This window comes from Bos grunniens, chromosome 1 (assembly GCF_055505025.1).
Source record: "Bos grunniens cultivar Pamir isolate PY7600 chromosome 1, Bosgru_T2T1.0, whole genome shotgun sequence".
In the NCBI taxonomy this organism is placed as follows: domain Eukaryota; kingdom Metazoa; phylum Chordata; class Mammalia; order Artiodactyla; family Bovidae; genus Bos; species Bos grunniens.
Genome location: NC_141165.1, coordinates 90,387,865 through 90,590,955, shown reverse-complemented (window position 1 = coordinate 90,590,955; position 203,091 = coordinate 90,387,865). Strand labels below are relative to the sequence as shown.

Sequence of the window (203,091 nt, the reverse complement as noted above, 5' to 3'; positions counted from 1 at the left end):
CCATCCCAGTCTGGCAGCTGACTCTCAGATCTCTCTAAATGCTGCTTTTAAGCCAGTCAAACCTGTGTGACACCACAAAGTCTACAGTTCTTGATGACTTCCTGACCATTTTCTTCCAAAAGGGCCACCTTTCCTTGATTTTTAAAATGAAAATGAATTGTGGAAGGGACTTCCCTGGTAGGCCAATGGTAAATATTCCATGCTGCCAATGCAGCAGACACAGGTTCCATCCCTGATCAGGTACTAAGATCCCACATGCCACACGACGAGGCCAAAAGATTCAAAAAATTAAAGTTGAAAGTTAAAAAAAAAATGACTTGTGGAAATTACAATTGTTAATCTGGATGAAAAGACACTAGAGGGTGTCATGTAGGAGACACAGAGAAGGTCTCACACAGGAGGACCTGCGGCATCTGCTTCCCCAAACCAGACCCAGCCTGCCACTCCCACCCTGATCACACCTCTGAGCAAGGCCCAGAGCAGAATGAAGACTTACATTTAACATTTTACTTGGACTTTTTTTTAAAAAAGGCTGAACATTTGATGGCCTTGGTTTTAATTTTTCTATTTGGTTGTTTTAAATACAAGCTTTTATCTTATTTTTATTTTGCTGGTCCAAGCAGCCAAGTGGAAACAGCTACTTTGCAATGCAAAATGCCACACACTCATCCTTCCCAAGTTTGCTTTGACAAGTGGCTCACCCTCAAGGCTGAGCTGGAGGAAGAGGTTTCCCAGGGAAAACACACCATTCACGGTGAGCTCCACATCACCGAGTGCTTGCAAATAAAGTGGCCTCCCCCCAGGCTCTTGTCAGAAAGGGAGGCTGACCGTCACTGTCCTCTGTCCTTCGTAGCAGGCACGGCTCTCACACACAGTCAGGGTCTCAGTTATGAATCTGCATTATGTTTCTGCCACATCCCAGTTTCCTTCTCAAATTCCCGTTCAGCCTAACAACAGAAACTTCATTTTAGTCAAACTGGGGTTTTCTCTCGAATTTCAGAATTTTCTGAATCAATTTAGATTTTTAGGGGTCTGTTCATAGGTTTCTCCCTTCCCCCTTCCAGGAAGGTTTCTATAGTGTGAGGAGGTAGGGTTCCCCAAACATCCACAGCTCCTGTTGACATCTGAGAACATTTTTTTCTTTTATCTTTTTTAGATGTGGACCATTTTTAAAGTCTTTATTGAATTTGTTACAACAGTGCTTCCGTTTTATGGTCTGAGTTTTTGCCCTCGAGGCATGTGGGATCTTAGCTCTCTGACCAGGGATTGCGCCTGTACCCGTGGCATTGGAACGTGAAGTCTTAACCACTGGACCACCAGGGAAGTCCCTCTGAAAACATTCTTATCTAGCCCTCAAGTAATTGTTATGCCTCCATTCTGACATCCTCTGAGGCTTCTGTGTCCCCAGGGCATAGAATCCACAGGGATTTTCATGGCTGCATCACCTTGTCCCAACCACGAGGCCCCTCCCAGGCCTGCCAGATCTCTCATGAGAAAGCCCTGGGGCCTGGGAATTACCAGGCAGGTCTCAGGCTCTTCTCTCCTTGCCCTCCACTGCCAAAGAAATTCCTAATTCCTCCACAGGGTTGTTTGGCAAAAAGTAACTTAATACCTGCCAAGCACTCAGCACTCACGACACAGGGATCCAGACACTGGAACCTTCATTGCAGCTGGAGGAACCAAAGTTCTCTGCCACTGTGCTTGGCCCCATTCACATCACCTTTCCAAGATTCCCATCAGTCACATGCAGAACTCTTCCACAGGAAGTTTGGGAAAGTGGCCTTTGCTCTCCAGCCTCTGGAGTACAGGACGGCGTGCTAGAGGAAGGTGGGTGATGCATGAGCCAGTCTGCAGTATCCACTGCCCACAAACAAAGCATTTTTTAAGATCAAACACAAAATGAAAAACACACCCTGCTGAGAAAAAATAAGCAAAATTTGATTCCCTTTCATCTTAACAGCTGTGGTAAATCAGAAAGATACTGTGAAGACAGAACTGTAGATGGCATTTTGCCATGAAAGAGAGGCTGCTAACAGATAAAAGAGAGAGCAAGCAGGGGCAAGAACTCGGGGGTGGGACTGCAGAGGGGTGGGAGGGCGGGAATTTGATTATAAACTCATTAGCACTGTTGGACTTTTTAAATGATACGCAAAAGTTTGTGTGTCTGGGTTTGTTTAATAGCCTGGATACATAATACACAATTGTTTAACAGTGATTACGTCTGGGTGTTAGAATTATGAATGACTTATTTCCTTAATATTTTTCTGGATTTTTTCTAGGAACATGACTTACAGTAAAGGAAAAAAATCTGCTTCTTAGATTATCAAATGTGATCATATTACAGTCATATTTTTTGTTTGCACTTTTTTTTACTTTTTATTTATAAATCATTTCAAGCTTATATAAATTTTGCAAAAATAAGCAGTCCAAAAGACATCTGTACCCCTTCTACCTAGATTCATTTATTATTAACATTTTACCTCATTTGTTGTCAGCATTGTGGTCATTTAACAAAACATGATGCACTCTGAAGTATTTTGGGGTGAGATCATAGGATGCCTGGAGTTTGCTTTAAAAACCACAATGGGGGAGAAAACAAGTATGTAGGGAGAAAGATAAGAAAGAACACCAGAAAGTCAGTGGCTGTTAAAGCTTCAGTTTTCTACTCCTATTTTTTTGTGTGTTTCTAAATTTCCATAATAAAAAATTAAATTTAAAAAACAGCCAAAGTATAAAAAAGAATCCACCAGTCAAAAAAAAAAAATCACACCAAAGATTTCAATAACTTGAGTGGCCCTATTCATCACAGTTTCTTGACTGGTGGATTCTTTTTTATCCTTTGGCTGTTTTTTATCACAAGAGAAGCTAGTACATCAAACACACAAACAAAAGGAACCTGAAAGTCTACCAAGCAACTAAAAATTTAGTTGAAAAACAAACCAAAAAAAATTTAATGTAAGACCTTTACAATGAGCTTCAAAAAGTAACTCTTTGGAGCATACCAGAAAGGCCTTCTTGGAGCTTGATGAAACACAAGTCTTCCTGGATCTTGAAGTGATCTATTATGATCTTATCCTTAGTTGAACCAACTGTGGGCTGCTCAAGTTTTCTCGATTATCCTCAGGCAGTTGGTTTAACAGATCCCTCTTAACTTTTGTGCCAGTAAATTTTCTTTTATGAATATACTCCCAGGGAAATAAGCCAACAGGCAGCAAAATTAATTAGTACCTATGTGTTCTGGATACATGACCTCTATGCCCCTGGTCATGTGCAGGGAGGCCTGCAACCAGGGGAGCACAGACGCACTGCAGATGCAGACAGGAAAGCGTCCAGACACCCATCACCTGGGGGACGGCAGAGGAAATTACACTATGATCCCATTGCAGAAGAGCCCACCCACACACATCAGATATGACAGCATGTGCATGAGGTCAAAGCAGTAATCAAACTTAGAAATAACAGTAAGGAAGAGAGCAGGACATAGAATCATATGTCCACACAGAATAACATGGAGTAAGTTTCACTGGAGAGAAGGGTATACAGGGAAGGAAAATAATTTATTGTTTGCTTCTTTCTTTTGTAAAGTTACACAACTTCATTGAAATGAGAGAGGCAGGTAGAGAAAACAGGAACAAACACACCCTTACCTGAAGTACTTTAGCTATGATTTAAGCACTAGTAAAGCCAAGGTACAATGGAGTGTGTGCTTAAATGTCACTTCAGTCGTGTCCGACTCTTCACGACCCTACGGACTATAGCCTGCCAGGCTCCTCTGTCCATGGGATTCTCCAACCAAGAATACTGAAGTGGGTTGTCATTTCCTCCGCCAGGGGATCTTCCCAACCCAGGGATTGAACCCGCATCTCTTATGTCTTCTGCATTGGCAGGCGAATTCTTTAGCACTAGCACCACCTGGGGAGCCCCAAAACTTCCAATGCAGAACAAACAGATATTTAAGGTTGCAGTGGGACGCATGCGAGTAACTGATGAATCTTTGTCTAGCCACTTCTTGTCATAGGCAGAATAATGGCCCCCAATTTTATCTGGGACCTAACCCTCGGAACCTGTGAATGTGTTACGTTACATGGCAAGGGAGAATTCAGTTGCATATGCAATTAAAATTGTTAATCAGCTGATCTTGATATAGGGAGAGTTCTGGATTATTCAAGTGGGCCCAATGTAATTACAAGAGTGCTTATAAATGGAAGAGAGAAGCAAGAAAGTTAGGCTCAGAGGCAGAAATTTGAAAATGCTGTGCTGTGCTTAAGTTGCTTCAGTTGTATCCAACTCTTTGTGACCCCATGGACCGTAGCTTGCCAGGCTCCTCTGTCCATGAGATAATTCAGGCAAGAATACTGGAGTGGGTTGCCATTTCCTTCTCCAGGGGATCTTCCCAACCCAGGGATGGAACCACATCTCCTATGTCTCCTGAATTGGCTGGCGGGTTCTTTACCACCAGCACCACCTGGGAAGCTCTTGAAAATGCTACTATATATAAAATAAATAAGCTATAAGGATTCATTGTTCAGTACAGGGAATAAAGACATTATTTTATAATAACTTTAAATGGAGTATAAACTTTAAAGGTACTGAGTCACTATGTTGTACACCTAAAACTAACACAATATTGTAAATAAACTATATGCTCCAATTTTTTTAAACTATATATAATTTTTTTAAAGAGAGATTCAAAGATGTTCTGCTGCTGGTTTTGAAGATGGAGGAAGAGACCACAAGTCAATGAATGTAGGTGGCTGCTAGTAAGCCAGAAGCAGCAGGAAGAGGTTTTCCCCTAGGGTCTCCAGAAAAGGGATACAGCCCTGTCAACACCTTTCTGGACTCCTGACATCCAGAATTAGAAAACAACAAATTTGTGATGTTTGAAGCCACTGCACTTGGAGTAACTTACTGCAGTAGCAGGAGGAAACTGTTACACTTATTTTACTACCGTGTCAGTGGCGAGTGGGCTTTTAGTGACAATCTGCTTTTAGAATTAAATGAAAAGTAAGACAAGGAAAAGTAAGACAAATTTTCTTGTCCTTTTGAAAAGTCAGTATCATTTGTAAAGGGCTTTCTAGATTATAAATTTCTAAAAAGAAACCAAAAGTAAGTGTGTGAAATTCGAATTTGAATGAAATTTGGGAAATGAGAATATGAACTGGTTATTAGATGAAAGTAAGGAAGTATTGTTAATTTTCTTAGGGGTGATAATATAGGTAAGAAAATGTTCTTATTTTTAGGGGATGCTGGCTGAACTGTTTAAGGGTAAATAAGCACAGTGTTTGCAACTACTTTTAAATGTTTCTTAAAAATACAGATATTACATCATGAGAGACACTGGGCTGGAAGAAGTACAAGCTAGAATCAAGATTGCCAGGAGAAATATCAATAACCTCAGATATACAGATGACACCACCCTTATGGCAGAAAGTGAAGAGGAACTAAAAAGCCTCTTGATGAAAGTGAAAGAGGAGAGTGAAAAAGTTGGCTTAAAGCTCAACACTCAGAAAACTAAGATCATGGCATCTGGTCCCATCATTTCATGGCAAATAGATGGGGAAACAGTGGAAACAGTGTCAGACTTTATCTTTTTGGGCTCCAAAATCACTGTAGATGGTGACTGCAGCCATGAAATTAAAAGATGCTTACTCCTTGGAAGGAAAGTTATGACCAACCTAGATAGCATATTCAAAAGCAGAGACATTACTTTGCCAACAAAGGTCCATCTAGTCAAGGCTATTGTTTTTCCTGTGGTCATGTATGGATGTGAGAGTTGGACTGTGAAGAAAGCTGAGCACTGAAGAATTGATGTTTTGAACTGTGGTGTTGGAGAAGACTCTTGAGAGTCCCTTGGACTGCAAGGAGATCCAACCAGTCCATTCTGAAGGAGATCAGCCCTGGGATTTCTTTGGAAGGAATGATGTTAAGCTGAAACTCCAGTACTTTGGCCACTTCATGCGAAGAGTTGACTCATTGGAAAAAACTCTGATGCTGGGAGGGATTGGGGGCAGGAGGAAAATTGGACAACAGAGGATGAGATGGCTGGATGGCATCACCGACTCGATGGACGTGAGTTTGAGTGAACTCCGGGAGTTGGTGATGGACAGGGAGGCCTGGCGTGCTGTGATTCATGGGGTCGCAAAGAGTCGGACACGACTGAGTGACTGAACTGAACTGAACTGAAAAATACAGATATATACTGAAATGCTCACCAAAATAATAATAATTGCTTGATCTGAGTGGTGATGTGGGGTGTTTATTGCACTATTTTTCTGAGTGTGTAGAAATTTTCCAATAAATGTAAGGAATTTTTTTGATGAATTTATTTATTTTTGGCTGGACTGGGTTTTCATTGCTGCACGCAGGCTTTCTCTAGCTGCAGGGAGCAGGGGCTACACTCTCATTGTTTCAGTGCACGGGTTTCTCATTGTGGTGGCTTCTCTTGTTGCAGAGCAGAGGCTCTGGGCATGTGAGTTTAGTAACTGCAATCCACAGGCTTAGTTGCACCTCAGTATGTGGCCTCTTCCTAGACCAGGGATCAAACCCATGTCCCCTGCATTGGCAGGCGGATTCTTTATCACTGGACCACCAGGAAAGCCCAGTAATTTATTTTTTTTAAACTTTATAAATGTTTGTTGAGCTATTGCACAGAAACTTTACATTTTAGCTGAAAATGCTCTCTATGCATAGAACTTTCTTTCAAAAATTAATTGTAGCAATTCAGATTTGTGGTTAGAATGTGGCAAGATAAGTATTATCATATGTAAAATAGTTTAAATGAGTTTCCAGTTAGAAAGCTGATGGGAAAAAAACTGATGTCATCCTATGAATCAGTGGAAAGTTACTGCTGTCTAATTGAAGAAAGTAACCTGGTGGAATGGGGATTTTGGTCTCAGCAGGTCAGAGATTTTCATTTCTTGATTTTGTCAATAGAAGGAATAAAAGTGAAACTTTGAAAATAAGAAATGGAAATTATGGACAAGAAAGTGGGCACAAAAATTGTTCCTGGAGGCCCCACATCCAGAACCAGAACCACTCTGGAACCAGTAGCAGAAGGAAATTGCAAGAAACATGTGTTACCCAGTTTTCTACGGATAGATAGGAAAAACAAAATAACACCAGAAGGTATGTAAAAATAGCATTCTAGCCTGTCCATAGATAAGAATAGAATTAGCTAACAGTAGAATGAAAAACACTTTTGTATAGCTTGCCTTTTAGACTTTAAAATATATATGTATGTAAATAGTCAATATGATTTCTAATAAAGAAATACTTAGTTCAGTTCAGTTCAGTTGTGTCTGATTCTTTGCAACCCCATGGACTGCAGCACACCAGGCCTCCCTGTCCATCACCAACTCCCGGAGTTCACCCAAACTCATGTCCATTGACTCCGTGATGCCATCCAACTATCTCATACTCTACTGCCTCCTTCTCCCACCCTCAATCTTTCCCAGCATCAGGGTCTTTTCAAATGAGTCAGCTCTTTGCATCAGGTGGCCAAAGTATTGGAGTTTCAGCTTCAACATCAGTCCTTCCAATGAACACCCAGGACTGATCTCCTTTAGGGTGGACTCGTTGGATCTGCTTGCAGTCCAAGGGACTCTCAAGAGTCTTCTCCAACACCACAGTTCAAAACATCAATTCTTCGGTGCTCAGCTTTCTTTATAGTCCAACTCTCACATCCATACATGACCACAGGAAAAACCACAGCCTTGACTAGACGGACCTTTGTTGACAAAGTAATGTCTCTGCTTTTTAATATGCTGCCTGGGTTGGTCATAACTTTCCTTCCAAGGAGTAAGCGTCTTTTAATTTCATGGCTGCAATCACCGTCTGCAGTGATTTTGGATTTTTATTTGTCAAAATAAAGTCTGACACTGTTTCCACTGTTTCCCCATCTATTTGCCATGAAGTGATGGGACCAGATGCCATGATCTTAGTTTTCTGAGTGTTGAGCTTTAAGCCAACTTTTTCACTCTCCTCTTTCACTTCTATCAAGAGGCTTTTTAGTTCTTTTTCACTTTCTGCCATAAGGGTGGTGTCATCTGCATATCTGAGGTTATTGATATTTCTCCAGGCAATCTTGATTCCAGCTTGTGCTTCATCCAGCTCAGCATTTCTCATGATGCACTCTGCATATAAGTTAAATAGGCAGAGTGACAATATACAGCCTTGACGTACTCCTTTTCCTCTTTGGAACCAGTCTGTTGTTCCATGTCCAGTTCTAATTGTTGCTTCCTGACCTGCATACAGGTTTCTCAAGAGGCACATCAGGTGGTCTGGTATTCCCATCTCTTTCAGAATTTTCCACAGTTTATTGTGATCCACACAGTCAAAGGCTTTGGCATAGTCAATAAAGCAGAAATAGATGTTTTCTGGAACTCTCTTGCTTTTTCCATGATCCAGCGGATGTTGGCAATTTGATCTCTGGTTCCTCTGCCTTTTCTAAAACCAGCTTGAACATCTGGAAGTTCACGGTTCACGTATTGCTGAAGCCTGGCTTGGAGAATTTTGAGCATTGCTTTGCTAATGTGCGAGATGATGCAATTGTGCGGTAGTTTGAGCATTCTTTGGCATTGCAAGACCATTCCCAAGAAAAAGAAATGCAAAAAAGCAAAATGGTTGTCTGAGGAGGCCTTACAAATAGCTGTGAAAAGAAGAGAAGCAAAAAGCAAAGGAGAAAAGGAAAGATATACCCATTTTAATGCAGAGTTCCAAAGAATAGCAAGGAGAGATAAGAAAGCCTACCTCAGTGATCAGCGCAAAGAAATAGAGGAAAATAATAGAATGGGAAAGACTAGAGATATCTTCAAGATGATTAGAGATACCAAGGGAACATTTCATGCAAAGACAGGCTCAAAAAGGACAGAAATGGTATGGAACTAACAGAAGCAGAAGATATTAAGAAGAGGTGGCAAGAATACACAGAACTGTACAAAAAAGAGCTTCACGACCCAGATAATCATGATGGTGTGACCACTCATCTAAAGCCAGACATGCTGGAATGTGAAGTCAAGTGGGCCTTAGGAAGCATCATTACGAACAAAACTAGTGGAGGTGATGGAATTCCAGTTGAGCTGTTTCAAATCCTAAAGGATGATGCTGTAAAAGTGCTCACTCAATATGCCAGCAAATTTGGAAAACTCAGCAGTAGCCACGGGACTGGAAAAGGTCAATTTACTTTCCAATCCCAAAAGAAATACTTAATAAAGTTTTTATTTAAATGGTTAATTAATGTTAATTTTTATTTGAAAAATAGTTTAAATCTATTAATACAATGAATTTAAGCAGAAAATTGATTTGAGCTTGTGAATTGTAGAGCCAAGGCATTTGCTACCACCTAGTGGACAATAACTGAATTACAGGAAAAGCCCTAGGTGTGCTCCTTCCCTGGTGGCTCAGAGGTTAAAGCATCTGCCTGCAATGCGGGAAACCCATGTTTGATCCCTGGGTTGGGAAGATCCCCTGGTGAAGGAAATGGCAACCCATTCCAGTACTCTTGCCTGGAAAACCTCATGGACAGAGGAGCCTGGTGGGCTATACTCCACAGGGTAGCAAAGAGTCCGGCACGACTGAGCGACTTCACTTCATTAAAAAAAAAAAAAAAAAAATTCTGATTCTCTGAAAAACTAATAAAACTCAAACAAAATGATAGACGACAGAAGATAAATAACCATGGAAACATACAAAATATTTTTTAAAAATTTAAGCAACTTCTTTGTACATCATTATGCAAATACATTTGAAAAGTCTGATGAAATACAGTCTATCAAAATTGATTCCATGAGAGTTCCATGGTCCAGTGGTTAGGATTCTGTGCTTTCATTACCAAGGGCCCTGGTTCAATCCCTGGGAAGGGCCAAGAAACTAAGATTGTACAACCTGTGTGGTATGGCCAAAAAAAAAAAAAAATTGACTCTAGTTGAGGTAAAAAGTTTAAACAGACTGATGTCCATATTAAAAAGTAGAGAAATTTATCAAAGAGCGATCCACAAAAATGCACCAGACTCAGTTTCAAAGGGAAATGCCATCACATCTTCCAATACAGATAGTCCCAATACATTATTCTAGAAACAAGAAAAAGTTCAAATTCTTTTCAAGAATTAAGCATCAAGTTGATTTCTAAGCCCAACAAAAGCAACCCTGGAAAAATGACAGAGGAATATCACTTATGTACACTGAAGTAAAAATTTTAAAATGTTATTGAACAGGATGCAGTACCACATTAAGAAAACAATACACCATGCCCAATGAATTTAGCTGGGGAATACAAGGGTGTTTTGTTATTAGAAAATACATTACTATAATTCACTATATTAATAGATCTAAGTAGAAAAATCCTATGATTATCACCATAAAAGCTGAAAACATATTTGACAAAAATCAACACCTATTCCTGACATTAAAAAAGCACTCAGACTATAGGAATTAATGGATATTTCCCTAATGTAATAAAATACATAACCTCAGTTCTAAAGCAAGAGCTTCCACATTACATAATATTATAGTCACAAAATCGTAAGAGAATTGATGGCAAAAGTAACCATGCAATAAAAGAATTCTAAAGTTAGCAGGATATAAAGCTAACATATAAAAATCAATAGTCATTAGGTACACTAACAATATACAGCTCAAAAATATAATAGAGGAGAAAGTCCAATTTCCAATAACAACAACAACAAAAAATAAACTCTAAGAAATAAACTTAACAAAAATGTGCAAGATTAACATGAGAAAAACTTTAAAACACTACTGAAACACCCCAAAATAGACTTGAACAAATGGAAAGATAGTTCATGCCCTTAAATATAACAACTCTCATTAAAAAGATGTCTGCTCTTCCCAATTTATAAATTGAATGACTCTAAACTTCATGTGGAAAAATAAACGTGCAAGAATATCTTTTTAAAAAAACTTGAAAGAGAAGAACTATAAGGTAAAAGTAGCTTATACTGTACCAGATATTAAAATATGAAACTCCTATAATTAAAGTTTCATACTGGCACGTGAGTAGACAAAACTGTGCAATAGAATATAGACTCCAGAATTAAGCCTATGTACATATGGAAATTTAGAATGTGATAAAGGTGGCATCTCAAAATGACTGGGGCAAATATATGATCTGAGGACAACTAGGTAACCATTTTTAAAAAGATCAAATTGGATCATACCTCAGATTATACAGAAGAAGAATCTCCAAATGGATCAGAAGTTCTAAGTGTAAAAAATAAAATCATAAAAATGCTGGAAGAAATATATGGTGAAATCCTTTATAACCCAAATGTAGGAAAGGCATTCTATATATGATTTGAAATCTAGATTCAGTAAAAAACTGATAAAGTTGACTATAAAAATTGAGAACTGTCACATCACAAAAAAGAACACCAAAAGTAAAATCAAATAAAATCACTAACTGAGGGGAAAATATTTGCAACATTTATCACAGATAATGGGCAGTATCTCTAATATATAAATTATTTTTAGAAGTCATGGAAAACAAAGACCAAAAACCCAGTATAAAAATAAGCAAAATATGAACACACAATTCACCCAAATATGAGAGAAAGAAAAAGCTGTAAAGACGAGCAGGTTCTTATCCTGATAATTTATAAGCAGAGTTAGAAGTCACCAACTTCTCTTTTAATAGAACAGTGAATACCAGCAAGCTGCAAGGGCTTTTACTGTACAAACACCTTTGAGTGATACTTCATTGACAACAAAATAATGAGTTAGAAAACTGTGATATAGTCTAATAACAGGGTCATGATTAATGACGATTGAAGTCTTGAAAATAGCACCCACTTGTATTTTTAATTTTGCATTTCTTTACGTCTGGCTTTAAAAGTGACAAAGGAAGCACTAAGGACTATGTTTATCTAAGAAACGAAGCAAGACAGGGGTAGGGGGAAAAATCTCTATTTTTATTTCTAACAGTTGACTAGACAACATTATGATCTCTATAGCCAATGTTCAATGTTAAGTGGTTGAAATTTAATATTGGCTCCAACCATGAAAACCTGTTATACTATAATTCTCTGATAGCTCAGCCGGGTAAGCATAGCCAAAGTGCCACTAGTCACTTGGTGGCAATAGATCCCAATGGTCTTAAAGTCCTTAAAGGGTGGATTTGGAAACTAATTGATAAAGACATTTCATGCAGGTCACAAGATGCTTCAGTTAGAAAGGTTAGCAAAATCCTGAATATCCTTTAAAAGGGCATTAGAAGGAAATAAAACATATCCTATCTTTGTTAAAAACAGTTATGGGTACATTCTAGAACATCCTACTAGGAAAGATCTTTAGAGCTAGAAGAGGTTTAAAGGGAGACGAGAACTGTCAACAAAGTAATAACTAAAAAGATATAGACTGAAAAGAAGTATTATGAGTAATATTAAGAGCCTACTTACTGTTTAGCCATCTGAGCAAGCCACTTCCCCTGTCTTGGCCTCATTTTCTGTGCCTGAACACTGAGCTACATCAGGGGTCAGCAAATTTCCTGTAAAGTGTCAGATAGTACACGTTTTAGGCTCTGTGGGCGACTCATTGTCACAGCCACTCAACTCTGTCATTGTAGCACAAAAGCAGCAATAGACATTACACACAAAACAAGCATGGCTTGTGTCCTCATAAAACTTTATTCATGGACGCGAAAATTTGGATTTTGCATAGTTTTCACATGTTATGAAATATCCTTCTTCTTCTGATTTTTTGTTTTCAACTGTAGTTTGCTGACTGCAAACTGGGCTGGGCTGGGCTGGGCTGGGCTGGAGGATCCCTGAGCTCCCTTCCTGGTCTGTGTCTCTGTTGATTCAACTGCTCTTGAGTCCCTACTTACCTAACACTGGGGTTATATCTCTCTTACACCTTCTTGTACCTTCTTTTGCAACCTAAAGCAGTTTCTCAAGCTTTATTTACTCACATCCCATTAGATAAGAATTAGAAAGATGTCATATCACATGTGGGCTTCCCTGGAAGCCCAGCTGGTAAAGAATCTGCCTGCAATGCAGGAGACCCCTGGGTCGGGAAGATCCCCTGGAGAAGGGATTGGCTACCCCAACTGGGGTACCCACTCCATTGGCTACCCACTCCAGTATTCTTGGGCTTCCCTGCTGACTCAGATGGTAAAGAATCTGCCTGCAATGTGGGAAACCTGGGTTCAATCCCTGAGTTGGGAAGATCCCCTGGAGGAGAGCATGTCAACCCAATCCAGCATTCTTGCCTGGAGAATCCCCATGGACTGAGGAGCCTTGTGGGCTACAGTCCATGGTGTCACAAAAAGCTGGACATGACTGAGCAACTAAGCACAGCACGTACCATATGTAGCTCAAGATATTTTAAATGTAGCTATTTTTGGTCCTCCAAACATACACAAATATGGGTTTTCAACTTTGCATGTCCTTCCTCTCAACTCACCACATGGAGATTCCCAGGCTTGTCCTCGTGCATTTGAAAATCACTGCCTTACAATCTCTTGGACTTGAAAACTCCCAGTGGGAAAGCCCCCTAAAAGCTTCACTTCTCTTTTCTGCTGGAAAAGAACATCAGTTTTCCACGAACTCCGATGTAAGGGAGGTTGGCTAACTTAAGCTTACTTTGTGAACCAGAGAGTTGCAGGTAAGACATGGACTTGACTACAACTTAGTCCTTTCTTCCTCGTGGTCAGAATCCACAACATAAGTGAAAGCAAGGGTTTCTGCATTTATCCCTCTTTCCACTTCCCCTAAGACCATGAGACAAGATCTAATCAGCTTGATGACCATGTAACTGGTTATAATTGCTATCAATACAAGAATAAAATTTAGGGAATGTACAGTGACGGTCCATCTGTATAAAACGTCTTTAAATTGTTGAGAAAGAGAAAAAAGTTAGCTGCTTTTAGATATCCAAGCTGGTTTTAGAAAAGGCAGAGGAACCAGAGATCATATTGCCAACATCTGCCGGATCATCGAAAAACCAAGTGAGTTCCAGAAAAACATCTATTTCTGCTTTACTGACTATGCCAAAGCCTTTGACTGTGTGGATCACAATAAACTGTGGAAAATTCTTCAAGAGATGGGAATACCAGACCACCTGATCTGCCTCTTGAGAAACATATATGCAGGTCAGGAAGCAACAGTTAGAACTGGACATGGAACAACAGACTGGTTCCAAAGAGGAAAAGGAGTACGTCAAGGCTGTATATTGTCAGCCTGCTTATTTAACTACTATGCAGAGTACATCATGAGAAACACTGGGCTGGAAGAAGCACAAGCTGGAATCAAGATTGCTAGGAGAAATATCAATAACCTCAGATATGCAGATGACACCACCCTTACGGCAGAAAGTGAAGAGGAACTAAAAAGCCTCTTGATGAAAGTGAAAGTGCAGAGTGAAAAAGTTGGCTTAAAGCTCAACGTTCAGAAAACTAAGATCATGGCATCTGGTCCCATCACTTCATGGGAAATAGGTGGGGAAATAGTGTCAGACTTTATTTTTTGGGGCTCCAAAATCACTGCGGATGGGGATTGCAGCCATGAAATTAAAAGATGCTTACTCCTTGGAAGGAAAGTTATGACCAACCTAGATAGCATATTCAAAAGCAGAGACATTACTTTGCCAACAAAGGTCCGTCTAGTCAAGGCTATGGTTTTTCCAGTGGTCATGTATGGATGTGAGAGTTGGACTGTGAAGAAAGCTGAGCACCGAAGAATTGATGTTTTGAACTGTGGTGTTGGAGAAGACTCTTGAGAGTCCCTTGGACTGCAAGGAGATCCAACCAGTCCATTCTGAAGGAGATCAGCCCTGGGATTTCTTTGGAAGGAATGATGCTAAAGCTGAAACTCCAGTACTTTGGCCACCTCATGCGAAGCATTGACTCATTGGAAAAGACTCTGATGCTGGGAGGGATTGGGGGCAGGAGGAGAAGGGGATGACAGAGGATGAGATGGCTGGATGGCATCACCAACTCGACGGACGTGAGTTTGAGTGAACTCCAGGAGTTGGTGATGGACAGGGAGGCCTGGCGTGCTGCGATTCATGGGGTCGCAAAGAGTCGGACACAACTGAGCGACTGAACTGAACTGAAGGAGTTATTTGGCCAATTAAACCAGGTTAAAAGACTCCAAATAGAAGTTTTCTACTGGGAATTTACCAGATAATCTTACCTGTAATGTTCTCTATCCAATCCTTATCACAAAGCTGGTTATGAGTAATGTTATTTTTGCAAGACAGCCAGAGAGAGTGGAGCTCAGGCTCTTAAAACCCCAAGACTGACTCACAGATCAAGTCAGAACAATAGAGACCCTGATAAGTCACTATTTGACTTCACTGAATTATAAAACACATTAATGCACACTGAACATTAATAAAAACTAAAGCATATTTTAAAGTTCTAAAGCTTCTGATTATTATAAATTAATTAAGTACCCAAATCACTGATTCATTCCCTTGAAATAGTGAAGGAATGTCAGATACTTTTAAAATAACTTCATGATATTATCAGATTTTATGTGGCTTATGTCCTACAATTCTGCCCCATAAAAATATATGCCAGGATTTGAAGCAATGTAGCTAAGAATGACACTGTTTCCCATTAGTTAGGATTTTGGAACTTTTTATTAATTTTTATAGAAAGTAAAAAAACAAATGAGTGGATATAAATTTCGAACCATAAGCCCAAATATCAAAGGAAATATAACTTGAGTTTCTGTATTTCTATTTCTACTTTGAGCTCTCATCTGATAGAGCAACAGCCTTAGCTCTCTGGGGGCTCCCCTTTCTTACTTTGGGTTGTGCCATTGTTCTAGAGCCTTATATAACAACAAAGGTGGGGGAAGAAGGGTCACCATCTGGCTCCAAGTCTCAAGCAGAGCTGTCCACCATTCCAGTCAGCCTGCCCCTCTGCTCCCACCCCGCCCCTGGGCACACGGATCTCTGCAAGGCTGCCTAGCATCCCACATGCCTGAAAGCAGCTTGAAGTTACTTCCTCTTCTGGGTTTTGCTACCACCGTCCTTTACTCCAGACCCCTGAGATCTCTGTTCATTGATCACTTCCCTTCCCCTTGGCCAGGACAACTTTTTCAAGTCCCCCTTAGGTTTCAGACAAATGCCTTGTCTACCTCTCCCTGTTCTGGAATGTAACCTCTTAGAAACAGAAGCCAGAAAGTCTAGCAGACTTCTGCTTTCTGCCACGGAACATCCCTTCCTTAGGACAATGAGGACAGGGTGGCCATTAGTTTGAATGGGCAAGGGAAATGTATAAGAGCAAAAATACAGACAAGTATCTGAAATACTATCTGACCATTGTTTGATTTTTCAGTATTTACATAGGCTCTTACATGCCTTGCTTGCACAAGTTTTGTATCTCTCATTATCCCATTTACTGAAATAAGTTTGCAAGTTTACTTTCTACTTCCAATCCCATTTTTCTCAATTGAATATCCTCTCTACTTTGGCCCTGTATTTCCCTAATACCAAGCATCCTGGGACTTAAAAGTATAAACTAAACCCAACCCAAGAAATCAGGGCATCTGATCATCTTCACTAAGGAAACTGAAATGCTAGCATCCTCTAATCGATAAACATACATGGGCAGAAGTTTATACTGAACAATGTTTATGCAGCATTAATTATATAGGCAGAAAATGGAAATGACCTAAATGCTCAATAATGGAGAATTGTTTAAATAGAGGAATCACATGATAAAATTCTATGAAGCTATTAAATCTCAAGTTGTAGAAGAATATGTGATAATATAGAAAAATAGTCACCAAAATAATAAAGGCAATATGAACTGTACAATCACAATTTTGTAAAGTACGCACTTAAATAGAGCCCATTTAAGGCTCTATTTAAGGAAAAAGGCTGGAAAGTTAAAAGGGATCTGTGTTCTGGGACTGTGAATGGTATTATTAGCAATAATTATTTTCTTTCCACATTTTAAAATATTTCTACAATTCACATATGTTGTTTTCCTAATCAGATAAATAATGTTACTCAAAAAACTGAAAACATTTATTGAGCTTATGATTTGTGCACCAAGCATATGCTATACCTCAATAAAAAGATTTTAAAAAATAACAGAGATCTTTAACAAGAATAAGAAAGAAAAGAAACATCTCCTGAGATCATCTCAGCCCTGTTTGGGCTTCCTTTCTCACCAAAGAAATCTTGTACTAATTAAATTTCTTGGCTGTCCCATGGAAAACAAGCTCCTGGTTATTTTTTAAATTTTCATATATTACTGTGCTTAAGAAAAATATTTTGCAAACCATAGCTGGCAAAGTTGGCAAAGTGAAAGTCGCTCAATTGTGTCCGACTCTTTGAGACTCCATGAACTTAGTCCATGGAATTCTCTAGGCCAGAATACTGGAGTGGGTAGCCTTTCCCTTCTCCAGGGGATCTTTCCAACCCAGGGCAAACCATATGTACAGTAATTACTGATCCAAAGAGGAAATTGTCCTGTCTCTTCACAACTGACTGCAGAACCAGGAAGTAATCAAAATATGTCATACAGGTTATGTATGTCCTGGTTCACAGGTTAAGTGAGTCATCAAGAGCTTGTTGGGTAAAAAGCCAGTCTGACTACTTGTTCTGGACTTCCTAGCTCCTGACTCTACCCTCAGAGCTCTGGTCGGGCTGTCAGACAGCCTCACCCTCTTGCTCAGGCTTGCAGAGCAGAGGATGAGCAGTGATGTTCCCAAGGAGGAGTGGTGCTGGGCTGAGACATGTCTGGTGAAGAATGATGGATGTGGAGGATAAGAACCTGTTTTGCCAAATCTGGGCCTGACTTCACCTATAAGCACCTTTTTTTTTTTTCTAGCTGAATCATTTATTAGCTCCATTTGGGTAGTTTCTGTCAATCAGTGATGCCATCCTCTGATGTCTTCTGCTTGGTTTCAGGGTTGCTGCGTAACCAGAGTGGTGGAGGGGGATGATTTCTACGACTTGTGTAAGAACTGGCTAATGTTCCTTTAACTGATCTCTGACACTGAATCTTCAGAGAAAGCCTCAAAATTACATTCTGAGTCCCTGAGCTTCCCAGGTAGCACAGTGGTAAAGAATCTCCCTGCCAATGTAGGAGACACAAAGAGAAGTGGGTTCAGTCCCTGGATTAGGAAGATCCCCTGGAGAAGGAAATGGCAACCCACTCCAGTATTCTTGCCTGGGAAATCACATGGACAGAGGAGCCTAGTGGGCTACAGTCCATGGGGTCACAAAGAGTTGGATACAACTGAGCATACACACATATCACCTCTAGGTCTAAGTGACTTTTAATTAAGTTAGTTTAACTTGTAGGATTTTAACCATCCTCAATTCATTCATTCAACTATTTATTGAATGCCTGGAATGTGTAAGACGCTATGCTAGGCACTGGGGATGATCTGGTGAACAAGAGACAGGTCCCTGCTTATGAAGCTTATGGTTTAGCTAGAAGCACAGACCAAAAAACAAAAGCAAAGCCAACAATCTGCCAAAAGCAAAACCAGCAATTCCAATACACTGTGTTAAGAGCTCTGATGGAGAAGTTACAATCATAACGTACCATAGGAGTATACAGTCAGCAGTAGGGAGCATACAGTCGGCAGTAGGGAGAGAAGAAGCTGGGGAGGGGAGGGGAAGTTGGTGGGGGGAGAAGTTAGAGGAGGTTACGTCCCAAGGGCTTAGGTCTTGTGTTAGTTTTCCAGCGCTGCCACACACAGGACTACAGATAAGATGGCTTAACAGCAGAAATGCGTTTTCTCTCCTTAGCTTGTAGATGTCCACCTTATTTTTCTTCACATGGTCTTCCCTCTGTATGTTTGAATCCTAATTTCCTCTTCTTATAAGGACACCTTGATAGCTTGTTTGGAAGTTCTAGCAGGGGAGCACAGCTACTCCTATACCCTTGACGGAAGACCAGTCCTCTTCTATCAGGGATGGTGGGCTTCCCTGGTGGCTCAGATGGTAAAGAATCCACCTACAATGCAGAAGACCTGGGTTCGATCCCTGGGTTGGGGAGGTCGGCTGGAGGAGGGCATGGCAACCCACTCCAGTATTCTTGCCTGGAGAATCCCCATGGACAGAGGAGCCTGTCCAGTCCGTGGGGTCACAAAGAGTCACACACAACTGAGTGACTAGCCACATACATAAGGACACCAGTCATATTGGATTAAGGACCACCCTAATGACCTCACTTTAACTTAATTACCTCTTTAAGGACGCTGTCCCCAAATACAGTTGCATTCTGAGGCACTAGGGACTAGGACCTCACATGAATTTTGGAGGACACACTTTGGCCCAAAAAAGGCCTGAAGGATAAAGAGGTATCAGCCAGCCAAATGGAATCACAGGAAAAGGCTTTCAACACGAGCAGAGAGGCAACAAGGAAGGCACTCGAGAATTTAACAGGAGCCAGATCAGAAAGGGCTTGTGACAACTGTGTTCTAAGGACAATGGAATGCTATCAAAGGGTTTTAATTAAGGAAACAATATGATTTTGTGTTTTGTCCCTAGCAACTAATCCTCCCTTAGAGATGCCAACTTTTAGTGTAATCACCTCACTTTTGATTCAATTGTTTTTTCTTCTTGCCCTTATTTTTCTTCCCTCCTCTATTCCCTGGCTTCTCAGTTACAAATGGTATACGTTTATCTCATTGATATGTTGTAAGGACTTGGCCTGGCTGATTGGAATCCTTTTTAGAATATTGCAGGATGGAATAGAGAATCAATTCAAGATGGAAAATTGAAGGCTGTGGTTAGGGTTGTATGAATTATATTTAAACGCAGATATGTAAGGAGTGACAACCAAGGCCAAACAAGGGTTCTATTTGCCATTTCTAAACATGCTTCAGTTGTTCCACAGGTTTTTCAGTTCTGACCTGCTTCCTGGCTCATCCTCAGTTGCAGCTCAAGACAGAGATTGCCAAGGCTCTGGCTACCCTTGGTTGTCAGGGGTGCCCTGCTTTTCTTGCCATTAAGTTGTCAGTCTCTCTAGAGTCCAACCATTTTCTGTATGAAAACACAGAAAATATCTTCAGCTTATCCAGAAAGTATAAGCCTAGCTTATCCATATGATGAGAAGAAAAGGAAAACAAGAAAAGAAGAATGTGACCCTTACCATTCTTGTACATGTGAAACTATGTGTTATTGTTCAGTTCAGTTCAGTCGCTCAGTTGTGTCCGAGTCTTTGCGACCCCATGAATCGCAGCACGCCAGGCCTCCCGTCCATCACCAACTCCCGGAGTTCACCCAAACTCATGTCCCTTGAGTCAGTGATGCCATCCAGCCATTTCCTCCTCTGTTGTCCCCTTCTCCTCCTGCCCTCAATCCCTCCCAGCATCAGGGTCTTTTCCAATGAGTCAACTCTTCGCATGAGGTTGCCAAAGTATTGGAGTTTCAGCCTCAACATCAGTCCTTCCAATGAACACTCAGGACTGGTCTCCTTTAGGATGGACTGGTTGGATCTCCTTGCAGTCCAAGGGACTCTCAAGAGTCTTCTCCAACACCACAGTCAAAAGCATCAATTCTTCAGCACTCAGCTTTCTTCACAGTCCAACTCTCACATCCATACATGACCACTGGAAAAACCATAGCCTTGACTAGATGGACCTTTGTTGGCAAAGTAATATCTCTGCTTTTGAATATGCTATCTAGGTTGATCATAACTTTTCTTCCAAGGAGTAAGCGTCTTTCAATTTTATGGCTGCAATGACCATTTGCAGTGATTTTGGAGCCCAAAATTAAAGTCTGACACTGTTTCTACTGTTTCCCCATCTATTTCCCATGAAATGATGGGACCAGATGCCACCATCTTCATTTTCTGAATGTTGAGCTTTAAGCCAACTTTTTCAGTCTCCTCTTTCTCTTTCATCAAGAGGCTCTTTAGTTCTTCACTTTCTGCCATAAGGGTGGTGTCATCTGCATATCTGAGGTTATTGATATTTCTCCCGGCAATCTTGATTCCAACCTGTGCTTCTTCCAGCTCAGCGTTTCTCATGATGTACTCTGCATATAAGTTAAATAAGCAGGGTGTTATCATTAGGGAGATACAAATAAACAGACAGACACCAGAAGGTGGTACAGCCTGCTGGCAAAGTGATTGACTGGATTTTCTCTTTCTTTAGGGTTTTTAAAATTATTTAAACTAGTAGTTAAGGGCTTCCCAGGAGACCTGGGTTTGATCCCTGGGTCAGGAAGACCTCCTGGAAAAGGAAATGACAACCCACTCCAGTATTCTTGCCTAGAGAATTTCATGGACAGAGGAGCCTGGCATGCTACAGTCCATGGGGTTGCAGAGTCAAACACAACTGAACTACTAACACACACAAACTGGTAGTTAAGTCTAGTCCCAGTCCTATGCTTAACAAGCACTGTGAACTCAAAGTGAGCTGCAATTTCAACTAAAAAATGGAAAACTTGACCAAGACATGTTCAGTCAATGATGTTCAAGGACTTCAGAGGTCTGTGTTGGATGGTTGACCCCTTCTCCCAAAAGGAAATTGGGAGACCTATGAATTTTCTCACATGTTTGCTGGGCAGATGCTGTGTTTGATAACCTAGGAAATACAGTGGGTAGCAGCCAAAACAGTGTCTGTCATAGAAGAGATTGCAATCAGATTGTGGAGAATATAAACAAAATATGTGTTAATACCTGAAATAACAGGAATATATAGTGCCAACCCAAACCTAAGGGGAACCAGAAAGCTCTGGATGGTGTGGTTTTTGAAAACAGTGTGTGCATGCTAAGTTGCTTCAGTTGCATCCGAATCTTTGTGACCTATGGACTGTAGCCCACCAGGCTCCTCCATCCATGGGATTCTCCAGGCAAGAATACTGGAATGGGTTACCCATACCCTCCTCCAGGAGATCCTCCTGACCCAAGGATTGAACCCTCATCTCTTATGTCTCCTGCATTGAAAGGCGGGTTCTTTACCACTAACGCCACCTGGGAAGCCTTTTAAAAGCAGTACTGAATGTAAATTTATGAAAAAGAAGATTAATACCCATACGAAGGGGCATTGTATGAGCAAGAACATGAAGGCAAAAGTGAGGATGAGAAAGAGGAGTGAGAGACACCAGGACTCACCTGGAGGGGAGTTCTGAAGGAGGAGGCTGGCTCAAGAAGGACCTTGAGTATTTGAATGTAATTCTTAAGAATTTAGACTGGATTTGATAGATAACTTCCCTGGTAGATGGGCTTTCCTGGTGGCTTGGATGGTAAAGAATCTGTCTGCAATGTGAGAGCCCTGGGTTCAATACCTAAGTCAGGAAGATCCCCTGGAGAAGGAAATGACTACCCACTCCAGTATATTCTTGCCTGGAGAATGCCATGGACAGGGGAGCCTGGCAGGCTACTGTCCATGGGGTTGCAAAGAGTCAGACGTAACTGGGCAACTAATACTGATAGATGACAGGAAATGCCCAAGTTATGGAGCAACATTTTTTAAAGTGAATGAGAAAGAGTTTGATTTTCAGGAGGAACTAGAAGGATAAGACCCACCAGGAAGCATCAGCAATAATCCAGTAAGGGGGTGGTGACAGTTTTGACAGAGTCATTCCTGTGAAATCAGGTATCGTGAAGGGTGAATTTGAAAGACCTTGTAAAGTCATAAACTGCCAGTGTATTTGAGTAATTCCTAGCAATATTGCCCCTGGGTTTCTGTGCAATGAGCCTTTAAGTTAGAGGTTTCCAAGACTTCAGTAATATTATGGCAAAACCTCATTCATTCTCTTTAATGCTGTTTCAGTCATTAGAAAGTGCTCTATAAAAATACAGTATTTCTAAATAACAATGAATGCAAAATAAGAGAAGATTTAATGTTTAACCCTGCCTTACCTTCTTTCCTAGGTGGTTGGCTCAGTGCAGGAGAAAAGGAATACTAGGAAGGTTAAAATGGAAATGACATAGAAGGCAAAGGGATTCTACAGATAGCAGAGAAATATTGTTTGTCTTTTGATTAACACTGTGGTGGGGCTATGGCCAACTTCTGTCCTCTATTGATTAAATAGCTCTACCTGGCCAGTCATGGAATCCTCAGCTAGGATTGGGGCCATGGCCTTTGAGCTAGGACAAATGCTTTTTTCTCATTTTGTAATAATTTTATTTATTTATTTTATTTTTGTCTGCACTGGGTCTTCATTGCTGCGTTTGGGCTTGCTTTATTTGCAGTGAGCAGGGACTACTCTCTAGTTGCTGTGCACAGGCTGCTCATTGTGGTGGCTTCTGCTGTTGCCTAGCACAGGCTCTAGGGCTCAAGGGCTTCAGTAGTTGTGGCTCGCAGGCTTTAGGAGCACAGGATCAGCAGTTGTGGGCGCATGGGCTTAGTTGCCCTGTGGCATGTGGAATCTTCTTGGACCAGAGATCAAACCAATGTCCACTGCAATGGCAGGCAGATTCTTAACCACTGAACCACCAGGGAAGTCTAAGAACAAACACGTTTAAGGACTGGCTCAAAACATGCCCTCAGCTGAATGTGCTACTACATGAAACCTGGAATCAACTTGCAACTAACTCAATATGAACAAGACATGATAACAACATCTGCCTTAGTTCTTGCCTTGGGCTGTTTTCATTTGTTTTATCTAGACTGGCCATCCAGATTTCCACCTTTTCACCCCCCACCACACCTGTAAACCTAGCATACTAACACTGTTATTTGCTAGGTCTCTAAATTTAATGCTCACAAGTCTTGTCTGGGGAACTTTCTTAAAATGCAGATTCTAAGGCTCACTCTAGAGAGTGTAATTTAATAAATGTGGGAAAGAGTTCAGAATCTGCATTGAACAAGCATCCCAGGGGATTCTGGTGTAGGGGTCCCCAGATTATGTGTTAGGGTCACTACTAAGCTGAACCCGCAACACTAATCCATGCAGAGCCAAACTCACAAATTAACATTTATCAAGAAACCTTTGAGAGCACAGCCTTAAGTTTATGTATGTGCCCATTTTTCCAAGGTGTAAAGTGACGGGAAGCCATGCTGGAAGATGCCTATGATCCAAGTGCGTCAGGTAGGACAGAATTTCCTCCCTAGGGAGAGGTGCAATAACACTGATTGCATAATACTACCCCACCCTGGCTTTTATCGTTAGTCATAACAACTGACAGAACTCCAATACTGCCAGGTCAATTGACGGATATTCAGGGTGTGTAAACCCCTAGAGTTCCCTTCCCTGTCCCCTCAAAGGGCAATAACACAGTGCAACTCAGAAATCAGGCTACTTAAGCAAGGGTCAGACAAGCTTTTCTACATTGTTTAGAGTTCCGAAAAGCCTTTGTGGTTGGTGAAATCAGTTCCTTTGTCCTGCAGAGAAGGAGGAGAAGATGACTGATGCTGCAACCCTTTTGAAGTGAGAAAAGCTTCAGGTTGCTAAGAGATTTATTCTTGAATTCCAATTCATATGATCCAGCAATTCCACTTCTGGGCTTTTCTGAAGAAAACAAAATCACTGTGTTGAAAAGATACCTACATCCCCATGTTTATTACAGTATTATGTATACATACATAAGTCCACTTCAGGGTGTATAGTCAAAGGAAATGAAATCACTGTCTCGACGAGACATCCATACTCCCATATTTATTGCAGCATTATTCACAGCAACCATGGTACTGTCACAATCTAAGTGTTCACCCACAGATGAATAAAGATAATATACTATCTATAATATATTATAGATATATATATCTATATGAGAGATAATATAGATAGATGATATGAGATAATATGAGTTAGATGATATAGATTAAGATATATATAATGGAACATTATTCAACCTTTAAAAAGAAGGAAATTCTGCCATTTGTGATACCATGGATGAATGTAAAAACCATTTTACTAAATGAAATAAAGTCAAACAGAGAAAGACAAATACAACATGATATCACCTGTATGTGGGATGTAAGGGGAAAAAATTGAACTCATAGGAACAGAGAATGGAATGTGGTTGCCAGAAGCTGGGAACACAGGAAACAAGGAGAGGCTGGTGGAAGGGTGTAGACCGTCAGTTACGAGATGACTGGGCATGAGCATCCATGAGCAATATTGTGACTGTTGTTGAGAACTCTGTATTGTAGGATGTATTAATTAACTCCATGCTGCCATCCTTACACAAGGTACACATACACAAAATCATCACAATGAATGCTTTAAATATCTTACAATTTTATTTGCTAGTTATACCTTAAGAAGGAGCTGGAAAAAATATTTTTAATTAATTAATTTAGTTTTTGGCTGTGCTGGGTCTTCATTGCTGTGCAAAGGCTTCCTCTAGTTGTGGGGAGTGGGGGGTACTCTCTAGTTGTGGTACACAGGCTTCTCATTGCAGTGGCTTCTCCTGTTTGCATATTCTTTCTTAAGGAAAAATGTTAAGGACTTCCCTGGTGGACCAGTGGTTAAGGATCTGCCTGCCAATGCAGGGGACATGAGTTCAATCCCTGGTCCGGGAAGATCACATATGCCACGGGGATGTACAAGCCCGTGTGCACAAATACTGAGACTGTGCTCTAAAGCCTGTGAGCTGCAACTACTGAAGCCTTGAGCCCCCTAGAGTCTGTGCTCTGCAACAAGAGAAGCCACTGGGTCTCCAGGATGGCTGGTACCTCAACCTTATCTGGGGTTTCCTGGGCTGTAGGCTTCACCACTGCAGCGGGACACGGGGTGGGGGGAGCCAGGGTCACAGGCACTCTGGGGGTTGAAGTTCAGGGGTGCCACAGCTGCAGGCAGGGATCTGGACTTGCAGGCACCTCCATGGCTGGAGGGACAGGATTAGAGGCCCCACTGCTGCTGCTGCCCAGCTCTCTGTGGCTGTAAGCACTGCCGGAGTCGGGAGGCCACAGACCTGTGGCCCCCTCCCCTGCTCCTCCTGGCTTTTCTGGGGCGATGGGCCCAGCCCTTTGCAGCCAGGAGTCTGGGATGGCACACACTGCTCCCACTGTCCCCTCAGCCCTACCTCCTCTATCTACTTCAGTCTACCCACTTTTAGATGTACAGATGTCTGGGACTCTCTGGCGTCCTATTGTGCTGGGAAAAAGAAGCCTTGTTCAGTTACAGATGTTTTACTGGTTGGAAATTGAAGCAGGGAGACAAAGCAAGTGTCTCATGAGACCGTGAGGCTGGATAATCTCTACAGTTTCTTAAATCTATTCACCAGTTGATGAACATTTGAGTCATTTCAGTTTTGAACTATTATGAATAATGCAGCTGTGAACATTTGTACACAAGTCTTGTGTGGGCACATGTTTTCACTCCTTTTAGGTCAATACCTAGGAGTGGAAATGATAGGATGTAGAGTAAGTGATGTATCCACACATTCACCCCAACCGTGGGTGGAAGCAGAGTTAGCTGAGGAAGTCCAGAGTCCCAGGCCTGTACCAAAAGCCGGAGATAAGCCCAAATTCTCAATATCTTCATGAGTTAAGAGTCCTAAGCCTAGAATAAAATAAGACCTTGTCTGGGGACTATATACCCACTGTGGCCTAGTAGAGACAACCACCCAAAACCCAGCCCCCATCAAGGGAAATCTCCCATAAAAGATAATTCCTGTGGAAGACAAGAAATACAAAACTTATGAGTATGTCAAGTTCTGTAAAAATAGCCTGAATAATTGATATCCCCCAATCCAATAATACTATCTTAAAGGTACTTAAAAATAAATGTATATTAACCTAAAGATGGTGTCCTGGGCAGTGAGGGGAGCTATGGAGCTGCCAACAAACATCGAACATCAGCTGGTCCATTGCATTTGTCAGATAAATTCCCTGGACCACTTGAGTGAGCTGAGAGGGCACTTTGTACAAGTTGGCCACGTGGGAAATTGCACTGTACCTTTTGACAACGAGATTGGTTTTCACAGAGGTATGGATTGGATTCAATTTTCTTCAGAAGAAGAGCTTCACAACACACTACTACAGGAAAATCATGTTACTGATGGAGTAAAGCTCCATGTTCAAGCTAAAAAACCCAAAGATTTACAAAGGGATCAAACATCTGATGAAGAGAAAGATTTTTGAGACCATCACTGCCTATTAAACAAGGTAAATAAAACTTAAATAAATATGCATTTAATTAACTCTGTTTAATTAATTAAACAGTTAGCACAGAGATATTAATTGTTGTGTTTTTCTGCACTTCCTTATGTGACTCTTCCCCTGTCAATAAGAAGCATTCATTTTACCTTAAAAACAACTAGGACAAATCGTAGGACAAGAGCAACCTGTGCTTTGAGGAAGTTTCTGCTTCTAAAAGCAATTATTGAGAATCAAGAGGGAATCTAAGAGTAACAGAGCATAAGCTCTAGAAAGAGAACAGAGGATATGCTGCTTTCCACATGGCTGACTCCTGGGAAGATCAGGTAAGAATCACCTGTATCAACATGGAATGACTAAAAATACATATTGAATAGCAAAAAGGGATAATACAGAGCATACGTCCAGTACAAAATTTAAGCAGATTTTTAAAAACACACTAAATAAAAGTATTTTTTAAATGGGCTAGAAGGATACCAAACTCAAAATGTAGTTTACCTGTGCAGAGGGCAAGACTGGGGATAAGGGAGTGGCAAATTGTGATAGTTTATTTCTTGAAAACAGCTACCAAAAAAAAAAAAACAGATGGGAAGCAATATGACCGAATGTTAAAAGTTTTAATTCTGGATGATAGGAATAAAGGTGTTTGTTGTTTTATACTTTGTGTTTTTCTGTATTTTAAGCAGTTCTAGAAATGTAAAAACAAGTAAAATACAAATATCCAGCCAAGGTTCTCAAGATAGATCTTTTACTTTTTTTTTTTTAATAAAGTTAAGTCCATTTTAAACAATCGGCCTTGACATTATGGAAAAGTATTCCTTGAAAAAATAAAGTTTTGTTAGAGGTTTTAAGCACTGGGGAAGTCTGGTTGTGGTTTTGGATTTCATACTTCAGAGGCAACAGGATGAAACCATGAGAACACAAAGTTTGACTCTTGTTCCAACACAACACCTGTACACACCCATTCATTCCTCCCCAGCCCCTCGTTCTTCCCAAGTCCTCTTAGCGTTTTCCACAGAGGAAGCAAGAAGTCTTACTTCAAGGCATACTCATTTTCCCTGTGCTTTTTACTCTCTGAGGAAAACAAAACATTCTATAGGCGGAGCTTGTGAACAACAGCCTCTTTAAAAACCAGAATCTCCACCCTTACCTGATCACTTCAGCGCCAGCATCCTGCCCAGAAAAGACACAGTTAGCCAAAATGATCCCTGGAGGTTTAACTGAAGCCAAACCTGCCACTCCAGAAATCCAGGAGATTGCTAACACGGTGAGTGAATGCAGCCCAAGGAAAGGTTTGATCCCAAATCTTGGTTCCTAGGTTGGCCCTGGGCTAAATGTGTCGGTGAACAGGAAAACTGGAAGGTGGGGAAATGAGTGGTTTTGTTTGGACTTCCTTCCAACTGAAAATTTTTTCAGATGAAATCTCTGATAATCCTGAGAGTAATCTTGAGCAAGTCACGTCCCTTCTCTGAGGCTCAGGTTCCCCATTTGTAAAAGAAGAATCTTTATGGGATCATCTCTAAAGCTCTTACAATGTATGATTCTAGGATTACTAATTCAGCTTCTGATGAAATTTGTCTTTCCTCACCAAGGGTAGCCAACATGTAATTAAAGTCTGAGGCTGTTAACTATCGACGAACTAAACTTTAAATGCACTATAGGAAAAAAAATTTTATGAGTTAAATGTAGAATAAATCATAAAAATGATCCACTTACAAACTTCCTACAAATTTGTCTCAATGGACAATGTTTTAGTATTTGGGAGATTACACTAATAGAGAAGTGACATAGTCTATGGTGATTTCAAAATTAATTATGGTGAAAATAGAACTCAATGTGTTTAGCAGGTTAATATATTTTTCTAAGTGTTGTCTGATTTGTTATCACCTATCAAATAAAAATTATATTGCATTTTTATGAAAATAAAAAATATATAAATTACTATTTTAGATTTATTAATTATTGCCCTATTTCCTATGTCATTCCTTCCTGCCCTTTCATTCTATGACACTGGTAAAGATTAGCTTTATGTGTAAATGGAAGAGATGGGATTCTCTATGTTGGAGCACAGAGCCGGTCTCTTTTGCTTGGAATTCTATCGCTCATTCTGTGGGGCTAAGTATTTTCCTTTCAACTGTACTTTTAAAATAGTAAATACCTTCTCACATATCCTTTCTTGAAGAAGATAATATTAAGTCATGAATGTCTTCACTGGAATCCCTATATTTTCAGTGTTCTTAAACTTCAATGGGCACATGGATCACCTGGAAGTCTCGTTAAAAGATCAGATTCTGACTCAGTAGATCTAGGGTAGGCCTGGGGTTCTGCATTTCTAATCAGCTCTGGTGATGCCCAGACTGTGGTCCATGACCTCACTTGCCTGCAGGACTAGAGATACAGGGTATTCTGAGAAATTGACAGGAGATGGGCAGCAAAAATCAGAGGGCAGCAAAAGACTCTCAATTTCTTCTGTGAAGTGAAAATAACACCACTTGCCTTGCAACTCATAAAAATGACTTGGAGGGAATTCCCTGGTGGTCCAGTGGTTAAGACTCCATGCTTCCAATGCAGGGGTCATGGGTTTGATCCCTCGTCAGAGAACTAAGATCCTGAATGCAGCGAAGCACAGGTGAAAAAAGAAACGACTTGGAAATGAACGTGGATAAGTGAGGCATCACAATTGTTTACTTCCGATTTTTGCTTGAGATCATTACTGTCCTGGGAAAATTCCTGAGACTCTTCAGGGACCAGAGCTGTAAGGGGGTTGGGAATAACAGATATTTGAAATATAGAAGATAGAAGGTGCAGAAAATTATAATTATTTTTATAAAGCCTATCTTGGTTTGCAAGTATAATTTTTTTAAGTAACAACTTATAAGAAGGCCTTGCATTATTAATAATATCTATCAGTAAGCCACACCTTAAATATATAAATTAAGTTGAAAATGTGTTTCTTCCTGCTCACCTTGGGCTTCAACTCTGTCAGAGAGGTAGAATAAGAGTTAGTTATTGAGTAGCTACATCAGCCCAGAAAGATGTTTTGCAGTTTTGATAGCCTTGTCCTCATTCAGCCTCTCATTAAATGATTTTTATAATCCCTGGGGCAAGGAGGGAAGACATCACATCAGTTTTTCAGATGATGAAACTGAGATTCAAAGAGGTTAATAACCATCTAATCAAGAAGCTAGCCTATCTCCAGATTTATGGCAGGGACATGATGAAGCTTGTGGAGTGGGGGGAATACACTGGGAGGAGACAGTGTTGCAAACTTGCCTTCTCTGTGCAAGCAGCCAGCCTCCCTTTTAAATCAATAGGAGAAATGAATATCAATGAATCATTTCTTGAATATCTCTTAGGTGTCCAGCATTGTGTTAAATGTTACAGAAGATCCATAAGGACCAGAAGATACAGCCCCTGCCCTCAGGAAGTTTACAACCCATTTAGGGAAGTCAAAAAATCTAGAGCATAATATAAAACATTTTCCAGTTAAGTGCTTTTTCATAATCATAGGTTTGGAACCAGGAAAAACTTTAGAGATTACTGGTCAAACGTTCTTAATTTCAAGTGAATAATTCCTGCATGGCAGCTCTGTTCCTCCAGTACTAAACTCCCAATTATCACTTGTCTTCCCTGGCTCACAGACTTCCCCGGTGGCTCAGGTGGTAAAGCATCTGTCTACAATGTGAGAGACCTGGGTTTGATCCCTGGGTTGGGAAGATTCCCTGGAGAAGGAAATGGCAACCCACTGCAGTACTCTTGCTTTGAAAATCCCATGGATGGAGGAGCTTGGTGCAGGCTACTATCCATGGGGTCGCAAAGAGTCTGGCAGGACTGAGCAACTTCACTTTCACTTTCCCTGGCTTACAGGAAATAGCCTCAGGCGACAATTCCCATTTAAGGGCTGGAAGACTGAGGGATAGTCAGCTTAGAAAACATTTTAGAGTTTAGAAGACACTTCAATTATATCATTCATTCCCCCCACAAAAAAACCCCAAGAGGCAGATATTACTCCAACCAGTTTTTAGGTGAAGAAATTTAATCAACACCTTCTCCAAGATTATAGAATTATTTAGGTTCCTGGGCTGGGCCAGGAAAATGGGTATGTGTAGGTAATCACATACTTAATGTGATTTGATGGGGTCCCAGGGAAGACCTCCACTTTCCTGTCATTTACCTTGAAGTCTTATTCCTTTGATGTTTTAATGTGTTTCTAGTTTAAAAATTCACCTATTAAAATTAGATATACTTGGAGGAAATGAAGTTTATCAGCTTTCCCTGTTTTTATCAGAGAGCTTCTCAGTGGAATTTGAGCTGAAGGAAGCACCCATTGGGGAGGCAAAGAGGGGAGAGGGAGGTCATCACACATAAAGGGGAAAGCATCAAAGAAAAATGATGACCACAGGTTCAAGGAATTTGACATCAGAATGAAAGAGAGAGCTTGAATCAGAAAGAGAAGAAAGCCAAACAAAGGGCTTGGGGTTGAGAAGTCTTGAACATTTTTGAAGGCAGAAGAAAGGACTTTCTCTGTTCTGAAGATAAGAGAGACTGGATGGTAATGGGTCGTATCAGGTATTGAAGGCTGTTAATGGTACTTGGGTCCAGAGTGTGTTAGTTGCTTAGTCGTGTCTGACTCTTTGCAACCCTATAGACTGTAGCCCCACCCGGCTCCTCTGTCCATGGGATTCTCCAGGCAAGAACACTGGACTGGGTTGCCATTTCCTTCTCCAAAATGAACTATAGAAAGAAAGAAAGTGAAGTCACTCAGTCGTGTCTGACTCTTTGTGACCCCATGGACTGTAGCCTACCGGGCTCCCCCATCCATGGGATTTTCCGGGCAAGAGTACTGGAGTGGGTTGCCATTTCCTTCTCCAGAGTACAGAGGAATAAAGCCCCTCCGTCAATATTCTACCTCTCTTCTATCTTCTTTCCTATCTGGGGAGACAAGCTATTATGAGGGAAAACAACCCTGGTTTCTGCATTCAGAAAACATTGATTTGAGAACTCCCTGGTGGTCCAGTGGTTAGGACTCAGCATTCCCACTGCTGAGGGTTTGAGTTCAATCTCTGGTCGGGTAACTAAGATCCCACAAGTTGCATTGTGTGGCCAAAATTAAAATTTAAAAAAAGAGAAAATCAATTATATACACAGTACTGAGTGAATTACTATAGGAAGAGAAGGGATATTAACCTGGTCCTACCCTCAGGGAAATTTGTAAAATAAATTGGAGAAAAGGGATACACACAAGGAAACAAAGACTCGAACATGGCCCCATCCCTGAATATGTGTATTTAATATATGTAATTAATTACTTAAGATGTAAATTATTAACATGTGTGATTAATACTTAGTATGTAAATACTTAATACTTAATATATGTAATTAAGGATCAAATGAAGGCCCACTGGCAAGAGCCTCTGGATCATTCTGGCTGATCCATTACCTTAGGTTATATGTGAAAAATCACTGGGTGAGAATTCTGAGTATGTTTATATACAGGAAAGAAATGTTATAGCAATAATTTTTATTTTTAGAAATAAGAGCTATTATTACACATGGGCAGATGCATACACACAAAACATACGCATGTGCACACACACCCCTAAGTCAAACCTGGCTGCTGAATACCATTCCTGGCATACCCACAGATCATAACTTTTGTCTGCCAGGACACCACACAAAACCTGCAACAAAAACAACAGACAAACACCCCATCTGCACACCATTATGGACACACCCGGGAGCTTAGCATGCTGTGGCTCTTACTCACTCACAAATGTGTGTTCTCCTCTCTGACCACAGCCTCCTCATCAATCAGCTCTTCCATTGCCCCCACGTACAGAGAAGCTGCGGTTCAGCCACACCAGAGCCCTTCAGGCACTGACCCTTCCATCTGCATCAGCGCATGCCTCAGCCCACTCGATGGCTCACCCAGCTGGACCCCATCGTGGGTGGTTTCCTCCCCTCCTCCACCCTGATTTCCATGACCCCGTGAGCTCTGGCATCCCAGTCCTCAATCAGAGGTCACTCCCACTGCCACCACTTCCTCCTCAGCTTCCACTCCAGCTTCAGAGAACTTTGCTCAAGGAAGATGTAGAATCACAGAAAACTCCCCCTTTTCAAATCTACAAATTCACACCAGTTAACAACAGCTGCAGGGCCCTGGGGCTGCCAGCTAGCCTTCCGGTCACATCCTGTGGGTTCTTTTCTAGAAACCCCACAGCAGTGGAACAGGACCTCCTCTCTCCTCAGGTTCTCAGTCCTCCCAATCCCCATGGCCTGACCAGATGGCATTTCAGTCCTTTCTCTTAAAAGATTGCAGCCATCTGGTGTGAGAACGCTCTGATTTACTTTTCCTTGCTGACAGCGTGCCTCTCTCTAGTCTAAGACTTTGTCCTCCTTTCTTAAGGCAGGTGCCATTATTTCTTGTATGCTGGTTGCCTTGCCCCATACTTCTCCAGCCCTCAAAACATAGGCGACAAATGTCCACAAGTCACCTTTCACCAAACCACTGTACTTTCATGCTGCTACCCAAACTCTCCTTTGTTACTCTCTAAAACATCCCCAAAATGGCCTATCCATGCTGCCACCATAATCTTTCTATTCATTTTTCCTAAATTATGCATAGCCCAAGTGTGTTTCTGCAGGATGATTACAGGTTGGAGAAGGTAGGAGAAAAGCCTGCATCTTTGGCGCAGCAAGGCTGAAATCCTCATATCCCAGAGAATTAACAGCTCACGAGGATTCATCCTCTGCAGCAACAAGAAAAGCTTGAACAGCTCTGGGGTGACTGTACTTTATCAGCTGCTCCTCCCTGATAGCATCCTTCCCCTGGTTTGGACCCCAACCTATACTGTTCCCTTCAGCACCTCAACCACCACCATGCATAGCAGATTGAAGAAAGTAAGGGGCAACTATTCACAGCTTAAGGTCTGTCTATTTACCACCACATTGGATCACCACTCCCCACTGGTCTTCACTCTCCTAGCACCCATCCCCCCCCCAATCTCACGCTTTGGAGCCAATACTGGGTACCTGTCACGTTAGGAGCTGAGTTGGGAAGAGTTAATCTTGACACTAAACCCTGAATTATCTATTTAAGCTTCACTTTGCAGGCGAGGAACCTGAGACTTTCAACACCAACCTGCCTTCTGAAACTTTAGGTTTCATTATCAGTTCCTTTCTACTCTGCCTTTTTCCTCCTCCTCACCTGATATCCCATCATTCAGGTTCATAGCATCCAACAATAGAGCAATACAAATCTGTTTTGCTGGTAAGAAGGAGCAGGGCTACAGGTTGTAAGTACAGTGAACCTACAGTCAGGGTGCTGCTGCTGCTGCTAAGTCACTTCAGTCATCTCCAATTCTGTGAGACCCCATAGACGGCAGCCCACCAGGCTCACCCGTCCCTGGGATTCTCCAGGCAACAGCACTGGAGTGGGTTGCCATTTCCTTCTCCAATGCATGAAAGTGAAAAGTGAAAGTGAAGTCGCTCAGTCATGTCTGACTCTTAGCGACCCCATGAACTGCAGCCCACCAGGCTCCTCCATCCATGGGATTTTCCAGGCAAGAGTACTGGAGTGGGGTGCCATTGCCTTTTCCTATAGATACGATGGAAAGACCCAAATTATAGATTTGGATGTGTTTTTGGGACAATAAGAAATAAAAATGTCTGATACAGGGTTCAAAAAAAGATAAATCAGATACTCACTATTCAAGGTATTTTTCAGCCTTTAGCTGTCATGTTCTCTCACAGTCTCAGGTTTCTCACCCGCAAAGTGAAGCTTAAATAGATAATTCAGGGTTTAGTGTCAAGATTAACCCTTCCCAACTCAGCTCCTAACGTAACAGTTACCCAGTATTGGCTCCAAAGTGTGAGGATGGGGGAAGCAATAAGACACTGAACTCTTCCCTAGCTCATTCTCTCTGCACACTTGGCCACTTTTCTCTTCTCTCTCCTGTGCCCTATCTCTTCCCATTTCTTTCTCTTTTTTCTTCACTATTTGTTTTCTTCCTTTCTCTGCTTTGCAACCTCACTTTCCATCCCCCAAAAACAATCACATTTTCCCCATCTATTCTGGAGATTTTCCATCTATACAGTAGAAATGGCTGGTGGTCCATGGAGTGTTTGCCCTTCAAAAAAGGTCTGAGAGCTCAAAGAATTTGCAAATGTCTAGGTCTTTTTTTGGCTGTGCCATGCAGCTTGCAGGCTCTCATTGCCCGACCAGGGATTGAAACCAGGCCCTGGCCATGAGAACACCAAGTCCTAACCACTGCACTGCCAGGGAACTCCCCAGATATCTAGGTCTTTGAAAACAGTTCTGGTACCCAAACTGAGGCATCAATAGAAAAGGATTCAAAACATTTGCCCACTGAAGGAAGGACCAGATGGTCTTGGGAGAACCCTAGATGCAATGGAGGCCTGATTGAAGCCATATATGCACATAAAATGTTCAGTTATGGGCAGGGAGGCAACTTCCCAATAAACAAGGTATATCAAACACACACACTTGTTTCCTTTCCCTCTAAGTGATAAGAAAGGGTTGGAGGGGAAAGTCATATCCACAAATAAGAAGACAATGAGAGGCAGGCAAACACCTCAGAGATATCAACAATATTTAGTGGATTTTTTTTTCAACAAAACTTTGAAAGATGGAAAACACGAACAATGTAAAATGATCTGAGTCATCTAGACAGCCTAAGCTACATAGGGGAATGTCTGAGCCAGAAGCAAGCAGATTCATGGTGCAGAACTCCAAAATGGCTCAAGCACTAGCAACACCAGAAACGGGAAGACAAGAGTGAGGCATGCAGCTAAACCCCGAGATCTGATGGAAGGCTGAGAAGCAGTTCCACTGTGCCTAGGTCCTTCCCTTTCACTATTCTCCACCCTGAAAGACAAGCTGTTTCTTGTCCTCCACACAGACAGAAGATCAGAACTCTACTCTTAGCAGAAACTGAGTCAGAGAAACCATTGTGGGCACTACTGTATCACGCCCAGCTGAGAGCAGGAATTCAGTATCGGGGTACCCTGTACTGAAAACTGATGGACTTAGTAAAATCTTACATATTCTATTTGAGATTCTTTAGCTGCCTTTTCATGCTTGGTTCAGGAATGCTGGCATCTAAGCTTGTATCCCCTTCTGGTAGACAGAAGGATGGCGTTCAAAGATGGCCACACTCTAATCCCTGAAACTTTCCATGGCAAAGGGACTTGCAGATGTGATTAAACTAAAGACCTTGAGATATGCTATACTATTTTTGCAAATTTGAGTCTGAAATTTTTTTTTAAGATATTTTTTTAATGTGGACAATTTTTGTTGAAGTCTTTATTGAGTTTGTTACAACATTGTTTCTGTTTTACGTTTTGGTTTTTTGATCACAAAGCATGTGGGTTCTTAGTTCCCCGATCAGGGATCAAACCTGTATCCCCTTCACTGGAAGCCAAGGTCTTAACTACTGGACCACCAGGAAAGTCCCTGAAATTATTTCAAGATAAAAACATTTTGTACTTAGTAGGAATTACTGGTCTCCCACTTTTATTAATCAAAGATGTATTCAACTATTTGTAAACACATTTTTAACAAATTTGTAAATCACATACATGGAGTTCAATACAGCTTTGGTAATTTGTTCCCTCTTGTTGACAAAAAATTGATCAGCTGATTTAAGAAAAAAATGGAAATTTTATTTGAGCTGAATTTGAGGATTATAACCCAGGAAGAGCATCTCAGAAAGTTCATCTAATGTTCCACCTATTAGAAGTCAAGGCACAGGTGTATACGTTTTTTGAGACCAAGGGCTGTGCATCAAATGATGTTTAGTTGACAGTTTATTTAATCCAGATCTAAGCAGCAATATGGTATGTCATGTGACACCTTACAAGATCAAGGAGGAATGTTATCTTTGAAGGAGTTGTCTTGTTGATGCTAAGAGAATGTTGCTCTTTATGGTTGAGCAGGTATTCCTGCTATTGGGGTGGTTTGGGCAATGCATAATGCAGACACACAATGCACAGTGTGGGCCAGGAAAAGGGAGGCCAACGGGCAGAGAAGATTTTTTGTTGTTTAAATTTCTCTTGTCTTGCCATAAAAATATGACTTCTATTTCATACTCTTTTCTAAAGGTTAAACCACAGCTTGAAGAAAAAACAAATGAGACATATGAAGAATTTACAGCTATAGAATATAAAACTCAAGTGGTTGCTGGAATAAATTACTACATTAAGGTTAGACTTCAACATACACTTTTGCACTAAAAGATATTGTATCTTTCATTTTATGTGATGTTTCCTATCACCCTTACTTTATCATTTGTTCCTTCTCCTTGTCCTAAATCAGGACACCTACCTAGCATGATACTTCCCAAGTGGTAACTCTCAAACTTGGCAGATGATGGTATATTTATATCATCTTTTTCTTGTGAAATTAGAAGGCTTTCTTCTACTGATTCTTAACTTAATTTCCAGAAGATGTAAAGAAAAAGATTCAGAATTCAGAGTGTGTTTAGCTCATAACCATGGCTTCTTCACGTGGGATCTTCAGGATGTGGGGCTGGACCAGATGCTATCTTGAAGCTCTTTCTGTCTCAAAGCTTTGTGATTCTATGTGCCAGAACTGAATGGATTTATGGAATGGTTTGAATCAGTAGCTGAGAAAATAATTTAAACCACTTTTGCCCTTTAAATAAGCATTTTGATTAATATAATTTAAATACATGGGGACTTCCTGATGGTCCGGTGACTAAGACTCTGTGCTCCCAATGCAGGGGGCGCAGGTTCAAGCCCTGGTCAGGGAACTAGATCCCATCTGCCACAACTAACAGTTTGTGAGCCACAACTGAAAAACCTGCATGTCACAATGAAGATCGAAGATCCTTCCTACTGCAACTAAGACCCAGGGCAGCCAAATAAATAAATATTTTAGAACTTTCATTGTCCAAACCAAAAACAGAAGTGGAAATTCTTATCATAGTTTTCTAGGTCCCAGATTCATGCCCAAACTACCATGTCAGTCTTCATACAAATGATTTCCCAAGAAGATTCCTTTATTTTAGAAGGAAAACTAGACTCTCCATCCCTGGGCCCTGCTCAGTTTTACCTCTGGGCATTTATAAAGCAAGTTCTAGTATAGATATGGAAACAACACATCCCAAATTTCCTAGGGCAATTCTGATTTTCTTCTTTCTCAAACTATGTGACAAAGTATCCCAATTTGGGAGTCAGAACATAGAATCACAGAAAAGGCTGCCACCTGTTTTCTTGATCTGTGCATCCTTGAACATAAAACGTAACTCTGGATTTCGTTTGTGCACATGACCTGTGCCTCTTGCCATGTCTTTGGCCTGCCCTTTCTCTCATAAAATAAAGTGGTAGGTTTATGTAAGTGTTAGTCACTCAGTTTTGTCTGACTCTTTGCGACCCCATGAATGTAGCCTGCCAGGCTCCTCTGTCCATGGAACCAAGGGTGTAAAAATGGTGGTCCAGGAATGCTGTTCCAAAGAGTTTATTGCAGCGAAGTCTTTACGGGTTTGTAGATTTTTCATTTGATATGGATACACACAAATCAATCAATCTCCTTTTTCTTTTTCAACTTCCAGATACAAACAGGTGATAATCGTTATATTCACATTAAAGTATTCAAAAGCCTTCCTCAACAAAGTCATTCTTTGATACTTACTGGCTACCAAGTTGACAAAACCAAGGATGATGAGCTGGCTGGCTTCTAGCAGCGTGTTCCTAAAGTGGTCGATTCTTTCCTCTGGCACCTGATTAATGACTCCTGCTAAGAATAAATGTAGCTATCAATAAAGAAGCATTCCTTTTCCAATAAATTAATCTCTTCAACTAGTTCTCGTCTATTTTGTTTAATAATAATTACCTTTTCTTTCTCAAAATCAATTTATATCTTGAGATATAAGAAATTCCATGCAAACTGATATCAACTGGAAATCTTAGAAAAATTACTGAGGCCTAATGCAACTGAAGCGACTTAGCAACAGCAGCAGCAGCAGCAATGCAGCTAATCATGGGGTTCTCAAGGCAAGAATACTGAAGTGGTTTGCCGTTCCCTTCTCCAGATGAGGAAAAAGATGGAAACACTGACAGATTTTATCTTTTATTGGCCTCCAAAATCACTACAGACGGTGACTACAGCCATGAAATTAAAAGATGCTTGCTCCTTAAAGAAAAGCTATGACAGACCTAAAAGTTAGACACAACTCAGCGACTGAGACAGCAACAAACGTGTGTCTACATGCTTTTCTGTATACAAATGTTTTTACTTCTCTTGGGTATATACGTAAGAGTAAAATTACTGGTTCAAGACAACTCTGTTCAAAGAGTGACATTCAAAGAACTTACGAACTGCTTTCCAAAGCAGCTGCCTTATTTTACCCTCCCAAAAGCAGTGTGTGAGAGTTTGGACTTTTCCAACATCCTCGTTAACATTTGTTTAGCTGACTTTTTGAGTCTGTTCTTCCTACTGGGTGTGAAATGATTTCTTATCATGATTTTTACTTGCATTTCCATGATGACAAGCATCTTTTCTTGAGTTTATTATTCACTTGTATATCTTCCTTGGAGAAATGTCTATTCAGATCATTTGTCTATTTTTAAATTGGTCTATGTGTCTTTTTATTATTGAGTTTTAGGAGTTTATGCATATTCTGGATATAAGGTACCTTCAGTTCAGTTCAGTCACTCAGTCGTGCCCGACTCTTTGCGACCCCATGAATTGCAGCACGCCAGGCCTCCCTGTCCATCACCATCTCCCGGAGTTCACTCAAACTCACGTCCATTGAGTCGGGGATGCCATCCAGCCATCTCATCCTCTGTCGTCCCCTTCTCCTCCTGCCCCCAATCCCTCCCAGCATCAGGGTCTTTTCCAATGAGTCAACTCTTTGCAAGAGGTGGTCAAAGTACTGGAGTTACAGCTTTAGCATCTTTCCTTCCAAAGAACACCCAGGGCTGATCTCCTTTCAAGTGGACTGGTTGGATCTCCTTGCAGTCCAAGGGACTCTCAAGAGTCTTCTCCAACACCACAGTTCAAAAGCATCAATTCTTCGGTGCTCAGCTTTCTTCACAGTCCAACTCTCACATCCGTCCATGACCACTGGAAAAACCATAGCCTTGACTAGACGGACCTTTGTTGGTAAAATAATGTCTCTGCTTTTGAATGTGCTATCTAGGTTAGTCATAACTCTTCTTCCAAGGACTAAGCATCTTTTAATTTCATGGCTGCAGTCCCCATCTGCAGTGATTTTGGAGCCCAAAAAGATAAAGTCTGACACTGTTTCCCCATTTATTTCCCATGAAGTGATGGGACCAGATGCCATGATCTTAGTTTTCTGAATGTTGAGCTTTAAGCCAACTTTTTCACTCTCCTCTTTCACTCTCATCAAGAGGCTTTTTAGTTCCTCTTCACTTTCTGCCATAAGGGTGGTGTCATCTGCATATCTGAGGTTATTGATATTTCTCCCAGCAATCTTGATTCCAGCTTGTGTTTCTTCCAGTCCAGCGTTTCTCTTGATGTACTCTGCATAGAAGTTAAATAAGCAGGGTGACAATATACAGCCTTGACATACTCCTTTTCCTCTTTGGAAACAGTCTGTTGTTCCATGTCCAGTTTTAACTGTTGCTTCCTGACTTGCATATAGGTTTCTCAAGAGGCAGGTCAGGTGGTCTAGTATTCCCATCTCTTGAAGAATTTTCCACAGTTTATTGTGATCCACACAGTCAAAGGCTTTGGCATAGTCAATAAAGCAGCCAAGAGATGTTTTTCTGGAACTCTCTTGCTTTTTCCATGATCCAGCGGATGTTGGCAATTTGATCTCTGGTTCCTCTGCCTTTTCTAAAACCAGCTTGAACATCTGCAAGTTTGCAGTTCACGTATTGCTGAAGCCTGGCTTGGAGAATTTTGAGCATTACTTTACTAGCGTGTGAGATGAGTGCAATTGTGCGGTAGTTTGAGCATTCTTTGGCATTGCCTTTCTTTGGGACTGGAATGAAAACTGACCTTTTCCAGTCCTGTGGCCACTGCTGAGTTTTCCAAATGTGCTGGCATATTGAGTGCAGCACTTTCACAGCATCATCTTTCAGGATTTGAAAGAGCTCAACTGGAATTCCATCACCTCCACTAGCCTTGTTTGTAGTGATGCTTTCTAAGGCCCACTTGACTTCACATTCCAGGATGTCTGGCTCTAGGTACCTTACCAGATATATAATTTGCAAACACTTTCTCTCAATTTTCTTGTTGTCTTTGCACTCCTTTTTTATAAGTAATCTTTTAAAATATCTATTTATGTATTTATTTATTATTTGACTGCACTGGGTCTTAGCTGAGCTGACCATCTCTGCAGCATGCAAACTCTTAGTTGCAGCATGTGGGATTTAGTTCCCTGACCAGAGACTGAACCTGGGCCCCCTCCTTGGGAGCATGGAGTCTTAGCCACTGGACCACCAGGGAAGTCCCATCTTTGCATTTCTTGATAGTGTTCTTTAAAGCACAAAAGACTTTAATTTTAATGAAATTCAAATTATCTTTTTTTCTTTTGTTGCTTTTGCATTTGGTGTCATATCTAAGGATCCTTTGTCAAACTCAAGTTCATGATGATTTTCTCCTGTTTTCCTCTGAGAGTTGTGTTGTTTTAGCTTTTAATTTGAGTCTTTGATCCTTTTGAGTTAATTTTATAAGTATTAATAGTATGATGTAAGGATTCCATTTCATTCTTTTGCATATGATTACCTAATTTGTGCAGCATGACGTGTTGAAAAGATGATTCTTTCCCACATTAGTCTTGGTGTCCTTGTTGAAAACTAGCTGATTACAGTCACGTGAGTTCATTTCTGGACCTTAATTCTGTTTCACTAATTTACATGTGTATCTCATGCCAGCACCACACTTTCTCGATTATTGTTGCTTTGTCACGCAGAGTCAGACAAGACTGACGCGACTTAGCAGCAGCAGCAGCAGTAAGTTTTGAAAGCAACAAGTGCTGAGTTCTCCAACTTTGTTCTTCTTTTTCAAGAATGTTTTTGTTCCCCTGGATCCTTTGAACTTCCATATGAATTTTAGAATCAGCTTATACATTTCTACAAAAAAGTCAGCTAGGATTCTGATAGGAATTGTGTTGAATCTGTAGATCAATTTGGGGAGTAGTGCAATTTTAACAATGTTAAACCTACCAATACACAAATAAAGATGCTTCTCCAATTATTTATACTTTCTTTAATATCTTTTGAGAATGTTTTATAGTTTTCAGAGTATATGTTTTATACTTCTTTTTGTTAAATTTATTCTATGGATGCTATTGTAAATGGAATTGTTCTCTTAATTTCATATTTGTTTTTAGTTGTACAAGTATAAAAAATACAATTAATTTTTATGTACTGGTCTTGAAATCTTCAAACTTGCTGAACTTGTTTGTTGGTAGATACCTTAGGATTTTCATATACTTCAAGATCACATCATCTGCAAAGAAAGATAGTTTTACTTCTTCCTTTCCAAATTGCATACCTTTTATTTTAATTAAGTACCTAATTGTACTTGCTAGAATCTCCAAAGTTGAGTAGAAGTGGTGAGAATGAATATCCCTGTCTTGTTCGACCTTTCGGGGAAAACATCCAGTCTATTACCATTAAGTATGATGTTATCTAAGGGGTTTTTGTAGACACACTTTATCAAGTTGAGGATATTCTCTAATATGTTGTGTTTTTTATGATGAAAGGACATCAGATTTTGTCAAATGCTTTTTTCCTTGCCTCTAGAGATGACAATGTGGTTTTGTCTTTTTATTCTACTGATACAGTATGTTACATTAATTGATTTGAGAATGTTAAGTCAACTTTGCATTCTGAAATGCATTTCATGTGGTCATAGTGTACAATTCTTTCTTACACGCTGTATTTGGTTTGCCAGTATTTTGTTTAGGACTTCTGCTTCTGAATTCTTAAAAGATACTGGTCTGTGGTTTTCTTCTGATGGCTTTGGTTTTGGTATCTAGATAATACTGGTCTCATAGAATGAGTTGGAAAGTGTTCCTCTCTTATTTTTTGGAAGAATTTATGTGAAATTAGTATCAAGTCTTCTTTAAATGATTGGTAGAATTCAGCAGTGACGTTGTCTGGGCCTGGGCTTTTCTCTGTGGCAAGTTTTTTATTACTAATAGAATCTCTCTACTTGTTATAGATCTATTTAGACTGACTATTTCTTCCTGAGTTTATTTTAGTATTATGTCTTTCTAGAAATTTTTCTATTTCATGTATATATTCTACTTTATTGACATACAACTATTCATTGTAATCCTTCCTTGGCGTTATCTAATGGATTTTGGACTGAATTGTTTAGGAAAGAGAGGGGAAGAAGTGAAAGAGATGAGAGGGAGAAAAAAGAAAAAGGAAGAGGGGGAAAGAGATGAGGGTATTTGTTATAAAGATGCCCTGAATAATGTCTCCCAGTGTGTTCTGCACTCTGCTCACTACTCAGCTAGTGCCACTCGCCAATCCCCCACCCCCAGATAATAATATAGTATGTATTAAGTGCTTATTATATGCCAGAGCCCTAAAGACTTTCCACATATAATTCATTTAATTCTTATAACAACCTCATAAGGTAACTATTATTATTTTCTCCCCTTTACAGAGACTGAGCATAGAGAGGTTAAGTTACTTGCCCACAGCCTCATGGCTAGTTGGTAAAGTAAGGATAAAATCCCAGGCTGTTTGCCTCCAGGACCAATACTCTTAATCCCTACACTTCACTAAGACAAGCTTAGAATTCATTTGCTTAGTTCTTCTGACCCTGAAGGAGGTTCGAGAGAACTTGAAATACAGCGATTTTTTTTTTTTTGGTAACCACTGACAACTCTAAATGCTTCTGGATAAGGAAACTGTCCTATTCCTTTGCTTTCAGCTCTTACTACATAGAGATTTAGTTCAATAAATGAACTAAAAGATCTCCACTGCCTGGCTAGTATTAATGCCACAGGGCTCTTAGGTAACAGGGTTACCACAGATGATTCTACCTGCCTAATAATAAGAATCATTTTCTGAACAGTGAAAACAAGGACACAAATATCTATAGCTATATACACAGAAGAGCTGATCAAAGATATTTGAAACTCCATAATCAGATTTATTAGATTTATTTTTGCTTTATCCTGATCTTGGTATAGAAAGCCTATACCACCGGTTTAAGAATTGGCCTAGGGGCTTCCCTGGTGGTCCAGAGGTAAGAATCCTCCTTGCAATGCAGGAGACACCAGACCGATCCCTCGTCTGGGAAGATCCCATACGCCTTGGAGCAATTAGGCCCATGCGCCACAACTACTGAAGCCTGTGTGCCTAGAGCCTGTGCTCTGCAACAAGACAGCCATTGCAACAAGAAGCCAAGCATTGCAACTAGAGAGCAGCCCCTGCTCGCCACCAGTAGAGAAAAGCCTGCACGGCAGCGAAGACCCAGTGCAGCCAAAAATAAAACTAACCAAATAAATAAATAAAAATTTTAAAAAGTAAGAATTAGTCTAATGAAGGACGCACAGAATCTATGCAAAGACAATTATTGCACTTCACTGTCAGAAATTAAAAACTGGAGTAAATGGAGGCGGATTCATTTTGATATTTGGCAAAACTAATACAATTATGTAAAGTTTAAAAATAAAATAAAATTAGAAAAAAAAAAACTGGAGTAAATGGATACATATATCATGTTGCTGGTTAGGTAGACTCTATGTTAAAGAGAACATAATAATAAATAGGAATAAGTAGGAAAGAAGATCAAGTAATATGTGCAGTGATTCTCAATCTTGCCTACATATTAGAACCACTTAATTTATAAATTAAAAAAAAAAAATCTACGTTGGAGTCCCACTGCAGACCAAGTAAATAAGAATCTCTGGAAAACAGTTGAAGTGATTCTAATGTTAGTTAGGGTTGAATACTTCTATGCTATAAAGGAAAAGAGAAAATGGTTTAACTGAAGTACCTGCCTTAATAGAATTGAAAATGGAAAGTGTGACCCAGGGATCTCCCTGGCAGTCCAGTGTTTAAGACTCTGTGCTTTCATTGCCAAGGACACAAGCCACCCCTGGTTGGGGAACTAAGATCCCATAAGTCTTGTGGGGGAGGGGGAGGTGCAGAGGGGAGTGTGATCCAAATCTGTCTAAGCCAGGTAAAATAAAAATAGTATGAAAATAATTTTTTATTCACGAAATGTTGAAAAATACATTTTGGGGAAAGCCGGGTGGGATGAATTTGAAAACTGGGATTCACATGTATACACTATTGATACTATGTATAAAATAGATACAGTTTATTCCCTTTTATTGGTGGATAGTGCAGGAGCAGGAGCCCCACAGGCAGGCTGCTTGGGCTTAGCCATATGTGAGCTGCCGCCTGGGGACTGGCTGGGCTGCCCACGCTGAGGCAGTGAGCGGTTGTGTGCAGCCCATGGCCCAGCCCCCACCACTGTCGCAACTGGCTGCTAGCTCCTGAGCCAGGGAAAGAGAGGTGGAGCCAGTGCAGCCACCAGCCCAGAGAGCTGATTTCTAGATTGCAGGGAGAAATATCAGCAACCTCTGATATGCAGATGACACCACCCTTATGGCAGAAAGCGAAGAGCAAATAAAGAGCCTCTTGATGAAGGTGAAAGAGGAGAGTGAAAAAGCTGGCTTAAAACTGAACATTCAAAAAGCTAAGATCACGGCATCCAGTTACATCAGTTCAGTTCAGTTCAGTCGCTCAGTCGTGTCCGACTCTTTGCAACCCCATGAATCGCAGCACGCCAGGCCTCCCTGTCCATCACCAACTCCTGGAGTTCACTCAGACTCACATCCATCAAGTCAGTGATGTCATCCAGCCATCTCATCCTCTGTCATCCCCTTCTTCTCCTGCCCCCAATCCCTCCCAGCATCAGGGTCTTTTCCAATGAGTCAACTCTTTGCATCAGGTGGCCAAAGTACAGGAGTTTCAGCTTTAGCATCATTCCTTCCAAAGAACACCCAGGGCTGATCTCCTTCAGAAAGGACTGGTTGGATCTCCTTGCAGTCCAAGGGACTCACCAGAGTCTTCTCCAACACCACAGTTCAAAAGCATCAATTCTTCAGCGCTCAGCTTTCTTCACAGTCCAACTCTCACATCCATACATGACCACTGGAAATACCATTGCCTGGACTAGATGGACCTTTGTTGGCAAAGTAATGTCTGCACATCACTTTATAGCAAATAAATGGGGGAAACAATGGGAACAGTGACAGACTTTATCTTCTTGGGCTCCAAAATCACTGTGGACAGTGACTGCAGCCATGAAATTGAAAGATGCTTGCTCCTCGAAAAAAAAAGCTATGATGAAACTAAACAGCATATTAAAAAGCAGAGACATCACTTTGCAGACAAAGGTCCATATAGTCAAAGCTATGGTTTTTCCAGTAGTCACATACAGATGTGAGAATTGGACCATAAAGAAGGCTGAGCCTGGAAGAATTGATGCTTTAGAACTGTGGTGTTGGAGAAGACTCTTCAGAGTCCCTTGGACAGCAAGGAGATCAAACCAGTCAATCCTAAAGAAATCAGTACTGAATATTCATTGGAAGGACTGACATTGAAGCTGAAGTTCCAATACTTTGGCTACCTGATGCGAAGAGATAACTCATTAGAAAAGAACCTGATGCTGGGAAAGACTGAGGGCAGGAGAAGAAGGGGACAACAGAGGATGAGATGTTGGAAGGCATCACCAACCCAATGGGCATGAGTTTGAGCAAACTCTGGGTGATAATGAAGGGCAGGAAAGCCTGGCGTGCTTCAGTCCATGGGGTCACAAAGAGTTGGACACGACTTAGCAACTGAACAACAACAACAACTAAAATAGATAACTAATGAGAACATACTATATAGCACAGGGAACTCTACTCAATGATCTGTGGTGACCTAAATTGGAAGGAAATCCATAAAAGAGGGGATATGTGTATATGTACAGCTGATTCACTTTGCTGTCCCACAGAAATTAACACAACATTGTAAAACTCCAATGAAGATCAATATAAAAGAAAGGAAAATACATTTCTCCACATTTAAATGTATCATAATAATTTGCAAATTGGTTTAAAAGTATTCAACTGTAATAGTTTAAAATCAGCTTTAACATGGATGATTTTGTGAAAAGGGAGTGGCTTATTTAAAGGCTAAGGAGGTGGTACTTGAGCAAGTAGATTTATTCCTCCAAAATTGTTGGGATTCCCAGAGTAACAAAAAGGAAAAGAGACCTAAAACTGGATAAACTGTTGATGGAAAGGGTGTTCAAAAGTTAGTTGGCCGTTTCATTAAAGGCCTTATCCAAATAAAGGATCAGATTTTCCCCCCAAACGACATGTCTTCTCTTAGCAATACCACAGCAAGCAAAGGAAAAAAATTACATTTCTGAAACATTTGCCCCGCCAAATTTGAAGTGGAATCTGGGAGAAAGAATTTGTTCTTTTTTTTTTTTTTTTTTAAAGAATTTGTTCTTTATGGTGAGAATTATTTTCCCTAACCCCAAAGAAAGAGACTGAGAGAATGCACTCTTGCCTTCAAAGGTGAGGGCCTCAACCCCAGCTATCTGTCAGGCATTTCCAGAATTCTCTGCCATAGACATGGTTAAATGATGTATTGGGTCAACTGAAGATTCAGAGGGCATGAGGCTACCCAGGGTTGTAGTCAATGCCCACCCTGTTCTTTCCTGGAAAACAGGATTGCTTTACTTACTTAAGGGAGTGAATTGATCAATTTCTGGCATGTTTCTCATTTAAAAGCCAAAACTCAACCTGGAAGCTAATCTGATCTTTCCTTGCTAGAACTGAAGTTCAGACACCATGGGGAGTTTCTCCCAAGAGGCTATCCAGCACATCCATGGTGCTCTCAACAACAGTTTGATGAAGTATTGATTGGATGAAGAAAAATATCCTAATGTCAACGGACTATTTAAACAAGAAGATACTGCTTGGCCACTGACTGACTGGAAATGTTCTTGATAGACTCCTTTGGTTCAAAAGAACTTTTTAATGTCATGTGGGGGTTTATCATAAAGATGCATCTACTGAGAAATCTAGAAAATGCCAATCAACCAGGCATTTTCTCACGGTCTCATGGAGAAGAGGGACCCGAATATAAACGGATCTCACAGCCAGAACCAGGATCCAAGGCAGCTCTAAGGAACTGAGAAGCTGTGATGGTGGGTTTTTACTCTAGGGGCCGATCACTCATGGGTCTCAGCTATTCCCCAAGCTCTCTGCTTCTCTGTTTCTGTCCACCTTTCTGCCAGCTCCAACTGACATTCTCTCTTCTATTTTGTATCCTTTTCTCTGCTTCATGGCGTGCATCCTCATATGTGTGTGTGCTGTCATGTTCGACTCTTTGCAACTCTTGGACTGTAGTCCACCAGGTTCCTCTGTCCATGGGAATCTCCAGGCAAGAATACTGGAGTGGGTTGCCATTTCCTCCTCCAGGGGATCTTCCTGACCCAGGGATCAAACCTCTGTCTCCTGTGTCTCCTGCATTGACAGATGGGTTCTTTACCACTGAGCCACGTGGGGCCCCTGCTTTTTCAGAACAGTGGGCTTTCCTGGCCCCTGTTGTACCTCATCACCACTCTCCTTCAAGCTTCACCTCCCACTGCTAAGTACATAATTTTCTCAGTATTTATCAGTTCAGAGCCTTGAAGAATTTGATTGTCCTGATCAACTTTTTGTTCTAGGACTTGTCACAGGACACTGGCTAGCTTAAGGTTTGCCAGTTCTTGGGTCAATCGCTCAGCCCTGGTCCAATCAGCATGGTATAAAGTGGGCTACCAAGGAGTGCTCTGTAAGTGGGAGCTATGAGCCAGAGTCCTCCCTAGAAAGGGCTCTGATATGGTATCTGATCCACATGACAAGTATATAGACGAGGAGATGGATGGATGGATAGGCAGACAGGAACACTTTGTCCTCAGAAAGGTAAAGAACAATCGATTAGGGAAAGAGAGAGAAACTTAATGTAGGTTGAACAACTGAGCAAAGAGAGAAGTGTATTTGCATGGTGGAATATTTCAATGAGGTCGGACTTCAACCCAGGGATGCCCTCAACTAGTCACTGCACTCAGGAGCTGGGAGCTAGCTGAGTTCAAACCTCTTATTAACATTTTGACTTTCCTCCCCACCATAATGCTGTGGGTAAACTAGGCTTTTTCTGGAAATGCTGTCACTATTAGGAGAGATCACTTTAGACCCTTTTGGTTTTTTTTACTCTTCAGTGTTTATACTCAACTAAATAAGCTTATTTTTTTTTTTAAAGAAACTATCAAGGCTTATCTAGAAGGCTAAGTGCACACGAAATCATGAGTAACCTAAATGATCTCTAATGTATTTAATTAGATCACCCATCTCTAGGCAGAATATTCATTTTTCTTAATTTGAAATCAGACCACATCTTTGACTAATCTCCCAGTTTACAAGTTATTCCTGGATGGTCTTACTTAGGTAGTGTGGCACGGAAGCAGAGTCCACTGCAGCAGCACTAGGTGTATTATCGCTCTGTTTCCCAAACTAGTATCTTTGGAGCATAACTTGAAAAGAGACTTACTTATTAGAAAACTTATTTTTTTTTTTAACCACGCTGCACCACCACATGTGGGATGTAGTTCCCTGACCAGGGATGGAACCTGCATCCCCTGTGGTGGAAGCTCAGAGTCTTAACCACTGGTCCGCCAAGGAATTCCCTAAAACTTCCTTTTTATTACTATACTTATTTGATACATTTCATTCTCTAAATCAATTGACTTTTCAAAGATCAACAGCATTATAATATTCTCTTAGCTAAACAGTCATTTGCAATCTCCATTTCTGATTTCTTGCTTTTTGGTGGGGAGGGAGTGGAACTTTATCACCTCTTGCTGCTAAGTCGCTTCAGTCGTGTCCGACTCTGTGCGACCCCGTAGACGGCAGCCCACCAGGCTCCCCTGTCCCTGGGATTCTCCAGGCAAGAACACTGGAGTGGGTTGCCATTTCCTTCTCCAATGCATGAAAGTGAAAAGAGAAAGTGAAGTCGCTCAGTCATGTCCGACTCTGTGCGACCCCATAGACAGCAGCCCACCAGGCTCCTCCGTCCATGGGATTTTCCAGGCAAGAGTACTGGAGTGGGGTGCCATTGCCTTCTTCTGTCACCCCTTAGCACACTATGTAATTGTTTTCTATTGTTTGTCTCCCCTTACTACATGTAAGCTTTGTTGCTGTTGTTCAGTCACTCAGTTGTGTCTGACTCTTTGTGGCCCCATGAACTGCAGCATACCAGGCTTCCCTGTCCTTCACAATCTCCTGGAGCTTGCTCAAACTCATGTCCATTGTCTTGGTGGTGCCATCCAACCATCTCGTCCTCTGTCCTCTTCTCCTCCTGCCTTCAATCTTTCCCAGCATCAGGGTCTTTTCTGAGCTCTTTGCATCAGGCAGCCGAAGTATTGGGGCTTCAGCTTCCTCATCAGTCCTTTCAATGAATATTCAGGACTGATTTCCTTTAGGATTGACTGGTTTGATCTCCTTGCTGTCCAAGGGACTCTAAAGAGTCTTCTCCATCACCACAGTTCAAAAGCATCAGTTCTTTGGTGCCCAGCTGTTTTTATGGTCCAACTCTCACATCTATACATGACTATGGGAAAAACCATAGCTTTGACTAGACAGACCTTTGTCAGCAAAGCAATGTCTCTGCTTTTTAATATACTGTCTAGGCTTGCCATAGCTTTTCTTCCAAAGAGAGTTTTTAATTTCATGGCTGCAGTCACCATCTGCAGCGATTTTGGAGCCCAAGAAAATAAAGTCTGTTACTGTTCCTTTGAGAAAGAAAGCTCTTTGAGAGCAAAACATTTTTTAATCTGTTTTGTTCACTGATTAGCAGTGAAACTGATTAGCACTATTAGCAGTGACTAATCGTACCTAGAATTTGGATGTGGAAGGTACTCAAATACTTGTTAAAAGAATTTCAAATGGATTATCATCGGTATTTCCTCTATGGTTATCTTCCATTTTGCAGTGAAAGGGCCAAACTCTTCTCTGAACTTTTGTACCTTCTGTTTTTTCTCTTTCTGGCTAAATCTTACCTATCCTTCAGGGTCTTCCTTGGTGGCTCAGACAGTAAACAATCTGCCTTAAGTGCAGGAGACCCAGGTTTGATCCCTGGGTCAGGAAGATCCCCTGGAGAAGGGAATGGCTGCCCACTCCAATATTCTGGTCTGGAGAATTCCATGCAGAGAGGATCCTGGAGGGCTATAGTCCATGCAATCACAAAGAGTCAGACACAACTGAGTGACTAACATTTACCTATCCTTCAAGCAACAAAATCAATACATTGTTGTAAGGCAGCAGTTACATGCAAGACACTGTTTCAGCACACAAATCAACTTTCAAAAGCAATGTACCACCCATTTCTTAAAAACTGGAGGCTTTAAATGCCATTCATCACAAACTAAATACACTAATATTCATTTACACTAAAAGTCATCCATACCATAATTGCATTTTCATAATATTGGAATGATTCAAGCATCCTGCTAAAATTGGATTAGCTAGAGCAGACGTGAAATGCTGGAAAGGCTGTTATGAATCTTTTCCAAGGATTCTGGTTCTGAATTCCCTGGGGACATCTTTGTTGTGTCTTATTTTTATTCTTGCATGAATCCACTCAGTTCACTCATACATCTAATAATTATTAAACATCAGCTGTCATGTGGGTTCTTCAGTAGCTCAAACAGTAAAGAATCTATGCAGGAGATCCAGGTTCAATCCCTGGGTCAGGAAGATCCCCTGGAGAAGGGAATGGCAACCCACTCCAGTATTCTTGGCTGGAGAATTCCAGGGACAGAGTCTGGAGGGTTCCAGTCCATGGGGTTGCAAAGAGTCAGACACAACTGAGTGACTTTCACTTTTTCTGTCATGTACCATTCAATAACAGGCAAGTCCTATAGAAAATCCTTTTCATTGCTGGCACTAGGAAACTTTTTTCTTGTTGAAAGACTATAATATAATCTTCACAAAAGTAGGTTTTGTAATATCCTCAACAACTAAACAGTATCTGATCCATGGTAAATGCTCAAAATGCTCTAGTGCACAACCCGACAGTCAACATACTGAACACACAAGCCTATCCACAACCCTGCTGGGAGGGTTGATCTAACTGTGCCAGAGCCAGGAGGCTTGCATTTAAACTGTGGTAGGCAGTACTCTTGCCTGGAAAATCCCATGGATAGAGGAGCCTGATGCGCTGCAGTCCATGGGGTCGCTAAGAGTCGGACATTACTGAGTGACTTCACTTTGACGCATTGGATAAGGAAATGGCAACCCACTCCAGTGTTCTTGCCTGGAGAATCCCAGGGACGGGGGAGCCTGGTGGGCTGCTGTCTATGGGGTCCCACAGAGTTGGACACGACTGAAGCAACTTAGCAGCAGCAGCAGGCAGACTCCTAGAATGGCTCTCCAAAATGCCCCACTCTAATTCCTCAGACTGTGAATAAGAGACACTGCATCTGTGATGTTACATTACCCAGAAAAAGGGATTTGCAGATATAATTAAGGTTGTAATCAGTTGACTTTAAGTTAATACAAAGGAAAATTATTATGGTAAAACTAATATACACCCTTTAAAAGCAGTTTTGTTTGGCTTATAGCAGAAAAGGAAGTCAGATTCCAAGAATGAGGGTTCAATGCACCATTGCTAGCTTGAAAAGGGAGGAGGCCATAGCATCAAGAAATGTGAATGGCTTTTAGAAGCTCAGAGTGGCTGATGAGAACCAGCAAGGTATAAAGAACTTCAGTCTTAGGACTGAAAGGATCTGAATTCTACCAACTGAATGAGCCTGGATGCAGGTTCTTCCCTTGGAGACTCCAGACAAGAACCAGTCACAAATTGATTGCAGCCTGTGAGACCCCAGCCAGGGAACTCAGACAAGCTTTCCTAGCCTTCTGACCTACACAACTGTAAGATAACAAACAGGAGTGACTTTAAGCTGTTAAATTTGTTAAACAGCAACATAAAATGGATACAATCACCCTATACTAGAAGTCCACCATGCAAGCCCTCTTCTACTTTTCCATTTTCTGAATTTGCTTTACTTTGCTTTCCTTTTCACTGTCCACAGAAACATTATCCAGGAAAATATTTCCACCCAACAATAGTTTTTGCATATAAAAATAAGGTACTAAGAAAGTTTCCTTGAACAGTATCCAGGCCATATTATTGCCCTTTAACTTATGCGCGATAAACCTAAAGAAATAAATAAGAGATAAAACCATCAACGACCAAAAAGGTCTACGCTGATATCAATAAATTTGTAAAATTCAAAAAGATACAATATAAATCAAATTACATACTGAAATTGTATTCAAATACTCTTAGAAGAACTTACTGTCTCAACTGGGAAAACAATGAAATAATTGTGTACATTGAGTCAGAAAATTATTTTAATAGTTACAAAACATTTTTTTTTTTTACAGAATCAGTATAAAATAGCAGTTGATTTCTCCATAATTATCAGAATTATTTATATGTGAGGTCTTGGCTAAGTGGGGCTGAAATCAACAAAAGGTCTTGGACTGTTGGCTCAGAAATCCTCCTGGGAAGCCCACCATGTTGATGTCTGTCATGCTTGACTCTTTATGAGATGACCCGGTCCATCTTAAAAAAAAAGTATCTTTTTATTCATTCTTTGGAGGCTTGAAGTGAATTCGGCAGCGTTCATTAAACACCTAAGACATGTGAACAGAAACAAAGGTCACTGAGTCATCCTGTATAAATTAGACCTGAAATTTCAGGTGAATATAACCTTCTTTGGGGCTTCCCTAATAGTTTAGTTGGTAAAGAATCTGCTTGCAATGCAGCAGACCCTGGTTCAATTCCTGGGTGGGGAAGATCCGCTGAAGAAGGGATAGGCTACCCACTCCAATATTCTTGGGCTTCCCTTGTGGCTCAGCTGATAAAGAATCTGCCTGTAATGCAGGAGACCTGGGTTCAATCCCTGGGTTGGGAAAATCCCCTGGAGAAGGGAAAGGCTACCCACTCCAGTATTCAGGCCTGGAGAAGTCCATGGACTGTATAGTTCATGGGGTCGCAAAGAATCAGACACGATTGAGTGACTTTCACTTCACTTCATAACCTTCTTTGCCCCAAGTCAACAGGTTTAGGAAACAGAGGTGTTTCCTCACCAATTCAAACTGACTTACTAGGCACTAAAAGCACAGTGCCTAGTCTAGAAAAGACCCTGATGCTGAGAAAGATTGAAGGCGGGAGGAGAAGGGAATGACAGGATGAGATGGTTGGATGGCATCACTGACTCGATGGACATGAGTGTGAGTAAGCTCTGGGAGTTGGTGATGGACAGGGAAGCCTGGCGTGCTGCAGTCTATGGGGGTGCAAAGAGTCAGATATGACTGAGTGACTGAACTGAAGTGAAGAGCACAGAATGCCTTGATATTCATTTATAAAATAATTTTCATTATTTTAATAAACTTTAAATTATTCAAGGACAAAAATCATCACAAGTTAGCTTATTTAGTACATCACAAATATTTTAATTCCATATAACATATTTTGGACAGTTTGACAAAATATCTAAATTAAGATAAAACTGTTTTAAGAATTCTTTTATAATGTAGATTTTATTTAGCTATCTGTCATGCTTTTCTAAATGAGTGCCAGATGCTTCTACCATGTAGGTAGGGAAGTCCAGTCTACGAAGGGAGCCCAGTCTTTTACTAAATTGTATAAATTTATGTAATGTTTTGTTCTGTTTACCTTGCTTCCTAAAAACTAAACAAATATATATGTTAAAAACATTCTAAGATTACTTGTTATATGGACTGTGTTAAATAAAAATTTTGGTATAGCCATTTGATGGAATACAAAGCAAACATAAAAAAAGAATAAGAAATCTCTTTACACCCTAATTTGAAAAGACCTCCAAGATATATTAAGAAAAACACACTTCCATTTGTCTGATAAAGGAGAAAATATACATATATGTGTGTACACATACAAACAAAATTTTAAAGTTACAAATATCTGAAAGCATATACATCCTTTCAGAGGAAAGGGAAAGGAGGTGGTTAAAATTAGAGAGGCATGAGAGTAGAATTTTTACTGTATATCTTTTAATATTTTTTAAAAAATTAATGTGTCTAAAGAATTTTGTATTCCAATTAAAAAAATTATAAAAATCTAAAACAATTTTTTCTCAGAATTTACCTTCATACTTTACTGATGTAAGGAACAAACCATTTTTAGGTAAAAAAAAACAACCCCAAAACCCCCCAAAGAAACCAACCCATGTTGGCTAAAATGGACTAGCAAAAAAATAAAAGAAAAATCTATATAGGGTACTGGTATTCAATTTCTTAAACTGGGTAGTAGATACATGTTCATTTTACTAATATTCTTTACATCCGACATGTTACATGCTCTTTGGCATATGTGTCTCACAATTAGAACACGAAGAAATAATACAGACTTTTTCTGGCCTTTTTGTCTTACAGCTCCTAGCTCTGACATGTCCCTGGAGTTCCCAATGCTCAGACCAGAGGAGGCTTCAGATTAGTGGTTTTGACACACTGGTTGGGATGATGTACACAACCTGGTTGAGCCTCTCCAAATCCTTCTCCTAAATAACTTCTTAACCATTTTTGCTGGCCTATTGGACCATGGCTACAATTTCTTCCCTTGAAAACAAATAGCCTCATTATATGTGGAGTGGATGGAGCATATTTTCTTTTAAAGTAATACCAAATCCAAAAATGCTTCACTCTTCCTACTACATTTTACATACATCAATCCCTGCACTGGGTTTTCCAAACTAGATGTTCATTGTACCCACCCCCATCCCATCCCAAGAGTAAATATTATCTCTCTAGAGAATAGAAATGGACAAATTTTGCCAAAATCTTTCAAGGAGCAAACATCTTATCACATAGGTGGAAAAGGCAGAAGTACGAAATCTTAGCAAAAAGGATAGGATAAATAAATGTGATAAAGCAAAGAAAGTCAATTTGTATTTTGCAGTTTATTCAGGGCTCTGCAAGTTGGTACACTCCAGTTTTTGGTTCTGTTGACCTCCTTTGGATTCAGCCCAATTCCATCAGTTAATTTCAAAGGATAAAACAATTTTCAGTTCATTCTTTCAGATTTAATAGATTTTGCCCTTTGGAAATCTTTGAAGTTTTAGAGAGGACATGTAAACATACTTTTCCAGAAAACTAAAAAGTAAGAATTTTGTGGTTTTTAACTACATGTAAAGTCCTAGGATCCTGGTCCCCCAATCTAATTCCTAATTAGAATCATGTAGGTGGTAATAGTGGAGAAGGCAATGGCACCCCACTCCAGTACTCTTGCCTGGAAAATCCCATGGACAGAGGAGCCTGGTAGGCTGCAGTCCATGGGGTCGCTAAGAGTCAGACACGACTGGGTGACTTCATTTTCACTTTTCTCTTTCATGCATTGGAGAAGGAAATGGCAACCCACTCCAGTGTTCTTGCCTGGAGAATCCTAGGGATAGGGGAGCCTAGTGGGCTGCCATCTATGGGGTCGCACACAGTCAGACACGACTGAAGCGACTTAGCAGCAGCAGCAGCAGCAGGTGGTAATAGGGCTTCCCTGGTAGATCAGTGGTAAAGAATCTGCTTGCAATGCAGGTGGCCTCGGTTCGATCCCTGGGTTGGGAAGATCCCCTGGAGGAGGGCATGGCACCCTACTCCAGTATTCTTGCCTGGAGAATCCCATGGACAGAAGAGCCTGGTGGGCTACAGTCCATAGGGTCACACAGAGTTGGGCACGACTGAAGCAACTAAGCAGCAGGAGCAGGTGGTAATAAGGAGCATGTGAATCTAGGAGGCATAAAAAGCCCTATTATCGGAAACCAGTGAAACTATATGAAACGATATACAAAAAAAGTTTCATGATCAGATACGTTAGAAAAGAAGCAACTGTGAAGGGTAGTTAATGATATGAAAATTTATGGAAATAACTAATCACCTAACTTAAATAACCTGACTGAAGGTTCTAAGTTAAAACTAATAACTCTAAATATCAAATAGCCCACAATTAATATTAGGAATCATATAGAATGTCTCCAATTATGTTACCATGACAACCATGCAATTCTACCATGAGACTGTAAGGCTATTTTTTTATAAGATGGCTCTATTTGGATTCTAACTGCAACTCCCATCCCTCTAAAAAGTTAAAACCTTCAATTGCTTCTAAATGAAGGATCTTTATTCCTACGTGCCCAAGGCTATCTTTACTCCCTCCTCCCCTTGGTTTGTTTCCTTTTGCTAGTTCTGTTTCCCCTCCTAGTTCCCTCCAAGAATCAACATTATTGTATACCTTCCAGCTCCTGTCATTTACCACTTCTTCAACATTCAGTTCTGACTGCATCCATTTCAACTGCAAGAAAAGGAAAACAAAAATGAAGTTATGAAAATTTAAAGAACTAAAACCAAACTCTATAATGTTTTCCTAACAAAACCAGCTGCTGCTCCTGCATTTTTTGTCAATACTTAGGTTAGATTTCAAAACCTTCTTTGATATTCTTGTATTTAATCAATTGTAAAATCTTATAAAGCCCTAGTTCTCAAGCACTGCTGCATATTACTGACAGCTTTAAAAAAATAAGAAAAACAGAAGAAAAACAAATGGCCAATAAACCTATTTTTAAATGTACACTCTTACTTATGCAAAAAGAAATGCAAATTAAGTCATAACATGACCAAAAACATTTTTTAAAGAAGAAACCTGATAATTCCAATAAAACCTAGTATTAGTGAGGGTATGGGGAAAGATACACTCACATATATTTTTTTGTAGGAGTACAAATTGTTGTAACTTCTATAGAGAGCAATTTGGTAAGACTTAGCAAAAATGTAAATTCCCATGTCCTTTAACTCAGTAATTCCAGTTTGACTTATTGATCCTACAGTATAGATTTGCAAAGATAGCCCAGAGAAACAAAAGGAAAAAAGGACAAGGAGGTGGCAACCTGATTTGAATAAAAGAAAAAAGAAATTGGAAGAAAAACAGAAGGGGGATATAAAAGGCTCAAGTAATTGAGAAAGGGATGGATTTTCCATACCTTAATCATACGGCCAGAGGTCTGAGGTCTAAAATGCTAAAAAGTCTTTCTAACTTTCTTTTTAACTGCCAACCTAATAACTCCATCAAAAAAGTAGTTAATCCCACTGCCAGGTCCAGATGGCAGGGCCCATCATACTCCTAGTTACCTCTGCTCAGAGAGACTTGACAGGAAGGAAGCTAACTAGTTCCAGGAGGAGAACCTTGAAGTATTCAGGAAAATTAGCAGAAAACAGGAAAATTAGCAGAAAAAAAGTATGAACTACAGGTTGAGGCAGCCAAGAAGTTAACAGCAGGATGATGTTCTCAGGCCAGGAGACTTAGGGGAAAGAATGCCAGAAAGTTAGACAAGATTTGGGCAACAAAGAGGTGGGGACCCAGACCAAAGCACCTAACCATAAATTAGGAGTACAGCTCAGACAGGTTTGAGAAATGTGCATCTAACACTAATAAGACTGGATGTGGTACTGTTTCAATGCTCTTTGTCAACTCCCTTCTTAGATTCAAAACTTGGTATCAGGAGTATGCACCAGAATATAGGATTGAAACCATGAACAAGGAAGGACAGCATGTCTGCTGTGCTGTGGAGTAGTAACAAGCCTGAGGAAGCCTGCCTGCTTCAACGAGAACAATCTCAGTTTCAGATTTTAATCAGCTATATAGACACAGAAATCATTAAAGCTTCACTGCTCTGTCAAAGCCCAGATTTTCTGCCAAAGAAGTAACAACTTCAAAGAACAGTGTTACAATAGGCCACTAAGACAGTGTTTAGAATTGTTCTCAAATATTTAAATGGGTGTCCTGTAGAAATAGGTTTAGACTTATCCAGAGGGATGATTAAGAATCAGTAATTACATGCTACAAGGAGACAGATTTTCACAATAAGAAAATATCTGAACAATCCCAGCTGTCCAAAAAGAGAATGTACTGACACATAAGACTGTGCATCCCCTCGATTCTCTTAATACTGGTTAAACAAAAGGTGGAAACCACTGGTTGGGTGGATATTGTAGAGAGAATTAATGGAATGAATATGGAGTCCCAGAGATTCAAACAGGAAAGAATCTGCTACTTCATATCAGTCAATATGTTACCTCTTACATATATTATACAATTTAATCCTTACCCTCCAAAATAAAATAAAAGATATTAAGTATCAACTCCATTTTACAAACTGAAATTCAGAAGTTTCATATTAATTAACAAGATTACAAAACCTCCAAGTGGTAGATGGATTTCCTCAGAGCAATCTGCCTTTATAATCAATGTTTCTTCTATTCTTGAACATGGCAGACATTACAGCCAGCTTCTAATACAATTTCAGTGACACCAACAAAATGCTACCTTTGAGATAGCTGTTTTTGAGACTCTGGGTCTTACACAGGTAAAATTCCTCTCAAAAGCTATGAACAGGTGACAGCAGATATATAGTTCCAGCAAGGCTTTTTTGAGGTAAGGGTTAGTTAGGGTAAAGAACTGGGAACTTTCAGATTGGCAGTGTATGCAAATAAACTATTCACTAAAGTAATCAGAATTTGATTATTAGTCACAACGCAATGGCACCCCACTCCAGTACTCTTGCCTGGAAAATCCCATGGACGGAGGAGCCTGGTGGGCTGCAGTCCATGGGGTCGCTGAGGGTCGGACACGACTGAGCGACTTAACTTTCAGTTTTCACTTTCATGCATTGGAGAAGGAAATGGCAACCCACTCCAGTGTTCTTGCCTGGAGAATCCCAGGGACGGGGGAGCCTGGTGGGTTGCCGTCTATGGGGTCACACAGAGTGGACACGACTGAAGTGACTTAGCAGTAGCAATGTAAAAACACCGACTGAATTCAGAGTTAGAAGAAATGGATTCAAGTCCAGTCCCACTACTTACTAGTTTGTGACTCTGGGGAGTATCTCTGAGTCTGTTTCCACATATAGAAAATGATGAGGTAGAGCTGGAACATCTTTAAGAGCTGCCTCTTTCTGATTCCATAACCTTCATAGCAAACTTGAAGAAAAAATCCAAGTTTCCTTATTTGCTCAAGTACTACCCATGGTTACCTTCTATTATAGTCCCATGCAATGTCACAGGCTAGAAAATTACCTTTCATAACTCACTGGCTGGTTTCCAAAACGCCTCCTAAGATGACCTTTACAGCCCAAGTTCACTGAAGAAACCCCTGCTGACTAATGAATGAGGAGGTGTGAAACATTGGGCTGAAGCAGTCATCATGAACATAGGGAACAGTAAAGGTAGTAGATGAATCCTGTATCCAGTGAGACATACTGCATCAGTAGGATGACTAAGAAAGTGCACACACTCACCTGTGTGCAGCAAAAGACAAGACTTGAGAGAGACAGCAAGGTCCCCTTCGCTACATCCACTAAACAAAGAGCAAACTTCACAACTTGTTCAGTATGAAAACATGATTCTATCTCACACTGGATTTTCAGTTACCCAACATGCAAGGACCAGTGAGTCACCTATTATGCCATCTTAAAATGCAGACAAGATTTTGGTAATTATACAGCAGTCATGTTAAGAGAAGGGCTTCTCTGGTGGTTCAGTGGTAAAGCATCTGCCTGCAACGCAGGAGACCCAGGTTTGATCTATAGATTGGGAAGACCCCCTGGAGGAGGGCATGGCAACCCACTCTAGTACTCTTGCCTGGAGAATTCCATGGACAGAGGAGCCTGGCAGGCTACAGTCCATAGGGTCACAGAGTTGGGACCTGACTGAAGGACTAAGCAGCAGCAACAGCATGTAAGAGAAAGCCCCTGTTCTTAGGGAATAACCAACATATGTAGGGGTAAAAGAGTATAATGTGTATATTCTCAAATGGTAAGAAAAAAAAATGTGTATGGAGGGAGGGGGAGGAAGACAGGGAACAAGGGAGGCAAGGAGGAAAAGGTAGGAAGGGTGGAGAGAATAAATTGTAAAGCAGGTGGAGCAAAATGTAAACAAAAGGTGAATATAGGTAAAGGGTACATAGGAGTTCCTTGTACTCTTTGTGCAACTTTTCTGAGAGTGTGAAATTGTATCAGAATAAAGTTACCCCTTGAGCTATTCCCTCACCAAAAGACAGTAATACAGTCCAGAAAATAAAATATGGTATACATTTCCACTGTTTTCTTGACATACCACATTTAAGGGCTATAAAGAAATTGCTCTGCCTCATTAACTCTACTCTGAAGTCCACACTCATCTACATTATAGCTGACTTTAGGAAAATAAGGCTTCCTCTGACATATCACTCAGTGGACGCTCGGTGTTTTCCTAAAAGGGAAAATAGCAGGGATGGGAGATGAAATAGAAACAAAGGAGAGTCTGAAAAGAGTCAAAGACTCATACCATCTTTTCCATAGCAAAGAAATAAACATAAGGAGGTTCTAGTGTACCTGGTTATATTTAAATAGTACTGTACTATATTTTCACAGCTGAAGAGGGTAATATCCTGAAGCTAAACATCTGTATTACATTTAGCAGGTTTCTACAGATGAAACCAGAGGTAAATATTTTTAAACTGTAAATATATTTTTTAAATGTTTCTTCTCAATTCAAGACTCAAAATATAGATACAGATGTGATTTCCACATATTTTAACATGATGTTGATCTGTATTAATCTTTATATCTTTAACTGTAGAATATATAAAGGAATGGAAATAACATGATTACGTGCTTCTTTTAGCTAAGGCTGCTACATTACATACAATCATGAAATACACATTAATTTACCAATTAATACTGAAGTGCAATAAAATAAAGCCCATTACGAATGAAGTACTAACCTCGTGGTCATTTTAAGTAATAAGCATATCTTACTCTGGATTTTTCATATTAAAAACTGCTTTTATTTTGAAGGCTAAGTTTGGAAACCTTGCCTTAGAAATGTAAACCTTATTCAACTTACCTTTGTCTGTTCTTTTCTAAGTTGCTTTAATAACGTTAAATCATCCAAATTCTTTTCCCTCTCTTCTCGGAGCTGTTTTACTACTGATGAGGTCTGAGCTATACAGTTTTTTATGACTCTGTCCCTACTGGCATGGGCCTCCATCAACTAAAAGAACAAAGAAAGAAAAAGGGAAAGAAAAAAATCACACCAATTTGTCACATTTCAGAATTTTTTAATTTTAGACTACAGAAATGTAAGACTTTCTAAAATAATTTTTTAAAATTGAGTCTACGGAAGAGAAGTTTGTGCTGAATGAGCTAGATCAAAGGCAGGAGCTGTGAGGGTGGAAGTGAGAGGCTGCGTTGTCCTCTTCCTCACTATGCTCCCAGGCCTCCCTGCTTCTCTTCCCACACTCCTCCTGCTGGGCTTCTCATCTCAGTGTCCTTCTCTCTGAACCCCTTTCTCTGCCATTACTGCATCTGTGTGTTCTTCTACCCTATACCTACTCACACACACTTTCTGAGCCACTTACTATTGCTGCTCTTTCTCTTTTTTTGTCCTTTCTTTTTTTTTTCCAGCCTCACATTGTCAACAAGTGCAAAAAGTTATGAAGTAAGTGATGTAGCGAAGTCTTTAGTTACAATAAAGAAAAAGAATGCTACATTTACCTATGTCAGACAGAACTCTTTTCAGGATTTTAAAGTATCAACCAGGAAAAACTGTAAATGAAGTAGAGATTGTTGATTCCATCAATTGTGCTAACAGTGGTTCACCTTCAACTAAAATTTAAATGCTGGCTTGCTCCAGGTAATCACGTTGTATCATTCCTTTTTCAGTCCAAAGGGAGAATACCTTAATGCTATGCTAGTGACAGTTGTAATAGAAATAACCTAACCATTATATATATCTTAAATATATAAAACACAGGACTGACAACCATTCTATAAGCATTCTTCATAAGTTATTTGAAATAGATCTCTTAAATGATTATATTGGAACCCTGTGATTAAGAACTACTGGTCTAACAGATATCAAGAAAGAACAAATCTTTATATTTCTAGAGAGTAATACTAAAAGTACATTACTTATAAGTTGTACTCATGTATAAGGAATTGCCTAATCGACATTATTCCCACCTATAATAAATTTCTCTAATATGCTAATTCTTTTCATTGTAACATTTAGGATTCACAAGGACAGCCTCAAGGCCCATATTTACTAGCTAGTATGCTACCTCTGTTACTTATTAACTCCTTCAGGTATAATTACAGAAAATTAAAGGAGGCATTGAGGGTACAGAACTATTCTCCCCCAGACAGAATAACCGTCAGAGTTAAGAAACTCTCCCTGAGGTTGTGTAAGACTGGCTAAATAATTAGCTTTACAGGCTTCAGTTCCCTCTTTTGTAAAATTATTGAATTATGAGTAAATAATTGCTAATACCCCTTTCCACCTCTAAAATTTAGAGGCAACATGACTCAATATATTACTCAGATGCTAAATGCTATTTAATTACTTTGATATTTTGTCTAACTCTGCCAGCAATTGGCCAAACAGCATTAGCATCAACTAGAAGTCTAACACAATATTCTCATTTTTCTATCTACATCTTAAAATCAAATTCAGATTGTACGCTGCTGCTGCTGCTGTCACTTCAGTCGTGTCCGACTCTGTGCGACCCCATAGACGGCAGCCCACCAGGTTGTATACATTTTATTAAATATTCAGGAATTCTCTTTTGGTCTCTCATCAGTTTCCTTCCGCATTTGGGCTTTCTTCCAGTTCCCCTCCTGAACGTGGTACCTTCCCTGTGGATACATTTCTGGATGCTGACTATGCTCCTACCCTCACCTGCTTACTTTTCCTTCACATGAGATCCTCTGTGAACCCACAACCATGTAAACAGGAAGGACGGGGTAAATCATCTTTTACTCAGTATTGTCAATTATTTTCAAGATCATCCTTCAATAAGATTCAAACCTAAGAGTATGCAAGAGGAACATTCATGGACTTCTGTGCATGTATGTCAAAGAAATGAGGACACCAGATAAGAGTAATAGTTGGTGTGACATAAACCTACCAGAGGAAAAAAATAACACAAAACCAGGCTTATTGGCTCATCAGTATCAGATGCTTGAGGATTTGGTCACATGAGAATTATTTCTGATATATAAAGTGTTTATCAAAGGAACTGAGATAATATTTATTAAGAAACTCAGTATGGTAAAACTGTGGTTAGAGGAGAAAAATCCTGAAGGATAATCATATCATAACCATATTTCCTTTGATTTGGGGAAAGCAATTTTGAAATGAAGACATTTGGGGTGGGGCACGAGAATGATTCAAAACGAGTCTAAAGTGGGTATACCTAGAACTTCCCAGTTTTATTTTATTTTACCACAGCTTTGAGAACTTCTTTCGGTCTAAAATTTTGATCTTTTCATCTTTTTTTTTTTGGCTGCACAGCTTGCCAGATCTTTGTTCCCTGACCAAGGACTGAACCTGTACCCTTGGTAGGACAATTTATCTGTGGCTTTTCCTTCTATCCTGCCAAATGTTTCTTTTCCCTTTCCTGATGAGTAAGGGAAGAAAGAAGATACAGAAAGTGTGAAGGGTTTTAATTCTTCCTTATATCAGCTGTCTAGCTTTTTTAACACTGATTCATTCAAAGACCCCACTTTTATCTCACTGTTTTACTTGACTGTTTCATTCTCTCCTGTTTTCTTTGATCTATAAGGTTTCCTTAAGTTAGAGTCTGCCCACAAGGGGAGACTGTTTTCATTTCTTAGAACCATATCTCCCCATTTCTTAGAACCATATCTTCCCAGACTATTGCTTAAGATCACACATTTTCTTTAGTTTGTAGAAACCAGATCAAAACTTTTACACACCTTCAGGTGTGGGCAAGAAAACGTGAAGATTCCATTCTTTTTCCACAGTTTAATTATATGCCAATTGATTTCTTATTTTGCCTGCAAAGAAAGACATAAAGGAAGCACAAAAGACTCAAAAGATAGACTTACTGACTCATAAAGTTGTTTACAGGTTTGGCTGGCATCAATTTTCCCTGCAAAGGAAGCTGTTGGAACCGTAGTGTTTAATTCATGTACTATTCTGTCATCAATCGTCCTCATCACCTTGAGTAATTCCTATATAATATTTAAAATAAAAGAATAATAATTTGAATGGAAAGTTAAGTGATAAGACCAGTTAAGCAAAAATTAATAATTAAAGCTCTTGGATATGTTACAACACTGTATATTAGGAGTGGGGAAACCATGCTATATACAGTACAACCACAGAAAAATCTTTATGAAAAGACTGACAGGTAGTTTATGTAATAGTAATTCTAACACTTGGCACAACTCTGTTTCCTTGGCCCAAATGTGATTGTCTTAAGCGTAAAGATTTTTTTATTCATTTGTAAACCCCATTTGCTGGCACATGGTGCTTAGCAAATACTGTGTGTTCTTTCTATCTCTAGCATACAGCCAAAAAGGATTCTAAGGAACTTGATTACTTCAACTTGTCCAAAACAATCCAACATAATTGCTTGCTCTATTCCCTCTTTGTCGCTCTCTCTAAAATGTGGTGCTAGATAGAAAACTTCTATAAAGATATATAAAAAACCATCAGCAGTGATTAACATGCAGAAATTAATCTATACTCTCTTAGGCCCCACCCCCCACCCCACCTTTAGGCTTTTTGTTTTTTAGTTTTTTACTATGAGTATATATTATTTTTGTAACAAAAACAAGTACGCTGCTAGCAAAGGAATCAAATCTCTTTGTGGTTTTTTGTTCATACAACAAGCAGAAATTAGCTTTACCTTTTCTCAGTTACCCAGGTTCACATTTCCCAAGAATCTCTCCCCTCTAAAAGAGGCTCCAACTCTCAAAAAAACAATCATCAAAGTACAAACACCAAAAGGGCAGAGGACTTAGAAAGACTCTGATGAGTACCCCAACCCAGCGTAGTCCCTTCTCCCCACATTCTGATTAGGGTACTTCTTCTCACTTGTCACTAGAGAAGGCTGAGCATCAGCTACCTCCTGACTCCAGATAATATCAACTCTAGAACGTTTCTACTATATACCCTTCTCTTTCTCTTTTAATACACTCCCACCTCACCCCAGCCCCACAAAACAATCACTGAAAAGCATCAAGAAAATAGAAGTGTATAATACTAGGTATATATATATATTTTTTTCAATATAATACTGAAAACATCTAACAAGTTAACATTTAATATTAATGTGTATTAAACCATCTTTGCTTGATTCTCTACCTCCTTCAATATATGAACCTATTTCTTTGCCAAACTCAAATCTAGGATTGAAATCAACTTCTTCATTTCTTCCCTCAATTTATTTATTGGGCATACTGAAAATGACAGTTTTTCATCTGAAAATTGGCACGAGTGTGAATTTTACAAATTATTTAACCATAAGATTATGTCAACTTATTTTTTATTATAGTTTATTTATAATATTATATTAATTTCAAACATATAATGTATTGATTCAGTATTTTTATAGATTTTATTAAATTTAAAGTTATTATAAAATATTGGCTATATTCCCTTTGCTGTATCATCCATTTGTTAAAATAAGCTTTTATTATGATTAAAGTATTAATTACATAATCATTTTAGAAAATTAGAAAAAAATTTAAAGAAAATAGAATTATCCATTGTTAACCATTATTTAGTTTTTTCTATACATATCTGCAAATATTTTTATTAAAATGTGGTACTATATAACATTTAAAAGTCCTACTTTATGAAATTATACCATGAGCACTTGCCCTTGCTATCTTGAAGATATATTTAATACACACATAAATATTCCATTCAGTGGGGATATCACAACTTATTTGACTAGCCTATTATTCTTTAATTAGTAGTTTAATGTCCTTTTCCAGAATCCAATTTTGAAGTAAAACAGCTTGTAAAAGGCTCATAATTTAAACTAATAAAAAGAGGCAAATGTCAGGTCTAAAACCAACTTCTTGTATCACCTCTTCTTGTATCTTTCTATTTTGGTCAATGGTATCAAGATTCTCTGTAATCTGGAATTCTTAGGGGATAATCTCAACATACTAAGCAAGCATCACATTAAATAATGTCTTATACACAGTAGAGGATATATAATGTCAATAAGTGGCAAATTCCAAACAAACAGTGGCAGCACTATTTAGAGAGGCAAAAACTGGTTAAGTAGTAGACAGGGACCTTCCTGGCAAACTTTACCTCCCACAACTTGCCTATTAAAACAAAAAAACCTTTAAACTCTCATCTTTCCTCCTGTCTAAATCAAACTGATCCTGAGGCCAAAGTTTATACCTTCCAGATAAAGCTTTCTTTGGATGAGAGTCCTCAGCGATCTTTCTTCTTCAAACATACGAAGCAATTAGAGAGAGAGAGCACAGAGTTCATTCATTAACTCACTCTTCCTTCAAAAAATATTTACTAATGTCTAGCACATGTTAGACACCATTCTAAACACCAGGGCTATAATGATGAGTAAAACAGAAAAGGTCCTTGCTCTTATGGAGCAAAATTCTCATGGGGGAAACAGACAATAAACAAGTATCCCAATAAACAAGACACTTTCAGTGCAGAAAAGTACTGCAAAAAAGAAAACTGTAGTAATGAGATGAACAGTGGGGTTGAGGGGCTAATACATTATACAGGGAGATCAAGACAGACCTCTCCAGGACATACCATTTGAACTGAGATCTGAATGACACAAATAAAGCAACTAAAAGGACATTTTGGGGAACAAGGCAAAAATTAAGGGGCAAGAACAAACTTGGGGATGTTTGAAGAACAAAAAGAAGGCAAGTGGTCTGGGAGCGAGTAAGTGAAAAAGTGGTATTAGGTGAGAGCAGAGTTGATGAGACAGTGAAGGACAGGAGAGACCACAGAAACAATTAAGGATTCTGTTCTAAAGGAAACAGGGTTTTAGGCAAGGGAATGATATAACAGTATTTTAAAAGACAACTTCAGCTGCTAAGTTGAGAATGGAAACATTGAGCAGACTACTATGGTGGTCCAGGCAAGAGATAAACATAGTTTGATGAAGAGGTTGGTGAACCTGGGCCTTCAGCAGTGACAGCCTGGAGTCCTAAACATTGGACAGCCAGGGAATTCTCTAAATTAATTTCTTTAACGCCATGAAACAGGAAGAGATCACTGAAGGAGACTATAGCTAATAAAGGGGGTTAACAATCAAGAAGGAACTCCAGCATCTAAAACTACAGAAGAGGACTTCCCTGGTGGTACAGTAGATAGGAACCTGCCTGCTAAGGCAGGAGACAGGGATTCGATCCCTGGTCCAGGAAGACCCCACAGAGCAAACTAAGCTCCTGCACCAACTACTGAGCCCGCACTCTGGAGCCTGCCAGGCACAACTACTGAGCCTGCGTGCTGCAACTACTGAAGCCCTCACACCTAGAGCCTGTGCTCCGCAACAAGAGAAGTTACGGCAATGAGAAGCCATGCACTGAAACTAGAGAGTAGCCCCCACTTGCCACAACTGCAGAAGAAAGCTCACATGCAGCAACAAAGACCCAGCCCAACCAACAAAATAATAAAGAAATAAAATTAAAAAAATAAAACTACAGGAAAAAGACTGTGATGTCACAGAACTGAAAAGAAGAGAGGTTTCAAGGCAGGAACAGTCAACTGTGTTGAATGCTAGTCACTCAGTTGTGTCTGACTCTTTGCAACCCCATGGACTGTAGTCCGCCAGGTTCCTTTGTTCACAGGATTCTCCAGGCAAGAATACTGGGGTTGGGTAGCCATTCCCTTCTCCAGGGGCTCTTCCAGACCCAAGGATGGAACCCAGGTTTCCTGCACAGCAGGTGGGTTCTTTACCATCTAAGCCACCAGGGAAGCCTGTTGAATGTTACTAGAAGTAAATAAAGATGTGGGCAGAAATTAACTTCTTAGATTTAACATGATGGAAATTACAGGTCATCTTTACAGGAGTCATTAAAATAGAGTGTTTAATGGACTGAACAGTTAACATGGCTTAAGTATAGAGGGTAAGACAAAGTATGGTGTAAAATGAGGCCCACCATTATAGGTCACCTTATTGGATGTTAGTCTTTTTCCTGAGCGCAAATAGAGAACCAATGAAGTGTTTAAATACAGTGGAGTTGTATGATAGGGTTTGTATTCTGAAATGACTGCTTAGGTTCAAGTATTAACATGTGGAAAATGGATTAGACAGGAATAAGAGTAGATACAAAGAGGTTAGTTAGGAGATTGGTATAGTAATGCAGGTGAAAGATTATATATCTTCACATTTCCCAGAATTATGACTTACTTTGAACTTCAGGTTTGAGTACAATCATTAGCAATACAGCCAACTTTCCCTCTGATAAAACAATCTGGATATACTATTAAGTTCCTTTTAACAATGTGAATTTAGCAGCATTAACTAGGTAATGAATCAAACAATTTAAGTCTTACAAATGGAAACTAAAATGTGAGTTTTCAAATATATCAGCCCTCTCTCTGTGTGCTAAAGATTCATCAATATAGGACCGAGTGCTTGGCTTATAATACGGTAGACATTAGCCATATGAGGTTATTTTAGTTAAAATTAAATTTAAAATTTAGTTTTTTAATTGCATGAGCTACATTTCAAGAAGTACTCAAGAGCCACATATTGCTAGTGGCTACCATATTGTACAGGACAAATTTCCACTACCACAGAAAATTCTACTGGACAGTACTGAATTCAAGATGATATAATAACAATCTCTAAACTGATAATGTACTCGTTTGGGAATTGCTGAGAATCGTAAGCTATTTTTAAGATAGGAAAAAAGATACTAGAAAAGCTCAAGGAGGGGAAAGGGAGTAAGACTTAGGAAGGAATTTCTTTCAAAATTGCAAAAAGAAAAAGAAAAGAACTATAAACTACATCACTAGGCACAAATTTCTTTATTACAAAAAGTGCCAGGGCTGTTCAGGCAGCTCCAAGGTCTAGAGAAAAGCTTGAGCAGACCTCACAGGCTGAGAGCAGATGAAGGTTAATGCAGGCACATAAATCCTGCCATTAAACCATGTGTATCATTCAAAATGAATTACTGACTGCCTACCTGATACTAGCTCCAATGACGTTCCTTCTTTCTCACAAATTCGCCAAGAAAATATAAAGAAGACACCCTTGAGCAGACATCGTACAGTGAACTGCAACACAAGTCCACAGAGATAATACAGAAATATACACAGTTCAGTGGCTCTCTCTGTATAGGAGCTGGAACCCTAAATTAGCTTCTAAGTGTCAAAGCACAGCAAAAAGATAACTCTTCAAACTTTGTAGTATCTCTAGCTTTTCCTTTCACCCTCCTCAAAACAAGAAGAAATTGATACATCACGAATCTCTAATTTTAGACTGACCCTTTAAAATTATTCTGGCACTTATCTTGGAATTGTATTTCATACATTATCTTTCATTCATTTCGCCCTCTTGGAAGGCAATTTCAGTACTGAAGGACTAGCATGTCTAGCAGCAAGGAGGGGTAGAGAAAACTTCCTGTTGTCCCTACAATTACAATTATACTACACTCTATTCCTAAGGTTAATTCTTAGGTAAATCCATTTTATTGTTTTAAGAAGCTTTCAAAGTATATAAGGAGAGGTAAAAGGTCTATTACATGACAGTAAAATTAAAATGTGCTCCATAGAATGATTTGGAATTTAACCTTTCTTCTCCTCACTTTGCCTGAAGGTACCCAGAAGTAGATCCCATTCACACGGTGCTCTTTTTAGAAGACGTGCGTGGTTCCTCAAACTCCATTTTTACAACAATGTTCACAGTGTGCTTCCTGCAAGCCAGAAATACAGACTTGCCTGCAACTGCCAGAATCGTCTGCAGTCCTCTGCACTCCCAGGCACAGGAACAGAGAGCAGCTAGGCATGTTGCAAAAGAAACCATCATGGATGCTAGAAAATAGCCTATTCAGTCTATATTTAATTACCAACCAACTCAAAATTAATCCTGTAAGTTAATATTCCTATCAGAAATATGAAAACTTACATAGCCTAGGAATGCTCAGTTGATTCTGCTCAGGTAATACATGCACTGGGTCTCAGGAAGAAGGTATTTCAGGGTGTCAAGTGGGAAAAAAGCACAAATGACAAAACATCATGTGGTCAGGGAAAAGCAGGCCTATATGGCTAGACAGCAAAGTTCAAATCTATATTGGAAGTGGCAGGGGTTGGGGAGAGAGAATATGTATGAATAAGGGCAGTGGTAAGAGATTTAACTAAGCAGAATCACTTTGGGATTGGATTTTAAAGACTTGTATGCTATGTTAAGTAGTTTACACCTAGTCATACAATTCTGAAATTAGATGCATGGTTCAGATTCTAAAATTTAGAAGATATTAATAACAGTATGAAGCCATAGCTTTATGGAGATTAGGTTGAAGAGGAGAAATTAAGCAGAGAAAAGAATGACTGAAGATAAGAAGAGCTACAACAAAGCTAACAGCAAAAATGATAGGGCACAAGCAAAGACTGTGGTAGAAGTAATGAAGCTTCCGAAAGCATCTCTTTGATCACCTCCCCCAGTCTGCTCACTGTCTCTTGAACCTCACAAGTGGCATTCAAGGCCTTTCATAACCTGGTTCCAATCTTTTGTGTAATCCAAATATGCCCCTGTGCAAATTCAGAATTCCAGCAATTTTCTATTTCCCCCGCAACACATAAAACTTTCTGCCTTTCTGCCTATATACGGTTTCTTCTACCGAGACTTACCCTGGTTCTATCTACCAAAGACCCAGTTCAATTAACATCTCTTTGACTTAGTTCTCTCTGAACAGTTATAACACTGTGCTCATAGTCTAAACATCTTCTACATGTTTTATACCCTGACTTGAGCTCTTTTTATGTTTTACTCTCAATTTCTCCAAGTGCCTGGTACCTAGCAGATATCTGTTACGGATTGAACTATGCCCTCCCCCCAACCTGCCCCCATTTTCATATGTTGAAGCCCTAAAACCCAATGTGGCTGCATGGAAACAGGGCCTTTAGGGAAGCAATAAAAAGTTAAATGAGGTCAAAAAGCGTGGGACACTAATCCCATAGAACTGATGTCACTGTAAGAGGAAAAGACACCAGAGACCTCTCTCCCTTTGTGGCCACAAATGGGTCATATGAGGATAGTGATGAACTAGCAACTTACTTTGAAATGCATCAAAAAAAATTAAAAATGTGGATTGATGGATAGATTGAGGGACAGATACGTGATTTAGTAGATACAGTGAATCACTATAAAATCCAGATACTGGGTACACGAGTATTCATTGTAAACGTCTTTCAATTTTTCTACAGTGTTTGAACATCTTCATAATAAAATTCTGGGGGGGGGGGGGGAAGTACCTAAATCTTTATAATAAAAATACATGATTTTCTTTTTCTCTTTCACAGTATTCAGTGCAGGGCTTTTCATTACATAAGGTATTTACATATACAATGTAATGGTTTCATAGTTTTAAAAATATAAACTTTGATTCATAATTTGTGACTGTGCCAGTTATCACAGTTTATAACTTTATAAAATCCATTAAAACCTAAATGTTATACTAAACTTTTACATTTTAAAATATATATTTTTTACATTTCTGTGCCTCTGAAGCAATAGGGGCAAATGTTCTTATATTCATTCAATATGAGGTAAAATGATATGCCAAGGCCAGATCTGGAAAACCAAATCTTCTGACTTTCAACCAAGGGTATTCTCCATTATTTGTAAAGAGTTGGATATGACTTAGCAAATGAACAACAAATTCTCCATTATAAATCACACGTTTGAAAAAGAAAAACAATCTAAAAACTTCTCCAGGTTTCATTAATGAGATTCATTTTATGATGTTTTTATTTATATCATCTCTGCAAATAAAATGGTTCTCCAAGACAGTTAAGCTTCTGCCCCACTTACAATATATAATCTGACTGTCCAAAGGAAAATCAAAAGTGTACTTCAAGCACTGTTGGATGTTTCAACAGCTCAAAGATATCCTCAGAAATTTGGTTTTAGAGATTCAAATAAACACAAAGGTGGAAGCAGTTTTAAATGTTATTTAACATTATCTTATTTTACAGATTCAAAAGTTAATTATGGAAGGGGTTAAGCGATTTGCTCAAGGTCCCAAAGCTGTTAATTGCAGGAGCAGTACTAGAACCTGGAACATTTAACTCCCTAACCAGGGCTGTTTCTAACAAACTTGAAGGCTGGCATTGCTCAATTATTTGAGCTCATTAAGTTAGATTTTAGGGCTAATATGACAAGACCAAGACCACAAATGTGCCAGTTAATCTTAAACATTTCATATATGTTAGAAGCCAAGTCTTTTTTCTATCTTATTTAATATTTTTACAACTTTTGTATCTCTTGGGCACTCTGATCACATTTGAAGCCTGTTGCTGTTGTGCTGATCTAATCTGTGCAGCTTAAGTGGTGAAAAGGATGTATATAATGGTGGAAAGACCCCACACAAACTTCTTTGATCAAACGATGTTTGTCAAATAATTCAATCTGTTGAGATTACCTTCCAGAATATCTCTCCCTAAAAACGGCTCCAAGAACAAAGCTTACTACAGAGGTCAATGATACATGAACAGATTTTTCAGTATCTCCAGTTTAAAATACCCTTTTCATAACTTAAATTCAACCGTTTATCGAGACAGCAGCAAATTGTTGACTACAGTAGTAGAACTTTCATAGCACCTTGGTCAAAATCTAGACCCTTTGTTCTTTAACTCGTGGGTTAATAATTAGCCCTGGACCTCTGGTGTTTTAATATATAAAAGATACAACCTTTTTCTTAAATGTATTTTCTCTAATGGTTAGGAAGGCAGAGCACCATTGCAGGTACTAGAATTAATCGCCCCTCCAAGACACCAAAAGTTCTGCCTCATCAAAATAGTAAAACAAGATTTTTTTGTTTTGTTTTATCAAGTGAACAAGCTCTCCTTCACTTTCTTTCTTGCAAATGCTCAGCTTAAAGTAGGAGGGGAATGACAGAAGCTAAGAACTGAGTTCAAAGAATGGCTGTTAGAAGGTTGTTACAATCTCTACCCACCCGGCCGAGCTCGGCTTTGCCACCGCAGAACCACCAGAGTTTCTGGGTGCAGTTACTCAAGGACTGGGAGGAGCAGGGAGAATCATGACCCCAACGCGGCAGCTTCTTTCCCTAAGGCCAAGCTCGCGCCCCCATGACCTCCAATGGCTCGAAAAAGGAGTCTTGAACTGCCCGCTTCAGCCACAACTAGTCCGCATATCCCTCCCAGGCCAGAGCAGGGAACAGGGTCCGGGGACAAAAGGAGGGGTACGCCTGCCACGTGAGGAAAACCCCATCACCTGGAACTCGGCGAACTCCTCACAGTTCACACCGCCACTGGGCGCCGCCATATTGGACAAACACGAGGTCCCCGCCCCGAGCCAATCACCGCGGAGCAAAGGTGTCCGCGGCGCCGCCTAACAAAAAATACTGAGAGGGAAATCTCAGCAAGAAAGCTGAGTTCAAGGTTTGTCTTTTCCGCTTATCCTCATTCACACTGAAACCCGTAACGCTGCTATCATTCTTTTCATTCTTATGCGTTGAACCTGTCCTCCTGGAACTGGCCCCAGTGCATAGATAGAATGTCAGAACTTGAAGGGATCATTTGACGCCAATCCCATTTTCTTACAAAAAGGGAAACTGTTTAATGACCCCACCGACCAGATGATTCGAGGAGGAACTCTTACGTAGAAGTAAGATTTTTCTTAACTCTCTTATCCTGTCCCTAAAGCAGAGGGGCTTTTGTTCTTTAAGAATTTGATTCCAGCAAGAAATGTCAAGAAAAGACACTTCTGGCAGTATGGGGTAAGAGGTGAATGTTTAGGTGTAGAAATAGTAAAATGTTTTTATAAAAACAGGCAAATAGAAAACAAAATAGGAAACATGTATGTGAAAAAGAAAATGGAGAGGGAAATGGCAACCCAGTCCAGTACTCTTGCCTGGAGAATTCCAAGGACAGAGGAGCCTGGCGGGCTACAGTCTATGGGAACCCAGAGTCGGACACGATTGTGCAACTTTCACTTTCTTGTGAATTTCTCAGGTGGCCTGATATTCCCAAAGCCAACAAGAGACCAAAGCCACTGGTCACTAAGAACCCAATTATGTAGTTTTGAGAAAGGCATGTACATATTCACTGAAAACACTGAAAAAACTGTACTGAAATACTGGTTTATCTAGGCAGTGTGACTTCGGGGTCTACAGTTCACAAAAGTCCTCCAATAAGCATTTACTTTTTTTTCTATTTTAAACGGGTACTTTCCTAGGTGCAGAGAATACTTTGCAATGGCACTAGAAACCAAGACTCCGAAAGAGCATTCTTAAGGCCTCGGCCAAAACGCTGGACCGTGCGGGGCGGGACGAGGCAGCTACCCGCCGGGTCTGAGCGCTACGCACGACCCGCACGTTCCGCTCATCGCTAAGGCCCTGCCCACAGGGGCGGGCAATCACGCTCACGTCATGCACGCCCCGCCCGCCACCCTGCCACGCACGGCCCTCCGGCTCTGCCCTCACCTTCCACAAGCCCCGCCCACCACCCCGCCCACGGAGCTCTCGTCCTCACTTTCCCGGCGCTCGGTGACATTGAGCTCCCCCGCGCCACCGCCGGCCTTGGGGCACTGTGCTGGTCGGCGGAGTAGGCGGCCATGGGGAGCCTCCGCGGCCTGCGCCTGGTGGCTGGTGAGACGCGGGCGGCGCTGAGGGTGGGCGGGAAGCCAACTTGGCCGCTTTGGGTGAAGGAAGCCTGCAGCCCAATTAGGCCTGGTAGTTGCTTGGTTCTGTTACGCATTCCCCTCAGGTAGTTCGGGATCCTGTTTGCAGGGTAGTAATAGTGGGAGAGAGCAGGGGCTGAGAGCGGAATTGGTAAGCAGACATGCGTACTAGACAGGAGTGACCCTCGCACCAGGCTCTACATTCACCCAGCTGCCTCCAACTTAATGAGCCCTCGTTACGATCAGTTTCGCGACCCCCCCAGGCCCTGTGAGTCAGTTCTTAATGCACCTGCCATTCCTAGAACTGGTGCTTCAGCTTTCCATGAGTCTTAGTGTCCTCCTCACTCCCACCCCCAACCATCTCTAGAGTTTATCCCTCAGAGAAAATTTCTAGTCTGGGGTTTCCTACCCATTTGGTATCTGATTTGGCAAGAGATTTAAGGTCTCCCAGAATAGTAGTATTTGGTTTCCTAAAGTGGGGGGAGGACACATTTCTTTTAAATAATTCTACAATAAAGTACTTTGAATTTCTTAGAGGAAAGTGTTACGTAAACGCAGGACATGCGTTTTGTTTTCCTTGTAGACATTTGTATAATGACTTTTGGGAGTCAGAACTTAATTAGCCTTCTTGGGAACCAACAGAGCCTTTGCTTACTAGGGGCTTAGAAATCAAGAGTATTTGCCTTTTGACTGTTTTCTAGCACCGGGGCAAATCACTCTTTTGGTCTTGTTCATGAACTTTGATAATGTGTAATGATTGATTCCTTAGTACCAAAAAGTTGTTTAATTCACATTTTAAAGAGAGAATCGCCTTAAACTTAGTGATTGAGATAATGTAAATGAACATTGCAAATGTAAATGAAATAACGTAGAAAAAGTTATCCTTTGCATGGCTTATTTTGCATTTCAGTGGAGAATAGGCAGGAAAACTTGTTTCAAACTAAATATTATTTATTTCCTTTAAAACAAATACCCTTTCCACTAAAGAAGATTGATTTGTTCAGTTTTGATGAACTAATTTGCTTAAAATCTTTTGTATACATCCAGTTAACCTTTTTAGTAAGGTAAGCAAAAGAATCTCTGCTCTCTAAAAAATGTCTTGTAAAAGGGACTTTGACTATGGAACCAAGACTGAATGTTTTTAATTAGTTCATGTTCTTGCCTTGAGAATATTAATACATTTATGCACTATAAGGATTCCAAAACCTCTTGCAAACTTTTAAGAACTTTACTATTGAGCACTCAGTCAAAATAAAATTCCTTGAGCACTTTAAGGACAACTTGTTTTACTCCAGATAGATCCTCTAAGGATGTTATATGAGCAACTCTTTCCAAAGGATCTCTGAATATCTGATATTTTGTGAGCAACTCCAAGCAATCTGCTCTTTCACTCACTTTTGCCCATTTTATGTCTAAATACTTTCACCTGCATTGTTTTATATGATTGATTATTCATAGTAGCCCTCTTAGGTAACTCTTATCATCCCCTCCCTATTTTACAAATGAATAAACAAAGGTCTGAGGGTTAGATGACTTGTCCCAGTTCACTTCATCATAAAATGTTAGAGTCAGGAGATGAGTCAGTGCCCTCAAATTCTGGAACTTGTACTCTTTGCTTTGTTCGAGCTGCTTGTTCAGATATGTATGTACATGTATTTCTCATGGCTGACAGGGTCTATTTGGTGTGAAATGGAAGAGTCATCAAATGCAGGTTTACTTTGAAACTGAAGCAGTCATTCATATGCAAATAGTTTTCAAGTAAGAAGAGTGATTTAACTGTCAGCCTTACTAAAGGAATGGTAGATCAGATAGAAACACAATCTAGGCATACTTTACTTATCCAGAATATTGTTTGGAAGGCAATGGCAACCCACTCCAGTACTTTTGCCTGGAAAATCCCATGGACGGAGAAGCCTGGTAGGCTGCAGTCCATGGCATCGCCAAGAGTCAGACACGATTGAGCGACTTCACTTGTACTTTTCACTTTCATGCATTGGAGAAGGAAATGGCAACCCACTCCAGTGTTCTTGCCTGGAGAGTCCCAGGGATAGGGGAGCCTGGTGGGCTGCCGTCTATGGGATCGCACAGAGTCAGACACAATTGAAGCAACTTAGCAGCAGTACTTTAGGTGAATGAAATTTCAAAAAGCCAGAGCTTAATCCTTTAGATGATGGACCCTTATTTTTAATCATTTCTGTTGGAAATCTATACTTCCTTTAACAAACAAAAAGAATGTAGACTTTTATGATCTTGGTTTTGTTTTTGTCGATGTAGCTGTAGAAATAGATCAGTGTTGTTAACTTTTGGTTCTTGGACCTCTTCACAGATAAGAGGGCCTATGAACCTTGGAAATTACATTCGAATTTTTATGGTTGTATGCCTGTCTGGAGAAGAGAGGATCCATAGCTGGCATCCATTTGTTATTGTTCAGTCACTCAGTTGAATCCGACTCTTTGTGACTCCATTGACTGCAGTACACCAAGCTTCCTGTCTTTCACTATCTCCTGGAGTTTGCCCAGACTCATGTCCATTGAGTTGATAATGCCATCCAACCAACTCTTCCTGTCTCCCCCTTCTGCTCTCAATCTTTCCCTGTAGCAAGGTCTTTTCCAACGAATTGGCTCTTCGCAACAGGTGGCCAAAGTATTGGAGCTTCAGCTTCAGCATCAGTGCTTTCAGTGAATATTGAGGGTTGATTTCCTTTAGGATTGACTGGTTTGATCCCCTTGCAGTCCAAGGGACTCTCAAGAGTCTCTCCAGCACCATAGTTCGAAAGCATTGGTTCTTTGGCACTCGGCCTTCTTCATGGTCCAGCGCTCACATCCGTATATGACTACTGGAAAAACCATAGCTTTGACTGTAGGGACCTTTGTTGGCAAAGTGACGTCTCTGCTTTTTAATACGCTGTCTAGCTTCTCTTCCCAGGAGCAAGCATCTTTTAATTTCATGGCTGCAGTCGTGTCCCCAGTGATTTTGGAGCCCAATAAAATTAAGTCTGTCACTGTTTCCATTTTTTACCTATTTGCCGTAAAGTGATGGGACTGGATTCCATGAAGTTACTTAGTTTTTTGAATGTTGAGTTTTAAGCCACCTTTTACACACTCTTCTTTCACCCTCAAGAAACTCTTGAGGTCCTCTTTGTTTTCTGCCATTAGGGTGGTGTCATCTGCATATCTGAGGCTATTGATACTTCTCCCAGCAGTCTTGACTCCAGCTTGAGCTTCATCCAGTCTGGGATTTAACATGATGTACTCTGCATATAAATTAAATAAGCAGGGTGACAGTATCAGCCTTGAGGTACTCCTTTCCCAATTTGGAACCAGTCCATTGTTGCATGTCCAGTTCTAACTGTTGCTTCTTGACCTGCATACTGATTTCTCCAGAGGCACGTCAGGTGGTCTAGTATTCCCATCTTTTTAAGAATTTTCCACGGTTTGTTGTGATCCACACAGTCAAAGGCTTTAGTGTAGTCAGTGAAGCAGAAGTGATATTTTCTGGAATTCCCTTGCTTTTTCTGTGATTCAGTGGATGTTGGCAATTTGATCTCTGGTTCCTCTGCCTTTTCTAAATCTGTCTTTGCATCTGAAAGTTCTTGGCTCACATACTGTTGGAGTCTAGCTTGAAGGATTTTGAGCATGACTTTGCTAGCATGTGATATGAGTGCAGTTGTGCTGTAGTTTGAATATTGTTTGGCATTGCCCTTCTTTGGGATTGGAATGAAAACTGACCTTTTCCAGTCCTGTGGCCACTGCTGAGTTTTCCAAATTTGCTGGCATATTGAGTGGAGCACTTTCACAGAATCACCTTTTAGGATTTGAAATATCCTGAAATGAAAAACCTAAAAGTTGGAATTCCATCACCTCCACTGGCTTTGTTCATAGTGATGCTGCCTAAGGTCCACTTGACTTCACACTCCAGGATGTCTGGATCTAGGTGAGTGGTCACACCATTGTGATTATCCAGGTCATTAAGACCTTTCTTGTACAATTCTTCTGTGTATTCTTGCACAATTCTTCTGTGTATTCTTGCCACCTGTTCTTAATATCGTCTGCTTCTGTTAGGTCCATGACTTCCCTGGTGGCTCAGACGGTAAAGCGTTTGTCTACAATGTGGGAGACCTGGGTTTGATCCCTGGGTCGGGAAGTTCCCTGGAGAAGGAAATGGCAACCCACTCCAGTACTCTTGCCTAGAAAATCCCATGGACAGAGGAGCCTGGTGTCCATGGGGTCACAAAGAGTCAGACACGACTGAGCGACTTCACTTTCTTTCTTTTTGTTAGGTCCATACTGGTTCTGTCCTTTGAGTCCATCGTTGCATGAAATGTTCCCTTAGTATCTCTAATTTTCTTAAAGAAATCTTTAGTCTTTCCCATTCTATTGTTTTCCTCTATTTCTTTGCATTGTTCCCTAAGGCTGTCTTATCTCTCCTTGCTATTCTTCGGAACTCTGTGTTCAGATAGGTATATCTTTCATTTTCTCCTTTGCCTTTTGCTTCTCTTCTTTTCTCAGCTATTTGTAAGGCCTCCTCAGACAACCATTTTGCCTTGTTGTATTTCTTTTTCTTGGGGGTGATTTTAGTCACTGCCTCCTGTACAATGTTACAAACTTCATCCATAGTTCTTCAGGCACTCTGTCTTATCAGAGCTAATCCCTTGAATCTGTTTGTCACTTCCACTGTGTAATCACTGGCATCCATTACTTAGAGCAATCTGTGCTAAGGTAAAAAGCACTTCTATGATGATTTGTAATTAGGTGGCTAGTGACCCATGCTACTGTGGGTACCATGAGGGTAAAGTGGGTCTGTTTTTACTCTGTCTTCACCACTTACCAGTGTCCAGCTCATAGTAGATAGACAATAGATATTTTTTGGAATAATTTTTTAATATTGTATTATTTTTTAAAGATAATTGTTTTTACTTTCTATACAATAATTACTACCCCAAAGGAATGAAATGGTCTTATAAGTATGTTTATTCACACCTTCAAAAAGTATTTGCTGCCCTAAACTCCTTTGACTTAATAGGAGATTTAAAAATGAATTTTTTATTATTATTATGCCAATGAAGTGGGCCATGAACAGCCTCCTTGTCAGTTTAACTCATGCCAAAGCATTAGAATCAAGAAATAACTTAGAAGTCATGTACCCTAATTTTACTGATGAGGCCAAAGAAGGAAATTGACTTGGGAAGGGTCACACAAGTACAAAGCTGGGAATATCTCCCGGCTCCTATTCTGATTTTATTTCTACTACAGTAAGTCCCCTGCATGTAAATGAGTTCCGTCCCAAGTCCAGTTTACCCGTAAGCCCAACAAAGCTAGCCTAGGTACCCATCTAACACAATTGGCTATATAATACTGTTGAAATAGGTTTATAATACTTTTCACACAAATAATATATACAAAATAAACACAAAAAAAACATTTTTAATACTACAGTACAGTGCCTTGAAAAGTACAGTGGTACAATACAACAGCTGGCATACAGGGCCATGTTTGCATATTTGAAAGTTCACAACTTGAAGATTCTTATGTTGGGGACTTACTGTACATTCTGCTCCTTCATTGTACTTTTTGTTTGTTCTTGCTAATCAGCCCTAAGTGAGTACATGCCCATTTTTACCATTTTATGCCTCTAGTCTTTGGCTTTGCTTATCACTCCCTGCAAGTCTTGCCAACGGTTTTTATCAAGCAACACTGTGTGCCCTATTCACTATGAAAGCTCTAGAATGAGTGGACTGCCATTCTTCCTAGGGCTAGAGCTTATTGCAATAAACAGATGTATATAATATATCTGGAGAGCCTATACAAGATAGTAGATATTAAGTGCTAGATTGCAGAACAGATTTTAAATGCTGCTCTGGTGTCCTGATTGGGTTCCTTTTAACTTTACACATATCTCTTTCTAGTTTCATAGTTAGCCTTGTTACATTGGTACCTAGACATCTGCCACGGCGAGGGTTTTTGGCAAAAGCTACAAATCAGGGCTTTTCCCCACCAGCCCCCTCCCGAGCATTCAGAGAAAGGAAAAGTAGTGTATGTTAGGGTTATCTACTGAAGGCTCCTTTGAAACAAAAGGGATGGAAGAGTGACATGAGCAAAGGGGCAGTAGAGAGTATGGAAAGGGTGTTGGAGGAGAAAGGGCAGTAGGGAGAAAGGATTATCTTGGATTGCAGGAGGTAATAGGAGATAAAGTATGGCCTTTGAAGATTTTAACCAGATGAATTTGGACAAAAAGGAAACCTTCAAGCAAAAGTCATTAAAAAACATTTTTGGAAAATTAACGTGATAGCTGCTACCTGTGAAGATATTACTGTAATCCATGGGTGAAGTAATGTGGAAATGATAAAAAAGGAATTTATCTAGGAAGTGTTTTGAAGAAACTATTCATATGACTTTGAGACATAGAGTAATGTAAGGAAGGACATAGAGACTAAAGTGGAGGACTGAAGGAGTATTGCCCCATTGTCAGAGATAAGAGAGTTGGGAAGGAATTTGGCATTTGGGAAATTGGAGATTTGGGAATTTGGCAGAGAGGATGGTGCACTATTGAGTAGGAGATGGCATTGAGTTATAGGTGAGGATGGAACCTTTCAATTAAAGACCTGAAGACAAAGGAAGAGTAGAGTTAGAGAAATATATGAGAGCCAACAGTTTTGAGCTGATTATTAAAACAGGATGGAGGAGCCCTCCATAAGTAGCGTGAAATAGAGGCAAAGATTGAACCCTGGAGGCCTGACATGGTGTAGACAATAGGAAGTGGCAGAGGATATTAAAGAAAGGAGACCCCAGAGGTCGGAGATGAAGGGGGGAATATGGCAGTGTAATGCACAGGAGGACTGAGGCCTTGTAGAAGGATGAGATCAAAGCTGGGAAGAGGAGAGTCTAATAGGTTAGTGATAAGATTCGAAAAGACATATTCATATGACTGGAAAGAGATCACTAGTTTACAGCAACTTTAGTAAATGGGGGAAGGAACATTGTAGTTAATGTGTGTTGATGGGGTCAGGGTAGTAAATACAAGCCACTTAGTCACTTGAGCTATGAAAGGAAGGAGATGGTATTTTATTTATAGGAGCTGTTGAGAACAAGTGAATGTTTTGTTCCAGATAGTGGACCCTCAGGGCCACTGTAGTATAATGTGTCAGGAATTCTCATCAACTACCAGCAGATGTGTAAATTGATTCAGCCTTTCTGGAAAGCACTTAAGAATCTTAAGGTTGGACCTAGAGATTATCATACTAGGTGAAGTAAGTCAGAGAAAGACAAATATATCACTCATGTGGAATCTAATTTTTTTTAAAAAGTACAAATGTTATTTCCATAACAGAAGCAGGCTTATAGATATCAACAACACAGTTAGGGTTATCAAAGGGAAATGTTGGAGGGAGGGATAAATCAGGAGTTTTAGAATCAACACACGCACCCTACTGTATTTAAGGACTCTACCCAATATTCTGTGATAACCTATATGAGAAAAGGTTCTAAAAAAAAATATACACACACATGTATATGTATAACTGAATCACTTTGCTGTACACCTGGAACTAACACAACATTGTAAATCAACTATACTCCAATAAAATTAAAATATTAAAAAAAAGAATCTTAAAAGAGTTCATGTCCTTTAACCATTGTATCCTTTAGCCCTCCACTACCAGGATTCTATATAAGAAAATAACCAGAAATGCCATTAAAGATTATGTAGAAAACTATTGATGCTTTTGATCTGTGGTTTTGGAGAAGACTTTTGCGAATCCCTTAGACTGCAAGGAGATCCAACCAGTCCATCCTAAAGGAAATCAGTCCTGGGTGTTCATTGGAAGGACTGATGTTGAAGCTGAAACTCCAGTATTTTGGCCACCTGATGCGAAGAGCTGACTCATTTGAAAAGACCCTGATGCTGGGAAAGATTGAAGGCAGGAGGAGAAGGGGATGACAGAGAATGAGATGGTTGGATGGCATCACTGACTCAATGGACATGAGTTTGGGTTAACTCCGGGAGTTAATGATGGACAGGGAGGCTTGATGTGCTGTGGTTCATGGAGTCGCAAAGAGTTGGACGTGACTGACTGAACTGAACTGAATTCATTGGAATATTACTTGTAATAGTGAAAAATGAGAAATAAATCCAGCTATAGAGAATGATTGAATTCAGTTTATATCCATTAGATGTTATGCAGTATCAGAAGTATTTTTTAATTAATGTCTTGGTAAAGTGTTTGTGACATAAGCAAGATATGGAATTATCTGGTAATGGAAAATGTATATGTTGTGTATAAGTATAGGAAGATGTCTGGGAAAAAATACACCAAGTTGTTACCCCCAGATGGTGTGATTATAGATGCTTTTGTTTTTCTTCATGTGTATTTTTAGTTTCCCAAATTTTCCATTATAAGCAAGCGTTACTTTTATAATATAACAGATTCTTTTGATTTGTTTAAGAGTGGGGAGACAGTAGTTGGCAAGAAAAAGGCAGTGGAAAAGATAGATCTAGAGGTTATGAGAATTTTGGTACAGCATCTCTCAGCAAGAAGGATCACAGATGGAACGGTTCAGAATGAAGGAAGAATTGTGTGGATGGATGAAACAGACGCAGAGGTAGGGAATCTGTTCTGTCACAAAACCTATTTAGGTCAACAGCTGAGGTAGAGAGAATTTCAAATAACCACTGTTGGGAGTTAGGGTTAGGGTTAGGGTTAGCTGAGATGTTGATGGGAGGATAAATGATTACCAAGGAGTAGCCCCTTATCACCGATAATTGGGCCCACCCGATACATGGATACTTTTCTTTCCATGAGAGTCCCTGCCCACTCTCCCCCACCACCCCCCCAACCTCCACCACCTCAGCTTAAAAACTGGCCAGGTTCCAAAGGTTTATTTATAAATCTATTTTTTGAACTTTTAAGAATTTTTTTCTATGAAAGTAACATTTCAAATGTCAATTACAGTTCTAGCCAGCCCACAAAACTTATGATATCATTGTGTCTTGCCCATTTTTTCCTTATTTTTCACATCTGTTAGTTTCTTTCCATTGATACCTATAGGTATCCTCTTTCCTGTACACAACCCACTTGAACTTGTGACACCACTTAAGAGGATGTTTCCACATTTATGTCTACCCACTTCTGCTCCCTTTGTCCTATTTCTCCCACACTCCTAGCCAGTCCTGCATTCTGCACTCAGATTTATCTGCCAGAGTCACCGTGGTTAGTTTTAGTTTCGTACTCAAAACTGCTTTGCCTGTTCCCCAAAATCTTCTTGGGGTTTGGCAGACAAAAGGACTGTCACTGTGGAGAAGCATAGACAAACACAGAGTGCTGAACCAGAGTGCATTAGGCCACTATCATCACTTAAGTTCTCAGCACAACATCAGCATGTCAGCAGCAAGGCTTGTGAGCATTGGTTGCCTGGCAACCAGATCCAAAATTCTATGTCACATACAAGAATAGGGCAAGTCAGTGTTTGAAGCCAGAAGAAATCCATCGTTTGTCAGAATAGTTGCAGACATGAGATATCAAGCTGTTAAGGTCTCATCACTGAAGAAGCTCAGAGCATGTTAATGTTTCAGTCTTTTTCATTTGTTTTGTTGTGGTCAGCTTTTAGGGCAGCCCAGCTTTGCTTCCAGTGTAGAAAGCAAATCAGATCAGATCAGATCAGTCGCTCAGTCGTGTCGGACTCTTTGCGACCCCATGAATCGCAGCACGCCAGGCCTCCCTGTCCATCACCAACTCCCGGAGTCTACCCAAACTCATGTCCATCAAGTTGGTGATGCCATTCCAGCCATCTCATCCTCTGTCATCCCCTTCTCCTCCTTCCCCCAATCCCTCCCAGCATCAGAGTCTTTTCCCATGAGTCAACTCTTCGCATGAGGTGGACAAAGTACTGGAGTTTCAGCTTTAGCATCATTCCTTCCACAGAAATCCCAGGGCTGATCTCCTTCAGAATGGACTGGTTGGATCGCTTTGCAGTCCAAGGGACTCTCAAGAGTCTTCTCCAACACCACAGTTCAAAGGCATCAATTCTTCGGTGCTCAGCCTTCTTCACAGTCCAACTCTCACATCCATACATGACCACAGGAAAAACCATAGCCTTGACTAGACGAACCTTTGTTGGCAAAGTAATGTCTCTGCTTTTGAATATGCTATCTAGGTTGGTCATAGTTTTCCTTCCAAGGAGTAAGCGTCTTTTAATTTCATGGCTGCAGTCACCATCTGTAGTGATTTTGGAGCCCAGAAAAATAAAGTCTGACACTGTTTCCACTGTTTCCCCATCTATTTCCCATGAAGTGATGGGACAAGATGCCATGATCTTCGTTTTCTGAATGTTGAGCTTTAAGCCAACTTTTTCACTCTCCTCTTTCACTTTCATCAAGAGGCTTTTTAGTTCTTCTTCACTTTCTGCCATAAGGGTGGTATCATCTGCATATCTGAGGTTATTGATATTTCTCCCGGCAGTCTTGATTCCAATTTGTGTTTCTTCCAGTCCAGCGTTTCTCATGATGTACTCTGCATATAAGTTAAATAAACAGGGTGACAATATACAGCCTTGACGAACTCCTTCTCCTATTTGGAAACAGTCTGTTGTTCCATGTCCAGTTCTAACTGTTGCTTCCTGACTTATATACAAATTTATCAAGAGGCAGATCAGATGGTCTGGTATTCCCATCTCTTGAAGAATTTTCCACAGTTTATTGTGATCCACACAGTCAAAGGCTTTGGCATAGTCAATAAAGCAGAAATAGATATTTTTCTGGAACTCTCTTGCTTTTTCTGTGATCCAGCGGATGTTGGCAATTTGATCTCTGGTTCCTCTGCCTTTTCTAAAACCAGCTTGAACATCAGGAAGTTTACCGTTCACATATTGCTGAAGCCTGGCTTGGAGAATTTTGAGCATTACTTTACTAGCGTGTGAGATGAGTGCAATTGTGCGGTAGTTTGAGCATTCTTTGGCATTGCCTTTCTTTGGGATTGGAATGAAAACTGACCTTTTCCAGTCCTGTGGTTCTCTATTCTAAATGAGCTCTGAATGGGAATAAGAGTTCCGATTTCTCTGTGTGATATAATTACACTACCTTATTCTTCTTTATAGTAGGTCTACTGAGCAGCTACAAACATTTGACATATGACTTTATCATAATATAAAATGTAGTATTGATAGTTTACATGTAGGAACTTTGCCATCCTCAGGATAAACATACATTTAGTTTTTTCCACTTGAGACTTAAAATTGATTCACAAAACAAACTTTCAGAGTTCCTTCCTCAGACTTGCCATTTCCTATCACAGCAAACATTTCAGGACAAGCAGTATCCTATTTCAGTTCAAGAAGGATTAAATAGGCATTTGTGGGCTAGCATGAGAACCAGCTAAGTATTTAGATAAAAAAAATCTTTCCATGGAACATGAAAAAGGAACATTGTTTCCTCATAAATAATTTGAGAATGGGAATGTTTTTGATTTCCACAATGAAATTTTAATAACTCATCCATTTTATGAGCCTTTTTTTTTTTTTGATATATGGTTGATTTACAATGTGTTAGTTTCAAACATACAGCAAAGTGATTTACTTGTACATATATATATGTATATATGTTATTTTTCAGATTCTTTTCTTTTATAAGTTATTACAAGATATCGAATATAGTTCCCTGTGCTATACAGAAGCTTTTCCCTGCTTTTTATCTATTTTATTTATAATAGTGTGTATCTGTTAATCCCAAACTCCTAATTTATCCCTCCTCCACCCTTTCTCCTTTGGTAACCATAAGTTTATTTCTATGTCTGTGAGTCTGTTTCTGTTTCGTAAATATATTCATTTGTATCATTTTTAAGATTCCACGTAGAAGTGATGCCATATGATTATTTGTCTTTCTCTGTCTTATTCACTTAGTGTAATAATCTCTAGTTTGATCCATGTTATTGAAAGTGGCTTTATATCATTGAAAAGAGGGATTTTGAACACAGCTAGAGACATGTATTTAACTCTGCAGGTATGTCTTGGTCATTCTTGTAGCCTTTGTTCAGAAGGGACTCTAGCTAGTTGTGCTGAAGAGCAGCAGTTCTCAAACATGGCAGTGCCTTAGAATCACTTAGAAAATCTTTCTCATGAATACTAATACCAGAGTCCTGTTCACAGAAATTGGGATTTAATTGATCTGGGATGGCCCTGTTGGTTGGTTTTTTGTTTGTTTGTTTTTCTGTGATGATTCCAGTATACTTTGAAATCCATCTTTCTCAAATTTTAGTGTGCATAAACATCACTTGAAGGGCTTGTGAAAACATTTTTCTAGTCCTCACCCCAGGAGATTCTAATTTTGGTTGGTGTCTGAGAAGTATTTCCAAGAAGCTCCCAGCTGAGGCTGAATAGCACTATTATAGACTTTAGAGTATATGGTATTGGTTTCCATATTTCCGGCACAAAATATGTATGCATCAAAATATTGAATGAATGTGGCTATTTGCTTCTGGAAATAGAATGTTCATATGAATGACTTGGATATCTCATTAAAAATACAGATTCAAATTCTGTTAGGTCTGGGGTGTGAGCTGAAAGTCTGCACTTATAAAGCTCACAGGAGATGGCAACAACATTTGAAAATAGCAAAGTATGACAAGATATATATCATCATGTATCATTTTCTCATCTCAGTTCCACCAAGGTACCCTAGGCAGATGACCCTCACCTGCACATCTTTGGTCTACCCTGAATTGGGCACATTGCTTTCCTTTTCTCTCCTATTCCAAGAGCATACTGGAGTGCATATGAGTGAGACTGACATTTTTAATGAGATTACATAAAATCTTCTCTAATTTTTAAAATACTTAATATTAAGTAAATATACATTTTTTTCATAGTTTGTATAAAGTAAAAACAATAAGATCTAATTAGGCCCATGCTTAAAAATATTTTTATTTAGAATAATTTTATTTACAGAAAAGTCACAAAGATAGTACAGAGTTCTGTGTATTGCTTACCCAATTACCTCTAATTTTATCATTTTACATAACCTGCAGTACATTTGTCATTACTAAGTAATTAACACAAACTTCATACCTAGCAACATACTTGCAAGAGACCTGGCAGCTGATCTTCACACAGGTTCTAGTGTGTGTGAAAGTCGCTCAGTCATGTCTCACTCTGCAATTCCATGGGCTATACTGTCCATGGAATTCTCCAGGCCAGAATACTGGAGTGGGTAGCCAGTTCGCTTCTCCAGGGGATCTTCCCAACCCAGGGACCAAGCCCAGGTCTCCCGCAGTGCAGGCAGATTCTTTACCAGCTGAGCCACCAGGGAAGCCCTCACACAGGTTAAGAAACACTAAATTAGATAATCTTATAAAAGTGTCTTTCTCCACCAGCATTCATTGAACCTTCATTTATCATCACTGGTTCTCAGAGATTGGTCATATTCCAGGTAACATCATTGACTGTTCTCTGGGAGAGTCTTGAATGATTCTGAGGGGGAAGAAAAGAGCATTCCCACTGCTCTACACTGTCCATCATGGGGTTGAAAAGAATGGAAAGGAAAGAACAGCAGGACAGAAGTCAGTACTTGAATCAGATTCATTGAGACTAACCCGCTAAAGCCTCCAGGTAGCAGTAATAACTCTTAAGGTACTGATTTACAAATTGTGAGCCCCCAGACCAACAGGATTGGCATCACCTGGGATATTGTTGGAAATGGAAATTCTCAGGCTCCACATACACTTACTGAATCAGAAACTCTGGAAATGGGGTCCAGTAGAATGTATTACGAGTCCTCTGGGTGATTGTGTTGCATACTAAAGCTTAAGGACAGCTACTCTTAAGATTAACAAGCCATTTGACAGTCAGAGCCTTACAGGCACAGTGAGGCTTGACTTCCTGCTAAGGCCCTGGGGACACAGATTTGGTCACCCAGGGACAGGCTGCGAGTGAAGCCAGAGGGTTAAAGGGCTGTTTTTCTTTTGGGTTTTTTGTTTGTTTTTAATTGTGATCCACCAGAGGATGGAAAATTTTTGGCTTGGATGTCTGGGGCAATAAATTCTTATCTCTTTGAGAAAGAAAAGTAGTCTTAATAATGATAGTAAAACTTTTATGCTTCAATTTTATTGTAGTTGCAGAATAAGTACCAAAATCACATCAAGACTTCATATATTTTTTTAAGTGATGCTGGGTTTTTAAATTATTTTTTCCAATAGTCTGTTGTTTCTAATATGTATAATATTATGTTTACTTATGCTTTAATACCATTTATACCTTAGGGAGAGAAAAATTACTGGCATCCAGTGTGAAGTTGTAGTAAGAAAAGGTTGGGAGATATTTTCTGATCTAGGTAAACCTCTCTTGCCTTGAAGTCCCTATTCTTCCATCCCAGGTGTGTCTGTAACCTCAAGTCCCGCTCTCTTTTCATTATTCCTCTGTTCTGGCCATGCTGGCCGCCTCGCTGTGTCCCTGGAACCACTTTAGGGCCTTTGCACTTACTGTTATTTCTGTTTGGAGTATCCTTCCACTAGATACCTGCATGCTAGCTCCCTGACTTCCTTCATGCCATTCTCATAGAGAACTTCTCTTACTACCCTATCTAAAATCTTTCTCTCTCACACACACACCACATTTTAAGCACACAAACATTTTGTTTCCCCTTTGTTTATTTTTTCTCTCTGGCATTTACTATCTAACTATATATATACTTCCCCCCCACCTTCCTCCAGTAGAATATAAGCTCATCTGGCATAAATTTTCATCTGTTTTTTATATTGCCTAGAATAATACCTGACAAGTACTATTTTTTGAATGAATAACTGTCTCCAAATGTGCATTTGTGTGACTGACAGTAAGTAGGTGTACATGGTAACATTTTTGTTTTAACCTGAACTGACTTTATTTTTTGGGGCTCCAAAATCACTGCAGATGGTGATTGTAGCCATGAAATTAAAAGACGCTTACTCCTTGGAAGGAAAGTTGTAACCAACCTAGACAGCATATTAAAAAGCAGAGACATTACTTTGTCAACAAAGGTCTGTCTAGTCAAGGCTATGGTTTTTCCAGTAGTCATGTATGGATGTGAGAATTGGACTATAAAGAAAACTGAGCTCTGAAGAATTGATGCTTTTGAACTGTGGTTTTGGAGAAGACTCTTGAGAGTCCTTTGGATTGCAAGGAGATCCAACCAGTCCGTCCTAAACGAGATCAGTCCTGGGTGTTCATTGGAAGGACTGATGTTGAAGCTGAAACTCCAATACTTTGGCCACCTCATGCGAAGAGTTGACTCATTGGAAAAGATTCTGATGCTGGGAGGGGTTGGGGGCAGGAGAAGAAAGGGACAACAGAGGATGACATGGCTAGATGGCATCACCGACTCGATGGACATGAGTTTGAGTGAACTCCAGGAGTTGGTGATGGACAGGGAGGCCTGGCGTGCTACAGCTCATAGGGTTGCAAAGAGTCGGCCACGACTGAGCAACTGAACTGAACTGAAGTGAACTGAGCTAAGAGGCAACTTGTCTTTTACTTTTCTAAACTGTCTCTGTTCTATTTTTCTAAACTTCCTCTGTTCTAATTAAGAGGGATGGGAAAGGATGGTACCTAAGGAGATAAGTATTGTTTCTTTTTCTGTTTCCTCTTTAGACAGTAGAGCTCGCTGTCAGTTAACTTGGTTCCTTTCTGTCTCAGTACCTGCCAGAAGGGGATAGGACAGGATGGTGTGGGAAGGGTCACATTAAACTAGTGGTCCCCTGGGGAAGATGAAAAAGTCCTGAAGATGGATGGTGGTGGTGTGTGCGTGCTCAGTCATGTCCAACTCTCTGCGACCCCCATGGACTGCAGCCTGCCAGGCTCTTCTGCCCATGGGATTTCCCAGGCAAGAATACTGGGGTTGGTTGCCATTTCCTCCTCCAGTGGATCTTCCTGACCCAGGGATCAAACCCCTGTCTCCTGCACTGGAGGGCAAATTCTTTACCACTGAGCCACCTGGGAAGCCCCGGATGGTGATGATGGTGGCAAAACAATGTGAAGTACTTAATGCCATAGCACTGTACACTTAAAAGTGGTTAAAATGGTAAATTTTGTGTTATATGTTTTTTACCATGGTTTAAAAAAAAATTTTAAGGGACTAGATCTGATAGACAGAGTGCCTGATGAACTATGGCCGGAGGTTCATGACATTGTACAGGAGACAGGGATCAAGACCATCCCCATGGGAAAGAAATGCAAAAAAGCAAAGTGGCCATCTGAGGAGGCCTTACAAATAGCTGTGAAAAGAAGAGAAGTGAAAAGCAAAGGAAACAAAGGAAAGATATAAGCATCTGAATGCAGAGTTCCAAAGAATAGCAAGGAGAGATAAGAAAGCCTTCCTCAGCGATCAATGCAAAGAAATAGAGGAAAACAACAGAATGGGAAAGACTAGAGATCTCTTCAAGAAAATTGGAGATACCAAGGGAACATTTCATTCAAAGATGGGCTCAATAAAGGACAGAAATGATATGGACCTAACAGAAGCAGGAGATACTAAGAAGAGGTGACAAGAATACACAGAAGAACTGTACAAAAAAGAGATTCACGATCCAGATAATCACGATGGTGTGATCACTGACCTAGAGCCAGACATCCTGGAATGCGAAGTCAAGTGGGCCTTAGAAAGCATCACTACAAACAAAGCTAGTGGAGATGATGGAATTCCAGTTGAGCTATTTCAAATCCTGAAAGATGATGCTGTGAAAGTGCTGCACTCAATATGCCAGCAAATTTGGAAAACTCAGCAGTGGCCACAGGACTGGAAAAGGTCAGTTTTCTTTCCAATCCCAAAAAAAGGCAATGCCAAAGAATGCTCAAACTACCGCACAATTGCCCTCATCTCACATGCTAGTAAAGTAATGCTCAAAATTCCCCAAGGCAGGCTTCAGCAATACGTGAACTGCAAACTTGCAGATGTTCAAGCTGGTTTTAGAAAAGGCAGAGGAACCAGAGATCAAATTGCCAACATCCACTGGATCATGGAAAAAGCAAGAGAGTTCCAGAAAAACATCTCTTGGCTGCTTTATTGATTATGCCAAAGCCTTTGACTGTGTGGATCACAATAAACTGTGGAGAATTCTTCAAGAGATGGGAATACCAGACCACCTGACCTGCCTCTTGAGAAACCTATATGCAAGTCAGGAAGCAACAGTTAGAACTGGACATGGAACAACAGACTGTTTCCAAAGAGGAAAAGGAGTACATCAAGGCTGTATATTGTCATCCTGCTTATTTAACTCCTATCCAGAGTACATCATGAGAAATGCTGGGCTGGAAGAAGCACAAGCTGGAATCAAGATTGCCGGGAGAAATATCAATAACCTCAGATATGCAGATGACACCACCATTATGGAAGAAAGTGAAGAACTAAAAAGCCTCTTGATGAAAGAGGAGAGTGAAAATGTTGGCCTAAAACTCAACGTTCAGAAAACGAAGATCATGGCATGTGGTCCCATCACTTCATGGCAAATAGATGGGGAAACAGTGTCAGACTTTATTTTGGGGGGCTCCAAAATCACTGCAGATGATGATTGCAGCCATGAAATTAAAAGATGCTTACTCCTTAGAAGGAAAGTTATGACCAACCTAGATAGCATATTGAAAAGCAGAGACATTACTTTGCCAACAAAGGTCCGTCTAATCAAGGCTATGGTTTTTCCAGTGGTCACGTATGATGTAAGAGTTGGACTGTGAAGAAAGCTGAGCACCGAAGAATTGATGCTTTTGAACTGTGGTGTTGGAGAAGACTCTTGAGAGTCCCTTGGACTGCAAGGAGATCCAATCAGTCCATCCTAAAGGCTAAAGCTGAAACTCCAGTACTTTGGCCACCTGATGCGAAGAGTTGACTCACTGGAAAAGACTCTGATGCTGGGACGGATTAGGGACAAGAGGAGAAGGGGACAACAGAGGATGAGATGGCTGGATGGCATCACCGACACGATGGACATGAGTTTGAGTGAACTCCGGGAGTTGGTGATGGACAGGGAGGCCTGGCGTGCTGTGATTCATGGGGTTGCAAAGAGTCGGACAGGACTGATCGACTGAACTGAACTGAAAAAAAAAAATGCAAAACCCTGTAGTTATCAAAGTGCGGTTTCAAAGCAGCAGTAGAAGCTTCACCGAAGAGCTTGTTAAAAATGCAGATTCAACCCAAAACTGTTTCTAAAACTGGAGATAGGTGTGCTTATGATTGGCATTTTACCGAGCCATTTGGGTGGTTCTGATGCATCCTGAAGTTTGAGATCACAGCATTAAATATTTTGGTTTTAATCTTGAAAGCTATGAAGAACTTTAGAAGAGGTTCATGGAATTTATCCGTGCCCTGATAACAATTTAAAACTACCTTGGTCAGAAATTCTGACCATCTTAGGGATAAAATTGAAGTGCTCTGGAAATGTTTTGAAGATTAGTGTTTAAGGAAGCAAACTTAACGTTTAGAGTACCTGCCATGTTTCAAGCATCTTGCCAAATGCGCTTACGTGTATTTTCCATTTAAACTTGAAATCCAGCCTTGTTGAAGTAAATACTACATTATCTACATTTAAAATGTGGAAACAAACTAAGATCAATTATGATTTATCTACTTTTCTTACAGCGTACACGTGCTGTCACTAGGTGGCACTGGTAGTGTGGTTACTCAGACCCAGGCAAAGCTTTCTGGGACTGCTGCCTGGAAAACTGAAATAAATGAAAGAAATTGCCTCTTGTGAAAGAAATCAGACTGCAGGCAACCACAAATCTTGATACAAATAGAGGTTCCAGTTTAAGGTATGTTAGTGAATCTGACAATTCACTCTGAAAATAGGACCTCTGAAAATTCACCCCTATATAAAAGCAATGAAAATATGACCATAGTCTTAGAGTCAACTTTTTCAGAACTCTAGGGAATAACCAGAGGCTTGTGACAATCTGTGTAGCATTTGTCCAAGAAAATGACTCAGTCATGGTAAGAACAGCAAGGCCCATGGAATGTTAATTCCTGTCTCCTCTTGGCTTCACAGTAATACTTTGAAACCAATACCTTGAAATCATGTAGCTCTGAAAAATATAGCAGACACTGAAAAAGGCAGAATGGATTTGGAGCTCTGCAAACCCCTACCCCCAGAGGACTGTTACTGTTTGGTCTGTCTGTTCCGTGGAAACCCTCACTTAGCGGGCTTGCCTTTTTTTAAAAAAAAACCTTACTCAGAGCTAATACAATGCAAACAGCTTCTTCCATACCCACCCCCATAGCATGCCCCCTAAATGCACACAGAGCCCTTCAGCAAAAGCTGGCAAACTTATTGGTGAAAGGCATTTAAGGAAGTTTCTGTCCAGTTATTAGTGGACAGCAAAGCTAACTCCCTCCTCCATCTTTTACACCCTTCTCTCTCTGATTAATTCCTATCTAGCAGAATATTGAAGCAGAAGGTGATTCTTTGTTTTACACATTTAAAAGGATGAATTTTTAATGTGAAATTATGTATCAATAAAAGTGTTCTTTTAAAAATCTTTACACAAATATAAACGTGTCCATGAGAAGTCCACAGTGATTTTTTTTTAAGATTGCTATGTTTAAAGATTTTCTTAATAGCAAGAGAAAGAAAAAGCAAGGTAATTATGGTTCTCACCAGCTTTGGGAGGTCCAGTCCTGTAACCACATTTTACTGCTCTTTCCTCTCTTTCCTCCCCTTACTGCTTCAAACTCTGAAGCTACAATGACACTCTGTTAGGCTTCTGGAACTTCAAAGGTATAGAGTGTTTATCCATTAACAAATAGCTTTTTAAAACTGCTTGAATTCTGTGAAGTTTTAAGCACAAAGCTGTGAGGCCTCATTCTTGTCACACTAAAGGCAAATCTTGGGTGGGTATCCCATTCTTTGTCACCCAGAGCATCATGGAGCATCAGGATCTTGATCAGATTTATTATTGCTGCCTTTCCAGCTTTCTTTTCTGTTTCGTTCTTCTGTAGTGCTCCCTTCCACATCCTAGGGCCCTAGGGCTCTTTTGTGATGATCCTTTGACTGAGGATCAGCCCTAGCCTCTTGTATGACTCCCCACCCCCATACTCAGAATTATCCCCTTTTACCCTCATCAGAACTGTTTCTGGCTGTCTCTGCTTTGAATTCTGATTAATTATTGATTAAAAATGTTCATGCTAACACTGAGGGTTATACTAACAATAATGATTCATAACAGAATCATTATTGTTATAAAACATGTGAGAAGTACTTTTATAAAACTTAAAGCCAATAAAATATATTGTAAATTCCTAATTTCCTAACCAGCAAAACATGCATATTTTAAGATAGCACTAAGTATAGTGCTTTAAATATAGTACATGTATCTTACATAGAGTAGGATATTAATTTTTTAAGTGAGTTAATTTTTATAAATATGTATTTTGCAGGCATTTTTCATTGTAAGATATCAAATTTCCTTTATCCGAAACATTTTTTTTCTCTTTTCTAGGAAGTTGTTTTAGGTCATGTGAAAGAGACGCTTTCTCATCTTTAAGGCTTACCAGAAACTCTGATTTGAAGAGAACAAATGGATTTTGCAGCAAACCCCAGGAAAGTCCAAAGCCTCCAGACCAACGTAAGTTTTTATTTGTCTTTCCAGTTATGGACTAGGCAGCTCCCAAAGACTAGAACAACCTGGAATCAAAAGGACCTAAGAGAGGTGATCACAGGGGTCCCTATCATGTAGTTCAGGCCTCCCAAATTGTACATAATATAGTTGTGCTTACATGTGGCAGTGATTTCTTCATTTTTCCCGTTTGTCATTTTCATCTCTTACCTCAAGGATTTGACTAGAGCTTTCTGTAGATGATAGATGCACCAAAGTAAATATTAAGTTCAGTTCAGTTCAGTCGCTCAGTCGTGTCCAACTCTTTGCAACCCCATGAATTGTAGCACGCCAGGTCTTCCTGTCCATCACCAACTCCCGGAGTTCACTCAAACTCATGTCCATCAAGTCGGTGATGCCATCCAGCCATCTCATCCTCTGTCGTCCCCTTCTCCTCTCGCCCCCAATCCCTCCCAGCATCAGAGTCTTTTTCAATGAGTCAGCTCTTCGCATGAGGTGGCCAAAGTATTGGAGTTTCAGCTTTAGCATCAGTCCTTCCAAAGAACACCCAGGACTGATCTTCAGAATGGACTGGTTGGATCTCCTTGCAGTCCAAGGGACTCTCAAGAGTCTTCTCCAACACCACAGTTCAAAAGCATCAATTCTTTGGCGCTCAGCTTTCTTCACAGTCCAACTCTCACATCCATACATGACCACTGGAAAAACCATAGCCTTGACTAGATGGACCTTTGTTGGCAAAGTAATGTCTCTGCTTTTGAATATGCTGTCTAGGTTGGTCATAACTTTCCTTCCAAGGAGTAAGCGTCTTTTAATTTCATGGCTGCAGTCACCATCTGCAGTGATTTTGGAGCCCCCAAAAATAAAGTCTGACACTGTTTCCACTGTTTCCCCATCTATTTGCCATGAAGTGATGGGACCACATGCCATGATCTTAGTTTTCTGAATGTTGAGCTTTAAGCCAACTTTTTCACTCTCCTCTTTCACTTTCATCAAGAGGCTTTTTAATTCTTCTTCACTTTCTTCCATAAGGGTGGTGTCGTCTGCATATCTGAGGTTATTGATATTTCTCCTAGCAATCTTGATTCCAGCTTGTGCTTCTTCCAGCCCAGCGTTTCTTGTGACGTACTCTGCATAGAAGTTAAATAAGCAGGGTGACAATATACAGCCTTGACGTACTCCTTTTCCTCTTTGGAACCAGTGTGTTGTTCCATGTCCAGTTCTAACTGTTGCTTCCTGACCTGCATACAGGTTTCTCAAGAGGCAGGTCAGGTGGTCTGGTATTCCCATCTCTTTCAGAATTTTCCACAGTTTATTGTGATCCACACAGTAAAGGCTTTGGCATAGTCAGTAAAGCAGCAAGAGATGTTTTTCTGGAACTCTCTTGCTTTTTCCATGATCCAGCGGATGTTGGCAATTTGATCTCTGGTTCCTCTGCGTTTTCTAAAACCAGCTTGAACATCTGGAAGTTCACGGTTTACATATTGCTGAAGCCTGGCTTGGAGAATTTTGAGCATTACTTTACTCGCATGTGAGATGAGTGCAATTGTGCAGTAGTTTGAGCATTCTTTGGCATTTCTTTGGGATTGGATTGGTCAGCCTCAAAGATGAACCAAATCAAAAAATGACATTTGGGTATAATATACTTAGGGCTATGCACTGGCTTGTACGTTAACTTCAGCCATGTTTAGTCCTATCCCTAACTCCAAGTTCTGTCACTGTCAGCACTGGAAGGAAGAAGCATAATATTTAAACTGTATGGCCCCAGGAACTACTTGCTCATTGCTTCTTCATGGGAATTGCTTCTTCTGGGCCCTACACTAGGGCCAGATAGGTACTGGTGGGTGGAAAAGAACTGTTCTCAAAGAATATTTATTAAGAAGTTAAAAGTATTTATACCCCTTGACCTGGTATTTCACTTCTGGGGATCTATCCTAAGGAATAATCCCTTTATGTGGAAAAAGCTTTGATTGTAAAGCTGTTCCCATTTGTTTACATATATGTATATATATGTGTATCTCTATATATTTATACACACATGTAAAGGAAAATGAGAAATTAGTCTAAATGTTAAATAATCTGGGAATGATTAATTATACATTAGATCTACTTGATGAGTTGTGCAACTGTTGGAAATGGTGCTTATAAATACAACATACTGGCATGGAAAGTTTTTGTCATAATGTTAATGAACAAGACAGGGTACAAAATTTTATATTGTGTGTAAGCCCAAGAATGGTACATATAGAAATTACATATATGTACCTATGTATGGTGATAAGATTTAGGAAACATACCAAAATAAAGATAGTGCTCATACTATGAGAGGAGAATTAAGCATGGTTTTTATCTTTTTCTCTTTTTACATCTGTACTTTCTGAATTGTCTTTAATGAGCATGTAGTACATAAAGTAAAAATAAGCTATAGAGAAAATACCAAGTGCTAAAAGATTCAGTTCAGTTCAGTTCAGTCGCTCAGTTGTGTCCGACTCTTTGCGACCCCATGAATTGCAGCACACCAGGCCTCACTGTCCATCACCAACTCCTGGAGTTCACTCAGACTCACGTCCATCGAGTCAGTGATGCCATCTAGCCATCTCATCCTCTGTCGTCCCCTTCTCCTCCTGCCCCCAATCCCTCCCAGCATCAGAGTCTTTTTCCAATGAATCAACTCTTCGCATGAGGTGGCCAAAGTACTGGAGCCTCAGCCCCAGCATCATTCCTTCCGAAGAAATCCCAGGGCTGATTTCCTTCAGAATGGACTGGCTGGATCTCCTTGCAGTCCAAGGGACTCTCAAGAGTCTTCTCCCTTACAGCAATACTATTTCTGTACTTCTGAATGTCTTTGCTTGCCTTTGGTTCTTTATGGATTTTTTTCCCTAGTGACTTTTCTGTTCCTCTTGCTGTTGGCTTCTGATTAAGTGAAAGGTGCAGCTTAAACAAAGGTGACGTAGTCAAGGAGATGGTCTGTCTGCAAGAGAGATGTCAGCAGTACATGAAAGTTAGATGAGATTATCTCCAAGGTCCTTTGTAACTCTGATATTCTGTGATCCCCTTTTTCTGCTTCTCGTCTTCAATGACTTCCCCTTCCTTTGAAAGACTCTTTTATAGTCTGTGGTTCTGCCTGTTTCAGCTGCTCCATTTTCCTCTGCTGCTTCTTTGTCCTTTCTGGGTCATGCACCAAAGCTCAGCCCCTGCTCTTCTGCGTCTATCATCCTCACTGGCTCTTTCTTTGCACCAGTGGTTGTCTCCACTCCCAACTCATTAATGAAACTTACCCAGATGGCGTGAATTTAGACCCAGTAGATCTAAAATGGCATTAGTACTTTTTCCTCTCCTGACTGGTTGTTTTCAGTCGCCTTATTTTGGTTAACAATACTGCTTTTGTTTTAATCATCCAAGTTTGAGGTTCTTCATGAATCTGTCTTTATGTTAATCTCCAAATTCTTTCAGATTGACTTTTTGTCTCTCTTCCCACTGTTACCACTCTAGTTGAGACTATAACAACTCACCCTTGTATTGTAATAGCTTGTATTATAATCTCCTATTTGGTCTTGTCCACTCTGTCCTATCCTTTCTCTTTCCAGCCACTGTGCAGATTAAACTAAGTACAATAGTTCATGAGTCAGGTCTAAAAGCCTTAGCCTGCCATTCAGGTTCTTTTATAATCTGATTTTACCTTACAGACTTAAAAATTCTACCTAAGTCAAACAGGCTCCCATGCTGTTCCCTTCTTAGTTCATCCTTCTCACCTTTGTATCTTTGTTCATGGTGTTCTGTCAGCTTTCAGTATAAGCTGGGGCTTATATTGGGGAAAAAACGCTTTTATTTCATCTCAGTCCTTAGAAAATTTTTGAATTTCATTTAAGAAATAAATGAGCAACCTAAGAAATTCCATTCAAATAAAGCTCTAATTAACTTGAGATTTCTCAATAATTCTGTTTAGTGAATAGCTAAAAAGCACAAATAGCATTTTTCTGTTGCTAAATTTGGGAGTCAATCTCATATAAATCAGATATTTTCTCTTGTTTTTCTCAGACACTTACAGCCACAGAGTGCCATTGCATAAGCCTACGGATTGGGAGAAGAAGATTCTAATATGGTCAGGTCGCTTCAAAAAGGAAGATGAAATTCCAGAGACTGTCTCGTGAGTGCTGAATTTAGGGTTGTAAGCAGCTTTTATTTTTCAGTAATTTATTTTAAAGGAAAAGCAGTTCCTCTGAGTCTATTTAAAACCTTTCAGCCATATTTAAAAGTTTCCACTTTTCTAAACGTTTACTTCTTGACAAGTACCTGGAATAAAAACAGTGCTGGAAAATCAGTGCATTGTCGTTGCTCTTCTGTAGTGCCTAGTGAAGAGCTGTCAGTCACTCTGAAGTCAGCTGGTTTGATTTTCTCTCCTAGCTATAGAAAGTAACTAAATTAATTTCTCTTTTTGTATATTTTTTTTGTTAGCATGTAGAAATGCAACATTTCCTTATGTTAATTTTGGTCCTACAGCTTTATCCAGTTCACTGATGAACTCTAGTAGTTTTCCTGGTGGCATCCTTAGGATTTTCTGTGTATGAGTATCATGTCATCTGCAAACAATGACAGTTTTACTTCTTCCTTTCCAATTTGGATTCCTTTTATTTCTTTCTCTTCTTTGATTGCCATGGCTAGGACTTCCAAAACTGTATTGAATAAAAGTGGCAAGAGTGGGCATTCTTGTCTTTTTCCTGATCTTAGAGGGAATGCTTTCAGCTTTTCACTGTTTAGTGTAATGTTAGCTGTGGGCTTTTTTATATATGGCCTTTACTGTTTTGAGGTATGTTCTTTCTGTGCCCACTTTTTGGAGAGTTTTTACCATAACCAATATTACATTTTATCAAAAGCTTTTTCTGCATCTATTTAGATCATTGTATAGTTTTTGTTCTTCAGTTCGCTAATGTAGTGTATCATACTGATTGATTTGTGGGTGGTGAAAAATCCTTGCATCCCTGGGATAAATCCCATTTGATCATGGTGTATGGGCCTTTTAAGTTATTGTTGGATTTGGTTTTCTAGTATTTTGTTGAGGATTTTTGCATCTATGTTCATCAATGATACTGGTCTGTTATTTTTTTGGTGTTGTTGGTATCTTTGTCTGGTTTTGGTATCAGGGTGATGGTAGCCCATAGAATGAGTTAGGAAGTATCCCTTCCTGTGCAATTTTTTGGAATAGTTCCAGCAGGAGAGGTGTTAACTCTTCCCTAAATGTTTGCTACAACTCACCCATGGAGCTATCTGGTTCTAAACTTTTATTTGTTGGGAGTTTTAAAAATACAGTTCAATTTCAATACTAGTTATTGGTCTGTTAATATATTCTATTTCTTCCTGGTTCAGTCTTGGGAGATTGTACCTTTCTAAGAATTTGTCCATTTCTTCAAGGTTCCCATTTTATTTGCATATGGTTTTTCATAATAGTCTCTTGTGATCCTTTGTATTTTTGTGGTGTGGGCTGTAACTTCTCCCTTTTCATTTCTGATTTTATTGATTTAGGCCTTCTCACTTTTTCTTTTTCCCTAATGAGTCTGGCTAAAGGTTTATCAGTTTTGTTTATCTTTTCAAAAAACCAGCTTTTAGTTTCATTGATCTTTGCTGTTGTTTTTTTTTAGTCTTTGTTTAATTTATTTCTGCTCTGACATTTATAATTTCTTTCCTTCTACTAACTTTTGGTTTTGTTTTTTCTTTCTCTAGTTGCTTTAGGTGTAAGGTTAATTTGTTTATTTGAGATTTTCTTATTTCCTGAGGCAAACTTATATTGTTTAAAAACTTCCCTCTTAGAACTGTTTTTGCTGCATCCCAGAGGTTTTGGATTGTTGTGGTTTTGTTTTCATTTGTCTCTAGGTTTTTTTATTTTCTGTTTGGTTTCTTCACTGATCCATTGGTTGTTTAGTAGCATATTGCTTAGCCTCCACGTGTCTGTGTTTTCTGCAGTTTATTCTTATAGTTGATTTTTAGTCTCATAGTGGTTGGAAAAGATGCTTGATATGATTTCAGTTTTCTTAAATTTACTGAAACTGGCTCTGTGATCCAGCATATGACCTGTCGTGGAGAATGTTCCATGTGCACTTGAAAAGATTGTATTCTCTCTTTCCGCCATCTTTCCGTGCCGCCAGAATGGTGCGTATGAATGTCCTGGCTGATGCTCTCAAGAGTATCAACAATGCCGAAAAGAGAGGCAAACGCCAGGTCCTTATTAGGCCGTGCTCCAAAGTCATCGTCAGGTTTCTAACAGTGATGATGAAGCATAGTTACATTGGCGAATTTGAAATCATTGATGATCACAGGGCTGGGAAAATTATTGTGAACCTCACAGGCAGGCTAAATAAGTGTGGAGTGATCAGCCCTAGATTTGATGTGCAACTCAAAGATCTAGAAAAATGGCAGAATAACCTGCTCCCATCCCGTCAGTTTGGTTTCATTGTACTGACAACCTCAGCTGGCATCATGGACCATGAAGAAGCAAGACGAAAACATACAGGAGGGAAAATCCTTGGATTCTTTTTCTAGGGATGTAATACATACAAATAAAATGCCTCAGAGGACAAAAAAAAAAAAAAAAAAGGAAAGATTGTATTCTGCTGCTTTCATATGGAATACTCTAAATGTATCAAGTAAGTCCATTTAGTCTAATGTGTTATCAAGGTCTGTGTTTCCTTATTGATTTTCTGTCTGGATATAAATGGGATATTAAAGTCCCATACTAATATTGTCTTACTCTCAATTTCTCCTTTTATGTCGGTTAATTTTTACCTTACATATTGAGGAGCTCCTGTGTTGGGTGCAGATATATTTAAAATGGTTATGTTTTCTTGGATTGATCACTTGATCATTATACTGTCTCTCTTTTTCACTTATAACAGTATTTTAAAGTCTATTTTGTCTGATTGATATGAGTATTGCTACTTTAGGTAGCAATACTCACATGCATGAAATACCTTTTTTCATCCTCTCACTTTCAGTCTGTATGTGTCCCTAGATCTGAAATGAGTCTCTTTAGGCAGCATATATATGGGTCTTGTTTTTCTTCCATTCAGTCTGTATTTTTTGGTTGGAGCATTTAGTTCATTTACATTTAACGTAATCATGTATATGTATATACTCACTGCTTTTTTGTCAATGTTTTAGATTTTTTATTGACATATATCTAATTTACAGTGTTTCAGGTATACAGCAGAGTTATTCAGTTATATATATATATATATATATATATATATATACACACACATCTATTATTTTCCATTATAAGTTATTATAAGATATTGAATATAGTTCCTTATGATAGACAGACTGCCTGATGAACTATGTATGGAGGTTCGTGACATTGTACAGGAGATAGGGATCAAGACCATCCCCGTGGGAAAGAAATGCAAAAAAGCAAAATGGCTGGGGGAGGTCTTCCAAATAGCTGTGAAAAAAAGAGAAGTGAAAAACAAAGGAGAAAAGGAAAGATATTCCCATTTGAATGCAGAGTTCAAAGAATAGCAAGGAGAGATAAGAAAGCCTTCCTCAGCGATCAATGCAAAGAAATAGAGGAAAACAACAGAATGAGAAAGACTAGAGATCTCTTCAAGAAAATTAGAGATACCAAGGGAACATTTCATGCAAAGATGGGCTCAATAAAGGACAGAAATGATATGGACCTAACAGAAGCAGAAGATATTAAGAAGAGGTGGCAAGAATACACAGAAGAACTGTACAAAGAGCTTCATGACCCAGATAATCATGATGGTGTGATCACTCACCTAGAGCCAGACATCCTAGAATGTGAAGTCAAGTGGGCCTTAGAAAGTATCACTAGGAACAAAGCTAGTGGAGGTGATGGCATTCCAGTTGACCTATTTCAAATCCTGAAAGATGATGCTGTGAAAGTGCTGGACTCAATATGCCAGCAAATTTGGAAAACTCAGCAGTGGCCACAGGACTGGAAAAGGTCAGTTTTCTTTCCAGTCCCAAAGAAAGGCAATGCCAAAGAATGCTCAAACTACCGCACAATTGCCCTCATCTCACACGCTAGTAAAGTAATGCTCAAAATTCTCCAAGCCAGGCTTCAGCAGTACGTGAACTGCAAACTTGCAGATGTTCAAGCTGGTTTTAGAAAAGGCAGAGGAACCAGAGATCAAATTGCCAACATCCGCTGGATCATGGAAAAAGCAAGAGAGTTCCAGAAAAACATCTCTTTCTGCTTTACTGACTATGCCAAAGCCTTTACTGTGTGGATCACAATAAACTGTGGAAAATTCTTCAAGAGATGGGAATATCAGACCACCTGACCTGCCTCTTGAGAAACCTGTATGCAGGTCAGGAAGCAACAGTTAGAACTGGACATGGAACAACAGACTGGTTCCAAAGAGGAAAAGGAGTACATCAAGGCTGTATATTGTCACCCTGCTTATTTAACTTCTATCCAGAGTACATCATGAGAAATGCTGGGCTGGAAGAAGCACAAGCTGGAATCAAGATTGCTGGGAGAAATATCAATAACCTCAGATATGCAGATGACACCACCCTTATGGCAGCAAGTGAAGAACTAAAGAACCTCTTGATGAAAGTGAAAGAGGAGAGTGAAAAAGTTGGCTTAAAGCTCAACATTCAGAAAACTAAGATCATGGCATGTGGTCCCATCACTTCATGGCAAATAGATGGGGAAACAGTGGATCAGTGGAAACAGTGTCAGACTTTATTTTTGGGGGCTCCAAAATCACTGCAGATGGTGATTGCAGCCATGAAATTAAAAGACGCTTACTCCTTAGAGGAAAAGTTATGACCAACCTAGATAGCATATTCAAAAGCAGAGACATTACTTTGCCAACAAAGGTCCATCTAGTCAAGGCTATGGTTTTTCCAGTGGTCATGTATGGATGTGAGAGTTGGACTGTGAAGAAAGCTGAGCACCAAAGAATTGATGCTTTTGAACTGTGGTGTTGGAAAAGGCCCTTGAGAGTCCCTTGGACTGCAAGGAGGTCCAACCAGTCCATCCTAAAGAAGATCAGTCCTGGGTGTTCATTGGAAGGACTGATGCTGAGGCTGAAACTCGAATACTTTGGCCACCTCATGCAAAGAGTTGACTCATTGGAAAAGACCCTGATGCTGGGAGGGATTTGGGGCAGGAGGAGAAGGGGACGACAGAGGATGAGATGGCTGGATGGCATCACCAACTCCATGGATGTGAGTTTGAGTGAACTCCAGGAGTTGGTGATGGACAGGGAAGCCTGGCGTGCTGCGATTCATGGGGTTGCAAAGAGTCGGACACAACTGAGTGACTGAACTGAACTGAACTGATGCTCTACAACAAGCCTTTATTGTTTGTTTTTTATGTGTAGTATGGATTTGTTTTGTGGGTCTTTTTTTCTTTCTTCTTTTGTTCTCATCTCTTCTAATATGAGTATAATTAGTGTATTTTGTATTCCTTTTTCTTTGTTGTGTGTATATTTATTATAGAGTTTTGGTTTGCAGTTACCGTGAGGTTTTCATGTAACAGTCTGCGTATATATGTGATTGTTTTAAGGAGCTCATCTCTTAGTTTCAAATACATTTTAAAAAAACACCTGAGTTTGTACATTCCTCTCCTAATGACTACTGTTTTTGATCTCATGTGTGTGTATGTGTGCATGCTCAGTAGCTCAGTCATGTCTGACTCTTTGCAACCTCATGGACTGTAACCCAACAGGCTTCTCTGTCCTTGGAATTCTCCAGGCAAGAATACTGGAGTGGGTTTCCATTTCCTTCTCCAGGAGATCTTCCTGACCCAGGAATCAAACCCACGTCTCTTGCGTTTCCTGCGTGGCAGGTAGACTCTTTACATTGTGCCACCTGGGAAGCCCATATTTTACATCTGATTGTTTTGTGTATCCCTTAACTGCTTACTGTAGATACAGATGATCTTTACTACTTGTCTCTCTTAATCTCCCTACTATCTTTGTATATGTATAATTTCCTACCTTTACTAACTTTGTATGTGAATGATTTCCTAACTTTACCTTTGCCAGTGAGCTCTTTCATTCCATAATTTTCTTTTTCATAACTGTGGCCTTTTCTTTTTTGCCTAGAGATGTTCGTTTAACATTTCTTGTTAAGGCCACTTTGGTGGTGCTGAATTCTCTTAGATTTTGCTTGTCTGTAAAGTTTTTGATTTCTTCATCAAGTCTGAATAAGAACCTTGCTGGGTAGACTATTCCTGGTTGTAGGCTTTTCTCTTTCATTCCTTTAAATATTTCGTGTCACTTCCATCTGGCCTGCAGAGTCTACTAGAAAATCAGCTGATAGCCTTGTGGGAATGTCATTCTATGTAATTTGTTACTTTTCTCTTGCTGCTCTTAGTATTCTCTGTTTATCTTTAATTTTTGTCATTTTGATTTTTGATTACAGTATTCTTGGTGTGTTCCTCTTTGGGTTAATCCTGTATGAGATTCTGTGCTTCCTGGACTTGGATGACTTTCATTTCTCAGGATAGTAAAGTTTTCAGCTATTATCTCTTCAATTATTTCTGAAACTCTTTCTTGCTCTTCTCCTTCTGGGACCCCTATAATGTGAATTTAATGGGCTTGATGTTGACCCAGAGGTCTCTTAAACTGTCCTTATTTCTTTTCATTTTTTTCTGCTCAGTGGCAGTGGTTTTCACTATTCTGTCTCCCAGCTCAGTGATCCATTTTTCTGTATCATTTAGTCTACTGTTGATTCCTTCTACTGTAGTTTGCATTTCAGCTACCGTATTTTTGACATCTGGTTATTCTTTGTGTTTTCTCGTTTAAAAACTTCTAACTTCTCGTTCTGTGCACCCATTCTTCTTCCAAGTTCTTTGCTCATCTTTATGATCATTACTCTGAGGTCTTTCTCATGTAGGTAGGCTATCTCCACTTAGTTCATCTTCTAGGGTTTTATCTTATTCCTTCTCCTAGAACATATTCCTCTGCTGCCTCTTTTTATCTGAGTCGCCAATTGTATTTGTATGTACATGATTGCAGATCCCTGGGGAGCCCTGGCACTAGTGGTGGCCCACTGCTGGCCAGTGATAGGGTCCTGATGAATCTGAGCCTGTTGCCCACCCAGAGGCAGGTGAAGCAGATCCTGGGATTAGTACCAGACTACTGGTAGGCAGAGCTGATTCCTGGAGTCTGGCTACACAACCCAGGAGCCCCAGAGTTCATTTCAGACCTGGGAATCATTCCAAGTTGAGAACCACTGCTCTTGCCTCATGGTTTGCATCTTGGCCAAAAGAGATTCTAAGAAATAGTTGCAGTCTCCCCATGGGACATCATCCTCTTCAGAGACAGGTACTTGGAACAAAGCTCCTGGACATTCATTCTCTTCCAGTAAGGAATTGTTCTGGAGCCTTCTGGCTTCTGAATCAAGTCATGATTGAAGAAGTTCTGGGTTCATTCAGGGTATCTTTTTCTAGGAAGATAAGTAGGTTTTGCTTTCTGTTTACAACAACTTTAACAGCGCCCTTCTCTTTTTGCCTGTCAAATTAAATAACACATTATATTCACTAGAATTATTTCAGCAGGAGAGCCTTGGTCCTTCTTAGCTCAAGTGACAGTTGTATTCTTCTGGGAGAGCATGCTGGAAATAAGTATGACTTCAAATTCTTATCTCTACTGTAATTTCTTCGTGCATATCCCAGCAGAAATCAGGCTGGTATGTACTCATGGCCCTAATAGGTGCTTTATACACTTTACTAAGGAAAACCTGCTATAGTCTGACTTGTAGGTGGTCTCAGGACACCATCAAGCCCAAAGCACGATCTCACGAGTCACCCTAGCAGTCTCTTCTCTGGGCCTGGGCCACCGTTTATCCTTGTGCTGGTAATTCTGAACAGGCACTGCTTAACATACTGGTTCTTATTGCTCCCTGTAGAATGGAGGGCAACCTTGTGGCCTTATTTAAATGCATTTTATTTTTTTATGTCCCCTCAAATGGAAAGTACATCACTTTTCCTGAGGATTACAACACTTCAGTTGGAAATACCAGTTCACATAAAACATTTGTCAACTTGAGTAGTTGTGGTTGGTGGGATCTCAGATGCTCTTAATAGAGCAATTCAGTGTTCTTAGCAGTTGTCCCTGGTTCCTCCCACCCTGCAGGCCCATCTTCAGTGCCTAGAGGACTCCATCCACATTGCTCCCTCACTGGATCCAAGCTCTTACATCAGTGTATATATGCTTTCAGGGTTCTTCTCCTACCATCTGCAACACCCTGGACCCTGTGCCTCCTTCCATGCATTTTTGAAGTACTTTCCTCTCTCTAGTTTCAAAAGTAATATAAGGAGGGAAAAAAAGTTAGCACTCAAATTCATTCATCTAGATATAATCACTCCCTACATACTACTGAGTAGGCTAGTTCTCTATCCTGAGCCCATTAGGACTCCACATACCCTGCCCTGACGCTCATCAAACACTCAGGTAGTAGAACTGGGACCCACTGCCTACCCGCAGAATCACCAAGATGAAGCAGCCTTCTGTTTAGATTCTTCCCTGTTAGGCCGTTTAGCTTTCACATAAGAATGGTAATCCAACCCAAAACTTTCTGTCAAGGTACATAGGTCTGTATTCAGCAGACCAGTTATAGGAGGCACTTGACAAAGAGCACAATCTCAAGTTCATTGTCACTCAGTTTTACCAAAACATTAGTTAAAAGATAAATGTTACGGGAGCATTGCCTAAAGGATCTTTCTGCTGTGCCAGGTATCCTGAAATCTCTTCCTGGTTCAAGGCAGAGAGCAAAAGCTGGGTATAAAGAGCACATTGTTTACCTCTCCCGTGTTTGTTTTCTTTCTGAATTGTGCTTTGTGTTGAACCTTATGAAGCTCATTGCAGTGTGGCTCAGATGGTAAAAAAAATCCACCTGCAATGCAGGAGACCTGGGTTTGATCCCTGGGTTGGGAAGATTCCCTGGAGGAGGGCATGGCAGCCCACTCCAGTATTCTTGCCTGGAGAATCCCCATGGACAGAGGAGCCTGGCGGGCTACAGTCCATGGGGTCTCAGAGAGTCAGAAACGACTGAGTGACTAAGCACAGCACAGCACATTGTCAGGATATTATTCAGAATGTCATTATATCATATAGTATTTTCTTAAGAACCTCAAGGAGAAATAGATACTGGTTCATTTTAGCACTGGCTGCTAAAGTGAATCTACAGAGCCAAAACTGGGCCCACCATGGCAAGTGTAGATTACCATGTCTTGCCCTTTTTTGGCTTTTTTTCTTTATTTTGCCTTGTTCCAGGCTCGATTTTTCATCTTCATACTTTTTTTCCCCTTATTTTTCCTACTTTAAATTTGTGCAGTCTTACTGTGTTTTTTTTTTTAAAGTTCAAGTATAGCTGATTTAAGTGTGGTGTTTTAGTTTACAGCAAAGTGATTCAGTTATACATAATACATACTTTTTCAGATTATTTTCTATTATGTTACAAGAGATTGAATATAGTTCCCTATGCTACATAGTAGATCCTTGTTGTTTATCTAATATATGTGTGTATCTGTTAATCCCAAACTGAATTTATCCCTCCCCCTCCATTCTCTTTGGTAACCATAAGATTATTTCCTGTGTCTGTGAATCTATTTCTGTTTTGTAAGTAAGTTCATTTCATATTTTATATTCCACATCTAAGTGATACCATACGATATTTGTCTTCCTCTGTCTGACTTCACTTAGTATGATAACCTCTAGGTCCATTCATGTTACTCCAAATGGCAACTTCCATTATCTTTTTCAGCTGTGTAATATTCCATTTTATGTGTGTGCGTGTGTGTCTATGTATGTGTATAGGTGTGTGTGTGACTGTGTCATCCATGTCTTGGCTGTTGTAAATGCTGCCGTGAACACTGGGGTGCATGTATCTTTTAGAGTTTTTGTCTCTTCTGTATATATGCTTAGGAGTGAGATTGCCAGATCATATAGTAACTTTATTTTTGGTTTTTAAAGGACCCTCTATATGGTTCTCCCTAGTGGCTGTATCAGTTTTCATTCCCACCAACAGTGCATGAGGGCTTCCTGTTTCTCTGCATCCTTGCCAACATTTGTTACTTGTGGTCTTTTTGATGTCAGCCATGCTGACAGGCTTGAAGTGATACCTCATTGTGGTTTTCTTGATGATTCTTGATGTGTTTTTCTGTGCCTGATGGTTTCTTTTAGAAGTTTCTACTTAGGTCTTCTGCCCATATTTGATTGGTTGGTTTTTAAGATATTGAGCTGTATGTGCTGTTTGTATATTTGGGAAAGTAAGCCTTTGTTGATCACATCAGTTGTGAATATTTTCTCCCATTCTGTGGGTGTTTTTTTTTTTTTTTTTTTTTTCTGTTTTGTGTGTGGTTTCCTTTACTGTGCAAAAGCTTATAAATTTAATTCAGTCCAATTTGTTTTTGCTTTTCTTTCTTTTGCCTCGGGAGACTGACCTAAGAAGACATTGGTAAGATTTATGTCAAAGAATATTTTGCCTGTGTTCTCTTCTAGGGGTTTTATGGTGTCATGTCTTATATTTAGGTCTTTAAGCCATTTTGAGTTTGTTTATTTTTGTGTATGGTGTGAGGGCGTGTTTTGACTTCACTGATGTACATAAGGCTGTCTAGCTTTCCCAAACCACTTACTGAATAGACTTTTCTCCATTGTATATTCTTGCCTTCTTTGTCCAAGATTAATTGATTATAGGTGTGTGGGTTTGTATGTTCTGTTCCACAGATTTGCATGTCTGTTTTTGTGCCAATACCATGCTGTTTTGATTACTGTAGCTTTGTAGTATTGTCTGAAGTCTGGGTGTGTTATGCCCCTAGCTTTGTTCTTTCTCTTCAGGATTGCTTTGGCAATTCTGGGTCTTTTGTGGCTCTATATAAATTTTAGGATTATTTGTTCTAATTCTGTGAAAAATAGCATGCATAGTTTGATAGGAATCACATTAAATCTGTAGACTGCTTTGGGTAGTATGACCATTTTAACAGTATTAATTCTTCCAATCCAAGACTGCACTATGATAAATAGAAGTGGTGAGTCAAATGTCCTTGACTTGTTCTAGAATTTAGTGGGAAGACTTTTAGCTGTTCACTGTTGAGTATTTGGTTGACTATGGATTTGTCATAAATGCTTTTATTAAGCATTTTTATTATTTTTAAAAATTTCCTCTGTACCTACTTTGGTGAGAGTTTTTTAACATGAATTAATACTGAATTTTATCAAATGCTTTTTCTATATCTGTTGAAATGATCACATGGTTTTTGTCTTTCGTTAACGTGGTGTATCACATTGATTTGCATATGTTGAACCATCCTTGCGACCCTGGATGAATCCGACTTGATCATGGTGTGTGATCCTTTTTATGTGTTGTTGGATCCAGTTTCCTAATATTTTGTTGAGTATTTTTACACCTATAGTTATCAAAGATATTGGCCTGTAGTTTTCTTTTTATATGTCTGATTCTGGTATGAGGGTGATGGTGGCTTCATGGGATGACTTTGGGAGCGTACCCCCCTCTTTAATGTTTTGGAGTAATTTGAGAGAGATCATTGTGAGTTCTGTGTTTGGTAGAATTCTCCAGTGAAGCCATCTGGTCCTGGACTTTTGTTTGAAGAGAGTTTTGTTTTATTAGTTCTACATATTCTATTTCAATTCCAGTGATCAGTATGTTCAGATTAGTTATTTCTGCTTGATTCATTTTTGGGCTGTATGTTTCTAGGAACTTGTCTATTTCTTCTAGGTTATCCAGTTTGTTGGCATATATTGTTTAAAGTATACTCTTAATGGTTGGTTTTTTTTTTTTTTTTTTTTTGTATTTCTGTGGCACTGGTTATTATTTATCCTTTTATTTCTTATTTTTCTTATTTGGATCCTTTCTCTTGTTTACCCTAGCCAGAAGTTTTTTGATTTTTTTTTTTAATCCTTTCAAAAAATGAGCTCTTGGTTTTAATGATTTTTTTCAATGTCTTTCTTAAACTCTATTTTATTTCCTTGCTGATCTTTACTTTCTTCTGCTATGGTTTTGTTTGTTCTTCATATTCTAGTTCTTTTAGGTGGTTGGTTAGGCTGTTTGAGATTTTTCTTGGTTTTGGGTGTTTTTTTTTTTCAGTTTTCATAAAAGTGTGTTTTATTGTTGGCAGATAGCACCTCTAACAGTTAAATGCATTGAAGTAATGTATGGGCTTCCCAGGTGGTGCTGGTGGTAAAGAACCCATATGCCAGTGCAGGAGACGCAAGAGACATGGGTTTGATCCCTGGGTTGCAAGGATCCTTTGAAGGAGGGCATGCAACCTACTCTATATTCTTGCCTGGAGAATCCCACGGACAGAGGAGCCTGGTGGGCTGTAGTCCATAGGGTCACAAAGAGTTGGACATGACTGAAGAGACTTAGCATAGCATAGCAGTGTATAGGTGACTGCACAACTGCAGCATTGGTAACTAGATAGATAACCCTTTCAACTAGAAACCAACTAATAAGTAACTATCTAAATATTTAAAATACAGCTCTTATTTAGATCATCCTTTGTTTTGATCACCTTGGGTATATGGGGCTCCTGTTGGTCACACTGCAAATATATTAAAGTCAGATCTTCTGATACCCATTTCTGGAGGTTTCTCTCATCCTCCAGCTCCAGAACAAGCCCAGGTTTGTGACCTCCAGCATTATACTCTTCCCATCTACCAGAGCAGACAATGGAGGCTTCATACCAGGCCTCAAAGTCTGAGTGTAGCCTATTCCAATTAAACTATAGTTGTTGACTTTTGCATAAACTGAAGCAATAGGATCCAACTGATATTTAGCTGCAGTGCCAAAGCTAGTGCAGCTGGTTCCTGATGTCCAAGCAAGGTTTATTAAACTGTGAAGATCTTCATGTACTTTTGGATAAATTGATCCTCTAAATTCTTTCCCATCATTGGCATAGTATGTAGCTGGAAGTCCTCAGTCCCACTATCTTCATCTCCAGCCCTTTATCATGATTTATATAAAAATATAAAGTGAACTGTGAAAATGCTCCATCTTCCACAAAGATCTTGTAGGTCTTTGGGGGAGACTTCCCCAAAGTCCTACAAGATCTTTGGGTCTCACCTCCTTTTTTTATATTTATGGGCACCACTCCACTCCTGATTTGTGGGACACAGAGGTTTATATCCTCTGGCAACTCAGAAACTTTAACTCTCTCTCATGATCTCACTGCATTGCTAGGTTTGAGATGCTCGATGCTGCAAAGAACAAGGTCCGGGTGAAGATCAGCTATGTAATGATTGCCTTGACAGTGGCAGGATGCGTATTGATGGTTATAGAGGGCAAGAAGGTAAGAGTGGACCTCCCCTCTATCTTTATGTATTTTCCACAAAAGACCTAGAGGAAACCAGGGGTTAACTCTTTATTGTCTGTGATGAGGAAGTCACTTCCTATACAGGAAATGATAAGAAACAAAATAAAATATGGTAGGACCACACCTGAGATTATCATGCCTGGAGGTAAATAGCAAATCCTAACTTTGGCATGCTGAAGAACTAAAATAGTTAGAAGGGTTTAGTTGCCACAGGTGTCATAAGGAATGTGAAACAAGATGTGTGACACTGGCATATATACTGATATTTCCTTGTATGTCTGTAAAGCACTCACAGTGCATGGACTTACTGATCCTCACTCTGCCTTAGTCTTGGTAAGTGTTCTTAGCACTGTTCTCTACTTGGATGTTCCAACTAGGCCATCTGTCTAAGCTCCTAAGCAGTACACAGGCATTCAGGTCCACAAATCCAGTCATTATTAATAACTGTCTTACCGTCTTCCAGGTACCTTGTTGTTGTCTCAGTTAAATCTTACAACAATGCTGCAAGGTAGATACTATTATTAGGACCTCATTTATAAATGAGGAAACATAGCATAGAAAGCTTAGTAACTTACCCAAGTTCACACACATCTCCCTAATAGCAGAGCCACAGTTTGAATCTTGACCTAATTGAGGTGACAGGAAAAGTATTCCCACTTACTGAGTGCTCACGGGTATTGTTAAACTTGGGCTTAGTGGTTAAGAATCCCCCTGCCAGTGAAGGAGATCTGGGTTCGATCCCTGGGCTGGGATGATCCCCTGGAGTTGGAAACGGCAACCCACTCCAGGATTCTTGCCTGGAGAATCCCATGGACAGAGGAGCCTGGCAGGCTATAGTCCATCGGGTTGCACAGAGTCTGACACAACTGAGGCATCTGAGCACAGCACATTGTTCAGCTTACTAATCACCACAGTAATCGTGAGAACCTAAGAGGTCAGTTCTCTTATCCATGTTTTGTAAAAGAAGAACCAAAACTTAGAGACGTTACTTTTTCCAATGTCACATAGCTAGTAAGTGGTAAGACAAAAAGGTAGAGCCAAGTGTGCCGACAACTATCTTGTGATTAAAATACAGATATTTTTCTATGCAGCAGTACTGGCCAAGCCATTATTTAAATCCCATGTCTAATTCTATATATCACAGCTTCCACATGGAAAGAAATGTCTTATATCTATTGTCAAGAATCTACAAAGGTTCTGCAAACCCAGTGATAACTGACTTCCTTATGCGCAGAGTCCAGAGTAAAAGTGAACTTCTGATTCGCTTGAGAGTCTTGGAATAGAAAATACCAACCATTTAGGCTGATGTTATGACAGCATGAAGGGCAAGTGTGGAGGCCTGGGTGAAGTTCTTTTGACAACTGTGTTCCTACCCTACTTCAGTATTTTTCCTGCCTCCCTCTTTGACTTTTCATGCTCTCAGACTGAACCTACAGAAGCATATAAAACAGGATATAGGGATTCTAAGAATTCTGAGAAATCTGCATTGCTTTTGTCTACTTGATGCTAGCTGAGTTTAAATATTCCAGAAACAGATCACTCCCTGGGATCCCCCCAGCCTCATGAAAGGGTATGCACTGTATAAAGAGCTCCTCTCCTGTCCTATACCAAAAATATTATTTCTCTTTTATGGAACTGTTTCTGAAAAGTTGGTAAATGCTACTGTAATGACTAACTTCTGAACTTACTGTGATTTAGAAGAGAGAAATTAGCCCTTGTGTTTTGTCCTCTTCATCATCTAACCATTCTGATTCTGCGCCCCTCTCCATACTTAATTCTGAAGAAAACCACCACCTTATAGGGTGCTGGTTTCACTCATTTGATATGAAAATTTGAAACTAGACTGTTTATGTAAGCTTCAGAGATTAAACAAGTCAGAGGGAGGGAAGCAAGGGAAGAAGGTTGCATCTCCTCCACTGCTCTTCACTCTCAGAGGATGGAGTGCCAAGGTAGACACTGCTGGGAGTCATCAAGGGTAGTACTTGGTGAAATCTGGGATCCCCAAAGCTGAATGTTTGTGGTAAAAGGAATACGGAACTAGAAGGGTGTGAAAGTATACACATGAGTTGGGGATGGAGAAATGGTAGCAACAAAGAAAAGTGAGAGGAGGAAGAAAGGGGGTAGAAATGCAAACAAAAAGGTGTTTAATGCTAAAGAGAGGAAAAGAGAAAGACAAGGGAATATATTATAAAGGGAGAAGAGAGGCTAGAAGATTTAAAGAGAGAGGCCAGAAAGGAAGAGAAGGCAGAGGTGTGGCATTTCTCTTGTGCGTGAATGGATGGACTGCCATACTGGGAGCATTAGAGGAGGCAGAAGGCACATGGAGAGGGCTGCTGTGCCTGGCGCACAAGCAGTGAACCATTCCACCATGCCTGTACTTGCCACGTCAGGTAATGACATCCTCCCCGAACCGGCATAAATAATCACTTGTTCACATTTGTTTCACTTTAGGCTGCCAGAAGAAATGAGACTTTAACAAGCTTGAACCTAGAAAAGAAAGCTCGTCTGAGAGAAGAAGCTGCTATGAAGGCCAAAACAGAGTAGCAGATATATCGTTGGTTGGATTTTGAAGATCTAGAAATAATGCTGCAGCAATAGGCCTTACTAAAAAGAATGTGGTATATGAGCTTCCCTATTTCCACTCTAGAGCTACAAATAAATTTTCTTAAAGAAATGACTTGTCTATATTTTACAACTTTCAGTTCAGTTCAGTTGCTCAGTCGTGTTCAACTCTTTGCAACCCCATGAACTGCAGCATGCCAGGCCTCCCTGTCCATCACCAACTCCTGGAGTTCACCCAAACTCATGTCCATTGAGTCGGTGATGCCATCTAACCATCTCATCCTCTGTTGTCCCCTTCTCCTCCTGCTTTCAGTCTTTCCCAACATCAGGGTCCTTTCAAATGAGTCAGCTCTTCACATCAGGTGGCCAAAATACTGGAGTTTCAGCTTCAGCATCAGTCCTTCCAGTGAACACCCAGGACTGATTTCCTTTAGGATAGACTGGTTGGATCTCCTTGCAGTCCAAGGGACTCTCAAGAGTCTTCTCCAACACTACAGTTTGATCTAGGTTAAATGCAGCCTGCTTTTTTCAAGAAAATGAAAGAATGAAAAATGAGATGACTTATTTGAACTTTATTATTAACTCTTCTTTATAGTCAGGTCCCATATCCTACTTTAATTCCCATTACCAAAGTGACATCTCCCCAGCAGCCAGATGGTTTGTGTGTCCTTATTTCTGGAGAGGTTAGGAGGGACAGCTGAGTACACTGCCTGGGGGCACGCTGCCCGAGTGCACGCCGAAGAGCTAACCTCCCCGAATGCCCTGGTGCTTCTCAAGAGCTCTGGGAAGCAGCCAGACCACACTCTGCCTTTGTCAGGTGTTCTGGTAAACAGAGGCTTTTAGGAGAACAGTCTTGGATAGGTCCTGGCAAGGTGATGATGGCATTCTGGCCACAAGTTTCTGAGGATTTTGAAATCCCAGCACCATGGACTTACTTGGGACCAGCACAGTCGCCTCTTCTGTGCTATAGCTTAGAATTCCTAACTGGTCCTTTCCTTCTTTTACACTAAATTTCTCAATTACGAAAAGCTATCAAATGTATTTTATTGTTGTTGAAAACTAAGCATTTGTTCCTCATATATATCTTATTTAGTCTGACGGGGATGCCAAGTTGTCTCATATTTAGCTATGGATGCTGGTTTCTATTTAAGTATTTCATTTATTCTCACATGCTGCATGAGTTTTAAGGGATGGCAAGTCCTTATAAACATTCAGAGGGTTATATCAGATTAAATGATATATGCAGGTATTTGGGAACTTAGTTTAATAAAATAGTAAAATCTAATGTACTATACAGCTTCATAATCCATCTGATAACTATCTATATAGAGTACTTTGACCTTAGCTTTTAGATACCAAGCTCTTTGATTTTTATCACTTGGCAAATTTATCATCAAAAAACATTACTTTATATACATTTTAGCAGATTAGTCTTCCTTGATTAATATTTTGGAATACTTACATATTATCTAAATGTAGATTTTAAATATGGGTAAATCTAATGTATTTTTTAAGTCATTTTTCTTCATAAAACAATACCATTTTAACTTACAAAGAAGCATTTAAAAAATTTTTTAAGTGTTGTATTCTTGAAGATTTATTGTTGTAAAATGTTTAAGTCAAAGCTCAAAAATCCTACCATGCAGCAAGAATTTATATCATCATTTTGTGTCAGCTGTCCTCTTTAGTTAAGTTATAATAGTGACTGCCTCTTTGGGGGTTGAATATAAATTTTCTGACCAGAATTTAAGACCTTCCCCCATCCGATCCCACTTCTCCCAGTAGCCTCACATATTAACTTCTGAGCTGTCACATACTCTACTAGTAATTATAGTATCTTATATTGCTTACTTCTCAAGCAAATCAGATTTCATGAGCACTGTTATAAGCAACAAGGACAAAACTGTCTTCTTTTGTATTCTATAGTACCCACTTTCAATTAAGTGATTGTTACTATTTTTTGCTTAATTTCTGAATTATTTTTTCATGTTTATCATGTCTCTACAGGTAAAGGGGGCAGAAAATGTTTTCCAATTTATATTTCCTATAAACCCTGTTTGAATGAATTAACATGTGAGGCTATGGCTAGGTACTTTTTAAGTTTTAATAAAAATAATAGTATGGGGAATTGACTCCAAAATTTATTGAAATCAGGCAACAAGTTGTGATGGATGTATAATTCATTGTCATTAATCAAACATTACTTGAGTCCCTTTTATATACAAAAACTGAGAATTCAAAGATGAATAAACATACTTAGAGTCTACAGAGCTCATCATCTACTGGACACATAGCCTGTGAAACCATTACAGCACAGGCAGGCAGTGATGGTTCCACCAAGTGGTGATTTCTGAACTGAGTTTGTAGCATGGGCAGAAGCGGGTAGTTCAGACGTAATAAGAAAGAGGCTTTACTACTCAGACGAGCTTGCCCTGAGAATCAGGAGAGGGCAGTCTGACATGGTAGTGAGAGGTAAATGCCTCTCACAGTAAAATGCCTTTATTAATTTTGATTTGGTTTATTTTTACTTTTTATCTTGGTAAAAAGACTCAGAACAAATACAACCATTACTTGTTTTTTCCCAAATTACAAACGATTCCACAGACCATTTCACATCCCATCACTGAGGCTGTCACTTAAACTGTGGAAGTAGCATCTGACAAATCTCCAGTCCACCACCATCCCAGGCTTATTCTCTTCTGATCTCCTAAACCAAATGCCTTGGAGTTATTCCAAACTCCCTTGTTCCCCTCATTTAATCAGTCATCCTGTTTTGTGAGCTTTACTTCTAAATTTTATCAAATACAATGATCCTCTAGAATAGTCATTGAAACGAACAGAATGAGAATCTGTTCAAGGACAGACACAAGAGATTAATCACAGATATCAAGATTCCAGTCAGAAACCCTGGGATCTAAACTTGCATTTCCAACTGTCTAACTTTGCAAACTGAGGCTCGGTTCAGTTCAGTCGCTCAGTCATGGCCGACTCTTTGCGACCCCATGAATCGCAGCACGCCAGGCCTGCCTGTCCATCACCAACTCCCGGAGTTCACCCAAACCCACGCCCATTGAGTCGGTGATGCCATCCAGCCATCTCATCCTCTGTCGTCCCCTTCTCCTCCTGCCCCCAAACCCTCCCAGCATCAGGGTCTTTTCCAATGAGTCAACTCTTCGCATGAGGTGGCCAAAGTATTGGACTTTCAGCTTTAGCATCAGTCCCTCCAAAACACCCAGGACTGATCTCCTTTAGAATGGACTGGTTGGATCTTGAAACAGGTCTTAAATTCTTATAATGCAAGACAATGTTAAAAAACAAAACAAAATACATGCCAAAATTGAGAGAACACCATCTTTTAAAATACCTAATCTTTTTTTGGCCAGTTTGACTCTACCACTTGATTTCTAAAGGGTTTAGTAAGTACTTGTCCACAGTTTAACTGTTTTGTCATTTCCTAATGCTGCTGACGCAATGATGTTTTCTGTAGGATGACAAGCTGCTGAGATTACCACATCTGTATGACCTTGCAATTTCTGTACAATCTCTTTAGTTTGAAGATTCCAAATGTATACCAGGTTATCCTCTGAACCAGAGACAATCCATTTTCCACCAGTAACTGAAAAACTGGCAAATACACAGTACTTCTCATTCTTATGACCAGTATATGTTTTCAGGCATCTGCCTCTGCTGTAATCCCACAGTTTAAGAGTATTGTCCAAAGTTGCAATGAGAATATATTTACCGTTTGGAGAAAATTTTACAAAAGAGACAGGAGGGTTATCATCATCAACAAGTGCTTTTAAACACTGACCTGATGCAGCATCCCAGATTCGACAGACACCATCATAGCTACCTGATACTATCAAGGACCCACTACAATTAAAATGAACAGCAGAAACTGGGTCAGAATGAGCAGACAAAGTCTTAAGGCACTTGCCTGTTTTCACCTCCCATATTTTCACGCTTTCATCAAAAGATCCTGAAATGATGAGGTTGGACGGTGGATTGAAATTACAGCAAAAAACGTAATTACTGTGCCCTTTAAGTGTTTTCAAACATTTTCCAGACCTCACATCCCAAATTTTTAGAGTTTTATCATCTGAGGCAGAAACAAGACGACTGGAATCTGATGACCAGGCAACATCTGATATTTCAAGATTGTGTCCTTTAAGTGTTTTCTCATATTTTCCATCATAGGCTCCCCAAATTATAATTACTTTATCAGCAGAAGAACTTGCTAGCCATTCTCCATTAGGACTAAACTTAACTGATGATACTGCTTCCGTATGTCCCTCCAGAGTGAATTTCAGAGCGTAGTTTGGTTTTTCAGACACTGGCTTGCTCTGATTGGCAGATGAGGGGAAAGCCGGCTCTGCTTTCGCATTTCCTGACTGCTCTGTAGTCATGACTCTGAAGCTCGAAGTCTGTAGGTTGGCTAGATGTCCGGTTTTGAACCAAGCAGTCCGTATTTTGGCTTTGTACACAGCAAAATGAAGATAAACAACATCTGACTCAAAACAAAAACAAACAAAGTCTTTTAGTGACTAATCTCTGGATCGTCTTTAAACGATGGTATACACTAGTTCAGCAGCACAGCTTGGACCACTTCACTTTTTCCTCGCTGCTTCTTCTGGAAACAAACACTTCAGAAATACTATTAAAACGGTCCCGTGCGCTGTCGGCAAGTAAGGTATTAATGGTGGGTGTTTTGTGACTACGTAACGCGCTTCAAAGCTGCAAGCGGTGGGGTGTGGGGGGGAAAATCTACAGAAAATATTTTTCACCGCTTCTCCCCCCAGCTCTGAAATATCTGAGTACTCAGCACCCCTACCTGCCTCACTTTAGACATTGTACTTTGAGCATGAATAATCGCCGCTAAAAACAAGATTTCAGAAACTAAGCAAAAACCTGCATACACACGATTTCCTAACGCCCACACCTGCTGCCGACGCTCCAAACAGCTGCGTAAGGAATAAAGCGTGCGCATGACAGCCGGGAGCTGGGCGCATGCGCAGGGAGCGTAGAGCGCATGCGCAGAGGATGCCCTTCCCACCGCTTCCGAGCCGAGGAGGCTTGTAGAAGTCTGTTTCAGATCAGATCAGTCGCTCAGTCGTGTCCGACTCTTTGCGACCCCATGAATCGCAGCACTCCAGGCCTCCCTGTCCATCACCAACTCCCGGAGTTCACTGAGACTCACGGCCATCGAGTCAGTGATGCCATCCAGTCATCACTACGCTTGCGCAAAAGCAGACGCTGGGGTTTCCTTCCGGCGTCTGCAGGAAGGGCTTCTTCCAGATCTTGCTGGATAGCGTGGGTCGCTGTATTTCGGAGACTATTCATGACTTTCGCGAAACCGTGGGACGAGAAAGAACTAAATTTTGAGATGCCTGCGGGCATGGATTTGGATGTAAGCCATTCACACTTCGCGTTTCTTAGCCTTCCTGGGCCCACTCAGCGCCGGTGACTCTGTATAAGCTCCTTGCTGCACAGGTGGCTTTCGTTCTCTTCTCCAGCAGTTATGTGGAGCCTGGTGGCGGGTTCGAAGGCCTGCAAGTAGGCGAGGGCAACGTAGCCAAATTTATGCCCAGGTTTAAATGTGTTCCCCAAGTGTTCGGGAAGGATAAAAAATATGTTTTAGAGGCCTTTGAAGGCTAGCGCCTAGGTAGCCTGAAATGATAGTGCCGGGGGAAATGAGCAAACGTTTTAGCACTTCCTATGGCTTAACTTTCCAAAGACAAGGAAAGTTCAGATCTGCTAGGTGCTTGGAACAGAAAAGGCGGAATGGAGTAAAAAATGTGTGAAGTGAAAGTGAAGTCGCTCAGTCGTGTCCGACTCTTTGCGACCCGGTGGACTGTAGCCTACCAGGTTTTCCGTCCATGGGATTTTCCAGGCAAGAATACTGGAGTGGATTGCCATATCCTTTTCCAAAGGATCTTCCCGACCCAGGAATTGAACCCAGGTCTCCCTCATTGTAGGCAGACACTTTACTATCTGAGCCACCAGGGAAGTAAAAAAAAAAAAAAGTGTAAAGTTACTCGTAATTAGGCTTTGTTGGAGAAGGAAATGGCAACCCACTCCAGTATTCTTGCCTGGAGAATCCCAGGGACGGGGGAGCCCGGTGGGCTGCCGTCTATGGGGTCGCACAGAGTCGGACACGACAGAAGCAACTTAGCAGCAGCAGCAGCAGCAGCAATTAAGCTTTAGCCAGACCTCCCTAGTTTTAAGAAGTGATTAGTGGCTGTGAAATATGTGAAGGATATGTGCTTTTCAGATGTTGTTTAGTCGCTAAGTCGTGTCTGACTCTTGCGACCCCATAGATGTAGCCCTCAGGCTCTTCTGTCCATGGGATTTTCTAGGCAAGAATACTGGGGTCGGATCAAACCTGTGTCTCCTGTATTGGCAGGCGGATTCTTTACCATTGAGCCACCAGGGAAGCGCTTTCCAGGTGTAAATTATTCTTTGCTCAAGAATAGGTTTACCCAAAATGAAAGCCTGCCTAGTTTCTCCAATCCTTTATAGACTGTCCCTTGGTATCTGCGGTTAATTGGTTCAAGGGCCCCCCACCCCCCGCCCCTTCCCTTCCCTCCACACAGCATACCAAAATCCACTGGATGCTCCTCTTTTGTATAAAATGATGTGGTGTTTTTATATAGCCTACTTATATCCTCCCCTATAAGTCATCTCTGTATTACTTAAAATACTTAATATAAATGCTATGTAAATAGTTGCCAAGATGAAGCAAGTTTTGCGTTTTGAAACTTTATGGATATTAGGGGGGAGGATGTTTCATCTGTGGTTGGTTGAATCTTAGGCTGTGTAACCCCCGTAGGGAGGGCCAATCCTAATTGCTCAATAAAGAGTGCCCGAGAGAAGCTGTTTGTGTTCTGTTTGAAAGGCTTTCCTGCTAGCCGGTTGAAGTCAAGAGGCAAATATGTCTCATATTGTTTTCAGTCAAGAATTGAAGCATTTGGAAACAGAACTGTCCCCTATCTATACTTATTGGGGATAATTGAAGGTCTTGTTTTTATAAGGCACCACAGCATAATTACACCTATAGTAAACTAGTAAAAACCTCATTACTTCAACACCCTACTACTCTAGTTTGGAATTTAGACAGTTGTTGTCTTAGCTAGGGCAAATTAATGGTACAAACACAATAAGGTGCCGAGAATGGGAAGAGCATCTTTAAAATGGTTTGGAGCATCCGTTTTTATACATTATTTTAAACTGATTAAACACCTCCTGCCTCTTTCCTCCTCCTGTTTGATAGGGTTAATGTGATTGTTACTGGGAAGCTTAGAAACACTCTAAATTCATAAAAAAATTTAAAAGCACTTCACAGAATAAAGCATAGGCTTTGTTTCAAAGAATATAAGTAAAATCTGTATTTTTCCAACACAGAGTAAAGAAAGGAAATTGTTGTTGTTTAGTTGCGAAGTCATGTCTGAGTCTTTGCAGCTCCACGGACTGCAGCACTCCAGGCTTCCCTCCTTCACCATCTCCTGGAATTTGCTTAGATTCATGTCTGTTGAGTAATTAAGGTAAACACACAGTATGAGGGCTAGGATGGGTGCTGGTACTTGAGGATATCTACCCCACTAGAAACGTCAGAAGCATGAGGGATAAGCGGGCACACAAGAATGTGTTGGCAGGAATATCCAGAAATAATTTTTCATCATTTTCTTAAAATTTCAGTGGAGAAATTTCCATTATTCATTTCTCAGTATCTGGAACATTCTATAAATAGTATCCAGAACTCATGTAAAGAAAAAACTATAACTAGTTAAATCTTTATTCATTAGTCATGTTCTAACACATATAGTTCTGATACTGTACTCATTATGAATTAGAACAAAGAGTATCATAGCTTTACTTCCTTGGGAAGAGGGGAGCATCAGCAACTGTGGAGTATGTAGGAACAGGGATTACTAATATAAGTAAATCCAAAGTGACTGAAACCATTAACTGGAGATTTGTATTTGGGACTCTTCAAGTTCTTCCCTGGTGGTTCAGACAGTAAATCTGCCTGCAAGGCAGGAGACTCAGGTACAATCCTTGGGTTAGGAAGATACCCCTGGAGAAGGGAAGGGCTACCCATTCCAGTATCTTGCCTGGAGAATCCCATGAACAAGGAAGCCTGGCGGGCTATGGTCCATAGGGTCGCAGTCAGACATGACTGAGCGACTAACACACAAGAAATGTTCTTTACTCGGTCCCGTTTTTAATTTCTTTTTGCTATGTTTAGTCTTCACCAGATAAGTGATTTTGTAAGTTTCTCTCCCATTAAAGTTTCTTTAAATTTCCCATGAAAGTTTTAGAACTGAAAGTCTCATCTGTGGTTGAAAGGTTTTTGCTCCTTGCCATCCAGTAAAGTTGGAGCTAGTCTGAGTAGAAATATTGCCACATATGTGTTAATATACAGTATTTGTTTTTCTCTTTTTGACTTACTTCATTATATATAGTAGGCTCTGGGTTCATCCACCTCACTAGAACGGACCTAAATCTGTTCAATGACTGAGTAATATTCCATTTTATATATTTACCGCATCTTCTTTATCCGTTCGTCAGTTGATGGACAACTAGGTTGCCATGTCATGCCCAGCACGACACTGTAGAATTTTTTTTAATTAAAAAGACAGACACAAATACTACCACAGATGGGTCATTTTTTTTTTATATTTAAAAAAATTGGGAGGGTAGGTATGAGTGCTAAACCTTAACATTGCCTGGGGGTGATTCCTATACTACAGAACAACTTGACTGACTTCCTTCATAGTAAGTCTGATTGCCAAACCCAGACCTCAAAAATCAAGCATAATTGAAATCTGAACATACCCAGTTGCTTAAGACCACCACCAGTTTAAATATATGAAAATCTCTTTGGGCTAAATATGGGGTGGCCATATAACTTATCTAAACTTTTTTAAAGTAAAAGAGGGCACTAAAATAATTAACAGGTGTTGATTTAAAAACCAGGACTGCCCTCAGCAAACCAGAACATTCAATGTGGACTTCCCAAGAGGGCTCTCATCATCAGAAGTTAATCTTGAAAGATTCTACAGTGTGTGTGCTAATTTGCACTCCAGCCTGTCCAGATCCCTCTCCATTATTGTGGCCTTCTGCGTTTCTATTTACCCATAAATAATGCTGGGCCCAAGTGTGTTATATAAGGCAGTGGTCCATACTGAGCCTCTGGGCTCCTTTGGCTTCCTCAGGTTAAGTGGGTATAGATAAAGGAATTTAGAGAGTAATTTTATTCTTTGAAAAACGATTGAAGATCACAGAAATGACCACATACTGATTTTAAAATTAGAAGAATACTTTTTTCCAAAACGGCGAATGAAACGGGGGTAACAGTCATCTAAGGGAGCCTTAATAAATTTGTAAACCCAACAAGTGTGTACTGTGGATAAACGTGTAGCCTGCAGGAACTAAGACTGTTTTAAGACTTTTGTTTTCAGAAAAATACCTGGTGAAATCTCTCAAAAATGGTAGAGAAGCAATCACAGTGAATAAGTACATCTTTCTGTTTATACTGATTTGTCAGTTAAATTGGAGGAATGCATAAAGAAAATACTCTCATGCAGCAATATATGCAATGTGTAAAAATGAAAAATTCAGTAGTCTAAGGCAACCACGAGCTTCCACATTCAGTGGATATAATCGGCCAAAAATTTTTTTCTTAAGAGTATGCCAAAAGAGACTGATGAGCTATTTCTGGTGTATATATAAACATGGGGTTGGTAATATTAGTTACCCTATAAAATATACCCATTAACTTTTCTCAGAAGGCATTTTTGAGTTTTTTTTCTTTATGTAACAAAACTTGTGTTAGGACAGTGTTTGGTTTTGTAAATTTAAGGTCAAATTAAGTCTCCAGAAAGGGAACTACATATAACACACATGCTGAGACACTAGCTTTAAGAGTTGTTCATCCTGGTTTCAAACAGCAGCATAAAAGAATCCCTTTGAGCTTTCTTTTGTAACCAAGTGAAAGTCACTCAGTCGTGTCTGACTCCTTGCGACCCCATAGACTATACAGTCCATGGAACTCTCCAGGCCAGAGTACTGGAATGGGTAGCCTTTCCCTTCTCCAGGGTTTCTTCCCAACCCAAGGATCAAACCCAGGTCTCCCACCTTGCAGGTGGACTCTTTACCAGCTGAGCCACAAGAGAAGCCCAATAATACTGGAGTGGGTAGCCTATCCCTTCTCCAGGGGATCTTCCCAACCCAGGAATCGAATCAGGGTCTCCTGCATTGCTGGCAGATTCTTTACCAACTGAGCTATCAGGGAAGCCCCGTACCCTTTACTAATATCACATAGATGCACATTCCTTCAGTCATTTAATATTTATTGAATGTCTGCTGTGTGCAAGGCACTCATCCATGGCCTGACCAACCACATTCAAGTACAAAGAATCATTAGAACCATTCCAAATCAAAGTGTAAAAACACTTTGAAAAAGGACATAGAGTGGTCAAAATGACGAGGTAAGCAGAACATAACAACATACATTAAAAGGTCATTTTTTAAACTTTGGACACTCCTTGGGTTGATAATCCTTTAGGAAGTCAGCTGTGTTAAATTCACATCCATGGATGGCACTGCTTTCTATGGTAACATTCTTCATTCCAAAGCCTTTTCCCTCTGTGTCAGTACTTTGCTTTCTACATTTGAATTTGTTGAATGGAAACGTTTCTGAGTTTAGCAGTTATGCTACTAAACTCAATGAATCATGTTATTTTTAACTTGTCAAGTCATAGGAAATTTTAGCACCACAGAAAAGGAAAGATGTTTGGATTGAGTCTCTACACTCTGGATTGTGTAGCCTAAAAGCAGTTCATACCCGATTTAGTCATTTCAAGGTGCTGATAAGAAGAAGAAAGAATGGCCCGACAAAACAAGTAACTTGGCCCAGCTGTGGCCGCAGTGTCCTGTTCTGGGAATTCTTGGCACAGAACACTTGTGACTGCTGCTTTCTTCAAGACACACAAACTGCAGGGCTTTCCCCCACCTTTGGACAGTGTCTAAGGGTTGTGACCTTGAGGCAAAGTAAATTCTCCTAAGTCTTGATTTTGTCACCATAATGACAAATTATCCACCTCAAAGAGGTGGATAAAATGAGGATTAAATGAGAAAAAGTGAAAGTCCTTAACCAGGCACCTGGAAGACTAGAGAGGTTCCAATAAAGACGAGTTCCCTTTATCTGACCTGTAAGAAAACAGGCTAGGATTTCTTTGTCTACTCCTAGCTGAAAACAGAATGGAGCTTCATCTACCCTTAATCCTTTCTCCTTACTCCAAACTTCCAGATGAGTTTTATGTCCAGTAGCAATCTGATATTTTAAAAACCAGCATACAGTGGTATTTGTTTTATCACACCTTTATGCTGCTCTGGTACCCACTGTTACTGCCTTTTCCTGACAATAAAGCATGTTACAGAATACTACCCAAATCAAAGCAGACTTCCTGGACTAGGAGTGCCACATCTGGTCTTCAATTACTTTAAAAATATACACACACATGTATAAAGTTTTTAACTTCTGATGACAGAAAAAGGTAGCCACGAATATTTCTCAACTGGGTAGATATATTTACTCTGCTTACCTCATAATAGAAGAAAAATGGTTCTAACAGAAGCTAACAGCTTCAGATGGCAAAAAAATTCAGATGAGACTTCCACAATAGGTACACCTGTCTGAGCAAATTTTGGAATGCAGGAGGTAGAACACAGTAAATATGAAAAGCAAATAATACTTCTTCCTACAAGTGGATCCCCTCTTTACTGAAAATCACCCTTAGACATCACAATTTCCAATATATGCAGAAAGTCCAAAGCCCTTAAATACCTTTAATGACTTGCCTCTTGATATTAAAATGTTCACAAAATGAAAAATTCTTTGAGGAAAACTTTCATAATGCAACCTCAAATTGGGGGGGTTAAATAACTGAAATATTTATTTAGCACTGGAGAAGTAAATTCATAGTTGCCCGTGGGTGGCCATGTACAACAGAGGATAGCTGACAAAGTCTGCTTAATAAAATATACAACATATTTTTTCTTATGCAAAATCAGCAACAATCTGGGATAATTCAGATTTATTATGGGGTAACTGTCAAAAGTTTTTATCTGTGACAATAACGATGAAAATCAACCCAGAGTCCATTCAGCTTTATCTGGCAGATGGAAGGTACAATCCTAGGGCAACAGAATTTTCAAAAACAGTACAGCTGACAAAGTGTAAAAAGGGTCTAATTACTTAGTGACAACATGAAGTGTTCCATGGAGAACTGTGTCTCCTAAATCTCACATTCTTCATACCTATCACCTTTACCTTTCTAGGTGTCTTTCAGTCTAACACATATCTACCTGCTGATCCTTCAGATACAAAGTGTCTTTACATCCCAAATGTTATCAGTGCTTCCCCGCCACACCCTCCCCCCCAAATAAAGTTCTCATTTCAAAGAATACACTTTGAAAGTTTAGAGGAGGAAATAAAAAAGGAGAAAGGAAAATCAAGCCACTTTCCCCCAGAGCGGTATATAAAACTGCAGAAGAGTTTTCCTGTGTTGAAATTAGCATGCTTTTGTAATGACTAACATCTCAGTGAAAGTAAATTAACACAATCTGCCAGGTAGAGAACTAAAAACAGGACTTTTTAACAGCTACCTTCTAAAATGTCCCTCTGTTACTAAAGAGGCTGCTTTATCAATTCCAACAGTTATGATGGGATTTAACTTTTAATCAATTCCAACTTTTATATTTTAAAAACTTAACTGCAAGAAAAAATTAGCTATCTCATGGCTCACGAACTTCTAGGACAGAGCAAGATAAACTCCTCTTGTTTCAGACAGACAATAGACCACATTAGTTAAATGGATTTTGTTTTACTTCATTCATTGAGACACCTGCAGTTGCTAACAAAAATTCCCAGTGTATGCTTTGCTTGCTAATTTGGGGAAACTTCGTTTTATATTTTTTCCGTTAAAATTGATTTACCAAAACAAGATGAAATTTTTAAAATTATCCAATAGAAGGGACATGATTTAAAACATCCTAGAGAAATGTTACCAGTAATTTACAATTTAAAAAAACTCAGCCACAAAAAATGTCAAAGCTAAAAACAAGAGTTTTACTATCATTCAGTGCTTCTGTTACCCTTCTGAAAGAAGTTATATTTTAATGTGATGTAAAGGCAACATTGAAAGTTTTTCTTTAAATTAACCACCTAATTTGTCCCTAAAATTACAAAGAAAGTCTTTTACAGGTCAAGTGCAGTAAACTAAAATGTTCTTTCAGCACAAAGCAGCACTAGAAAAAGTAACAGTTATAGACGGAGTTGACTAGTTTTGCAGTGGCTGCTCCATCAATAACAGACATCAGCAGACGGTATCCATTCCAGAGCACAGACACAACTACAGACTAGATGCGAAGAATGCGTCATACACTTGGCTGATAAATGTTGTCTTTGTATCTTTCTATTTTGAATGAAGTGGATTTCTTATTAAAGTTTAAATCAGATCACGTAAGTTGGTGGTTTAAACAACATGATGAGGTATGAAAGCTCTGAATATCCCTAATGTTCAGCAGGATTTACCAGAGATATAACAGCTTGTCAGGGGAACTTTCAAATAGTTACACTTTGGGGTTATAATGAATTCTAGAAGAGGACAAGATTAAAGAGGTTTAAAAGGATATTCTCTGAAAAAGAACTGAGCAACTTTCCTTCAGAATTCATTTTGAACAGCACATCAACAAAAAATCTTCTCTGATAATATGTCCCAACATTGAGTCAAGATGGCCAACTAGCACCAAGAAATCGTATTGAACTCAGTTGCAGTTCTCTTGGCAATTAAGCTTATTTTTCTCATTCCAGTCCGAGCACAAATGTGGATCACTGAAGACAGTACTGGAAGCGCCATTTGCAGGTAGAGGTTGTAGTCATTAAATGAGCCAGAAGGTAGAAACTTTTTATTTTATGGAAAGGACTTGACTGGGCAGTACTAGTAGGAGATGAAATGATTAGGGAACAATGAGGTCATAAGAAAAAGATCACTGCCCTTATTTGGGTTAAACAGGTCTGTCCAGAAGATGGTCATTGAAAATAAGGATGCTACTTATGTGCAGCATGAATACACTAGAATCCAGCTGCACCTAACTAAGGAAAAAAAATAATCCCTAAGTAACCTTTAGAAGCGTATTTATTTGCCAGTCACAGAAGGGAACAGCACCTAGGGTGAACTCCAATTTAATGAGGACCTTGATCAGGACCACAAAGCCTGAAACATTTGTTTTAATGCAGAAACAGCCCTAGTCACACTGGTTAAGTTTGGGAAAATCAGAGGGGTTTTTTTTTTTTCTGTTTTTAACTTTTTTATTGAATTACAGGATACGGTTTTGATCACTAAGGATTCTAAATCTTCATACCAGTATTAGAACTGTACCACTTCCAAATCCTAAGACATGTAAGACCAAAGAGAAGCAATAGCCATACAAATTAATATGTGCCCCTCTCCTTTCTGCTCTAAGGGAATCTTCAAACCAGTATCACATTTAAGAGTCAAAGTTAATTCTTCAGCATTCCTGACAACTAGAAGCACATTCACTGAAGGCTGAAGGTGAGGGAGCGGATGGTTTACTATCTGTGGAGAATGGCATCAATAGAGGAAATAAAACCATCCAATCTCAGTAAGGATTAATGCAAATGTGGCTAGAAAAAGCCACCAGTTAATCCAAGGGTTCACTGTGGAGGAACTCCTGAAAGTACTCTGAAGTACACAACAGGTCTAAACATTTCCCTTGTTGCAAGCAGTTGTGTGAAATTCAAAGTAAAGATTTAGTCTCATCTTTTAATGTCAGTATTTTTTCCCACATTAAAGGGAATGAGGAGTCCTCTTTTTCCCCCACAAAAAAAAAGGGAGCCACATTAACATGTGCATATTCCCATGACTCTATAATATGTAAGTGCAGATCTTGAAAGCCTAGGGTTTTCCATAACAGAGTGGGCCGTTCTGGTTATTACCCTTTTATTAGAAGGGTATTCCACCACAGAGAGCCAAAGGTTTTCCAGATGTGTGTAAGAGAGCAGGTGCGCAAGGCAAGCAAATGAGCGCAAACAGTATTATGGAAAACATTTGAGAAGTTAGCTCCATGAGGACTGTGGGCTCCACAGAGGACTTGACTGGGCAGCCTGGGCTGACACAGGGACATGAAAGCAGAGACTGCTTCAAAGCTGGAAACCTTCCATAGGCGCCTCACACTGCTGGAAGATGTACTGCTGCTGGCTGAGGTCAACCTGCGGTGCGATGCTGCTGTCCTCATCCTCGGTCCCAAAGTAATGCTCAATAAGATCAAAGGCCTTCTGGTAGATCTCTTGGTTTTCATGACTCTGTAAGAATTCAATTTTATCCAGGCCTAAAATGAAGAATTTTTTAAAAATCTGTTAGAAATTTTAATAAAACTGTATTTTGCCATGTTTGTTTCTCTGATGTAAAGGAAGATTCTCTACTTACTTCTCATAAGCATTTTGCAACAACACAGAAAATACTCCTCCAGTTACAACTGAAAAGAAGTATTGCAAACTGACATCTTAAATGTGTGTGCAAGCAACAGCCAGTCCCCAGAAGCAGCAGTTTCTGTAACAGTCACATCATCCTGCACCTAAGGCCAGAAGCAGAAGTTTTCCTACTGGACTATGTCTGTGGCCTAAGTTTATTCTTAGCTCTGGTTCTAGCTATCCAGGCTCTGAGCTAACCATTATCATTTCAACAAAGGTGTAACATCCATAAATCAATCAGCCAGAATCAATTTATATTGCTTTAAGGAAGAAGTCCAAGCAGAACTAGCCAACACATACTCCCTTTACTAAGTTTAAGTACATCTGAGCTAGGCTTTCTTTTACCTACAGCTTATAAGCAATCTAAAGGCTACAGCAATACTGGAAATAAATGTTAACAGTGCTCAGGGAAAAAAAAATACATATACATATTAAAAACCATACACACACACACATCCAAAAATTAACAAGATATCTATAGCAAAATATCTGGGTAAAGGAATATTTGTCTTTTTATACATTTCAAAACTTATTACACTATGCAGGAATATAGTTTTTACAATCAAGCCTTTTACGAAGTGGTAAACTGTTAAAGTCATTTTAGAAAACAATTCTGCATTATCTGATAAATCTGAAGATGACTGTGCCGTATGACCCCTAATTCCAATCTTAGGAATAAACAGACCTTAGAGTGCACTTAGGGAACGTAAAAATTATCAAGTACAATGGTAAACCAATGATTAAAGGTACAGTTAGAACTGAGATTGGAAGAATGAGGAAACCAAAAGGCAGATCGTGACTCAACTGCTTCTAATGAAACTAGAAATCTTTACAGTTAGAAGCACAGGAACTGGGAAATGCAATGCAAAATCAGAAGTCTAAAATCTTAGAAAAGGAGTGGAATGGGGTGTTGTCTACAGTAGATATGGGTGCTCTTGAGGTTCAGATGTACTAGAAGAATATAAAAGTATCATAATGGCAGGCAGCATCAGGGAACAGAAGATCCTAACAGTCCAATGTAAAAAGTGCTAAACTTAGGATACTTGCTTCTCTTCACATCTACAATGCATGTTTTCCAATCTTGCATACTAAATATTTATAGGAGAAATTTTTTGTATGAGTTTGCTAATGACAGATGTGAACAGGCCAGAAAAGTACGGAGAAAAAGAAAAAAATAATTTCAGGACATCTATTAATCTCGCTTACCATAAGCTTCTTCAATCAAAGCACAGTAAGGATTAATGCCAGTGCCATTCCTTTTGGCTTCTTGTTCTCCAAGCCTCAGGATATTTTCCAAGCCATTCAGGGCAACCTGTACGATCTTAGAGTCCATGACTGTGAGGAGATCACAGAGTGGCTTGATACAGCCCAGTTCTACAAGGTACCTAAATTGATAGAACAATTTAGTCAAACAAAGCTTTTAATTTCATAAAACTTTTGGTGGAAGGAAAATCCTCAAATTCACTCAAGAAATAAAAGTAGACACTCGTTGAACCATACAACCTACACCTTGTCCAAAAAAGTCCAGAGACACTGATAGCAAATAAACATGAAAAGGCACTCAACATGTGTCATCGGGAGGCTGCAAATCAAAACTGATGACCCCACACATCTGTTAAAGTGGATAAAATCCAAAACACTGATAATACCAAAGGCTGACAAGAATGTGGAGAAACAACATCCTTTTTTTTTTTTTTTTTTTTTTTTACTTGAGACAACATCTCATTTTTTGCTGGTGGGAATAGAAAAGATAACCACAGTGAAAAACAGCTTGACAGTTTTTTTTTTTTTTTAAGAAAGCTTTCCATATGACCCAGCAATCACACCCCCCAGATATTTACCCAATTGTGATGAAAATTTATGTCCACACAAAAACCTGTACAAGAATATCTACAGGAGTTTTATTCCTAACTCAGGTGAATGAATAAACTATAGTGTATCCAGACAATGGAATACTGTTCCTATATAATCACAAAGTTGTGTCCAACTCTTTTGCAACTCCAAGGACTATAGCCCACCAGGCTCCTCTGTCCATGGAATTTCCCAGGCAGGAATACTGGAGTCAGTTGCCATTTCCTTCTCCAGGGGATCTTCCCCACCTAGGGATCAAACCCATGTCTCCTGCATTGGCAGGTGGATTTTTTACCACTGAGCCACCAGGGATTCAGTGATAAAAATAAAATGAGCTATCTTTTAAGAAAAGATGTGAAGGAGCCTTAAATGCATATTGCTAAATGAAAGAAACTAGTCTGAACAGACTCCATACTGTGTGATTCTAAATATATGACATTCTGGAAAATATAAAACTTTTATAAAGGCAACAGAAAAGAATAGTGGTTGCCAGGGATTTTAGGGATGGGGTTAAGGGTGTAGTGATGAACAGGTGAAGAAGAGGGGACTTTTAGAGCAGTGAATGATACACAATGGTGGGAAAATTCATCAAAATCTGTAATTGTACAACACAAATAATAATCCTCAATATAAAATATGAATTTAAGCTAATAATGTATCAGTACTGGTTCTACTGTAACAAATGTAACCATACTAAAGCAAGCTTTTACTAGAAGAAATTTACAAAGTATACAGGAACTTTTACTATCATCTCAATTTTTCTCTTCTTTTAAAAGCCTTGTTTTAAATTTATATCATATTTAGCTTTATTATTTACTATGGAATGACTTTAATAGTATCATGCATAATTTTACTTAAATATTTACTGATAATTTAGATGATATGTCCTTTGACAGGCTAGGTCACTCAAATACAGACTACATAGGCCTATAGCCATTTCTGACCATTTCCCCTTCCTTTACAGCACAGTTTTTAGTCACTAAAACCTGTTAACCATTCCTTCAACATATCTATATAATTGTTTCTCTTAAAAAAAAAAAAAAAAAGCCTTCTTAGATTATATTAGTTGCTGCAAACTTGAAAAATCATAGAAAAGCATAAAGAAAAATAAAAAGTATCCACAGATAACCACTATTATATCCCGCTGTGCTACATATAAGCAGGATGACTTTGGACAAGTTATCTGATCTCTCTGTGTCTCAGTTTCCTCAAGTAGAAAAATCTGGGAACCACACTAAGTCTGTCATTAAACACCAGCAAAATTTTAAAAGTAGTTACTTAAACAGATGACTTACATGTCTGCAATTAAACTCCACTGGCCTATACAGGCAACAGCAATTGGATACTTCAGAGACTTGTTCAGAATCTCCAAATTGTCCTCAAGCTTGATCCTGGTCTACGTTTGATGTGATCTCCTCTCCCCACTAGAAATCTTAGTTCGGTGACCTCTAATCCTTATATTTTCTTTTAAAACCTCATTACTTTTGTAATACTGTCTGGTTGTAAAATCTCTTATTATGAAAACCAGTGTACTGAAAACTTGATTCGGGATTAAAAACAAATTTTAAGTTATAAAAAAACTTCTAGAACTTGTATATAATTAAATGAATAAATACTGACTAAAACTATTTTAAAACTACGAAAAAATGTGCTAATAAGTAAATTCAGAGTTTTGAAGATGTGAGCAGATTTTATCTGCAAAAGCATGGTATTAGTACTTCTTGTATTTTGACACAGTTCATTCAATGAGTTCTGGGTTCCCAATTCTAGCCATTTAAATTATACCTCCTTACAAGATCAGAGGAATTTAAGGTGCTATTTTCTGCTGCAATCACTCATTTTTGGAGACTTAAAGACCACCATAGTGGTGTTTCACTATTGATACAAGTTTCTCCAAAGTAACCTTCATCAAAACAGAGGACCAGGGGAGGTGGGCTGTTGGGAGATGCCACTTTGAGAAAAGCATGGTTCAAGTCTGGAACTGGCTCCAGTGAATGGTGTATGTCAAACACTTGGATAAAGCAGTCAGTGATAAAGCAATCACTGATGCTAGGTGGCTCTGTGTCAGGAAAGGCTTTCATTAAGAAAATTTCTGATGAGCAACAAACTTAACCGTGTCTTAAACCATCTCTCTTAAGACAGGATTTTGCTTCTTCTGTGTCCTAATTTTTATCAAAAGCATCACTTTTTTCTTCAGTCTTTGGCTCTTTCCTTTCCTTTTCGATCTATTACCAAATCCTATAGCTTTCTTTCCTATATTTAGACCTGTACCTCACTGCTACAGCTATTATATACATATTTTGCTCACACAGCATGCGGGATCTTTAGTTTCCACTAGGGATCAAACCTATATGCCCTGCAGTGGAAGCAGTGGAGTCTTAACCACTGGACTGCGAGGGAAGTCCAAGTCCTTGCAGCTATTACCGTAATTTTGGCCATCACTATGTACTAAACTATTAATATTACAAAGGCATCTTAACTGCTGTCTTTCCTCTCCTCAAATCACTGTCTTCTTCGTATCACTTTTAATATTAAAGACACTCCAAAGTCTTCCCAATATCCAAGATTAATGCCTTCATCTCAGTTTCCAAAGTCTATCTATCATTAAATTCCTCATCCCCTATAGAGAGATTGATTTGCCTCTTCCAATAACATTTACTGTGCACATTCCTTCATGATATTCTCTCCTCCAAAACTACCAAATTTCTACTCAAATGGCAAATTTCATCTCTTCTATGAAACTTTAATTCCAGGCAACATTATTTATCCTTCAGTTTTAAGAACTGTAGTATGTATTAGCATTTGATTATATTTAACCTAAAATTATGAATACTTCCCAAGTTATTCTTAACTGGTTCTTGCATCTAAATCTTGTCTTCTCAAGAATAAGCAAAAGCCACATAGATGTCTTTTATCAGTAATAAAGTCAGTTTATTTTCTGTAATTTAGACTGTAATATTTTCATAATAATCTTTCAATATAACTCTTTAATTAAGAAAAAATGGCTAGGAGATTGATAATTAACTTCATTATTACAAATACCTATGCTGAATTTTAAAAAGGGATAGAAGCCATTCCATTCCTAACAGAGCAAAACACCCTGAATACTTCCGGATGGATACCATAGTATTTTTTAAATGTCTTTAAAATATATACATGTCAATTAAGAAAACATACTGGTATAATATATAGTGACAATAATTATAAATCTGAATCTGAACATAAAACTTGACTGTCAACTGTTCTGCATGTGTGCATGTTAAGTTGCTTCAGTCATGTCCAATTCTGTGCGACCCCATGACTGTAGCCCACCAGGCTCCTCCGTCCATGGGATTCTCCAGGCAAGAATACTGGAGTGGGTTGCTGTGTCATCCTTTAGGGGATCTTCCCGACCCAGCATTGAACCCACGTCTCTTACGTCTCCTGCACTAGCAGCCAGGTTCTTTATCACGAGAGCCACCCGGGAAGCCCCATCAACTGTTCTAATAACTTCTATATTACTTCATATTACTGCCATCTGGTGGTGACATATTTAAAAATCATAGTACTCCAAACCAGAATTTTGAAGATTAAAAAAGACCCAATCTCATACAAATACGTTCTAAAGACCATTTGAAGTTCCCTTGGCTAACCTATACATGATGAACTTTACTGAAATAGCTACTGCACGTGTTAATCTATTTAAATTGTATTATTTCAGGTATATACTTCTGATTTTCTGTAACTGATCAATTTCTGAAATCTTAGGACTACTTTGTTGAAATTCCAACACAGCACTAAAACTCAGCACTGGCTAAGCACCTACACTTAATCCACAAAGAAACAATATCAGAAGTAGCTATGTTTCCCCCATGTTACATATGTAGAAAAGGTGAATGGTTTAACACTCATTGGTAACCATCTTCTCCTCATTTGAATTCCCCAAAGTACATTAAGGCAGGATATATCCATAATTAAGCATTTGATTATATGATATTCTTTAGAGGAATTGATTCCTATCCATATTTATGCATTCTCTAGCCATTAAGGTTTTAAGTTGCTGCTCTAGGGGCCATTTAAGTCTCAATTTAATACAGATCTCTCCCTTTACTGAATAATAGTACTTTAGGAGACTTGCCTCTACTGAATTTGGCACTTTCATACTTCTCTTTCAAGCCTGTGCATTTCTATTATTAAGACATCTAAATAAGAAATAGCAAGTTAGCTATTAAAGTTGCACTCTTAAGAATTCTACAAGTAACCTACTGGACTACCCATAATGTTTTTGATTAGGCAGCTTTCAGAGTAGGCTCAAGCCACCCCTATAAGTATTTCGATGGCCTCAAACCTCAACTATGCCTTCTTTCTCACATCCCAGAATTATCTTTAGCAATAAAGAATGGGCGAAATACTAAGAAATCAAATATACATTTCAGTCTAATTATGAAACTGATAACAATCTTCCAAGAGGCCAGAGTTGAGCATTCGTAACTGGGAAACAGAATGATTTTCTTTACAAGACACTACTTGGCTAGTACTTACTTGATCTGTTCAGCTGATCCTCCAGAAGTTGCATTTGTGATGGCCCAAGCAGCTTCTTTCCTTGTCCGAAACTCAGCCGTTTGTAATATACTAATGAGGGCTGGGAAAATGTTGGCATCTATCACAGTCTGAAATTAAAGAAAAAAAATTAAAGAAAAGGAAATTACAAGAATTGTAAAAATGTTCATGATGCTACTTATAATTTTTCAGCTAGTTTTACTAATGTCGCCCCTCCCCTATTAAAGATACACCAGAAGGAGTTAATTCCTCATTATCCCAAACTTTTTGACTATACTTAGTTACACTAACATCCTCCCTGAAGTTTGTGACCCTGTAATCTCCTAGTTTTCTCTTCTACATGGGTTCTTTTCTCTTTTATTGTTCTCTCTTATTCTATTCACAATAACAAATTTTAAAGGTTCAATTCTCTGTTCCTCTGCCATTCTCCTTTCTTTCATAGCATCCACTCTCACATGTGTGTTCTACAGCTCCAGTCCCCATTTCTCACTGGGATCCCAGTTCAAGGTGGCTGAGGGCTCAGTGTACATCTGCTATCCACCTTAAACATGTCATCTGCTCTATCAGGTCTTTTTTCAAACCTCTCTAGTTCAAAAGGCTGTTTTGTTTTTATTTATTCATTCTAAATTCAATCAGTCACCAAATCTCCCTTACATTCTCAATTCAGAACATCCTAAATTCATCTTTTCCTTTAGCACTGCCACTCTTTTACTCCAAGCCACAACCTCCCACCCAGATTACCAGAAGAGCCCTTTGTTAGAGTACTTTTATTCAGTCCCTCTCATATACTAAGGAGAAGGCAATGGCACCCCACTCCAGTACTCTTGCCTGGAGAATCCAATGGGCAGAGGTGCCTGGTAGGCTGAAGCCCACGGGGTCGTGAAGAGTCAGACATGACTGAGCAACTTCACTTTCATGCATTGGAGAAGGAAATGGCAACCCACTCCAGTGTTCTTGCCTGGAGAATCCCAGGGACGGGGGAGCCTGGTGGGCTGCCGTCTATGGGGTCGCACAGAGTCGGACACGACTGAAGCGACTTAGCAGCAGCAGCATATACTAAAGTAGTCTTCCTCAAATTGCTTTCTTCATGTTTCTCCTCAGTTCAAGAACCTAAAATGGGTTATCATTTCCTTTATCAAAAAACTGAGGAATTCTACATTAGAGCTTGATGGTAGCAGACAATAAACTACAGCTAAAAACATGCTATAAATTGCCATAGCTATAAATCTCAGTCCCTTACAGCCTTCTGGGGGATGACTAACAATGTTTTCCTGGTCAAGAACTCTTTCTATTGTACCACTGAAGGAAATCAGTAAAGTTTAGTGAAAAGATGCTTCATCTTGGCTCTGTCATTTACTGAAGGTATCTGTGAGCAAATCATTTTATTTCTCTGAGCCTCAGTTTCATCTTTAATCAAGAATGTTGGATTAGATGACTTCTACAATTCTACTCAGTTCAAAGTCTATGGTACATCTGTTCTACCTTGTTGTTTCAGCCTTTCTCATGGTCTATCCTGAAACATTTGGCCTACTGTATCTGTTGGGTCACTCTCCCACTAATATAAGAACAAAAATCAAGGGCAGATAACCATTTAGAGAAAACTAGGTCCCCAAAGAGTCGTGAAAAACTGAAGCAATCTAACACGAGTCCATTAAAAAATAAATATTAAAAAATAAATAAATATTTACTGGCAAGAGTAAAAAGCCAATCTACTTAGCATAAAGTCCATCAAAACATTTTGAAAATACAAGATACTACGTCTCAGATCTTGGCAAATTATCAAATATTTAAGGCAAAGAGAAAAAACCAAAGCCTAAGTGTAAGTTTCAAAAGACTTAACCTCTACAATGCAATAAAAAAACTAAGTAGTAGACTGAATAAGATAGCAGTGGAAATTAGTGGTCTCCAAGGCAATAATGGAAAAAAAAAAAAATATATATATATATATACACACACACACACAAATATACACTTTAAATGCTGTCTGAAAAAACCCTTAAATAATAAAAATATAGAATAAAGAAGCGTGATATGAGATTACCTGGATCTGTGCTCTATTTCCAGCTGTGATATTAGATATTGTCCAACACGCCTCCTTTTTTATAGACTCCTTTGGGCTACTCAGCAAATGCAACAAACTCTGCAGAGCTGAGCAATTCAAAATTACCTAAAGGAAAAGTTTGAAAAGGTTACTTATTGTATTGATCCAAACAGAAGTAAATCTCTAACTCACATACTTTATTTTAGGAAAATACAGGCAAAAAAAAAATAATCTCTCCTTGAAATTTTAGACTTAACTTTATATATGTAAAAAAGTATTCACTGCTAATAAAAATTCATTTCTAAGATTATCAAAGCAATTTCATTATATATACTCACAACTGCTAAACATAACATATAGCACACTGTGCCTTATTCACTTTACTATGCCTATAGCATATTAAAATATCTTTCCAGTAAGTGGCCAGAAATTAATAAGTGGTCTCAGAAATCAATATATACTTAGTTAAGAATACCAGGTGCTTTACAGGATACAAAGATTGAAAATACATGCCCCCAGCTATTAAACAGCTTACAAAGGTGAAGAAAGTAAGACAAATATAAGTGAACAAGGGAATCTACTCTACCGGAAACTAAAATCATAGTTATAATGATTAAAATGATATGTGACAGGCTCAAGAATCAATCATCAAAGAAAAGTGAAAGTTGCTCAGTCCTGTCCAACTCTTTGTGACCCCACGGACTATACAGTCCATGGCATTCTCTAGGCCAGAATACTGAAGTAGGTAGCCTTTCCCTTCTTCAGGGGATTTTCCCAACCCAGGGATCGAACCCACATCTCCTGCACTGTAGGTGGATTCTTTACCAGTTGAGCCACAAGGGAAGCCCCTAAAGAAGAGAACAGCATATCTAGTCTAGAAACAAATGCAAGTATTTATCAAGAATTAAGTATATATACTTTTTTCTTCAAGAAAGGATTAACTGACTAGTAGTCTTATTTAATAGATGGTTCTAGTGAAGAAAAACTAAAGAACCTCTTGATGAAGATCAAAGAGGAGAGTGAAAAAAACTGGCTTAAAACTCAACATGCAAAAACCTAAGATTATGACATCTGGTCCTATCACTTCATGGTAAATAGATGGGGAAAATGTGGAAATTGTCAGATTTCATTTTCTTGGGTTCCAAAATCAATGCGGACGGTGACTGCAGCCACAAAATTAAAAGACATTTGCTCCTTGGAAGAATAGCTATGACAAACCTAGACAGCGTATTTAAAACCAGAGATATCACTTTGCCGACAAAGGTCCATATAGTCAAAGCCACAGTTTTTCCAGTAGTCATGTATGGATGTGAGAGTTGGACCATAAAGAAGGCTAAGCGCCAAAGAACTGACACTTTGAAACTGGTGTTGGAGAAGACTTGAGACTCCCTTGGACTGCAAGAAGATGAAACCAGTCAATCCTAAAGGAAATCAGTCCTGAATATCCACTGGAAAGTCTGATGCTAAACGTGAAGCTCCAATACTTTGGCCACCTGATGCGAAGAGCTGACTCACTGGAAAAGACACTGATGCTGGGAAAGATTGAGGGCAAGAGGAGAAGAGGGTGAAAGAGGATGAGATGGGTGGACGGCATCACTGACTCAATGGACATGAGTTTGCGCAAACTCAGGGAGATAGTAAAGGACAGAGAAGACTGGTATGCTGCAATTCATGGGGTCACAAAAAGTTGGACATGACTTAAGTGACAGACTGAACAACAAGGACAACTAGAATAAGGGGTAACTAGTTGAAAAAAAATTTTAAATCAATCCTTAACCCCAAACAGTTACTAAAATAAATTTGCAACCTATTTAAAGAGTAAATATAAAAAAGAAACCATAAAGCAGAAGAAAATATTAATATAAATTAGGCAGTTAACAGCTGGTTTGGAGGACAGTGAAGGACTTTATAAGCATTAAAAACAGTAAAAGAAATTATAGGGGAAAAATTAAAATTTTACCAAATAGAAATTTTTTATGTCAAGAAATTCATGAAAACTAAAATGCACAGCAATGTGAAAAAGCTTTTGCAACAGAAAAGGTTGCTGTCTTTAGTATGTAAACTGATAAGAGAAACTACAATTTTAATAGCAAATTACCTCACAAAGAAATGAAAATTAAAATGAAGCCAATTTTTGCCTATTAACTCAAAAAGTAACAAAACTTGTAGTTTAACAAGTACCGTCATTCCAAATAACAGTATAAAAAAGTCACAAAGCAATATGTTAAATGCTGATGTGGTGTGGAAAACAAGTATGTCAGAAGTTAAAGAATTACTTGAGAAAGAATAGTAAGAAAAAAAAAGACTTCATGGGAGGGGGTGGGGGGAAACACTTTGAAACACAGAATTTTATAAGCAAAGAAGAGGGAGGATACAGCATATGGAAGGATTAGAAATGAAATCTGGTAGGCTACCACAAAGTACTGAATTAAGAAAACATCAGTGAAACTATTAAGGAAAGGTTCTGTACCCAAAAAATTAACAGGAGGCTAGAAAGAAAAATGAAACTAAAACACTGCAGTGCAAATTCCTAAGTCTTTCAAGGTTCTTTATCTCATAGCCATTAAAGCTCAATGTTTCTAGGAGGAAAATACTGTGAACAGTTACTTTAGAAAAGATTAAGCAGTTATTAGGAAGAATACCAGAGAAGGCAATGGCACCCCACTCCAGTGTTCTTGCCTGGAGAATCCCAGAGACGAGGGAACCTGGTGGGCTGCCGTCTATGGGGTTGCACAGAGTCGGACACGACTGAAGTGACTTAGCAGCAGCAGCAGCAGGAAGAATACACCGAGAGGGGTAAATGCCTGAGACAGCAGGAGGATAAATACGGTAGGTATAGCAACAACCACTGTATGTGAGAAAACAGGGCCCAAACTAAGGTAATCAGGTGTGGACCTAGAAACGATGAAAGGACTTGCCTGGGGGCGCAGTGGGTAAGATTCTGCCTGCAATGATGCAGGGGATATGAGTTTGATTCCTGGTTGGGAAGATTCCATATGCCACAAAGGCTGTGCACAACTATTGAGCCCAGGCTCTAGAGCCTGCATGCTGCAATCACTGAAGCCTGCATGTTCTAGGGCCCACGAGCCGCAACCTACTGAGCCTGTATGTCACAACTACTGAAGCCTGCACACCTAGAGCCTGTGCTCCACAACAAGAGAAACCACTGCAATGAGAAGCCCTCACACCAAAATGAAGAGCAGCCCCTGTGTGCTCCAACTAGGGAAAGACCACACAAAGCAACAAAGACCCAGCACAGCCAAAATTCAATAAAAATGCAAGAACCCATAAGACCTGCTGACTTGCTATCAAAAAAAAGTATGAGAGATGGAGACACCAAACATGACTGCAAAGTTTCAAGAGTGGGTGAATAAATCGTACCATTAATTGAAGTGGGAAAAATCAAAACTTGGAACTCACTTTGTGGGTGAGAAGATAAATGAGACAGGTACTGGAAACATGTTACTGGAACTTGAGAGAGATCAGAACTATATATAGATTCAGAACTTCATTTATGTGGTAAATATTTTTTGAGTCTCTATACATTGTGCCTGGGACAATTATAGAAGAACAAAAGTGAACAAGATTGACACAGTTCCACTTCTATAAGCTTACAATCTAGCAGACAGTTATACAGTGGTAAGTGCTATGACAGATGAAACAAAGGAGGGAGTACCTAATTTAAGAGTTAGCTTCTCAGAGAAAATTAATAGCAAGACTTGAAGAATGACAAGACATTAATGGCAGAGTGCGAGTTTGTGTGAGGGACTGGTCAGAGCAGGGATGGGGGATGGAGACATATATTCCATGCCAAGGGAAGCAAGCTCTGTGTTAAATCTCAGAATCCGGGTGTGTCACAGCTATTACACAGGAATAAATATGACATGGCAAAAGCATAGAGCATGGCATGGGAAGGGGTAGAAAAACTTTCAATAGCAAATACACTGATATGGTTTTAAAATTCAGAAAATAAAAAGGACTATATATTTTTAAGCTTCCTTTCCATTCCTATACCCCAGCTAACCACAGAGACAACCATGTTATTAGCTTCGTGTGTGTGCTTCCTGAGAAATTTTATGCAATTACAAACACACATGTATTGTTTTTTTCTCCTCTCCACCACTCTTACACAAATAGTAATGTATGCTACACACTATTCTGTGTCTCGTTTTCCTTTTTGAACAACAGAACCTGAAAAACATTCTGTGTATTAAAACATGCTTAATAGTTTCTTCATTCTGTTGCATAGCATTTCATTATACAGGTGCCAGACTTTAAAGGATATTAGAACACTATCCAAGAACAATCGGGGGCTATAAAAAGATTTTAAGAGAATGAGACGATCAAATTTGCATGTTACAAGCATCCTTCTGGCGACATGGGAATAGTACAGTAAGAAATGTGTGAACTAAGCACTGCAAGGAGTAAGTAGAGATGACCATCATTAGGGACTGATAAGAAAGATAGAAGAAAGGCAGTAACCAAACTAATGTCCGGGTTTTTGGCTTGGGTGACCGCTGGGGTCATTCACCAAGACAGGAACGTAAATAAGCAGAGGGCCAGATATACCAGGAAAAACAACAGTTCCTCTGTGGACAGAATCATTTTAAAGTAAATATTAAGAGCTGGAAGACAACTGAGAACAAAGTCTCCTTAATTTTATAGAGTAGAAAAGTAAAGACATTAAATGTCTTGCTGAAAGTCAGAGCTGGTTAAGAAAGAGCTAAAGCTGAAACCTAATCCCCTACAGAGGATAATCCCATAAAGAGAAAAGAACAGGTAAAGGAGCTTGCTAAAGAAAAACCAATGGTCAATGAGGCAGGAGACCCAAAATACTTCAACATCACAGAAGCCTAGGAAGATAATTTTAAAGATGATGCCAATGCATCTGAGGGATCAAGAATAAAAATAGCTAGAAGAATCCACCATGAGTGACATATCTTGATATAAAAGTTGAGTGGATTAGAGGATCACATTATGAACTGGGACGGAAGATCCTCCTCACTTAGGAAACTTACCATGTACAGAAAGGAGGAAGCTACCAGGGAAGAGGAGATGAAGCTGAAAGAAAGGATGCTACTGGAAACTTCTGATGCTCACAGGAATCCCTTCAAGTAGAAGTAGTGAGAAATAAACCTAACCAAAAGGATAAGTTGCACTATTGTGTGTGTGGCCAGTCCCTCAGTTGTATCTGATTCTTTGTGACCCCAAGGAGCCCATCAGGCTCCTCAGGAACCCAAGACTGCTACAAGCAGTAGATCAAGACAGAGAAACAAGTAGTGAAGGTATTGAAAGTAGCTGCCAAAGCTAACATTTAACAAACATTAATGAAACAAACTATCAATTCTCCCCAATAATAGGGAGTTAAAAATACTGTAACAGAAACATACTCATGGAGAGGGGTCGGGGGGTGGTCAATGTGCTATTTTGGAAGGAAAAAAAAGTTACCATTTATTCATACCTGCGTCTGAACATCATCTCCTGTGACAATGTTTCCAACAGCCCGCAAAGCAGGAGAAACCACTTTATAATCATTATGCCTGCAACCATAAAAAGAAAAGATGTCTTATATCCAACAGTAACATCTGCAAATTCCTTTCCTTAGAGCTAAAACCAGAAAGGTACAAGGAACCCTATCAGGATGAGGAAATGTTTTTGGTGTATCCAAGAAGGACTGTCTTTCCCTTATTTAATATTTTTGGATAAAAGCTACACATCTTTTCTAAAAACCTTTCCCAAGTATTTCATCACCTAGAGTCCAACTTTTCCCTCTCATTCTTTAAAACAGGTTTCATTTCCTCTTGGTTTCCATGGTTGCTGAGATAATAGCAACAGTAACATTTATATACCACTTTTTAAAGTTTTACAAATTATTTCATTTTCACAGAAATAAAAACATGTCAACAGTTGAACTACCTTGAAAATGAGTCAGGCTCCATACTTCAAATACTAAACTCTTTTTACTAAACTTCTGCTAACTTGGTGGTCTGAAAACCCCCTCCAAAATCTTTTACATATCTGAGGACAGATATTAAGTTTTGACTTCAGGCTAAATAAGTTAATATCCTTTAACTTTCCTTAAATATCTTTTCTCTCCTGTTTAATGAGATTGATCACTCTTCTCAAAACTATGCCAGTTTCTTCACATTTAAGATATGATGACCAACAAGAAATGGTAAAAATATATAGTAAAAGTGATTAAAGAGTACAAAAGATTACTTCCCAGATTCTGAATGCTGTACTTGTGACTCCTCCAGCATTACACTGCTTTTAATACACAAAAGCATTATGCTACTGATCTGTACCCAGTCTGTAGCCAGCTATCATCCCAGAGTTTTATACTCTATATATTATATTATCTAATCCATTCGATGTGTCATCTTTGGGACAATGTTTCCTTCCATCTATTTTGTACTTACTCCAATAAATTTCACATGGCTTGTAATTATACTATTTCCCCATTATGTTATCACTCTAATTTTTCCTTCAATAGTTATTTTCTAAAAATTTGATTAATACAGTCTCAAATTAGTTATGCCATCAGTATATCTTCTACTTCATAAATGAAAGGGATCCAAAGAGATATAGCAAAATAAAATTCAAAGTCTGACATTAGTCTAGGTTAAGCTTTAAAGAGCTTAGACTAAGTGAGCCTAGACTACATGAGACAAAAGATGTTTGCCATCCAGTGGTTTGTCTCAGAATACTAAGTATGAGCTAGAATTAAATAGATCAGAGTTTTCCAAATGTTTTTGCTGAAGGGCTGCTTACAGAGGACAAGTGAGAGGCTCTTTATAACCCTCAAAACAAAAAAACAAACATTTAATGTGAATATAACAAAGTAACAAAGGACAGTAGCACAAAGCACAACAAATCAGTATAATACATTAATATTTGAGTATCAGCAACTAGAATACTAGTAGGAGAGACAAAAGAACACACTTTCTTAAAGATATCTTACATCAACAGCTCCACAAGTCTCCTACATACTCCTGCATCAATGACTGCTTGAATTTTATCATTGGGTCCATCTGATAGATATGAGAGGGCCCAGCAGGCATCAGCCAGTACATCAGTGTCACTGACAAATAGCAACCAAGAAAGCACATTCAGACAAGGGGAAACCTGTAAAGGAAAGGTGACACGATTATGAAATTCAATAAAATAAAAGCAAGTGAGGAGTGGGGATCCAGAAAGCAACCAGGCACACACCTGGTGACTTCTGGAGTGATTAATCCTTCTAGAGATGGCGTAATAAGTGGCCAAATGACATTTCCACCTTGCAGTTTACTTTGATGAAATAGTCAATGCCCAAGGAAAACAATTTCAAAGAGCAAAGTTTAATATATACCAATTCTAAGGGTGGGATTCCTTATCAAAATACTCTCTGTGGATCACAGATAAAGTAATTTCCCTAAGTGCTAAAGCTAGGAAATTCTACATTTTAGATACTTTGTTATGAAAAAAAATGCCACATTTAAGGTTAGTTCAGAGCTTTCTACAGGCAGTGAAGATTTATTCCAAATTCAAACAAAAACAAAGACCTAGTTTTCTAGAAACAAAATTCTAACATTTTAGTTTATCAAAAATTATTCTTTCTATTCACATTAACATTGGTTGCTACACTCTTTTAACTGTACTTTTTCTGCCAATTTCCCACAAGCATAATCCTTACCTTTGCAAATTCTGGAGGTGGACTTTTCCCTCTACAGAGATTAGACAAAGCCCATACTGCATTCCGGGTCATAGTCAGGCGGTTCTGCTTTGAAAATAACCTATAAGCATAATGATGCAATTGGTAAATGATATAATGGGCATCAATTCTCTGATAGCATATGATAAATATTTAACCTTAACTTAATGCTATTGATAGACAGATGTCTTCAAACAGCTCTTCTCCAGAACAATAAAGTTTAATTCTAACACAAAGAATTCAGAATATTGGCACTTCTTTTTACACACCTGAATAAGAGAGAGTGCCCAAGGAAATGAGCTGAACAAGTTAGTGAGAAAATATTTGTAATGAAAAGCAACACTAGGAAATCCAAAATGATTTCCAAAGATGCACTCGTTTCTGAGGAACTTCCCATATTTTTATTACCCACAAAAAAGAAAGAAACTTACTGCAGAAGAGGGGGAAGAATATTGCAGTCTAAGACATAGTCCCTGCACATGGTACTATCTCCAGCAATGTTGCCAAGAGCCCAGACGGCCTGTGAAAGAATTATTCATTAATGACAGGCTGCAGAGTTTAATCTTTTCATAGTTCTTTCAAAAAAGATGCAAACATACTACAAAAACTCTTTACAAAATAATACAGTAGCTAATCAACATATTGTACATGGACATTAACTATTAACACCTCTAAGATCACTCATCAGGGAGTCAAATGAAACTGTTATGGGACTGGTAGAAGATCAGTAATATTAAAAGTATACATGTGAATATACTCATGGTAGTGAAGTCATTAAAAAGAGGTACCAGTTCTTATATATATTCTTTACGTTAGGGGGTCTTAAGTAACACTCCATGCAGCCCTTGGAACATGGCAGAGATCCAAATGGTTTACTCAGCTGATTTAAAATGTATTTTAACCTTGCTTAGAAAAGAAAACAGTGAGCCAAGAAATTAAGAGCAATAAAAATGCAGAAAACTTGACTCAATTTTGGGAGGTTGATATACTAGCAATCTTGACTATAATCTTTCATGGGTAAATACATATGTTAGAACTTACAAATTATACACTTTAACCATATGCAGTTTACCGTAGGTTGATTATACCTTAATAAAATTGTAGAATAAAATCATACTCATTTAGTAACAATTTGTATTTATGAGTTTGACAAAGTTTGCAGTAATTAAAAATGCATTTTTTCTAAGTGATTTTCTGCCAAAAGTAACAAAGACTTGCTACTTCAATCAACACCAAAGAGTATTACAAAAAAAAAATGTAAGACCTTACATGGTCTTAAATGTATAAGACTTCAAGAATTTCAGGGTTGGAATAGAAAAACGGTTATGTTTCTAGGAGATGTTCTGCCTATATTCACTATGAAACGTCCTATTTAGGTTATGTTTAGATTTCTGGAACACTCCATGTGAGAACCATGGACTGTCGTATCCAAGTGGTAACACTAAGACTCTTGAATATAAGACTCAGGGAAAAACTGTATTCTTTAACCTGCTTCTCTTTACTTGTTTCATCTTTTACCTGTTCCTGGACATCTTCAAACTCTGAGCTGAGCAACTCTATGAAGATAGGCACAGCTCCTGCCTGAATCACAATCCGGGTCTGAAGAGAATTTCCTGAAGCAATATTTGTCAGTACCCAAGCTGATTCAAACTATAAAGATAAAAATAATTTCATTATCTTAGTAGAATTTAATAGGTTTACTTACAACAATAAGGTTTTCTTAAAAAAAAAAAGAATGTTTTCTATGCATGAAAAAAGAATCTGAGATCATTATTTGAATATAATCTATCAGGTAAATACTATATTAATTTAATAGAAGAATTCCCAAAGAAATAACCTTCATCAGGAACTCTGGGTGTCTAAAATTTCAGATCAAGATAGAGCTGACATGAGACCATAAGAAGAATGAGGGAGTGTTTGGTACCGTACTGTATTTTTCAAAAGGGTTAAGAAAGAATATATGCATTAATTTACTTATTGCACAGGATATCTCTTAAAGGAATCATAATAAACTGTAAATATTTGCTACTTACATAGAGAGGTCTAGGTGAATCAGAAACAAGTACAGGAAGGATAAACACTTATTAGAGTAAAACCTTTATGTAACCTTTAGCCTTATACCATGTTTATTATCTAATAAAAAATTAAATAATTTCTATAAAATAGGAAAAGTGAAATGGGGAAACAATATTAGTGTAAAATGTATAAAATATAGGCAGAGTGAAAAAGGCAGAAGACAATTTAAATGATTAAGCAGACCAAAAGGAGTTAACAGGCATACAACTAACAGAAATGGCAGCTTTAGACCATAAGAGATTCCAATAAATGAGCAGCCTTCAAACCAAGGCACAGAGGTAAGACTTTTTTAAAAACAGCATTCCTAAAGGTTAATAAACTGGTAAACAAAAGGTATGAAGGAAATTATGGCCAACAAAAAATACAGCACATTATTAACTGTACACATCTCTATGGTACCTTGACTCTTAAGCTCAATAAGATGAAATCCAAGAATGAACTCCTAAAATCCAAGAATGAACTCTCAAAATCCTATTTAGAGTTCTTAATTAAACTTCAGCTTTACTTCCTTCTCCTGTTCTGTCTCCTATTTAATATTCTTTAATGAAGCATACATATGGGGGCAAAAAAATTTAGAGATATGCCACTTGAATGAGAATCTCAATTTAAAAATCATCAAAAAATGGAGCTGTGATTCTCAAGCTTTTGGGTCTACCGAAAGGTAGCTGTCATATAGAAAAATAAATCAATCACTTGGGGTATGGGAAAATGAAAGAAACAGGAAAGCAATTTGATTAGCACAGTCCAAAGATACATGAATGAATGTCAGTAAATTCATAGTAGAAGACACTTAAAGAAGGGGATATTAAAAAAAAAAACCTATAAATGTGAAATAAAGTGGTCTGATAGCCAGTTAGGACACTGATATTACAGCAGCAGGGAGGCCAGACTAGGAGCACCACAGTTAAAGGGACTTTTTTTTGCATGATAACTCCTTACTATAATCTCACTCGCTAGTAAAGTAATGCTCAAAATTCTCCAAGCCAGGCTTCAGCAATATGTAAACCATGAACTTCCAGATGTTCAAGCTGGTTTTAGAAAAGGCAGAGGAACCAGAGATCAAATTGCTAACATCTGCTGCATCATGGAAAAAGCAAGAAAGTTCCAGAAAAACATCTCTTTCTGCTTTATTGACTATGCCAAAGCCTTTGACTGTGTGCATCACAACAAACTGTGGAAAATTCTGAAAGAGATGGGAATACCAGACCACCTGACCTGCCTCTTGAGAAACCTGTATGCAGGTCAGGAAGCAACAGTTAGAACTGGACATGGAACAACAGACTGGTTCCAAACAGGAAAAGGAGTACATCAAGGCTGTATATTGTCACCCTGCTTATTTAACTTCTATGCAGAGTACATCATGAGAAATGCTGGGCTGGAGGAAGCACAAGCTGGAATCAAGACTGCCCGGAGAAATATCAATAACCTCAGATATGCAGATGACACCACCCTTATGGCAGAAAGTGAAGAAGAACTAAAGAGCCTCTTGATGAAAGTGAAAGAGGAGAGTGAAACAGTTGGCTTAAAGCTCAACATTCAGAAAACTAAGATCATGGCATCTGGTCCCATCACTTCATGGCAAATAGATGGGGAAACAGTGGAAACAGTGGCTGACTTTATTTTTGGGGGGTTTCAAAATCACTGCAGATGGTGATTGTAGCCATGAAATTAAAAGACGCTTACTCCTTGGAAGGAAAGTTATGACAGCCTAGACAGCATATTAAAAAACAGAGATATTACTTTGCCAACAAAGGTCCGTCTAGTCAAGGCTATGGTTTTTCCAGTGGTCATGTATGGATGTGAGAGTTGGACTATAAAGAAAACTGAGAGTGAAGAATTGATGCTTTTGAACTGTGGTGTTGGAGAAGACTCTTGAGAGTCCCTTGGACTGCAAGGAGATCCAACCAGTCCATCCTAAAGGAGATCAGTCCTGGGTGTTCACTGGTAGCACTGATGTTGAAGCTGAAACTCCAAAACTTTGGCCACCTGATGCAAAGAGCTGACTCATTTGAAAAGACCCTGACGCTGGGAAAGATTGAGGGCAGGAGGAGAAGGGGAAGACAGAGGATGAGATGGTTGGATGGCATCACTGACTCAATGGACCTGAGTTTGGGTGGACTCCGGGAGTTGGTGGTGGACAGGGAGGCCTGGCGTGCTGCAGTTCATGGGGTCGCAAAGAGTTGGACACAACTGAGCGACTGAACTGAACTGATAAGTTCAGGACTTTGAAACACTGAATATAACAAAATAAAAACTCATTTTAAATCACCTCTGTAATTAAATTACTACCCAAACCAATGTTCTAGCCCTTTTCAATCTGAGTTGAAACCTGACATTTATACAGGCCTTTATATTTTAAAAGGATTATTCACATACTCTTAGCTGTTCCTTACAACAACCCAGCCAGAGACGCCTTGGTTTTCTAGTTTATTAATGAGGAAACTATCAGCAAAATATCCAATGATCACTAATGATTTGAGTAATGTAAGTCGAAACTAACAAGATAGATAGATAGTAGGCTTATGGACCAAATCAGTTTCCTCTCTGAAACACACCTGTAATAATGACAAGAGCCTTTCAATTGCTTGTGGTTTTGGTATCCAGGGCAAGTAATTTCGATTAATGACATGCCAGATTATTTAGGAAAAGCTGAAAGGAACACAGTTCACCTACAAAGTAGTTTCTTTTGCTTACTAGGAAAATTAACTAGTTTAAGAGAGACATTTGAAGTGAGTACAAAAGCAAACTCTCCTACAAGAAGGAAGCCTCCAAGTTCAACAGAGTCATCAGCATCTGAGAACAAGTCAAAAAAATGAAAACTCTGAGGAAAAGCAACCTGTAAAAAATGAATAAAATCAGCACAGACAGCAATCTATATCAAAGAGAGAAAAGGTTTGCAATGAGATTTTCATGCAAAAGAAATGGTAACAACAACCTGAGTAAATAAACAATATATTAAAGAGTTATCAGGGCTTCCCTGGAGGCTCAGTGGTAAAGAATCTGCCTGCAATGCAGGAGATGAGGGTTCAATCTCTGGCTTGAGAAAATCCCCTGAAGAAGGGTACAGCAACCCACTCCAGTATTCTTACTGGAAAATTTCATGGACAGAGGAGCCTGGCGGGCTACAGTCCATAGGGTCACAAAGAGTCAGACGTGACTGAAGCAACTGAACACAACACACACAGAGTTATCAATGAGAAGAAATCAGAATACTAATTGCTCCCAAAATTCAAACTGCTGTTTGATGAGGTTCAGCACCAAAGGTCTCCCAGAGAAAGAATTCTAGATGCCAATGAAGTGAATAAAATGGAGAAAAAAAAAAAAAAAAAAATAAGAGTGATAATGATTAGTAAAATGGAGAATAAGCAAATAATAGCCAGAACATGAATGGAAGAAAATTGGAAATTAGGACTTTTCAACAAAAGAATGTACCAGAGTTGTGTTTATTACTAAGAAGTACATAATGATTATAACCTGAATCCAAAGAAGAGTCAAAGACTCTCTTGGTGAGAATGGAAATCAGAAAGTAATTTTGCCATTACTGGAGACAAAAGGAGATGAATAACTATAACCAGAGAGCCATTGAAAACCAAATCATATTCATGGATTAATGAGGCATTAAAATATACACACACACACACACACACAAATGGTGAAGATTACTGTGATGTTTACCTTGTAAAAACTTATCAAGCTCTGTACAATTTTCTACACCAATGTGTATGTGTGACATCTATGTATGTATGTAAGAGACAGAAACAGAGACAGAAAGGGAGGGACAGGCTGAGAATTCCCCATGAGTTAAACTCCTATTAAAGTGCTGCAAGAAGCAACTTTCTTCTTGTGTTTACATGTATTTAATATGTAAGTATGTTTTTAAAAAACTGGGTGAACTTTGAACTATGTTTCTCTTTCACTGGGTATTACAGTCATTACTTTCTGAGTGTGGTGAATGTTTCAGCCTCAGGTCCCAGACTAGATTCTAACACGAGAGTTGATAACAAAAACAACTGCATAAAGTTATACAGAAATGGCCAGAAAAGGTAATCTAAGTAACCATGCAACTCAAGAAAAACTCAGCAACATGATGAAATGAAAAAAATCCAAGAAATGGTACCATCAGAAGTAATACCCAAAATAACTATAATCTTTACTCCTCTTTGTTGTTCTAAACTACTATATTCTTAGTGTTCTAAGAATGGCATCATGCGAGGAAACAACCTGTCATTCAGCTGTGACTGCTTACAAATTTTAATTCCACTTATTTTTCACTGTCCAGAAATTTCTAAATAAGCCTACAACTGAAATCTGAAGGGCACACTGAAGATTTGTTATGTTCTCTCTTTCTCTTCTCAATCTCTACCTTTTGGTGCCCAGTTCCTTAAATAAGGAAAATGAGAATCCAAAACTGAAGTACTTCTGACCTCCTATCAAGTTTCCCACTCCAGGTTGAAGTACGCCTGGCTCCCTTTCTCCATTTGGATCAGGACTCTGTTGCTGGCCACTTTGCCGGTTCCACTCTGGTTCCTAGCAAATGCCAGGCTCACCTGGAGAGCAAGTGAAAAGAGAGGCTCACATCAGAAAAATAAACCCAGATATCAAACTCTGGAGAGAACAGTGCCTGAGTCATCTGAGCAACCTTTCAAGATAGGTAGAGGGCTCAATGAAGATGGGAAAAATATAGGAGGATGAAGGCTTACTGCAGTTTATCACATTAAGCTTGTAGTGTTAACAAGAAAGGTAGAAATGGGAAAACTAATTTAACTCAAATTTACAACTTTAAGAGGAATATCTGTTTAATGACTGGAACTAAGAGGCAATTTACTTATATTCTAGCTATTTTTGTAAGTTTCTATAAGAAGGTTTGGGAATACATCTCAGCACTGCAAAGGATAGTACAAAAATGTTGGACCTGGACTCAAAAATGCAAACAAAGTGGGTCCAGGGAATACACCATGAGGCAGACCAATCTCATGTCAAGGGCTCAAGTATTCTGAGACCCACATGTTACCAAGCTTGAGAACGCTGTTAGTTAAATGGCATAGTCTGCTTCCAAAGTCCTAGATTCCATCCATGATCATCTCATTTGAGGGCAAGTGAGTATTTAGGTAGCACTGCCAAAAGCAGGCATTTTTATCACCTTGGTTTGCAACACCCCATTGGTTTGGGGATGAGGAAAGCCAGAAAGACAGTAAAGAGACCCTTCACTAGGATTCACAATTCTTTGTATATGGAATGAAGGGATTACATTTGTCCAAGGATTTATTAGTGAGTTAAGCTATCATGACTATGTATTATTACTCTCTTTCTGGAAGAGAAATGGCAAACATCTCATTCCAAAAGACACACTATTCAAATTTCCAATATGCAGTAGGAGTATCAGTGACAACTCACATCCTAGTGCTCTCCAAGGAGACAGAGGAAGGAGTACTCTCCAAGTTTCCCAGAGTATGCCTAATTATTTGACCATGAAGCCTCTTGGAATATATTTATTCCTCCTGCTTTTGGGGTAGTCAAGATTACCCATTAGTCACACTGGAGAAAGAATACTATGTTAAATGTACACAGAAGAAAATCTGAGGATGATGACAGGTTTGTTTTCTCTCTCAGTCTTTGGACTGCTAAGGTGAAAATCATGAGGTGGTCACTTCCAGAGGAATCATTTCTTCATCTTTCACCTTAATAAATAGTCTGTACAAGGGAGGAATCTGAGAATTTTGATACAAGCAAATTAAAGATTTCTGAAGGCTTTTATCTTCAGATATGTTAAGATACAAACTCCAGGATTACAAAATCAAAATGATGTAGAATTTACAAGTGTTAGCTAGGAGATGGAATTGTCTGAGAGAATATACTGCGCTCTTTAGAGAGGACTGGAGAGGGTAGGAATGGGGAAAGATCCAATTCTCTGACATTTTTCATCTTAGGACTAGATGTACCACCTTCCTTTAATGACTCCATTAAGGAACTGGACCTCTTCAACCATCTACTAAAAACCAAGTCCAAGAGTAAATTTAGGATCTCAAAATTACTCTTGCTGTCAGGGACAGGAAAGAAACATATTTTCACATAAACAAAATGGTAATTTTCCCTACCTCCCTCTTCCTATAAAGCTCTTCAAATGATAAACTGCAGTAAGGCTCTTCATTTGGTCCCTGTGGTTCTCTTGACAGGTTGCTTAGGGGCTCAGGCTCTGATCTCTGCAGTGTTGGTTGTCTGGATTTCCTTTTTTTTCCTGAGAAAAGTCCTCTTTCTTTGCTCTCTAGGTGAACCTGATTATTTTCCATGTGTATGGTGATCCTGGCCTTACATGGGGATCAGAATTACAATCCAGGAGGCAGCTAGCAAAACAGAATCTTAATTCAAATGAACTTGGGAATCAGTAAGTGTCAAACTGGAGAAGAAAACTGATGGGACACTGAAGTACTCTACCTTTTCTGGATTTCTTGTTTTTCCTCTGGAAGGAACTCATCACCGCAACAAAGAGTAAAAGAAAGACAAAGATGGGATGGGAAGAAAGGAGAGAAAATATCAAGACAAAGCATCAAGCTTATGAATTATCAATAGTGCTCTGGACAGTAAGGAACCTGGGGAGAGGAGCTATTACTTATTAAAAAATACCCCAGTCCTTACTGCAGCCTTAGAGTAAGGCAAAGGTAATTATACAAGAGGGTGAAAGTTATCTTTATGATTAACTTGTTATTAGCAAGTATCTACTTGGAAAAATAAGCCATTTTGTAATCTGCATGGGACCTAACTGATCTTTAGAGTTGCAGAATCTTTCTAAAAGGTTTGAATCCCTCAGAAAAGATCCTATAAGTGAGAATTTAGGAATCACATAAATTTGTTAAAGAATAACACAGAAATTGATTCAGCTAATTACTACAAGGAAGTCTAGCTACTGAAAGATTACCAGTTTACTTAAGATCTGACTATTCAGAAACAATATAGTATTTTTAAATTTATAGCTAACTTCCAAGATGCGAGTCAGTTCATGGTTCTTTTACTGTAAAAATTATCTAACACCAAAGTTATAGAATTTTCTCTTGGAATTCCTATACAACAGTACTGACAGAGTAAATTCACACAGGAGAAGGCACCCAGATTCCCAAAAAGGCTACGTTCTTGTCAACTCTTTTGGGGTGAGCGGGGGAGAAGATTAATTAGAACCAGGTTTGGGAATCAGTGAGTCTCTGATCTAGCCCATGTTACAAAGCCCCAAAAAAGCCAACAAGTATAATCTAAAAATCCTTCAAAACCAAATTTTACAGAGTCCGCATTAGGTCCTTAATAGGTCGTCCTCTACTGCAAACAATTCCCTACCAGCTAAGTATGATCCATAGTCATCATAAAATATAATCTTTTACATGAGTAAAAATGACAAGAATTTTAAACAGTAAAACCAAGGACCTGGATGTTTACAAGGAATGAAAGCAGCTTGCAATGGGTTGTCAAGAACATCACTATCAAAAAATTAATCCTTCAACTAGATTAAAATAAGTAACAAATCTGTATACAAAACATAACTTTGCAATGGAAATTAAAATATAAGGCAAGAAATGAAAATGGTCCGCACCTGCAGTGTACAATTCTCTTTTCGTTTGAGGAACTCCACAAACCTGGCCACTACTCCTGGTGTGCTGATGACTTCATCAATAGGAGGATTAGGTTCTGTCTCCCCATAAAATAAAAGAAGAAAAACAATCCTTTGATTTCAAGTCAAGGACTTTATAAAGCTCAAACTTACTTCATAATAGCCCTCCCTCAATTTAAGCATCTCTTTCATGTTGGAAATCTAAAAAAGAAAAAGAAAATGTAAAATTGAGTTCGGTCACTCTGAAACTAGGGTTGCTTAAAAGATTTCAAAATAAGGGACACCTTAACATGAAATGATGGGCAGAATTCCTAAAAATTACTGCCTCTATTATTTTAGAAAACTTACAAAGTAGGGGGAAAACATCAAAAGACAACCACTGTTAAGTCTTTTTTTTTTTTTTTTTTAATATAAATTGTCTTAAGAAACTGGATTAGGAGATTCTGATTTTACAGGATCTAATTTTACAGCTGTAGTGATAAGTAGGTGCCAGCAAAAATAAGAATGACTTGCCAAATTAATCTCATTTTCATTTATGACACAGAGTATCTTATAAATAAAGTCAGTCAACAGAAATGTATTGGGTAAATAGATAAGAAATGTCCTAAACAATTAGCATTGTAATTTCAGCAACAGATCTGACGAAGTTTTTGATGACATTCATGTAGCTCTGCAAGAAGCTGGATAACAGCACTACTAGGGACTCTCAGCCAAGTCAATGGACTCACTGGAAAGAGATGACTAATGGTTCAATGTTAATTTGGTGCAAGCTCTAATGACATATCCTCTGCCTGGTTCAACATTTTTATCAACCATTCATATAAACACAACAAATAAATTTGATGATTACAATAAAAATGAAGTCATTAATATGCTAGATTACAGAAACAACATATAGAAACAACATATAGAAAGAACAATAAGCCAACAATAAGCTGGCAATAAAACAACAGGGGTAAAGTAACATTCATATTTTAACGCAATTTAAAAAATTCACATGGCTACATAGACAAAACCTAAAAACAGTTCATAAAGGAAAGTACTAGGGAGTATGCTGCTGCTGCTAAGCCACTTCAGTCGTGTCCAATTCTGTGCGACCCCATGGACGGCAGCCCACGAGGCTCCCCTGTCCCTGGGATTCTCCAGGCAAGAACACTGGAGTGGGCTGCCATTTCCTTCTCCAATGCATGAAACTGAAAAGTGAAAGTGAAGTCGCTCAGTCGTGTCTGACTCTTAGCGACCCCATGGGCTGCAGCCCACCAGGCTCCTCCATCCATGGAATTTTCCAGGCAAGGGTACTGGAGTGCGGTGCCATTGCCTTCTCCACTAGGGAGTATAGACTGTTGAAAAGACAATGAAACATTACTATGCCATGGCCACCAAAATAAATGATGCTAGCCTGAAGTACATTATTGGCATATATAGTTTCAAGATAAGGAAGACAATCTCCCACACACTTTAGAGTAATAAGAATGTAATAAGTATCATATTCTAATTATCACATTTTAAGAATGGCTGGCAAACCAGAATACAGGCAGGGAAGTAGCAATGTGGCAAAAAGCCTTAGAAAACCACACTGTCTGAGAAAATAATTTCAGCATGCTGAAAAGAGGTAAGACATTTTTAGAACGGGGTGGGGGGGAGGGAGGTATTTTTACAGGTTGCTGTGCACAAAACAATTATCTTTTTCCATGGTGCTACGTTTTCATTCTGGTTATCTTCAAGAGATATATTAATTTATCACTAATGATTCCAAATAACCATAACCTACTATTGGGGGGCAGGAAGGAAGGCCAACTATTTTAAGTATTTACTATCAATATTTCCATATGGCTTAGAGTTCCAGAGTTCTTACGTGCTCAGAAGACAAGAAGTATCACATCTCATCCTACTCTAATTATACCCAAAAAAAAAAAAAAAAAAAAAGGCAGTTACCCTCTCCACTAATAAATCCATACTTAAATCAGCAATAAACTGCTAACATTAAAATCAATAATCACTACTCTTCCAAGTGATACTTTAAGTTTTTCTTAAAAGAGAGTGGAGTTTCTCATTTTAAATTAACATGAAATGTTGCTACTCTTATCACTTTAAGATCTTTTATAAAATGCCTCAGATAGGAAAATAATGCTACCTTCTGGTACTGGTAAGATCACACAAATAAAAAAAGAAATTAAAAAACTAGCCATGTCTATAAGCATCCTTTTATTCTGTTGATAGACATACTCCAAAGCAAGCTATCTATGTGTAAAAAATAGATTATGGGAAAGTAATATTCTGTACATAAATGAAAAATACTTAACATATTCAGAACTCACCTTTTGAAAGCAGTTTTCTGAATTTCTGTGTTGCTGAAAGCTGTTGCTCTGGGCTATTGGAAAATATCATTTCAATCATGTCAGAAGTAATAACACCACCCTGGAATCACAAATAAAAAGCATATATAATAAAATTTTAACTTAAATTCAAAGGAAAACAAAGATAAGTGGCCAAGTTACTGAGTTACAGAAAGGTAGCATAATCTTTGCATGTATAAATGCATGAGATGATTAATAATACAATGAAGCCAAAAATCTTTGTCTATCATTAAAAAACTCACAACTGTTGAGAAAGTAACCTTAATAGTAAACACTAAGATAAGGCATTTATTCTTCTTCCTCTCCTGCTCAACACATGGCTGGCTGTTCCTTGCATTCAGATTAAATGTTAAGTTCTAAAACAAGGCTTTTCCTGGCCTCCAAATCTAAAGCAGCTCCTCTCTCTCTACCACATCATTCCACTTTAATCCTATACCCAGCCCTTTTCACTATCATTCTTCTTAGTTACCTGTTTATTGTTTAGGTCCCCCAGTATTCTATAAGCTTCACGAAAGCCAAACACCCTATCTTACTACTTTATCCCTGATGGCTGGCATACTGTAGATGCTCAACAAATATTTACTGAATGAATACACAGTAGTCTTGTATAAATCACAGATTCTAGCCACTACCAAATTCAACAGCTGACTCTTAAAGTTTCTATTGTCTTGCTTTATAAAAACCTTTCACTTTCCCACTAGTCTCTTACTGTTTTAGTGCTTTCCCAAAACCCATCCTCAGCATTAGTAAACTTATTTCTCAGGATCACTTGTCACAATGAAATAAAGTTCTTATCATTTCATGAAAGGTAATAATAAGATAAATAGAGGAAAACTGCACTCAGTTGTAAATGCTAGATGGTTGGTAAGCAATATCTAACACTTAAGAATAACGAATAAAGGATAAAAATGGTGGAGACCTAATAGATGTTGAAGAGATCAAGAAAAGATGGAAAGAATACACTGAAGAACTGTATAAAAAAGATCTTAATGAAACAGATTACTACAATGGTGTGATTAGTTACCCAGAGCCAGACATTCTGAAATGCAAAGTCAAGTGGGCCTTAAGAAGCACTGCTGTTAATAAAGTTAGTGGATGCAATGAAATTCCAGCAGAACTATTCAAATCCCTAAAGGAGGATGCCATCAAGGTTTTGCATTCATTATGTCAGCAAATCTGGAAGACCCAGCAGCGGCCAGAGGACTGGAAAAGGTCAATCCTCAGTCCAATTTCCAGGAAGGGTAGTACCAAAGAATGTGCTAACAATCAGATGAGTGCTAACCATTGCACTCATCTCCCATGCCAGTAAGGTCATGCTTAAAATCTTACCTGCTAGGCATCAGCATTATGTAAACCAAGAACTTCCAGATGTCCAAGCTGGATTCAGAAAAGGAAGAGGAACTAGAGATCAAATTGCCAACATTTGCTGGATTATAGAGAAAGTAAGGGAATTTCAGAAAAACATCTATCTATGTTTCATCGACTATGCTAAAGCCTTGGACTATGTAGATCATGACCAACTGTGGAAAGCTCTTGAGAGAGATGGGAATACCAGACCATATTACTTGTCTCCTAAAAAACCTGTATACGGTTCAAGAAGCAATAGTTAGAACCCTATATGGAAAAACTGATTAGTTCAAGATTGAGAAAGGAGTACAATAGGACTGTCTGCTGTCACCCTATTTGTTTAACCTATACGCTTAGGAGAAATGCCAGGCTGGATGAGTTACAAGTTGGAATCAAGACAGGTGGGAGAAACATCAACAACCTCAGATATGCGGATGACACCACTCTAATGGCAGAAAGTGAAGAGGAACTAAAGAGCCTCTTTTTGAGGGTGAAGGAGAAGAGTCAAAGAGTCGGCTTAAGACCAAAAATTTAAAAAACTAGTATCATGGCATCCGGCCCATTACTGCATGGTAAAGAAGGGGAAAAGGTGGAAATAGTGACTGATTTCCTCTTCTTAGGCTCCAAAATCACTGCAGGTGGTGACTGCAGCCGTATCAGAAAATGATTGCTTCTTGGCAGGAAGTGATGACAAGCCTAGACAGTGTGTTGAAAAGCAGAGACATTACTCTGCTGACAAAGATCCGTATAGTCAAGGCTATGGTCTTCCCAGTGGTCATGTATGACTGTGAGAGCTCGACCATAAAGAAGGCAGAATACCAAAGAATCGATGTCATCGAACTGTGGTGCTGGAGAAGTCTTCTGAAAGTCCCTTGGACAGCAAGAAGATCAAAGCAGTCAATCTTAAGGGAGATCAATCCTGAATATTCACTGGAAGGACTGATGCTAAAGCTGAAGCTCCAGTATTTTGGTCATCTGATGCGAACATACGACTAATTGGAAAAGTCCCTGATGCTGCAAAAGATTGAGGGCAGAAGAAGAGAGCATCAGAGGATGAGATGGCTGGTCAGCATCACTGATGCAATGAACATGAACTTAGGCAAACTCCGGGCGATGGAGAGGGACAGGGAGGCCTGGCATGCTGCAGTCCATGGGAGTCCAAGAATAACCCATGGGAAAATGAAGCATTCTGCTCTTAAGAGTCAGAAAAGTAACTTTTCAAAGTAACTTTGAAACTTATAAGTCTGATTCCTGAATAAACAAAAGTGCCTACATGATCCTGTTAAGACTATGCTTTCACAAATATCTTTGTTTTCTTCCCTCTCTTATCCCTTTATCATGTAAGATATATTGACTTTACATTCACAGTATTTAAATACAGTTAACTTTACATCATAGCAAGTTAAAGGATATCAAAGAGTGAAATAACCATCACTCAAGGACTTTTCCCCTTCTGAGGAAAAGATTAGTAGATCTTTAGCTGCATGAAGGACAGCTATATTATGTTATGAGGATGTATGATCTTGTCATCGTCTTTATCTGAGACTCAGTTTAAAGACCTGCATATGGATGGCACAATGACAAGAAGTAGATTGGGATAGTTAATTTTATGTGTTAACTTGGTTAGGTTGTGGTACCCAGCCATTTGGACAAACACCAGTCTAAATGTTGCCGTTGTCTAAATGTTGTCTAAAGGTTATTTTTTAGATGTGATTAACATTTTAATCAATACACATTATCCTCCAAAATGTGCATGGGCCTTATTCAATTAGTTGAAGGGCAAAGATTGAGATTTCTTAAAAGAAGGAAATCAGTCTCAAACTTTTACCTGAATTTCCAGCCTACTAGCTTACCCTACAAATTTCAGACTTACCAGCTCCAACAATTGCATGAGCCAATTACTGAAAACTCAAATAATCAATGGATCAACCAATCTCTCTCTTCCTCTCTCCCAATCCCCAAATGTGTTCTATTAACTCTGTAGAACCCTAATACAGTTCACAAAATATGTCATAATCATTTAACATCTACTTGGAAAAAAAAAAAAAGACAGCTCAACTTCCTGAAGAGTCTGTAAGAATTCACCACAAAATGATAGTGTTGGCAACACGTTTACATAGATTTCAAAGCAATTTAAACTGCTCTAATCCCAAAAGAAAGCTGGTCCATAAAAACTGAAAGAGAAAAAAAAAACTGTAAAATACTGTGCATAATATACTATTATTTGTCAAAAAGAAAGGGATTTTTCTCAAAAGGAATAAGTTGAGAATTTAGTAACAGTGGCTGTCAGCGGGGAAAGAAATTGGGTAAGGTAGAAGAGAAAAAGATTTTTCTTTTTTTGAAAATCATGTATATATATATGATTTGTTAAAACATTATATACAATTGATCAAAATAAACTGAAAACCTAGACTAGTGTTATATCCATATAAGTAAAGCATAATTTACAGATAAGTTTATGTAACCCTCAATAAAGTTACAAAATGGGTTATAGTAGAAAATTTCAACAGTTGTGATGTAGAATCAATGTTTTAAAACATATGAATATGCCCAATTTTGTACTCTGAATGAGTAACAAATTGGGAATTCCTTAAAAGCATGCCTTGTTATCAACTTTTTTCTTTAACTTTTTTTTTTAAATTCATTTATTTTAATTGGAGGCTAATTACTTTACAATATTGTGGTAGTTTCTGCCAAACATTCACAGGAATCAGCCATGGGTGTACATGTGTTCCCCATCCTGAACCCCCTCCCACCTCCCGCCCCATGCCATCCCTCAGGATCATCCCAGTGCACCAGCACCCTGTCTCATGCATCAAACCTGGACTGCTGATGTACTTCACATATGATAATATACATGTTTCAATGCTATTCTCTCAAATCATCCCACCCTCGCCTTCTCCCACAGAGTCTAAAAGTCTGTTCTTTACATCTGTGAGTCCTGCTGTCTCACATATAGGTTCATCGTTACCATCTTTCTAAATTCCATATATGTGTGTTAATACACTGTATTGGTGCTTTTCTTTCTGACTTACTTCGCTCTGTATAATAGGCTCCAGTTTCATCCACCTCATTAGAACTGATTCAAATGCAAAAAATATGGAACGCTTCACGAATCTGCATGTCCTTCTTGCACAGGGGCCATGCTAATCTTCTCTGTATCGTTCCAATTTTAGTGTATGTGCTGCCGAAGCAAACACATCTTTAACTTTTTATTTCGTACTGTGGTATGGCTGATTAACAAACAATATTGTGATGGTTTCAGGCGAACAGCAAAGCCGTTGTTATCAACTTCTAAGGAATAATTTTATAACTATCTTTTAAAGTTTCAACAGCTGAATTAACTCATAATTTAGTTATTCTGTTAAACTGCATGCTATTCAAAATATAATAAACACTTAATGAACCGTGAGTTTACAGATATAGTTTCCTTTTAAAAATGAAACACCAAGTACTTTTTGTAGCCATCTAACCTATTTTTTTTATTCTTTTCTTGGCTGTACCTCATGGCTTCCAGGATCTCAGTTTCCCAACCATGGACTGAATGTAGGCCACAGCCATGAAAGCCCAGAATCCTAATCACTAGGCCACCAGGAAACTCCCCTACCTTTTTTTTTAAACTCCAAAAAAGATCTAAACCTCGTATCTTCATCAGAAAAAAGTAAAAAGCATTTATTTCATTATCCTACTTACTGGTGCCATCTCCATGTTATTAATCTGAGCCTCATGAAAGCCTCCATCTGACATAACTTCTTCTTCTGTTTCTTCTTCTGCTGTAGCGACATTTCTTCTCTTGAATAACTGAAAAATAAAAGATTGTTACTAAACTAAAATAACACAAGGTAGTTCAACATTCAAACACTAGGCACCCCACTTTTAAAAGGCAATAAAGACGGAGCTTTTTGAAAATCATTTTTAAAATTCTAATGTTTGTGCCTCCTTCAACCTTTCTGATGAGGAACTATTTCAGAATTCTCCAGTCTTATAATCTAATGCAATTAACTACTACAAGATATTGAAAGGTTGTTGTTGAATCACGCAAAGACACCGGGATTCTTGGCCCCCGGAGGAGAAGAATTCAATCCGGGGCCAGAGACGAGGCTTGATTACTCAGAGCTTTTGAAGTTTTATTAAAGTATAATGGAGATAGAGAAAGCTTCTGACATAGGCATCAGAAGGGGGCAGAAGAGTACCCCCCTGCTAGTCTTCAGCTGGACGTTATATAGTCACTAGCAGTCTGCTAATGAAAGAAAGGAATGTCTTAAAATTCAGAATGGCACCAGGCCCCTCACCCATAAGATGCATTTTGGAATAATCTTGGCACCAAATGGTTTATCCTGGGCCATAAAATGATTAACTTGAATCTTGAAGAAGGGCAGACCACCAAATAAATAGTTTCATTTACACAGATTAGGGGAACAATATCTGAGTATAACATACTGGTTTGTCAAGTAGGTTTTGAGCCAAGAGGCGGAACTCTGACTTGAAGACAGAGTTTGGAGATAAATGCATAGTACATTAGCATAGCTTAAGACAAACATTTCCGTAAGAAAAAGGTATTGGTTATCTCTAGGTTTGAGAATAGTTAACTTCAGGTGAAACCAGGTGTCCTTATGGCAACACAGTATTTTAAGAGAAACCTCCTTTTAAATTTGTATAGAGAAGGAAAAAATATTGCTAGTTTGTTTCCTCCTCCCGCTTAAGAGAGATAAAAATGTCTGACACTTGCAGGCTATTTCCTCCGTTTGGAGACCCTTGGCCTTCCTGCCTGTTACCCTCTTAATATTATCACCAACACTTGATGAGGTAAAACTTACCAATAGAGGCCTGACACTACACGACACATAAAAAAGTAAAGTTGAAAAAGAAGCAGGGCACGCTTGGTCATTTCACTCCTTAAGTAGTTGACAAGACAGACGTACCAATACATCAGGAAAAATAGGATAAAAATGCTGCTGCTAAGTCGCTTCAGTCGTTCGTGTCTGACTGTGCGACCCCATAGACGGCAGCCCACCAGGCTCCCCGGTCCTCGGGATTCTCCAGGCAAGAACACTGGAGTGGGTTGCCATTTCCTTCTTCAATGCATGAAAGTGAAAAGTGAAAGTGAAGTCGCTCAGTAGTCCGACTCTTCACGACCCCTGGTAGCCTGCAGCCTACCAGGCTCCTCTGCCCATGGGATTTTCCAGGCAAGAGTACTGGAGTGGGCTGCCATTGCCTAACTTAATACCTCCCTCCTAATCCTAATGGATGGTGGATAAAGATTTCCTGACCTTCCCAATCTGTCCAGCAACCAATGATGACAAATGATGACTGCTTGAACGCTACTTTTAAAGCACCTATTAATTTGTGGAGGCAAAGGAGAATAGTTCTAATTAAAAGAAACCCACTACAGTGCCTTCCATTACATACTAGGAAGTACACTTATTCATCAAGCCATGGTAGAGTAACAACAACTTATCCTCTCGCCCTATATGACTAAAAAAAGCAGACAAAATCCCTAAAATAATAGTTATCAGACACCAGATTACAGGCAACAGAAGCAGTGATCCTTCAGAAGAAGAGAAACAAGATTAGTCCTATTGCCTCAGATTGCCTGGATGGAGTTTCTAGGCTACAGCAGTTAGAGTGAACCTAACAGGGTCAAGCAGCCCCCTCAATTGAGACGGCATTCAGAACCAAGGAGGCCAAGATATCTACAATCTAAAGGCAGGTTATTTAAGACAAAGAAATCAACCAAAAGAAAGAACTCCAAAACCTGCAGAAGGTTCCCCTTAATTAGCTTTGTACTGACAAGCACAGGTGGTATGAGGAAACAGTCAAAAGCTGGAAAAGAAATTGCCTTCAAGGAGCATGCAGAACAATTTTAGAGGTCACACAGGTTAAGAAATCATTCATGTTTCACCTGGCTGGAATAGAAAAGTGAACAGTTCCCTGGTGGCTCAGATGGTAAAGAGCTCACCTGCAATACTGGAGATCCAAGTTCCATCCCTGGGTTGGGAAGACCTAATATTTGGGGCACTGAGTAGAATACTCAGAAGGGTATCGACTCAGCAGAAAGGTAAATTAGTCCTAGATTATATATGCAAACTGGTTTCAAGTAACTTAACTACATGCAATGACAAATTCAGAGAATTATACATATTAAAAGAATACAAAAACTCAAACAACAGGAGGTAAAAATCACAATGCTCTGTATTCAATCAATAACTACAAGCACACAAGAAGAAAAGACTACCTATGAGGAAAAGAAAAGGCAATCATATCAATCAAAATCACCTAGAAAAGCAAAAGATGGCAGAACTAGACAAGGAGTTAAAATAGTTATAAATATATTCCATATGTTCAACACTACAAAAAAGTATAAACATGATGAGAGATTTTTAAAAAATATTTTAAAAAAGCAAATCAAACATCTAGATATAAAAAATACAATTTGGGTGTGATTAAGAGCAGATACTGTAGAAGAAAAGATTAGGGAATCTAAGGACATCACAAAATAAAAGAGATGGAAAAAAAGGCTGAGAAAATATGTACAAAATGTAAGTCAGCTGTGTGACATCAAGTACTTACTGTACTTGCAACTGGAGCCTCAAGGTGGGGGTAGGGGAATAAATTTGGAAAATCAGTGGCCAAAACTTTTCCAAATCTGTGAAAAATACAAACCCACAAATCCAAAATCTCTAAGAACTCCAGGAAGAAATATGAAGAAAACATGATAGGACATTATATCAAACTGTTTACACTCAGGAATAAAAAGATAAGACAAAGTAGCCAAAGGTAAAAGACATTTCACAAGCAGGGAAACAAAGGTAAGACCAACAGAAAACTTGCTGCTGGAAACAATGGAAGCCGCTGAGTGTGGATCAAACACATTTAAAGTATCAAAAGAGACTCTGGTATAGCCACTGCAGAAGTTCCTCAAAAAATGAAACAAGAATGAAATTTTGCTATTTGCAAGAAAGTGGATGAACCTAGAGAGGATTATGCTTAGTGAAATAAGTCAGAAAGAAAGACAATAGATACTCTATGTTATCACTTATATGTAGAATCTAAAACAAAAAACAAATATCAAAGGAGAAACAGACTCACAGATGGAAAAAAAATTATCTATCCTTCCTACAAATATCATATACCAATGTTAGCTATGGTCATGATGTACACTGTATCCCTAGCATTTATGTATCTTGGACCTGGAAGTTTGTACCTTTGGATCACTTTCCTCCAATTCTCCCTCCCCTAATCATCCACCTCTGGTAACTACAAGTCTGATCTCTTTTTCTAGGAGTTCAGGTTTTTTGTCTTTTAGATTCCACATATAAATATGTGTCTTTCTCTGGCTTATCTCACTCCACACAATGCCTTCAAAGTCCATCCTTGCTGTCTCAAAAAATCCGTTTTAAAAAAGAAACTACCAAAACAATCATGATTTATTTACCATATAAGTTGTACATACCATATAAAATTATATACCATGAAATTGTCAACATGGGAAAAGTTGGCTGTCTACAACTTTTATCAACTTGCTTACTTTACAAGATATTTCTTTAAAAACATCAAGCAAATCTTCATTCTTTATTATTACAGTTTAAGCTTTTTAGCAGCATTATGTTACCTACTCACATTGAGTTAGCAAGATTCTGCTTATTTCAAAATATTTTAATAGTAACTATAAATTTCATCTTTTTATACATAAAAAAATATAAAACTGGCTCAATCAGAATGACATCAACTAATAAATTTAAAATTTTGTTCTACTGGCATCAAATAAACAAAGGTCATTTATATAGTGCCTCCTAAATAACAGATACTAAGTACTAGTCTGCTGAAAGGAAAGCTCTAACAGCTCTGCTGTTATCTTCTGTGTACTTGGCAGCATTAATTTCTGTCCTACCCTCAAATCTAGCTGCACAGCTGGCCAAAGCCTGTGTCTTTTCCCGATAGATGACTGAGCAACTGTGGAAAGAGAAACAGTACTTAAATGAATTTTTACTGATGTTTACTATTTTACAAATTAGGCATGAAACAAGTACTGCTGTGATAGTAAGAAGCCTAATTTGCTTTACCAGTTCTCCCTACATAAGATGGCACATATGAAACAACAAAATTAAAATTTTAAATACAATAATATTCCAAAACCCTATCATACAAATGTATTAAGGCCCTATCACAGTTCCAGATGTCATACAATGAAGATGACAGAACATCAACTACAAGGTTTTTAGTCAGGTAAATGGGATCATACTTGCCACTGACAGAGAATCTGCCTTCAGACAATTAAATATGAAAAACTTATTTTGTTTATATAAATTTTACAATGAAGTCCAATAACATGAAGTTCCTATCACCAAGAAGAAAACAGTATAAAATAAATCCTGTTATTCGCAGACTGCCATTACATCATCTTCAAATGGCTTTATGCTAAATATAACGCATAGTCTACTGGTTATATTCAGATCTATACTTGTTCTTGTGTGCATACATACATGTAATTCATATTTACATGTGAATATGTAACAGTGCTGTTACCCCCAAATAGTACAATTTATCCCCAAAATAGAAGCTAAATAAGAGCTCATCCAAAGAAAAGGTTCCACTTCAAATAAGACACAGAGATGAATAAAGATGCAACAAGAAACCAAGAGAAATGCATTCTTTTATGAATAAGTGGTTGCTTTCAAAAGATGGTAAAGCAGACTGTTAAGAACTTAATTTGCTGTACCTGGACTTCAAATAATTGGATTATCCAGTGCAGTGTTATGCAAAAGAATAGTGTATGTTGAATAACTCAGTGTAACTGTAAAATATTTATAACAGATTACCTATGAGATTACCTATGAGATTACCTATTTCTCATGTATGAAGGGTACTGACTATTCACCTTCCTTTTATGGAGCTTTTTATAGTGTGGGGGTCAAATGGTCCTTCCAAACTGAAGTCTTAGCCAAAAAAAATAAATAAATAAAACAACCTAAGTGCTCTACCTTTAATTTCCTGGCCAAAAGTGATGGACCATTTGTCCTAAGGATTTTTAGAGAAAGGTAAAATGATGGTGAGTGTCAGATTCTCCTGCAGATGTTCTAAGGTTAAAAATGATCAAAATCCTTGTCCTAAATGTCATTATGAATAATACAGAATTTAGGGGTGAAAAGATTGACTTCTTGAAATTCTGTTTAAAATACTAGGTACTAAAGAAATATGAAGATAGACACAAAGCAAGTACAGCAAACTGTTGACAAACAATGAACCCAAAGAATGGGTTTATGAGATTCATTATCTATTCTTTATTTCTGTACATGTTGATAAATTTTCAAATTAAACTTTAGAAGGAAAAGCAAGGGACTAATTCTCAAATTGGTCACTTGAGAATTCATTAATACACACACAGAATCTTAAAAAAAATTGTAACTTTAGAAAAATAAAACAAACAGGCCAAAATATTAAGTAGTAATTAAATAGTAATTGGGAACATGAGAACCTCATTCTTACATTCTACTTTACATCACCTCCACTCCCATACCCCTAAAATAAGTTGATTTTATTGTTGGGAGGGGGATATACATATATATTACACATTACTAAAATTAAGATACAGGAAGGTGCAGCCAGGATTGAAACAGAACATTAAGTTCTTTAAGAAAGATTAGTATGGGTAAAGGACTTACCTGCTCTTCTCTTTTCTGTTTACGTAACTGTAGTCCTTCTTCCTCCCTCCTTCTGCGCATCTCATCAGGATTCAGGGACTTATTTTTGTAACTTTTCAGGCGAAAGTTCTCCTTTCCTGGGGTAGTCATGATTTCTACAAAAATGAGAGGAAAGAGAGGAGCTTAGCTTACTAGGAATCCTAGAGCTCTGTTACTTTAATAGTTCACTTTTTTAAACATATAAATGCCCAGGAATGTCTAAAAGCTAAACAGCTTTATTGAAGTCTGCAATTCAGTGTCTTTTAGCATATTCACAATTATATGCAATCAACACCAGTCAATTTTAAAAGATTTTCACCACCTCAAAAAGCTATTGCTTCTAGTCTGGATATTTCATATGAATTGAATATGTCTGATCTTCTGTGAATGGTTTCTTCCACTTAGTATAGTATTTTCAAAGCTCATCCAAGTTTCAGCATATATTAGTACTTTATTCCTTTTTGACTGAATAATATCCCATTGTATAGATATACTCCATTATATTTATCCACTCATCAAATGACGGACATTCGGGTTCTTTCCATTTTTTTGGCTACTCTGAAAAGTGCTTCCATAAACATTTATGGACAAGTTTTTATGCAGATCTGTTGTCATTTCTCTTGGGTACATATCTATATACTCCATTTAATCATTTCAAGAAGTGCCACACTATTTTTCCAAAGTGGCTGCACCATTTTACATTTACAAAAGCAGTGTACAAGGGTTGCCAATTTCTCCACATCCTCACCAACACCTGCTATCACAACTTTTTTTTAAACTGAAGGATCAGTTCAGTTCACTCACTCAGTCGTGTCCGACTCTTTGCGACCCCATGAATTGCAGCACGCCAGGGCTCCCTGTCCATCACCAACTCCCGGAGTTCACTCAAACTCATGTCCATCGAGTCAGTGATGCCATCCAGCCATCTCATCCTCTGTCGACCCCTTCTCCTCCTGCCCCCAATCCCTCCCAGCATCAGAGTCTATTTCAATGAGTCAACTCTTCACATGAGGTGGCCAAAGTACTGGAGTTTCAGCTTTAGCATCATTCCTTCCAAAGAAATCCCAGGGCTGATCTCCTTCAGAATGGACTGGTTGGATCTCCTTGCAGTCCAAGGGACTCTCAAGAGTCTTCTCCAACACCACAGTTCAAAAGCATCAATTCTTCGACACTCAGCTTTCTTCACAGTCCAACTCTCACATCCATACATGACCACTGGAAACACCATAGCCTTGACTAGACGGACCTTTGTTGGCAAAGTAATGTCTCTGCTTTTGAATATGCTATCTAGGTTGGTCGTAACTTTCCTTCCAAGGAGTAAGCATCTTTTAATTTCATGGTTGCAGTCACCATCTGCAGTGATTTTGGAGCCCCCAAAAATAAAGTCTGACACTGTTTCCCCATCTGTTTCCCATGAAGTGATGGGACGAGATGCCATGATCTTAGTTTTCTGAATGTTGAGCTTTAAGCCAACTTTTTCACTCTCCTCTTTCACTTTCATCAAGAGGCTTTTTAGTTCCTCTTCACTTTCTGCCATAAGGGTGGTGTCATCTGCATATCTGAGGTTATTGATATTTCTCCCGGCAATCTTGATTCCAGCTTGTGCTTCTTCCAGCCCAGCATTTCTCATGATGTACTCTGCATAGAAGTTAAATGAGCAGGGTGACAATATACAGCCTTGACGTACTCCTTTTCCTATTTGGAACCAGTCTGTTGTTCCATGTCCAGTTCTAACTGCTGCTTCCTTAACTGAAGGATAGTTGATTTACAAAATTTTGTTAGTTTCGGGTATATAGCAAAGTATCACAACCTTTTGATTCTAGCCATTCTAGTGGGATAGATGTCTTTAAATCTGTTTGCCAATTATACATCCTCCATAAAAATTTCTATTCAGATTCTTTGCCCATTTTTAAATTGGGTTGTCGTTTTTACCACAGAGCTGTAAGAGTTCTTTATTCTACATAGAAGTCCCTGTCAGATATATGACTTGTTAATATTTTCTTCCATTTTACAGGTTGTCAAATTTTCACTTTCTTGATAGTATACTTTGTAATTTTTAAAATTTTATTTTTAGCCGCATCAGGTCTTCCGTTGCAGCACACAGGCTTCTATTGGCAGTACAGACTTAGTTGCCCTGCAGCATGTGGGATACCTCAGTTCCCTAATGAGGGATTGAACCTGTATCTCCTGCAATGGAAGGTGGGTTCTTAACTACTGGACCACCAGGGTAGTCCCAATGTTATACTTTGAAGCACAAAAGTTTTTAATGTTCTTAGTGCCATACTTAGCAATTCTTAATCCTCAGTTTCATTCTAAGAGTTTTAGAGTCTTATCTCTTAAATTTAGGTTTGTCAACCATTTTGAGTTAAGTATGGTTTGACATTAAGGATCCAACTACATTATTTTGCATATGGCTACCAGTTGTTCCAGCACTAATGAAAAATGAAAAACCATTCTCTTTTGTATAGTCTTGATGCGCTTGCTGAAAATCAGTCAATTACAGATTATTTCTCACCTTTCAATTCTATTCCCTTGATGTGTATGTGTATCCTTGTGCCAATTCCACAAAGCCTTGATTACCAATTTTTTTAAAGTAAGTCTTAACATCATGAAGTATGAATCATATTTTATTCATTTTTTTTTTAAACTGTTTTGACTCACCTGGATGGAGGGATACACTGTGAGTGTATTCCATGTGACTATTAGAATTCCATGTGACTTTTAGAATCAGTCTGTCAAGTTCTACAAGTCAGGTGGCACTCCAATATGAACTGCATGGAATAAGTAAATCAATTTGGGGAGTGAGTGAAGTGAAGTCCTCAGTCGTGTCCGACTCTTCGAGACCCCATGGACTGCAGCCTACCAGGCCCTTCCGTCCACGGGATTTTTCCAGGCAAGAGTACTGGAGTGGTTGCCATTGCCTTCTCCAAGAAATATCATGAGAGTTGCTGTATTTCTCTAATGCTTACTTTAGGCACAGACATATTAACATGGAGCTAAAATGCATGTGTATGTTTGTGTTAGTTGCTCAGTGGTGTCCAACTCTCTGTGACCCCATGGACTGTAGCCTGCCAGGTTCCCCAGTCCATGGGATTCTCCAGGCAAGAATACTGGAGTGGGTTGCCATGCCCTTCTCCAAAAGTTGGGGAGTACTGCCACCTTAATGTTAATCTTCCAACCCATGAAGACAATTTTTTTTTTTACTTAGATATTTAATGTCTTTCAACAAAGTCTTGTAGTTTTCAGAGTATATTACATTTGTTAAATTTACTAAGTATTTTTATGTGTAGATGGAATTATTTTAATTTCACCTTTGAATTGTTCATAACAAATCTATATAAATACAATTTATATATGTTGATTTTTGTATCCCACAATCTTGCAGAACTGAACTTGTTAATGCTAGTATTTTATTAGTGGATTCTTTAGGATTTTTTGCATACAAGATCATGTCATCTGCCAGAGACAGTTTTGCTACTTTCATTCCAATTCCTTTTCTTCTTCTTGCATAACTGCCATGATCAGAACTTCCAATACAATGTCATATAGAAGTGGAGAGTCGACAATCTTGTCTTACATTCCCGATCCTACGAGAATGTATCCAGTATTTCAACACCAAGTGTGATGTCACCTTCCAAATTTTCATAGATGTTCTTTTTATCACGTGTAGGAAGTTCGTTCTTTTTTTTTTTTTGGAAGTTCTTTCTTAATGCGTAGTTTTTTTCATGCTTTTTGTTTTGATCAGTAAAGGGTATTAGAATTTTGTCAAAAAAATTTTTCCATCTGTTGCAAAAACTTTCGTTTTTTATTTACTGATATATTACATAATTGGTTTGTGAACCTTACATTTCTGGGATAAATGCCACTTGGTCATGCTGTATAAATCTTTTTATGTGTTGCTGACTTTATTTGCTAGTACTTTATTGAGAATTTTTGTGTTCATATTCATAAGAGATATTGGTCTGTACTCCCCTTATGATGTCCTCAGCACCAGGGTAATATTAGCTTTATAAAATATGTTGGGAAGTATTCCTCCTTTCAGTTTTTTGCAAGAGTTGGTGAAGAATTAGTCAATTCTTTAAACGTTTGGCAGAATTCAGCAGGCTAGGGCTTTTCTTTGCAGGAGGTTTTATGATTAATCCAATCTCTTCACTTGTTGCAGGTCTACTATGTTTCAGTTTTAGTCTTTCCAAAAGAACGTGTCCATTTTATCTAAGTTATGTGTCCATTTTTCCTAAGCTATAAAACTTTCTGGAGTAGGAAATGGCAACCCACTTCAGTATTCTTGCTGGAAAATTTCATGGACACAGGAGCCTGATGGGGTACAGTCCATGGGGTCACCAAGAGTCAGACACCACTAAGCATGCACAAATGCATGTAACCCTGGTACCAGCTGTTCATAAGATTCCTTTATCATCCTCTTATTTTTAGTTATGTTCCTTCTTTCATCTCTGACTCTAGTAATTTGAGTTTTCTTTCTCAACCTAGCTAAGGTTTCTCAATTTTGTTGGTCTTCTCAAAGAACCAGTTTTTGGCTTCCTTAATTTTCTCTACTGTTTTTCTATATTCCAGCTCATTAATTTTTACCTTTTTACTACTTCCATCCTTCTATTTTGCTCTTCTTTTTCCAGTGACTTACTAAAGAAGGTTAGGTTATTGATTTGATATCTTTCCTCTTTCTTAATTTAGGCATTTATTGCTAGAAATTTCCCTCTAAGCACTGCTTTAGTTGTAGTCCCTAAGTTTTCTCAGGTGCTAACTTCATTTTCATTTATCTTAAAAGTATTTGCTGATTTTCCTTTCTTTTTCTTCTTTGACCCACAGACTATTTAGGAACATGTTCCTTAACTTCCACATATTTAAGAGTTCCCCAAATTCCTTTCTGCTTTCATTTCTAATTTCTTTTCACGGTGGTCAGAGAACATCCTTTGTACTATTTCAATCCTTTTAAATGTGTTAGGTTTGTCTTGGGGCCTAGCACGTGGTGTGTCCTAAAATATGTCCCACACGCACTAGAGAAGAATATATATGTTCTGCTGTTGCTAGGTGGTGATGTGTTCTATACACATCTGCTGGGTCTAGTTGGTTTATAGTGTTGTTTATTTTTTTAATTTATTTATTGAAGGATACGGAGAAGGCAATGGCACCCCACTCCAGTACTCTTGCCTGGCAAATCCCATGGACAGAGGAGCCTGGTAGGCTGCAGTCCATGGGGTCGCTAACAGTTGGATATGACTAGCGATTTCACTTTCACTCTTTACTTTCATGCACTGGAGAAGGAAATGGCAACCCACTCCAGTGTTCTTGCTTGGAGAATCCAAGGGACGGGGGAGCCTGGTGGGCTGCCGTCTATGGGGTCGCACAGAGTCGGACATGACTGAAGCGACTTAGCAGCAGCAGCAGCATTGAAGGATAATTGTTTTACAGAATTTTGTTGTTTTCTGTCAAACTTCAACATGAATCAGCCATAGGTATACATATATTCCCTCCCTTCTGAACCTCCCTCCCATCTCCCTCCCCATCCCACCCATCTAGGTTGATTCAGAGCCCGTTTGAGTTTCCTGAGCCATATGGCAAACTCTCGTTGACCATCTATTGTACATATGGTAATGTAAGTCTCCATGTTACTTTTCCCATACATCTCACCCTCTCCACCCCTCTCATGTCCATATATAGTGTTCTTTGCTGACCTTATGCTAAGTGGTTCTGTCCATTATTGAAAGTACAGTAATTGAAGTCTCCCAACCACTATTGTTGAACTATTTCCTTTCTTTTCTGTGTTTTTGCTTCATGTATTTTGATGCTATTATTAGGTACATATAATAACTTTGACCTATCTAGTGGATTGACCCTTTTATCACCATAAAGTGTCTCTCTTTATCTCTAGTAACATTGTTTTTTTTACTATAAATTTATTTAATTGGAGGCTAATTACAGCATTGTATTGGTTTTGCCATACATCAACATGAATCCACCACGGGTGTACACGTGTTCATTCTTTGTTTTAAAATCTATTCTGTTATTAGTATAGCCACTCACGGGTGTACACGTGTTCATTCTTTGTTTTAAAATCTATTCTGTTATTAGTATAGCCACTCCAGCTTCTTCCTATTTTTTTCCATACTTACACCTTTGATGTATCCGTATGTTTGAACTTAAAATATGTCTCAGGGATTTCCCTAGCAGTTCAGTGGTTAGGACTCCACACTTCCATTGTAGGGAGCATGGGTTCCATCTCCAGTTAAGGAACTAAGATCCCATGTGCCACGATGCAGCCAAAACATAATATAAGGTAAATAACGTATGTTTCTTATAGACAGTATATAGTTGGATACAGTCTGACAATTTCTGCATTTCTAATTAAACTGTTTAATCAATTCATATTTAGTGTTATTACTGATACAGTTGGCGTGATGACTGCTTTTTCATTTTTTATTTTCTGTCTCATGTCTTTTGTTCCTCTATTACTGCTTTCTTTTGTAGTATTTTTTAATGAAGCACTTAAAAATTTCTATAGTGATTTTTCACTGTATTTTTTTGTTTTTTCCCCCTAAGAGTTGCTCAAGGGCTTTCCATACACTTTCACTTCTCAGAATCAGCTTCAGACTTAACACTCTTTAAATTCCAAGGACATATAGAAACATTATGTTATATAATTCTATCCCTTTTCCCATTTTATCATACTGTTGTTATATAATGTTACAAACCCAACAACAGTTATTACTACTTTATCATCTATGTTATTTCCTTAGCTTAACATAGGTTTGTTCCCACTCACCTACTCTGAGCTGTTATTAGCAGATACATTTCAAATATATTACATTTCTACAGGCCCAAGAATACATTACATTAAGGCCCCTACACATGAAGTTACAAGCTGCAAACATGTATTCACATGTCCAATCATGTAAGTTAGTTCACGTTCTGGTGTACACTGTCACATGTGTGCATCTGTTATAAATGGTTGTGCTTCTGTGTATGTACTTCACTGTACTGTACTGTACGTTGCTGTTGTTCAGATGTACTGTACGTTGTTGTTGTTCAGTCGCTAAGTCATCTCCAACTCTATGGGACCTCATCGCCTACAGCATGCCAAGCTTCCCTTTCCTTTACTGCCTCCTGGAATTTGCTCAAACTCACATCGATTGAGTCAGTGATGCCATCCAAACATCTCGTCCTCTGTCATCCCCTTCTCCTCCTGCCCTCAATCTTTCCCAGTATCAGGGTCTTTTCCAAAAAGCTGGCTCAGTGTCATGTCAGGATGGCCAAGTGGTCTAAGGCACCAGACTCAAGATTCTATCTTCCAAAGAGCTGGCTCTTTGCATCAGGTGGCCAAAGTATTAGAGCTTCAGCATCAGTCTTTCCAATGAACATTAAGGGCTGATTTCCTTAAGGATTTACTAGTCTGATCTTCCTGTTGTCCAAGAGATTCTCAAGAGTCTTCTCTAGCACCACAATTCAAAAACATCAATTCTTTGGCACTCATTCTTCTTAGTATCTTTATTTCAAGCCCAGGATGTCCAGAAGCAAATGTAAAAGCAGCAGTGACATAAGCTGGTACTGCTAAGAAACTAAGTACCAAGCAATAATGATAGAAACAAAAGTGAAAATAACTGAGAGAGCAGAGGAAGTAACTTAAGAACTGAAGAGATTCACAATGCAGGAAACTGCAAGGGGATTTTCTTTATTTGAGAAAGCACTGTTAAGGTTTTGAGGCAAGGACACGAATGTAGAACAGTACATATGAAGGTCGCAACAGCTGTTCAGAATGCAATCCAGTGATACTGTGTCACCTACGACAAGAAGAACAGAGCTACTATCCAGACATGACTGGATAATTTTTTAAGAAGGTAGACTGAATGGAATCCAGCAAGGAACCAGAACCTGTGCCATCAATGTCAGGCGTGAGTAAAACTGCAGCATGCTTTCCATCTCCTACTGCTGACGATCCTTCAGCTCTACCATTTCCCACCTCCTCTCCCTACTCTAGTCAGCAACTCTTCTTTCCTGTTCCCTCAGTGCCAGCCCGTATGCCAGCTGTTGCACTTTATTATTGTACTTTTCAAGGTACTGTACTGAAGATTAAAAATGTTCATTTTTTTTGTTTTTCATGTATTATTTTTATGAAAAGTATTATAAACGTATTACAGTATAGTACTGTTGATATAAAGATGGTTGTGTTAATTGTGTACCTAGACTAACTTTGTTGGACTTATGAACAAATTGGACTTATCAGAACAGAACTCATTTGTATGTAGGGGATTTACTGTACACACATTTTACACACCTGCTTTTAAAATCAGTTTTAAGAAAAGGGAAGGAAAAAATATGTGCTTTTACACTCTCTTTTCAGTTCAGTTCAGTTCAGTCGCTCAGTCGTGTCCGACTCTTTGCGACCCCATGAATCGCAGCACGCCAGGCCTCCCTGTCCATCACCAACTCCCAGAGTTCACTCAGACTCATGTCCATCGAGTCAGTGATGCCATCCAGCCATCTCATTCTCTGTCGTCCCCTTCCCCTCCTGCCCCCAATCCCTCCCAGCATCAGAGTCTTTTTTCAATGAGTCAACTCTTCACATGAGGTGGCCAAAGTACTGGAGTTTCAGCTTTAGCATCATTCCTTCCAAAGAAATCCCAGGGCTGATCCCCTTCAGAATGGACTGGTTGGATCTCCTTGCAGTCCAAGGGACTCTCAAGAGTCTTCTCCAACACCACAGTTCAAAAGCATCAATTCTTCGGCACTCAGCCTTCTTCACAGTCCAACTCTCACATCCATACATGACCACAGGAAAAACCATAGCCTTGACTAGACGGACCTTTGTTGGCAAAGTAATGTCTCTGCTTTTGAATATGCTATCTAGGTTGGTCATAACTTTCCTTCCAAGGAGTAAGCATCTTTTAATTTCATGGCTGCAGTCACCATCTGCAGTGATTTTGGAGCCCCCAAAAATAAAGTCTGGCACTGTTTCCACTGTTTCCCCATCTATTTCCCATTAAAATTACATAATTACCTTTACTGGTGCTCTTTGTTCATGCAGACCACAACTACCACCTACAATCACTTGCTTTCAGCCTAAAGAACGTCCTGTAGCCATCTTGCAAGTTAAGTGTGTCAGTAGCAAAGTCTCTCAGAAGGTGTATCTGGAAAGTATCATACCTTCATTTTTAAAAGACAGCTTTGCAAGATATAAAAAAATTGGGGTTAACAGTATTTGTCTATTACTCTACCACCTTCTGGACTTTGTTTCTGATGAGAAGTCAGCTATTTTTTTTTTTTTTTTTAAATCAGGGTTCTTCTAAGTAAATAATTGGCTGTTTTCCTCTCCTTTTCTTATTTTCAACAGTCACACTGACAGGTCCATTTGCAGATTTTCTTACATTGATCCTACTTGAAGTTCTTTGGGCTCTTTCGATGTATATGTAGGTCACTCTTTTTCTATAAATTTGAGATGTTTTCAACCATTATCTCCATGAATACTTTTCCACTTTTTTTCTCCCCTTTTCTTCTTGTACTCTATGTACACTGTGATGCAGTTAATGGTGCCCCACATTCCTCTGAGGTGCTTTTCAATTTTATTCATTTTTTTCCTCTCCTTTCTTTGGATTTCTATAGATCTATTCCCAGTTCACTAATTCTATCTTTCCACCAGTTCAAATCTTACTATTGAGCCCCCTAACTTTTCATAGTTATAGTACTGTTCAACTCCAGAATTTCCACTTTGTTCTTCTTCAGAATTTCTGTCCCTTGATTGTTAGTATCTATTTGACACAGGTTGTCATCATATTTGACTTTTTTGATGAAGGTTTCCTTTGATTATTTGAATACATTTACAATGATAACTTCAAAGCCTATTTCTATTAAATCCAACATCTTTTCTCACAGGCAGTTTCTATTGTCTGTTTTTCCCAGTGTATCAGCCATATTTTCCTGGGCTTTGTTTTTGTTTGCACATCTTTTACCTTTTTACTGGGAACTCACCATCTTTTATAATACTATGTGGCAACTCTGAGTACACTCCTCCATCTATGAGGTTTTATATTTTTATCTGCTTACTTGTTTAGCAATTTGCTGTTTTATTTTAAAGAAGTCCACTTTCCCACCACACACACCCAGCCGCTTGGAATGTTAAACCTCTGACGTTGATCCTCAGTAGGGAAATAGCCTAGATATGCCCAAAGTCATCTTGCCCTAACAGTAATTTGTCAGGACTCTTTCTGTGACTACTCCCAGATATTAACCTCCACTAATTGCCAGCTGATCACTCTACTGTTTTTAAACAACAGCTTCAGGCACAAATTGTGCTACAGAGGAATCCAGTCAGATTCAGGCTCCTTTGAAGGAGTAGTTTCAAGTCAGTGTTTGACATTCACTGTCTCCAGAAAGGCCCCTTCCAGCTGTCTCTTATCCCAGGTTCTTGCTGGCAAACTCAATGGCCTGAAGTTTAGTTTGTATCTTCTTGAATCTATAAACGTCCCAACTGCCTTTGGGAGGCAGTTTTCACAAACAATCTCCACTGTTTGTGAAAGTACTCTTAGGTTTGAACTTCTCCAGCTCTACTGCAAATGAAGTCAGTTCCTTGAGGCAGAGATTAAGAGCTATGTTTTATGACCTGCTTCTCTCAGTTCAGTTCACTCAGTCATATCTGACTCTGCAACCCCATGGACTGCAGCACACCAGGCCTCCCTGTCCATCACCAACTCCTGGAGTTTACTCAAACTCATGTCCATTGAGTTAGTAATGCCATTCAACCACCTCATCGTCTGTGGTCCCCTTCTCCTCCAACCTATCCCCAAGCAAAATCTCTGAATAGAGGCTCTCAAGATGAGGATGTGGACAACAGCACATTTTTTGGAGTGACACCCATTTAAGAATTGAGTATTTGGTGGGGGACAGGTAGCAAACAGAGATTGTCTCTCCTGACATAGAGCTACCACTTTACAACCTACAGAAAAGGTAATCTATTCCCTAGCAGCTCTGTTACCAAGGTAACCCTTTATTCCACAAGTAGGGGCTAGACAGAAGGTAGCCCCCTACTTCTGCAACACATTTGCCCAAAACTTACCCTCAAGAGCAGGCATCTGGGGGTAGGATGAGAAATCCTGATATCCTGCTTCTCCTAGGAAGAAAACATTCCTTCCAGCAGAAGTTGCCCATTTACTGTATGCCCTAGGACCTATTTCCAAATCTCTAAGAAGTTGCTTTTTAATAGTTTTCCTCTGTTGTTCTAGTGACCAGGTCTGCAGAGTTCTTATGCTATCAGACTTAAAAGTCAAAGAAACAGTTATTTTTAAGATGATTTTGATGCAAGCCTGGTTTGAGAATCACTGATTGATAGTGTCCTATGTCACATCACCTATTTTACTTGAATCTCTTTAAAAAACAAAAAAGCGTACAGGGCAAGAATTATTATTCTCATCCTTTATAGGGAAGGATTCAGGAGGCTCACAGATAATTAAGGTCAAATAAGGTCATAAGGACGGGGCCTTAATCCAATAGTGTAGGTGTTCTTACCAGAGCAAGAGACACCAGAGACCTCTACCTACACCCACTGCCCCATGCTCAGACAAGAAGTTATATGAGCAAAGAGACAGAAGGTGACCATCTGCAAGTCAGGAAAAGAGGCCTTACCAGAAGCCAACCCTGTTGGAACCTTGATCCTAGACATGTAGCCTCCAGAACTGTGAGAAAATAAATTTCTGTTGTTTAAATCACCCAATCTGTGGTACTTTTTTAATGGCAGCCCAAGCAGACTAATACATATACCCAATGGTATTCTGTCAGATAGACTGAAAGACTGGTGCAATGCAGATGAGAATTTGCAAATAATTCTGAAGGAATCATAACTAATGGTGTTCATTCTTAAGGCAAGTAGCATTTTGGTTCTGAAATATCACAGGACAGCATAATATCAACAATGCTGCAATGATATCCATATTAAAAAATCAGAAGTTTCAGGTTAAAGATATAGTAGTATAGAAACATGGCAAGATCCGGATAAAGTTTACAAGCAAAATCAATTAGATTTAAATAACTAGAAGCCTAGATTCAACATGGAGCTGGAAGGGCAAGCAATTAAGGAAAGGCAAAGTTGGGAACACAGCATACACATACAGAGAGAGAAAAAATGATAACATAAATGGAGCAGAAGGTGAACTGAACAACTGGGGAAGGTGGATGAAAGGTAAACAGGTGGGCTTTGTACATTTCATCTATAAGATTTAAATTATTTCAAAAAAATTTTAAGCTAGAAAAATTCTAAAGAGGAAAGAAATGGTCACACAAAACTTAATTATTCACTTGCTTTTTATTAAAGTGACATAAGAAGCAAGTCCAGAGAAGAGGTCTGGCACTGAAGCCCTACTTTCAAACTTACTTCTAAGCACCAAGATGTAGAGAAGATACTAAAATTCTGTGAATCTGGGTTTTCTTATTAGCACTATGGAGATCATACTTCATAAGGTGAAGAGAAGTAACATATGAAAGCATACTTCGATTGTCTGGCCCATATATAGATCACACCTGATATTTGTGTAATGAAATGGCTATAAATAGCTCTAAATGTTCAAAAAAAGATCTCATCTGACTAAACTGATCAGGGGTGGCTTCATAGACAAGATGGTGTTTCAGGAAGGCTGTGAGGCATAGATAGGACTACAGGAGCTAAAAGACAAAGACCCACAAAGGTGGAGACCTTAGAAAGAACAACCTTAGAAAGAATTGATAAGAATAGTAGTTAAGTCATGTTTCATTAGAGCAACTGTTCTTTAAAAGAAGTAAGTACACATGAGAAATGCAAAGGCCTCTTGGTTTTTTCTTTATTACTTCTTTGGTTAAATTTTGGTATCAAAGAACTCACAAATGACTCCAACATTCTGATAATTTCTACCATTCATATACTGCACCTGTGTCTTTGAATTTCAAAGCATTAAAAAAAAGAAGAAGAAGAAAGAAATCCAAACACTATGAAAGGGTATAAAAAGAAAAATGAAAGTGTATCTCCCTCACTGTTTCTAAAGGTAGCCACTATCAAGTTTTCCATATATCTTTTCAAGAATTGGTTATACAAACACATACATACCCTTTCAGTTATTACTGTATACTGACAGAGCAATTCTATACCCAGTTTTGCACTGTGTCAACTTTCAACTTTCCTAGAGAGTTTTATCATTTTTAACAACAGAGTAATTTTTATAGCATAATAACTAGACCAGACACATCACTGACAATTAAGCCTGACTTCAACTTTCCATTGGGGCTTCCCTGATAGCTCAGTTGGTAAAGAATCCTCCTGCAATGCAGGAGACTCCGGTTAGATTTCTGGGTTGGGAATATCTGCTGGAGAAGGGATAGGCTACCCACTCCAGTATTCTTGGGCTTCCCTTGTGGCACAGCTGGTTAAGAATCCACCTGCAATGTGGGAGACCTGGGTTCAATCTCTGGGTTGGGAAGATCCCCTGGAGAAGGGAACAGCTACCCACTCCAGTATTCTGGCCTGGAGAACTCCATCGACTGTATAGTCCATAGAGTTGCAAAAAGTAGGACACAACTGTGAGCAACTTTCACTTCACTTCAATTTTCTATTACAAACAATGCTGTAACCAATATTCTCTCTCATGTATTTGTAATTATAGCCATAAATGAAATAAAAACAATGGAATCTCAAGGTTAAAAATATGTTCATTTAAAATTTTAATACTGTCAAAGTTCCCTCTAAAATACTGCACCAACGTACCAGTGAATGAGTGCAACAGTTCCCCACCACCATCACTTACCCAAGGCTGATTCAAAATTTTCCATATCTGACAGTATAACATGTGAAAAAAAAATGTTTCTCATGAACACTAGTTCCATAATACTCTCAGTTATATGCTTTTTTCACTTTCACTCACAAGTTATTCAGAGGTATGGTGATGAGATGGCATCAGCAGTCTGGTGCCTAAAGGAATGTTTGTTGTATATTCTTATGTTTTAAAATGTAATCTTTATTTCTAAAACAATAAATATTAACAGATAGACAATAATATAAAAGTTTTTCAGCATCCTCAGTCCATGTAAATCTGACACACCAAAATATTGAGAATCTTTGGTTCAGATAATCTTCTCTGTCTTAAGAGGGGGAAAACAATCCTTTGATATTCAGACAGCATTCAATTCATAGATTAAGGAAACACATTTACAATACTGTATCTGTTTGGTCAGAAATTATGTATTTCCACTTAGCTCTTTTGTTACAATGATAAAAGTAATGTTTCCTTCCATTATATCCTAATTGGTCATTGTTTGTTTATAGGAAAATTACTCATTATTATATGTTCATTTTTTAAAGCCAGCCACTGAATTAAATCAGCTACTGAATTCTGTTTCTGATACTTTCAGATGACATTCTTGACACTGTTTTTTGGGTTTTTTTTTTTAAAGCTTATGTTTATTGGGGTATAATTTACATACAAACTGGAGAATTCTTAGAGAGATGGGAATACCAGACCACCTTACCTGCCTCCTGAGAAACCTGTATGCAGGTCAAGAAGCAACAGTTAGAACAGGACAGGGAACAACAGACTGGGAAAGGAGTACATCAAGGATGTATTTTTTTGTTTATTTAACTTATATGCAGGGAACATCATGCAAAATACTGGACTGGATGAAACACAAGCTAGAATCAAGACTGCCGGGAGCAACATCAATAACCTCAGACATGCACATGACACCACCGTTATGGCAGAAAGCGAAGAGGACTAAAGAGCCTCTTGATGAAGGTGAAAGAGGAGAGTGAAAAAGCTGGCTTAAAACTCAACATTCAAAAAACTAAGATCATGGCATCTGGTCCCATCACTTCATGGCACATAGATGGGGAAAACAATGGAAAAACAGTGAAAGACTTTATTTTCTTGGGCTCCAAAATCACTGCAGATGGTGACTGCAGCCACAAAATTAAAACACACTTGCTCCTTAGAAGGAAAGCTATGACAAACTGAGACAGTATATTAAAAAGCAGAGACACTACTTTGCCCACAAAGGTCCATATAGTCAAAGCTGTGGTTTTTCCAGTAGTCATGTATGGATATGAGAGTTGGACTATAAAGGCTGAGCATAGAAGAATTGATGTTTTCAAACTGTGGTATTGGAGAAGACTCTTGAGTCTCAATGGACGCTGAGTTTGAGCAAACTCCTGGAGGTAGTGGACAGGGAAGCCTGGCATGCTGCAGTCCATGGAGTCAGAGAGAGTCAGCCACGACTGAGCAGCTGAACAACAGCAACAAAATTTACACACAGTAAAACTTGCTGTTTAAGTAAACATCATGACTATGAAGATGAGAACATTTTTCGCACCTACAAAAACTTCAGTCAGGTCCCTCAGTAATAAATCCACTTGCCCCAATCCCAAGCAAACTGTCCCTATAATTTTCATTTTCCAGAATGTAAAATAAATGGAGCCATACAAAATGTAGCATTTTGCATGTGGCTTCATTCACTTAGTATTAACTAATTTGAGCTACCTTCATATTGTTGTATCTATTAGTAACTGATTCATTTTATTGCTGAATTATATTCCATTGTATTTCACAATATGCTTATCTATTCACCAGTGATGGACATCTAGATTGCAGTTTGGGGTGATGATGAATAAACTACTATAAACATTCATATACAGCTTTTGCTTAGATCAGTGATTTCATCGTTCTTGGTTAAAACATAAGAGTGAGACTGCTGGGTCATACGGATCCACTGGAGAAGGAAATATAGTTTTCTTGGCTGTAAAATGGGGGAAAAAAAAAAAAGAAGGAAATGGCAACCCACTCCAGTATTCTTGCCTGGAAAATCCCATGGACAGGAGCCTGGCAGGCTACAGTCCATGGGATTGCAATAGTCGTACATGACTTAGCGACTAAACCACCACCATTTTAAGTATAAGTTTAACTTCACAAGAAATTGTCAAACTGCTTTCTACAGTGGCTATAATATCATGCATTTCTACCAGCAATTTATGATAGCTCCAGTTGTGTCATAGTAGAGATAGTTTTTAAAAAATCACATGTTAAGTACCAACCATCCATATCTATTTCATTAAAGTTAAAAACCTGAATGTGTGTTGAATTAGATCAAATGTCTTTTTGGCAGTTATTAAAATGGTCATTGTTTATCTCCTCTGACACATTAAATATGACGAGATATTAATACATTTCTTAACAATGATTGTTGACTCCTGGAATAAACACATTTGGTCACAGTGTATTATTCTTAATAATTATTAGTTTTCTTAAAAATGTCGGTATCCATACATGAGATTGATTATTTAATAAAATACCCTCCTCCCTCTTTGGGTGGATATTGTATTCACCACATGATTCCAGTTTTATGACATTCTGAAAGAGGCAAAACTATTTAAAAGATCAGCAGTTGCCAGGGGTTTAAGGGATGAATAGCAGAGTGCAAGAGGATTTTGGAGGCAGTGAAACTATTCTGTTGGATACTGTAACAGCTGATATATGTCATTTTACATTTGTCAAAACCCACACACAGAGTGTACAACTCCAAGAATGAACCTAAATGTAGCCTACTGGCTTTGGGTGATAATGATGCATCAATGTTCACTAGATTACAACCAATGTACCACTCTGGTGAAAACGTAAGTGGTAACAGACACTGTGTGTATATGGGGTAGGCAGTAGATGGGAACTCAGTAGTTTCCAATCAATTCTGCTGGGAACCTAAAATTGCTCTAATAGTCAACATTTAAAAAAAAAAATCAAGGATTTCTTTGCAAATGAAATAAATGAGACTGAGTTCTCTCTGAGCATGGGAATGAGGAGATTATATTTGCCGCGTGGGAGGTTTTTTGAAAAGCAGACACAACTGTCCTTTCAAAAATTTGAAGCAACAGGTCTGACAAACACCAGGTCTCTATTGCTGTTCTTTCTTTCAAAAATTACCAAGTGTATTCTGATACGCATCTGCATGCAACTGAAAATCTCCATAGTGGGAGCAAAAGTTTTACTGGAAACAGATGCAAAATAATTTTGTCTCCCTTATGGCTCAGGGGATAAAGAATTTGCCTGCAATGTAGGAGATCAGGGTTCAATCCCTGGGTCAGGAAGATCCCCTGGAGAAGGGAAGGGCAACCCACTCCAGTATTCCTGCCTGGAAAATCCCATGGACAGAGGAACCTGGTGGGCTACAGTCCATAGGGTCTCAAAGAGTCAGACACAACTTAGCGACTAACACTCTTTTCGTTTCAATGCAAAACACAACTGAAATGTAAGCTGCAGTTGGATTGAAGAAAGCTCAGGTAACAAAGAAGTGAAATCATTTCTATAGAGATTTCTAATCAAATGAACATGTAATAGAATGAGAAAATTATCTTTATACTAAGCAAACATCTTTAGGATATTATCACCTAAGTGACTAATTTAAAAACTTAAGTTATTGTCAGTAACTTTGCACTCTCTCAGGAACCAGAAGCCTTTAAAGACATTATGCCCAATTTTCCTTGTTTTCTAGGAAAATAAAGCCCCAAAAGCAATAAAGTTAAAAGCAAGATGCAAAACTGGTGGTAAAACAGAAATGTACTCTTTCAAAATGAAATCTACCAATTTCCCCTTCATGTCTATTTAGTTAAAATAATCAAAATTTGCCTATTATTCCATCCAAAGTGTTTGATTTTATCTATTCCTATCTATTCTCACTGCCACCAGTCTGATTTAGGTGCCTATCATACAGATAGATAACTTGTAGTTGTTCAGTTGCTAAGTCATGTCCAATTTTGTACAGCTGCATAACTGCAACAGCTCTCAACCACCCTTCCTTAACCTTAGACTGTTTGCTTTTTAATTCATCCTTCACACAGCTCTCAAATTAATCTTAACACTTTGTCACTGCATAATTTCAATGTCTAAGAACCTGTGCTCATGTATGGATCTGAGAGTTGGACTGTGAAGAAAGCTGAGCGCCGAAGAATTGATGCTTTTGAACTGTGGTGTTGGAGAAGACTCTCGAGAGCCCCTTGGACTGCAAGGAGATCCAACCAGTCCATCCTAAAGGAGATCAGTCCTGGGTGTTCATTGGAAGGACTGATGCTGAAGCTGAAACTCCAATATTTTGGCCACCTCATGCGAAGAGCTGACTCATTGGAAAAGACTCTGATGCTGGGAGGGATTGGGGGCAGGAGAAGGGGACGACAGAGGATGAGATGGTTGGATGGCATCACTGACTTGATGGACATGAGTTTGGGTGAATTCCGGGAGTTGGTGATGGACAGGGAGGCCTGGCGTGCTGTGATTCATGGGGTCGCAACGAGTCGGACACGACTAACTGAACTGAACTAAAGGACCTAGAATGAGTTTTTAGCACTTCTTAGATCAAATCTGAACTCCTTTGTCCTACAAGTTCCTTTGGCCTTGATTCATTCAATATTTTTTCCACTCTTCATCACCACTCTTCATCACCAATCTATACCCAAAACACACTGGGTGTAGATACATTTTTATTATATTGGTATACACTATATTCAGTACCCTGAGTCAATCCAAGCAGTCAATAAATCCCAAACACATGCTGCTGCTAAGTCACTTCAATTGTATCTGACTCTGTGTGACCCCATAGACAGCAGCCCACCAGGCTCCCCGGTCCCTGGGATTCTCCAGGCAAGAACACTGGAGTGGGTTGCCATTTCCTTCTCCAATGCATGAAAGTGAAAAGTGAAAGTGAAGTCACTCAGTCGTGTCCGACTCTTAGCGACCCCATGGACTGCAGCCTACCAGGCTCCTCCATCCATGGGATTTGCCAGGCAAGAGTACTGGAGTGGGGTGCCATTGCCTTCTCCAAAACACATACTAACCACTGTAAATATTTAAAATTCACAATATTCTTTGTGCAACACTATAAAATGTTAGTATATTTAATTCCATTGTATAAATAAAGCATAATTTTATAAGAAAACATGACATGTACTTAATATTAAAAAACCAAAACTATAAGAAAGTAGGACTACAAAATAAACAAGTTGCAGATTTATAAATTTAACCATAAATGAATCTTAAGTATAAAAAATTTTCAGTTCATTGGTGAATATTTTTGGAATCTATTTTTTCATTAGAGAATGGAGAGGTGTGAGTTTGCATTCCAGAGTATATGGTCTCCCATTTGTAAGTATTTATTATTCATTTGTTGTCAATGTCTAGTCAAGTGGGTTTCCCTTGTGGCTCAGCTGGTAAAGAATCCACCTGCAATGCTGGAGACCTGGGTTCAATCCTGGGTTGGGAAGGCCCCTTGGAGAAGGGAAAGGCTACTCACTCCAGTATTCTGGCCTGGAGAATTCCATGGACTGTATAGTCCATGGAGTTGCAAAGAGTCGGACACAACTGAGTGATTTTCACTTCTAGAGTCAAGTAGTAACAGGTCCCTTAAAAATATTTTAATAAAAATTAGGAAAGAAAAATGAAATTTAAAATATCCTACCCATATCTTCCCTGTAAAATCATTAGAGTATCTTATTTTAGTGACAACATTCTTGTGTTCAATGGGGGCAAGTTTTGAAAAAACCCTGCAATAAGTCTCTTCTGGGAGAAGTCAATGCTACAAATACGATTCTTAGCTGCTTATCTTTGATTACATCTTATAGTTTCAACCCTATTAATCTAATAGAAATCCATCCTTTCTTTCATGTCTCAGCTTCAGACCTTCTTTAACTGAGATGTTTACTATAACCTTCGACCTTCCAGTATCTATGGGTTCCCATTGTGCAAGGCTCTATGAAGACATTCTCAATATCCAAACATTTAAAGGAAAATATTTACCAAAGATTTTGGGAATTTACACCCCAAGACTTAGTAATTCCACTTTTGGAATGTACCCAAAGGAAATAAAATCAATATTATATATAAGAATGATGACAGCAGAATGACTGATACTTGAAAACTTGTAAACCTAAAAATTCCAAAATGAGGGCTTGACTATGAGACATAATCATAATATACTGGGAAATAAGAAAAAGAGAATATTAACACATGAAGAATCTGGGTGGTGGGAACAAAACCCCAATCTGTACCATTCTCTGTATTTTTAAAAATATTTCATAACATAAAAATCTTAAATGGAAATTAATATTCTTTTATCTTCCAAATTTTCTATAGTAGGTAATATACTAACTATACAATAAGAAAAACTTTCAAAAAGTAAAGGTGGAAACATATAATTTACTACAATAAGGCTTCCCGGCCTAACTAAAACATTAAATTTCCTTACTTTTGGCTAGAACTTAATCAACATGTTGCTATTTCATCAAATTCTTTACCATCTGAGACACCAGGGAAGCCCTCTGGTTGAATACTTCAGGTCTTTATGAACAGTGAAAACTTCCTCTTCCCTTATAAGTTAGATTTTTTTTAACAGAAATCTTTCCCCAAAAAAGGCATAAAGGACTCCTTCATGGGAGCAGGGGGGACTTGTGTTTATCCAATTCACATTCATTACTGATTTTAATATATCTACTATGTATACACTTAAAAGTGTTCTCATAAAAGATTTATCACTTTAGGATGTATGTGCTTTCCTCCCAAAACATATTAACATCTTAATGCTCAGAAATTTAATTTTATTCAACACTAAAGTACTGATTATACAACACTCAAATACCATGGAGAGAATGAAGGGACCAGAAGATAAAGAGTTTAAGAAATAAAATGATAGATTTGGTAGACTCATCCATACCAAAATAATAACTTTTTTTTAAAAAGGATGAACTACAAAGATAGAACACAAAAAGAGAGCATCAAAGGTCACAGATGAGATGTCAAAAACTTTTTAGAAGCCTTAAAACAGGTGATCTAATATTTTACTAGTGAAGTGGCGAATTCTGAAGCCTAAGCACCTGTATTACTTTGCTAGCATGTGAGATGAGTGCAACTGTGCAGTAGTTTGAACGTTCTTTGGCACTGCCTTTCTTGGGGATAAAAACTGATCTTTTGCAGTCCAAGATAGGCTTCAACAGCACATGAACCAAGAACTTTCAGATGTTCAAGGTGGATTCAGAAAAGGCAGTGGAACCAGAGATCAAATTGCCAACATCCACTGGATCATAGAAAAAGCAAGAGAGTTCCAGAAAAACACCCACTTCTGCTTTATTAACTACGCTAAAGCCTTTGACTGTGAAAACTGTAAAAAGTTCTTAGATATGGGAATACCAGACCACCTTACCTGCCGCCTGAGAAATCTGTATGCAGGCCAAGAAGCAACAGTTAGAATCAGACATGGAACAATGGACTGGTATACAGATTGGTAAAGGAGTATGTCAAGCCTATATACTTATTTAACTTATATGCAGAGTACACCATGCGAAATGCTATGCTGGAAGAAGCACAAGCTAGAATCAAAAAGATTGCCAGGAGAAGTATCAATAACCTCAGATATGAAGACGACACTACCCTAATAGCAGAAAGCAAAGAGAAACTAAAGAGCCTCTTGATGAAGGTGAAAGAGGAGAGTGAAAAAGCTGGCTGAAAACTCAGCATTCAAAAAACTAAGATCATGGCATCCAGTCCCATCACTTCATGGCAAATAGATGGGAAAACAATGGAAACAGTGACAGATTTTCTTGGACTCCAAAATCACTGCAGATGATGACTGCAGCCATGAAACTAAAAGATGCTTGCTCCTTGGAAGAAAAGCTATGACCAACCTAGACAGCATATTAAAAAACAGAGACATTACTTTGCCAACAAAGGTCCGTCTAGTCAAAGCTATGGTTTTTTCTAGTCATGGTTCTAGTTGGACCATAAAGAAAGCTGACCATGGAAGAATTGACACTTTTCAACTGTGGTGTTGGAGAAGACTTGAGAGTCCCTTGGACTGCAGGGAGATCAAACCAGTCAATCCTAAAGAAAATCAGTTCTGATTATTCATTGGAAGGACTGATGCTAAAGCTCCAATAACTTTGGCCACCTGATACAAAAAAATAACTCACTGGAAAAGACCCTGATGCTGGGCAAGATTGAGGGCAGGAGGAGTAGGAGACGACAGAGGATGAGATGGTTGGATGGCATCACTGACTCAATGGACGAGTTTGAGCAAGCTCTGGGAGTTGGGTGATGGACAGGGAAGCCTGGTGTGCTCCAGTCCATGGAGTCACATGACTGAGCTACTGAACTGAACTGAAGCACCTCTAAGAAGCTGATTCATACAGCCCATAAGCAGGAGGTTTCAGAGACAGGAGGCCCCCGCAGGCATTTCTAAAGGTAGAATGAGGTGCTGTGTTCAGTCACTAGTCGTGTTCAACTCTTCGCAATCCCATGGACTGCAGCTAGTCAGATACCTGTGTCCGTGAAATTTTCCAGGCACGAATACTGGAGTGGGTTGCCATTTCCTACTCCAGGGGATCTTCCTGACCCAGGGATTGAACCTGTATCTCCTGCACTGGCAGGCAAATTCTTTACCACTCTGCCACCTGGAAAGCCCCATATCTATCAAAAAATAGAAAGATATCATAACAACGAGCTCTAAGAAATTAAAATATGAACAGGAATTTAAAATTCAATAGAAGGGTTGGAAGGTAACATTTTAAAAAAATCTCTCAAGAAACACAACAAAAAGACTAAGTGATGGAAAATAGGAAGGAAAAGAAAATTTTTTTTAAATGACCAAAAAATTCTAATACCCAAATAAAGCAAATCCCAAGAGACAAAAAATCAAATAAGCAAGAGATTATCAAAGAAACAATGCATCAAATTTAGAATATTCATTCAATAAAAGATACCATGGACAAAACCAACAGAAAAATGACAGGCCAAGAGAAGGTATTTTTCAATCCTATAACCAATAAATCTCCACAAGGAACTCCTGCAAACCAAAAAGAAAGACAGGAAGGGGAGTTCCCTGGTGGCCTAATGGTTAGGATTCTAGGCTTTCAACGCCCTGGCCTGGGTTTAATCCTTGTTTGGAAAACTAAGATTCTGCAAGCTGCATAGAAGGGTGCAGCCAAAACAAAAAAGAAAAGAAAACCCAAAAGAAAGATAGACAAAGGACAAAACAGACAATCAACAAAAGGGAAAACCTGAATGGATATGAGATGCTCAAATTCATTAATTATCAGAGAATGTAAATTAAAACAAGACATCATTTTATACCTGATTTGCAAAAAGAAAGAAGTTGGATAAAACCAAATACTGGCAAAGATACGGGAAGACAAGAAGCCTCCTCACTGCCAGAAGGCACATAAGCTAGTCCTCCTATTCTATAACCCAAGAATCCCACTCCTGGCCATATATCCCAGAGAACTTCTCACACAGATCCATAAGGAAGTACAAATAAGAGTATATTTACCACAGTGTACTTGTGATGCCAGAAAGGCAACTCAGGTGTCAGTGATTAGGGAATGAGAAGTAAAATGTGGTATGTGCATATTATGGAATTCTACATTATACAGAATTATATGTACACACAAAACAAAAAGGTCTCCAAAACAATGCTGAGTAAAAACAGTAAGAAGCCAAACAAGGCCCATAACACAATACAAAAACTAAATATACATACATACAATACATATTTCATGATTCATATATAATCAAGGAATATATCAGCCATAATGCAGTGGGTACCTACTAGAAAAGGTAATGGAAGTAGGGCTCAGAAATGAAAGAGGACTGTTATAGTCTGATGATGGTGTCCAAAAATGGGAAGCATAGTTAAGCGTAACTCTTTTTACCTAAAGCCCTAATAATAATAATAAATTTCCCAAAACTAAAGGACACAAATCCCCAGCTTGTAAGGACCCACTGAGTGCCCTTAAAAAAAAAAAAAAAAAATCTAGACACATCATGGAATTTCTGGGGTTTAAAATAAAACTCTAAAAGCTTCTGGAGATTGGGAAAAAGGCAGGGAAGGTCACATATAAATGAAGAGTAAGAATGGCTATGGATTTCAATGGCAACATTAGAATGCAGAAAACAATGAAACTATGACTTCCAAACTTTTTAAGCCTGGATTTTTATATTCAGACAAATGATTGATGAAATGTACAGGTAAAATAAAGATTTTTTTTCAGCCATGCAAGATCTTAAAAACATAAAGTTTTTGCTTCCCAGGTACCCTTTCTCTGGAAGTGAAAAAAAAAAAAAAAAAACATGGAAAACAGGAGATCCAATATCAGAGCAAAAATTTTAAGGTGACATAAAGAGAAGTTTCAGGGTGACAGCTGTGCAATAAGCCTAGAAAGTAATCAGTCCAGATTGCTTTAAAAGGATAGAAGGTTCTAGGACAGCTGTCTCAAAATAGAAAAGGGAAAATAGGTATTACTCCTGGAAAAACAAATATTGGTTAAAAGAATAAATGATATCATAATATACTGCATGGTCCTGCTATACTTATTTACATAGTTATAACTAAACGCTGACTTAATAAACATCTAAATAAATATATTTAAAGGATAAGTGTAAATGTGGAAAGTCAATAGATAATGTCTAAAACTGCTGTATCGAGAAACAGCAATAGAAGCAAGTTATTTATAAATATCAAAGAGGAAACAGCTAAAAGAAATAAATAAGTAGCCTCTAAAGTGTAAAGGCTGGGACAGGGAACGGTTGTTTTACAGATACTATTCTAATTTAAAAATTGTATTTTTATTGCCAGTAAAGCAAGGAATTCCAATGGCCTTTCAGCTTTTAGTAAATTAGATCTTCACAGTATTATTTCTTGGTGTTAAACTATATCTAGTTTGAGGAGCAGAAGACTGAACTGCAAACCAAAACAAAATCAAGCTTTAACAATTGATGAGAACATAGTACAAATAGCCCTGTAATTGAATCCCAGCTCCACCACTTAACTCCGTGAAGTAGGACAAGTTACTTAACCATCCTGTACATGTAACCACCTTCTCAATGTGGTTTTGCAAGGATAATCAGGTGAAAACACCTGATGTAGTACTTGACCCATCAACAGATGTTAGAGCAACTTTTGCTTGTCTTTCTGCTCCCTAGCTAAAAACCCCCATTTTGACCCCAAGCTGCCTTGCTGGTCACAGAATACAAAGACTCATGGACAACTCAGCACATATCCCTCCTCACACTGAAAAATCAATCATGATGAGTAAGCAGACTTATCTTTGTATATGAAGTGCAGCATATTCTTATTATGTGAAGGAGATTATCCTCATTATCCACATTTTGGATTATTGCCTGCTTTCAAACACTGTTCCAATTAGTCTAATACATTCGATCAGAACCATTTTATCACTAAGGTCTGTTGTGTAGGAGCATTATCAACTTCAAAAACAAACAAACAAAAAATTGTATGTTCCATCAGTCTTCATCCCTGCTCTGTCACTGCAAAGACTTAAAAATTTTCTAATGAAGGTCCTATCTGGCTCCCAGCTGGCTTGGGGCCACCTCCTGCTTACTGCAGCAAGAATAGAGTGAAATCAGCCCCAATCAGCTAATTGAATTGTTTACCATTTTCAATGTTTTCTTCCATTATTACGGCTGAATTCAGAATACCCTGCAAAATACAAAAACCTTAAAGAGAGTTAACAGGGAATTATCTTTATCATTATGTCAGTCACTTTTACTTGCATGGCCAAAAGTCTTAATTGATTTTATACAAAGCATACATACTTCTGGAAACAATCTGACAGACTTAAATTCATAAATCATCAAGACTTTATCATTAATTCAACAAACATTATGCTAACATACTGTAGATAAAATAAATAAACCCTACTCTCAAATGAGAGGGAAAAGGTAAAAATAAAATTGAGAGCAACAGAGAACAAGTAGTCCAGGAAACAACTGAGAGCAGCAATTCCAGACTATCTGGTATAGTTTATAACACAGCTAAAGCAAAGGAAAATTATGAAAATTACCAAAGCTGAACACAGCCCTGAGCCTTCTAATAGCCAAAGTATAAAGAGAAACAGGATGGCTTACAAATAGAAATGATCTAATAAAAGCAGTCATTTAATTTTTATTTTTAAAGAAAAGAAAGAAAACAAAAAGGCCTGTCACTGAGGGCTTAAAAGAACTTCTCTTTAAGGTTTATACTTTATAAGTATCAGTAAATAAATTATAAACAGTGTCTTGGGTAGCAAGGAAGAGTTTTTTCATGTTCCTTTTCTCATGTTCCAATCCTAGATAAAAGTCAAAGTACAAAATATTAATTCACAGTTCTGTGAAGGAATTTCTATAAGGATCTAAAGTAACATAATGCAAGTACACTAACTTCAGGTGAAGTGTTAATTTCTATCATTTAGCTTAGTCTAGGTTTTCAAAAATGCATGTTTTGCTTCTCTACCAGACTGTAAACACTCAAGGCTTACGTTTGATTCCATTTGAACTTCCTTTGCTTTTTAGTACAGCTCCCGCTCAATTATAATGACCAATAAAATGTTACACAGTCAATATTTATAGTCATTATCTGTTAGTCTTCTCTGCAACACTATACATTCCATGAGGACAGGAACAATGTCTTGATCACATCCACATCCCCAGTCTCTAAGCATATGAATGGACCAAAAACAGAAAATACAACCAATAAGTATGAAAGGAGAGTAGAAATAATTCCTAAAATGGCAGTGATTCTGATTCCAACAAGAGCTGGAACACCTAGGCAAGTTACTTAACTTCTCTAACCCTCAAAGCTTTAATCTGTAGAAAAGGAAAAAAAAGACACTTCAGAGTTCTGTAAGCATTAAACCTTTTACTCTACAGAAAGTATTCAGCACAGTATCTGGAAAAAAGCTCATTAAAAGTTACCCCTTTAACTTCTCTCAAGTTCTCCAACTAAAAATCCGGTGTTAAACACAACAGTGCCATCAAAGAATAAATTATTTCAGTAAAAGTACAACGGAGTTCATCCTTCCTTTCCTTTGAAGTTGAAATTTCATCTCTTCAATCTTTAAAATGGAAGAGGTAAATACAGTATACTAACGCATATATATGGAATTTAGAAAGATGGTAACAATAACTCTGTATACGAGACAGCAAAAGAGACACTGATGTATAGAACAGTCTTATGGACTCTGTGGGAGAGGGAGAGGGTGGGAAGATTTGGGAGAATGGCATTGAAACATGTAAAATATCATGTAGGAAGCGAGTTGCCAGTCCAGGTTCGATGCACGATGCTGGATGCTTGGGGCTGGTGCACTGGACGGCCCAGAGGGATGGTATGGGGAGGGGGGAGGGAGGAGGGTTCAGGATGGGGAGCACGTGTATACCTGTGGCGGATTCATTTTGATATTTGGCAAAACTAATACAATTATGTAAAGTTTAAAAATAAAATAAAATTGAGTTCAAACTTCTAAAAAAATAAAATAAAATGGAAGAGGAATAGCTTGTGAATTACTTTCAAAATATTACAAACGCAAGAACAAGGGGAAAATGTCAACAATGAGCCCTGAAGTAACACGAAGGGGGAAAAATCACTTACTCATCTACTGTTAAGAAACAGGTTTTTAAGGAAGTGTTTATTAAAGGAAAAGAGGACTGAGAAAGTTAGAAATGTTATTTAATAGTATGCTTAGAAAAAATTACTTCCAAATTGTTTATTCAGAATTTAAACCTTAAAAATCCAATTATCTTGACATCGTTTGCTTAAAAGCGGAACATTAAATACTTCCATTCAAACCGAAAATATTCCTTCATGACGGCTTCCCGGACTCCAGTCATCCTTCAGTTCTCTCCTCCCATTCTGAGCTTCCCTCGCATCACCACTGACACACGCTGTGTGCAGACTAAGTTCTGTCATTCCTATAATTACCACACCCCTGTCAGCCACTTCAGGCCCATGTTGTTATGACATCTGTAAACTGCAGTCGCCCGTCTCCACTTCCCCGCCCCCCCACCCCGCCCCAAACCTCCGGCTCTGGCTGTAACTTGTCAATTTCCGAGACCTGACCGTTCCCTACTGCCTCAGTTACGGTTTTTACCCACACCCCCACCCCCTGCTCTCACCTGCCTCAGTCACGCACACTCTGCGCAGCCCACCCCCGCCCCCCCGCCCGTCTGCGTGGGGCCGCGGCGCTGGCTCCGCGCTGCCTCCTCGGCTCCGCGCTGCCTCCTCGCCGCCCCGCAGCCTCTGCGCCCCGCAGTCCCCGGCGCCGCTAACAGCCCGGCTGCCGCGCCAGCCCGCCCCGCCCCGCCTCGCCTCCACCGGCGTTCCCGATGGCGAACACACCAGCGCTCCCCACCCCCACCGTCCCCTCCGCCTGCCGCGCGGCCGTTAGGACAACCGGGCCGTGACGCACGGACGCGCCGCGAGTGCCCAGGCCCAGGAACCCGAGCTCGAGCACAGTCGGCGGCCCGCCCTCGCCGCGGGGCCTCTCCCGGGTCCCGCCGAGGACTGCCGGATCCGCCGGCGGGAGGGGGAGGGGTCGGGGGCCGCCACAGCCCCGCACTCACCAGGTTCAAGGCAACCGATCCCGGTGCCACTTCTGGGATGAGCCTCCGCCTCGCTCGCTCGCCTGCCGTGCGTCTTCTACACAACCTCGAAAGAGTTGGCTCTCTCTCCGCGCCGCTCACCAGGCCTTGCTCGTCGCCTCCGCCGCCGCGCACCCAGCACAGCTAGACCTAGCTCAGCCGGCGTTCGCAGTGCGCCTGCGCGCGGGGGCCGGGCCGCGCACTTGCGCGTGCCTCACCACCACCCTGCTGCAGAGGCTGCCGGGAGATGTAGTCTTTCAACTCTTTCTCTGGAGGCTCTGGCGGTTAGCTGGGAACCAGTGGAAAGTCCGGAGTCCGGGAGAAGGTCCGATCGAAAAGTTTGGCAGTTAATGACAAGGGTTGGAGAGTCATGCTGGAGTGACAATGAAACGGTAGTTCTTAGGCTGAATTGCAAAGTTATATCTTGTCTTCGAAGCTCTTCCAGGGCGGCGGGTCGATCTTCGCTCACCTCTGTCTATATGCACGTTTATTGAATTAATAATGGAATGAATGAAGGCTGAGGGATTTTTACAGGAGTTATAAGTCAGCGCCTCATGGCTAAGGTGTTCATGTGCAGCACGTTTGTGAAAACTTCTGGGTATATCCTTTTTGGTTTTGTCCCGTCCTCTTTGCCTGGTAATGCACTGAGCAGTACCAGAATTCATTAAGGAATTAAACGAAACATGAATGCTGGCTTTACTCTCAACAAATGCTCTCCAACGAAAATTTGGGGCAAATAATTATTACTGTTAAATTTGACGGAATTCTCTTTGGGGGATTCTTTTTGAGCAGTGGCTTCTAAAGAAAGACTGAAAGCAGCCAAGCAGATGTCACAGAATATGAAGTCTCACATATAACAGTTTATCAAATCAACCTAAAATACACACGGAGAAGCAGGGTGAAAGAAATGGGATAACTCTGTAACATTAGAGCGGGAGAGAGGACCATACTATGCAGTGTTCATTTGTCCTGGATGTCTTTCTGCCACATCAGTATTTCCCACTAAAGGTGTGTTTTCTAGGATGTGTTGAGTTCCATCAAGGGCCCTGGTGAAAGGGAATGTGTTCTAAGAGAGAGACTTGGCCACGGGGTTGCAAAAGAGTCAGACACGACTTAGCCACTAAACAATAACAAATGTCTCACCACAGCGGAGCTGAGGACAGATCACTTTATTCCAATCAGGAGCTGATATTAATATTATTCAGAGCTGGAGTTTAGGGTCTGTGAAAACTAGTTTCTTTCCAGTTCACCCTTTCTCCTAGTTAGGGTATCCCATGAGGGTCCTGACCAAAAGTCTGGAGTATTTACTAGGGCCACTCTTCCTTTTCAGGGCTTCCCTGATAGCTCAGTTGGTAAAGAATCCTCCTGCAATGCAGGAGACCCCTGTTTGATTCCTGGGGCAGGAAGATCTGCTGAAGGAGGGATAGGCTACCCACTCCAGTATTCTTGGGCTTCCCTGGTGGCTCCGCTGGTAAAGAATCTGCCTGCAATGTGGGAGACCTGAGTTCAATCCCTGGGTTGGGAAGATCCCCTGGAAAACAGAAAGGCTACCCACTCCAGTATTCTGGCTTGGAGAATTGCAGGGTCACAAAGAGTCAAATGTGACTTTCACTTCACTCTTCCTTTTGATTCAGGCTCTTCAACCCCATGAGACAGCCAAAAACTCTACACAGTTTTTCAGCCACTGCTTTCAGAATTAGCAATAACTTCAGGTGGAAAGATAATGGCAAATATCATGCTCACTTCTAATGGGTTCCCTTTCCTTTCTTCCAGATCTTGGATCTACAAGTTCTCACTGCTGTGGTAAGCTCCTCAGTGCCTTAATGTTTATTATATTTTGCCCAGCTGTAATCAGTGGTGGGAAGACTTGTTCAAGATAACAGTAGTCCATTGCTGAAGCAGAATTCCTATAAATATGTTACTTTTACAAAAATGTTATTGTACCATACATAGTGTTTTGCTAGCTAATGTCTCTCTGACTAAATCTTTTTGTATTTAAAAATTTTTTATGTTTACATTATAGAACAATGGTTTTGCTATTACAAACAATGCTGTTATGAATGTTCTTGTATGTATCTTCATGGGTACAGGGAAAATGCTAGATCCTAAGACACTGCATCTTAAACTTTACTAGATGTGGTAGGCAGAATTCTAACATGGCCCCCATAGTCTTTGCCCCTTGCTTTTGCCCTGCCCTTTGAGTGTGGGCAGGACCTATGACTTACTTCTGGCCAATAGAATATGGTAAAAATGATTACATTGCATTATATGTCACTATCTTAGCTGACTGGAGCTAGACACACTGCTACTGGCCTTTGAAGAAGCAAGCTTTCATGTTTCAAGCTTTCATGAACTGCCTATGGAGAGGGCCTAGTGGCAGGGAAGTGTAGATGGTTTCTAGAACCTGGGTGCAACAGTCAGAAGCCTCAACACTTCAGCCACAAGGAAATGAATTCTGCCAACAATCTGAAAGAGCTTAGAAGTGGATTCTTTCCCAATCAAGCCTCCAGAGGAGAAGACAACATAACACCTTGATTGCAACTTTGTGAGACCTTGAATAGAGGAAACAGTTCAAGTGTGCCTGTAACCCTAGCTCACAGAAACTGTTAGATAATAAATGTGTTTTAAGACACTGCGTTTCTGATAATTGTTCCACAGCAATGTAAAACTAATATACTAGATATTGTCCAATTACTTCACAAGTGGTTATGCCTACTTCTACTCCACAAGCAGTGTGGAGTAAAATTCTCTTTTCTGAACATGACTAATTAAGAAAATAATTTGAGAAAGAATACAATTTTTCATAACAATATTTTTGTTTCTGTCTGGTTTGGCAACTTATTTTAACTTTTTTTAGAAACTCTTGCATATTCAAATTTTGTAAGCTATATTATAGCTCCAAAATCACTCCAGATGGTGATTACAGCCATGAAATTAAAAGATGCTTATTCCTTGGAAGGAAAGTTATGACCAACCTAGACAGCATATCAAGGCTATGGTTTTTCCAGTGGTCATGTATGGATGTGAGAGTTGGACTGTGAAGAAAGCTGAGTGCTGAAGAATTGATACTTTTGAATTGTGGTGTTGGAGAAGACTCTTGAGAGTCTCTTGGATTGCAAGGAGATCCAACCAGTCCATCCTAAAGGAGATCAGTCCTGGGTGTTCACTGGAAGGACGGTGTTGAACCTGAAACTCCAATACTTTGGCCACCTGATGTGAGGAGTTGACTCATTGGAAAAGACCCTGATGCTGGCAAAGATTGAGGGCAGGAGGAGAAGGGGACAACAGAGGATGAGATGGTTGGATGGCATCACTGGCTCAATGGACATAGGTTTGGGTGTACTCCAGCAGTTGGTGATAGACAGGGAGGACTGGCGTGCTGCGGTTCATGGGGTTGCAGAGAGTCAGACATGACTGAGAGACTGAACTGAACTGAATATTATAATATATTCTTAAGATACATAAATGAAGGAATTTTGTAAAGGAGAATATAAATATGATAGAACTTTAAAAAGATATTCTGTCTCAGAATGGTAGAAATAAATGAAGCAGAGAGGAAAAAAGAATTAAAAGAAATGAAGGCAACCTCAGAGACCTCTGGGACAATGTGAAATGCCCCAACATTTGAATCATAGGAGTCCCAGAAGAAGAAGACAAAAAGAAAGGCCATGAGAAAATACTCAAGGAGATAATAGTTGAAAACTTCCCTAAAATGGGGAAGGAAATAGTCACTGCTGTTGCTGCTGCTAAGTCACTTCAGTCGTGTCTGACTCTGTGCAA

The 203,091-nt window shown here is 39.2% G+C and overlaps 5 protein-coding genes, 1 non-coding gene and 2 pseudogenes across 18 annotated transcripts; 4 read left to right on the top strand and 4 right to left on the bottom strand.

Moving 5' to 3' along the window:
- Positions 1-26,627: 26,627 nt before the first annotated feature.
- Positions 26,628-26,966, top strand: LOC147379894 (SRA stem-loop-interacting RNA-binding protein, mitochondrial pseudogene; annotated as a pseudogene).
- A 1,125-nt stretch (positions 26,967-28,091) lies between these two features.
- Positions 28,092-38,820, top strand: CSTA (cystatin A). Its single transcript, XM_086403454.1, has 3 exons — positions 28,092-28,248; positions 37,104-37,205; positions 38,576-38,820. The coding sequence occupies exons 1-3, from the start codon at positions 28,183-28,185 to the stop codon at positions 38,702-38,704; spliced, it is 297 nt and encodes a 98-aa protein (XP_086259580.1). The 5' UTR covers positions 28,092-28,182; the 3' UTR covers positions 38,705-38,820.
- A 14,587-nt stretch (positions 38,821-53,407) lies between these two features.
- On the bottom strand, positions 53,408-74,406 carry MIX23 (mitochondrial matrix import factor 23). 11 transcript variants are annotated; one of them, XR_015164676.1, is made up of 7 exons: positions 74,349-74,406; positions 70,081-70,171; positions 64,990-65,115; positions 61,985-62,131; positions 59,963-60,079; positions 57,339-57,398; positions 53,408-53,710 (listed from the first exon to the last, which is right to left on the bottom strand). XR_015164676.1 is itself a non-coding variant. In XM_086403410.1 (6 exons), exons 4-6 carry the CDS (start codon positions 62,126-62,128, stop codon positions 53,660-53,662), a joined length of 255 nt encoding a protein of 84 aa, XP_086259536.1. In that variant the 5' UTR covers positions 62,129-62,131; positions 64,858-65,115; positions 70,081-70,171; positions 74,349-74,406; the 3' UTR covers positions 53,408-53,659. The 11 variants fall into 11 exon arrangements, 8 of the variants coding, with proteins under 8 accessions (XP_086259536.1, XP_086259497.1, XP_086259553.1 ...); XR_015164678.1 differs by lacking the exon at positions 70,081-70,171 and having other exon boundaries at positions 74,071-74,406; XR_015164675.1 differs by lacking the exon at positions 70,081-70,171.
- Positions 74,407-75,584: 1,178 nt separating this feature from the next.
- Positions 75,585-116,292, top strand: FAM162A (family with sequence similarity 162 member A). Its single transcript, XM_086403338.1, has 5 exons — positions 75,585-75,723; positions 96,200-96,325; positions 100,352-100,460; positions 113,486-113,594; positions 116,070-116,292. Exons 1-5 carry the CDS (start codon positions 75,690-75,692, stop codon positions 116,160-116,162), a joined length of 471 nt encoding a protein of 156 aa, XP_086259464.1. The 5' UTR covers positions 75,585-75,689; the 3' UTR covers positions 116,163-116,292.
- On the top strand, positions 102,377-107,042 carry LOC147379891 (small ribosomal subunit protein uS8 pseudogene; annotated as a pseudogene). The gene has a single exon (XR_015164663.1). The product of XR_015164663.1 is annotated as a small ribosomal subunit protein uS8 pseudogene (transcript).
- Positions 116,293-118,266: 1,974 nt separating the features above from the next.
- WDR5B (WD repeat domain 5B) lies at positions 118,267-121,254 on the bottom strand. The gene is made up of 2 exons (XM_086403324.1): positions 121,120-121,254; positions 118,267-120,687 (listed from the first exon to the last, which is right to left on the bottom strand). Exons 1-2 carry the CDS (start codon positions 121,187-121,189, stop codon positions 119,594-119,596), a joined length of 1,164 nt encoding a protein of 387 aa, XP_086259450.1. The 5' UTR covers positions 121,190-121,254; the 3' UTR covers positions 118,267-119,593.
- Positions 121,255-128,110: 6,856 nt separating this feature from the next.
- Positions 128,111-199,472, bottom strand: KPNA1 (karyopherin subunit alpha 1). Of its 2 annotated transcripts, XM_086403299.1 has the most exons (14): positions 199,294-199,472; positions 170,897-171,030; positions 164,928-165,035; positions 159,849-159,948; positions 157,513-157,607; positions 149,379-149,510; positions 148,292-148,380; positions 147,843-147,942; positions 147,129-147,292; positions 145,629-145,707; positions 140,168-140,293; positions 138,109-138,236; positions 132,943-133,121; positions 128,111-131,594 (listed from the first exon to the last, which is right to left on the bottom strand). In XM_086403299.1, the coding sequence occupies exons 2-14, from the start codon at positions 171,023-171,025 to the stop codon at positions 131,407-131,409; spliced, it is 1,617 nt and encodes a 538-aa protein (XP_086259425.1). In that variant the 5' UTR covers positions 171,026-171,030; positions 199,294-199,472; the 3' UTR covers positions 128,111-131,406. The 2 variants fall into 2 exon arrangements, with proteins under 2 accessions (XP_086259425.1, XP_086259435.1); XM_086403309.1 differs by lacking the exons at positions 157,513-157,607; positions 159,849-159,948; positions 164,928-165,035; positions 170,897-171,030; positions 199,294-199,472 and adding exons at positions 154,361-154,483; positions 156,369-156,486.
- Positions 164,328-164,434, bottom strand: LOC147379888 (U6 spliceosomal RNA). The gene has a single exon (XR_015135454.1). It is a non-coding gene; the product is annotated as a U6 spliceosomal RNA (small nuclear RNA).
- Positions 199,473-203,091: the final 3,619 nt, after the last annotated feature.

Bases quoted from the DNA above. Each gene is read 5' to 3' on its own strand.
- CSTA (XM_086403454.1), top strand. From the start codon at position 28,183: ATGATCCCTGGAGGTTTAACTGAAGCCAAACCTGCCACTCCAGAAATC. The intron at 28,249-37,103 runs GTGAGTGAATGC...TCTTTTCTAAAG, and splicing joins TCCAGGAGATTGCTAACACG to GTTAAACCACAGCTTGAAGA. The intron at 37,206-38,575 runs GTTAGACTTCAA...TTCAACTTCCAG, and splicing joins GAATAAATTACTACATTAAG to ATACAAACAGGTGATAATCG.
- MIX23 (XM_086403362.1), bottom strand. From the start codon at position 74,399: ATGGCGGCGCCCAGTGGCGGTGTGAACTGTGAGGAGTTCGCCGAGTTC. The intron at 62,132-64,989 runs GTAAGTCTATCT...TTGTTCTTTTAG, and splicing joins GTAAACAACTTTATGAGTCA to TTGATGGAGGCCCATGCCAG. The intron at 57,399-61,984 runs GTAAGTTGAATA...CTTTTCTTGCAG, and splicing joins TTAGAAAAGAACAGACAAAG to TTGAAATGGATGCAGTCAGA.
- FAM162A (XM_086403338.1), top strand. From the start codon at position 75,690: ATGGGGAGCCTCCGCGGCCTGCGCCTGGTGGCTG. The intron at 75,724-96,199 runs GTGAGACGCGGG...TCTCTTTTCTAG, and splicing joins CGGCCTGCGCCTGGTGGCTG to GAAGTTGTTTTAGGTCATGT. The intron at 96,326-100,351 runs GTAAGTTTTTAT...TGTTTTTCTCAG, and splicing joins TCCAAAGCCTCCAGACCAAC to ACACTTACAGCCACAGAGTG.
- WDR5B (XM_086403324.1), bottom strand. From the start codon at position 121,189: ATGCGCCCAGCTCCCGGCTGTCATGCGCACGCTTTATTCCTTACGCAG. The intron at 120,688-121,119 runs GTGTGGGCGTTA...GTTTTGAGTCAG, and splicing joins GTTTGGAGCGTCGGCAGCAG to ATGTTGTTTATCTTCATTTT.
- KPNA1 (XM_086403299.1), bottom strand. From the start codon at position 171,025: ATGACTACCCCAGGAAAGGAGAACTTTCGCCTGAAAAGTTACAAAAAT. The intron at 145,708-147,128 runs GTAAGATATCTT...TTATGGTTGCAG, and splicing joins AGACTTGTGGAGCTGTTGAT to GCATAATGATTATAAAGTGG. The intron at 138,237-140,167 runs GTAATCTCATAT...CTTTAATTTCAG, and splicing joins GAAATAGAGCACAGATCCAG to ACTGTGATAGATGCCAACAT.